The sequence below is a fragment of the Arachis stenosperma genome, chromosome 4, assembly GCF_014773155.1.
Source record: "Arachis stenosperma cultivar V10309 chromosome 4, arast.V10309.gnm1.PFL2, whole genome shotgun sequence".
Classification (NCBI taxonomy): Eukaryota; Viridiplantae; Streptophyta; class Magnoliopsida; order Fabales; family Fabaceae; genus Arachis; species Arachis stenosperma.
This window is the reverse complement of record NC_080380.1, coordinates 145,621,287-145,909,644: the sequence shown is the minus strand read 5'-3', so window position 1 is coordinate 145,909,644 and position 288,358 is coordinate 145,621,287. Positions and strand designations below refer to the sequence as shown.

The 288,358-nt window shown below is 32.2% G+C and overlaps 23 protein-coding genes and 1 non-coding gene across 28 annotated transcripts; 20 read left to right on the top strand and 4 right to left on the bottom strand.

Annotated features, from left to right (window-relative positions):
* The first annotated feature begins 5,775 nt into the window (after window positions 1–5,775).
* LOC130976368 (isoflavone 7-O-methyltransferase-like) lies at window positions 5,776–8,773 on the top strand. The gene is made up of 3 exons (XM_057901216.1): window positions 5,776–6,070; window positions 7,066–7,596; window positions 8,333–8,773. The coding sequence occupies exons 1-3, from the start codon at window positions 5,816–5,818 to the stop codon at window positions 8,636–8,638; spliced, it is 1,092 nt and encodes a 363-aa protein (XP_057757199.1). The 5' UTR covers window positions 5,776–5,815; the 3' UTR covers window positions 8,639–8,773.
* A 6,177-nt stretch (window positions 8,774–14,950) lies between these two features.
* On the top strand, window positions 14,951–16,240 carry LOC130975847 (uncharacterized). The gene has a single exon (XM_057900575.1). The coding sequence runs from the start codon at window positions 14,951–14,953 to the stop codon at window positions 16,238–16,240; it is 1,290 nt and encodes a 429-aa protein (XP_057756558.1).
* A 12,425-nt stretch (window positions 16,241–28,665) lies between these two features.
* Window positions 28,666–28,773, bottom strand: LOC130977971 (small nucleolar RNA R71). Its single transcript, XR_009085637.1, has one exon. It is a non-coding gene; the product is annotated as a small nucleolar RNA R71 (small nucleolar RNA).
* Window positions 28,774–50,110: 21,337 nt separating this feature from the next.
* Window positions 50,111–53,504, top strand: LOC130973205 (isoflavone 7-O-methyltransferase-like). Its single transcript, XM_057897644.1, has 3 exons — window positions 50,111–50,413; window positions 51,473–52,015; window positions 53,024–53,504. Exons 1-3 carry the CDS (start codon window positions 50,159–50,161, stop codon window positions 53,327–53,329), a joined length of 1,104 nt encoding a protein of 367 aa, XP_057753627.1. The 5' UTR covers window positions 50,111–50,158; the 3' UTR covers window positions 53,330–53,504.
* A 25,736-nt stretch (window positions 53,505–79,240) lies between these two features.
* LOC130976143 (ninja-family protein AFP3-like) lies at window positions 79,241–82,294 on the top strand. Its single transcript, XM_057900910.1, has 2 exons — window positions 79,241–80,342; window positions 81,519–82,294. Exons 1-2 carry the CDS (start codon window positions 79,556–79,558, stop codon window positions 81,860–81,862), a joined length of 1,131 nt encoding a protein of 376 aa, XP_057756893.1. The 5' UTR covers window positions 79,241–79,555; the 3' UTR covers window positions 81,863–82,294.
* Window positions 82,295–90,608: 8,314 nt separating this feature from the next.
* On the top strand, window positions 90,609–92,914 carry LOC130976571 (glucan endo-1,3-beta-D-glucosidase ARB_01444-like). Its single transcript, XM_057901460.1, has one exon. It carries the CDS (start codon window positions 90,723–90,725, stop codon window positions 92,724–92,726), a length of 2,004 nt encoding a protein of 667 aa, XP_057757443.1. The 5' UTR covers window positions 90,609–90,722; the 3' UTR covers window positions 92,727–92,914.
* A 22,567-nt stretch (window positions 92,915–115,481) lies between these two features.
* On the top strand, window positions 115,482–124,435 carry LOC130976271 (serine carboxypeptidase-like 25). Of its 2 annotated transcripts, XM_057901089.1 has the most exons (8): window positions 115,482–115,846; window positions 118,622–118,825; window positions 119,791–119,966; window positions 120,909–121,196; window positions 122,148–122,278; window positions 122,364–122,459; window positions 122,568–122,673; window positions 124,040–124,435. In XM_057901089.1, the coding sequence occupies exons 1-8, from the start codon at window positions 115,567–115,569 to the stop codon at window positions 124,181–124,183; spliced, it is 1,425 nt and encodes a 474-aa protein (XP_057757072.1). In that variant the 5' UTR covers window positions 115,482–115,566; the 3' UTR covers window positions 124,184–124,435. The 2 variants fall into 2 exon arrangements, with proteins under 2 accessions (XP_057757072.1, XP_057757073.1); XM_057901090.1 differs by lacking the exon at window positions 118,622–118,825.
* Window positions 124,436–133,713: 9,278 nt separating this feature from the next.
* LOC130973961 (exocyst complex component EXO70E2) lies at window positions 133,714–136,658 on the top strand. Its single transcript, XM_057898655.1, has 2 exons — window positions 133,714–134,006; window positions 134,184–136,658. The coding sequence occupies exon 2, from the start codon at window positions 134,413–134,415 to the stop codon at window positions 136,426–136,428; it is 2,016 nt and encodes a 671-aa protein (XP_057754638.1). The 5' UTR covers window positions 133,714–134,006; window positions 134,184–134,412; the 3' UTR covers window positions 136,429–136,658.
* An 11,758-nt stretch (window positions 136,659–148,416) lies between these two features.
* LOC130977104 (glycine-rich RNA-binding protein 4, mitochondrial-like) lies at window positions 148,417–151,210 on the top strand. 2 transcript variants are annotated; one of them, XM_057902117.1, is made up of 5 exons: window positions 148,417–148,472; window positions 149,095–149,264; window positions 149,350–149,418; window positions 149,841–149,947; window positions 150,557–151,210. In XM_057902117.1, the coding sequence occupies exons 2-5, from the start codon at window positions 149,129–149,131 to the stop codon at window positions 150,965–150,967; spliced, it is 723 nt and encodes a 240-aa protein (XP_057758100.1). In that variant the 5' UTR covers window positions 148,417–148,472; window positions 149,095–149,128; the 3' UTR covers window positions 150,968–151,210. The 2 variants fall into 2 exon arrangements, with proteins under 2 accessions (XP_057758100.1, XP_057758101.1); XM_057902118.1 differs by having other exon boundaries at window positions 148,431–148,472; window positions 149,103–149,264.
* A 1,390-nt stretch (window positions 151,211–152,600) lies between these two features.
* Window positions 152,601–159,331, bottom strand: LOC130973270 (protein RIK). 3 transcript variants are annotated; one of them, XM_057897724.1, is made up of 12 exons: window positions 158,929–159,325; window positions 158,492–158,705; window positions 158,119–158,220; window positions 157,994–158,028; window positions 157,817–157,892; window positions 157,468–157,599; window positions 157,304–157,381; window positions 156,537–156,630; window positions 156,307–156,424; window positions 154,860–155,532; window positions 152,923–153,154; window positions 152,601–152,754 (listed from the first exon to the last, which is right to left on the bottom strand). In XM_057897724.1, exons 1-12 carry the CDS (start codon window positions 159,006–159,008, stop codon window positions 152,633–152,635), a joined length of 1,956 nt encoding a protein of 651 aa, XP_057753707.1. In that variant the 5' UTR covers window positions 159,009–159,325; the 3' UTR covers window positions 152,601–152,632. The 3 variants fall into 3 exon arrangements, with proteins under 3 accessions (XP_057753707.1, XP_057753708.1, XP_057753709.1); XM_057897725.1 differs by having other exon boundaries at window positions 158,119–158,217; window positions 158,929–159,324; XM_057897726.1 differs by lacking the exon at window positions 152,601–152,754 and having other exon boundaries at window positions 152,929–153,963; window positions 158,929–159,331.
* A 7,567-nt stretch (window positions 159,332–166,898) lies between these two features.
* Window positions 166,899–167,612, top strand: LOC130976176 (histone H3.2). The gene has a single exon (XM_057900953.1). The coding sequence runs from the start codon at window positions 166,981–166,983 to the stop codon at window positions 167,389–167,391; it is 411 nt and encodes a 136-aa protein (XP_057756936.1). The 5' UTR covers window positions 166,899–166,980; the 3' UTR covers window positions 167,392–167,612.
* A 1,700-nt stretch (window positions 167,613–169,312) lies between these two features.
* Window positions 169,313–177,006, top strand: LOC130975846 (uncharacterized). Its single transcript, XM_057900573.1, has 15 exons — window positions 169,313–169,419; window positions 169,580–169,640; window positions 169,760–169,792; window positions 169,903–171,391; window positions 171,504–171,535; window positions 172,014–172,146; window positions 172,391–172,488; window positions 172,689–172,733; window positions 173,476–173,581; window positions 173,960–174,086; window positions 175,024–175,139; window positions 175,258–175,334; window positions 175,805–175,939; window positions 176,127–176,195; window positions 176,509–177,006. The coding sequence occupies exons 1-15, from the start codon at window positions 169,313–169,315 to the stop codon at window positions 176,779–176,781; spliced, it is 2,901 nt and encodes a 966-aa protein (XP_057756556.1). The 3' UTR covers window positions 176,782–177,006.
* Window positions 177,007–177,594: 588 nt separating this feature from the next.
* On the top strand, window positions 177,595–179,789 carry LOC130973136 (UDP-glycosyltransferase 83A1-like). Its single transcript, XM_057897550.1, has 3 exons — window positions 177,595–177,727; window positions 177,878–178,213; window positions 178,936–179,789. Exons 1-3 carry the CDS (start codon window positions 177,595–177,597, stop codon window positions 179,787–179,789), a joined length of 1,323 nt encoding a protein of 440 aa, XP_057753533.1.
* A 12,230-nt stretch (window positions 179,790–192,019) lies between these two features.
* Window positions 192,020–194,859, top strand: LOC130976209 (UDP-glycosyltransferase 83A1-like). Its single transcript, XM_057901000.1, has 2 exons — window positions 192,020–192,569; window positions 193,632–194,859. Exons 1-2 carry the CDS (start codon window positions 192,080–192,082, stop codon window positions 194,504–194,506), a joined length of 1,365 nt encoding a protein of 454 aa, XP_057756983.1. The 5' UTR covers window positions 192,020–192,079; the 3' UTR covers window positions 194,507–194,859.
* A 4,120-nt stretch (window positions 194,860–198,979) lies between these two features.
* Window positions 198,980–200,161, top strand: LOC130975845 (uncharacterized). The gene has a single exon (XM_057900572.1). The coding sequence runs from the start codon at window positions 198,980–198,982 to the stop codon at window positions 200,159–200,161; it is 1,182 nt and encodes a 393-aa protein (XP_057756555.1).
* Window positions 200,162–208,689: 8,528 nt separating this feature from the next.
* On the top strand, window positions 208,690–211,265 carry LOC130973425 (UDP-glycosyltransferase 83A1-like). Its single transcript, XM_057897926.1, has 2 exons — window positions 208,690–209,250; window positions 210,236–211,265. Exons 1-2 carry the CDS (start codon window positions 208,767–208,769, stop codon window positions 211,114–211,116), a joined length of 1,365 nt encoding a protein of 454 aa, XP_057753909.1. The 5' UTR covers window positions 208,690–208,766; the 3' UTR covers window positions 211,117–211,265.
* Window positions 211,266–212,222: 957 nt separating this feature from the next.
* On the top strand, window positions 212,223–214,189 carry LOC130975993 (UDP-glycosyltransferase 83A1-like). Its single transcript, XM_057900714.1, has 2 exons — window positions 212,223–212,798; window positions 213,153–214,189. Exons 1-2 carry the CDS (start codon window positions 212,309–212,311, stop codon window positions 214,025–214,027), a joined length of 1,365 nt encoding a protein of 454 aa, XP_057756697.1. The 5' UTR covers window positions 212,223–212,308; the 3' UTR covers window positions 214,028–214,189.
* Window positions 214,190–215,553: 1,364 nt separating this feature from the next.
* On the top strand, window positions 215,554–225,278 carry LOC130975990 (thioredoxin-like 3-3). The gene is made up of 5 exons (XM_057900710.1): window positions 215,554–215,680; window positions 218,233–218,311; window positions 223,936–224,110; window positions 224,203–224,228; window positions 224,445–225,278. The coding sequence occupies exons 3-5, from the start codon at window positions 223,970–223,972 to the stop codon at window positions 224,662–224,664; spliced, it is 387 nt and encodes a 128-aa protein (XP_057756693.1). The 5' UTR covers window positions 215,554–215,680; window positions 218,233–218,311; window positions 223,936–223,969; the 3' UTR covers window positions 224,665–225,278.
* On the bottom strand, window positions 225,188–226,372 carry LOC130975989 (S-adenosylmethionine synthase 3-like). The gene has a single exon (XM_057900709.1). It carries the CDS (start codon window positions 226,367–226,369, stop codon window positions 225,188–225,190), a length of 1,182 nt encoding a protein of 393 aa, XP_057756692.1. The 5' UTR covers window positions 226,370–226,372.
* Window positions 226,373–230,378: 4,006 nt separating this feature from the next.
* On the top strand, window positions 230,379–232,725 carry LOC130973690 (UDP-glycosyltransferase 83A1-like). Its single transcript, XM_057898316.1, has 2 exons — window positions 230,379–231,631; window positions 231,797–232,725. Exons 1-2 carry the CDS (start codon window positions 231,142–231,144, stop codon window positions 232,666–232,668), a joined length of 1,362 nt encoding a protein of 453 aa, XP_057754299.1. The 5' UTR covers window positions 230,379–231,141; the 3' UTR covers window positions 232,669–232,725.
* Window positions 232,726–243,840: 11,115 nt separating this feature from the next.
* On the top strand, window positions 243,841–247,033 carry LOC130976835 (UDP-glycosyltransferase 83A1-like). Its single transcript, XM_057901773.1, has 2 exons — window positions 243,841–244,337; window positions 246,033–247,033. The coding sequence occupies exons 1-2, from the start codon at window positions 243,857–243,859 to the stop codon at window positions 246,884–246,886; spliced, it is 1,335 nt and encodes a 444-aa protein (XP_057757756.1). The 5' UTR covers window positions 243,841–243,856; the 3' UTR covers window positions 246,887–247,033.
* A 2,224-nt stretch (window positions 247,034–249,257) lies between these two features.
* LOC130974380 (UDP-glycosyltransferase 83A1-like) lies at window positions 249,258–252,602 on the top strand. Its single transcript, XM_057899246.1, has 3 exons — window positions 249,258–249,830; window positions 250,676–251,110; window positions 251,916–252,602. The coding sequence occupies exons 1-3, from the start codon at window positions 249,344–249,346 to the stop codon at window positions 252,347–252,349; spliced, it is 1,356 nt and encodes a 451-aa protein (XP_057755229.1). The 5' UTR covers window positions 249,258–249,343; the 3' UTR covers window positions 252,350–252,602.
* A 1,713-nt stretch (window positions 252,603–254,315) lies between these two features.
* On the top strand, window positions 254,316–255,243 carry LOC130975843 (uncharacterized). Its single transcript, XM_057900571.1, has 2 exons — window positions 254,316–254,356; window positions 254,559–255,243. The coding sequence occupies exons 1-2, from the start codon at window positions 254,316–254,318 to the stop codon at window positions 255,241–255,243; spliced, it is 726 nt and encodes a 241-aa protein (XP_057756554.1).
* Window positions 255,244–269,724: 14,481 nt separating this feature from the next.
* Window positions 269,725–272,768, bottom strand: LOC130973569 (isoflavone 7-O-methyltransferase-like). Its single transcript, XM_057898163.1, has 3 exons — window positions 272,403–272,768; window positions 271,062–271,598; window positions 269,725–270,530 (listed from the first exon to the last, which is right to left on the bottom strand). The coding sequence occupies exons 1-3, from the start codon at window positions 272,658–272,660 to the stop codon at window positions 270,216–270,218; spliced, it is 1,110 nt and encodes a 369-aa protein (XP_057754146.1). The 5' UTR covers window positions 272,661–272,768; the 3' UTR covers window positions 269,725–270,215.
* Window positions 272,769–288,358: the final 15,590 nt, after the last annotated feature.

Below are 288,358 nucleotides of genomic sequence, written 5' to 3'. Positions count from 1 at the left end.
AATTTGGTTACAAGCCACTGATATAGGGACTTTTAACAACTAACACAATCTTATAACCACCAAGCCAATCTTTGACAGAATCTTAATTACACTCGTATCTATTAATTAAATAATATTTTATTACTTTTATAGTCTTATGCTCTTATTATTTTTTTTATAGGATTTAGAGTTGAAAATTAAGAATTTAAAATTTAGTACTTATTATTTAGAGTATTGGCTAAGTATTGACCAAAAATAATAATTTTAGAATAAATAATAATGAGATCATTAACGATTTCGACTTTAGATTAATTAGTCATTAAAAAAATAAAAATACTAATTAAATTCTCTATAATAGTAAACGGTAGACGTGTTATGTCCTTTCGTCGATTCATCAAGTAAAATTTAACAGTCGTGCTCATATGTACCATTAATTATAGTAATATGTTTATTTAGGGAAAATTATCACTTTGGAGATAGCAACTTTTAGAGTGAAACTTCATTTGTTTCGTTAGAATTTGATGTAAATAAAGAGTAGTTGACGAAGGTTATATATATATAAATTATTATAAACGATATTGTCTACATATTCATGTGGCAATAATGAAATATTTTACTGTAAATAATGGTATATATAAGTACCATTATTAAATTTTATATGATGAATTGATCAAGAGCATAATGTATTCACGGTTTGTTATCATAAATTGATTATTTGATTAGTAATTCTTTTTTAAAGATTAATTATCTCAAAGTTAAAATTCTTAATAACCTAATTGTTACTTTATTCTAAATTTTGTTAATCGTATAACATTGCTTTTTTAAAATATAAATCATATTCCACGTATTAAAATAAATTTAAGTTTAATTTATATATGCATTTTACACAAGTTTAAAATAATTGTTTCGATTGGGACTACTAAACAAACTAGTAATTAAGTTGGTTTTTATAATTTTATTAAATTTTTAATTAAGTTTCTATTTTTTTTAATTAGGTTTTTAAATTGTTTTTAATTTTGTAATTATTAGGTTATTTTTATATTAAAATATATATTAAAATTAATAAAAAAATTTCTTATAATACATGTGGTTAAATGTCTAATTAGATTTTTAATTATAAATATTTTTAATTTACGAAAAAATATTCAATTAATTCTAATATTTTTATACTAGAAACGATCTAATTATAAAATTAAAAATAACGTAAGAATCTAATTAAAAAAAAAAATATATTTAATTATAAAATTGATAAAACTATAAAAATTAACAGAATAATTGAACCGTATATTAATAATTAACGTAAGTTGTAATACATTATTGTCGATTTAGAAAATTAATTTGTTTTTCCTTAATGATTTGTCCAAAAATAAAATAAATTGTAGAGAGGAATAGTAGTGCAGTGCAGCAACACCAAACTCACCCAATTCTGTTACAGAATTGAAAGAAGTTGGTTTACCAGCACAGGAAATCACTTGATCAATATTGATATTTACACATGCATACTAATTATATAAATAGCTGACCCTCTATATGTATTAGATATAGGAAAATACACACATTCAGTTCAGGTCTAAGATCAAAATTTCTCATTCTTTTACTCTCTTCTTCTACCTTATATTATCATCTCTTCTATACTTTCATCTAAATAAATACAACTTTTTTTACCCAGAGAGACCGAGAGAGAAAGAGAATAAAAGTTAATTGATTACTTGATTATCAATATATTAATTGTTGCGGTCAAAGCAAATCATCATGTGCATGTTGTGCACTAGACAAGTGTAACAATTAATTTCGAAGGTTCATCGAGATCTGATTATGAATTATTAAAAGGTAAATTGAATAAAATTTAAAACTTGAAGTGCTATTCTTATGGGATCTAATAAAATTTTAATTGGAATTTGAAGATTTATTTTTTTATTATTTATTTTTTTATTTTTAGCTCGTTGTAATATTTTGAGTAAAGTATTATTTTTGTTTTTAACATTTGAGGTAAGTTTTAAAGTTGTCTCTAACGTTTAAATCGTCCTATTTATTTAAGTTCCTAATGTTTTAAAATTGGCTTAATGTTTTTCTGCCGTAAGGGATTTGTTAACAAAATTGACCACGGAATAAAATTGAGACGATTTTAAAACGTTAGGGACTTAAATAAGACGAAAACGTAAAGAACAAAAACGATACATAAAAATAAATTTTAATTTTATCCTTCAATAATATCAATTTTTTACGATATATAGTTATTCAATTATTTTTTAATCACATCTAAATAAACTACACTTAATCACATTACTTTCATTCTAAATAAATTTATTTTCTTATAATTTTACTCTTAAAGATTTTTATACATTATGAAACATTTGTAAAATGACTAGTATATAAACTTGCAAAAAAAGAAAAAATGATACATATACAATAAAGTATAAATTGTACATTTTCTCTCTAATGTATCGAAATTCTTTAATGTTTAATTTAGTTCAACTTTATTTTTACTTTTATTCTTCAATAATTATAATTTTTTATCCCCAAAATTTTTGTTCTATTTAAGCCCCTAATATTTTTAAATCGTCTCAATTTTATCTTGCCGTCAATTCTGTTACTAGATCACTAACGGTAGGACAACATTGAACCTATTTGAAATGTTAGGGATTTAAATAGGACGATTTAAACGTTAAGGACAATTTTGGTAGTTACCCCAAACATTGGGGACAAAAACGATACTTTACTCTAGTATTTTATATTACTAAAAGGTCCTATTTGAAGATGCCAAAAATACCTTTTTACGATGATCTTTGTTTAAAAAGTATAATTTATTTGTTTAGTCACACTTTAAATAAAGGTAATACTTTTATAACATATAAAAATTAAGCCCTATAATTTATTATCCAATGATTAAGATGGAATATTTTTGAATGATGACAATTATAAAATTTTTAGAATTATAAAATTTTTAGAAAAGTAACGTAAGTAAGGATCCAATTGAAAGAAAAAATATAAATAATTAATTATAAATTTAATAAAATTATAGAAACCAATAGAATAATTAAATCTTATATTAATAATTAACGTAAGTGTATACAACTTGGATACATTATTGTCGATTTAGAAATCTTTTTTCCTTAATGATTTGTCCAAAATAAAATAAATTGTAGAAAGGAGTAGTAGTACAGCAACACCAAACTCACCCAATTGTGTTACAGAATTGAAAGAAGTTGGTTTACCTGCCCAGGAAATCACTTGAACAATATTGACATTTACATGCATACTAATTGTTTACCCTCTAATTGTATTAGATATTAGAAAATACAGACATTCAATTCAGGTCTAAGATTAGAATTTCTCATTCTTTTACTCTCTTCTTCTACCTTATATCATCTCTTCTATACTTTCACATAAATAAATAAAACGTTTTTTTAGCAACAGAGAGAAAGAGAATAAAAGTTAGTTGATTACTTGATTATCAATATATTAATTGTTGCGGTCAAAGCAAGTCATGTAAGTTGTGCACTAGACAAGTATAACAATTAATAATTTGAAGGTTCATCGAGATCTGATTATAAGTTATTAAAAGATAAATTGAATAAAAATTTAAAAATTAAAGTGCTATTTTTACGAAATCTAATGAATTTTTAATTGAAATTTAAAGATTTTTTATTTTTTTATTTTTTTTATTTTCAATTCGTTGTAGTATTTTATATTATGAAAAAGTCCTATTTGAATATGTTAAAAATATTTTTTTATAATATTTTTGTTTAGAAAATATAACTTATTTATTTAATTACACATTAAATAAAAATAATATTTTTATAATATATAAAAATCAAATCTTATATTTTATTATTTAATAATTAAGATAAAATATTTTTATATAATGACAATTATAAATTTTTTATTGAAGTAGTGACCTAATTTAAATGTAGAACGTTGAATGATTTATCAATTATCATGTATATATGTAGTATAAAAATTTGATTGTAAAGTATCACGTGTTTATATTTTATAAAAGCTTGATTAGAAAATAAAAAATTTATACAATTCACACTAACATAGAAACTCGCGCATACCGAAAAAATAATTAAGATATAAACAGACCATTCAATTTCACATGTAAGGGTTGTTGGATGCTTGAAATATTGTTAGCCAGAATTGTAATTATGTATTATTATATGCGGAGCCGTTATAATAGACTTAGAGGCAATTAAGTGTTTTTTTTTTTTTGGAAATTTAAATACACTTAATTTTATATAAAGTTGATAATTAAAAATAGTTAAATAATTTAGTTAATTTGATTAAATTTTTATTTAATAATTTTTAATTATTAACTAAATGTAAAGTTGATTATATTTGAATTTTTTTTAAATTGTATATAAATTTAATTAATAATGTTACATATATACTAAAATTAATCACTATAATTAGTTATTAATATAAAATATATATTAAAATATAAATATACATTAAAAAATAAATTAACTCTTATATATATTTATATACAAATATATTAATATTGACATATATTTAACTACTCTCTTAATTGTTAGTCCAATAATCCAATATTGAGTAGTCACAAATTGGCTTAATTTATTCATCATAAGAAAAGCAATGTCAAGTAGTCTAATGGTCAACATATATATTGTAATTAATTCCCCCACAATTGTAGGATTCAAATTGGAAGCTATTAAAAAAAAAAATCCCAGACGATTAAGCTGTAAGTCTAAGAAAGCTGATCATATAAAGGAATTCGCATTAGTTTTGAAGCTTGCTTTTATTAGTAGTTCATTTATATACTTAGTTTGATAAAAGAAGAGCTAATATTTCAATATAAAAATTAGAAATTAAAAATTAAAAATGATATTTTTAGAAAAAATTAATTTTAATTAAAAATAAATAATAAAACAAAATAAAATATTTTAAAATAAAAATAAAATATTTTAAATATTAAAAATTAAATTAAGATTTAATATTTTAAAAATTAAAATAATATTCTACCTACCTGAAGGAAAAAAAATTATTTATCTTCTAGATCAACAAGCGCGTCATAAACTCATAATGGAGCTGCAAATATTTAAGAGAGTCATTTAAATAAAGATGTTAAAAATATATCTTTTTAAAGATATTTTTTAAAAATTAAAATTTAACACATATAAACAATTAAACTGTGATATTTTTATTAAAATTAGACTAGACAAATTAGTTTAACCAAAAAATTAATAAATTAAATTTTGAATCAGTTTAAATTAATATTTTTATAAAAAATTACTACAATATCCCTATTATAAACAAATAACTAAAATATCTCTACTTTATATATATATTGAAAATTATAAATCCTAACCTACGATGACAGAGAAAAAAGATTAGAATTTAAAATTTTTAAAATTAATATATATAATAAGAGTATTTTAGTCTTTTTCTATAATAAGGGTATTGCTGTCATTTTTATAAAAAAAATAATTTCGACCGATTTAAAATTTAATTCACTATTTTTTGGTCAAATTAATTTATTTATCCTAATTTTGACCACGATTTAATCGATTATATGTGTTAAATTTTAATTATTAAAAAATATCTTAAAAAAAGACGTTTTATACGTCTTTATCGCAATAACCCTCAATATTTAAATCTAAACATCAGATGCTATCCAATAAATTAGCGATTTTAAAATAAGTACATCAACCTTAACAATCCATAACGTGGTACACATGGAAAATTATTAAATTAATCACCTCTTGCATGCAAGATGAAACCTTACACTATAAATTAAACCAATGTGAGTTCAACATGAGCATCAACCACAAAGACAAAAAAGACTAGCAGAATCAAAACTGTTCACAAAAGAGTTATGGCTTCAAACAATGGCCGCAGCGCAAGTGAGAGCTTCAAAGCTCAAGCACTTGTTTATAGGCACATGTTTAGCATTCTAGACCCCATGTGTCTCAAGTGGATTATTGATTCTCGCATACCAAACATAATCCACGACCATGGAAAACCCATTACTCTTTCAGAATTGGTTTCCGTTCTCAAAATTCCGTCGACTAAAGTTCATCGCATTGATGTTTTCATGCGCTACATGGCGTATATTGGATACTTTGATATCGTAAGAATCTATAATTCAAATCACTCTACTTCTTTTTACTTTAATATATTAAAGGTTTAATTATTCTATCAGTCCCTATAATTTTACCTAATTTTTAATTAGATCCTTATACTTTTTTTTTTCAATTGAGTCCTATATCATATCAGATTTGTAGTTTCTACCGTGATAAAAATACTGGAATTAACGGAATATTCTGTTAAGCAAAACGAATATGTTTAACACTTGACTGAATATTCTATATATAATTTAACAAAATATTCTGTTAATTTCAATATTTTTGTCACAGTAGTTAAAAGTATAGAGACCTAATTAAAAATTTGATAAAATTATAGAAATTGATAGAACAATTAAAATTATTTAAGATTAGATATAATTCTCTCGTTCATCTTTTTTTTTTCTCCAAAATAGAGTTCGAAATAATTAATATTTTCTTATTTTTTATTTATGTATTTACTTATTTAGTTCATTTGTTTGTATTATTAATTAACCTAAGATTTCAATTCTCATTATTTTGGATATTAACTAAATTAGTATGAACAAATTCAAAACTGTACTATTGCACTAAATTCATAATTATGACTAATATTTTAGAAAATTGAATACTTACAAAAAATATACTATATATTAAACAATTAATAGAATTCATAAATAATTAAACATTTTGCATGACATGTCTTAAATCTCACATATATATATATATATATACTATTTATTCGTTTGTCAAACAAATTTAATAAGTACTAATAAATAACTAATATGAATATAAACATATCATGAAAAAATTATTGAACACATAAAAGTATTTATAATATATACATTGCTATATCTTGTAATCGCCGTATATAGGTGTTTCTATATATGTTGTATATCTTTTTGTTTTCCCATCTCTCTAATTTTGTATTTACTTAGCTTACTTTGATTTTGAAATTTTCAATATTTGCATTTTAAATATATGAAAAGATTAATATTTATACTTGTATGGCTGTATCTATAAGACAAAGGTTAGAATCCATGATGGCAATGAAGAAAAAGAAAAGGAAGCATTTGCTCTGACAGCAGCATCAGAACTCTTGATCAAAGGCACTGAAAATCCTTGTATATCTCCATTGGTTGAGTTCGTTATGGATCCAGTTATTTCAGATTCCTTTAATTATCTGAACAAGTGGTTTTCCGACGAAGATCGCCGTCTATATGAGATCACCTTGGGGAAACCTTTGTGGGAGTTTCTTGACAAGAATCCAAGACTCTTGGGTTTGTTTAATGACGCTATGGCCGGTGATTCTCAGATGATAAAGTTGGCACTAAAGGATCACAACATGGTCTTTGAGGGGTTGGAAACAATTGTGGATGTTGGTGGTGGAATTGGAACCACAGCTCAAATTATCAGTGAGAAATTTCCAGCACTCAAATGTATAGTATTTGATCTTCCAATGGTTGTGGAAAGTTTGAAGGGATGCAACAATTTGAGCTTTGTTGGTGGAGACATGTTTGAATCCATTCCTAAGGCTGATGCAATTCTACTTAAGGTAACCATTTAATTAGTAGTGTGTTTGTCTTAACTAATTTTAAAATTAGATTAGATTATCGAAGCTATTTTTTTATTGTGAATTATATTTACGTTTGTTTAGATATAATTACCTATAATCATTCTTAATTTGTTAAAATTGATCTCAAAGTAATAATTAAAATTAGATTTTTTAAGATTTTGAATTTTTGGATTTTACAACAACTAATAATTTTTAATCATCTTAGATATATATTTAAATCGATTATTAAAATCATCAGCCACCACCAGTATAAAATATAAAATATATATTAAAAATTAATTAAATAATATATTTATATATAAATATATAAAAATTAATTTTAATGTATAAATAGTAATTTTGAATAATTTTTACTCTCTCTATATATACTAATGTAAAAGGATGCATGCCATTAATCAATTGAATTTACATGTTTAGTTGAAAACTTTTGAAAGCTCCCTACATTTTCTTCTTACACCATGTGCTTTGCCATTTCATTTGGTGACACTTGAATAGCTTCAAATGGTTAATTAACTATTCAGAGTAGATGGTTATTCTTAAAAATTAAAGTTTATATAAATGTAATTTTTTTTATTTTTTACTTTTCCTTTTGCCAAAAAAGCTAGTTGCAATAATAAGACATTCAACTTCATTTGTAAATTTATTATTAAGCAGGATTGATGGCGATATTACATTATAAAATGATTGTGATATATATCTTTACCTTCTTATACAGCTAGTCTTACATAATTGGAGTGACGACAATTGCATAAAAATATTGAAAAACTGCAAAGATGCTGTTAAGGTTTCAAGCAAGGATAAAAAAGGTAAAATAATAATTTTAGAGACCGTGATAAATGAAGAACAAGATGAACCTGAAATTACTCGACTCAAATTTCTTATGAGCATAAATATGCAAATTATTCACGGAAAAGAGAGAACCAAAGAAGAATGGGAAAATATCTTTTATGAAGCTGGCCTCTATAATTACAAGATATTTCCATTTACTGGATATTTATCACTTATAGAGGTCTATCCTTAAAATAATCTCATAATAATTTACAACTCTATGAATAAAAATAAATATTATGTAAGAATAAAATACACATCTTTATGTGTAATTGCGTGTATTATTGTTTAGATAGTACTTTATGAATAAAATGTTGTAATAACATTGTAATAAAACTGTGAATTTAGTGTTGATGTATGTTATGAATTAATAAATGTTTCGTTTTTTAAATTAATTAAGGTGTTAATAGTATTGTTTTATAAATCCCTTGAATGAGAGTTTCCTAGATAATCAATATCTCCCTCTCATAAGAATTTTGCATCAGATTTACATGCACATGCATGCATGTAAGAAGAAATGTCCAGTAAAGGTGTGAAAACCTTTTCTTGTCGACACGCTAAGTGTAAGTGGTTTTCGTCTTTTAATCACGAACAAAACCTTAAAATTCGAAATGTCAAAGATAAGAATATTTTAAGCGGGTGTCCTATGGTATTAAAATTAATAATTATGTTATTTGTACATTAAAATTATTTATTAAAATCAAATATCAGTATAAAATATATATTAAAATATAAATATATATTTTAAAAATAAATTAAACCACATATGTATTTATATACAATATATTAGTAATTAATTTTTGTGATTAATTTTAATATATAAATAATATTTTCGTAAAATTAGTGTTTAAATTAATGTGTCAACAAGACATCAATTAGAGTCGAATAAAACATAAGATAGTTTTTTTTTTTGTAGACATGTCTTGGTAGGTTGGGTGGTTTAATTTCTATCCTTTAAAAAAAGCAAACCTTAAAATGTCGAAATGGACAATATGCTCAAACAAATAGTAAAAATGACAAAATAGGCTATCCATCCTGTCCAGATCCACCTCAAAATAGGACGGACCGGCTTGTTCTATCAAACTTAAATGGACTAAAATATCTAATTTATTCTATTTAATGACTGGTCAATCGGTCTAACTTGTTTTTTTTTTTAAAGTTAAATGAACATAAAAATATAAATTTTAACATTAAATAGCAAGTACATTAACTGTTCGAAATAATAAAAATTATGTGTAAAGTATTGGTTTCACGAAAAATTGTCAAATACTGAAATTGTGGTTTTAATTATTATTTGAATTGATAAAATTTAATTTTATTGTTGATTTGATTGTGTGCTATAGAATGCAATAAAAATATAAATTATAACAAAAATATTTAACAGAATTTTTTTTTGTATATAATAAAAAAATGAATAAAAATATACCTAAAAATTTATACGGTAGTTATAATTACACCTAAATCATTTAGGGTGTTTTTGTAATTAGGTGAATTTTGCAGGTAGAAAGTTAACATATGGAGGACCTATTGCAATACGTAAGAGATGTGTTAGACACGTGGCAACATCTTGACCAACACATGAAGACATGTTAAATAATTTTCATAATATTATAATATATTTTAAATATCAATATTTAACTAAAATACCATTTTTATTTTCATATTAAAAATAATTTTTGGAATTATGCACATACACACATTGTTTTATATTCTAATGGACACATTTAATTACCTTTCTGACAATGCGCATGTGCCTCCGTTAATAATAGTACATACGACACCTATAATGTTTTGAGTACAGAATGACATTATTATTATGAGTGACATGACAATTTGTTAAGTGACAACTTGAGTTTGAAACTTATTTAAAATAATGAAATAAAGAGAAAAAAAACTACAAAAATTGATAAAACGGGTGCAGACGGAACTGCCAGAAGGAAGCGCAGACGGAACTGCCGCTAGTCTGAAAGAAGCGCAGACGGAACTGCCGCTTGTCTGAAGGAAGCGCAAACGGAACTGCCGCTAATCTGAAGGAAGCGCAGACGGAACTGCCGCTAGTTTGAAAGAAGCGCAGATGGAACTGCCGCTTGTCTAAAAGGAAGCGCAGATGGAACTGCCGCTATCTGAGAAAAACGCAGACGAAACTGCCAGAAAGAAACGCAGACGGAACTGCCACAAGAAAACACAGACGAAACTACCACGAGAGAAGGCAGACGTAACTGTCACGAGAAAACGCTGATGGGACTGCCACGAGAGAATGCAGATGGAACTGCCACGAGAGAATGCAGACAAAACTGCCACAAGAGAATGCAGATGGAACTGCCACGAGAGAATGCAGACGGAATTGCCACGAGAGAAGGCATACCTGTCGAAAAAGAGCGAAAACTATATAATTTCTTCATGAGAATAGGTAAGCAGCGGATGACAATTGTGTTTGATCATACGACTCGAAAAAAAACACAAGACAGAAAAAATAGGCTAGTCGGTGAGGTGAAAAAGTATCAAAGGAATGACAAAAGGGAAAGAAGAATGGCATAGAAAAAAATACAAAAGGTACTGTGATTTCACTACAAGGAAAACAACCTATCCTCTTCAAGGAGGATACCATGGCTCTGATACCATGTTAAAAACAAGAGAGGAGAAAGGATTTGTATATTATTGAATGTATTCAAGTTGTCTACTCAAATTGTCTAGAATGATACAATATGAAAGGATATTTATAGGTACTAAGAGAATCGTAATAATAAGGACGTAATCTCCTATAATAAATATTTAGATGTACTAAATAATACTAATTGATCCTAATAATATTCTAACACTATATTAGATAAAATCTTTTTAAAACTAAATTATTAAGTGAAATTAAACCTAAACTCTCTATTCCTTTATCTTCAAAAATCGTAAAAATTTATGGAACTTTAACAGCGAACGAAGATTATGGTTTCACTCTTCTAGAAAATGAAGTCTCAAATCCCTATGTTGTGGGAGTAACTTCACAAAATGGTGGAAGTATATGAGGCTCTTCGTGTCAAAGAATGGCGAAAAAAATCTTTTAACCTACAACTACGAGTCTATAACTCCATCCTCCAATTTTATTCAACAATAAATTGTGAATAAGAAGAGGAAGAAAAAGAGCAGAAAAAAAAATTTTAAATATAATAAAGTTAGTTGATTATCAATAGATTAAATTATTTTGTCAATTTTTATAATTTTATCTAATTTATAATTAAGTCACTAAACTTAAAAATTTTTAATTAGATTTTTACACTATTTTTAATTTTATAATTAAATTTTTATTGTGCTAAAAATATTAGAGTTAACAAGATATATAAAATAATAATTTTAGAAGTTATGATAAATAAAGAATAAGATGAACCTAAAATTACTTGACTCAAATTTCTTATGAATATAAGTATGTATATTATTTTTTATGGAAAAGAGAGAACAAAAAAAAATAGAAAAATATCTTTTATAAAGCTGGTCTCTATAATTATATATTATGTAAACAACTAAAAAAGAAAATGTCTACTTTAAATGTAGTATTTAGAATGCACCTTTTTTTTATTTTAACGTATAATTATGTCCGAAAGACAATAGAAAATCAGTTTAAATTTATTTTATTTAGTATTTATTAATTATCGTTAGAATAATTGTGTGATTTTAGATGTAATAAATATATAATTACAAATATTATATGTATAAAATTATAGATGATATATTATATAAGGTAATTTTAAATAGTATTTATTTAGTGTTATTGTTTTATGTAGTTGTGTATTGTTGTTTATATCGTATTTTTGATGAATAAAATTTTGTAACATAGTATTAATAGTGTGAATTTAAGGTTGATGTATGTTATGAATTAAATATTTCGCTTTTAAAATTAAGGCGTTAATACTTAATAAAAAATATAAGAAACAACATTTTTTTAAACAACGTAAACATTAGATAATTAAAAAAAGTTAATAGTATTATTGTATAAATTTGTTGAACGTGAGATTCCTAGACAATCAATATCCCTCTACATAAGCATTTATTATGGGATTTACATGCACATTGAATTAGAATTCCTATTGCGATATTTTTTAAAAGAAAAATAATAAAAGACCAATACTTTTATTAATATTAACAAAGCTTTTTGTAAAGAGTAATCAAGATATTATTTAGGAGTGAATTATCAACTAAATTTTTATTTATCTATTTTTTAGAATGACAATGCGACTCCTTACTATAAAAATATTTTACTTCGGTCCTTGTCCTTTACTTCTATGACCCAACACGGTCTTTATGGGTGTTTTTCCGTCAATTCTGAACAGAAAATGCCGACGTATCAGCTTCAAAAATAGATAAGGACCTAATTGTCTCTAAATTTAAATTGGTTAGGGATTTATTTGTCCCTATTCTTTAAATAATTTTTTAAAATTTTTTATTCATTTTATTAATATTCTTTTTAATAAATTATTGAATATATGGTATAATAAGTACAAAATAATTAATAAATTATTCAAATTAAAAAATATTATTTATTATAAATAATTCTCAAATATAAATTATATATATATATAAATAATAAATATTAAAATTCGGTTAATACATACATTAATAATAATAATAATCCTATGACATACTATTAGTATTATGATCTAAATAATTTTCACAATAAAATAAAAACTAATGAACACATTATTTGATATATAGTAAAATTTTTTTGAGTAATAACAAATTTAATTTTTTTATTTCTTTAAACTAAATTAATAATTCTATTTGATATTTTAGCACTAAAATACACTATGAGTAGGCTACTAATAGTCTAATACTAAATGAAATAAAATATATATATATATATATATATATATATATATATATATATATATATTATGGAGACCATTTATAAACTCAGCAAACTTAAAATATCAATAATATTATTAATCTATGAATAATATTTTGAGTAAAATATATGTAACATTTAATTAAATTTTAATATACATAAAATTTTAGTTAAACCACATTATTTTTATATTAATAAATCTTCATAGATCTGTACCTTATTATGAGAATATGTATTATTAATAGATTAATAATATTATTGATGCTTTAAATTTGTTGAGTTTATAAATGATCTTTATAAGAATATAACATGTCCATTATTTATTATATTAGTATTTTTTAAAGACTAATTATATTAGTCCAAAGTTAAAATTCTTAAAAACTTAATTATTATTTTACTCTAAATTTTGTTGGTCGTGTAATATTATTCTTTTTAAAATATAAATCATATTTCACATATTAAAATAATCAATTCGATCAGCACTACTAAAAAATTAGTCATTAGCCACGAAATTTTAGCTATGATCTGATTGAAGTTTTATGACGGCAAATCCAAATAATAGTAGAACTCTACAAAATTTGACAGGAATGGCATTATATTAGATATAGAAAAATACTCACATTCAATTCAGGTTTAAGATCAGAATATCTTATTCTTTTACTCTCTTCTTCTACCTTATCATCTCTTCTATACTTTCACATAACTTTTTTTAGCAAGTAAGAGAGAGAAAGTGAATAAAAAACCAAATAAAATAATTGTTACGGCCTGGCCCAGGCCATTTGCGGGCCAACTCGACCCACTAATGACCCGACCCAAGCGGTCGGGCACATGCAGCTCACTACGCGACCCGGACACGCGTCACTAACAGCTCTCTACTGCAGCTGTGAGGAAGCTTCGAGGAAGGTGGGCCTGTCCTTGCAGGGCCCACCTCTGACACGGTATAAATGGGGAAGGACCTGTCCTTCCCCCAAGGTACGTCACTTTTTCCACCTATCATATTCCCCACCTGCACACTAGCTGACTAGAGCGTCGGAATGTCTTTGCAGGTGGCACCCCCTCTTTCCTTCCATAACGAGAGCTCGGCTACCCGGCAGATCCAAACCCAGCACGATCGCGATTGAGGCGTTATCACCCCTTCAAATAACCACCTGACCTGTCCGGCAACCGACAACCGAACATTGGCGCCGTCTGTGGGAAATCGCCTAGATGGACGTTGTGCCGGGCCCCGGAGACCAAGGCCGAGGAACCGGAGCAGAAGGGGCGGCCTCCGTCGCCTCACTAAGAGGACGGCGAAGGTCCCCTCGACAACACACTGAACCACACACAAGGACGCGACCCTTCGGGAGAACGGGCGGCGATAGCGCCATAATAATGCAGGAGCTACGTCACAGGGTCCAGAACCTGGAGCGGCAACTGGCCGACCAGGAGCGCGACGGACAAACCACCGATCCCAGCTACACCCCATCCCCTGAAAGCCAAGAGAGAAACTCCCGCCAGAGCCGTCTGCGACGCGCCTCCGCATCCCGAACGGAAGCGGAGAGCACCCGTGAAGAATCCCCCATCCCGAGAAGATGAAATGACACGATCATCTACTCCCGAGGCAAGGAAACGCGCCGCACAGCACGAGATCGTGAAGATGGGGAAGGGTGGTCCGAGAGGAAACGGCAACCCGTGATAATGGGCGCCACCCCATTCCACCGATCCATCCTCGAAGTCCGATTGCCGAAGCACTTCGACAAACCAACGGACATGAGGTACGATGGAACTCAAGACCCTCTAGAACACCTCACGGCCTTCGAAGCAAGGATGAATCTAGAGGGAGTAGGGGACGAGGTGAGGTGCCGAGCCTTCCCGGTAACCCTGGCAGGACCCGCGATCAGATGGTTTAACGGCCTCCCGCAAGGGTCCGTCTACGGGTTTTCGGACATCAGTCGTGCATTTCTGGCCCAGTTTACAACACGAATAGCAAAGGCAAAGCACCCGATCAACCTTCTGGGGGTAACCCAGAGACAGGGAGAGCCGACCAGAAAATACCTGGATCGGTTCAACGACGAATGCTTGGAGATCGACGGCCTAACCGATTCGGTGGCCAGCCTTTGCCTGACGAACGGCCTCCTCAACGAGAACTTTCGAAAACACCTTACCACGAAACCAGTTTGGACGATGCACGAGATCCAAACGGTAGCCAAGGAGTATATAAACGATGAGGAAGTCAGCCAAGTCGTGGCTGCCAATAAACGGCAGTCCGGCTACAGCCAACCTCGGCAACAAGGTAACGGAGAAAGACTAAAGGAACAAGCCAGGGAAGGAGCTCCAAGCAAGGCACCCAGGCCATTCCCCCGGGTCGGGAAATTCACCAACTACACTCCGCTCACTCTCCCCATCATGGAAGTTTATCAGCAAATAGCCGAGAAAGGAATCCTGCCGAAGCCCCGACCACTCAAGGACCGTACGGGAGGAAACAAGAACTTCTATTGTGACTACCACAAAGGCTATGGTCACCAAACACAGGACTGCTTTGACCTGAAGGATGCCCTAGAACAAGCGATAAGGGAAGGTAAGCTAGCAGAATTCTCCCATCTCATCAGGGAGCCGAGGAGGCATTATCGCGACCAAGACGAAGAAGGCAAAACCCGTTCGGCAAAGCGGCGTCAAGAGCCAGAAGACAGAGATCACGGCCTCACCGTAATCAACGTGGTGACGGCCAAAAATGCCGCGCCGAGGTCACGATCAGCGCACAAAAAAGATGCTAAGGTCTTGGCGGTCTCCTCCTCGTTGGTGCGAAACTCTAAGAAGCCCCCCTCCATTTCTTTCGGCCCGGAAGACCAATGGTTCGACGACGCCCCAGAAAACCCACCCATGGTCATCACGGCCAGAGTGGGAACCGATTCGTCAAACGAATCCTCGTCGACACGGGGGCTGACTCGGACATCATGTTCCGCAACGTATTTGACGCACTGGGACTAAGGGACGGCGACCTGACGACTCACCAGCAAGGAGTCATTGGATTGGGCGACCACTTCATCAAATCTGATGGAGTAATATCCCTGCCGATCTCAATGGGACAGACTCAAAGCCGAAGATCGGCGATGGCCAAGTTCGTGATCCTCCGAGATTCCACCGCCTACAATATCATCTTGGGAAGGAAGACGATTAACGATGTTGAAGCGATAATCAACACGAAGCTGCTAGTCATGAAGTTCGTTACCGATGACGGATCTATAGGGTCCATAAGAGGAGACCTTGAGACGGCAGTCGCTTGCGACAATGCCAGCCTCTCCCTGAGGAAGAAATCCAAAGAGGCGTCCGGCGTGTTCCTAGCTGACCTGGACGCCAGAGTAGACGACAAACCCAGACCGGAACCAGAAGGGGACCTGGAAAAATTCAGGATCGGTGACACGGAGGAAAAATTCACGTTCATCAACAAGAATCTCCTGCATGAGTTGAAGGAGCCCTTGGTCGAAATGATAAGGGCCAATAGGGATTTGTTTGCCTGGACACCGGCCGACATGCCGGGCATAGACCCCAAAATTATGTCACACCACCTGGCCGTCAAGTCGGAAACACGCCCAGTAGCCCAACGAAGGAGAAAGATGTCACGCGAGAGGGCAGAGGAGGTGGCCAGGCAGACGACCAGCCTCCTAGAAGCAGGTTTCATACGGGAAGTAGACTACTCGACATGGCTCTCGAATGTAGTTCTAGTAAAAAAGCACAACGGCAAATGGAGAATGTGCGTAGACTACTCTGACCTTAACAAGGCATGCCCTAAGGACTGTTTCCCCCTCCCTAACATAGACGCGCTCGTCGATACTGCGGCGGGCTACCGTTATCTGAGCTTCATGGACGCCTACTCCGGCTACAACCAGATACCGATGCACCATCCAGACGAACACAAGACGGCGTTCATAACGCCGGGGGGAACCTTCTGTTATAAGGTAATGCCATTCGGCCTAAAAAACGCAGGGGCAACATATCAAAGGCTGATGAACAGGATATTCCACGACCTCATAGGCAAGACAGTGGAAGTTTATGTGGACGACATCCTAGCGAAAACAACGCGGCCCGACGACCTCCTGAATGACCTGGCAGGTGTATTCGCGTCTCTCCGACGACACGGCATGAGGCTGAATCCCCTCAAATGTGCCTTCGCCGGGAAGCCGGAAAGTTCCTAGGATTCATAATAACTCAGAGAGGGATAGAAGCCAACCCAGAGAAATGCCAAGCGATACTCCAGATGAAGAGTCCAGGTTGTATCAAGGACGTCCAAAGGTTGGCGGGGCGGCTGACCTCGTTATCTCGGTTTCTCGGAGCGTCGGCAACAAAGGCCCTTCCGTTCTTTAACCTCATGAGAAAAGGGATAGCGTTCGAATGGACACCCGCATGCGAGGAAGCCTTTAGGCACTTCAAGGAAATCCTGGCGGCACCCCCTGTGCTCGGGAGGCCAAAGGACGGGGAGCCGTTATATCTATACCTCGCCATAACAGGAGAAGCCCTGGCCGCAGTCCTAGTGCGAGAAGAATGGAGGGCTCAACAACCAGTCTACTTCGTGAGCAGAGCCCTGCAAGGGGCAGAATTAAGATACAGCAAACTGAAAAAGCTAGCTCTAGCACTCTTGACCTCCTCACGGAGGTTAAAGCAATACTTCGAAGGTCACCAGGTTGTCGTAAGAACGGACCAGGGAATCCGACAAGTACTTCAAAAACCCAATTTGGCGGGAAGGATGATGACTTGGTCCATTGAACTTTCCCAATACGACATACGATACGAACCCCGGCAAGCCATCAAGGCGCAGGCGATGGCAGATTTTTTAGTAGAAGTAACGGGAGATCCAACCGAAGAAACGGGCACACGGTGGAAGCTCCACGTGGACGGAGCCTCCAACCAGATGTCTGGGGGCGCCGGGATCATCCTGGAAAGCCCGGTTGGAGTCGTATACGAGCAGTCGATCAGGTTCGAATTCCCCATTTCGAACAACCAGGCAGAATACGAAGCCCTCATAGGGGGCTTAACCCTAGCAGCGGAAGTCGGAGCAACAAGGCTGGAAATATGCAGCGATTCGCAGGTCATCACCTCCCAGGTAAACGGGAGCTATCAAGCCAGAGACTCATTATTACAAAAGTACTTGAAAAACGTCAAGAACTTAAGCCAAAAGTTTGAGGAGGTCACGGTCCACCACGTTCCCAGAGAGAGGAACACACGGGTAGATCTCCTATCAAAATTGGCCAGCACAAAACCGGGAGAAGGCAACCGGTCTCTCATCCAAGGCATGACGAGGGAGCCGGTGGTCACCCTACATCTGTCAAGGCTAGGCTCTTCATGGCTAGACCCCATCACTAGCTTCCTAGAAAATGGCAAACTCCCTAACGATGAAAAGGATGCCGCGAAACTGAGAAGGGAAGCAGCCAAATACGCGGTCATTCAAGGACAGCTATTCAAGAAAGGGCTCAACCAGCCCCTACTGAAGTGCTTACACCCCTACCAGACGGACTACGTCCTCAGGGAAGTCCATGAAGGCTGCTGCGGACACCACATAGGAGGCAAAGCCCTAGCAAGAAAGTTAATCCGAGCTGGATACTATTGGCCGTCAATGATGGCAGACTCTAAAGAATTCGTCAGAAAATGTGTCAAGTGTCAAGAGAACGCCAATTTCCACAGGGCACCGGCCTCCGAGTTAAGCCTGTTAACGTCCTCCCGACCATTCTCGCAGTGGGGAATCGATCTCTTGGGGCCCTTCCCAGTCGGTCCCGGGCAAGTCAAGTATCTCATAGTCGCCATTGATTACTACACTAAATGGATAGAAGCCGAGCCGATGGCCAGCATATCCTCATCCAATTGCAAGAAATTCATGTGGAGGCAGGTGATAACGCGATTCGGGATTCCAGAAGTCGTTATCTCGGACAACGGCACGCAGTTTACCGACAAGAAGTTCACGAAATTCCTCACCGGCCTGGGTATAAGACAGAAGTTCTCCTCGGTAGAACACCCCCAGACAAACGGACAGGTGGAATCCGCGAACAAGATTATCCTGTTAGGGCTGAAGAAGCGATTGGATAATAAAAAAGGTGCTTGGGCCGACGAACTAGCCTCGGTCCTCTGGTCTTACCGAACGACCGAACAGTCCTCCACTAGGGAGACTCCTTTCCGACTGACATACGGGTTAGATGCGGTAATACCCGTGGAGATCGGGGAACCGAGCCCCCGGCTACTTTTGAAAGGAGTGGAGGAAGCCGTGGAGAAGGACCTAATAGATGAAGCAAGAGAAATGGCCCATTTGATGGAAACAGCGCTAAAACAAAGAATGGCCCTGCGCTACAACACCAAAGTGCTCAAAAGGGAGTTCGAACCGAACGATCTCGTCCTAAGACGTAATGACATCGGCTTATCGACCCCTGGAGTAGGCAAGCTGGTGGCAAACTGGGAAGGCCCCTATAGAATCAAAAAAGTGATGGGCAAATGTGCTTTCAAGTTAGAAAGGCTCAATGGAAAGGAAGTCCCAAGAATATGGAACGCGGACAACGTGAGAAGATTCTACTCCTAGCGCATGAGGCGACATACCGACCAATCGAGCTAAGTATTAATTCGCGGATTTGTACTTTTCGTTATGTCCTATGGGCCTTTTATGCAATTACCGAATAAGATGTACTTGTGCAAATTTTCTCTCTTTTGTCTTGTTCGCAATTTTCTGGACAACCCACTACGCAAGCGAATTCACCACAACCCGACAACGATGCGCGGCCCCGGGACTGATCACCCCGGGAGCCCATCAACTACAACAATAGAAAAACGGCTACACTAAAAAGCCACGACCTGACCCGGCCCGGCCGAAATATCATCAACACGGCAAAACGAACAACAGCCACAAGCCAATAACGGTTAATATAAACGATAACACGACCAGGCAAATAAGAAAGTGTTAACTACAATAGAACGCGCAAGCAACCCAAAGAGTCAATTGTTCACCAAAGCCAAAACAAAACGGCTAAACCAAAAGTTTTATAACAGGAAAAGAGAATTCACTTCTTGGGTACGTCAACAAATTTGCCATCCTTGATCACCTTGAAGACACCAATCGCCGACGTATCAAAGTCAGGAGCAACAATTTTGACCTGAGCCTTAAGGGCCTCCTCGGTTGCCAGGATCGCACCTGTCCCCTGCTTGACGACGTCTTTATACTTTGTTCTTAACGCTGCCAGGTCAGCCTCCACAGCTTGCTTCTCCTTCTCCATCTCGGCCACCCGTTTTTGTGCCGTGCCGACCTGACTCTCTAAAGTCATTTCGCGCTCGACAAGACGTGAAACCGTGGCGTCCGACTCTTCCAACTTATTCGCAGCGTTAGTGGCCTTCTTCTCGGCAGCAGTAGCTTTCTTCTCGGCAGCGTCAAACTTCTCTTTAGATTGGGTCAGCTGCTCCCGGAGAGTTTCAACTTCACTTTTAAGCTCATTATTAGCCTTCCCAGCAGATTCCAACCTCCTACGAAGGGATTCCATCCCGGATAGTTCGAACTCGGCTTTCCGAGCTATCACTGCGCCACGCAAGAGGGTACGATACATCCACCTCGCTTGCCCGGCAAGGGATGACTCATGAAAATGCTCTTCGGTACCAGGAATCAGCTGAGAATCTATAAAGTTCCCGGCATCAAAATTCCTCTCCATGACAGTAAGAACCCCCTCAGGACTGGACGACGTCTTCCTCTTCCTTTTGAGGCTAGGGACCTCCTCCACCTCGTCATCGGCATAAGGGTTAGACGTCGAACCCCCAATGCCGATCACCTCGCGGAAGGGGGAAACGTGAACCGCCTTGTCACCTTCAATCGAGGCACCCTGAGCCGAGGTGCCGGTCTCGTCGGCCACAGCCCCTTGCTCGGAAGCGGCCTTGTCCTCCGGGGGAGCAGCAGATTTCTCATTACCTCCCTCGTCATCACTCGCACACAGGAAGGTTTGGAACAAGTTAGGGAGACCCGTTATCTCGGCAGACATTCCCACTGTAAAAAGAAAAAGAAGTCGGTTAGTCAAAATGAGTTATTAAGAAAAGCAAGAAGCTAAGAGACAAAGCAAGCAAAGATTCCTCACAAATATAGTTCCGACCGGCCTCCCGGTCACCCATGAGGAGGTGAGGATTCACATAATTCCTCCCAAAGACCGCCAGCAACACATCGGCAATCCTCCTGTCCACCGCAGACATGCCCTTATAGGACACTTTAACAAAGGCGTTGGACCCTGCCCCGAAGCTCCAATAGGTCCTCTAATGACAACCAAAAGGGATGACGACCTTTGACCGGGCGGACCATGAAATATTTATCCTTAAATCCATGGTAGGAATCCTCAAACAGACCAAAAATCCTCCGACCTTGGGCAGACCGGAAGGACATGAACCCCTTCTTATGTTTCCCTTCCTTCGAAGGGTTTGTAAGATTGAAAAAGAAAAGAAAAACATCTTCAGACACCGGCAGCTCGAGATATTCACAAACCATCTCGAAACAGCGGATTGAAGCCCAGCTGTTCGGATGCAACTGCGACGGCGCCACGGAAATCCGACCTAGAAGCGCCATTTGGAAGGCGGAAAACGGAATACGGACTCCCACTTGAGTAAACATAGATTTGTAGAACCAAATCCAGTCGGCAACTCGGGGGGCGTGGAAATTGAGCTCGTACAAGCGCTCATGAGGAGCTGGGACGAAGACGTCGTAATTAGCCTCCTCGTCTGTCCCTCCGCATAAGTACTCATTCTGACGGAACTCGGTGAGCTCCTCCTCGCCCATTTGGTTGGGAGAATCCTTTACATCGGAAACAACCCAGGCGTAGGGGTCATACCCCACGGGAGAAGGGGAAGCCCGAGAGGAGGTGCGAGCCATACATACATGGGGGGACCATCCAGTCAGTCTAAGAGGTCGGGTTCTCGGAATGAATACAGAAGTTACCCCCACGCTACTCCCTAAGGCTAAACATGATTAAAAACGTAAAGGGTTCAAACAAAACCTACCCTGGAATGGTACCCCTCCCCTAACACGTCTAACCAGCATCGAAAGGCCACATAACAACAAAAACCAAGCAGGACAGCAAAAATGGCAAGCAAATACAAGCAACAAGCATGCAAGAACGAAGCAGAAAAGAGAAGGATTCAAGAACTACCTGAATTGGGTGTGAGAGCGAAGAAGGATGAAGGGAGGATGCACGAGGGCACTGCAACGACGCTCTGAAACTTTGGGGAGAGGATAGCAGGAAGATAGAAAAAATAGGATTATGCAGAAAGTATAAAAGAGGAAGAAACGAAACTGACTGTTTAAAACTGCCTCCCAGGAAGCGCGAAAAACCTGGGGGCATAATAGTCTTTGCAAAGAGGGTTTTTCACCCCATTATGAGCATTCAATGCTCAGCGCGAGGAACGAGACGACGAAACGGTTGTTCGGGCAACCAAGGGACACGCGCGTAGGGGGCATGTCCCTCCCACGAGCGGCCGACCTGACGAGGATGAACGAAACATGAAGTAACACGACATTGATAGCTCCCACGACTACCACTGGCGCGTGGGGGCACTGTTACGGCCTGGCCCAAGCCACTTGCGGGTCAACCCGACCCACTAATGACCCGACCTAAGCTGTCGGGCACATGCAGCTCACTACGCGACCCGGACACGCGTCCCTGACAGCTCTCTACTGCAGCTGTGAGGAAGCTTCGAGGAAGGTGGGCCTGTCCTTGCAGGGCCCACCTCTGACACGGTATAAATGGGGAAGGACCTGCCCTTCCCCCAAGGTACGTCACTTTTTCCACCTATCATATTCCCCACCTGCACACTAGCTGACTAGAGCGTCAGAGTGTCTTTGCAGGTGGCACCCCCTCTTTCCTTTCATAACGAGAGCTCGGCTACCCGGCAGATCCAAACCCAGCACGATCGCGATTGAGGCGTTATCACCCCTTCAAATAATCACCTGACCTGTCCGGCAACCGACAACCGAACAATAATTAAATTATACGTATTTGTAAAATAATTCAACATTTATTCTTCTGTTTGAGTTTTTTTTTTTCAAAAATAAAATAATTTAAATTTGTCACAAAAAATTACAGAAGAGTTCATAAAAAATTCACATTAACAGACCATTCAATTTCTTGTAAGTGATGATGTTGGATGCTTGAAATATTGTTAATGGGAGTTGCAAATGCGGAGCCGTCATAATAGACTTAGAAACAATAAAGTGTTTATTTTTAACTTTTTCTAAACTGTAATATGTTTAATATATAGTTGATCTTTTATGTTCATTGTTGAACTGTGTTTGTATTCTATTTATGTGGTGAAAAATCATACCTATGAGATTAAGTTTTTAATGATCTTATGTTGCGACATATTTTATATTATATTCTAAACGGTTCTGACCATCTAGACCAACATGTATGTATGTGTAAAAGTATTGAGAGAGAACGAAAACTAAAATGAAAGAATGAAAATTGTATCTGCAGATTTTCTCATTAACTTGTTAATCAGGTAATACAGAGAACTAGTCATTTATAACACTAAACTAACTATCAGAATTAGTTAAGCTTCACTTACTAATTCAATAAAAAAAACAAGAACCTAAAGGCTACTATTTACGTCACCTACAAACTCATGTTGGATAAAATACCAACTTGAGTTTTTTAAAGGTAATTGTTGGGGGTAAGTATGATTTTGGTTCCAATGTAGGGACTGAAAATTTATTTCGTCTCTCGCTTTTTTTTCGCTCTAAAATGATCCCTAAGGTTTCAGTTTGTTTTAAAATCGTCCTTTTTACCAATTATATTTTTTTATTACTAAATTACTCTTTATTAAAAAATTATAAAATAAAATAAATATAAAATAAATAAATAAAAAAAGAAAGAAAGGGGGATACAGAGAAGCGGGGTGGGTGGGGAGAGAAGAGGGGGAGGGTGGAGGGAGGAGAGAAGGGGACGCCATGCCGCCGCACCACCGCCGCACTGCCGCCCACCGCTTCTTCTTCTTCTTCTTCTTCTTCTTCTTCTTACCGCCAACCCCACCGCCACCCACCGCTTCTTCTTCTTCTTCTGTGAATTCTGTGAATTGGATTTTTTGTAAATTTTTTGTAAAATTTGTTGTGGAATATTGTTGTTGCTGACATTTGAATTTGGAGTATTGTTGTTGCTGATTCTGGGTTCTTGATGATGATGATGATTTTCTTAGTTGAGTTTTTGTTTGTCTGAGTTTGAGTTTTGGATCTGAGTTCTGGGTTCTGATGAGGATAACGATTATGATGTTGATTTTTTGAGTTTTGGTTGGTGTGATGCAGATGATGATGGAGTGGCAGTGTGTGGGGGGTGGTGGTGGTGGTTCAGGTTCTGAGTTCTTATGATTCTATTATGATTATGATGATGATGATGATGATGATGATGATGGTGGTGGTGGTGGTAAGTGGTGGGTGGTGGTGGATGTGGTGGTGGTAGTGCTTATGCTTCTATTTCTGCTGGGCATGATTTTGGGAAAGAAGGGATAGGGGCATTTTAGTCCGAAGGACGATTTTAAAACAAACTGAAACCTTGGGGACTATTTTAGAGCGAAAAAAAGGTGAGAGACGAAATAAATTTTTGGCCTCTACATTGGGGACCAAAATCATAGGGAATGGATCCTCTTAATTGTTAAAACAAATTGAAGGAGTAAAGTGTGATTGATGAGCGGATAATTTGTACACTTTTTGGCATTGTTTTTAGTATGTTTTTAGTATCTTTGAGTTAGTTTTTAGTATATTTCTATTAGTTTTTAGTTAAAATTCACTTTTCTGGACTTTACTATGAGTTTGTGTGTTTTTCTGTGATTTCAGGTATTTTCTGGCTGAAATTGAGGGATCTGAGCAAAAATCTGATCCAGAGACTGAAAAGGACTGCAGATGCTGTTGGATTCTGACCTCCCTGCACTCGAAGTGGATTTTCTGGAGCTACAGAAGCCCAATTGGCGCGCTCTCAACGGCATTGGAAAGTAGACATCCTGGGCTTTCCAGCAATATATGATAGTCCATATTTTTCCCAAGATTTGATGGCCCAAACCGGCGTTCAAAGTCACCCTCAGGAATTCCAGCGTTAAACGCCGGAACTGGCATCAAAATGGGAGTTAAACGCCCAAACTGGCATAAAAGCTGGCGTTTAACTCCAAGGAGAGTCTCTACACGAAAATGCTTCATTGCTCAGCCCAAGCACACACCAAGTGGGCCCAGAAGTGGATTTTTATGTCATTTACTCATCTTTGTACACCTTAGGCTACTAGTTTTCTATAAGTAGGACCTTTTACTATTGTATTAGACATCTTGACATCTTTCAATCTTAGAATCTTTTGATCATGTTTTTATGATTGAACCCTCTTTGGGAGGCTGGCCTCACGGCCATGCCTAGACCTTGTTCTTATGTATTTTCAACGGTGGAGTTTCTACACACCATAGATTAAGGTGTGGAGCTCTGCTGTACCTCGAGTATTAATGCAATTACTATTGTTCTTCTATTCAATTCCGCTTGTTCTTTGTCCAAGATATCACTTGTTCTTCAACTTGATGAAGGTGATGATCCGTGACACTCATCATCATTCTCACTCATGAACAAAGTGACTGACAACCACTCTTGTTCTACAAGCATCTGAGGCTTAGTGAATATCTCTTGGATTCTTTAACCGGAATCTTCGTGGTATAGGCGAGAACTGATGGCGGCATTCAAGAGAATTCGGAAGGTCTAACCTTGTCTGTGGTATTCTGAGTAGGATTCAATGATTGAATGAATGTGACGTGCTTCAAACTCCTGAGGGCGGGGCGTTAGTGACAGACGCAAAAGAATCACTGGATTCTATTCCGGCCTGATTGAGAACCGACAGATGGATAGCCGTGCCGTGACATGGTGCGTTGAACATTTCCAATGAGAGGATGGGAGGTAGCCACTGACAACGGTGAAACCCTTGCATAAGCTTGCCATGGAAAGGAGTAAGAAGGATTGGATGAAGACAGTAGGAAAGCAGAGAGACAAAAGGGAAGGCATCTTCATTCGCTTGTCTGAAGCTCTCACCAATGATATACATAAGTATCTCTATCTTTATCTTCATGCTTTATTCGTTTATCACTATACCCATTTGAGTCTGCCTGACTAAGATTTACAAGGTGACCATAGCTTGCTTCATACCAACAATCTCCGTGGGATCGACCCTTACTCGCGTAAGGTTTATTACTTGGACGACCCAGTGCACTTGCTGGTTAGTTGTGCGAAGTTGTGTTTATGCCATGGTATTGAGCACCAAGTTTTTGGGATTCATTACCGGGGATTGTTTTGTGTAAAAGTATTGATCACAATTTCGTGCACCAAGTTTTTGGCGCCGTTGCCGGGGATTGTTCTTGAGTATGGACAACTGACGGTTCATCTTGTTGCTTAGATTAGGTATTTTCAGAGTTCTTTAAGGATGAATTCTAGTGTTTCAAGGTGATGTTCTTATCATCACCAAAGCTGATTGATTTTCATCAATTTAGCTCTTGAATGCAATGTCCTGCTGAAGCTTGGCCGGCCATGTCTAATTCCTTTAGACTAACATTGCATGATTCCTGGAATTCTCATTAAGAATTTTGATACCTTTATTTTCCTTTTCACTTAATTTTCGAAAAATCCAAAAAAAAAAATTACAAAATCATATAATCCAAAAATATTTCTTGTTTAAGTCTAGTGTCTCATTTTAAGTTTAGTGTCAATTGCATGTTTCTGTTCTTCTTGCATTTTTCGAATTTATGCATGTGTCTTCATTAATCTTCAATTTGTTCTTGATGATTTCCTTGCTCTGATCTTTAAATTCTATTGACTTGAGTGTTTCTGTTGTTTGTCATATGCATTCTCATTTTGTTAGTGTCAATAGTATACAAACTGCTAAGTTTGGTGTCTTGCATGCATTGTTATTTGATTTTAGTTGCATTTTGATTAGTCCTCATTATTAAAAATCCAAAAATATTTTTAATTTGTGTCTTTTCAAGTCAATAATACAGAGAATTGAAGATTCAGAACATACTGCAGAGGAATCACACAGAAAAAGCTGGGCATTCAAAAATGCCCAGTGAAGAAGACAGACTGGCGTTTAAACGCCAGCCAGGGTATCTGGTTGGGCGTTTAACGCCCAAAAAGGTAGCATTTTGGGCGTTAAACGCCAGAATGTATACCATTCTGGGCGTTTAACGCCAGGATGGTGCTAGGGGGAAGATTTTGTTTTTCAAATCAATTTTTTTTCAAGTTTTCAAAGTTTTTCAAAATCAAATCTTTTCAATCAAATGTTTTCAAAATCAATTTCTTTCCTTTTTCAAAGATACTTGCTAACAATTAATGATTTGATTGAACATCTCAAGTATATTGCCTTTTCTGTTGAGAAAGGTTTAATGTTTGAATCATATCTTTTCTTGTTAGGCAAGTCATTAATTTTAAAAATCAAATCTTCTTAAAATTGTTTTCAAATCATATCTTCTCAATCATATCTTTTTAAAACCAATCATATCTTCTTAACCACATTTTTTTTAAAAATAATTTTCAATCAAATCCTTTTAACTTCTAATTTCAAAATCTTTTTCAAAAATCACTTGATTTCTTTTCCACTTTGAGTTTTCGAAAATTATCAATCAATTTTTCAAAATGTTTTCAAAATCTCTTTGATTAATTTTCGAAAACTCTCTTCCCCTCTTCTCACATCCTTCTATTTATGGAGTACCACTCCTTCTTAATGCACAATTCGAACTCCATCTAATTAAAGTTCGAATTCTTCTCCTTCTTCTTTCTTCTATTTTTCTTTTCCTCTGACACCTCAAGGAATCTCTATACTGTGACATAGAGGATTCCACATTTTCTTGTTCTCTTCTCTTTCATATGAGCAGGAGCAGAGACAAAGGCATTCTTGTTGAAGCTGACCCTGAACCTGAGAGGATCTTGAAGCGAAAGCTAAGAGAAGCTAAGGCACAACTCTCTGTTGAGGACCTGACCGAATTCTTCAAAGAAGAAGAAGACATGGCAGCCGAAAACAACAACAATGCCAACAATGCAAGGAAGGTGCTGGGTGACTTTACTGCACCTACTCCCGATTTCTATGGGAGAAGCATCTCTATCCCTGCCATTGGAGCAAACAACTTTGAGCTTAAGCCTCAATTGGTTTCTCTAATGCAACAGAATTGCAAGTTCCATGGACTTCCATTGGAAGATCCTCATCAGTTTTTAGCTGAGTTCTTGCAAATCTGTGACACAGTCAAGACTAATGGGGTTGACCCTGAGGTCTACAGACTGATGCTATTCCCTTTTGCTGTAAGAGACAGAGCTAGAATATGGTTGGACTCTCAACCTAAAGAAAGCCTGGACTCTTGGGAAAAGCTAGTCAATGCCTTCTTGGCAAAGTTCTTTCCACCTCAAAAATTGAGTAAGCTTAGAGTGGAAGTCCAAACCTTCAGACAGAAGGATGGTGAATCCCTCTATGAAGCTTGGAAAAGATACAAACAATTAATCAGAAAATGTCCCTCAGACATGCTTTCTGAATGGAGCATCATAGGTATTTTCTATGATGGTCTCTCTGAACTATCCAAGATGTCTTTGGATAGCTCTGCTGGAGGATCTCTTCATTTGAAGAAGACGCCTACAGAGGCTCAAGAGCTCATTGAAATGGTTGCAAATAACCAATTCATGTACACTTCTGAAAGGAATCCTGTGAACAATGGGACTGGTCAGAAGAAAGGAGTTCTTGAGATTGATGCTCTGAATGCCATATTGGCTCAGAACAAGATATTGACTCAACAAGTCAATTTGATTTCTCAAAGTCTGTCTGGAATGCAAAATGCACCAAGCAGTACTAAGGATGCTTCATCTGAGGAAGAAGCCTATGATCCTGAGAACCCTTCAATGGAAGAGGTGAATTACCTAGGAGAATCCTATGGTAACACCTATAATTCTTCATGGAGAAATCACCCAAATTTCTCATGGAAGAATCAAGAGAGACCTCAACAAGGTTTCAACAACAACAAGGGTGGAAGAAACAGGTTTAGCAATAGCAAGCCTTTTCCATCATCTTCTCAGCAACAGACAGAGACTTCTAAACAGAACCCATCTGACTTAGCAACCATGGTCTCTGATCTATTCAAAACCACTCAAAGTTTTATGACTGAGACAAGGTCTTCCATTAGGAATTTGGAAGCACAAGTGGGGCAGCTGAGCAAGAAAATTACTGAACTCCCTCCTAGTACTCTTCCAAGCAATACAGAAGAAAATCCAAAAGGAGAGTGCAAAGCCATAACCATGGCCGAATTTGGAGAGGAAGGAGGGGAAGTGAACGCCACTGAGGAAGACCTCAATGGGCATGCACTGACCTCCACTGAGTTCCCTAATGAGGAACCATGGGAATCTGAGGCTTAAAATGAGACCATAGAGATTCCATTGAATTTACTTCTGCCTTTCATGAGCTCTGATGAGTATTCTTCCTCTGAAGAGGATGAGTATGTCACTAAAGAGCAAGTTGCTAAATACCTTGGAGCAATCATGAAGCTAAATGACAAGTTGTTTGGAAATGAGACTTGGGAGGATGAACCTCCTTTGCTCACCAAAGAACTTGATGACTTGTCTAGGCAGAAATTACCTCAAAAGAGACAAGATCCTGGGAAGTTTTTCATACCTTGTACCATAGGCACCATGACCTTCAAGAAGGCCCTGTGTGACTTAGGGTCAAGTGTGAACCTCATGCCTCTCTCTGTAATGGAGAAACTAGGGATCTTTGAGGTACAAGCTGCAAGAATCTCACTGGAGATGGCAGACAACTCAAGAAAACAAGCTCATGGACTTGTAGAGAATGTCTTGGTTAAGATTGAAGACCATTACATCCCTACTGATTTCATAGTCCTAGAGACTGGGAAGTGCATGGATGAATCCATCATCCTTGGCAGACCATTCCTAGCCACAGCAAAGGCTGTGATTGATGTTGATGGAGGAGAACTAATCATTCAAGTGAATGAAAAATCCTATGTGTTTAAGGCTCAAGGATATCCCTCTGTCATCATGGAGAGGAAGCATGAAGAGCTTCTCTCAATTCAGAGTCAAACAGAGCCCCCACAGTCAAACTCTAAGTTTGGTGTTGGGAGGCCACAACCAAACTCTAAGTTTGGTGTTGAACCCCCACATTCAAACTCTAAGTTTGGTGTTGGGAGGTTCCAACATTGCTCTGAGCAAATGTGAGGCTCCATGAGAGTCCTCTGTCAAGCTAATGACATTAAAGAAGCGCTTGTTGGGAGGCAACCCAATGTTATATTTTACATATTTTCCTTTGTCATTTTATCTTATTTTGTAGGTTGATGATCATAAGAAGTCACAAAATCAATTGAAAAAGCAAAAACAGAATGAAAAACAGGAAGAAAAACAGCACACCCTGGAGGAAGAATTCACTGGCGTTTAAACGCCAGTGAGGCTAGCAGTTGGGCGTTTAACGCCCAGTCTGGCACCATTCTGGGCGTTTAACGCCAGAAAGGGGCACCAGACTGGCGTTAAACGCCAGAAAAGGGCAAGAACCTGGCGTTAAACGCCAGGAATGGGCATCAGCCCGGCGTTTAACGCCAGAAATGCCTCAAAACGTGATTTTGAGTGCCATCTGGTGCAGGGATGACTTTTCCTTGACACCTCAGGATCTGTGGACCCCACAGGATCCCCACCAACCCCACCACCACTCTCTCTCTTCTTCCCCCATTCACCAATCACCTCATACCTCTTCCCCAAAAACCCCGCACCTATCAAATCCCATCTTTCTCTTCACCACTCACATCCATCCTTCATAAAACCTCACCAACCTCACCCTTCAAATTCAAACCACTTCCCCTCCCAAACCCACCCATAATGGCCGAACCCCATCTCCCCTCTCTCCTATAAATACCCTTCTTCAATCCTTCATTTTCACACACCCTAAACACCACTTCCCCCCTCCTTGGCCGAATACATAAGCCATCTCCTTCTTCCTCATTTCTTCTTCTTCTACTCTCTTCTTTATTCTTTTGCTCGAGGACGAGCAAACATTTTAAGTTTGGTGTGGCAAAAGCGTTGCTTTTTCGTTTTCCATAACCATTTATGGCATCCAAGGCCGGAGAAACCTCTAGAAAGAGGAAAGGGAAGGCAAAAGCTTCCACCTCCGAGTCATGGGAGATGGATAGATTCATCTCAAGGGTGCATCAAGACCACTTCTATGAAGTTGTGGCCTTGAAGAAGGTGATCCCCGAGGTCCCCTTTTCACTCAAAAAGGGTGAATATCCGGAGATCCGCCATGAGATCCGAAGAAGAGGTTGGGAAGTGCTTACCAACCCCATTCAACAAGTCGGAATCTTGATGGTTCAAGAGTTCTATGCCAATGCATGGACCACTAAGAACCATGATCAAAGTGTGAACCCGGATCCTAAGAATTATCTTACTATGGTTCGGGGGAAATACTTGGATTTCAGTCCGGAAAATGTAAGGTTAGCATTCAACTTGCCCATGATGCAAGGAGATGAGCATCCTTACACTAGAAGGGTCAACTTTGATCAAAGGTTGGACCAAGTCCTCACTGACATATGTGAAGAGGGCGCACAATGGAAGAGAGATTCAAGAGGCAAGCCGGTTCAACTGAGAAGGCATGACCTCAAACCCGTGGCTAGAGGATGGTTGGAGTTTATCCAACGCTCAATCATTCCCACTAGCAACCGGTCCGAAGTTACTCTAGACCGGGCCATCATGATCCATAGCATCATGATTGGAGAAGAAGTGGAAGTTCATGAGGTTATAGCCCAAGAACTCTATAAAGTGGCGGACAAGTCTTCCACCTTGGCAAGGCTAGCCTTTCCTCATCTCATTTGTCACCTCTGTTATTCAATTGGAGTTGACATAGAAGGAGATATCCCCATTGATGAGGACAAGCCCATCACCAAGAAAAGGATGGAGCAAACAAGAGATCCTTCTCATCATGAGATCCCTGAGATACCTCAAGGGATGCACTTTCCTCCACAAGGCTATTGGGAGCAAATTAACACCTCCCTAGGAGAATTGAGTTCCAACATGGGACAACTAAGGGTGGAGCACCAAGAACACTCCATTCTCCTCCATGAAATTAGAGAAGATCAAAGAATCATGAGGGAGGAGTAACAAAGACAAGGAAAAGACATTGAGGAGCTCAAGCACTCCGTAGGACCTTCAAGAGGAAGAACAAGCCGCCATCACTAAGGTGGACCCGTTCTTTGATTTCCTTGTTCTTTATTCTTCTGTTTTTCGAATTTTAGTGCTTATGTTTATCTATGTTTGTGTCTTATGATCATTGGAGTCTTAGTGTCTATGCCTTAAAGTTATAAATGTCCTATGAATCCATCACCTTTCTTAAATGAAAATTGTTTTTAATCACAAAAGAACAAGAAGTACAGGATTTCAAATTCATCTTTAAAACTAGCTTAATTAGTTTGATGTGGTGACAATACTTTTTGTTTTCTGAATGTATGCTTGAACAGTGCATATGTCTTTTGAATTTGTGGTTCATGAATGTTAAAATTGTTGGCTCTTGAAAGAATGATGAAAAAGGAGACATGTTACTGAGGATCTGAAAAATCATAAAAATGATTCTTGAAGCAAGAAAAAGCAGTGAATACAAAAAAAAAAGAGAAGAAGCAAGCGAAAAAAAAAACCGAAAAAAAAATGAAGAAAAAAAGAAAGAAATAAAGTTGTGATCCAAGGCAAAAAGAGTGTGCTTAAGAACCCTGGACACCTCTAATTGGGGACTCTAGCAAAGCTGAGTCACAATCTGAAAAGGTTCACCCAATTATGTGTCTGTGGCATGTATGTATCCGGTGGTAATACTGGAAGACAAAGTGCTTTGGGCCATGGCCAAGACTCAAAAAGTAGCTGTGTTCAAGAATCATCATACTTAACTAGGAGAATCAATAACACTATCTGGATTCTGAGTTCCTAAAGAAGCCAATCATTCTGAGTTCCAAAGGATAAAGTGAGATGCCAAAACTGTTTGGAGGCAAAAAAGTTACTAGTCCCGCTCATCTAATTTGGAGCTATGTTTCATTGATAATTTGGAGTCTATAGTATATTCTCTTCTTTTTATCTCATTTGATTTTCAGTTGCTTGGGGACAAGCAACAATTTAAGTTTGGTGTTGTGATGAGCGGATAATTTGTACACTTTTTGGCATTATTTTTAGTATGTTTTTAGTATCTTTGAGTTAGTTTTTAGTATATTTCTATTAATTTTTAGTTAAAATTCACTTTTCTGGACTTTACTATGAGTTTGTGTGTTTTTCTGTGATTTCAGGTATTTTCTGGCTGAAATTGAGGGATCTGAGCAAAAATCTGATCCAGAGACTGAAAAGGACTGCAGATGCTGTTGGATTCTGACCTCCCTGCACTCGAAGTGGATTTTCTGGAGCTACAGAAGCCCAATTGGCGCGTTCTCAACGGCGTTGGAAAGTAGACATCCTGGGCTTTCCAGCAATATATGATAGTCCATATTTTGCCCAAGATTTGATGGCCCAAACCGGCGTTCAAAGTCACCCTCAGGAATTCCAGCGTTAAACGCCGGAACTGGCATCAAAATGGGAGTTAAACGCCCAAACTGGCATAAAAGCTGGCGTTTAACTCCAAGGAGAGTCTCTACACGAAAATGCTTCATTGCTCAGCCCAAGCACACACCAAGTGGGCCCAGAAGTGGATTTTTATGTCATTTACTCATCTTTGTACACCTTAAGCTACTAGTTTTCTATAAGTAGGACCTTTTACTATTGTATTAGACATCTTGACATCTTTCAATCTTAGAATCTTTTGATCATGTTTTTATGATTGAACCCTCTTTGGGAGGCTGGCCTCACGGCCATGCCTAGACCTTGTTCTTATGTATTTTCAACGGTGGAGTTTCTACACACCATAGATTAAGGTGTGGAGCTCTGCTGTACCTCGAGTATTAATGCAATTACTATTGTTCTTCTATTCAATTCCGCTTGTTCTTTGTCCAAGATATCACTTGTTCTTCAACTTGATGAAGGTGATGATCCGTGACACTCATCATCATTCTCACTCATGAACAAAGTGACTGACAACCACTCTTGTTCTACAAGCATCTGAGGCTTAGTGAATATCTCTTGGATTCTTTAACCGGAATCTTCGTGGTATAGGCGAGAACTGATGGCGGCATTCAAGAGAATCCGGAAGGTCTAACCTTGTCTGTGGTATTCTGAGTAGGATTCAATGATTGAATGACTGTGACGTGCTTCAAACTCCTGAGGGCGGGGCGTTAGTGACAGACGCAAAAGAATCACTGGATTCTATTCCGGCCTGATTGAGAACCGACAGATGGATAGCCGTGCCGTGATAGGGTGCGTTGAACATTTCCAATGAGAGGATGGGAGGTAGCCACTGACAACGGTGAAACCCTTGCATAAGCTTGCCATGGAAAGGAGTAAGAAGGATTGGATGAAGACAGTAGGAAAGCAGAGAGACAGAAGGGAAGGCATCTTCATTCGCTTGTCTGAAGCTCTCACCAATGATATACATAAGTATCTCTATCTTTATCTTCATGCTTTATTCGTTTATCACTATACCCATTTGAGTCTGCCTGACTAAGATTTACAAGGTGACCATAGCTTGCTTCATACCAACAATCTCCGTGGGATCGACCCTTACTCGCGTAAGGTTTATTACTTGGACGACCCAATGCACTTGCTGGTTAGTTGTGCGAAGTTGTGTTTATGCCATGGTATTGAGCACCAAGTTTTTGGGATTCATTACCGGGGATTGTTTTGTGTAAAAGTATTGATCACAATTTCGTGCACCAGAGATTTATAATCTTTCAATGCTCTCTCTCATATTTCTTCTTTATTCCACTTATAAAAATTAATGGTGAGATATTACACTTTACTTCCTTAATTATTAAAAAAATTGAAATTATCCATTCCCATAACTGTTAGGACTTAAAATATTAGCAACCTTATTTCATTACAACATTTTTGAGTTATTGCAACATGTGCTGTAAATAATACTTAAAAAATGTTGTTTAAAATAGTAAAAAATAACATTTAAAATTTATTGCAAACAAATAAGGCCATTACAACTCTTTATTAATAAGTGTTCTCATTGACCGATTTAAAGAACATATAAAAAACGTTGCTTTTGTAAATTAAACAAACAACATTTATGACATTTCTATGTTACTCTTTATAAGAGTTGCTTTTAAATATATAATAAACTTCTTGTGGTAAGCGTTGCTTAAATCTTTTTCATCAAAATTTCAATTTCCTCCAAATATTTTAATAGAACTTACTTTCCACTACAACATTTCTTAGCTATTGCAACATATATTGCAAATAACACTCAAAAAGTGTTGTCTAAACTAATTAAAGACAACACTTAATATTTGTTACATAAAAATAAAGTTATTGCAACTCTTTTTTACAACAGACCATAAATGTTCTTTTTGATCAATTAAAAGTACAAATAAAAAGTATTGCTTTTGTAAATTAAATAAGCAACATTTGTGATATTTATATATTACACTTTATAAGTGTTATTCTTAAATTTTTAATAAACTTCTCATTATAAATGTTGCCAAAAATAAATTAAATTTTTTTTTCTAAAATTTTAACCTTTCCTCCAAATATTTTAACAAAAAATACTTTTTCCTTCTTTTAACTTAACACAAAATACATCTTTATAATTTATATATTATTTACTGATTTGATTCAAATTTTGAGAGTGCAAAACAAAATTGTAAGCATATTTTCAATTAGAAACCCTAACTCCAACAATTAGAAACGAAAGGGAGGAGTCCAACGGAGAAGGGAGATCGGAAAGGGAGAAGGGACCGTGCTGCGTCTTGCCGCCGCACCACCATCACGGGAGAGAGAGAGGGATCTGGGGAAAGCAGAGGAGAGCGGAGAAGAAGACCGCGCCGGCGCGCTGGGCCTTACCGCCGCCGTCGCGTCGTTGTCGAACCGTGGAGAGAGAGAGAGAGAGAGCGTTCGCAGAGGGAGCCATGGGAGAGAGTGACGAGCGCAAGCCAGGACTGGGAGGGAGAAGGCACCGTCGTGCATCCTCTTGCCGTCGCTGAAGATCTGGTCGTCGCCGCCGATCGTCCTTGAGCCGCGTCGGAAACAGATCTGCGAACGGAAGGGAGCGCGAACCATAGCAACGGACGGAGAAGAAAGAGCGTGCGCGGAGGAGGTGAAGCCGTCGTTGTCACCGTCGCGTGTGGAGTCGCCGCCGCGCCTGGTCTCCATTGCTCCTGAACTTTGACCGCCGACGTTCCTGCCGCCGTCAAGCCTCGGTTAGCACCGCCAAAGCTCCTGCCACCACTGTCGTTGAGGAAGCTCACCGGAGTTGTTGGAGGCTGCCGCTGCTCTTTCTGGTTCTGTTTTGAGTTGTTGGAGGTTGCCGCCGCTCTTCCAGAAATTTAACTCTGCTTGAGCCGTCTCTGCTATAATCCTCACAGCTCACTGTAATCATGTCTCAGGTTAGGGTTCTCTTCTCCTCCGTAATCTTAGGAAGCTAATTCTATTCTCAGATTGGGAAAATTGAGGAATGTGTTTAGGATGTATATATGTTCTTTGAAAGGGTCAAGTGTATGTGCTTATTGAATATGCTTTTTCGAGTTGCTAGCATATAATGCTATGCTTTGAGGTTCGAGGCCTAAACATGTTCAGAAACAACTGTATCTATATTTTTTCTTTTCTTTCTATTTTCACTTTCATCATCATGATGTGCGTCTTTTCTGAGTTTCTTGTGCTGAATTTTCAGTGTTTTCCCTAGCTTGTGGTTAGTACAGGCAACGCAGAAGCTTTCAGAGTTGCTGATGCTCCTGCCAAGGTTTTCTTTCTTCTGATGGAAAACACTGAGGAGATTTTTCCATTTTGCACACAGATTCTCCAGTTCCAGGCTCAGTGGTATTAATTTCTTAAATTCAAGCTAAGTGATATACATATAGTGGTCTAAGTTTTTTGGCAATTAACTTAATTGAACAGTCACAAAAAAATAAAACTTAATTGAACATAACTTGCATAAAAATTGTATTGCTTTTCTATAACAGTATAGCTTTAAGATAATATTGTTATAGTGAAGAGATTTTATGCATCTCAATAATAAAAACTAAGCTTCATTGGTATATATGCAGGTTACTTGTGGTAGCAGCTGAGGTAATCAGTGGATATGTTATCCTTTGACTTCCCTTCTTATATGTTTTAATGTTTGCGGCCTGCTACAGGTCTTGGTGCACCATCAATCCCTGGTAATACATTTTCTTGCGGCCTGCTATTCTCGAGTTTGTAGTGGTTTTAACATCTAATTGGCTATGGTTCTAAATTCAATCTCTTACTTCTGACAAGTTTCATTGTCTTGTTTAAGCTGCTTTGAAGCACCCTAGGACCCCTCAAACTAATCCAATTAGTGACCGATTTAGCTTCCGATGACAAAGCCAATCTAGTTGGTCGCTAAAATCGGTCACTATTTTCTAATTCGGGATCGATGGCTGTAAAGTTTCGTAATTTCTCCTTTCATTCTGGTCTTGATCACACTATTTGAAATGTTCTTTCCTTCTTAATATTGCAATCTTCATCAGCTTAATTAGATTTTACTCTACTGTTTTGATCTGTTGCTTGCTGCGTTGCTGGATTGTGATTCAACAAGTAATTAGACTTTTTATATGTAGTTGAAGCTTCTGGTGTAGAATCATATCACAAACACTGATTGTGATATAAACACAAGCATGCACACTGCATTATGTGCTAAACTAGGAAGATGATTGCAGCAGGGATTGGTTATGAATTTATCAGACAATTAGACATAATCACATCACATGAATATTATTTCCAAGAATCTAGCATTTGAATGCCATTTTAATTTTATATCACACTGAGAAGAGATTTTCTCTGTTTTGCAGTTTCTCATATTGATGTCCATTTGCACTAATTGTGCACTTCTAGCATGGCTATTCGATGAGGAGGGAAAATGGAAGATTAAGCTGGGACTCGTGGTGATTTTGATAATGGAGCATGCTCTATTGTTGATAAAGTTCGGTTTCTCTCGTTTGGTTCCTTCGGTAATGGACATTATTTCTTCTCATTATTTTAACATTCTACATTTCATTACTTTCCAATTCAAATTGTTTCATGTGACATGACACACTATGTTGCTCTATGTCACTGTTTTTCATCACAGGAACCAGCTTGGGTTAGAGCAGCCTGTGCGAAAAACAGTTCGCAAGCACGAGACATGTATACTAAGAGGCTCTTGAGGACTATTTCTGGAGGAGAAAAGACAAGAGAGCTGAAGAAGATTGAGTAAGTTTTGATTTATTTTTTTGAATCTTAGAAGTCACTTCAATGCTGCAAGGTGGTGAAAAATTGCACAAGCCAGGCTTGTTATTTTTGTTGTATGTTGTTAGGAAGGGATTTTGTTGTTACTGTGGTGATAAGAAAATGCTAGGTAGACCTTTTTTTTAATCGAATATGACGATGATTCACGTTCGCATTCACTCTTCCTCAATCCAAATCAAAATCCACCAGATGCAAACTTCTTTTCTGCTTCTTCCTCTTCTGCTATTAATCTTCTTCCTTCTTCCACTGCCTTCCCTCCATAATATTCATTCATAAATTTGGATACCAATCATTCTTCTTCTTCTTCCTCCTCCTCACAAAGATTATTATCCATTCAACCACCCCCAACCCCAACCCTACCTTCTTGTTATATAAAATAGCATGTCAGTGGCTTATCAATGTTAGACGTATCATATATCTTGTTATGAAATTATCATTAATTTTTATATGTTATCTGCTCGAGTGTAGATGTGGATTGCAAAGGCAGAATATGATGAATCAGGTCCATCAATCGTTCACAGGAAATGCTTCTAATGTTGCAAAGCTTTCAACAAGTTACAATTCACATTTTCATTACATATAATACTATCAGTTGATTGAGGAGCTCTCCTTTTCCTATATTGTTACCATTTTTTCCATGTTTCTATATTTTAAAAGCATAAGCTAAGCAAGATATGAAAGATTCTTCATTGAATTCTTTTTTATCCTCATTACCATTTTGTTGTATAATAAAAACTATGTACTGTTACTATTCAATTTGGTTAAACCAACCATTTTTTGCAAGAATATTTTTATAGTAGATATACTGCTATATATCTGACATAATTCACAGTATTAAGTGGATGAAATAGAAGCATAAGAAAAAAGCAAAGAACCATGCTTTGAAAGTGTCTTGTTTTTAATGCTTATTGAACAATTTGAATGAATGTTTATGTGTGTGTTTGTTCTTTGTCTGTGTTCAAAAGGAAGAGGATGAAGCATGAATTAAGAAGGCGCTTGTGACACTGTGAACTTCACAGAAGAAAAGATTGGTTTGACGAGAGAACAACTAATACAATGTTCATTGTTTGTTTCCATCCAGCACCAAGGTTTTTCTTTTCCCCTTTATATTTTGTGATTGTGCGACTGTTTTAAAATTCTGATCTTAGACATAAAGATAGTTTTTGGTGTTATCAGGATCATGAAAGCATCTTTATCGTCTCAATATGAACAAGACTAAGTTGCAAAGGTAGAATTTGATTCACAGAGAGGCGATGGGTGTGATTCTCAAGTGTCAGATCATTAGTGATTTGATTTTCTAATATAACAGTATAACTTTCTCAATAATAAAAACTAAGCTTCTTTGATATATGTGCAGGTTACTCGTGGTAGTAGCTTAGGTAATAAGTGGATACGTTGTCTTTTGCCTTCCCTTCTTATATGTTTGTATTGTTCGACCATATGCTTTGGAACTAAGGCTTTCTACTTATGATCCTTGATATAGTAATATACTAACTAAATTCTTTTTAATCTCGAATTTGTAGATGTTGTGCTAGATATTTGCACTGATTTACTAGCATGGCCAGGGAGACAGAAGGGAGAAAAAGAAAGAAGAAACAATAACTCACAATGCTCAGCTGCATGCTACCATCTCAGTGGCTGCAGCGGCTTTTGCCGTGGCAGCCATCACGGCTGCAATGGCTGCTTCATCTGCACCAAGCAAGGATGAGAGGATGGCTAAGATTGACATGGCTATGGCCTCTGCAGCCACATTGGTGGCCACGCAGTCTGTCGAGGCTGCTGAGGCAACGAGGGCTTAGAGAGGTCACCTAGCTTTTGTGGTTAGCTCAGCTGTAAATGTCCGCTCTCATGATGATATCACTACTCTTACCACTGCAACTGCAACAGGTAGCACTCCTTGATGACACTGTCAAGAATCAACAAGAGTACAGTTGCATTGTCAATTAGCTCCTCATAGGACAAAATGTGTCGTGTTCATGTTGGCATGGGTAGTGTGAACTAAGAGATAGTAATGATGACCCTGATCTTAATTATTAATGTTTGCAGCTCTAAGAGGAGCAGCTACCTGATAAATATGTATTTGAAATACTAATTGAACCTTTTAATATCTATTTTAATTAGAATGTTATTATTAGTTATTTTGTCTCTTTTATAAATTTTTTCTGTTGTGCGCAAACTTATTTATTAATTAAAATAATTACACATGTATGAACGAAAAAATTTATTGTTTTTTGTATTTTTATTACAAAAGTAACTTTTATTTTTGCCAAAAAGGCAACCCTTCTATTAGTTACATATTTTGAATATTAGACAACACTTGTATGGTTGTATATCTAAAAGAAAAGGCAACACTTGTATAGGTTGCATATCCAAAAGAAAAGGCAACACTTGTATAGGTTGCATATCCAAAAGAAAAGGCAATGCTTTTAAAGGTTGCATATTCAAACTAATAAGCAACACTTCAAAGGATTGCAAATTCAAACTTATAAGCAACGCGTAAAAGAGTTGCATTTTATGGTAAATAGGCAACACTTTTTAGTAGTGGCCAAAATATGAGAGAAAAGACAACACTGCAAAAATGTTGTTTCAAACACACCTTTGAAGTGTTGTTGTTTTTCAACCAAAGGCAATATTTGGTAAGTGTTGCTCTCAAAAGCGTTGCTTTTGAAACAAAAAACTGTTGCCTTTGATCGCCTTGATCAAAGGCAACGACTGCATATGCAACGCCACCCAAAAACGTTGCTTTAGGTCCAAAAGTGTTGCCATAGATCAAAAGCAACCTTTTGTCAGCCTTTAGGCAACACTTTTTAAATGTTGCCTCAACCTGAAAATGTTGTAGTGTTCCCTCCTAAACCAAAAACCGAAAAGGAAACACGAGCAATAATTGATTCATCATTTTTCTCACTACTATTAGTCTATTACTTAGAAACAGAACTCAAATCCTACTATTTTAGAATCAAAATCCTAACCCCAACTCTAGCTCAATTTTTCCAATTTCATGACATTGACTAGCGTTCTATGTTCCTTTTTCTCGCCGTCGTGATATTTTTCACTGCTCTGCTCGCATCACATTCTGCTCTGCTCGGGTCATGTGCTTCTTTTCGCATCGTATTTTGCTCTGCTACGCCCACTACAACATTTTAAGGTTGAGGCAACATTTAAAAAGTGTTGCCTAAAAGCTGATAAAAAGTTGCTTTTGATCTATGGCAACACTTTTGGACCTAAGGCAACGTTTTTGGGCGGCGTTGCATATGCAGCCGTTGCCTTAGATCAAGGCAACACTTTTTTGTTTCAAAAGCAACACTTTTGAGAGCAACGCTTGGTAAGTGTTGCCTTTGGTTGAAAAACAACAACACTTTAAAGGTGTGTTTGAGACAACACTTTTTCAGTGTTGTCTTTTCTCTTATATTTTGGCCACTCTAAAAAGTATTGCTTATTTGCAATAAAATGCAACCCTTTTACGTGTTGCTTATAAGTTTGAATTCGCAATACTTTAAAGTGTTGCCTATTAGTTATAAATATGCAACCTATACAAGCATTGCCTTTTCTTTTGAATATGCAACCTATACAAGTGTTGGCTTTTCTTTTGGATATGCAACCATACAAGTGTTGTCTAATATTCAAAATATGCAACTAATAGAAGGGTTGCCTCTTTGGTAAAAATAAAAGTTACTTTTTAATAAAAAATACACAAAAATAAATTATTTAATAAATAAGAGACAAAATAACTAATAATAAAATTCTAATTAAAATAGATATTAAAAGGTTTAATTAGTATTTGAAATACATGTTCATCAATAATTCTCAACAAAATAATAAAATTCTTATCTAACAATAATTGTCATAACAAAATAGTAAGTAATATTTATCAAAAAAAAATATCAATTTACTTGCATATTTTATATCCATGCTTGACTTGTCTCATATGCTAAATCTGCAAATAATACACAACAAAAAAGTATAGTATTAAAACTAAAAAATTATAATAAAAATTTCTTTATGATATTAAATACTATAGATATAAAAGCAAATTACCAGCTCATACTTTAGGATCTTTATACGAGAGGAGAAGCAAATTAAAACATGTTTAAAATTAGCAAAACAAATTAAAACATGCCACAAATTACAACAAATAGTACAGGTTTCAAATAGTTGTGAACTTAAAAATATCTCCGGAGAAGTCCTGTTGACCTCATTTGAGACCATAATTATCAAATTACTTTCCCTCGTTTACAATGAATGAATTAGCACGGGGTGGTTTCTAACATCTGATGCAAGCAAATAACGTTAGATTAATATATCACTCAACAGGTTGTGCTAAGGGTTAACATTGTAGTAAAGAAGTTAAAGAGTGTGTAATACCTAGGACTACTTTCAAAGTTTCTCAAATAGTACCCTCTGGGATGTTGACAAAGGGTTCCTACCCACAACAAGTGTAATCAACACTGAGAATTTATAATAGTACATAATTTAAGACATAAGTTGAAAACTTAATATTGTGAATCTTTTTCCAGTTAAGAGAAATAACCCAAGGGCCAAGGCATCCCATCGCGTAGCCTTAACTCCCAGATAAAAATGTCATTATCCAGTGGAAAGCAAACATGAATGATTGAGTTCACTATATCATGCAGCTTCAAAACTTCAATTAATAAGATACTATAATCTGTATTGGACAAGGGAAGCTACAAGAACAGAAATTATCATGGACTCGTGCAGTGTTTTTTTTTTAAACCTTCTCTAATGTAACAACAAGAAGCAGATTTATTAAACTTATAGGAACTTTCTGCGGACTACTCATATCTTCATCACCACACTAATTCTAAAGCCAATCCCGTTGGATATATTGGTTAGAGAAGACCTTAAACAAACCTTAAAGGTTGTAATTTATAAAAGATATTAAATCCAACAGCATCAATAAATATAATAGCAAATCTTAGACTTCAGATTCAAGCATACTTATTCACAGCAGTTTTTGCAAGACACCCATCAAAATCAAATGCAGCAATTTTAGGAAGAGCAAAAAAAAATAGAAAAATATAGAAATAGTTAAGAGGATAAGAATTAAGACCATAACAATATAAACATGATAGACTTTCAGTTTTTCACCATTAGACACTAAAGCCATTACTAGGTCATCAAATAAACAAGAGAAAGGGAAAATCTTACCTTGTAGTTGCTCTTCACTTCAGAAACTGAAAAGTTAATTTCCTCTACTGCTTCAATGTCTGATTCACACAGCTGCATGCAATAAACATGAAGAACAAAAGGAGTTAACAGCTTCAATGTCTGCTTAATCAAATCCACAATTCTGACATGTGTGGAAACACATGCTTGCCTTCCTTCACTTTGTATCCCTGCCTTCATCTTTTTGTATGTCCTCTATAGCTTTATCAACCTATCAAAGAAGTGTACACACAAACAGTCAGTAAAATTTGAAAAGAGACAGGTTTGATTAAGTTCAACAACACAGAAAATTGGAAAAGAAAGAATAACTCATTATACTGGCATCACAAGTTAACTTTGCTCTCCGACATAATCTCTCTCAACATTTATATTTGATTTGTTTTTTAAAGAAATAATGGAAATCTCACGTTCTTTTGAGACTTGTCATGCGCAGCTACCAATATCTTCTTCAAAGCTTTCTGGTCAGTACTCTGAAGAAACAAAAAACATGCCAAACTTCGCCTCAATAAAGTTGATACAAAATTCTCATCATAAGCTTCAAAATTCAAATTGCAATATTAACAAACTTGACTCATTTTTCACTGGTTGCATCATACAACAATATAAAAAAATGTATATTTATAAATTTCTTGAAATTTTGGGAAGGGGGGCGGGGGGATGTTCTTAAATTGAAATGATAACGTTAAAAACTTGTTTCACTGATTAGAAAACTAAAAGAATAAACTGTTGCAAATATGATAATATTGAAAGGCTTCCTTGGAGCAGCACATAAAATAGCCACTATTCACTTGGCAACTCTTTGGATATGAATCCAGTAGTACGATCAGTTGTGCTGTGCAAGCCAAGGAGGCAAACTACTTTTAAATAACATTTATCTACATAATATTATTTGAAACAAGCAGCAGCACATCACATAAAGACCAAATTTGTATGAGCAGGCACAACTACCAGCCATAGGTTCAGCAAGCATTAGAGTCTCTTCCGAAGCTCCTATTAGTACATTACACGTTTGGTGTTTGTATATTAGATTATACAGTGAATATGAAATGGAACTTGTGGAGGTGAACTTATAATTCAACTGAAATGTTAAAGGGAACCAGATATATGGCATTCAAATGCTAGATTCTTGGAAATAATATTCATGTGATGTGATCATGTCTAATTGTCTGATAAATTCATAACCAATCCCTGTTGCAATCATCTTCCTAGTTCAGCACATAATGCAGTGTGCATGCTTGTTTATATCACAATCAGTGTTTGTGATATGATTCTACACCAGAAGCTTCAACTACATATAAAAAGTCTAATTACTTGTTGAAAGCTATACTTAAATTACTTGTTGAATCACAATCCAGCAACCTAGCAAGCAACAAATCAAAACAGTAGAGTAAAATCTAATTAAGCTGATGAAGATTGCAATATTAAGAAGGAAAGAACATTTCAAACAGTGCGATCAAGACCAGAATGAAAGGAGAAATTACGAAACCTTACAGCCATCAATCCCGAATTGGAAAATAGTGACCGATTTTAGCGACCAACTAGATTGGCTTTGTCATCGGTAGCTAAATCGGTCACTAATTGGATTAGTTGGAGGGGTCCTAGGGTGCTTCAAAGCATTTGGCAAGGATTATTAGCAGGAAAAAAGAATGATTATATTTAGAAAATAAATAGAATGTTGATAGTTAACGAACCTTTACTGTAACGGTGGTTCCAGCATTCCCTCGAAGCCTCTGTGCTGCAGCTTCACTATCAAGGCCATCAAGCCTCTCCCCTGCATAATCAACATTTATTAATAGAAAATCAGTTGTTTCTCTTTAGACCCATAGTTTAATCCCCAAAATAGACTTAGACAAGCCCAAATTTGATGAAATGTCGTATCAGAAAGAAAATGTTTAGCAGCATAAAGAAACAACCCCAGGATTCTATATAAGGGAACATCTAAGCAATAAGCTTGCTAATTCTGGCATCTTTAAATGAATAGCTTCATCAAAAAGAAAAGAATGCAAATCAGATATTTGTTTGATACCATTTATCTCAAACAACTCATCCCCTTGATGAATACCAGCACGAGCAGCTGAACTGCCTTCAATGCAGGATAAAACAATCTGTGATTTCAACTCGAAAATCAATGTGTATGTTACCAGTTGATATTAAGAGATAATATTGTTACAGTAAGAAACTCACGAAGCAGCAGATGAAAAGGTTCTATGGAGTAAATTGAAATGAGTTTCAAGAATGGGAAGGCGAAACCAAGTTTTCCTTAAGCGGGGGTAAGTCTCAATAGCATAACAATTGACCTCAGAACAATCAGCACAAATTTTTAAAGTGGTTCGCTGCAGATCACTAACCAAATGTCCTTGGTACTCCTGGCAGCCACAACACTGTCCCCGGCGGCCACGAACACGGCTGCGCAACTCAAAACAGAACCAGATAGAGCGGCGGCAGCCTACAGCAACTCCGGTGAGCTTCCTCAACGACAGTGGTGGCAGGAGCTTCGACGGTGCTAACCGAGGCTTGACAGCGGCAGGAACGGCGGCGGTTGAAGCTCAGCAGCAACGGAGACCAGGCGCGGCGGCGACTCCACACGCGACGGTGACAACGACGGCTTCACCTCCTCCGCGCGCGCTCTTTCTTCTCCGTCCGTGGCTATGGTTCGCGCTCCCTTCCGTTCGCAGTTCTGTTTCCGACGCGGCTCAAGGACGATCGGCGGCGACGACCAGATCTCCAGCGACGGCAACGAGGATGCACGACGGTGCCTTCTCCCTCCCAGTTCTGGCTTGCGCTCGTCACTCTCTCCCATGGCTCCCTCCGCGAACGCGCTCTCTCTCTCTCCACGGTCCGACAACGACGCGACGGCGGCGGTGAGGCACAGCACACCGGTGCGATCTTCTTCTCCGCTCTCCTCTGCTTTCCCCAGATCTCTCTCTCTCTCCGGTGATGGCGGCGGCAGGACGCAGCACGGTCCCTCCTCCCTTCCCGATCTCCCTTCTCCCTCGGATTCCCCCTTTCTTCTTTCTTCTTTCTTCGTTTCTAATTGTTGGAGTTAGGGTTTCTAATTGAAAATAGGACTTCCAATTTTGTTTTGAACTATAAGGATTTAAATCAGTAAATCAGTAAATAATATATAAATTATAAAGATGTATTTTGTATTAAGTTAAAAGAAGGAAAAAATATTTTTTGTTAAAATATTTAGAAGGTAGGTCAAAATTTTAAGGAGAAAATTTTAATTTATTTTTGCCAACATTTATAATAAGAAGTTTATTAAAAATTTAAGAATAACACTTATAAAGTGTAATATATAAATATCATAAATGTTGCTTATTTAATTTACAAAAGCAACACTTCTTACTTGTACTTTTAATTTATCAAAAGGAATAGTTATGATGTGTTGTTAAAAAAGAGTTGCAATAGCTTTATTTTTATGTAACAAATATTAAGTGTTGTGTTTAATTGGTTTAGACAACACTTTTCAAGTGTTATTTGTAATATATGTTGCAATAGCTAAGAAATGTTGTAGTGGCCATGTTTGATCTTTGGCTCGCGCCATTCTAAAACATTTGCTTTGCTCTGTCGTGGTGTCGTTCACATCTTCCTCTAAAGTCTCTCATGCAGGACAAAAATTTCTATCAAATTTTACTTACTAGTGGTTTAATCTGGTTGAATTGCTGAAATAACAAAACTACTCCAACCGTGTTCAATTAGAAACCCTAACCCCAACCACTTTGAATTTTGATTGATATGCAATTTACTCTTTTCTCTTGGTGTTCTTTATCACTGCACGCGAATTACTCTTCTCTATTTGATTTCCTCATCATTACTTGTGTTCCTCATTGTTGGCGTCTCCGTCGAGTTCATTGCTGCTCGCCTCGCCTCGCCGTCGGGTCCATCTCAGCTGCTCGCATCGCCATCTCTTCATCGCTGCTTGCATTTGAAGCTTCTGATTTTTGGTCTTCTCGCTTCCAATTTGTTGAAAAGGGAACCCATAGACAGAAGAGAAACAAAATAAGTTTGTGAAGCTGCAATCTATGATGAGTTGGTACTCGCTCTACAACCCTTCCATGTTGGAGCCAGCAACCATCAGGTATATAAAGGAGGAGGTGCGGCTTTTCAATAATGCCAAGCCAATAATTGTAGTTCTAGATCATCAAGGGAAGGTTGTTAACCTGACTGCAATACACATGATATGGATTTGTTAACCTGAATGCTAGAATCTTTGCCTTCAGCAGCAATCTTTTGTTTTCGAATCTGATGGGTTTTCAACCAAGCTAAAATCTTTTCCTTCAGCACATCTTCTGTGTCTAGTTCATCTCCATTCTCAATTTTAGGGCCAGGAAAAGAGTGAAAAGAACCCCAATCATCTTCTCTAGCATACAAATGAAGTGAGCTTCAAAAATGGAAAACATCTTCTATTTCTGGTTCTGATGAGCTTTCAACCAAGCATCCTAATAATCTTCGGCAAATTGTTATGAGATTTATTGGCAAACATGAATATATGTATTTACAATGCTAGTTGAAACTTTTAATATCTATTTTAATTAGAATTTCATTAGTTATTAAGGTTTTATCTCTTTTTTGAATTTTATTGTTTTCAAATTTATTTAATAATTAAAATTATTACATATGTCTTCTTTGTATTTTACTGCAAAAACAACCTTTATTTTTAGCCAAAAAGACAACCTTTCAATAGTTGCATATTTAGTTTAAAGGCAACACTTATATGGATTGCATATTTAGAAGAATATGCAATGCTTCCAAGGGTTGCATATCAAACTGATAGGCAACACTTTTAACAGGTTACAAATTTAAATAAATAAACAACATTTCAACGTGTTGCATATTCTAAACAATAGGCAACACTTTAAAGTATTGCATAATCAGAAGAATAGGCAACACTTTTTACTAATAATTGAAGCATGACAGCTAAAAGAACATATGTAAATTGTTGCCTAAAACACACTTTAAAAGTGTTGTCTATTTTAAAGAATAAGCAACGCTTATAAAGAGTTATCTTTAGAAATGTTGCTTTTGAAGTAAAAAAATATTGTCTTGACCTAAGACAATGGCTGCATCTACGAGGCCCCAAAAACATTGCCTCAAGCTCCAAAACGTTGTTATAGATTAAAGACAATCTTTTATCCACCTTTAAACAACACTTTTTAAACGTTGTCTCACCTCCAAAATGTTATAGTGTTTTTTGGAAGGATGAATCACAACAGCTAATAAATTTTTGGTAAGTCTATCATCTACAAAATACTAAGTCAAATTCAAAATGTTTGAATTGGCTAATAAAACTGTTGTCGATATATTGTTACAAAAAATAGTAAAAAAATGTTGTGTCAGCAGGACAGCAGAGTTTCTATTGACTATAATTTATTTATTGTGTTTTAGGTTATAAAATTGGCTTCATAGTAAATATAATAATATATGTTTTATTTTCAATTTTCTAAATTACTTATCTCTTCAGAATCTGAAAAGACAATAAATTTTACTTTAGATGATTTATGAAAAATTCAACTTTGAAATGTAGTAAAATATATCTAAGTACTCTCTTAATTGTTATCCAATATTGAGGAGTAACAAGTTGGCTTAATTTATTCATAGAAAAAGCAATGTCAACTCTAATGGTCAACACATATTGCAATTCCCCTATAATTGTACGATACAAATTGGAAGTTATAAAAGAATGTTTCAGATTGAGCTGAGTCTAAGAAAGCTGATCATATATAGGAATTTGCATTAGTTTTGAACCTTGCTCTTATTAGTAGTTCATTTATATATTTATTTTGCAATAATAATAGAATAGCTAATATTTCAATACAAAAATTAGAAATTAAAAATTCTATTTTTAGAAAAAAAAATGATAAAAATTAAAACAAAATAAAATTATACTTTATCTATAAAAAAAAGAATTTACTTATTACCTTCTAGATCAACAAGTGCGTCATAATGGAGCTGTAAATATTTACCTAAACATTAAAAATGGTATAAATAGAAATATTAAAGAGCCATTAGAATTTGTTATTTTTCGTTAACATTTAGTTATTAATTTAATTTTTTTTAATTTAGTAATTTAAGTATTTAACTGTATATTTTATTTCATACTTTTAAATATAATAACTAATAACTGACTAAAAATAATAAATTCGATGTTCTTCAAATATTCCTTTATATATAAATTAGCAATTTTAAAATAACTATATATATCAACCTCAACAGTCAATAACGTGGTACACATGAAAAATGATTAAATTAATCACCTCTTGCATGCAAGATGAAACCTTACACTATAAATTAAACCAATGTGAGTTCAAGATGAGCATCCAGCACAAAGATTAAAAAGACCAGCGGAATCAAAACTGTTCATCACAAAAGAGTTATGACTTCAAACAATGGGCGCAGCACAAGTGAGAGCTTCAAAGCTCAAGCACTTGTTTATAGGCATATGTTTAGCATCCTAGACTCCATGTGTCTCAAGTGGATCATTGACTCTCGCATACCAAACATAATTCACGACCATGGAAAACCCATTACTCTTTTAGAATTGGTCTCCGTTCTCAAAATTCCATCAACTAAAGTTGATCGCATTGATGTTTTCATGCGCTACATGGCGTATATTGGATACTTTGATATAGTAAGATTCTATAATTCAGATCACTTTAACTCTTTTCTCTTTAATATATTAAAAAGAAGTTTTACCTTAAATTATTTAGGATTATTAGGTGTAATTCTCTCATTCATATTTTAACAATAATATATATATATGTGTGTGTGTCATTTTTTATTTTCTATTATTCAAATAATTATATCTACATTTATATATTTATTTTCATATTTAAGAAATCATAATTTAAATAATTAACACAATAATTTTAAATTTAATAATAAAATTAAAAGTTATAAATTTCAATTTTATCGAATCCCGTTCATGGAACAAGGTTATTAAACTTGAATATTTCAAAATTTATCTTTCTTAAAAAATTTTAGATTTTATTATATATATAATTTGTTCCTAAAAAAGAAAAAGTATATCTTAGACTTAATTGGTATATATGTCTTTGTAGAGAGAATAATCGAAACTCCGGTCTAAATGTTAATTCTGTTAGCTATATAAATATTTATATATATATATATATATATATATATATATATATATCTTTATTTAATATAATAAATTTGTGTAATAAATAATTTCATAACATAATAAAAAAATATGTATGACCGAAAATCTTAAAATTTTATATTTGTTCCTTCATTCTTTTTAGTGACAAAATATCAATCATAAAACAAAAATAAATATATAAATAACTTACGTTTAAAAAAAAACAATACAAAGATGATTATAGTAATTATATAAAGAATTTAATTTTGATACTAGGATAAAATAATTTTATATGTGCATCCAATTACATAATATTATATCAGTAAAAATAACTATCTTTCACATTAACTGCATATATAATCATCCAAAAACATGAATATAATTGCACGACTATGTAAAACGTTTTACATTTAAACTCTTATATAAATATCGTAAACATTAAAGTCATACTTCTTTTACATTTTGATATTATTTTTCTTTTAATTTTTAAATTAAAATATAGTTATTAAATAATAATAAAATATTACTAAAGCATCCATACATCAACCCATATGTAGTTATATTATTAATATTTATATCTATATCTGTAAGACAAAGGTTAGAATCCATGGCGACAATGATGGCAATAATCAAGAAGAAGAAAAAGAAGCATTTGCTCTCACAGCAGCATCAGAACTCTTGGTCAAAGGCACTGAAAACCCTTGTATATCTCCAATGGTGGAGTTTGTATTAGATCCAGTTCATTCAGATTTCTTCAATTATCTGAGCAAGTGGTTCTCCGACGAAAATCGCCGTCTATACGAAATCACTTCGGAGACACCTTGGTGGGAATTGCTTGACAAGAATCCAAGACTCTTGGGCTTGTTCAATGACGCTATGGCCGGTGATTCTCAGATGATAAAGCTGGCACTAAAGGATCACAACATGGCCTTTGAGGGGTTGGAAACAATTGTGGATGTTGGTGGTGGAACTGGAACCACCGCTCAAATTTTCAGTGAGAAATTTCCAGAACTCAAATACATAGTATTTGATCTTCCACAGGTTGTGAAAAATTTGAAGGCATGCAACAATTTGAGCTTTGTCGGTGGAGACATGTTTGAATCCATTCCTAAGGCTGATGCAATTCTACTTAAGGTAACCATTTAATTAGTACTGGATTAGTAGTGTGTTTGTCTTAATTAATTTCAAAATTAGATTATTATTGAAGCTAATCTTTTTTGTTGCAAACTATACGTGCCCTCCGTTTACGTTTTTATTTTTAGGGTTTTTGTATTTTTAAGATTTTATAAAAAATAATAAAAATAATAATAAAATATAATTTTATTTTTATGTTTTTTTATAAAATTTAAAAAATGAAAAATATTATAAATAAAAATACAAACAAAATAGACCTTATATATTCTTAAGAGTTTCAAAAACATATTGTTTTAGATATGATTATTAAAGTAGACCTTTAATAAATTAAAAAATTAGAATATAATTATTTGTAATTTATTAAAATTAATCTCAAAGTAATTAAATTAAAAAATTTTTAAGATTTAAAATTTTTGGATGTTACAACAATTAATAATTTTCGTCTTAGATATACAGTAAAATTAATTATTAATATAAAATATAAATTAAAATATAAAATTTATTTTAAAAATAAATTAAATAGCACATATATTTATACTCAAATACACAATGACTAATTTTATTATTCAGAAGTAATTTTGAATAACTTTTACCCTCTATATATACCAAGGTGAAAGGATGCATTCCATTAATTAATTGAATTTACATATTTAGTTGAAAACTTTTGAAAGCTCCCTACATTTTCATCTTACACCATGTAAACAATGCTTTGCCATTTCATTTGGTGACATTTGAATAGCTTCAAATGGTTAAATAACTATTCAGAATAGGTGGTTATTCTTAAAAAGTTTATATAAATGTAATTTTTATTTTTATTTTTTTACTTTTTATATAAAAACAATAATTTGTCAAAAAAAATCACACAATTGAAGTCAACTTTTTTCTTTTACCAAAAAACCTAGTTGAATAATAATAAGACACTCAATTTCATTTGTAAACTTAGCCAACAGAATTGAGGACATTACATTATAGAATGATTGTGATATATATTTTTGCTTTCTTTTGCAGTCAGTCCTACATAATTGGAGTGATGACAATTGCATAAAAATATTGAGAAACTGTAAAGATGCTGTTAAGGGTTCAAGCAAAGATAAAAACGGTAAAATAATAATTTTAGAAACCGTGATAAACGAAGAACAAGATGAACCTGAAATTACTCGACTCAAATTTCTTATGAATATAAATATGCAAATTATGCACGGAAAAGAGAGAAACGAAGAAGAATGGAAAAATATCTTTCATAAAGCTGGTCTCTATGATTACAAGATATTTTCATTTACTGGATATTTATCACTAATAGAGATCTATCCTTAAAAATGACTTTGTAATCGTTTATAACTCTATGAATAAAAATAAATATTATGTAAAAGAATAAAATACACATTTTATGTAATCGTGTGTATTGATGTTTAGATAGTACTTTTTATAAATAAAATGTTGTAATAACATGGTAATAAGACTGTGAATTTAGTGTTGATGTATGTTATGAATTAATAAATGTTTCCTTTTCTAAATTAATTAAGGTGTTAATAGTATTGTTTTATAAATCTCTTGAATGAGAGTTTCCTAGATAATCAATATCTCCCTCTCATAACCTATAGCATCAGATTTACATGCACATGCATGCATGTAAGAAGAAATGTCCAGTAAAGGTGTGAATACCTATCCTTGTCGACACGCTTTAAAGGATTAAGTGGTTTTCGTCTTTTAATCACGAACAAATTAAAGCCTTAAAATCGAAATGTCAAAGATAACAATAATATTTTAAGTGGGTGTGCTGAGTTGCTATAGATGGTATTAAAATTAGCAATTATACCACTATGTGTACATTAAAATTAATCAACAGTATAAAATATATGTTAGAATATAAATACACATTAAAAATAAATTAAATTATACATATATTTGTATATAAATACATTAATAACTGATTTTAATAATTAATTTTAGTATATAAATAATATTTTTATAAAGTTAGAATTTAAATTAATGTGTCAACAACACCTCAATTGTAGAGTAAAATAAAATATGCCTTATAAAAATATAGATAATTCTTTTTTATAAACATGTTTTGACAGGTTAGGGAATTTAATTTTCATCCTTTAAAAAAAAACCTTAAGATTTAAAATGTCAAAGCTGATAATATCCTCAAACGAGTAGCAAGGATAGCAAAACAGGTTATTCACCCCGTCCAAATCCAACTCAAAATAGGATAGATTTAAGAGTGGCAATAGATTGGACAAGATAGAATTTGGATCCAACTCTAATTTTATGTATGGGTTGAAATTTTTATATAAACTCAATCTTACTTTATCCTATTCGTAGGTTGAGAATATTTCAATCCTAATATTCTACTTATTCTTAACCTATGGATACTCGATTCTACCTACAGATTACCAAAAAGATGTAATATTATTATATAATTTGATGATAATTTAAAATAAAACTGATTTTTATGTAAAAAAATATATATATTAAATTATCAATTAATAATCTCTTCTTAGTGACTAAGAATCTTTTACATTTAGTGAAAAATCTTTAATTCAACATCCACTTAAAACATATATATATATATTGGTTGAGTATGGTTAAGGCTCAACTCACACCCAATCCGACCTGCACAAAAATTCTATCCACACCCTATTTTATCCGTTGCAGATTAAATTAACAATCCTATCTGATCAAGTTGAATCGAATTAAATACTCGCGGATAGATTATATGTTGTCACCCCTAAATGAATTGGCTCGTTCGGCCAAACTTAAATGGACTAAAATATCTAATTTATCCCTATTAATGATTGGTCGACTGGTCTAACTTTTTTTTTTTCTTTTTAAAAAGCTAAATGAACATAAAAATATAAATTTCACCTACTTGCCCTTGAGCTAAATTAATAGTTGTGTTTTGATGCTTTAATAACTATATTGTATAAATTTTGACGTGATGGAAATATAACACTAAATAGTAAGTATATTAACTGTTTCAAGTAATAAAAATAATGAATAAAGTATTATTTTTATTAGAAATTATCAAGTATTGAAGTTTTGTTTTTAACTATTATTTGAATTGGTAAAATTTAATTTTGTTGCTGATTTGATTTTGTGCTATAAAATGCTATAAAAATATAAATAATTCTATTAAGTAACCAATTCAATATCTGTAAATTATCAACCAACTCTAATGAACTCAATAACAAAAAGCCTAAATAATTAAAAAAACATTCCAAAAATTCACCCATTAGTTATCCTAACCTCACCTTTTATCACATTCAGTAAAACTCAAAAATTTATTGCACAATCCTTCTTCTTCCTTCCTCACTTGTCATCCTTGTTGTGCTGCCGCCATCTGCTGGTAAAGTCACTACCAAAGTGGAACGGCCACCATTGCCAAGCCTTCCACTGCCAGCACTGTCAGTCGCAGTTCCGTTCCGTTCAACATCATTGTCGCCGTGTCGATCGACCTCTGCGTCCTCGCCAACAATGCGCTGACCAACCCATCGACTCCGCTCAGTTCCAGACGTCATCTTTGCCAGCGCCTCCACGTGAGTTTTGAGTGACATCTGTGCCCACCATCGTCGCCAACCTTCCCCCTTGCGGCGCTACCCGGCACTGCGCCGCCACTTTCTCATCGTGAGTCCCATGTTCCTGTTTTTACCGCGTTTGAATATGTATCTGTTTCTTTTTTCAAACTCTATATTGGAGGGGAGAAGTAATTGGGGTTTTTTCTTTGATTTGTGTTTAATAATGTTGAATTGGATGCGATTATAGATTAGATGTTATTGTTATTATAGATGGTATAGCTTCTTTTAAAAAAATTGTTCTTTTCTATTCAAAAAGTGGATTATTTAATTTGTTTCTTGTATTGTTGTTTGTTCCCTGTATTAGTGGATTCTGCATGCACGCTTTGCACAGACTTTTTGTTTTGTAAAGGTAGTTTGAGCGTTCAATGTCAAAATTAGATTAAATTTAAACTAATTTTAGTTTAATTTAAGTTTGGTCTTAAATATGGTGCAAGAGTCAATTTATTTTCAGCATTGTTGGTTTTTAATTATCAAGAACATGGATATTGAAGTTAAACATGTATGCGGATGGTTTTAAAATTTATTGAAAATAGCTGTAATTTAGTTGACTCTACCTCTACATGCTCAACTAGGTTGTATGTTGTATGTAGGGTGTAAGACCCGGTCAAACTGTAATTAATTAAATAATAAATTAAATATGAGCGAATATGGTTAGAAAATTTAGCAATCAAAATTTGAAGATTTAAATATGATATTTGGACTTAGTGAATTTTTCTAAGTCAGAAAAACAGTTTTATGTGTAAAAATACGCACTGAAAATTTGAGCGACAGTACCAGTTGAGATTTGTCCGGTACTGCAGCGGAAAAAATTAATTAGGAGTGAGAAATGTTAAAAAGTTAAATATTTGTTGTTAAGGTGGTAAAAATAATTAAAGCGCACAATAAAACGCTAATCTTAAAGATTTTGGTCTAAAATTGGGCCAACGGACCAAAACAAATGAACCGAGCCCAAGTGGCCCCAAGCCCCATATATATACCCACATTTAATAAGTTTTCAGCCACCATTTCTCTCATTTTGTGAGAGAGACACGGAATTGAGAGAAGAGAAAAGAGAGGAGAGAAAATCCTAACCACCCTCATCTTTAAACCACCATAACTTTTGTTAAAGAACTCCGACTGACAAGCCGTTTATGGCCACGCGTCGCTTTTCTCTTCCTTTTCGATTTTATTTAGGTATTGTGGTGAGTAATTCTCTGTAATCTGTCCAGTTTTGATTTTTTCTCGGAAAACGGATTTTGGCTTTGGGTTTTGAGAAATTTTCTGGTTTTGGTTGTTTAGAAGTGCTCTAGCATGAGTCATTGGTGAGTTATACCAACTAATTTTGTAGGTTAATGTAAGTAACCCTCTAATTTTTGTACATTATGAGATTTTGTAAGTCCTAAGTTGATATATGTATGTAATGTGTGTATTAGAGTATTGGGTACACTTTTGGAACTTAAATCTTGCTTGTAAAAGTGTTTGGTGGAGCTTGGAGTTGAGTTTTGGAGGAAACTCCCAATTGAGGGCTTTATGTTTGAATTATGATATTGGATGAATTCGATATGCATAGATATTATGTTGTGGTATTTGAGGGTTTGGATGAGATTAGTGTAATAGTGCACAATTGATGTGTTGTTAGAATTATTATTGGATAATGAATTTTGTGATTTGTGACTTATATATATATATATATATATATATATATATATATATATATATATATATATATATATATGAATGTTGGGTCAGAGGCCGTGAATTTTGGGCCAAAGGGCGAAAAAGGTAAAAAAGGTAAGTTGATATGTGTATTGTGTGATGATATATGAGATTGAATGGATTTTAGATATTAACTGTGTGAATAATTGGTATGATTGTTGAGTAATGAGAATTGAGGTGTGAAATTTGATGATTTTGGGTGGAAATTGTGTAGATGAGGTAGGTTTGAATTTGGTTGAGTGTGAATTGGTGAATTTGGTTGGTTTAGGGTCAATTTGATAGATGAAAATGAATTTGGCTTGTGAACCTTAGAAAAATTGGTGATTTATATTTTTAGGTAAAAACTGATTTTTGACCAATTTTGGCGGTCCGTAATTTGATCATCGGAGTTGGAAATTCTTCAAAACTAGATTTTTATAAAAGTTCATTCAACAGTCTTTCCAACGGTTCAAGAATGGTTGAAAACGAAATTTTGTGAAAAAAGTTGAGGTTTTGAAAATTGGACTTAAAAACTAATTTCTGCAGCATATCAGATTTCTGGTTTCTGATATGGATGTGTATGCGGGCATTGGCCTCTGCCAAGTGCCCCTGCATACACGGATATCGCATGCATAGGCATCATGGTCCAAAATTGGGATCATGCGTATGCAACATCATGCATGCGTACGCGAATCCCAAATTTTTAGCATGTGCTTACGCACAACACATGTATGCGTACGCACACTTCTCAGAATTGGAAAAATATATTTTTATGGCTTTTAACCATTTTTTTGGTCTTCTAAACCTTTATAAACTTCGATACGAGTCTAGATCCAGTGGAATTGAGGATAGAAGAGTTAGGGATAAAGCCAAAGAGTTGAGTTAGTAAGAATTGAGAGAAATAAACAAGATGTTAAGTGAGAATGATGATGCTTATGAGATCGAAAATGAGAATGATGACGATTATGATATTGATAAGGAGATTGATGATTATTATGATATTAATAATGAGAATGATGATGATTATGAGATTGACGATGAGAATGATAATGATTATGAGATTGATCTTGAATATGATCCAAATTGTGATGCACCTGCCTGGGTAGATGCAGTGGCATTGATTCACTTGCTCTAAGATGTGGTGAGATATACCTGCCTAGGTAGATGCAGTGGAGTGATTCCACTTGCTTCGGGTTTGGTTTAAGACTCCTGGGGTAGATGCAATGGTTAGCCCCCACTTGCTCTCAATCGAGAATGATTTGAGATTTGTGAAATTATCTGAGTTTCGGATTTTCTTGGGTAGATGCAGTAGGTCGGCTCCGGTTGCTCCAGGTTGAGATTTGAGATTCTGTTGACCCTACGTTGTAAGTGTGGCCATACACTTAGACCTTTCTAGGTAAGCTCTCCCCTATGGATATTTTTATTTTGAATTATTATGATTTTGAGTTTGGGGATGCGCGCTCGCATGGATTGTCCAATGGTTAGCTACCAGGACATGTCGGGTTGGCTATATAATCAACAGATGATATCATCGACCATAGGGCGGGCATTCATCATTTGCATATGTTTGACTTGTTCGGGTTTGCCTAGTTGTTTTGGATTGGTAAATCATATATGCTATGTTACTTGATTATATGCTATTTGTTATACTTGTACCTTAATTATGTATTACTTGTCTGTATTGCTTGTGTTTGTACAAATGAGAGGTCCCTTATGCTGGTGTCGGTTGACGCTGAGGGTTGTTTTTGTTGAAAAGAAATAATGAGATGATTAATTTAAAATGACGATTATTGAATGAGGTAACTTGAGCTCCCTGAATAGACACAGTGAAGTGATTTCACTTGCTCCAGGTAGAGAATGAGATAATTGATATTTAAGCACTAAGTTCATATTTACTGGCTATGGTTTTGTTAGGAATTGAGTGTTAAGAGGTTTCGAAAGAAGGGAAGGATGAGGAGTTGATTAGACTTAGTATCCCCTTTGTCTAATTCATGGATTAGTGGGAACCTAAGATGAATAAATGAGTAAAGAAAGTTTAGGATGTTTAGTGAGTCTTTATTATAGTGCATTGTATTTATTTGGCACTTTTACCGTACTGAAAACCCATGGGTCGGGGGTTCTCATTCTGTATATATCTCTTGTTTTTCAGTTGCATGTGCCTAGGTGCTTAGCAGTGAGCTGTGGTTCATCTTAGAGATGGCGAAGACCTTTGCATTCTTTGCTTTATATTTTGCTTAGATTCTCTCCGTTTTTATTTTGAAAAACTTATGCTATGTATTTAATCCTTTGAAACTTGCCTATAGATGCCCTTATGTATCTTTTGGGAGAGATTAGGAAATATTGTTATCAACTACTTTAATACTGTACCCTAGACGGTCTAAACTTTGCGGGTTATATCTAGTGGCTATTTACTTATGTTATATATCATACTTTGTCTTATTCTTATTCTTCTTTATGGCTTTATCTGTATATTGCTTTCGATTTCACGCTTTATCTTATGTTTTATCGATACGTGAGTGTTATGACTTCGCGATTTTATTTTCACTCTTTTCAAGCTTCTCGATTAATATTTCCTTTCAATTATATATGTATGTATGTATTATATAATCCACCTGAGAGTCGTACCATCTTATTATCATAGACTTACGACTCGAGCATAAGAATTTAAATATTAGGGTGTTACATAGGGTTTGAAATCTAACTACACAATCACAATTGATTAGTTATCCAAAGATGGTGAAGCGAGAACTTTTTTTTCTCTCCGATTTTTAGATGTTTCTGTTCACATAAAAAATATGTTTCTTTTGCTACGTATGTGGATAATTCTTTACTGAGTTTGGGGATGTTGTATTTTACGGCAAAATATTTAAAATTTATTTTACTATTTTTGTACATGTTCATCTAGAGTGTGTTCCATAGGTGATTTAATATTTCTAAATTGTTGAATGTTGTAATATTAATTAAATTTAGAGGTTTAAGTGTATGATCTAAATATGCGCATTTAAAATTGTAGCATGAACAGGGATTGCATGTAACTAGATATTGGATTTTGCTGTCATTAGATAATGGATGGTTTTGTCTAAAAAAATTAAAACTCTATCCTATTCAAAATGTGTATATCACTTATTTTTAATACTATTGTTCCTTACCTCAATTGGTGGATTCCAGTAAATTTTTTATGGCGATAATGTATGGTTATTATATATATTTCTGTGGAATTATATTTAAAGTTCTGCTTGTGTGAAGCCTTAACCAAAGATCTTTACAAATTACAAAATCACTTGATTTGTGTTGCTAAAAAGCCTCACTGTCGACCGTCGGCACCACCATCAAGACACACACATGTGGATTCGGCTATGAAACTTATCCTTCTCTTTCTTTTTTCTTTCTTCGTCATCCATTGCAGAAGACATGAAGTTTTTAAGGTCATACCACAGAAGAAAAGGATACCTAGAAAATTCATGATAATGTATACATGGGATGCCATCACGTTTGACACATTTTTTATACATTTTATTTTTTTAATGCTATTCGGCATGTTTCTCTGTGTAGATACCTGATTGTTTTTTCACAGATTTAAGTGGATGTTACTTCTGTTAAGCATCAGGGTATTTCTTTTGCATACTAAATGGATGTTACTTTATATATTTTTCGAGTTTTGTGTTGCAATTGTGGATGTTTGTATTTCTTTAAGAATTGCATGGCCTTTTTTTTAATCCTAATCGGCATGTTTCTCCATGTAGGTACCTGACTGTTGTTGCATAAATCTAAGTGGATGTTACTTCTGTTAAACATCAGGATGTTCCCTTTTCATACTAAATAAATGTTACTTTATACATTTTTTGAGTTTTCTTCTGTCGTAGTTGTGGATGACTGTATTTCTTTAAGAATTGCATGTACTTTTTTTTTTTAATCCTACTCGACATGTTTCTCCGTGTAGGTACGTGATTATTTTTACAAAGATCTAAGCGAATGTTACTTCCATCAAGTATCAGAATTTTCCTTTTTCATATTAAATAGATGTTACTTTATATATTTTTTGAATTTTCTTGTGTTGTAGTTATGAATGTCTCTAAATTCCTTCACTACCTTCCCAAACAACATGCTATGTTGGTTTCACTTTTGAAGCTATCACATTAACAGTGTAGTATAATCAATATTGTTTTCTATCATGAAATTCTTTTTTATTAATAATGTATTTTAAAGTTCTCATATATAAATGTCCAATAGTTGAAAATACACCATCCAAAATTATTTCTAAAATCTATTTGTATTTGCTTTTTAAATGTCCAATGATTTTGAAGAAGAAAACTTCTATTTATGTACTTGTGTTCATATAAACAACTTTCAGAGACAATGAAAAAACAACTCTCGAAATTTCTTTAACAACAATAACATAAGAAGAAAAAATTGACATAAGTAACAATATGAAAAGATTAATTTCATATAAGAATACAAGCTTCATTCGTTTTGCTTTTGAAATTTAAAATACCAACTTCCGAATATAATATAACAAACATAATAAAATTGTCAATAGAATTGGTATTGAGGCTATGACAAATTTAATGGGATCAAGGCCATTATTTAGTTAAAATTCATGCTCCTTGATAGTCGTTCCTCTAGCAAGATTTTTATTTTTTACACTCTCTAATACACTAAATATTTTTTATGCTGATGGATCTATCTAACTCTTCACTAGCTTGATATAAATTTTTTCTTTGTACATCGTCTCTTTTAAGAGTCTTCACTGCAACATCCCTCCCATCTTGTAGGCCTCCTTATAAACAAGAATAAAGCCACCTTATCCTAATAACAACCATTCTTTTGCCATTTCCTTTTTTTTCTTCTTATTAAAGACATCAACTCCTAAAGACTTTAATAAACTCTCATTATTATCAACTACATCAAAAGGACTTAAAGGTGGAGAAGGTGAAGAAGGTGGAAGATCTGCATCATCATGTGCTATCCAAAAGTAGGAATGAAACTAAATACACAATATAAAATAATTCATAGGCACAAAAAAAAACCTACTAATTATCTTAAAAAAATATCCAACACCATAAGAGTTTAATTCTCAGACCAATATCAATTAAAAACATCAAAAAAAAACATTCATAATAAAAAAATACAGGTTAAACTAAAATTCTAATATGGGAAGGAAAAAAAACCTAGGTCGTTGGGGAAGAGATGTAGTTGATCGACCGAAGTACACGTTTAGGCGGAGATTGCTACGTCGTCGATGGTTGCTGCAACAATAGAGGAAGTCATGATGGCGGCAATGGTGTGCGGAGGTAGCTGCGGTGCGAGAGGACGATGCCCACGCTGTTGGATGGTGGTTGCTGGTAGCATTGTTTCCGGAGCTGTTTCTGATTTTCTTTGCGGCGGAGGAGAGACGGTTGTGGGATATCGCCTTACGGTGTGGTATTGGGTGTTGCGGTAGTTGTGCCAACTGGACAGGAGTATGAACAGTGTGGTTGTAGAAGTGGGAAAGGGAGAGAAGGGGAAGGATTTTGTGCGCAGCTATAGGAGTGAGAGAGAAAGAGAAGGGTTCCACAGTTTTTAATTAAGATTTACTTAATTGGCTCTTAATTATTCAAATTTTAAATTTAAAAATTTAAAAATTTAAAATTAATTATTAAATAAAGTTATTTAAAAAATTAGCTGATTTATATTATTTATCTATACTTTTTCAAATATAAATTGCAACAAATATTTAACAAAAAAATCTTCTTATATACAATAGACCCAAATTATTTAATGAGCCATGCATATACACATTTTTTTGCTCCGATGGACACATTCACACTTTTAACATTGGGCGTGTGCCTCCGTTAATAAAACTACATGTGTATAACACTTTGGATATAGAATGACATTATTACTATGAGTGACATGATAATTTGTTGTCATGTAAGATAAAATCTTTTTCAAATTAAATTATTAAGTGAAATTAAACCTAAACCCTGGTCTCCATTCCTTTATTTCCAAAAATTGTAGAAATTTTTTAAATCTTAACAGAGAATGAAGAACATGATTTCACTCTTCTAAAAAAAATGAGGAGTCTCAAATTCCTAAGTTGTAGGAGTAACTTCACAAAATAGTGAAAGTATATGAAGACTCAATTTAACTAGTCCTTGAACTACATTGGAGCTTCAATTTAATTTTTAAAATTTCAATTGTCTCAATTTAGTTTTTAAACTTTTCAATTGACTCTGTGACGGAAACTACCACAGAGACTAACGTGATTAAAATTTGAAAAGTTTAGGAATTAAATTGAAGCAATTGAAACTTTAAGGACTAAATTGAGACTCAAGTGTAATTTCAGGGACCAAACTGAATATTTTCTCAAAGTTCTTCATATTAAAGAATGGCGAAAAGATTTTTTTGGCCTACAACTACAAGTTTACAACTCCACTCTCCAGCTTTATTCGACGGTGAACTATGAATAAGAAAAAAAGAGAACAAAGAAAAGGAAAGAATAAGAGATAAAGAAAAACAATAAAGTTAGTTGATTATCAATAGGTTAAATTATTTTGTCAATTTTTATAATTTTATGAAATTTATAATTAAGTTAGTAAATTTAAAAGTTTTTAATTATATTTTTACACTATTTTTAATTTTGTAATTAAGTTTTTATTGTTTTAAAAATATCAGAGTTAACAAAATATTTTTAAAATGAGAAGACTTTTAAGTTTAAAAAATTTAGGTGTTAAATGTGGATATCTTCAAAAATTTAAACTAACAGGAAGAAGCTAAGTATATAAATAACTATATTTTGAACTGTTTTAAATTTTTAAATAGTTTAGATACTTATTTATCATTAGTATCTTTCGAAATTATTTTTATTAATAATATAAATCCCATATATATAGTCTCACTTTCTCTACAAACACCAAAAAAGTTCACTTTCTCTGTGTTTTTAGCCTGTGAAGTTCACAGTTTATGAACATTCATATGGTGGTATCTGTGATAAGTGATAACGTAGTGATTGTGAAGTAGTGGCAACAGTGTGTTTGTTTGTGAAGTTTTATTTTGTCCTTTTCTTCCCTGTTTTCCTCTTTATTATCTACTTAATACATACTTATAAATGTGTAGCACTGATATCGGTCCGTCTCATATCTCTCTTAAATCACATTAAAATTCTTGAAATGAATTAATCTGATTTATTAACTAAACGCATAAGGGTAATTGGTTAGCCTGTAGTTAAGTAGTTAATGACGGTTGCTAGTTATAACAAATTAGAAAAGAATTTGTTAGTTCTGTTTTATTGGTGGCCATAAACAGTCCGAATTTTAAAATTGAAATTCATAAACAAACAAAAAAATAAACAGGTGAATCCACATAACTCACAAAATTAAGTAGGTTGGACTGGTCCGCTTCAGAACCCTAATTCTATCATACAATTTAATACAACACAATTCAACTCTTCTTTCTACTCTGATTTATTTTCTATTAGCTTCAAGAACCTTTTAAAATGGAATAGGATACACACTTCATTCACAAACTTACATGCATGCATGGTTATTACTTTCGTATATATTCTATGCATATGTGTCTAAGATATTCTGAAATTTTTAACATTGATGTGTAAGTTTGACAGAATAATAATGACAATGGAAACCGCTATGGATTCAACTACTTCAGACTTCAGTCATTGCTCAGTTGATTGGTAATGCGTTGGTTGGACAGTATTATACAGTTCTTCATGAATCCCCAGGTTCGGCAATTCAGTTTTACATTGATTCTAGTGTATTAACTATTAAGCCAACCTAATTAATGCCAATGTTATGTATCATCACAACTGTCACAACTGTACAAAAATGGTGCTTAATTATTTTTTCTGTGTATAAGTTTTCCCTGCTGTCTTACTGAAACAGGAGAAGCAGCACAATTTGTATGATGTAAAATAATTTATTTTTTTTATCTTGAGACCATTATTATAAAACAAAGAGAGTATCAACTTCAAACTATATAAATATTGAGAATTTGATCATTTATTTCTCCAAAAAAAAAAAAAGAATAGAATAAATTCACAGCATACTTATGCATTGGAGTATCACATGGTTCTTTTGTAATTAAAACTGCCAATGTGTCAATCTTCCATAAATTATTATTGATTCTGTTAACATTATTTCATTAAAGAATTTAGTAATGCTTCTGATCCTCCTGTACTAGAACCTGAAAATTCTATGGTCAATGAGGATCAATGACGACATTTTATAGAATCTGATGTTGATGAGTCAAAAGAGATTGGTGATATATGATTTTATGGCCACACAACTAGTGGATTCTTCACCTCAAGAAAAATAAGAAATCATATGCATCAATTATGAGTATTACTAGTGTGCATGCACTGTTCTGTTTTTCTATTTCAAACCACTGGTACTGTTAAGGTGGCAAAGCCCAATAATCCATAGCGCCAAATAGTTGAGACCGTAGACACTGTTACAATATTGAAAGTGGTGTTCATTATCAGCATCCAAATTCCTTAGTGAGTAGCTTAATAAAATTGATGAAAAAAAAGTGGCAGGTTATTAGATGCACACATACCTATAGAAAAGGAAATAGAGTTGCTGACTAAATGTTTAAAGAGAGTCTTAGAATTAGTTTGGGTTATCACTTTGTTTATCAACCTCCAAAAGAGTTAGCTCGGATCATTGTTGATGATAATAGAGGAGTTATCTTATCCTGTGGAGTTATTGTGTAGTTTGTTTCTCGAGTCTTTAGTCTCGTTTTTATACCAAAAAAAGAAAGTGGTATACATTAGAAAGATAAGACTGAATAGTGAATACTCTGAATTTTTTTAAGGAAAAGTTTAGGGAGACAGCAATTTTTGTATTTTTTTGTCAGTACTTAACTATTAAAATAAAAGTGAGTGATTTTTCACCATTAAAAATACTATTGATGGTTACAAAATACTAAAATTGCTGGCTCCTAGTATTGCTCTTTTTTTAATTATTTAGTAAAGTATAATTTTTTATTATTTAATATTTTTCATATTTTGTTTACTTAAAAAATATAAAGTGAGAAATTATATTTTTTCAACTAATTAAAAAAATTGAGAGAATAATCTATTATCATGCTTGAAAGTTGAAACTGAACCAATATTTGCTTAGACATATTTGTATTTCAAAATAAACATGTTCTGCCTCTAATAGGTGTGAAGCAGCATTCCATTTATGCAAGAAACCTGAAATCTGGCGTTGAATGTGAAGACTGCTCAAATAATAGAGGAATTTAAGAACAATAAGTGTGAAAAGGTAAGTTATTATTATAAGTTCATGAAGCATTATTACAATTTCCCTTTATTTTACTTTATCTTCAATCCCAATGCAATTCTTCAATCTACCGAATATATCATGATTAATTTAGTAATTAATTTTTAATGTTTATATAATATTTTTGATAGTTTAATTCTGATATAATTTATGGATCCTTGTTCACTATTTAAGATAGTTTGCTATTTCTGACATCGCCTATTGACATTGCCAGCTATAAAGGCTATATTTGAAATGAAGAGACCAACAACCCAAGAAAATTAAAATTGGAGTGCTAGGTTTTTTTTTCTTAATTCTTAAACCGTTAAACAGTTATATTAATGAACAATTTCTTTAGGTATACCGTATACTCACCAGTCACCATTTTGCAGCAGAGTAGCCAGATAATTTTGTTGGGATAACATTAGAAGATAGTAAGAATTAGTGTGGTCAAATTAAAGTATAATATTATATAATTAATCAAATTTATTATTTTTAATCAACATTTGGTTAATATTCTAAATCTAAGTACTAAATTATAAACTATAAATTCTAATAATATAAAAATAAAATATTAATAATATTGATTAATATTGATAAAAAAATGTTGGTCCTTAATATTTTTTTTCGTGGAAGACAATATTTTTTATAGATTGTTCAGGTTTAATATCATGAATTTTGAACATATCATATGTATCTTATGTGAGAAAGAAAATGAAAATGCAAATAATTTATTCATAAGGTGCAATACAGGGTGAAAAATATGGAGCTGGCTAAAAATGCTCAACACTTTTTAGGTAGCATCATAGAATATAAAGGACTATACAACTTGAGTAAGGTTAAGTGGTATAAAACTGTCATTTGCTATCATGTATTTTAAGAGTATAAGTTAAGCATATAATGAAAAAAGTTAATATTATTTATAATAAAAATAAAAAATTTTACATTTTTAATATATAAAACCAATAAATAACATTAAAATATTTTCTTTTACAATATGGTTAACCGATAGCAAAACCCAACTGCCAAACATGCGTGGGTAAGCTTGTTCAATTCTTTGCCATATAGTCAATTTGAATTAGTATTTGGCTAATTCTATGGTGCCTATGAATTTTTGCCTAAATTTTGTCTAATTTATTTTTTGTAGTAAGTTTTTATTTTTTTAAAATAATTTATTCTTATATTTTTAAAATTAAATAATAATTTTTAATCTTTTTTAGTAAATAGACACTATTTTTTAGGTACCATAGCATTCACCTTAGTAGAAATTCAATCATGTTTAAAATTAAAAGAAAAGAAGATTTCGGAAGATAACATTGTGAATGTGAATATTGAGTACTATTGATGACTTGATAAGTTGGGATAGAAATAGAATAGAGCACATGTTGAGAGGATATGATTCAGAGCATGAGGGTTTCTTTTTCTTTTTTACGATAAATTTCAAACCCGCTAATAATAAGAATTCCCATGTTACTTGTTTAGGTTAGTAGTTCAGCTAAGAAAATGAATAAATAAATAAATTAATTAATTTCATTGGGCAGCAAAGTAAAGCGATCTGCAATTACGTGTTCACAAAGGGTCCCTGCGTCGCATATCGAATTTGATCAACTCATCCACATGGGTGATGGTCCCTTCTTTATAAGTTGTTAACACCATACTTGACACAAGTTTATAGGATCAAAAAGAGGCTAAAATTAACAATTTCATCGGCATCTATCGTGTTTCTTTGGAATTATTATTTAATAATAATAACAATTTAATACGTTTGAACTACGGAATAGGTTGTGTTCATGTATGTTACACAACATTATTGTTCTTCATATTCTAAGTACAATCGAGTCCCTCAGAAGATATGCTATATATGGGAGGGGGAAAAATTAAAGGAAAAGAGATATACCGAGTATGCATTTAAAATGTTAATAAATTGGAGATATTAAATTACAAAAAAAAATTATTTGGGTCTTTAAAAAAGATTAAACACCTCAATTTTATTAAGTAATTGTTGATTTTATATGATAAACCTAATTTTATCCTCTATTATGTATTATTATATGATAAACCTAATTTTATATGCATTTAACGGATGGATTTTCTTATATATTTTATTTATTTAAATTTAAATATCGTATTATAATTAAATTTTACATAATTAACTTTCGTATCATTTCTATTCTAATAAAAATAAAAATTTGAAAAATAATTGTATAATTCTAAAATATATTTAATATGTATTTTAAATTTTATTTTTATCTAAATTTTAATAATGGGTTAAATTAGTTTAAGATATAATTATTATTGCATGTTAAAATATGTAAAAATAATTTATTATACAATAATAATACATTATAAAAAGATATATTACTCTCAAATTTTTTAAAATACCTAAAGAATTGGATACTACAATTAAGGCTTTTTTTATATAAAAAATATTTGTGTTTTTATTAGAAATGAGATTATTTATGTAGAGTAAATTTTATAGATGGAGAGTCAATATATAGAATTTGTGTTGGACACGTGTCATCATTATAATAATACGCAAATTACATGTTAAATATCTTTTTTATACTTCTATAATATAATAATATATTTTAAATATCAATATTTAATTAAAACATTATCTTTATCTTCGTATTAAAAATAATTTCTGACATATTAATATAAAATTATTTCAAACCTATCGTACAAGTTGCAAGAGAAATAAAAAAAGTTGGAAACAAAATAATGCAAAAGAAAGAATGAATGTAAAGTACACAGCCACGTGTTGGAGAAAAGGAAGGAGAATCGATTACAATTTGCAAGTTGCATTAAATTTTTTTAGAAAAAGAACAGAACAGGTATATTTGTTTGTTAATTGCTCTAGACAATTGTATATTTTCTTATTTCGTTCTTATGAAAATTTAGTGAACTTAATTTAACAGCACAGATTTTGAATATTTATTTCCATAAAATTAAGTATTTATAACAATTTATGTAACAAAAACATGCGTTTTAAAATTGTAGAATAATATTAAAAATAAAAATAATATTCCAAATCAGCATCTCAAAAAAATATAAATTATAGACAATAAAATTTTTTACTAGTTTTGATGAAACATAAAATTTTTATTTCATACTAATATATTACAATCATATTAGATATATATTAAAATTAATTATAAATATAAAATATATCATAAAAATAAATTAAATTATATATATATTTATAATAATTAATTTTAATATATAAATAATATTTTTAAATTATTGATTTTTTTAATTGTTTTTATAGATCCCAAGAAGAAAAAATAGCAGGCAAGGGAAGGCGTCACGTCAGTTTGACAGAAGGAGAGTAGGATGTACACACTTTATTTGATAAATCCTCATGTTTGACACGTCAGCACGTGCAAGTTGGTCCTGTTAAGAGGGCTTGTTAGGTGACGCGTGGCAATGAGGAAAAAGAGGGAAAGTGCAAGTTGGGGAGCTAAAAGGGTGGGTCCCACTACCGGATCTGTTAATAATACTCTTTATCTGATCTCCTACTTACTAACGCTAGCTACTTGCTCTTGCCGTGTTGTCCGGAGAGATTCCCTTTCAGATTTTGTCTCCTTTCTCCTTTCTTTCTCTTCCAACCATTCTCCACCCTTTGATCTCAATCATCTTCTTCCATATCTACGGCCCCTGTTCTCCTCCCTAATTTTCTGTCCCCTCCAACTTGGTATACAAAAATACGAAACACAAGTCACCAATTTTTTTTTTTGAAATAAGAAGTCACCAAATTAAATCATCAATTTTAGTTTATTTCGTACACTATAATCATTTTTCATAAATGAATGAGTTAAATCTTAAAATAATTTTTATAGTTGCACTCGAATTTTAAAATAATTTTTAAAATTAATAATTATTTATATTTATTTTTGAAATTGTATTTTAGGATTTAAAATAATTCTTCGGACAGTTTTTGTCCATCACTAACCATCAAAAAGCTGAAATGAATTATTTTCTACCACACTAGCATTCCAAAAACGACGCAATATTGTTTTTGGAGCGTATTTTAGCCAAAATGACGTCGTGTGGTGTATTATTCTGTCTATAACGTTGAATTTAAATTCCAACTTTTATTCCTCTTCTTTTTCTTCTACTCTTTAATAAGTCTGTTATAACACATTGTTGGTATTATTTTTCTCATGGAAAAACCAAGTTGCCTTAACAAAGAACAATCGTTATTGCCGTTACTGTGCTGGGTTGTTGACCCGCGTAGTCTCTATTAAGGTAAGGGTTTGGAAAAGAAAAAGATAAATTTTGATGTCTTCTGTTTTTTCTTCAGATTCATGACTCTTTTTTTTAAGGGATAAGTATTGTTTTGGTCCCTTACGTTGAGGATCGGAATCGAACCCGTCACTGATGTATATTTTGATTTAAAATCATCCTTAAAGTCGTATTTGAATTTAAAATCGTCCTTTCTAATAAAAATTTTTAATTTATTCACAAACTATCGCTAAAATAAAAAATTATAAAATAAAAAAAAATAAAACGCATGGGGGAGAAAAGGGTTTACGAGGGGGAAGGGGGGAAAGGGGAAGGGAGGGGGCGCCGGCGGCAAAGAGAGGGAGGAGGGGAAGTGGAAGAAGCCGGAGAAGAAGCCGGTTCGGGGTGGGGGAAGGGAAAAGGGGGGAGGGGGACGGCGGCGGAAGGGGGAAGGGGGAAAGGACGCGGGGTGGGGGTGGGGGGAAGGGGAGAGGGGGAGGAGGACGGCGATGGCGAAGTGGGGGAGGGGGAAAGAACGCGGGGTGGGGGTGGGGGTGGGGGGAAGGGGAGAGGGAGAGGAGGAGGGGGAAGGGGAAAGTGGGGAGAGGGACGGCGAGCCATTGCCGTTGGAATCCGCCTGCCACCTCGCCTCGCCGCCTCCGCCTCGCTTCTGCCGCCTCACGTTTCGCCGCCTCCGCCTTGCCGCCTTGCTTCTGCCGCCTCCACCTCGCTTCTGCCGCCTCACGCCTCGCCGCCTCCGCCTGCGCCTCACGCCTTACTTCTGCTTTCTTGTTTTCTGTTTCTGTTTGGTGTTGTTTCTGTTTCTATTTGGTGTTGTTTCCTACTTTCTTGGTGGTAGTGGTGGTGGTGGGTGGTGGTTGTGGTTGTGGTTGTGGTTGTGGTTATGTTGGTGTTGGTGTTGGTGGTTGTGTTGGTGATGGTGCTGGTGGTGGTTGTGGTGGTGGAGGAGGTAATTATGCTAGTAGTGGTGAGGGTATTTTTGCCCAAAAAAAATTAAAAGGACAATTTTAATACGAAAAAAACGTTAAGTATGATTTTAAATCGAAAATTACGTTGGAGACGGGTTCGATTCCGACCCTCAACGTGAGGGACCAAAACAATACTTATCCATTTTTTTAACCGCTAAATCTAGTGTTGTTTGTTGTTTTTTGTTAGGGCATATGTGTTTATTTCTCTGAATTGTGTTAATTTTGTATTCCTTCACTCTGTTGTTGTTGTTGCCGAATTCTTCTCCATCTAATAATTAAATTGTCAAGTTATCATAATTTGCATATCCTATTTAATGTAAAAATACATATATCTACTGCTGAAAACATTATTATCTCTCTTTATTCTTTGTACAATGTATTTATCTACTGTTAAAATTATTATTATCTTAGTTTGTATATTCCATCTAATGACTAGTTAATATTTAATTTTTTAATAATTTAAAATTATTTATTCCTCATTCAGCCATCGATTCATCATACATTCTGATTAGCTTATTATTAAAGTTCTTAGTATGTTACTTTTACTGTTATATAAAATTGAAAACATTGTTGATATTTGATTTGGTTAGCTTTTTTGGCAAAATAATGTATATTTTATTTTCAGGCTATGAAGTTAAAAATATGCTGAAAATTAAAGAAAAATTTAATTATAAAAGCTTGTCTCAAAGGCTTGAGGTGTGGTTGGATATATATTAACTTAACATTAAAAAATGAAAAGTAACAAAAAAAATTTTATGACAAAGTTGAAAAAATAAACTTGAAAGCACAATGTTGTATTATTGAAGTTGAGAAAAATTTTACAGATGTATTAAAAGTTTGCTTATTTTTATATAAAAGTAGCTCTCTTAATAGCAGTAGTCTTTGTTTTAAAATAAAATCAAGTCTTTTAATTTTTGAAATGTTGATAAATAATAATAGATTGTGAATGAGGATTTTTATTTGTGGTTAAAGCATGTATATATGATGTCATACTTTAATTCTTTATAATTGATTTGGGTGTCGTCTACTCTTTTTGTATTGTGAATGGAAGGTAGAATCCAAAGTCAGCAAATGTGGTGCATGACTTAATTAATATTTTTGTTATTCTACTTCAACCTAAATCTCTGAAACTACATATTAATATTTTTGTCTTTAAACATCTATAATACCATGTTTCACATGGAATTAGTGTTAAATCAAGAAAGTTCTATTTCTTGTGGTTCTTTGAGCAACGTTTTCATTGATATAGTTAGTTTTCTGTTTAATTATTGTGATTTTTTATGTTTGAGGGTTGTGAATTAGAACTTCATTTTTTTTAGTGCCAATGAAGACTGAATAATGGGAATTGATGGATGTGATGTGTTATTAGGATTTAACAATAGATGTTTGATCTTTGTAAACTTATAAGTGGTTTAGTCCAAATTACTTGTTCATGATTTAGGGTAATGGAGAGGAGAAGAGTTTTCAATAATTTTTATAGTAATGCATGATTGTAAATGATTTGAGACATTGAGTTATGAAATCTATTATTTTATCTAGACTTTGAAATATGTGGAACTAAATATAGCTTTCCATATTTTCAATCAAAACATTCCATAGAAATTTATAGTAAGTATGGAAGTAGGATTTTGAAATTTAGGTATAAAAGAGAAGGTAATAAAAGAAAAGAGGAAGAAAAAATTAGAGATTGGAATTTTTAAATTTGATTCAAAGACCAAATTATCACAAAAAAATTTATTAATCTACGTCAGTTAGTCGGTATTTGGCCAGCATATCAGAGACGAGTCTATCTCAGTTTTCTAATGGTATTTATTGACAGAAAATGCTTAAAAGACGATTTTGGATCACAAAGTGTAACTTAAGAGATGAGTATAAGTAATTATTAATTTTATGAACTACTCTAAGTTTTAAGTGCAATTTTAGAAACCATTTTTAACTCTAAATGAATATAAATAGTTTTTTCTTTTAATTAAATTAATATTTGCTTAATAGGTTTTATTTAATTTTTGTTTTTATTTTTTTATTGCTAGTTTTAGTATAAAAGAAAGGGAAATAATTAAATAAATAATCTTGTGGCATTATAGTTGTATGTGTTGTGTGGGGGTGGTACTACTACAACTAGTACTACCGTGCCATCACTTGCTTTGCTGGCCTACTTTTTACGTCTCATTTTTTCTTCCCCACTTGCATTCTCTATGTTGCACGGTTCACAATTGACATCATTACTTATTTCCATATTCCTGTTCATCATTGTACATGTTGCAAATAATTAAGTGAAATTTGATGAATAAATAATAAATGATTAGCATCTCATACATATTTTAGAGTTTAGCTAATTACTATGCAGTACCAAGTAAGTAATTACTAGCTAGGTCATGTTTTCTCATTAAAGGAAAAAATGAGAGCTAGAAAAGAAAAATACTAATTATATTTTATTCGATGATTTTGACTAGAAGATTAATAAGCTTATCCGAATAAGATTATAAGTCTTTGCATAAAATGGCAATCAAGAGAATTTGACCTATCTATGATTCACTGTTATCGGATGAATTTGAGAAATTTAGATAATAGAGATAAATATACTAAAAAAAAAATCAAGCTTTCAGATGAAGAAAAAGTTTAAAAAGTTAAATCCTTGATAAAATATTTTAGAATTAATTATGTTAAGTATACAATAATTTTTTTGAACAATGTGAATAATGAATTTTAAAATTGATTCAATAAAGTAAAAACACACTACATCTCCAAATTATCCATTTAAATCTTAATATTAGAATAATTATCCGCATACCTAGTGAATTAAACATCTGATATATCTATTATTCATATTATTTAGTATTTTTATTGTCTACCTATACTTTTTCTTTTATAATAGGTTATTTATTGATTAAGGTCTAATTACAAATATTGTAAAAATCACGTTGTATAGAGGATTACAAAGGATAATGATATCCGCATCATCCACCAACGTTAAAAGTGGCAATAACACTAATTAAGTGAAGCAATTTGATTCCTCCAATAATCCTGAACCAATTATTGTGATTAAGACTTAATGAAGCATTATTGTATAATTAACTTACACATGCATGCATGCATTGCTGCCGATACCATTTATGTTTGGAATTACTGCAGTACTCCCAAGAATAGAGTTAGCTAGGTTGTATTGTTTGTGGGTACAAGACTACAAGATATTGAAACAAAAATATAAAAATACAAAATTATATATAATAAATAAGATATAAATATAAATATTGTGTTTAAAAATTTTGAATTAATATATTTTATATTTTTTTTATAAAAAATTACAAAAATATTAATAAGAGATATAAATCTTTTTATATTTTTTATTAATTTAATTTTTTATAATTATATTTATTATATTATAATTTTTCTTTTTAAAATTTTCGAATGAAACAAATAATAATAAATTAAATTTTTATAATTTATTTTTTATATTTAATTTATTGTTAAATAAAATATAAAAAATTAATTTTTATATATATTTTTTTAATTTTATCTTTAATATTTTATCTTATCATCATGTTATGATGATCAAATACAGCCTTACGGTTGCCGGTGATTATCAGCTTTTTAAAGAGGTTATTCCGGCTAATTAAAGAGTAAGGTTAATTAATTAAGACTACTTAAGACCACGGGTTAACATGATCACTTATATTGATGAGTCATCTATCTAGTCCTAGCTAAAATCTTAGGAGTACTACTAAATACTGTAACTGTTAAACACCTGGATCATACGCAATTACTTCCCATAAGTAAACACACATTTCTAAGTACATATAATATGCCTAAGTCTCCTAATTAGTAATTACTATCTTGAAATAATAAGTTTACATGGCACTCTTAGATTCTTACACCGTAAATTCTATAAGGAATCACTACTTAAATATAACGTTCCAAGACTATTGAATAGAGAATAGAACCTTGGACAGAATGTCATCATACTCCTAGGTTGTGGTATAATAATGAAAAATGATTGAATAATATATAACAAGTGTCAATATAATATATTGTTTTGATCCCATCAAGGTGCTATACGGGTGTCAAATGAAGGATCAATCAAACTTGAGCCAAATGGACGAAAAGAAGGCAGAAAAAAAGAATGAATGAATGAATGAACGAAAGAAAGAATGCATGAATTTCTACTAAATAAATACATACATTTAAATAAAAAAATGTTAAATAAACAATGACAATTTTAAATAACATGAATAATTATTAATCAAATAAAAATATATTATACTTCTAAATTAACTATTAAAATTTTAATATTAAAATAACTATTCGTATACCTAATAAAATAAATATATAATATATCTATTATTCACATTATTTAATATTTTTATTATTTACCTATATTTTTCCTAAATAAAATGTCATTGTCTGCTGATTTCAACAGAGCAATAACTTGGAGGCTCTACCGCTCTAGTTTACATCTCTTTCAAATAGAAAATTAAGTCACATAAAAAGTAGTGTATGTTTTTTAAAGCTCAACTTGTAATCGTATATGCACTTAATTATATATTAATATATACTAGAGTGTTGCTAATAATATAAGATATATATTCTAAGAGTATTATAAAAAACTATTTAAGTAATTTTTTTGAAACTTTTATATCTTTAATAAAAAATTTATTATTATACTCTTAAAATATAAGTTTACTAAATTTATATAATAAAGTGTTACTGTCGTTTTTATAATTTTGAAGTAAACATAGAATATAAAAATAAGCATGTACAGAAATATTAACAAGATTAATAAGCAACTATGCAAGTATCATTCAAATTCTCTAAACAATTTTTATCAAAATAATAAGAAAACAATACTATAGGACAATATAATTTTTTTTAACAATTAATTAATAATATTTAAAAATATAATATTAAATTATTAAACTAAAAGTATTAAATTGCTGACTAAAAATACTAATTAATACAAATCAAAATTACTAATCCTTAAAATTTTCTCTAAAAGAGTCTAAACAGTTATTTTGTGTTTTTTTTTTTGTTTTTCAATCTAATTAAATTCTGCAGTCCGATTATTTAAAAAATATGTTAGGAAATTAGCACTACTTGAAAAGCATCCATTGCAATTTGGTGTACAAGTTGATGAGTTTGCCAATTTATTTGGTGCTATTCCTAGTATTTGACCAAGGCAGACAATTGATTGATTTAATGGAGTAAAATAAATTGAAATCAATGACAGTTGGACAATATTAGCATCGATTCTCTTACACAGTTGACGCACCCAGTGGTAAAGTAATATGTTATTTTTACATACTTTTTTTTTTTTAAAGAATTTCATTTATGTGACACACATAAAAAAGAAACTTCTTATCATTCACTGTCTTTCTTTTTTCTATCTTTTATTTATTTTCAGTTTACATAATAGGATGGTGTTGGTTGAAAGTATATCTGGACTCTCGAGCGATCTATTTTCGCGCTTATCACTTACCAGGCACTATTTTTATTTTATTGGATTAATATTATAATTTATTGTTTATATTTATCATAAAAATTATTATTTATTTAACAAAATCTTTAATAAAAATATAAAAATTAACAATTATGTTTTTGCGGACTGATAATATGCACTTCGTGAATTGTATTTTTACAAATAAAATATTTTTTTTATAATACATTTTTTACCTATTGACAATACGCTTTTTGTAAATTATACTTTTACGAATAAAAAATATTTTTTTTACAATACGTTTTTAGTGAATTGTTTGTATCACAGACACTTCCATAAATTTGTTAAACATCAAATTATCTGACACTTAAATAATTAACCAATAATAGATTAATATATAAAAAAATAGCCAACCAGCCACTGAACCATTAGTTTTTTGAGCGATTTAAATCTTTTCATCCATTAATAAAAAGTTTTGCATTTTATTTCAGTATTTAAAAATAAAAAAATATTACTTATACAAAAGACATACTAAATTAATTATTATATATATATATATATATATATATATATTACATATTACTAAATTACTAAATTTCTATATTTTTAATTGTCTAGTAGTGTAACTATAAAAGATTTATAATAATTTTAAAAATAAATTTGTGTGTGTTTATGAGCTGAAATCAATTTGTCATTTTTTTTGGATAAAATGTAACTAACGCACAATTAAGATGTAAAATATTTTTCTTTGTGTTTACTCATTAAAATTTACATACGGTTAAATAACAATAAGGTTTTAAAAATTTTGATCTTGAATTAATTAATTTTTAAAAAAAATATTAATTTAACCTTCTATAATAATAAACAATAGATACGTAATATTTTTTTAATTAAATTATTACGTAAAATTTAATGGTAATATTTATATATACCATTATTTATTGTAACATATTTATATATAAAAAATTATTATACAAATAATATTTTTGAAATAAAATTTTATTTATTTTAATAGAATTCGTGATAAATAAAGAGTAGTTAATAAATATTATATAAAAAATAAAAGATAATAAATATTTTACTGTTTAAAATTATATTATGTAAATTATATAACAATAATAAAATACGCACTATTATAAATACAAAATACATAAACAATTTTATTTTGTTTCACACTAACGATTCATTGACAAAAAAATATATATATCTCTTGTTTATTATTGTAAAAACATATATATCTCTCATTTATTATTGATTTTTAAGTCAGAGTCTGAAAGGTATAAGATGTATAAAATGAATAACGTATTTGAAGGAATTTATAGCTTCTTTTTTATCTAGTTAATCGTAATTATCTCATCTTATAAAGGTGGTATTCAAATTTAAATATTGGTTAGAAATTATAAGACTAGTTTGGACAGTTGTCATCTTATTTTATCTGATTAAAATAAAAAAAAATATTTAAATTCAAATGTTAAGTTAGGATATTAGAAATTATTAATCTGTTTTTGAGTTTTGAAGATGGTCCAATTTTAAGATTGTCGAGTTCGATAACTGTTCCGAAAAAAATCTAAAGATTGGGTCCAGAACATTAATTCAAAAAAATTTTAAAAAATTTAATTATGCTTTATTCAAATATAAAATTAATAATTATTAGACGATAATGGTATATAAATTTTCACCGAAGATATTTGATCTAAGTAATTTATTTGTAGGTATTGTAATCTGGGAGAGAATGGCATCTTAGTATCTCGGGATAGGGGTAGGGGTACCCCCAAATAGATATATGTGTCACGTTGCCATTCCATCACGTGGAGGTTACTTTCCTTGACTTACCACAGAGCGACACGTGTATGCTATACACCATGCTTCCCTATCCCCATCTCCCAAAAAACCCAACAACAAGACAACACACAAAACTGACGCCCTCGTACGCGCCACCTCTCTACTCCCTCCTCTCGCCACGTGTAACACTGCCAACACCCTTTTCTCCTCCACGTGTCGCCACCTTATCCCATTAAGGACTTTCTCGGTATTTCACTCTCCCCTTTCTCGCTTTCTTCTTTCTTCTTTCTCCCCCCTTCTTCACTCTTCATTAAAAACTCTTCACTTTTCTTTCTCTCTCTCTCCCGATGTTCTTACCGGGAAACTGCGACAGAATGTGAAAAAAACAACGTTAGAATTGTTCAGTTTCACTCACTGCATGGGTACAAAAACCATTTGATTTGACCTTGTTTTTCTTCTGGTTCATCACCAATCTTCGGTTACCTATCAAAAACAAACTTCAATTTTCAAATCCTCGTGAATTCTGAGCCATCTGGCTATTCTTACTTCCCTGGAAAAGGTAACCTTTTTTCTTCTTTTTTGTTGTTTCAATCCCAAATTCTTCAATGGCACAAGTTGTTGAGGAAAGAGAGAACAGCAGAACTCGCATGAGCGATTTCCCAAGAGATCTGCTAAAAAGGTTCATGTCCGTGAACCATCATCACCATCGTGAGCTACAACAACAACAACATCGCCATGGTGATGGAGATGCAGAACAAGAGATTGAGCTGAGTCTTGGTCTTTCAATGAACGGTCGTTTTGGTGTGGACCCAACAGCGAAGAAGATCAAGAGAACAACATCAATACCCGAATTCTCATTCTCAAAGCCCCTCATCAGAGATGAAGATAATAACAACAGCAATAATAATAATCAAGATATTGGGGGTTACTCTAATAACATGCCAATGCCTTGCACATCGAATCTGATAAGAACATGTTCCCTTCCAACGGAGACAGAGGAGGAGTGGAGGAAGAGGAAGGAGTTGCAGACGCTGAGGAGGTTGGAAGCAAGAAGAAAGCGCTCTGAGAAGCAGCAGAGGAACATCAAGGCCATGAGGGAAAAGAGTAACCGTTCTTCTTCTTCTTTCTCTGAAGATATTGCTGCTTTTGTTGATGGAAATAATAGCAATCTGGTGGAGGCTGCTCTGAATGAATTTAGTAGTTTGGGGAGAACGACGTCGTTGAGTACTAGAGTTGGTGAACTTGGTTTGAATGGAGACAAGAAAAGTGGTGGTGGTTGTGGTAGTTGTGGTGGTTTGCCACCTCCTTCTCCTCCTTCAAGGGGTCCATTTGGTTCTCCTCAAGGAGCAGGATCATCAGGGATCTCAGAATCTGAGAGTCCACAGGGTCAAGGTAAATCACCAATTTTCCTCTTTTTTTTCTTAATCTCTCTTCTTTTTCTAATTTTGGTGCTTGAGTTTTTATATTGTGAATTGTGCAAATTTTAATGCACTTTCTCAACTTCTTTAATTGTTTTCTTATATTTAGTCCCTTTTCCCCGTTTTGTGCCATGTTTTTGGGGTGTCCAAGATGAGTCCATTTTACAGAAATCAATGTGAATTTGTTGCACAAATTTGATCAATTTGTATTTCTCTGGAGTCTATTTGTGAGTTGTGTCACATGAGTTGCAAGTCTCCGACCATGGTGTTCTGTCTTGTCATGTCATATTATGCCTATTATCTCTGGCCAAAAATTAATCAAAATTTATTTCCTTTTTCGATTTGACATTTGCTTGGTATGATGATTTTGGTGACACCCCAACCACCTACCTTATTAATGGATCATTGTTTTAAGCAGAAATTGCTGTTCCATTTAACTAGGAACTATTTACATTATTACCTGTGTCTTTGTTTGATGACTTTAGCATACCCCTTATTTTCTTGAATTTGCCATTTTAAGTATATTCAGTTATTTCATAATTTCCCTCTGAATTTTCTTTGGGGGTTTTATTATTGCATCCTTTAATATGATGGAGCGAGAATCACTCTATATATAAGTCACACTATATATAAGGGCAAGGGAGGAGATTTATATCGGTGAGAATCGATTTGGTAAAGTAAATTCTTGTTATGGCAAGTGTTTGAGACAACTTAGAATATAAGCAAAAATGTATTGGGATTTTAAGTTCCTTTTGTGAATCCATTCCCATGATTAGAACAATCAGTGTGTTTAAAATCGTTAAGTCTTCTCTGGCTACTACTGAAAATTTCAAAAAATTATAGTGGTCTAAGAACTGTATTCTAATTTCTAAATGAAGAAATTGAAGTCTTCATGATCTGTAGATTGGGTGTGGGAACAGTAGTCAAAATATTGATCAACTCTTACTGAAGAAATTGCATTCTCTTTTCAACTGCATCATCTGTAGATTGGGTGTGTAGTTGCATTTGTATTCAAGATACTCCACATAATTTCCTTGATGACCTATTAATTAAAATTGGGACCCGATCTCTGTTCTTGGATTGTGTTTTCTCTCTCATTTTAGTATTCATGAAGTCTTCACTCTTAAACTCATCGATTGCTAAATTTCAGGGTCAAGACCAGGAGATGTAAGAAGCCCTGTTGGTTCGGACACATTTTCAACTACGACAAGAGACGAGTCCTCCAACAAGCATTCGCCGCCGGCAAACAAGACGAAGGAGATAGTGAAGAGCTTGTTGGAAGACATGCCGTGTGTGTCGACCAAATTCGACGGCCCCAATGGGAAGAAAATAGAAGGGTTTCTTTACAGGTACGGGAAAGGTTTGGAGGTGAGGATAGTGTGCGTCTGCCACGGCAGTTTCCTTACGCCGGCCGAGTTCGTCAAGCACGGTGGTGGAGGTGATGTGTCAAACCCATTGAAGCATATTGTTGTTAGTCCAGGAGGGTGTTTGTAATTTGCATTGGGTGAGAGGCTAAGAGAAAGAAGAACCAATTGATGAGTGATCATTTTTCTTTTTCTTTTGTTGCTCTCTTTGATTCTATGTTAACTCTTATAACTCGCTTACTTCTTCTAATCTTGCATCTGATAATCAAAGTTCATTGCATCCTTTGAATTCATAGATGTTTTGAACTGTTTCATGTGTTTAATTTGTTCCATATTTTCGTGTACCTAGTGTGAGAGTGATGGTGTTCCTTGTTTGAGTTTTAATATGCAGTTTTTTAGGGTAAATAATACATCCAATATTCTTTTTATTTGTGCAAGTCCATTTGGGTAATATGACACTCAACATTTTTGTTTATGAAATGGGGTTTACTGTTAAAATAGTTTATGAAAGATTAAGCATGTATTAATTTTGGGGAAATGATAATTTCAATTTTATCTTTTATGATGTGATTTCAGACATGATTTTTTTGTATTGTACTTAACATGAATTTATAGAAAAGATAAGTGGCATTTACAATATTTATTCTCTTAATGTCTTAAACTTAGAAGATATGATTGTGAATTAAATTGATTTTTCCATAATGATACATAATAAATATTCACTGATATATCATTATTTAGTAGGATTAATTTGATTTATCGTTATATTTTTCAGAAATTAATTTAGAATATTTGATTTTTGAGTATCAAACCGATTAACACATAATTTTTCAGGATTCTTTTTATTATTATCCCTTATAAAATGTGTTAATCTCTTTTATATGAATGATATATTATGATGATATACTTACAACCCTGAAAAGGACATACTGGGATTTTCTTTTAGGGAAATTAGTGTAGATATGATGAATAATAATATAAAAAATAAAAAAATCCACCTATAGTAGGGAGCCGAAGTTAATTTTTCTCCTCATTTGTTTGAGCTATTTAGTTTGTTTGCTTAATTTTAGTCCGATTAAATCTTCTATGTATATTTATTTGTAGGGCGAAGATTTTGATACGGAAAAAGGTGTGGTTCGTTGTATAAATCATACGAAACTAGAAAAAGAAGATGGGTGAAGTCACCAAAAAAAAAAAGATGGGTGAAAGTGTGAATGGATGAGCATGTGACATGTGTTGTTTATCATCATTAAAGTAAAAATTATACAAACCAATGGACCAACATCAATTATTATTTCCCACTGTATGTGTTTGTTATCTTCGGTGAGTTTTAACATGGGTTCCTATACGTGGTTTTTCACATTCTTCGTACTTTTTATGTGTTGTTGCTTCAAGCATTTGCCATGTGGTGGTGAGTGAAGAGACAAAAAAGCAATAAGTTTATATTTGTTACTTATAAATTTCGTAAGAGATCTATTATAGACTATTATTAATAAAACTGAAGTTGGGCTTCATGTTTGTGATTTGGGCCTCTTATTTGTCTCTGTTACATTGTCTTACAGGCCTTTCCATTATTTATTTCAGTAAACATCCAAGACAAGTAGCTGGTCACTGATGCCTGAGTAACGATGATATCTTTGTAGGTAACCAACTTGGGAAAGGATTCCTCTCCATTTTTTGTTTAAATGGAGGAAGTAAAATATAATTTTTATTTTTTTAATATTTTTAATATTTTATTTTAGTTTTATTTATAAAATTAATAGTGAGAGATTATATTTTATTCTTTCCAGTGGAAAAAAAAAATGAAAGGATCTATTTCCACCAACTTAGATTAGTCGAGCAATTAACTCACTTGTACGTTTAAATAAATATTAAAGGTTCGAATATCGTCTTGTGTATAAAGGAAGCCATTTTCTGACTATAGATTCTTAAATGAAGTTCAAATTCGCGACGGATTAATATTTTGGATGATTGGATTGAGAGATACCGTGAAAATTTTGAAAAAAAATTATATATATGTCGGTAATATACTTGTTAAAGATATAACTATTTATATGTCTTCTTCTATCATATTAAATTTTTAAGAAAAGTAGTATTATAACAACATTGTTAATGGGAAGTTAAAAATATTATGTTGTTGTAGATATATTATTTATGTTAATTGAAATTATAAATCAGTTATTTAGTTGGTTTAGTGGTTAGCATATTAGTCTATTTAAGTAAGCTACAAGAGTTCAAAATCTTTCTTGTGAATGCAACAATTCAATGGCTAACGACAAACTTTTAAATTAAGGTTGCGAGAACCAAATTAGTCATTGAATTGGTCGGGTAACTGGTTCAATGGTCCAATCGAATTTGAACTGTAGTTGAACTGGTTTAACTAAATATACAATAAAATTGTAAAAAAAATTAATATATAATTACAAACATTTAAATTCAATGATTTCTAAACTAATAAAATTTAAAATTTTACAAAATAAATTGTCCATAATTTATTATTAAAAGTTCATAAATAAATTGAAACATCAAAATTTATAACTAAAAAAAATCAAAACTACTCATAAATGATAAACACAAAATGTTCTATCACCAAAAGAAATAACATTGAACAAATAAGTTTTCAACTAAATAAAGATACTACTCATAGTAAAATATTGCCAAATTAGATCAGATTTTCTTCGAGAGGAACCCGTTTGAAATTCTTAGACAACATTGTCTTGTGGCTATTGACCACTTTGTGGTTATTCCATCTACAAGATACTGCCAACAATAATATCAATTACATATAGCAAAATAAAACCTTTGCCTTCAAAATTTAAAATTGAACTTATCATTATTTTTGACAATTATATTAACTAAAAACTATTCTATTCAGTGACCAAAATCCAAAATTCAAAAAAAAAAAAACAATAATAATTCAAAATCATTATAATTATTAATTAACAAAGTAAAAAAAACTGAATTACTAAAAATTGAAGAATTCACAGCAATAGAAAGAGACGGTGAAAAGTCTATGACAGCAAAGAGTTCACGATCGCACTTCGCACGTTTACAGTGAATTAAACAGATAGAGAGAGATGGTTCGAAGATAGATACTCGATAATGAGGATAAAAATAACGACGAGAATAATGGTGGACAAAACCAACAAAGACAGTTCTAAATCGACCTTCTGGCGATGCGAAGAGAAGAACAAATTTTCTAGTGGCAAGGTTTTCACGAGGAGAAGAGCAAACGTTGTTAGTTGTCATTGTCGACACCGATAGTCGTGAGAGTTAACTGTGGAAGATTAGAGGCATGGTTTTGCTTATGGTAGGGAGTTAGTAGGTTACACAAATTAAGATTAGAATTTGGGGAGAGTGAAGGGAGAGGGAGATTTTACTATTTGCTTTCTGTCCTTTTTTTTTTGTTAATCACCGATTCTACTAGTTTTTTTATTAGTTTTTTGCATGATGATTTTGGAGTTAATTGGACCAGTTAGATGATTGGTTCTCAATTGAATTGATAAGTCTGATCCAATTTTTTAAATCTCGTTTTAAATGGAACTTAAATTCGTAACAGATTAATTATTAGTTGCTAAACTAAAAGATATTGTGAAAAAAAAAGTTATTTAGTACGGTGATTTTTTCTTTATTTAAATTCAATTAAATGGCACTTGACTTTATTTTTTGCTTCGAGGCAATATCTTTTATAATATATATTATTCGGCCATAATTTGATATTTTTTTATGTATTACAGAAGAAAATATTGAAAGAATTGTTACAAGTTTGAAAGCCCATGAGCTAAGAGCCAAAGACCCATACCAACCATAGCTTAGACAAGAATTTCTAGCTATTGGTCTACACCAAAAAATGTTTTGGGGAGTAAAGCTATCATAATGCAGAATGCCCAAAAAAAAGCTATCATAGTGCATAATAAAAATTTCTCACTTTTTAAATTATAAGATATTTAAATTCTTCTATTTGAAATATATAAAAACAAATAAATATTTTAAAAGAATTTATATATTTTATATTTTAAAATATAAAAAATATTTTTATATTTTTAATTAGTAAATAATTTATTTATTTTCAAAATAAAACATCAAAAATCTATTTATCGTTTTATCTAATATATAAAGTTGAGGTGTTTATATTGTTTGTTCTTATAAGGAGATTCAACATCCTTGATAGGTTGACTACTAACTTTGAATATATCGGCAATGTTTTTTAACATACGGAGGAACTTTTTTTTTTTTGGAAATTCCAAATTATTGAGTTTTTTTTTTTTTTTTTTTTGAGTTGACAAATTATAAAATCAGAAATCAGTAGGTGAGATTTTTTTTAAAATTAAAATTAGAAATCGGTAGGTGAGATTTCTGTCTATTTTTTAAAAAAATTAAATAAAAATTGTTGGATGTAATTTCTGTACGAGTGTACGACACTACATATTTGTAAAACATAAAAACACTAGGTTTACATCTTATTTACAAGAAAAGAAAAAAACAAGAATTTTGACTCAGAATCTTACACTTATCTAGTCTAACTGTCTAACTACTACTTATTTTCTTATTTACAATTCTATTATCAATTTATCATACTAACAAAAAAATATTTTTCTTTAAAAAAAAATCATCTCTTGATTTACAGTTTACAATTTTAGTAGTATCAATCATTTGATTATTATGGTGGACAGGGAGTGTATGTAGAGTTGTAGACACATACGAGACATTATTGAAATTAAAGCATAAATCCACACATGAGCATTATCATTACCCGTAAACCATTATTATATTTTTTTAATAATTATAAGGAATAATTTTTAATTAATTAATAACTTAATATTACCTTTTTTTATTATAACATTAATTTTGATTTTTTAATTTTCTGAGAATTTAGATTTAGAATTAAGATTTAAAATAAAAAATTAATCAATATTAGCTAATTAAAATAATTAATTTACTACTTGAATTTGTATTTTTTTAGTTTTACACGGTATTTTTTAATTTATCGACTCCATAACTAATTTACTATGGACTTGGCTTCATTTAAGAGTTTGTTACTGATAAATTATTAAATTGGTTGTTGGCTTGTTACATGAATAAAATAAAATTTAAATATCTAAGACTTATATATTTAAACAGATTAATAAACTAATTATTAGACTAAGTGAAATTAGAATAATGATGCTGCCTTTCCACTAAGCTAAAACAATCACATGTAAACTAATTTCCAAGGAGACATATCTAACAAATGACAGCTTGAACCCAACCTTTTGTGTCCTTTCTATGGTGAATATTTATATTCCATTAATTAAAACCCATACATTACAAAGAAAGCACAAACATCATATAGCTTACCGTACTAGGTAGGGAGAAAATGAATCCAGTTTGATGATTGATTCATATGATATGAGAGAATATTTGACATGACCGTTTATAAAATAAAGTAGGGTTTGCAACGGCCGAATTGTACAATTCTGGTTCTGTCTTAGAGATCTAAAAATGAAAATATGGCATCTATGATCTATGTCTTTGGGAATCTAATGATTAATATTCCCATTTATAACCAACCATTTCACAATCTTAATTAAATTTATTCTTTTTTATTACCATTTTAAAACATGGCACATTTTCTCTTTTCATATTTTTTTCCCCTTTTTTTCCGTGTTTTTTCAAATTGGTAATGATAGAGAAAAAAAATAATCAGTTCAAATAGTATAAATTTACTTTTTTAAATATTTATTTATTCTAGAATATAATAAATAAAATAAAAATAATAAATTTTGATAATTTTTTATTAATAGTTTTTATTATCAAATATTTTCGTTTCTTAATATATGGACCAATAATGTTGTAATATTGACTTTTGCATTAATTGACACCACTTTGGTGAAGGAAGAATATTAATCAAGGCCATGTGGTTCATATTTTATATATATTCATTGTATTGGTTCTCTTCGTTTGGTGCTGAAAGCACTTAATTTATTTTTGGCTACTAAAAAAGTCACAATGCGTGTAGTGTTGGAATGTTTGCAGCTAAGCTAAAGAAAATTTTCCCTTTCTGGATCAAAAGATATTTGGGTTTTGCTAACAATTATGGCTATATATATTCGCTTATCAAAGATTAATAAAAAGTTGAAAATGTTAAGCACATTCATGATTCAACTTTACAAGTAATGATGAATAAAATAAAGCCGGTTGAATTTATCAAATATAATTAATCAAACGTGTTTGTTTATCCACAATTTTTTAATTTATGTAATATTAAAAATAAAATGAAAACTCACGTGCAGTCGACTTCACGTGAAATTGATAGCTGAAAGCCGTTAGATGAAAATTTAATTAAATCAGTCAAATTATTTAATCGTCCTCAATTATCTGAGTTTCACCTAAAAATAATTAAAATAGACAAAGTTAAAAAAAATAGTTATATATAGTTATAATTCCAACAAAAAGTTGTCGAAGTCATAATTGTACCTAATTGGTTGAATTATAAAATGATAAAAATAAAACATAAACTTAATACAAATTAAGTCATAAACCTATATTTGAATCATAACACATTTATTTTATTCTTTATTGTGATATACTTTTCTAATAAGAATATTCAACATAATTGAAACTTGTATCAACATATCTATGATCAAGACAGCAAGAAAATAAAATAAAAATAAATACAGGTGATATGATCATATATTATATTCTATGAATCTTATCTTGGAAACTTGAAAAATACAATTCAGAAATAAATCAAATTCTCCATTATTTCAATATTTCTGACAGAGCAGGCCTTTTGGATTTTTGTTATAAAAGAATGTACCCACGTGGCCCTCTAGAGAGAACAAAAATAGTTCTGAATACAAGTCGAACATCTCACCATAATCATCCATCATCACATACATAATTCTTTTAATGGGAAAATTAAACTATGGATTTGATTAGGTGAGCTTTTTAAAAAAAATTTAATTTAAAAAAATAAAAATAAATTTTTATTCTGATATCTTATATAATTTTTTTTTATTTATCAATTATATTTAAATATAATAATATAAAAATAATTTTTATTTATTTATAATATAAAAAATATTTTTTTAAAAAATATTTTTAAAAAATTATAAATTATAATTAAAAAAATAAATTTTTATTTTTTAATATTTTTATTTTATTATTAAAAATTTGTTAAATATACTAAAAAAAAATTTTTTCTATCAACTTAATAGCACCAAATAAGTATTGTACTCAGTACATTTGTTCAATATTTTTTGTCCTATCAAAATTAAATGGGATTCACAAATGGGTTTATTTGGAAAGAGAATCTTTTAGCTTTTTTTTCCCTATCATGCCTATTAACTTCGCCAATATAAAAGATTTCCTTGAACAGCTCTACAAATTGTTTGCCTCACTAAATCCTATGTAAATTCTTTCTCTTATTACGCACCGTCTAATTATTGCTTACCTTGAATTATTATGCTCAATTTTGGAAAAATATATCAAATTGAAGCTATCACGTTTTAATTATATTTTGAATGTGTATATATGGTTGGCGCGCAATAATTATTACCTTTATTGACTTATATTCCCTTTTGGATCTACACACATCATTGTAAGGTACGGTGCTTTATTTTAGCAATACATATAAAACTTTGCTTACTCAGGTAATGTATATCGAAAATATACTTGTAAAATCAAATTTAATTAGATCTAAGATCTAACCTAATTGTTATGAATAATTGAATACACGCACCAATCCCCTAATTGAGTATATTCATCTCTAAGAATAACTTGGCACTATTAGCATAAAGTCAAATACATGTTCCTTCTTCAAACGGTCGCTTGTTACTTGCTAAGTAACGTCGCTTCAATAATTCAATTTGTTAAAATATTTATTTTAGTCTCAAATAATATATAGTACTTTTAATAGTCTTTTACAAAGTGATTAGTCTAACGGTCATCTATATCATGTGTGTGAAGAAACTGACAAAGGAGTTGGCTGCAAATTCAGCCTTCTTGTTGAGTAATAAAGTGAGGTATTTTCAACAAGTGCTTCTTACAAAACATGTATAAGAATATCATAAAAGAAAATAATGTATTAAAAAATTATTAAAAATATATATTTTTTATTTTTTAATACATTGAATGCGTCAACAAAATCATATGTTTCTATTAATATTCTCTTCAAATATGTTCTTAAAATACAAAATAACTAAATTATTTATATTTTATATAAAAAGCCGTATATGTATTTCATATTTTAGTTTAGCTAGTTTTTTACTCCAAATATTTTAAAATATAACATGATAGATATAATAATATTTCTGTATTTTCACTATTGTATTGATTTTAGTATCTATAAACTCATTTTTGTTAAAAAATAATGTGCATAATAATAAATTCATATTTTAAATACTTATTTACGTCATTAATAAAAAAATGTTATTTTTCTTATAATAGAATGTAATTTGATGTGTTTAAAATTTTTTTACACAAACAGTATATTAAAATCAAATTCTAATTAAAATACATAATAATTTAATAAAGCGTTAGAATACACCTTTAAATTAAAGCAAAAAAGGTTTTATAATTTCTTTTAATACTAAAATACTATATAATACAAATATTTTAAAGTACCTTTAGTTTTAAAATTCATTATTAATACAAATATACTAATCGTAATAAAAAAAATTTAGAATCATTTAATTAAATTTATACTTATATATGTATAAAATTTTGAAATCAATTATTTCTACTTATATATGTATAAAATAGTGTTTCCCTTAATTTAGGCCTTTACCATGCATCACAAATTCACAATTAATCCTTGTCAAGTAGTCAATATCTAGCATTTAATTACTCTCCTAAATCCCAATCAATTGTTTATCTTATTCCTCAATTCTTTCATATAAAAAACTCCTCACCACTCAACTTTATTTGTCATTGTCACCATCACCACCACTCACCAATAATCACCCTCTCTTCTCTTCCTCCGCCGCCACCCACCACCACCACTAAAAATGCCTTCTTCTCCACCATTCCTCTTCCCAGAAGTTCAGTCCACAGTCCTACCAGATCCATCAACATTCTTCTCCCAAAACCTCCTTCAATCTCCACTCCCAACCAACTCTTTCTTCCAAAACTTTGTTCTCAAAAACGGTGACCAACATGAGTACTTCCACCCTTACCTCATCAAATCCTCTAACTCTTCTCTTTCTGTCTCTTACCCTTTTCTCTTATTCTCTGCTGCCATGTTGTACCAGGTTTTTGTCCCTGACATCACCATCTCTTCTTCTACTCAAAAAACAACCACCCCAACAAAAAAAGATCATGTAATCTCATCCTATAGTGATCTTGGTGTCACTTTAGACATACCCTCTTCCAATCTAAGGTTCTTTCTTATTAAAGGAAGTCCCTTTATAACTGCTTCTCTTACAAAACCAACTAGTCTCTCTATTACAACACCACACTCCATTGTTTCCTTGTTTCCTTCCAATGATGACAAAACCAAGTACACTCTTAAGCTCAATAACAATCAGACGTGGATCTTTTATACATCTTCTCCAATAGCATTGTACAACAAAGGCTCTAAGATTTTGTCGAATCCGTTCTATGGAATCATTAGAGTTGCAGCATTGCCTGATGAATCTAACAACAACGGTTCAAACTGTGGTGAAATACTTGACAGGTTCAGTTCTTGTTACCCTGTGTCTGGTGATGCAGATATCAAGAAGCATTTCAGGGTTGTGTATAAATGGCAGACGAGGAGATCGGGGGAGCTTCTAATGCTGGCTCACCCTCTTCATCTCAAGCTTCTCAAACAGAACAATAATAATGTTACTGTTCTGAATGGTTTCAAGTACAGAAGCATTGATGGAGATCTTGTTGGTGTTGTTGGTGACTCATGGGTTTTGGAAGCTCAGAATGTTCCTGTAACATGGCATTCAATCAAAGGTGTGGAAAAAGGTTCATACAAGGAGATTGTTTCAGCACTTAAGAAAGATGTTAAGGAGCTGAATTCCTCAAATTTGAACACAACTTCATCATATTTCTATGGGAAGCTGGTTGGTAGAGCTGCAAGAATGGCACTAATAGCAGAAGAAGTGTCTTATCCCATTGTGATTCCCAAAATTGCCAAGTTCCTAAAGGAAACCATTGAGCCATGGTTGAAAGGAACACTCAAAGGGAATGGCTTTCTCTATGAGAGAAAATGGGGTGGACTTGTTACACTACAAGGGTCTAATGATTCAGGTGGTGATTTTGGTTTTGGTGTTTATAATGATCACCATTACCATATAGGATACTTCATTTATGGAATTTCTGTTCTTGCAAAGATTGATCCTGATTGGGGACAAGAGTACAAGCCACAAGCCTATTCACTTGTCAATGATTTCTTGAACTTGGGGCCAAGATTCAATGCTAATTATCCTCGGTTGAGGATGTTTGATCTCTACATTCTGCATTCTTGGGCTTCAGGAGTGACCGAATTCGAAGATGGAAGAAATCAAGAGAGTACTAGTGAAGCTGTGAATGCATACTATGCAGCAGCATTGATGGGGCTAGCGTTCGAGGACTCGCGCCTTTTTGATACCGGATCAACCCTCTTAGCATTGGAGATCCAAGCTGCACAAACATGGTGGCATGTGAAATCGGAGGACAATTTGTATGAACAAGATTTCTCAAAAGATAATAGAATTGTTGGGATTCTGTGGTCTAATAAGAGGGACACTAAGCTATGGTGGGCTTCAGCAGATTGTAGATATTGTAGGCTTAGCATACAAGTGCTGCCATTGTTGCCAATCACTGAACCTTTGTTCTCTGATGGTGTTTATGCTAAGGAGCTTGTTGAATGGACTTTACCTTCTTTGAAGGGTAAAACAAATGTAGAAGGTTGGAAGGGTTTTACCTATGCATTGCAGGGGATTTATGATAAGGAAAATGCATTGAACAACATTAGGATGTTGAAGGGGTTTGATGATGGTAACTCATATACTAATCTCTTGTGGTGGATTCATAGCAGATGAAGAACAATTCTTGGACAGGATCATTTTTGCTCTGTCCAAGGAAAAAAAAAAAGCATTGAAATCTTCTTTTTCAATTTGATTTTATTTTTTCCTGTAACAAGTTTTAAATTTCTGTTATTTATGGAAGTCCAAATCAATTTTTTCACTTATTTCTGTTACAGTGCAACATTGAGTTTGATTTTCAATAAGATTTGATTGTTTACAATGACATTATTTTATTGCATTACTTGAAGTTTAGTTCCCTGCAATTTGAAACAGAGTTCACTGAATGGTTATTGTCAACTTTTCAAATTTCACATATCATTGTATCAATCAATAGGCGTTGATATTCTCACACCATCTTAATTTAATGGTATTTGTTCTCTTGTATGATTTGAATGATGAAGATTAGGTTACTTGCTATTGTTGAACGCCATTTTGGACCAGCTTAACTCACACATCTAGACAAATAGAAACTGGTCGATCAACATTCCAAAACTTCAATCTTAAGCCTAACTTTAAACAAATAGTATTATACTTACGTGAAATGGGAGAAATTTAATTAATATTAAGTTTTAAAAATTTTAATTCATTTAAACTGTGTGAATATTCAAACTTAAAAAAAACAAATATTTATGCGCATTCTTTTCTTTTTATACGTTCTTTTTTTTTTCACCTTTTTTTCTCTTCTTCCGTCTTCATTAACACATCATCACTATCAACATCATCATTTGTTTTTTATTTTTTGTTTAATATTACACAATTAATTTAATAATAACAAAAGCACATCATTTAATTATAAATGATATAGAAATTTTTGATAAAATTACAAGAAATTTTTAAAATATTACAATTTTAAAATTTTGATTCACTCAACCAACAAAATACATTTAAATATATTTTAATTAAAAAAAACACATTAAATTATTACAAATGATACAAGAATGACTAAATTTCTTATATATTAGTTCAAAATCACACGATCAATTTAGTGATAATAAAAATGTATTATTTAATTAAAAATGACATAAAAATTTTTAGTAAATAACGCAAAAAAAGAAATTAAAAAATCACAAATTTAAAAATCTTAACTCACTTAACCAACAAAATATATTCAAATATATTTTCAAACTAAAAAATACAACAATTTATTACAAATAACACAAAAATGACCAAACTCTTAGATATGAGTTCAATACTACTCAATCAATTTAATAATAAAATAACAAATCTTTTACTTAGAAATAGCATAAAAAATTTTGATGAATGGCACAAGAAGTTTTCAAATAAACACAAGTTAAAAAATTTTCTCATAATTTAGTTTATTAAGAAATCTCATGTGTCACGGTTAAAAAATTTATTGTCATAATTAAAAAATTTTAGTGTTATTTTTGTTTCTGATAACTTTTAATTGGTTAAGAAATTTCTTATGTCGAGGCAAAGAAATTCTTGTGTCAAAATTAAGAAACTTTATGTGTTACGTTTAAAAAGGTTCGATGTTATTTTTTTGATAAATTTTGTACAATTTAAAGCTCTCCTTCCTCCTTATCTTATTCTTTTTCATCATCATTTTCTTCTTTTTTATCTTCTCCTTCTTGTTTTACCTTTTCATAGTTATTTTTATTTCACTCTTTTAATAAAAACACGTGTCACGATTAAAAGATTTCTGTATCAAAATTAAGAAATTTTCTGTATTACGGTTAAATAATTTTGGTGTTATTTTTTTTAATAAATTTTACATAATTCAATACTCTCCTCCTTTTCTTTTTTTTGTCTTCACCATCACTATCTTCTTCTTCTTTTACTTTATATTTTTTTTTTGTTTTATCTTTTCTTAATTTTTTATATTTCATCTTTTTATTAACAAGAATAAAAATAAAAGAAATAAAAAAATAAAACAAAAAAATAAAAAATATTGTAATAACATCAACAATAAAAAAAATAAAAAAATACGTAACGAAAAAAAAATCATATAAAAAAAAGAAGTATGTGATTTATATATATATATATATATTGTGGAAGTAATTTTGTTGAATTTAAACTAATTTGATTAAACTTTATGAATAAAAATATCTAAATATAAATCGGACCATTAAACTTTAATATTTAAATATTTTAAAAATATATGTTAAAACTTAAAAGTCATCGTTAACAAAATGTTTTTTATTTTTATGATTTGATATGACTAATGGGTTCAATCAATCCTAGTATTAGTAATTTTACCAATTTGACGTTACTTTCAAGGTCTCATAGTGGATTTTTGCGCTCCTAAGCAGAACTTTTTGCGTCGGCTTTCAGAACTCAAAAGTCAAACAAGTTAAGATATTATTAGAAACTAAAATTTCCAACTAAATATTATTTAAAAATTAATTTGAGATATTATTCTCAAGATACATAATTGTATATCATATCTTGATGATTAGTGCATACGATATAGATAGGATAGAGTTCCAGCAACGACTTTGATTGGCAGCGTGGATTTGTCTATTTGATGATTCAGTTTTATTCTAAGTGTATATATTATCCGGTATATTATTTTAGATTGAGAAGACTAGTATAATTGGAGAAATGTCATTTGTATGTGACACTTTTAATTCGTGTGTTTTCCTCTTTAACGTCTCTTATTTTTTCGGTCATGCCTCTTTTATTTTTTTTTTTTTTTTACTCAAACGGTATTCTCCAACCCGACAAGTTAAAGATTAATCCGTCACAAATCTGAGCTTCATTTAAGGATCTCCCGCTGACCAATTTGACACACATATACACAATCGGTCATGCCTCTTTTATGTCTCTTTCATATACTTGTTCCTTTCTTTTTGTTTTTGTTCATGGATTGGGACGGACATCTTTTTTGTCACATTTTCTCTTACAACGTAGACAAATTTTTTGCCAATTTTCTTTTCTCTTGGACTTCCATATATTTTGTAAAGGTACGTGGTACAAATAACAGCACTTAATCCCAAAAATACAAATGACCTTTTTATTGATCATTTTTTTATTTTTGTAAAAAATCGGGCCTAAGACCAAAAATGTACGTGAACCCAAATTGTGCATCAGACCTAAAAGCGAACCCAAATTGTTTTAGTAATTAAGAAAAAGTGAAAAACTACGGCGCCCAAATCCATTTCTTTGGCCATTGACTCAATAAATGAGTTTTGGATTTTCAGATACCTAGTGCTACAAAAAGGATTTTGGAACCCAAGGAAAATAATAACGGCTGATATTTTTAGATGTGGAGAAAGATTAGGTTATCCACTCTAATGGTTACTCGGTATATTTTCTTTCTAATATAGATTTTTTTATTTTAATTAACAAACTAGACCTTTAAATTTGAGTGGTAACAAAATTTTTAAAGAAATCTGATGGTTCAATTTTACGAAGACAGAAATTTGAGATTTGATAAATTAGAGGGTCAAATTTGTAAAAGCCAATTTCACATTACAGTGAAACACACTAAACTCCAATAAGACTAGAAATATTCCTGTACCGCTAATATCAAAATTAAAATGTGAAAATAGTAACCAAGCATAGACTATTTAGTTTCCCTATTAACAAAGTTTTCAACATAGCTTTTGAAGACATGTTTAATCTAAGGGTTTCCATACTATCTCCTTTGTACATACAACTTTTAAAGTTACAATTTTATTATTAACAATGTTATATCCCAATATAAAAAGATGTTTACAGTACAAACTGAAAAAATGTACAGAATAGAAGAAAAGTGTTGTGACTTTTCTAATGTATATCATAACAACTTTAGTTATAAATTATACTTTTTATTATGGATTGTAACTTGTAACCCAGTACATTTTTCTCTTCTTTTTTTCCTTTTTTTGTGAATGGAGTATGGGAGGTGGTCCCCTTAATAGTGGAATCTTACTAAATCCAACCTTGTCTCTTCACTTACATAAACAGCAGGCAAACACGCAATTCCAATTGCTTCCACTGAAACGTCCTTGTTCTTGTAAGTTTTGATCATCATATTCCATTTGTACCATCATTTTCCTTTTCTATTTGCTTCTAGTCAACTTCTATAATTCTATTTATCAGCATCAAATATCGTTTTGACTTCAATCATCACACTTTATTTTGTTTGCATAATTTTGTTCTAAACTTTACAGCTAGGGCTAGAAAATTAAATTAAAATAGCCACAAACTGTTGTTATGTACTGTTCTGTTTATTGTTTGGGTCATTCACAACTGCACAAGGAAGAAGATATATTTTACTCTTTCTGACACCAACACAAGTAAATTAAAGAAGCCTTGTGTCTCACGTGGCTGAGACATTTCATTCATCATCATCATCATTCATCATATAGTAGGAAAAAGTTCATGTGATCCATTATTACCCGCGAACAACATATAATAATAGTCAACAAAAGATGTGGAAAATCTTAGGAGAATATATATCACCTTCTATTATATTAAGGACAAGTATAATGAGACAATGAGAATATTAAGCAATGTGAACAATAAATATGTCGGATGTTCAATTCAATATGTATGCAGATGACTATATTGATTATTCTTAATTGGATGGTTATTTTTTTATTCGATTTACTTATATACAGTTAACAATGGATGGATGTTCAATTCACTAGATGTGCGAATGGTTATCCTAATGTTAAGATTTAAAAGATAATTTAGGGTGGAGCGTTTTCTTACTTTATTGGGTCAATTTTAGAATCCATTGTTTACATATTGTTTACAAAAGTCATTGTCTACTTAGCAAAACCGTTATATTAATTCTAAATGAAAGCAACAAAATAGTTAAAAATGGAAAATATATTGATTCATTGATAACCATACAAGGTAAGGTTACAAATAATAAAATGAGTTGAAGTTCTGTGTGTACATTATTGTGCTCACAATTAAGCACCGACTTGAATTTACTCCAACATGCGTGAAAAGCTAGGATGCAACAATGACCCTCCCAATAACTTCTTAATGGTGGCGAGGTTCTCTTCGCCGTAGAACTTCGGAATCTCCCTAGACACTGTGACATGGTGTCTAAAGTTTTTGTGAAGAAAATCAAAATCAATTTTGCATGTATGGTGATCAAATTTTGGTTACATACATTGGTAGAGTTTTGAGGGAAGACCATCAAAAATTTGTTTAAAGTTTGATCAAATGGTTAAGATGTTTGAACATGCATAATAATTTTGGATGTGAAGGTAAGAAATTGAAATTTTGTATTCACATACATGTGTGTGTTTGGTAGGTATGTATGTTCAGTGACTTGGTTGTATTTATATTGGAGACTTGTATGAATACAATTTGTGTGTTCATATTTTTGTATGTTTGGTGGCTTCATTGGTGCATATATAAAGGCTTAGGGTTTGATGTTTCATAATCAAGCATTCTATAATGTAGTCCATGGAGTTAGAGACCCATTGGGTGTAAGAACTCTTTGGTTAGAATTTTAGAATTCTTCGACATTTGTATTTTTTATACCAAGTTTATTTGTTGGTCTCTCTTTGGTTAGAGAAGATTTTTGTCAGTCTTGTGTGTCTTCTCTTTGTTTTTGGTCAAAAATATTTGTTCTTATTTACTTCTCTTAAAAGTTGAGACTATACACCATTTGATTTAATACTGATAAGTATTTTGGATGTATTTAAGATTTATGTTTATTTAAATGTTTGATCATCTATTTGGTATTTCACTAGAGATTTTGATTTAGGTATTGTCGTGTTGTCACCTATTTGTATCTTTGATATATTTTATAGTAAAATATTTATTTATCGTTTTTGTTCGTGGATGTAGACTTTAAGTTGAACCACGTTAATTCCTCGTGTCAAATTCTGCTAAATTCTGCTTTCGTTAGCTCTTGTGTGCACTCTAGTCACAGTCTAAAATCTTAACAAGTGATATTTGATTTTAAAATTGAGTTTTGGACTAATTTTATTTTAAAGATATTTGACACAATAAAAGATTTATGAAGATAATATTTTGGAGATGATTTTGAATATTAACTAATATGATTAATTTTGTATGAACCTTTGTTTTGACCGGAGTTTTGTGAAGTCAAATTTGAATCTATTAGCAAGTTAATTTTGATCAGACAATGGTGAAAAATACAAAAGGTGATCCAATCCAAAGGTTTATCAGCAATATGAAAATATATCGTACTTTATAGTTAGAATAAAATACATCATAATAGAATGGAGGTGGTTGTAACATCCTATCATTCATTGTCTTATGTTTAATTCATAATTTAAGTATAGTTTGGTGTTACAATTTAAGTTGGGATATAAAATACTTATATATATATTTAGAAAAAAATATTATACTAAAAGTCTGTAAAAAGATTTAAAACTCGAATAAAAGATAATTCGTCAATTGTTCACATTCGAAAGTAAATATAAATGCGTCAGAAACATATATAATCAAAAGCTCAATGGAAGAATAATAGTAAAGAGACATATATAAGTATATATAAAAGTAACATCCAGTCTCGGTTCGCAAAAATTAGGCCGGCTAAAGTTACAACAGTAAAACAGTTAGATATACATAACTTATCTCTCCAAAATACATCATAAGTCTCTAAAGGCAAGTCTTTAAAACAAAAACATAATATAAGAGTTTCCAAAAGAATGAGAGAGTCTAAAATTAAAGCAGAATAAAAGGTCTTCTTCACTGTCCTTTCAGATAAACCTCACGTTCACTGAGAAGCGCCGAAACGTGCATCTGAAATGTAATAATTCTTGAAATGGGTGAGAACATCATCTCTTACGGGGTGTTCAATAGGGCAATAATTCCAAATAGAAACTATGTATAACCACATGAACCCACTAGGCACTTATAATCTCCAATCATTCAAGGTTCAAGCCTAGGGTTATTGCCAATCTGATTTAAGGTAGGTAAACTAAATGTCAACTATATTAGTAGTCATTAAATCTCATTTTTTCCTTATACAAATCATCATCTCTTTCAATGTCATGATTATTCATTTCAGTATTCAACCCTTCTAGGTTTATAGTCTCTACCAATTATTATTAACAACATTCAGTCTCAACAGTCTTAGTAAATCTCAACAGTCTCAATATGGGTTCTCAGTTATACTAGTATTCTCAAATTCTCAACCCGGAGGGATCGGAGTGGGGCAGACCACTGCATCTACCTAGGGAACTCACATGTCAATTAGTATTCATTTTCATCATCCACTCATTTAATTATTATCATCTCATTAACAACAGCCCTTAGCATCAACTGACACCAGCATGAGAAACATCTCAATTGTTCAAACACATACAAAGCAATACAAGGAATATACAAGTAGAAAGAACAAATAAAGCAATTAGGTCAAGTATCATGTAGGTACATTTAATCAAGAAGACAAGTCAAATACACGATGCACACCCAATCAATACACACAAATACAAATGATGTATGCTTGTTCTATGGTCAATGAGCTCATCTGTCGATTATACACAGCCAAATCTGACACATCCAGTAGCTAACCCAGACATACATTGTCTCTCTGCTGCGCATCTCCAGAAAGCATATAATCAAGGGAGTGTGTCCTACCACCTTCTTCTGGAGATAAATACCAGGGAGAATCTTATCGGCGGATTAGTGCTCTACCACCTTTCCCTGGTGAGGTCGTGCCATACAGATCGGGGGATTAGTGTCCTACCACCTTACAGATAGAGAGAGAATGTGGGAGAAAACATCAAGGGGATTAGCGCCCTACCACCTTCCCACATCCCTCAAAACATAATTAACGAGAATGTGGAAAAATAAATTGGGGGATGAGTGCCCTACCACCTTCCCCATATTCCTCAAAACACAAGAGATGGAATCCTTCATCTTCAACTTGCCTTTCTGTGAGCGGAATCAAACTACCGTCCTCACCTCCAACCAAAAAACTCAATTATCAACCGGGAGCAAATGGGACAAAATCACGATCCTTGCATTCACCCCAGAAGCTCAAATACCAACTGGGAGCAAGCGGAACGAAACCACAATTCTTGCGTCTACCCCAAAAGCTCAAATATCAATCAAACTCATTCTTATTATCCTCTCGAATCAATTCAATCTCCTCATTAATTCATATCATCTCCTACTCATTATCCACTTGAATCATTTCAATCTCACCATTCAATCATCTAATCCCCTTTTCATTATCCTCTCGATCAACTCAATCTCATCATTCAATTATATAATCTCATTCTCATTATCTTCTCGAATCAACTTAATCTCATCTTTCAATCATAAAATCTTGTTCTCATTTAATTTATTTATTAGTTGTTAATTAATTATTTAGTATTTTGTAAAATTTTACAGTGGTAGAACGTGTGAATAAGATGTTAATAGAGAAAGCTCGGTGCATGTTATTTGATGCTGGATTAGGCAAACAATGTTAGGCAAAAACTGTGAGATATGCACAACATCTTGTTAACCGTTTGTCATCATCTGCAATCAATGGTAAAACACCATTAGAAGTATGGTCTGAAAAACCTACAACTGACTATGACTCTTTATGAGATTTAGTTTTGGAGTGAAAGGATATTGTCTTTGATGTCCAAAAACAAAGAAAATCATAGTTAGCAGGAAAGTACATTTGATGAATCCACCATGTTGAGAGCAAACAAAGAAGAGATTGATAGTAGTTCAAATAAAATGGAGTATACATTGAAGAAGGTTGAGTTTGAGTAGCTAAATGTTAGCCCACTTAAAAGCACACCAACTGAACCTATATCACTCAAGTGGAGCCAGTTGAAACGGCCGAATTACCTGAAAGTTTTTTTACTGTAGTTAGAATCAATTGTAGTTAGCTGACCAAGACAAGAAACTTATAAACCTACACGATTTGTCAATATGGTGGCATATGCAGTTTCTGTAGTTGAATAAGTTCTATCCAATTTTCAAAAAGTCATTCAGAGCTCAAAAAATGAAAGGTGGAAGGAAGCCATGGAAGAAGAGATAAAATCTCTTCAAAAGAACAACACTTGACAGTTCGCATAGCTACCAAAGAACAAAAAGGCAATTAGATGTAAATGGGTGTTTACAAAGAAATAAGAATTTCCTGATAAAAATGATATTCGCTACAAGATAAGATTGGTAGCCAAAGACTATGCTAAGAAGAAAAGAGTCGACTATAATGATATATTTTCTCTAGTCGTGAAGAGTGTTGACTGACTATGTAAAAAGAATTCCATTAAAAAAAGTGTTTTTTCATATGTCTTTCATCACCATCAATGCTCTACATTTTGCTGTAAGAATTCCATTTTTTTTTAATTTTTACTACTATGCCACTTGATTGTATGTCCCTAAGAGAAATGGGATTCTTCTTTAAACTCGACATGTATCGAACATCCTCCAGTATTTTGGTGAATCTGTCTTGATTCCTCAGTTTGATTGAACCTATCTCAGCTGTCTTACGTAGAATATTATTTTTCATGTAAACAACCTCACCTTTTTATTCTTTAAAGTCCAAGAACCATTCTAAAATCATCTTTAAAATCAAACGTTATATTTATTTTTAAATATGCTAATTATTCATGTCAAATTTAACTGTAAGAAAATATTAAATTTATTTTAAATTAAAATAAAATACTTAAAACGATAATTTCTAAATTAAAATTCGGTCCAAAATATTTATTTTTAACGGTAATTTATTTAAATACTTATATATATATATAGAATTAAATTAAACCACTACACTAAGATACTATAAAAATAAGATAATGATTTATACTATCTTTAATTAATTTTATTTCAGCATTCGATTCCAATGAAGAATAGCTTTGTCTGATATTTAATAGGGGTGTACATGGACTGAGTGAAACCGGATTTAATGTGACTCAGACTCGACCTGAAATATATCGGGTCTATTTATTAGATTCGAACCCGACCCTAAACCCGATGAAACCTATATACTTTTGTGGCACGATTATATCGGGTAAAAACCGAGCCGTTAACATTACATTAATTTGATACCTTCTTATAAGCTAGCATGTGAAAATATCCAAATTTCTAAGACTCAAACTATTATTTGACATCGTAAAATTCACTTAGAAAAATATAACAAGAACCAACTCTTCTCTAAAATTAAAGCATAACCATAATCAATACTAATATTGTCTAATAACACCAAATATTTAAATTAATACAAATAACACAATATTATGCATTAATTAGTCTAAAATCTTATGCATTTTAAACATAAAATATTAACTTATAGTCTTATAATAACTAATAACACAAAATATTAAGGTTTACAATACTTAAATTCCACATAAAAATAGTCATCATTCATCATTAATAACACAAAATATTAATTGTGTATGATGACCGGGCCACCGGGTCGAATTCGGGTGACCCGAGCCATGGCCTGGATCTGATTCGAAATAATGACCGGGTCTATTTTTAAGACCCTTACCCGACCCTAGACCCGGTAAAATTACAATAAATTAGTCTATAAAATATTCGAGATCGAGCTGGATCTTTGAGTCGGGCCGGACTATGCACACCCCTAATATCTAATAATGCTTAATTATATTAGGGATTATTAAAAAAGAAAAAAAAAGCCGAACTGGTGTACCAATCGTGTCGTTTATATTAACCGAAAAAGTGTTACAATAATAAAATGAGTTGCAGTTACTGTGTGTATTGTATGTGCTCACAACTAAGCACCGACTAGAATTTACTCCAACATGCGTGCATAGCCACTGTTACATTGTAGATCTGGCAACCTGAAAAGTTTTCAGTTTCAGCAATACTTCGTCACTCTTCATCATACTAAATTACTAACATCAAATTTTAATTTATTAATATAAAAATATTTAATAACAAAATAAAATGAATCTAATTTTGATATACTGTTAGTATAAAATAACTACATCTTATATATATTAATTGCATAAATAATTATTTAAAAAATAGTTATGATTGTACGATTATGTAAAACGTTTTACACTATATATTAATATATAAAAATTAAACTCAAATAAAATTTGCTAATAATTTTTTTTATCTTTCTAATATTACCATTTTTAATAGGGTAGTTCTTTTGTGGCCAAGGTTATAGTGGCTAAAAATGGCTAAATTTTAACTGACCAATAAACACATGACATGTGTAGAGTTGGGTAAAAATTGTTAGTTAGAGTGATAGGCTTTATTGTTAGTAAGTAGTAGGGCAAAAGAGTAAATAGAAGGACCAAAATGATGTGTATATCATGTGGGCCTTTGTTTTAAAGAAAAAAATCTGTTAATATTTTTTAAGTGGATAATTCTAAAATTTTAATGGTTGGGTTTTAGTGTGAAAATCTATTATAATGTTAGATCAATAAAAGGTCATCATGAACTATTAATAGTGAGAGTAATTTAAAAAAAAAACAAGAACTAAATCATGCAATATTTATGTGAGCTCTTATTATTAATGTATTTGTGGCATGAATTATATGAGAGTATAAATTTATAAAGTGTTAAAATTTTATAAAAAAATATTTTTATTTTGAATAAAAATAACTATTAAACAGTATTATTGATATTATTATAGTTCTTCAAAGAAGAAACTTTTGGAAATTGGTAATTTTTAGTAGTTTTGTTCATTTTTTGGTGAATATCAATACTAAATTATTTTTAATAGATAAATTTTATTAATTTATATGTTCAAACTCTAAAAATTTTGAATGCAAATGGTAATGATTTATGTGTATGTGCACAATTTTAATAAACATATGTGTAAATTGTATGTTTATTGTGTACAAAATCTCTATAAATATAAGTACAAATTATTACCAACTAAGTGCGACAAAAAATGATAATACTTGTTAGTCATATAGCACTGCTCTTATTAAAAATCTTCATAATAGTTTTATTAATAAGATTTACTTTTTTAGTTTGTGAATCCACTAAAGCAGGCATCCGTAAATCTTAAATTCATAATGTCATACCTTCTATAATTTATTTAAATAAATTAGTTGAAAATCAATTATACCAGATTGTCTTAAAACTGAATTCACTTTTAATTTTGTTTTTTCTCTTAATATTTATATAAAACGTGGTCCTTGTATAAAATTTTAAAGAAATAAATATAAAATCTGCAAAACCACCACGATTTGTGAAGTAAATTTGTTAGTTTTTATCAACGTTTATGGTTTTTTACGATATTAATTTGTTAATTTTTATTTAACTAAAAATTCTTTGTTTTTTTATTTGTATATCCATGATTATACATATTATTTGTTAATTCCATGATATAAATTTTAAAACTAAAGAAGAAATGGGCATTGACAAGCAGAAAACGTAAAAATATAAAATAAAAAGAGTCATTCGTATTTTCTTAGGATATTCATGTAAAATTACGATAAAAGATATTTTAATCATCATAATAGTGTACAAAATATTTTTGTATTTAGATTACCAAAGACGGATCTAGAATTTTTAATATGGACGGGTAGAATTATAGGCAAATTTTTTAATTTATTTTTTAGATTTTTTTATTACATAAAAGTAATTTAGGAATAATATATAGTTATTGAATTGATTTTAACCAAATATAAAAAAAATCTTATAAATTATTTTTTATAATATCATTTTTGATATGACAATTACATAAAAGAGACAACAATATCGATAATATATTATAAAATTATAATTGACCAAAAATTTATAGTGTATTTAGTTACAAAAATTATTAATTAAAATTACTTAAAAAAATCATAAATTATTAATTACTTGAAAGGTATAATACTGTTATCAAATATAAGATACGAATATTAAAATAAAATGATAGCTAGAACTAAATAAGTTAAGATAAAAAAAAGTTAGGTTTATTTTGTTTTTTTTTTTTAAGAATGTAAAATTAAACGTAAAACTGAGTATTTTTTTTTACAAGAAAATAACATTTAAGATACACAATATAATTATCAGAACATAATTCTGTAAGTCATTACTAATATTTTATATAATAATATAAATGTTAAATATGTTATTATTAAAAGAACAAATAATTTTTCTTAAAAATAGATATAGAGATAAATATATAAAAACTAATTTGATAAGTATAAAAACTTGAGTGTATGATATTAAATTGGTTAAGTAAAAAATATTAGAGATCTAAATAATTAAGATATAAATCCATTACATAATAAAAAAATAATATATATATATAAAGCTACTAAATTACATAATATTTTTTATTTCCTTAGACATATATTCCATATGTAGACATAGTTTTTTAAAATTTTTAGATGGTCGAGGCCGCAACTATCTCCTACATGTTACAATAAAAGATAAAAACAGAATAAAAATGAATAAAAACTGAAATTCATATTTTGTATTTGACTGCAACTCAAATAAAATTACATATCTACAAACATATAAATTTAAACCATAAATTTCGTTTTCGAAAAAAATAACCTATATATAACCTTCTAACGTGATATTTCAGTATAAATTTTTTATATTTTAAATTTTAAAATAACAAATAATTATATTAAAAAATTTTATAAAAATCTAGCCAAATTTATATAGTACGATTTCTAAAAATATTACGGCATAGCATTAATAAAATTATTATTTCTCTTTTAATAATAATAATAATATAAATAATAACAAGAACATAAATAATAATAACTATGATAAAATTAATGATACTATTTAATAGTTATTTTTATTCAAAATAAAAATATTTTATTATAAAATTTTAATATTTTATAAATTTATATTCTCATATAATTCATGTCACAAATATATTAATAGTAAGAGCTCACATAAATATTATATGATTTAGTTCTTATTTTTTTAAATTACTCTCACTATTAATAGTTCATGATGATCTTTTATTGATCTAACATTATAATAGATTTTCACACTAAAATTCAACCATTAAAATTTTGGAATTATCCACTTAAAAAATACTAACAGATTTTTTTCTTTAAAACAAAGACCCACATGATATACACATCATTTTGGTCCTTTTATTTACTCTTTTGTCATACTACTCACTAACAATAAGGCCTATTGCTCTAACTAACAATTTTCACCCAACTCTACATATGTCATGTGTTTATTGATCAGTCAAAATTTAGCCATTCTTAACCACTATAACCTTGGCCACCAAAGAACTACCCTTCTTAATATAGCTAAGATGTATTACTACAATAATTTTGTTTGTTGTTAAGTTTTTAAATCATGATTATAACTTGAAAAAATGTGACACAAATTTTTAAGAGAAATAATAACATAATATAAATATGCATGATATCACAAATTTTATGACAGAAAGATTTACTGTTTCTAAAAAAAAAAGGAATCCTAGTATAAAAAAATATAAAATTTATATGCAAACTCGTAAAAGAGATTTCAGCTTAAATTTTTAGAAAAACTAATTTTACGAATATTAAATATAAATATAAAAATAAAAAATAATATAACCTGCATTTTTTATTTTTATTTTTAGTTCTAATATTTGGGTCCTAATTATATGCAACAAACGCATGCTGCCTTACGATGTTAATTTAATGGTAGAAACTCAGGTGCAATCGACTTTACGTGAAATTAATCGGTGAGAGCCGTTAGATGAAAATTAGTCAAATTAGTCAAATCATCCGACGGCTCTCAATTATCAAATTAGTCAAATCATCTGAGTTTCCACCTAACTTTATAGTTTAGAAAATTTAAATTGATCTACTAATTAATTTACTAATCTGTTTAAATAAGTGTTGAGTATTCGAATCATATTTTGTATATGCAGTAATTTATTAGCCAATTATAAATTTTTAATAAAATTTAGATCTATGACAAATTAGTTATTAATTTGTCAAATTAGCCATACTAGAAAAAAAGAAGTTAATAGTATTGGAAACAATAAATTAAAGAATCTTAATTAATAGAACATAATAAGCAATTAATTAATTTGTATACCACATATAAGACGTTATGAATTGAATAATTAACGTGAGATTAGAATGAAGTGTAGAATTAGGAAGTGGCATAATTATTATTTAGGGGAAGAGTCCGTGCGGGTCTTAGGGAGGAAGAAGATGAGCATTGACCAAAGCTTAAGTAGCAGAATTGACACTGACACAATAAAGCTTTCTTTCGAAGTCTTCAATCAATGCCGTTTGAATCTAGCTGTGTGCGATGGAGCCTCATTATGGAACCAAACTAGGTCCTTTTCCAACTTCAAGTTCCAACTCTACTACCTTTCTTTGCTTTCCATCTCATCATTTATTCCTAACAATAAATTAAACATCATAATCATATTATTACATTTTCATATAAACTTTAAGATAAAATATAATTTTACAATCTAAAGCTCAAAATATATATTTGTTCAAAATCGGAAAGATTAATTTAAATAATTTTTTATTCTTATAAAAAAAATCATTTTTATAATTCTTTTTTGTTTATTTTACATTTAAAAGTTATTTATTTTAGTTTTGGTCATTATTAGTTTGTTTACACTTTGTCATATATGTATTAATTTACATATTAATATTTAAGATTTATAGATATATATAGTATATGGATTTCGCTAAGGAGACAACGGATTATTTGTACAATGTGTACAATGGGCTATTGAGTTACAAAATGAACATTCCCCATACTATTTAGAATAACCATTCGAGTACTAGGGATAATAAATATCTTCCCAAGAGATTAAACTGATTTTGGAATTCACAAAAAATCGAACTCTTGACCTTTCGAATTTAGCACTCTAATACCATGTTATGATACCACTCATCCCAAAAATTTCAGCTATTGATGAAAAAAGATAACACTAATAGTTATATCTCTAATACTCCATAAATCTTCATTGTATACATTGTACAAATATTCCATTGGCTCCTCATACTTTTCCATAGTATATATATGAATAAAACTTGAATTCAAAATATGATTAAAAATATCAATTAGGTGAACTTATCATCTTTTTAAAGTAAAATAATTGCATGACTATATAAAGCATTATATAAGGAGTTTTTTATGAATGTGGCATCTAATTATTGTGTTTGATAGATGGAAAAAATATAAAGACAGTTAAATAGTGATAGGACCAACAAAAATTATATTCATATCTTTGTTCTCAACTTTTAAATATATATATAATTAAATAAAATTTCTGAAAAATATTTTATTTATTTTTGTATTTTTATTAACGGATCTACCGACCAAGAATGCAAAATAAATTGAATATGCAATGTGCTCTTGGTTTTGGTTCAACATGCACTCGATTACCATGCACCACCACAATAACACGATGTTCTTATTATATCTCTCCTTTTTCCTTTTTTTTAAAAAAAATAATTACTATGTTGCCTAACTAAATTATCATTAGTTCATGTATATAAACTCAAACATATAAATCAGATGATTATTAAGTAACTAATAATAAGGTAGTGGGATTTGTAATATAAGTTGTTGATATTTATATTCAATTCGAATAGTAGCATACATATAATATATAGGAAAACTTTCAAATGTATCAGTACACTCGTATTTTAATAATTTTTAACTGTTAATCTTAATTATAAAAAATATATATAATATATATAGTTAAAATCAATGATAAAAAATCAATAAAACACTAATATATCGATATACTTAAAAACTTTTTTAATGTATATAGAATAACTCGTAATGCAAGACGGAAAAAAGTAAAATCGAACATTAAATTAAATAAGTAAAATATAAAATCATAATAAAATTTTAAATCGTGAAATTATTTGATTTAACAATTTTTTTTATTTTTTAATTTATTTAAAATTTTAAAATTAAATAGAAAATTTAACTGCTATATATCATCAACAACAACAAAACTGGTCCAAAAGAGCAATCATGATGGCTAGTGGCCACAACAGACGGTCACACACACTCACACACACTATAATATATTCTATATTCCATTTTAAGAATTCAGTAGCACTATCCGTCTCTACAGCTCGCGTGCACGTAAAGGGATTTAACTTTCCTATACAAAACGGACAATCTATGTATATCTTCTGTTTATTGTTAGCTACAGAATTAGATATTATTCAATTTCACTCAAATGGAAATTTTTTTTCTAACTTTGTTGAATCGTATTGCGTAGATTGTTACTAACGGAAGAAGGTAACATACCATAAATATAATGGAAAGATGCTTTGATTAATGGAGTGAGATTTTGATATTTTAAAAAATTATATTATTATCCATCTCAAATAATAAATTATAAAATAATTTAACTATGATTAAGATAATGACCAATTAAAATGTGACACATCATGAAGGGTAAGTTATATGTTATTTTAGAAAGAGTCGAGTAGAATTCACTTATATATATATATATATATATATATATATATATATATATATATATATATAACTAAGGTACAAAGGTAGAAAACAAAAAAGTAAACATACATACTCTGTTATGAACAAGTGGGTGTAGTAAATAAATAAGTCAAGGACCATATGCATTACATTTTTCATCATTTTTTTAATATATATTTAATTTCTTTTGTCTTTTGTTTATCAACCTTAGATAAATTCATCAATCTGATATATATATATAATGAGAAACACTACATCAAAACCACCAAATACGCGGTATGGGACGATCTTAAATCGCTGCTAAATAGTTCTGCGACAGTTACTCACTCGTAGCTAAATTGGGTACCACTAAATGATTTAGTGCTATTCATTTTGTTATATCTATATGTCTTGATATGTAACATCTGTCATAGAAATCTGAATTAATAAAAAAAAATGAATGATTTTATTTTTAATAATATAATATCGACAGTGATCTCTATGGGTATAAATACTCTTCTCTATTTTCTGTAATTCTCATAATCATCAATAATAGTTTTCATTCACAAAAGTTCAATTTCCGTATTCAATCTTTTACCTCAGTTCTTCTCCCTTAACCGTTAAAACCATTCATCATAACTAAAAAAAGGTTTATTTTAGATATGAACAATGTTTGACTTTGATTCAAGTTGTTTTTTTAACTTAATTGTTCTTAATTTTAGTGTTTGATGCATAAAGTGGTGATTATCAACGTATGAGTTATTATATTAGAGTCTCTATAATCTTCTAACAATTTGATTAATAATGTCAAACTTGTTTATACAAATAACATTGTCTTTTTTAAATTAAGTTTGCAAAATTAAACATTTTAAACATCTTTTTTATTATTTTAGTTAAATGTTATTGATATGTTTGAGAGTAAAGCGATAATTAATTAAGTTTTTAAAAATTTTGACTTGGAACTAATTACTTTTTGAACATAAAAGTACTAATTTAGTCATCTATAATAATAAAAAATGAACACGTAAAATTTTTCTATCAATTTATCACGTAAAATTTAATAGTATTACTTACATGTACTGTTAACTATTATGACATGTCTATTCATAAAAGATCGTTATGTAAATAACAATTTTTATAGTAAAATTTTATCTATTTGCTAAGATTCATGATAAATAAAAAATAATTGATAAATATTAGATGCAAATTTAAAAAATAATAAATATCTACTGTCCAAAACTATATGTGACAACAATGGAACACGAATCACAATAAATAATAAAATATATAAATAACTTTGTTTTGTTTTATACTGTTCATTGATAAAAACAACATTTGAGTTCACTTTCTCGATTTAAAACAACATCATTAGCCGCTGGTATATCTTAGAATGGATTATAATTTATTTGACGAATATAATGTTATGCATATAATTTTCAGCTTATATGTCACTTTTATTAGAAATTATTATATTCAACTTATTAGTGTGTAATTAAATTACTAATTAATGTGTATATATAAATTACTAATAAATTCATTATTTATTATTTATTAAAATTACACACACACATATACAAGTCATGAATTCCCACGGTCATGATCAACCATGTTTTTTTTAGATACTCAATCAAGCATGTTTAGTGAACTTCCAATTATTATTATAATTTTATTTTAGTATTATGTCTAAGTAGGCTATTAAAAATAAAAACAATTAAATTTAAAGTTTAGTAATTAAATCTTATAAATTTCATTTAATTCTATATGATTATTTGTTCAATTCTTGTAATAATTTTCTCTTATTTTGGTATAACGGAAGAAAAAATTTAAATTTAAATATTCGTATTATTATATATTAATTTAAAATATGATATTATCTAAATAAATATTTGATTCTTATAAAATGGTGTTTTTTTAAATTTTGATCTCTATAAATTCCTTTTTTAATTTTGGATCAATAAAATTTTAAAAATTTTAATTTCTATTGTTAAATACTAAGATAACAGCCTAAATACTAATTAGGTAATAATAACTAATATTATATAATATAAAAATGTTATTTAAACCCAAAAGGATTGTCCCGCAAAGCGTGTAGGTGACTTAATGAGTGTTTGGTGAAGTTTTCTGTGTATTTTTCCTCATCAATTAAGTGAGTGTTTGATGAAATTGGTAAAATGAGAAGTCGCTTTTCATTTCAGAAATTTGTAAATGACATCATGTTCTTTTACATCAACACAGCTTTCTGACCATACAGGTTATAGGCAGAACAGTGTAAAGGCATTTAAAACTGATCCTTTTTTTTAATTATTTTGTAATAAAAATAATAATAAAAAATTTGCACTGCCAGATATTTGGGCTACCAATATTTGATCTACGTCTGCAATGACGGCAATAATTGGAGGGAACCAAAATTATGAACCCAAAAAAATCTATAATTATTAAGTTTGTACCATATATATATGGATCACAATCACAATATGACAAAAAGAATCACATAATTTGGTCAATTATGAATATATTGTACAAGACAAATTTGATACTATTATTCTAACTTATCTAATAACAAAACCCAGATTGAAGCAAAGTAGAATGAAGATGGAAGAGGATGATATATATATATATATAAATCCAAATTAATGAAAAATAAATAAGAGTAGTTCAGAGGTAGTCAAAGTTTGATGAGCTTAATTAATGGAGGATCAAAGGGACTATGCGTACACCATGTGAATGAGAGCCACTTGCATTGCATTCCCGTTCAAGAATGCGTAAAATAATCTTCATTTTATTTTTGTTTCCACTTAATTTAAGATTTGTTTGGATGAACTATTTTAAAAAAAAAATTTTAAGTTATTTTTTTAAAAAAATTTATGAAAATATAAAAATAATTTTATGTTTGGTATTTCATGTAAAAATATTTTTTATTTATCAATTATATTTAGATATAATAATATAAAAGTACTTTTTTGTTTATTTACTACATAAAAATTATTTTTTTTAAAGAAAACAGATTTTTTAAAAAAAATACAAATTACAGCTTTCAAAAAAAGATATTTTTTTATTTTTTTAATATTTTTATTCTTACTATTAAAAATTTGCCAAATACATTAAAAAATAAAAAAAAATATTTTTTTATTAAAAAAATATTTTTTTTTATCAAAATAATGCCGCCCAAACAAGCACTTAATATTATTACCGCGTCCCTTTGTTGATAACACTTCAAATTTACGGCCATGAATTACATACTTTTTAATATTATTGTTATTTAATTAAAACAAGATTCAGCCATCCATTTTAATATATGGTTTAAACATATTTGCTAAGAATGTAAAAAAATGAAAAAAAGAGGGTGATGTAGTAATTACTAATTAATATTTTAAAAAAAAACTTAAAATCCGTATCCTTTTCAACAAATATTTCTTCAATTTAATTTTTTTTATATATCTACAAAATATTTAGATTGTATAAATTTTTTTTTAAAATAAAATACAAAATAAAAACGAATTCTTATCTCAAATTTCAAGAAGTAAAAAAAATTTAGGGAGTAATTTTTTATAACCAATTTTAACCATTTTTTGTTTATTCTTAAAATAATTTTTTTAACTCATATCGAGTAATATTAGAAACCTAATGATATTTGTTGTTTTTGATTAGCAGTTAGCTAGCCAACAATATTTAAAAATATTAATTTAAAATATATTAGTAAACTATTAAACTAAAAGTATTAGGTTAAATAGTTGAAGATTAAAAGTACTAATTAATATAAAATAAAATTATTAGCCATTAATTTTTTTTAATTTTTTATCTACACTTGTAAATCTAACTTCAATTCTTAACATATTTCCTCTCTCAAGCATATTTTGTATACACAAAAATTCAACCACATCTTATGAAAAAGTTTCATTAACCAAAAGGGGACAATGTCCCTGCTCATTTCATTTTATTCTTAGAAATTGAATATAAATTTTATATTATATCAGTCCTTTTTAAAATATTTGTTTTAAAATTTTTTTTATTGCGAAATAATTTTTAGTGCCCTCTGAATTCAATTTGGCTCCATTTGGTTGATGTATATGATGAGATATAGACACAGAGACACAGATATTAAAGACATGGACATAAAATATTTGTGTCTATGTATTGTGTTTGGCAAAAATAAGAAATAAGACACATGTATTTGAAAAAGACTGAATTATCCTTCATTCAACCACAAATTTTACCACCATTAATACACCTATTATTCCAAACAATGCATGCCATCACCATTAAATTTTTATTTCTTCTAATAATTTTTTATTTCTTCTAATACCATCTTAAATTATCATTTAAATATTAAATATATAATTGTTCTTGAAAAAAATAAAAAATTAAAGCTCAGAATTTATCAAAGATTAATCAAAATTTAAATAAATAAAAAAATTAAATGTACAATTTTTTTTTGAAAAAAATAGAAAAATAAATTTAGTTGTAGAATCTAAAAGAGAAAGAGAAAAAAAAAAGATTTGGGAAGATAAGAGGACAAATTTTAAAAACTTAATAAGGGTAAAAGAGTAAAAAATTAGTGTCTCACAAATTGTGTCTCAGTGTCTCACCAAATTGGAGGTACACAAATTTAGTGTCTCCGTGTCCATCCATGTCCTCCCGTGTCCTTCGAAAATCTGTGTCTCACCAAACCAAACAGCAGACATGTGTCACCGTGTACTACTGTGTCTATGTCTCAGTGTCTATGTCTCTCAAACCAAACGCTACCTTTAGGTCTGCTTTTGACTAATCAACCATTTATATATAAAATATATGATATAATATAAAATATACATCAAAATAAATAAAATAATATATAATTTAATAACTTATTTTTAGTTTGTACATTATATTTTTGTATTTATCTCTCTCAAGACTTCAAACAAAATCATCATTGACTTGAATATTTTATTTCACTTTAGAATTTTTTTGCAATAGGATTTTGAATTTTTTCTAGTATATGATTCTAGACAATCATATTAGTTATGCATAAAAAATAAATCAGTCATATAAATTAAAATACATATTAAAATATAAATATATATATTAAAAATAACTTAAATAATATATATAATGATAAATTTTTTATTTGTACATAATATTTTAAAATTTAAATATTCATTTGGATGTTAATATGAGTCAATTAAAAAAAAAACTAATATTAACCGTAAAAAAAGAAAATCTTGTATTTCTGTAATTCTATCTAAGATGCAATGTCCAAACATGCATTACTATATCCTAGTTGAGGAACTAACCAATGGTAGTTAAGACATGAACAATGTCTATCCTCCCTCTACAGTTTTCATATCAACAATTTATGGATATAAGAGAAGCCCCCCAAAAATAGTAGCAGCTATGCAACACAGGGTCAAATAAAATAACTAAATAAATAAATAAATAAATAAATAAAATGAGTCTCCTACCCCTAAGTGCACAAATTAAATTGTTTATGACACTCATAAATAATAACTCTCTCTCCTATTTAATCCTTCCCTTGAGGAGACACACAAACCTACCTTCCCTATAATTCTCACTCACTCATTTTCCATTTTCTTTTTCTCTCATCACTTTTCTTAACTCACACTCCCCTCTCCTCCTTAGCATGGATGAACAACATCATAAAAGGATCTTTGTTGTTCTTCATCAAGTGGTGGTGATTTTGTTGGTGATGGTGGTGGTGGTGGTGGGACCAAGTAGTTGTGTTAAAGGAGGAGAAGAAGAAGATAGGATCTTGGAACTTCCTGGTCAACCAAAGGTGTCTTTTCAACAGTTTTCTGGCTATGTTACTGTCAACAAGGTTGCCGGTAGAGCACTCTTCTACTGGCTCACTGAATCTTCTCAAAACTCACTCAGAAAACCCCTTGTTATTTGGCTCAATGGAGGTTAGACATTAATTCCATCTTTTTCATTTTCAAATCTCTCTCAATTTAAGTTGATTATTATATTCAACCAAATTAATTTTCTTTAGCATTTTCAATTTTGACATTTTTTTTTGTTTATTAATTTAAGTGTGAGTAATTACTAATTAGCATGCATGCAAATTAAATAATCCAGATATTCATGGCTTTTGAATATATACTTGGGTAGTATATACTTAAAATCACTGTTATATCGCTTATTTATGGACATTAATGCCATCATTATTTCTTCTCATTTGGGTACTTTAAACCACATGAAAAATAATATACTGTTAAGAAAACAAAAAAATAACAGCTGAAATTATTTTTATTTAACATTCATTAATTATCGTAATAATTAATAAATATTAAATAAAATAATTTTTGAGTATTTTTGGCTAATATTTTTTTGTTATCAAACATTTTCGATAACTTAATTACTAGTTACTACTATGCCGACATATAATATAGAAGACACAAAATGTACAAAAATATTTTCTGAACTTCCTCTTCAATATGATGCTAGGTGAATTCTTGTGGAGGCATCTTTGTAAATTAAGTATATATGTATATATTTGGCCTTAGTCACACATACAAACAACAGTTGAATTTGATTTGAAAGATCAATGGAAACAATTATTCTTTTACATGTTATGTTACTTACTTTTTATTATTACCTTTAGATGTTACTCTCTTCTCCTTGTTTGATTACACCCTACTCCTGTGTCTCATAGACAATTAAGTGAGGCTAGCTCTAGAAGAATAAAATAAAAATAAAAATAAAATAAAATGCTTGGAGAAATGCATTAAATATTTTTTGGATACTGTAAAAGAAAACAAAAGAAAGTGTACGTAGAGCCCACATGAGTGGGTTGGCAATGGATAGGTTGGAATGATGACCTAACTAACAATGAATGGTACAAACCCAATGACCCATACACGACAACAATGTTACTAGTAAAAGAGAGACTTTTCAATGCTCTACTCTTCCCTTGGATTCTATTTATCAAGTAAAAATATACCAATAGAGAAATACAAACTTACAAACATATATTTTTTTTTTGTCTTTATTTTTAAAAACTATAGAATAGAAAGTATAAAAAATATTCTTTTAAAAACATTAGAGTGTACTTGTTTTTTTTTTTTTAAGATTTTCTATTTTCAGATTTTGTAAAAATAAAAAATAAAAAATGTGAATCAAAAGTCAAAACTTTGCATAACTATTTTTACACCTAACAAGGAGGAAAATATTTATCTAAGATAGTAACATAGTTTTATGAATTATGAATAAACTAGGCATGATATTATTGTATCAACACCTAATATTTTGTCCTAATAAAAGGGTTATGATAGGAAGCATCATCAAAGCAACACTCTTGCTCTTAATAATATTGAAGGTTTGTTCAAGTCTATGAGACTATGACTCTAGAATGTGTCTCTCACATTCTCTCTCTTCTGAAATCTATCTATATGTCTATGCTACACTTCACACTACACTACAATACAATAGTCACGCACGCATATACACACACGCGCATGCAGTTAATGCTTGAAAGCAACTAAAAACTAGCCTCATTAATGGCTTAATCAACCTCAGAGCCCTTATTTAAGGTTCTGTTAGCCGAGTTGTCAGCGCGTATTGGTGCACCATCAATGCAACCCTATTTTTAGTAGAGTTTCAGTGTATGTCTAACCCTAAAATAATCTTCTTATATATCTCCACTTTTTTCTTTCACAGAGAAGCCTTTGAATTCAAATGATAAGTAGTTCAAATCACCTTTGGAAATAGAAAATTAAGTTGCTACAGAAAATAGGTGAACTTGTGACAAAACTATCATAATTAAGAAAAAAGAATTTCTTTGGTGAAAAAGAAAGTTGAGTAAAAAGTGAAAATTATAGTTAAATTTTTTTAAAAAAAATATGCATTGCATATAATGTTTTTTTTAATATATTTTTTAGGAATTAACTAATATGTGTTCTCAACATATATAATAAATTTGCTATTAGTAAAATTTTTTTATTAAAAATATAAAAAATTCAAGTTTCTAATGCATTTGTTTTATTTTCATTAAATGAAAATATTTAAAACTTTTTACTAATGATAGACTTATCTTAATCTCTACTATACATGTTAGCTAAATCCTATTTTAAAGAAAAATAACTATATTTCGAAAAATTGTTTATTATTCCTTTCTTTTAACTTTTTTTTATATATTTGTGTTTTTCTTTAATTTTAAATGTAAAAATTATGTTAATCATCATTTTCTAAACTTTATTGTCTTTTATTAATCATGTATATTTATTTAAAAATGATATTTGTACACCAAAATCAGCCACTAAAATCAACTACCAATGCATTTGTGTATAAATACATGCGTAATTTAATTTATTTTTAAAGTGTATTAATATATTTATATTCCTGATGACTAATTTTAATGGTTGATTTTAATGTACATATGACATAGTTTATATTTATTAATGGAGTGCATTTTTTCATCATACTTCAATTTGTTACATATTCAATAATAATTCTTTGTGTAAGTATATATAGTTTGTTTACTAACCAGTTTCTTACCTATAACATGGAATGCATGTGTCTGAATCTTATTGTATTATTTATTTTACAAATTTATTAGCTGATCTGTATTTTCAATAATATTTTTTGAAAATTTTTAACGCATTCAATAAATTAAAAATGTAAGATGAAATATTTGTTTTTATAATACTCTTAACAATATATATCCTTATGGAAAATATTAGGTCCCGGTTGTTCATCAGTAGCATATGGAGCTTCTGAAGAGATTGGCCCATTCAGAGTGAATAGGTCTGCTTCAGGACTATACATTAACAAGTTTTCATGGAACTCACTCGCTAACCTCCTATTCCTCGAAACCCCCGCCGGCGTCGGCTTCTCATACACCAACCGCTCCTCCGACCTACATGACACCGGCGACCGCCGCACCGGTAGGGACCCTCCCCCTTCAATACACATTAATTACAACCACCATTCACGGTTCATGCATCTTTCATTGTTTGGTAGGCCATATAGAAGAAGTGATGATAAGATTAGGTTTTTATGATTGCCAAAAAATGAATAGCTGGATCAACTATAGCTTCACCAAATTAACTACTACTACTACTCTACTACTAACATCATTATCATTGTTACCATTATTTGATAATTTATTTTTTCTATCAGCAGTTAGTTAATAATATTAAAAAATACTAGTTAAAAATATAATATTAAATTACTGAATTAAAAATATTAGATTATTAAACAAAAATAATAGTCAATATCAATTAAAGTTGTTAGTTCTCAAATTTTTCTCCATTATTATTATTGTTATTATTAAGAGTCCAAAAACATCATCATTTAAAGTGATGTTTTTCAATTAAAAAAAAAAAGCTATCAATACATTAGGAATTATCTTAATGAGTGCACTAAGAGTACTTTAAATATAAAAAACAAAGAGCGATATAGAAGAAAAGTAAATACAAAAATAATAGATATAACATATTGGTACATCTTGCAACATTTTGTTATATATGTGTGTGTGTCAAACATAAATGCAATTAATTATTATGGAGTCCAATTTTTGTGGGGGGTCCACGTTCATCACCTAATAACTTATGTATTGACTATCTATCCACGTACCTTATTTAAAGTAGCCACAATTGTGTACTTATTATAGCTCTGCTTCTGTACAAAGACTACTCTTGATGTTACGGAAAGTTCCAAAACGTGATTCAAATCAAATCACAATAACGCCAAATCTCAATTTTGCTATCATCCATTTGTCTTACCATGTCATTTTCTTTACTTTAATTATGTATCTCAAACATTACATTGTAATTATATATTAAATTTCACCTACTAACAATGACTAATAATGGGTGCGTATTTATATGTTTTGCATCAATTTTTTCAGCAAAAGACTCTCTGGAATTTGTAGTCCAATGGCTAGAAAGGTTCCCACGCTATAAAAATAGGGAGCTTTACATCACTGGAGAGAGCTATGCTGGTCATTATGTGCCTCAACTAGCTAGAGAAATTATCACTTATAACACCAACACTAAGTATCCCATCAATCTCAAAGGAATCATGGTAAATATATGTATATTCAACTTCTATTTATGCATTTGCAATACTGATCTATAGTAAAAAATTTTATGCAACAATGGTATTTGTTTTTATTTTCCCTATTTAAAAACGTTATTCTATAATAAACAAACATTACTTTAATATTGTCAATGAGTAATAGCTCAAATGGCATAATCTTCCCATACTCAAGTAAGAGATTGCAGGTTTGAGTCTCTTATCTTTGAGATAAAAAAAATATTATTTTAATATTAGTAATACTTTTTGGGGTAAAGTATATTTTTTTTTTTTGAAATTTGATAAAAATTTTAAAAATACTCTTAAATTTTATTTTGTTTTAGAAATTTTCGATTTACATCAAATATATTCTTTACGGATGATTTTTAAAAAAATTTAGAACAAATTTAACAACAGTTACATAAAATTAACCTTTAACATAAGCAAATAAAAAATAATTGTTATGCATTATTGTTGAATTAATCTTAAATGTTTTTAAAATTTGGCTGTCGAAATATATTTGATGAAAATTAAAAAATTTTAAGATAAAATTAAAACAAAATAAACTTATGGATAATTTTAAAATTTTTATCAAACTTTATATATATATATATATATATATATATATATATATATATATATATATATATATATATATACTTTAACCTATTTTTTAAATGATGCCAAAAGTTACCTAACTACTATAGCTTGGCATAATAATAGGTATCCTATATAGCAAACACTTTCTTATCTCGATTTTGAGATTAAGGACCATTGTATTATGAGAACAGTATATGAATTGTTGCATAGATGGTGATAGACTGATCGATAGGTTTGTATTATTGTGGGGATCCATTAAATTTTATCTTTTTGTTAGGAGTAGTCCCTTTAATTTGTCATGAAATAATGGATAGTAATTAATTAATTGAAATAATGATGATGATGATGCAGGTTGGAAATGCAGTAACAGACAACTATTATGACAACTTAGGAACAGTGACATATTGGTGGAGCCATGCAATGATCTCTGACCAGACTTACAGGCAACTCATAAGCACTTGTGACTTCCACAGGCAGAAGGAATCTGATGAGTGTGAGTCTCTATATAGTTATGCCATGGATCAAGAATTCGGAAACATTGATCAGTACAACATTTATGCACCTCCTTGTAACAACTCCGATGGCAGCGCCGCCACCTCCCGCCGTGCCATGCGCCTACCCCATCGCCCCCATCATCCGGTAACAACTTCTGTGTCTCAGATATGATAATTATTTAAACCTGTTAAAAACAAGAGACTAAACTAAAGAAAATGATTTGTGTATTATTGAGTGTAATCAAGTTATTTACAATATAAAATGATATTTATAGGTACTAAGAGAATTGTAATAATAAAGACGTAATCTTCTATAATAAATATTCAGATATACTAAATAATACTCATTGATCCTAATTACTCCTAATTATATTCTAACAAAATCCATCATTTTTGTCTCTCTCTTTGTGTTTTTTGTCTTATTTCTTAAAAATCAACATACAATGACATTAATTTATGCTACTCAAAATTTTTCTTTTTTGGATTTTACTAGAAACTTCACATTAGTTTTTTTTTATGTTAAATTTTTTTTAGATTAACCAGGAATAATTCGGTTAGAGATATAATTATTCATATTCTTTTTTCAATCAATTTAAGCTTTTGATAAAACTGATTTTATGATATGCTATCAAATTTTTTATGAACGAAAAAATTTAGAGTTCGATCATTATTAAATTCAAAAAAAAAAAATTTTAGCATAAGGTCAATAAAAGAAAAAAGTAAACTTATGCAAAAAATTCAAGCAAACACAGTTACTTGACGGAACATGTTAGAAATATCAAAAATGCTATGTACATACTAAAATCAAACATCATATATTTTAATATAAATATATGTATTATTTAACTTATTTTTAATAAATAATTTATATTGTAAGTTAATATATATTTTATATTAGTGTCTGATTTTGATAATTGATTTTAATAAACAACTAGCATTATCCTAGATATAATTATACAATATCTTTTTCTATCAGCTAAAACTTTCATTTCTTCCAAACTTAATCTGATAGGAGAAGATGCACGAATAGTTATATATTTAGCAAATGGCATAATCTTGTTGGAAAATTGATGAAAATGATTTATTTTGTTATCAGGCAGTTAGGCAATTGTCCGGGTATGATCCATGTACGGAAAAGTATGCAGAAATATACTACAATAGACCAGATGTTCAGAAAGCACTTCATGCTAACACTACTGGAATTCCTTATAAGTGGACTGCTTGCAGGTCACCTCTTAATTTAAATTGTTAATTAAAGAATTGATCATAATTATCAAGTTAATTGAATTGTTTTCTGGATCGTTTTGTGCAGTGAGGTTTTGAATCGAAACTGGAATGATACAGATGTATCAGTGCTACCAATTTATAGACAGTTGATGGCCAACAGAATAAGAGTTTGGGTGTTCAGGTTTGTTAGTTAGTTAGTTGGATTTTTCTTTGCATATACTTTATTTAATTTCATGAATTAATTAAAAAGGCAAAAATTAATCATAAATATATATGTTATGTTTGATAGTGGAGACGTAGATTCAGTGGTGCCGGTCACAGCAACTAGATATGCACTTGCACAGCTTAAGGTGGCAACTAAAATACCATGGTATCCTTGGTATGTCAAAAATCAGGTTAGTGCAAAATAATAATGATTAATTAATCATCGCATTGTTCTTTTAATCCTGCCTCTCATTCATTGATCGTTTTACATCTATCCTTTGTAAAATTGTTGTATTAAGTATATATCTAGACTTAATATAATAAAGTCTCGAATAATGGGCTGTTTGTCATATATAACCAAGAAATTCAAATAGGCTTTTTCAAGTTTGGAAATTCAAAAACAAAGGATATATATAGTTGTAAGATAAGAAGTGAAACATTTATCATCCTTAGATAATGACCTTAGTGGAAGTTAAGTTACAAATAATTGTAGAAAGGCAATTACTCTGCTATTCTTTGAAAATTAGAGGCTAATAAATTATCCTATGTAATAAATTTAATTGTATACGCAACATATTTAAATTAAATTTAAATAAGATTTAATTACTCTGTTGGTCCCTATAGTTTCGTAAATTTTTTAATTAGGTCTCTATAATTTTTTTCTTTTAAATTGGGTCTCTGCACCAAATTTTTTTTTCAATTAAGTCCCTCTTAGTAGTAATTGGCTTAATTTTATAGAGACCCAACTGAAAAAAAAAAAGAATTGGTACAAGGACCTAAATAAAAGAAAAAAAAAAGAATTGGTACAGGGACCTAATTAAAAAAAATTAGTGTAAGGACTCAATTAAAAAGAAAAAAAGGATAGAGACCTAATTGAAAATTTTGCGAAACTATAGGGACTAGTAGAGTAATTAAATCTTTAAATAATTAACTTAATACATTATTTTATTTTCATAAGATTATAAAATTTGAAAAATATTTGCGTAATGTTACAATATATTCCATGTGTGTTTCAAAAGCACCTATTTCCTAGAACTATAAGTCTATAACTATATGTATAAGATAGGTTCAATATATAATGAAGTTTGGTTGGTCGAGCAGTTAGCTTATTCGTTTATTTAAGTAAGTGTCGGAGTTTGAATCCCACATACAGTAATTCATTGACTAGCAGTAGACTATTAAATAGAACTCAGATTCACGATAGATTAATCTTTAACCTGTCAAATTAAAAGATAATGTGAAAAAAAAAAAGAAGTTCAACATATGATTATTTTCTATAATAATATTCAATGTGTCTTTCGAAAGTACCCTTTTTCCGAACTTTAACTATATATATTAGATAGTAGATTGGTTCAACATTAAATTATTTCATGTATTAAAAGTGTGCATATAAGATAATACATAAGAGAGAATAATAATTTAAAGGATACGGGAGCAATAATTACCTAGAAAGTAATTTTTTTCTCATCTTCTTTAACCTCACTTTAGAAAATCTAATTGGTGTTTTTCCATCTTATATATATTCTAATTCAAAATAATTTGATGTATTATGTGAAGGTTGGAGGGTGGACTGAAGTATATGAAGGGCTAACATTTGCGACCGTGAGAGGAGCAGGCCATGAAGTTCCATTATTCAAGCCAAGAGCAGCTCTTCAATTATTCAAATCATTCCTTTCAGGAAGTCCTCTCCCTAAGTCCTAAAATTAATCAATAATCAATCACGCTGTAAAACAAAATTAAGAAGCTAGCAAGGTTAGGAAAAAGGGAAGCCTAGAAGAAAAGAAAAAACAGAAAAAAAAAATATGGGGGTGATAGAGAAAAATTTAAACAAGTGTAAAAGGCCATAGCTGCTAATTTAATTTCTATATTTGCATTACCGCCGTCAATATATATTGTTGTGAACAAAAGGTTTAATGCCATTTTTCTTAATCGGAAAATTAACAAGAGGCGTTAATGGAAAGAGCTTGATAATGAGTTTATTCTAAATTGTGAGCGTTGTGTTTTGTTCAGATCTTTAATTTTTCCTCATGATATTCACATAACAAGTAAATTTGATATGTGCTTTAAACATGACTGATAGTGATGAACAAGTTTAATCTAACAATTGCAATGATCCCCAAGTTATATCATCATTTAAAATAATCACATTTAGTGTTAAGAACGCTATTAACACTGGTTGTGACTTTAAAAAATTATGTTAAACAGCTATAAAATGTAAAAAAAAAATAGTGATTAGTATTTTTTATATAGTTATCTTACTTGAGTCAATACTATTAATTTATGTTTTTTAATTAAAAATATTGATTTCTTAACATTCTCTTATTGTATATTTGATGGAATAAATGAATTAATATTAGGTGGATTCTATGGTGTAGAAAGGAAATTGTTTCTACATGTGTAGAATGATAGGTGTCAATGTATTAGTAGTTTATGTTGATGGTTCTTGGATGGGAAAGAATTAATTAGAATATACAATTGTTGATTCATTGGACCCAAAAAAAAAGAGTGTGTGTGACATTATATCTGTGTCATAGAGACAACTTATTAGGTTTTTTTTATTTTAATAAATTAAATAAATATTTTATTTATTAAAATAAATAATTTAAAAAATTATTATCATATAGACGAGATATATGTATTTATAAATATAAAAATATATTTTATAAAAATAATAAAAATATTAATAATTTAAATTAGACCAAACTCTTAAAAATAGAACATTTCAATTAATATGGAAGGTGGACGATCTTAACCGTACTACTTCCATCCACCGGCATTTTTTATTAGAATTTACACTAAATCAATTCAAATAATAATAAAGCGGAATTCGAATCCCCAACACTTGCTTAAGCAAACTAGTGAGCTAACCACTAGACCAAGTTCATTAATTAGTTAGTTAAAACTGCCTATTTCTTCTATTATTTTCAAACTGCTCATCTTTTCTATTATTTGAAATTGCTTATCTTTCTTATTATTTGAAATATTCTACTTTTAAGAGTTTGATTTAATTTAAATTATTAATATTTTTTATTATTTTCAAAAATTATATTTTTATATTTACAAATACACATATCATGTTTACAGTAAGGAGATATATGAAAATTAAAAAAATACACATATCTCGATATGGATAAAATTATCTCGTTTACAGTATAAACAAGATAAGAGATGCTGATGTATTTTCCTAATAATTTTTAAAATTATTTATTTCAGAAAATAAAATATTTATTTAATTTATTAAAATAAAAATTTTCCACGTATTATTTGATTTATTGTTAATAAATATGTGTATCACTAATCAAATTAGAATTAAGTCCATTAGATGAAAAAAAATTTGAAAAAAAAATATTTTTAAATATTAACCAAAATATTTTTCATGGAATTTAAAAAAGAAAAAGATCTGAAGACTAACTTACTTTCACTCTTAACATTATTACTATTAAAAACGAAAGAATGTATAATTTAAGTAATAGGTAATTACTATTCATTTGCCGTGGTTAACAAATTTAATTTGTTTTTATAATTATATGTCCTAAATATATTACTGATTATTTTTATATTTTTAATATTTTACATGTTTTAATTTAGAAATTGAATTGATAATTTACTATAATTAAAGGTATCCCATTTTTTTAGAAGAAAATATTTAACTTTGAACAAAAGGCTAAATTAAAAAGATATAAAATATTTTAGACAAAAATAAAATATTTTTTCAATTGTAATTGAATGAATCGAAAACATTAAGGACATTAAGGACATTAAGGACAAAAGTATATTTTATCCTATTATTAAATATTTAAAAATAAATAACAATTTACAATTGAAAAAATATTGTTTTTGTCCATAATATTTGAACTAAGTTCTAATTTTATTCTTAATGTTTAAAATATTTTATTTTTATCTAAAACATTTTATATCGTTCTAATTTAGTCTTTTGTTCAAAGTTAAATATTTTCTTCTAAAAAAATGGGATACCTTTAATAATAGTAAATTATCAATTTATAAATTAAAACATGTAAAATATTAAAAATATAAAAATAATTAGTAATATATTTAGGACATATAATTATAAAAACAAATTAAATTTGTTAACCACAGTAAATGAATAGTAATTACCTATTACTTAAATTATATATTCTTTCGTTTTTAATAGTAATAATTTTAAGAGTGAAAGTAAGTTAGTCTCCAAATCTTTTTCTTTTTAAATTCTATGAAAAATATTTTGGTTAATATTAAAAAAGATATTATTTTTTTTCAAAATTTTTTTCATCTAATGGACTTAATTCTAATTTAATTAGTGATATACATATTTATTAACAATAAATCAAATAATATGTGAGAATTTTTTATTTTAATAAATTAAATAAATATTTTATTTTCTGAAATAAATAATTTTAAAAATTATTAGAAAAATACATCAGCATCTCTTATCTTGTTTACACTGTAAACGAGATAATTTTATCCGTATCGAGATATGTGTATTTTTTCAATTTTCATATATTTCCTTACTGTAAACGAGATATATGTATTTGTAAATATAAAATATAATTTTTGAAAATAATAAAAAATATTAATAATTTAAATTAAATCAAACTCTTAAAAATAGAATATTTCAAATAATAAGAAAGATAAGCAGTTTCAAAATAATAGAAGAAATAGGCAGTTTTAACTAACTAATTAATGAACTTGGTCTAGTGGTTAGCTCACTAGTTTGCTTAAGCAAGTGTTGGAGATTCGAATTCCGCCTTGTTATTATTTGAATTGATTTAGTGTAAATTCTAATAAAAAACGCCGGTGGATGGAAGTAGTACGGTTAAGATCGTCCACCTTCCATATTAATTGAAATGTTCTATTTTTAAGAGTTTGGTCTAATTTAAATTATTAATATTTTTATTATTTTTATAAAATATATTTTTATATTTATAAATACATATATCTCGTCTACACGGTAATAATTTTTTAAATTATTTATTTTAATAAATAAAATATTTATTTAATTTATTAAAATAAAAAAACCTAATAAGTTGTCTCTATAACATATATATAATGTTACACACTCTCTTTTTTTTTTGTCGGTCCAATAAATCAATAATTGTGTACTCTAATTAATTCTTCCCCATCCAAGAGCCATCAACATAAACTACTAATACATTGACACCTATCCTTCTACACATGTAGAAACAATTTCCTTTCTACACCATAGAATCCACCTTAATATTATACCTCACTCCATAAAGTTTGGAATATACATGTGGTGATTATCTACGTAAAAATGTTTTCATTTGAAAATATAACTAAGATGTATATACATATTATGTTAAAACAATTTAGTTAAGAGTAATGCTAGGAACCGTATTAGCAAAAAATTAGTCAAATATCTTTGGGTGAATCCAAAATCTCTACGAGTTAATATATATGGATGTTTCTTCTGCTAAGTATCAGAATGTTTCTTTTTCATACTAAATGGATGTTCTTTTATATATTTTTTGAATTTTTTTGTATTGCAAATATGAATGTCTCTATTTCTTTAAAAATTTCATATTTTTTTAATTTTATAGATATTTAATTATTTTTGCTAAAATATAATTGGATGTTTCTTTTGTTAAGTATTAGGATGTTTTTTTCATATTAAATGAATGTTTTTTTATAATTCTATAATTGTGTAGTTTGCAGTCTTTTTAATCATCAAAACGGCACCTAATATCCCAAAACGTAGAGAGCAACATCTGCAACAAACCCCTAATTACAAACATGTGTGTTGAATACAAAATAGGAACCCATCATCCACCATCATGCACTCTAACATGCCTCCTGCACACTTCGAGTACAAGTCAATCAAACCACTTCCTACATGAGAATTCCTATGGAACCCACTCTTAATCATCTTAACATGAAACTGCATCCCCCTGCCAAATCTTTGAGGGAAGTAAAGGCAGTCAAAACACTAGTCATAGTGAACATGTCAACCTCCAATCTCATCCTAACCATCTCACAGAAAAGTGCCTGCGCCTCCGATACCTCGCGGTGTTGTCCGCACACCACAATCATCGAATTCCAAGAAACCTCATCCCTCCCATCAAGCCCCATCTCATGAAACAACCTTTTCGCCTCACACAAGAATCCCTCCTTGCTATAACTTGTGAGCATGACATTGTTAACAGAAGCATAAGAATTAAACCCACCCATCACCACGAAGCACAGTAGCATTGGTGAAAAAGAGATCTCTGTGTGTGATTATTGGAGGTGAGTAGGTTAATATGAGAGAAAAGATGAAAATTTTTATAGGATTTAATTAGGTTTACTTAATTAATTTTAAATTTTGAATTTAAAAATTTACAAATTAATTATTAATATAAATTAATGTAATTTTGTTTAATTTTTTGCATAATCTCTTAGTTCCATATACTTTTCCTTTAGTTAAACATATCAAGTTATGTAATGATTTAATACTGCTGAAGCCTATCTTAATCTTCTAAATATCTACACAAATCTATTTGATTTAATTCGTCTAAATTAGTCAAATGTAGTCGACTTGACTAAATCAAAATCTATCCGGCACAAACACCAAAATAAGTCTGGTAAACCTAAACTAAGACCTTATTCGGACATGAGCCGAACTGATTTTTAATTGTTATTTTCGTATTAAAATATATTCGTAAGTAATAAGTAATTACTATTATATACAATAGTAAATTTTGGTTGGTCGAGTGGTCGTCCGCAATTCACAATAAATTAATGTTTGACCTATCGGATTGAGAGATACAATCAAAAACAATATATATATATATATATATATATATATATATATATATATAATGGTAAACATCCATATTTTCGTGCACCGTGCATATATATTCAAATGTGCTAAATAAATTGCCAATAAGGCGAATTACATAACTCAGGAACTTTCAACTTTGAACCTTTCGGTACTTATCTAATCTTTCGTTTGCTTTTTTCCGTTTATAGTAGCGCTCTATATATATGTGTTGCTTGCTGGTGATATTGGTGAGGTTGACTAAAATATTATCATAAAGTCATAAACTATAGATGGAACAATTCGAATTCTATCATATTCTATAATGGAAAGGAAAATCAAAATCATGTCAAAGTAAGAAAAGACAGAAACGTCCACGGATCTAGAACAACGGCGGCGTATTGTGGTGCCTTAAAAGTTATTGACCCTTCTTCAACATAGCGACGGAGCTTCAAGTTAATTAATACGTAATCTGCAGTTTTCTTTTTATTATTAAAAGTATAATAATTTAACAAGCATGCTAACTCTAATTAATATTATTAGCGATGACCATATAAGAAATGTTGAATTTGCAGAGAAATTTAAACTTCTAATAGATACAAAGTAATATAAAATTAATCATTATCTATAATTAGAGGCAGATTTAAGGGAGTCTAAGGTAGCTATGGTCCTCCTAATTTTTTTAAAAAAAATTAGTATTATTAATTTATTATTATATAATTAATATATATATATATATAATAGATTAAATATATTTTAGTATATTATATACTAAAGAAATTTATATGTTAATAACTTAATATGTATAAATTATAATGTGTTTTATAATATATTAGTCGTAATTAACAAATAGATTAAAAAAACAATGAAAGTGTATAAATATATAAATAATTAAAAAGTTATTGAAAAAATAGGTTCGGATTAATGTAAAAAAATAATAACTATAAAAAAATTTCTTGTTTTGATTTTTTTTATCACAACAATAATAATTGAATAGACTTTTTAAATAATAAAAATTATTAAAATAAGACTTTAAAAGAAGATGAAAGACGAATTTTTAGTAAATTATATAATTATATATGTTAAAAAAGAGAATGCTTCAAAATTTATTTCAGATGGTAAATTGATATTTTAGTTATATGAAATATCGCAGAAAAAAATTAAAAATACCAAAATCCTAAAGTATATAGTTAAATGTTGATTTCTATATATTAATTTTGACCTATATACTATAAATTATATTTTGTTAATTTTTTGTTATATTATATTTAATTTGCCCCCCTCTTCTAAAATTTCTGGATCTGTCACTGTCTACAATAATGCATTTGCTATATATTTTGTAAAGACAAAACTAATATGAAAGATTAATTATATTAACACTCTAATATGATGTGAATACTATATTTTTTATCTTATACAAAATATACAATGTAATTTATAATGTTTGAAACAACTAAAAAAAGAACAGCTAACATTGTTTTCTAATTAAAGAATGGTTTATGTGACATGAAAAATAAAGTTCTATTTTTTTTCTTAAATTGTTCATAGTTCTCCTAATCTTATTGAACACCTATTATTTCTACAAAAAATAACAATAGTATATATTCACCAACGAGTTATAACTCAAATGGTATAGTCTCTTTATATTCACCTAAAAATTTGGGTTCGAATTTCACTTCTAACTTAAAAAAAAATTGTATACATTCACTATTTTTTATTAATAAAACGAAAAAATAATTCCCTTTCATGTCTACTTATGCATGTTTTCTAATAAATTAAAAAACAATGTTATATGATAAGTAAATATTATTATTTTTTACTAACATCTGACCAGTAATAATTTGTATTTATATTTACAGAAATTATTTATACATAAAATATATAGTTTACACAATTACACCTATATTTACTAAAATTTTATATATATAAATTAATACAGTCTACACTCATATTTTTAAGAAATTGAACATATAAATTAGTAACATTTATCTATTAAAAACAATTTAGTATTTATAATGATCAAATGATAATAGTAAAAAATACTAAAAATTTTTATTTACAGAAATTGTTTATACATAAAATATATAATTTGCACAATTACACCTATATTTACTAAAATTTTAAACACATAAATTAATATAGTCTTCACTCATATTTTTAAGAGATTGAACGTATAAATTAGTAAAATTTATTTATTAAAGATAATTTAATATTTATAATGATCAAATGATAATAAAAAATACTAAAAATTTGTAGTCCCTAAAAATTTCTCTAAATTAAATAATATGTAAATACTTCTATAACCATTCATTTGGTAAAAATATTTTTCTCAACATGACTTTAAATAAAAAAAGACTATCCGTATAGAGCTTGATTAATTAATAACCTAACTAACAATTGTTAATAAGATTCAAAGCATTATTCATGCACGGTTCTTCCACAACATCATTTGTAAAGTCTGTTCACACCTTAACAAAAAAACAAGAGAAGACGAAGTAGTAGTAGTAGTAGTAGTAGGGTATGCAATGTTGAATAGAAATTAGGATAACTATCTTTCTAGCTTTGATTTTGTTTGGTCTCGTCTTCACAATGAAAAAGTGGGGATCCAGCTAGACCAACATGGCAACATATAACAACGGGGGCATTTTTGTAATTGTACCACTTCAAGGTTCAAACCATACCTTAGCTTCTTTTACACCATGGACCAAATTAAACCGTTTTGTTTATTTATTTGTTTATTTTTGTGTGTGTATATATGTTTCTCCACTTCATTAAATTGAATGAGGCATAATGAAAACAGGGTGGGAATTCAAGAAGAGAAAAAAGGATGGAGAAGAATTGAATATTTTTTTTTTTGGTCAAATAGAATTGAATTTGAAAAAAGACCCGAAAAAGTAGCAATGGACCTAGATGGGACATAATTTTATGATAGTTGGCCTTGGCCCCGGTCCAAAAAAAAATTGATAGTTAAATTAGTTATTGTCAAAATTAATTATTTATATAAAATATATTATATTTAATATATATATATATATATATATATTAACTGATTAAAACTAAATTTTAGAATGCAAATAGCAATTTATAATTAGTTTAAGAACTTACCTGACATCTTCTCTTCTCTCTTGTCTCTAGTTGTTTATTATTAATTTTGTGCCGCCTAAATTGATCACAACCGCTAATCAATAACAAAAACTAGAAAGATCTGATGCCTTTATAAAAAGAAACTATTAAAAAAAAGGTTAAAGCACATTGCTTTTGAAATGGGATACTATAATGTACACGGTTGATGGATTTTATTTTATGTTTTGATACTTGATAATAATAAAAAATCCAAATTCAAAATAAGGAATCGCCTACTTATAATCTTACCAAAAGTTGCCAGCAATTAAGGGAGAAAAACTCCCCACAATATCAGCCACCATGTGTGAAAAAAAATCCAGCATAAAGAAAAAGATTCAGGTCAAAAACTAAATAGTGGTGAAAGAGCTTAGTTGTTTTTGTTATTGACTTATTGTTGTTTTTTTTTTCTTTTTTTTTTTGGCATTAATCATCATTTACCAAACTTGCAGATTTTGTTTTTTAAATTGGGATAGCAACTGGTATTTTTTTTTAATGTGAGTTGATGGAGTTGTTATTCTCAAATGTGGAACTGTTTAGTTAGACAAATAAAAATTGGGCTGTTTGATTTGTGAGAAGTACAAAAATTAGATCGTCCGATCTGTGAAGATATAGAAATTGGACCGAGAAATTTATGAAATTGGATCGAGGGATTTGTGAGAATACAGATATCAGACCGAGGAATTTCTGTTAAAAAAAATAAAAAATTTGAAATATAAAAATCGGACCTTCCGAGTATTTTTTACACTTTTAAAAAACACCCAAAATTACAATATTAAAGTATATCACTACTTTTATTTTCATATAAAAAAATCGCAAACTTGGTTAAAATAATTCAATAGAACATTAATAAATCACTAATATATTTATTAGATACAAAATAATATGATATATTTAGTAGAATCACAAAATCAGTTAATCCATACATAAAGTTTAATTTGAATCTGAAACCGCCATAAATTATAATAAAAGAATATTTGTGAGTTGTGAATTATATATATATATATATATATATATATATATATATATATATTAAAAAAACACCAAATCTCGTCGGCCAAAATTATGAAGAAAAACTGTCTTCTAAAAATGAATATCATTTTAAAATCTGAAAAAGTCATTTTGCCATCATAGTTCTTTCTTTTTCTCTACACACGGAGATTAAACTTTAATTAAAAAGTTTTAATTAGAGAACAGCATATCTTAAATGAGCTATTAAATTAAAGCATGTGTAAGATGATATAAAATATAGTAACAGAGAGATAAAAAGTCATCACAAGCGGACAAAGGACTTGTACGAAATTTTCCAATTTTTTAAGGTTTGTTTGTAAGTTTGTAATAAGTAGTTGAAGCCAGTGAATAAGGAAAGACACAAAAAGAAAGAGAGAGAGAGAGAGAGAGAGAGAGAGATTGGTCATAGAAATTGCAGCCACACCCATCATTTCTTTTCTTGGATTCAGATTTTTGGAGCTCCAAAAATCTTGCTCTCTCTTTCACTTCCTTCTTCTCTTAATCAGTTAATCCCAAAACAACACAACTGAGACTGCACTTTGCACCGTACAGTTTCTTCTCTCTTGTGTTTCTATTGTCTCTGCAGATCTTTGCTGAAGACTCCAACTGTTTTAACCTTATTCTTCTGTGGAGGTTGAGGTAGGCCTGTGTGCTTTCTTCTTCTTATTCTTCTTGTTATTGTACTGATGTTATTCTTTTGTATTGTTCATGGTTCATTTTTGGGATTGTAGTATATAAGTACTTGATTATTGTAGTAATAGGTTTTGTTCTGTCTCTTTGACTAAAAAAAAAGGTAACTTTTTGGGGTTTATGCAGGAAAAAGGAGGTTTTTCTTCATACCCATGTGCAAAATTTGTTTTTTGAGCTTTATTGATTGGTCCTGATAAGGTTCTGCTGCTAATTCGTTGTTCTGTGTGGTGTGTATTGTGAGCTACTACTATTGAAGCTGTGTGGTGAAAGGATTTTACAGAAGGAAGTGGTATTGTATTTAGGGTTCAATCAATCTTATTTCCTTTTTGTTTGGAGTTTTTTCTTTTGGTTCCTTATGGCTGTTGAGGAATCTGAGCCTGTGATTCCTGAACTAGAAAGAGAAGAGAATTTGATAGCTGCAGCAAGACATATTGTGAAGGCATTAGGATCAAACAAGAACCTTACCACTGATGCCAAGAAGATTCTGGCTGATCTTGGCTCCAAGTTGTCATCCATGAGCATTCCTAGTGAGATGGAGGAGGGGAAGGAAGGGGAGGAGGATGAGGAGGAAGAGGAAGAGGAGGAGGAAGGTGGTGTGAATGCTACTGAGGATCGGATCAATGTGATTCAGGAGAAAATCATGAGATGGGAGGAAGATCAGTCTATGATTTGGGATTTAGGGCCCGAAGAAGCATCTGAGTATTTGAATGCAGCTAACGAAGCTCGCCGTTTGATTGAGAAGTTGGAGAGTTTCAATTTGAGTAAAGATGACCAAGAGTATAAGCTTTTGCAGAGGGCTTATAGTGTTCTTCAAACAGCTATGGCACGCCTCGAGGAAGAGTTCAGGAACTTGCTTATCCAGAACAGGCAACCTTTTGAACCTGAATATGTGTCTTTTCGATCGAGCGAAGAAGATCCTGTTGATGAGAACTCTATTGTCTCCTTGGGTGATGAATCAGTTGAGGAATCACTTCAAAGAGATAGTGTCAGCAGAGCTGCAGAGGAGCATATAATTGATTTAGTCCATCCGGGTGTGATCCCGGATCTCAGGTGCATTGCAAATCTATTGTTTGCTGCTAATTATGTCCAAGAATGTTCTCATGCTTATACAATTGTCAGAAGGGATGCTTTAGATGAGTGCCTCTTCATTCTTGAAATGGAAAGGTTAAGTATTGAAGATGTCTTGAAGATGGAATGGGGTACTTTGAACTCAAAAATCAAGAGATGGATTTGGGCTTTGAAAATCTTTGTTAGGGTGTATCTTGCAAGTGAGAGGTGGCTCAGCGACCAGATTTTCGGCGAAGGTGAACCTGTTAGCATTGCTTGTTTTGTTGATGCATCCAAGGCTTCAATACTGCAGCTTCTGAATTTTGGTGAAGCCATGTCTATTGGTCCTCACAAACCTGAGAAACTGTTTCGCATTCTCGACATGTATGAGGTTCTGGCAGACCTTATGCCAGACCTGGATTCTTTGTACTTAGATGATGTTGGCTCTTCTGTTAGAATTGAATGCCATGAGGTCTTGAAGAGACTTGGTGATTGCGTGAGGGTGACATTTATTGAATTTGAAAATGCCATTGCAGCAAATGCATCTACAAATCCTTTCATAGGTGGTGGAATACATCCTTTGACAAGATATGTCATGAATTATCTGAGGACTCTCACTGATTACAGTGAATCACTTAATCTGCTTCTGAAGGATCGAGACGAAGAGGATGCCATTTCCCTGTCACCTGATATGAGTCCAGGTACAGAAGAAGATAGCAAAAGCCCGGGGTCTCCGAGTGGAGTCTCCTCAATGACCCTCCACTTCCGATCGGTTGCATCGGTCTTGGAAAGTAACCTTGAGGAGAAGTCTTTGTTGTATAAAGAGGTTCCATTGCAGCATTTGTTCTTAATGAACAACCTACATTACATGGCTGAAAAAGTTAAGGGGTCTGAACTTCGGCTCATATATGGAGACGAATGGATTCGAAAGCGCAACTGGAAGTTTCAGCAGCATGCAATGAAATATGAGAGAGCTAGTTGGAGTTCCATTCTCAACTTGCTTAAGGATGAAGGGATTCATGTTCCTGGGACAACCTCCATCTCGAAAACTCTTCTTAGGGAGAGGCTGAGGAGCTTCTACCTCGGCTTTGAGGATGTTTACAGGATCCAAACAGCTTGGCTTATCCCGGATGTTCAGCTTCGCGAGGATTTGCGAATTTCGATATCACTCAAGGTAATCCAAGCTTATAGGACATTTTTTGGAAGGCATAATTGTCACCTAAATGACAAGTACATCAAATACAATGCTGATGATTTAGAAAATTACCTTCTGGATTTCTTTGAGGGATCTCAAAAATGTTTGCAAAATCCACATAGGAGGTGATATAAGATAGCCCTTAGAATAATCCTGTTCTCTAACAGAGGCTTGTATGTATTCACAAACAGGTTTGGGTCTCCATGCCTAAACCTTTTTGTTCCAATTAGTGTGCATTGTATGTATTCAATCAATATGATTGGAAAAGTTTGAGTTATGCTTCTTTCTGGCATTGTATTCTTTAGATTAATCAGATTTGATTGAAATAGAAGTAATAACATATTTTGTGTATTTTTTCATCTTTCAAAGTGTCCTATATTCAAATTCTTTTGTACTTTTTTTGTTACATAAAAAAAATTCACTCAAGATAATGAATTGTTCAAATACATCAATTTTCAGTGTATCACTTTATCCAAGTTTGAGAGTTAGTTTGAACTGCAACTGGTGCAGGTTTTGGATTTCAAGCTTAAGACCATAAACAAAAGTCAGCAATTGACTCCAATGAATGGTCCTCAAAGAAATCTATACAAGTCAAAATCTAGAAATATTGTTTAAAAGGTGAAATGCCTTTTTTTAATAACAAAAGAAGATATTTTTACTTTGACTTGTAGTAGATGAAATTGTCTGGAAATGAAAGATTTTGAAGTCAACTTAAGATTTTTTATGTCAGATACATTCACCAAGCGGCCTGCTGAAAAGTTATTAGTTTCAATGAATTGGGATAGATTTCTAACTACTCACACGAAGATGTTAGTTAAGATATTAACACTTATAATTTTAAATAATTTAGTTAAATATATCAAATCATCTATTGAGTTTTAGCTATTATCTTTATATAAAGCCGTATTTACATGAGTTTAATTTTGATGCACTGACAGTGTAATTATATCTATTTTTTTTATAACTATTTATGTTATCAATGTAAAAGATAATTATTTTTATTGATATGTCGTTATGTAATTGAATATTCTGTCAGCAAATTTAATAGTATACAGAAGTTGCGAGTCGACACAATATTTATGCACAAATAATTAACAATGAATCATTGAATCTTCATTCCTTTATTTTAATTCTGACAGCAAATTATAATGAAGGACCTTTACTAGTCCTTCCAACTTTAAAGAGTGTAGTGCTGTCAAGTGAAAGGGACACTTACTTGAGCCACTTGGAGTCTCTATTGAAATTTGAAGGTCCTTCCTTAGAAAGAACTTGTCCAATTGTCAGCATTGGTGGTCAATATTTTTAATGTGGAATTGAATTTGGACCTAACACTTTTTGGTGCCATGTGAGTTATGCAGATAAGATGACCAATCCCTTAGCCCCACCAACCAATCAACCCCCTAATAAACGGAGGAAATGAATAAAAGTGATACCATTTCATGGTTATGATGCATAAGACATTGCTTAAATTACAACTATTCTTTTGTTATTTTAATTGTATGTTCTAAAGGATTTGTGTAAGTGGTGATGTTGATATTCTGTTAGACAATAAATAATGGTACATAATGTTTGAAATTGTGAACAACCACCCTATTTTTTCTCTTGGTGATTCAATAAATGCTTCCTAGCTTCTACTATTTGGAGTTCATACTTTGATGTAACTAATTAACTGTTTCTTCGGCTTGTAGTTTTGCATAGTTGGACAAAAAATGGTCAAATTAATTTTTGAAAAGATCATTCTTTCTGTAAATTAATCCTTAAAAGATTTTTAAATCAAATTTATCTTTAAAAAATTTTAAATTAGTCTCGTGGTTCTTCTGTCGCTTTCCGTTGCTAACGGAGTTAGAATTTGCTAATGTGGTACGTTATGTGATACCACAACACACACCTAGTAGCCATAATTGACGTCTATGGTAAGTTTATGAAATTAGATCAAATCAATTCCGAATTGAAGAATTTCAATTCCTCAATATCTCCTTCCATTAGGTTTTGATTTGATCAAATTTTATAAACTTATTATGTTAACAACCACTTAGGACTCTTAGATGTGTATTGTGATGTCACTTAACGTGTCACATTAACAAATTCTGACACTGTTAGCAAAGAAAGTGACAGAAAGACCAATATAACTAAAAATTTTTGAAAAACGAATCTAATTAAGAAAATTTTCAATTTAGAGAATAAGTAATTTTTCAAGTACTAATTTAACCATTTACTCTAAAAAAAACAGGTAATTGGCATAAGGTTAGGACAACAAATAAAAGAAAACCATGCTCTGTTAATGAATAACATTAGTCATAAAGTAATGTACACAATAACACAAGCCTCTAATAAAGAAAAATATGAAGTTTGTACTTGTTGGGAGGTCTCCATTATAAAAGTTATTAATATTTGTTGCAGTATTTAACTATCTATGACTATCATTAATATTTGTCATATTGGCATTTTTTAATACTATTTAAAAAGTTATTTAATAGAATCATTTGATTCTAACTCTTAATACAAATAATAGAATCGTATTATTAGTTATTTATGTAATGGTTTCTTGTATTGTAAACCATGCAAAAGAGTTCAGAAAAAAAATAAATCAGTACTAAATCCACATAAGACAGATTTTTCATAATGAATCTCCTAAGCAGAAAAGGAAAAACATAATCCTAACAGAAAAAATGGGAAGGACAACTCAAATTGCTTGGTCCCTCAATAGTGATGTGATTGAATCAAACAAACTAAAGCTTTAACAGAAAAAGACTTGAAGTAAATGACTAGAAACAGAAAGTTCCACAAATCAATTAAATATTCTTGTTAGTGTGTAGAGGCCTATCATGGCTTGAAACAGTCAAATAATATGGTAGATCTTCATTGGGTAACATGTTTTTTACAATAAATATGAGAAATGTTACATAACTAATATTTTTTTTCTATATATTTAAATTGTATTTGAGTTAATATTAATTAATTTTTTTAACTAAAATTAATTCTATCAATTTAGACGAAAGTTTCTAAAAGTAATAATGTGTCATGAACAAAAAAAAGTGTTTATCAACCATGACCTATAGGTTTTCTCATTAATGGAGTTGTTAATGGTCAATCACATATGGTGGACATTTCACTAATATCAAATGGTTTGAGTCTCAATCAATTAACATAAACTCTATTTGAACAACTTGATCAATCCCATCCAATGAAAATTATTGTAGTCATGGTCTCATGGACTTAGTCAAGTAAACTTCAACATCTTCAAAATTATTGTCTCCACTAACAAATCATGGATTCATATCAACTTGTACATTTCAAAACAGTACATCCCGTTTTCAGAAGCAATGCATGCACATATCTTAAACAAGTTGCTTGACTTGTGGAAGCAGGTTAATAATATATATATATACTTGCACAAATCAAAGTAATATAAAACTCAACTCAAAGTTGATCCCTTTTTCTTTATTGTTTTGTTTAAAAGAGAGAGAGAAGGATAGCTCTTTGAAAGTCATGTCTTTGTGACTTGTTAATAAATTATTATCAGAGGAGATTAAACTTAATGAACACATCCACCAAGTTAATATATAGTTTTTAAAATTAGATCCACTAATTTAGTTAAAAATTCACTCAATATCCCATACAACTATATAAAAATTGTCGTGTACTCGTGTTTATTAATCCAGTTTTTTTGTGTCACATTTACAAAAGGAGTATGATACCTATGATTAAACACACAAATTAAATCAAGTTAAAATCTAAAGTGATTTTTAAAATTGGTCACTTGCACTAAAAAAATTTTCGAGATTCTAATTGCACCATAAAAATCATTGAAGTTAAAAAGAATTGTACCATATTAGACCTTCACTCTTTCTTTATCAAGTTATTCTGAGAATAGATTCTCTCAATTATTTGGTAAAGTGTAATCTTTCATCATTCAATATTTTTTTTTTGTCTCACTTAAAAAATATAAGGTAAAAATATTTGAGAGCATGTGTTTTAAAAGTTGTGAAGGTATCAGACTCTTGAAGATGAAGAACAAAAATGAAAAGAGTGAGAGAGAGAGAGCGAGAGAGAAGGAAGAGAAATTTCTATAAAATGAGTTGTATTAGTTGAACTAACTAGTTTGTTATAGTGTATTGATACTTATAGTAAGTGAGCTCTAACTACTTTTAATTAAATGTAATTGCCTCAGTTTTCTTCTAATTGATTACTCTAATAAACTCTAATATGCTGCACGGGTCTTGTCATGTGACATCTTAATACTCTTAACATCAATCTTGCTACTTGAGTTTCTGATACATGTGCTTTGCTTCTTCTTGTGTATTGTGCTCTCTGAACTTTTAACATCAACTCTATTATCTGGACTTCCAATTGTCCTGCTACCATTATATCTTCTGTCAGTAATTTTCAATCTCAATTTAAACTTTTGGAAGACAGGACTTGACAGAAGTTTTGTTAGGCAATCTGTTATCTGCTCGTGGGCTGGAATATGAATCACTTGTAGTCTCTTTTTGGTCACATAGTCTCTAATGATTAACGAAGTGAAGATTGAGTTTGAAGTGCTTGTTCTTGTTGTGTAGAATTGGATTGGCGAAAAATAGTACAACATTGTGACTATCACAGTATAAATTTGGTTTAGTGGTGCAATATATCCTCATTTCACTCAACAAATTATGTAACCAAAACAAGAAAAAAAATTATTTGGTGGTTTGATTTTTGTATTTGTTTTAGTTGATAGACTTAGTCTTCTTATGTGACGCTCGTCCTCCTTTTTCGTTATTGGTTGTTAGAGTTGTTGCTTTCTTCTTTCTGTCTAGGTTCTTGTGAATGTATGTTCTTTATGAATTTTTTAGTTATATGCACTTTCTATTGTGTTGTTTGTTCCATCTTTACATGTATGAAGATATGTCTTGAATTTGTATAATTTTCTTTCTCCTTAACCTCTTGATGGTTATTTGATCCTCATCTGATGATATTAGTGTTGGCGAAGTTGGTTCATATAATCGATGAATAATTTAAATTAGAAATAAAAATGTCTTGAATAAGTGATTTTTTTTTAGTATTACCTGTTTTATTTGTTGTAATGGGTGTTGAGATTTAGTATTTTTGTTGGAACAAATGTCTTGGTAACAGTGTATTATTGAGAATCTTTTTTGAGATTAAAATAATTTACTTTGACTTCAAATATAAGTGTGAGGTTGCAAAAATTTTTCAATTGGGATAGTGCTTCAATGTCATTACTTTTCTGGAGTGTCATTAGATTTGAAGTAGTTGTGCCCAATAATTTTTTTTACTTCGCCATCAAATAGTAGAAAAGTTGTTGTAGCACTTTGATCTTAAACTTTCAATTGAATCTTGAACTTAAAATAAGTATTGGGTTAGTAACTAATAATTTGACAGATGAGATTATGAAAAGTATATAGAGTTACCTTATTGTTGGATATTGTGGTGTTTGATTACATATGCTACAAATGTAGTTGTCTCCTTTTTTATATGCTTTCTTTTGACACTTTTCACATTCAGCATAGTTCCATCCAAATTTGTCATTAATTTCGTTTATAGTTGCTAAAATTGTGAAGACCTTTTCCTATTTCAATATTCAATTTATGTTATCATTAGGTACATGGTATTTGAGTAAGTACGAATGTATGATACATATTGTGACTTTTTTTTGTCATACTTGATCATTAGATTCCCATTGCATGGCTGTTAGATTTTGGATAGTTATTTGATTTCTAATTATTCTACTATGAAGATTTGTGTTGGTATTGTCTTGTCTTGGTATCTCCATTACTTCTTCATATTAATCAGTTATGTTTAGGATTTTTTTATATTTGTTAAATTGAATAATTAAATAAATAAATTAATTTTTGAGAGACTTATTAGTTATGAAATACTCATAAGTCAGCTATGCAAATTCTTTAGTTTTTGGATTGATGTAGATTTTTGTACTCGAAATTATGCTAACCGAATAATCACCTAAAAATTATAATATAATAGGTTATATAAAATAAGATTGTGTTATTTTTGTCTCATTTAATATATTATATAAAATATAATTATTTAAACTAAAAAAAACAATATATTTAAAATTTTTTGAAAAAGATTGTACCTTTGTATTCACTAACCAATATTGATGTGAGTGTAACAATTTTTTGGCCCTTTATTTATGTTGTAATTTCTTTATTTATTTAACTTGAGAGATTTTTTCACAACGTGACTTCCAATACGATATTTCTAAAATTATTAATATTTTGTTAATAATTATATATGTAAATAAAAAATGAATTTCTTGTAAATTTTTTTATTCTTTAAATATCAATTCTATTTGTTTGTATTTTGTGGGTCTTCCTTTAACATCTGCTTGTTGTTCTTCTTCTAGTGCATACAGTTTTTCAATAACATCTACGATAAAAAAAATAAAAATGAGTAGATTTTTTTTTAATAAGTTATTTTTAATAACAATAATTGAAATAGTATAAAGTAAAATTATCTGTTAATATTTTTCTTTGACTCACTCTGTCAAACAATGTCTCAAGTGATGCAAATTCAGAATAGTGTTAGAGAATGTTTAAAACTGGATCTTTAATTTTTTTCACAGCAGTTGTGAGTAAAAAGTTTGCTTTCATTATACCTTTAATTGGTCTGTATAAATCATTTGTATCTTCTATTTTCAAATTTTTTATAGTATAAATTTTTCCTTTTTGTAACGAATGTTTGAATTTGTTCATCATATTTTTCTTCTCAATTATATGAAGAGGTGTTCTTAGTAAATCGTAGTTAATAATTAGTTAAAAAAATGATCACATTTATTTTTTTAAGTTATTAAAAAAGGAACAATAAATAGCATATTGAAAGAAGTATAATTTTAATGATATTAAAATATAATTATATATAAAGTATTATAAAATAATATAAAAAGTAAAAATAATTAAAGTATTTTTTCGTAAATTCAATTTAAAAATACAATAAATATGCTTGTTTTGTACCTTTTTCATCTAATATAATCATTTCTAAATAAAGAGACTCCTTTTTATGATGTTTTCCATAGACAAACCACGCGAACTTCGATAAATCAATTGTCTGTTTGTTTAGTAATATTATCCAAAGAACGATGCTTCATTTAGTAAGTTTGAGATGTTGTGTAGTTCGGAAATAAATTTTTCGTGCTAAATTTGATGTTATTTGAAGGAATTGCGATAAGAGACTTATATAGTTATATAAGTAGTTCAGATAGTATGGAATTTAAATACTTGTAACGTAAAATTTAATATGATTAATAATATTACTATGACATTTATAATATGAATGTTTATTTCATTTAGTGAGTTATTTATAGAAATTAATAAATTAATTATTGAGGTTATAAATTTATTGTATTGTTTATAACGGTAAGATATAATAAATATAGAGATATGAATTCAATGTCTTTGTAGGTTATAAATTTGGTTAGACACTATTAATTTTTCATTATTGTTATTGGTAATTTTATACCTTAATTTGCATATATTTCTATTACTTGTATATTTTAATTTTTTTGTTGATCTAAAAATAATAATTGATTTGACAAAAAATAAATAGTTGATTCTAAAATTTTATCAAATAAGCGATATTGCTGACATGACATTAGTGAAAAAAAATCTTAAAAATAATATGAATAAATTTATCCATTTAAAAATGGACATTAAGAATAGATAGAACAAGTTGATCTCTTGGCAAAAATAAAAAATTCATATAAAAGTTAACATTATTGAGAATTTCATCCATAGTTTGATGTTTATTTATAACTAAAACCAATCGCAATGGATTTGAGTTAGGGGTGGTAACATTCATCCTATTCGCAGGTACTCAATTCGATCCTATTCTCTCAGGTAGAATTGTCAACCTGATCCGCAGCGGGTAGAATAGGATGCGGATAGGGTTGTCGTGTGGGTTGGGTAGGGTGCGAATTGAGCCTTAATTTTATTCGACCAACTCGCATCCTATATATCTATATGTTATATACTTATATAAAAATATGTTTCAAGTGAATGTTGAACCAAAGACGTCTCACTAAATACAAAAAAATTTTAACCACTAAAAGAAGATTATTAATTGATAATTTAATACTTTTTTACACAAAAGTCAATTCTATTTTTAATTATCATCAAGTTATATAATAATATTGTATATTTTTTATAATCCACGAGTAGGGTCGAATACCCATAAATTAAAAACGGGTAGAATTAGAATTGAAATACTCTTAACCTGTAAATAAAATAAAATTAAATTTATATAAAAATCTCAACCCACAGATAAAATTAGAGTTGACTCTAAACTCTATTCTACTATATTGATTGCCATTAGGGGTGGCAAAATAGGTTGAACCCGTCGGGCCGACCCACTGAACCCGCTAAAAAGGGCGGGTCGGGCTATGATTTGGAGCCCGCCAAATAAAAAAATCCGCCAAACCCGCACTGCCAAATTGGCGGGTTTTGGCAGTGCGGGGCAGGCCGGAGATTTTTATTTTTTTTATTAAATAAAAGAGTGATTACTATTATAAAATTAATAATTATAGAATTTTTAAATACTTTTTTTTGTTTTTGTTTTTATTCTTCTTTTAGTTATTAATTTTATTTATTTTATTTTATAATTTCGTATATTTGTTCGAATTATGTGACTTGTTTTTTAAAATAAAGATAGTTCTATTGATAAATATTATTTTAAACAATTTTATTGGAGTTAAAAATAAAAAAAAGATAGTAAAAAATTATATTATAATTTGATTATTTTTTATTTATATTTAATTTTTTAATTATTATTTTTTAGTTAATTTTAATAAATTTTATTTTTCAAAAAAAAAGAGTCAAGCAGGCTAACTCACCAATCCGCCATAAAATAAAACAGACAAATATTTTAAACCTATTTTAGTTAGTGGGACAGGCCGACCCACTTCATTTATAGGACGGGGCTAAGTGGAGCGGGACGGGACGGGCGGGCCCCTAATTGCCACACCCTAATTTGAGCTTTTGTTAACATATCTCTAATATTTGAGCTTTTGTAAAATCTTGAAAGATTACTCATCCACAAAATTACTATATCAAACTTGGATAATTATTGTATGGGATCAAAAAATCATAATGCTTTATTATAATTGAGTAAATTATTATTTTAATAGTTAAAAGTTAAATTTACAAATAAAATGGTCTTTCTTTTAAAACAATCCAATAATAACATTTTTAAACACAAAAATATTTTATGTATACCGAAAAAGTTATACATTAATTATTATATATTTTATATATATTTAAATATATTAATTTATATATTTTATAATTAAATAATTAATTATTAAAATAATCAAATCAGCAATAGAAAAAATAATAATATTAGTCAAACATATAACAAACGAATAATTAAATTTATTTATAATAATATAGGAAAAGTATAGGTAGACAATGAGAATACTAAATAATATGAACAGTGACTACGTTGGATGTTTAATCAATAGATATGCAGATAATTATATTCATTATTTTTAGGGCAATTTACCCAAATAAATAAATTGGGTGAAACTTTTACTCAAATACACAAAACAGATATCCCTTACGTACATGTGCATTTTCACACTTCTATGTAAACCGTGGGAAACTACCACAGTTTCTGATTTTAATATGAACCGTGGCAACTAGCAACGGATTATGAGGTGTGTGGTTTGTGTGTAAACCGTGACAAGCTCCAACGGTTTACGAAGGGAGAAAGCGAAGCATAAACCGTGGGAGGAATTTCCATTTATTTTTAGATGTTTGATTGCATCAATGTGGTATCATTTAGACTGCGCATGATAATTGTGACAGAATACATGTATATAATAGAAGCTCAAACCGCTTAAACTATCAATTACATAGCAGATAACATATTAGACAATTCTCAAACCTTTTTAACTATCAAATACATGGCAGATAACAAATTACAGAAGTCTAAAATACATAAGGCTAAATAGCATGCGAAGAACATAAACTAACATAGTTCCTACCGGACATGACAATATGACATAACTAATCAGAATCCTCAATGGTGTCACTGTCATCATCATCGAACTGACCAAGCAGGTGACCTCCGGTGCTACACAATGGAGGACGCCTCACCCTCCTAGGTCTCTGCTCTGCCGCTGGTCCTGATGGCTGTGCGGGAACGGCGCTAAATGCTGAGGCTGGGGTCCCTCCTAATGGGATCCATGGGTCAATCGGAGATGCTGCAGGCTCGTTGAGGTCAACGGCCAACTGAGGAAGAACATCGTCAGTCTGTGGCTGGGGATCAGCAAACTGGGACTGGTCGTCAAGCATCTGTGGCCTATAATGGGTCCCATCATCATCCATGAGCATGTCTGCTATATCCCTATAGAACTCTGACTCAGTAACAGGATCATCGATGTCCATCCCAACAGCCGCGGTGGTATACCCAGCAAACGCATGTGGGGCGACATTCCCAAAGAGCTGAGAGCTACTACCCACATCGTAGGTCGGCTGATCCATAGCTGAGGCTGAACCAACTACATCCTCACCAACACCATGCTGAGTGCCCTGATCATCAACGGAAGGTACTCTACCTCGAGCCCCTTCACGGCCGTCCCGCCCTGCCTGTCGTCTGCCTCTACGTCGAGGAACACGATAATCCACCGCATCTCCATGATCAGCTCTAGGGATGTCCTCCTCCAAACGGTCAGCCAGCTCTCGCCACTCTCAATCCGTGGTACGGGTGCCTATACGCCGACGCCGATCTACTCGCCTGTTATCTGGTCTGTCGTAAACGTGCACTCTAGGAGGTGCCTGCGACGACCCTCTGTGACGAGCTTCCTCAGTCAACACAATCGGCCTAGGATCCTGAAATGCAATATCTGGGGATAGGAATCTGTGCGCCACACGGCACCACCACTCCAGGTAGTCTGATGATGGATCGGGATCAAGGACTCGATCGACCCAGATGACTGAATGAAGCCGGTTCTCCCAATGAGTGAGTAACAATAATAACTACCATTATCAGAAAAGAGGACAACAATAATAATAATAACAATAAAATTACTAATACTATGCACTCATAATAACAACAAAATTAAATGTAAAAAAATAATTCTACTAACAATAACCATAATAATATCAATATTTATATAAATAGTAATAATAAGAATATTAATAATCATAATAATAACTAACCTCGGCGTCGATGTATCCAGCCACGTGAGCGACACCATTTAGTCGGTACAAGCGATCCTCATCCTCCATGCTCCACCAACCAAACCTCTTTCCAACCTTCTTTACTTTCCACAGATTCTCTCAAACCAACAACTCTCAAAATTTGCTTTGTGTCACAAATGATCCGTGAGAAGTTTCAGCGGATTATGTATTTATAGACCCTTACACATAAACCGTGGTAACCCATAGCGATTTACGTTCACTTCGCACTCTTCATAAACCGTGGGAGCCTGCCACGGTTTATGCTTCGCTTTCTCCGTTCGTAAACTGTTGGAGCTTGCCACGGTTTACACACAAACCACACACCTCATAATCCGTTGCTAGCTGCCACGGTTTATGTTAAAATTAGAAACCGTGGTAGCTTTCCACGATTTACATAGAAGTGTGAAAATGCACAATCACGTAAGGGATATCTGTTTTGTGTATTTGAGTAAAGCTTTCACCCAATTTATTTATTTGGGTAAATTGCCCTTATTTTTAATTGGATGGTTATTTCTTTTGATTCGATTTATTCATGTACAGTTAACAATGACTGGATGTTCAATTCACTAGATATACATATGGTTATCCTAATGTTAAAGTTTAAGAGATAATTTGAGATCGAGTATTTTTTTATTTTATTGGGTCAACTTTAAAATTTATTTTTCACATTATTTACAAAAATAATTGTTTATCTAACAATACCGATAATATAATAAAATTTTCTATGCCGGATTAATTAGTGGCTAATGTTTGGAATTTGGTATATAATAAATTAATTATTTTTTTCTTCGAAAAATTAAATGACAAACATGGGAATCTAACGGTTAGTGTTACTCAAGCAGAAACATCCGAGCAGGCACGATCATGCCACGTGGAAGTTTCCAAATCCAAACCCTATTTTAGGTTAGCTTCGAGCAGCAACAAGGGTTTTAGAAGTGGCACACTAAGAAGAAGAAAACCTCACAGTGCTTCTCAACATAGGTATGAATATGATCTCAAAGATCAAAGTTTTCCTTCAACCCTTTTTCCCTTTATTCGTTTCCGTTGCGATTTCACTATTATTTTCTGTAGGGTTTATTTGGCTGCTGATCTTTTTTGTTTTCCACTCTGTTTATTCCTTTATCGGGGTTTTATAGCGGTTGATTCGATTGACCTTGGTGCTGCTTATTATTGTTCAAAAATCTGATTTTTAAGGTCTTCGAGGCCTCTGCTTTCTGAAAAAATGTAAGAGGTTCTTCGAGGAACAGCATCATTATGGAAGAAAGGGACTAAAATATTAAAAATTCGATTTTTTTTCCTCATTGGTTTTATGGTATTATGAAAGATTAGCTGCTGATTGTATTTTTATGTTTTTTTTTTCTTTCTTTTGATTTTCGGTGTAGAGAGAACGAAGAGGATTGTTTTAACTTTATGACATGAATGTGATTTAGCTTTTTATGCTTTGGCTAATATGAAATTAGGTTTGGATTTTCTTTTATCAGATTGCAAGTGCATTAATAATTATTTTTAATACGTAGTACAAAAGTGATATGATAGTGGAACTTGCGTTTTTGAATGTATTATATCTTAAGTTTTAATGATCAATGACTATGCCACATAACAGCTTTTCAGTGTTACGCTTTTATTGGGTTTGAGCAATGGCGTTCCTCAATAGAATGGGAAGCCTACTGAAGCAATCTGCTGTCAGGCACATCAATCAAGAGTTGTCTGGATCGAAACCTTCGATTTTCCAGGCTATTCGATCCATGTCATCTTCAAAGCTTTTCATCGGAGGTACATTAAATTTATTATGTTTATTGTTCTCAACTTTTCCTCCATGGAAATAGTAATGAAACCTCAAATTTTTACTGCGTTGCAGGTATTTCATATAGCACAGATGAGATGAGTCTGCGGGAGGCTTTTGCACGCTATGGAGAAGTAGTTGATGGTAGTTTTCTTTTTCGACTATCAAATTCCGCTAGTTTTTCATTGTGTGCTAAATTTCGTACAGTGAGCGGTATGATGCCTGATATTAATAAGTGTCATACCAGCACAACTTCGCTCCTTTCATAATTGAAAATATTTATATCAAAGTCTGAACTAGATTATACTTTTGTGTTCTTGTTAACTTGTGTTTTTGTTTCTCTTCTCTGTTTTTTCTAGAATTAATTTAAAAATGTAGTTATTAATCATGATAAAATGATAAAATGTTTCATTGTCGGTAATTGCGGTCTCCGGTCTGCGACACAGGGCAACTAGTAGCAATCAATTGTTTACATAAGACAATAAAAAATGCATCTTTCTGTCAAGCATGCACATTTTATAATATGGTGATTATTGATTGTGCCATTGCTCTTAATATTCTTTCAGCAAGGGTTATTATGGACCGTGAAACTGGAAGGTCCAGAGGTTTTGGATTCATAACTTTTGCAACAACCGAGGATGCATCTTCTGCCATTCAAGCCATGGATGGCCAGGTATCTTCAACTTCTTGCGGTGATCTATGTAGCTGAGCATATAAAATTATCTGACATATTCATCAAGAAATTGTAAGGGTGTCTTCACTGAAAAGTTGCAAATTACATATGAAATGAAATTATGCATATACTGGAGTATGCAATTGCTCTTAGGTGTCTGAGGCAAGGTTCACATACAAGTTTCTTGCGTATGCAAGTGACTATTTTCAGATTTCAGAAATCACGCTTTAAACTCACAAAAATGCATCTGTTATGTGCATAATAGAATTCTTGTCTGGAAAGTTTTCCATTGAATAATATATACTTTTCTAAATTGTTTCAACTGTTGGCCTTCAAATAAGAACTTTTAAAGAAACATTGATATGTTTTGTGAGAAATTCTAAACCAAGATTTAGAAATTTGAAGCATAAGCTTTTCACCAATTGAAACTTGGCACTGTCTAGTAAAACATAAGGAATGAAAATAGTTCTTCATTTGGACGGATAGAATTTAGCATTAGCATCAATTAGTTGTCACTGTTAGTGTCAATAGACTAAGCTGTCTAATTGCTGAAAATTCTAGAAGTTTGGTTATATTTCATGTAGCATCTCAAATTCTGTTGTTTCACAGGATCTTCATGGTCGGAGAATACGTGTGAACTATGCTGCAGAAAAATCACGTCCAGGATTTGGTGGTGGCGGCGGCTATGGCGGTGGTGGCGGCTATGGAGGTGGTGGCTATGGCGGTGGTAATTTCGGTGGTAATGATAATAGTGGTGGAAGTTATGGAGGTGGTGGATATGGTGCCCCAGCAAGCTATGGTGGTGGCAGCACTCAAACTAGTTTCGCAGATAGCGGTGCTAGTAATTTCCAATTCAATGATAACTCTGGTGGAGATCTTCCCTCTGGTGGAGGCAATACGGGTTTGGGATATGATCATGAGTTTGATGAACAAAAGGACAGAACAGATGGGGAGTTTCAAGACAACAATCTGAGGGAAAACAATGATGAATCCGGTGATATCGCACAGAACCGTGGGTGAGGCTACCATCTTGCAAACAGAGCAAGTAACCGTTTTTGTTTGCCTTTCTCCCCCTTTTTTTCCCAGAACTTGATTGTTTGGCTTGAATTTGTTAGTTTTTCAGCTCAACAACTGATTTGTAATAAGAGATTTTCTAGGATTGATTTGCAACTGCATTTAGAATGATTATATTTCTATCTTATCTTTCTTGCTTAGAATGAAAAACATGGTTATGCTAACATAAAGGGTTATGTGATTATGTTCCTTTGTGGATTGAACATAACTACAAACATGTTTGAAAGGAGTCGATATTCCATCCCAAGCTGCTTTAGTTTTAGCACCTCAAAGTGGTGAACAATTATTGATAGTAATCTGGTTTAGGGTAAAAATTGCTTGTGATATTACTTCAAGGTTAAGGATGTTTTTAGAATACAATAAAATTGGAATTGATTCGATTTGTAAGTTTATATTTCAAGTAATATCAAATTCTTTCAATTTGAAAGATTTGATTTGAATTCAAATAATTTGGTGTTAAAAATATGAAGTATTTTTTTGTTCTTTACTCTTTAGAAATTAATATAACAGAGATGTGGTAGTGGTTTGGTGGCGGCATACTAGCAACTGATGGTTGTTGGAGGTGGTAGAGTACTACGTTTAAATAATGACGTCAACCAAGATATCTTGGTTTTAAACTTTTAAAAAATATTACGTTTCTTTAATCATTAATTAAATTTATTATCACATATCTTTTGCAAAATGATTAATATATATTGGCAAAACCCACTCAATATGAATTAAGAAAAATCTTTGAACAATTGTAGCGAGTAGCGACATATCACATATCTTCCACAAAAGAAGCTAATGTGTAGCGACTTTTTAATGATGGAATTGTTGCTCTCTCTCTCTCTCTCTCTCTCTCTCTCTCTCTCTCTCTCTCTCTCTCTCTCTCTCTCTATATATATATATATATATATATATATATATATTATTCAATGATTAAAATACTTGTATAGTTATGAGCTGGTTATTGTTCTTGCAGTGCCATAGAATGACCGGATTCCGGAAACATGAAGGAAAAAGAAATCCATTTGGGGCAAATCAATTTTTAAGCTTGAATATTGTTTTGATAATATCCCAATTGATATCCAAACTGTTGAGTTGGCTTGGATTAGTGCATTTCTTTCATCATTAATCAGAACGGACAAAAGGATAAAAAGTGGAGAAGCAAAATATGTTTTGCTTTTGCAATTGCTTGTTCTATGTATCTTTATCAGGAACAAGTTTCGTTCATCTATCAAGTTCAGTCGCTAAGTGGGCGCAGACTATGAAAACGGGGTGAAACAAAAGCCCTATTTCAATCCCTTGTAACACAGCATTGCTACATCACATTGGCAGCCAACTACTCCTAAATACATGTATTATGTATACTCAAATTAGAACAAAAAATTACAACGGAACAATTGGTATCCCAAAGCAAATGAGTATGTGCAATTTAAGAACTTTTAAGGTGATGCTACTCAACATCCTATTTTCACTCCAAAAATTATGCTCAGGACCACGACCTTGTTCCACCTGGAAGAGTAACCATAATCGCCGATCCAGCAATTCGCATTAACAAGAACTGGCTCCATCCCAACCTTTACTTATTTACATCTCATGCTTTCCAGCATACACTTATGGATCTTATCATAAAGCCCAGAAAGGCTTTTGAGCCCCAACTTTGCGCGGTGAGCTAGCAAGTGATTCCTCACTAGAATCGTCTAGATCATCATCCTCGTCTCCATATTCCATCAGCTTCACCAAAGTATCTGAAATGGATAAAGAAGTCACATAAATTGATGTAGAAGTTAGCCAGCAGGGTACTTAAAAGTAAAATTACAGGGCCACCCTGGCACAGAATGATATATCAAAGAAACGTTACAATGTTGTTAGCAAGAAAATCAACACGGTAAAGCATAAGTAGGATTGACTCTAACCAGGAACTGCATCAGATTTTGTCTTAGGAAAACTCTCGCTTTTTTCCTGTACTTTAACTTCAGGTGGATCATGAAATTTAGGTGGAGGTGGTGGTGGGGGCATTTTTCTTGGGGGAGGAGGAGGCATTCCATTGTATGATGGCTGGATCAACTTCTTAGGAGCTGGCATAGTCAATACTTTCCTCACAGCCATATCAGCAGATTGTTCATTAGGTTTTAAATGCTCTAATCCCTGCAATTAAGTTAGATTGGAAGAGAAAGGAAAAAAAATCCAGACACAACTTCTGAATCAGATGTTATTGTAATAATTGTCCCGACACACCAAACTAAAAGTCAATTGAGACTGAATAGGAAAAGTTAAAAAGAAAAAATGATAAACAATATATAGCAATGATTTGAAGTACCAAGATCAAATATAGAATCAATATGGAAATATCTAAACAAAAAGTCTAGCACATAACTTAATTTCTTGATGAGGATGGACATTTTTTTTTAAATAAAAACATGAGTTCTTGAATGAATAGAGACATAGGATAAAGCTTTCACGAGGGTTAAAATGCTTGCATGGTCTTTTCATGGATATGGTTACTTATCACCTCGTGCCGGATGAGGTTGTCAACACTAGAGTTTTAAAAAATTATGATGTTTACCCATGCCTGTTCAATGGATAATAACCATGAAACTTATAAATCTTTCTCATCTAATGTATTTTACTCACATCTAATTATCTTCCCTATCAATTATACTTTACTATGATATCCCATTTGTAACATATATTTTCTCCTATTCCTATCTCAGATGATCTTTTTTCCCCCAGGAAATTAAATCAATTTGGTGCTGATAAAACCGTTTCAAGTGGAGCTAAGATTAAAAAAAAAAAAAAATCAGAATATCTCAGATTGACAATGACAAATGCATTGAAGCAATGAGCGCCCTCCTAATTCCTCCAAAACTGAAAACCCTGTCAAACATACAAACCAACGGCCCAACAGACAGGTCCAGTGTCAGCCTATTAGCTTCATAGAAGGTCAGAGAAAATACCTGGAATATTAAGCACTAACAGTCAGCACAAGGTAATATGTATGGTAAAATAGAGCTGAAGATTAAAAACATTTAATTTTCTACTTGTCATTGATAAAGAAAGAAGAGAGAGAAGTCACAAAGTTAAGATATGCATAGTTATATAGAAAACATAAGCATAAGGGCTCTCTTTTCCTAGTATATACAAGCTAACAGTGAATATACAGCATACTGGTGACACAGGATCAGAAAAACCCAAGCAAGCTATGAATAAAAATAAAATCTCAACACGGTATTTCCATGGAGCTATTGAATTGCAAATTTGTAATTTTATTTCCTTTGATCCTGAAAACAAAATAGAAAAAACTTAACTACCCTATTATTTTTAAATGACACAATAGGTTATAGTCTTTATTAACAAGAATTACCATTATTCCTGTAATATATTATCTGAACATACAAGGAAAAGGCAACCTATGACTCAAATATTAGGAATTGGCGTCAATGTAACTAGGGGCTCTGAAAGGAATAGAATTGGCATTATTGTGATATCAAGATTCTTGAAAATCCTTTTTTAAATTAAGAAAGGCTAAGAAAGGCAACAGAGATTTTTCTATTTTAATTTTTTTTCTCTTTTCTTCATTGTGGTGCTCCTCATTTTAGAGCCCAGAGATAACATATTCAACACGATGGAGGGTCACTCTTACCTCAATGCTTGCTGAAATATTTAAATTTCTACACCCAGTAATTAGATCCATGGACCACAGGTAGAACTATTGAACTTTCAGAATCCAAACCATTATATTATTACCAATGTTACTAAAAAAACTACAATGGAATAAAGGGGAACAAAAGACTTTTCCTTGGATACAGGCAATGTTGTATTTCAAAGATTTTAGCAATAGTAATGCAATGACCTGATTGAATTTCCGTGTGCCATTTGAGCCAACTGGTAATTCTTGAAACTTCCGCCTCTGAGATGGCCGTTTCTCCTTTTCAACTTCAGAGCTTGTGGTCGACTTAGATTTAGATTCTTCATTTGATGCTGATGTTGTTGGAGCAACTGTTGAAGCAATGGAAGGAGAATGTCGCAGGACAAGGGCCACTTGCTGCAAAGGAGTAGCTTGGGGATATATTCCACCGTATCCAATATAGCTAGTGCCACCTAATACTGAAGGGGGAGTATAACCAATCGAGTTTGCTTGGGAACCAGAGCTCAAATATCCTGCAGAATATGGTGTAGCACCTGGTGCGAGGGCAGTAGTGGCGACACCAGGAACACCAACAAAGGAAGCTGGAGTAACTGGTGTGGAGCCCACAGCTGATGATATTGAACTGGTGGTTAAGCCTGTAGTCGCCTCTAGCCCCATTGTGGAACTCTGAACTCCAGCTAACAACTGCTGTGGGGGTGGAACAGCACTGTAAACCAGTGGGGTTGAAATGGCAGTAGGGTTCTGCTGGGGAGGTGGTACAACACTATATACCTGCTGGGGAGGTGGAACAGCACTATATACCTGCTGAGGTGGTGGAACAGCACTATATACCTGCTGTGGCTGTGGAACAGCACTATAAACCTTACATGATGAAACCCTAAGACAGTTGAACATAAGTTATTTACAAATCCAACTAAATAAAAATTGTCATCATGAAAACACTTGAAAACCACCAGAGAACACAAAATCTAAAGAATTGAAATTGCAGAAGGCAGAGGAAATATTCTCAATTACCAATTACATTTAGCAACTTAAACTTCCACCCACACTTCCCCTTCAAACTCCACTTCAGTTCTAGACAAAACTAAAATGCACCATAAATGAAATCAAGTTCTATGTATCAATACTTTGACAAAAGATGAACTCGAGAGTTCAAATTCCCAAGTCAAAGTACACAGTCCTTATAAATGAAATTGGACACTGAGGTTTATAATAATAATTTATGCAGCCCAATAATTCCATGAGAGTGAGTCGAGGGCAGCTGTTAGGCACCTGCCTGCAATTCACAAAACTAGAGCTAACGGGTTGTAAGGGCTTAAATAAAACCCAGAGCATTCTAATCCCAATGTATACCTCAACCTCAGCTAATTACCCTTCATCCATTCTTAGCTTCGGAAAGAGTACCCTAAACAATTATTTACAGCAGTGAGGATCCCTCATCATATAAGGACATGTTGATATTAAAATGTCGTATGAAAAAGGTTACCAAATACTAAAAAGTATCTATCTTAAAACTTGGTGTTTCTGCTTTATATCAGATAGTCAGATACTAATAATTATAATATCCAAGGAAGGAAATATTTCCTCGTTATTTCACAACTGAAAAATGGCTTACATATCCTAAACCCTTAACATTAAACAAATTAAATACCTGGAAACACCACACTCTACGCTGATTGTATCCAAGAGGTTTTCAGCCAGAAGCTTAGCATCTTCAAGACTTTTTGCATTATTACTCGACAAAAATAAATGCATGGGCTGCTGTCCATCTGTTGCAACCAGGGAAAAAAATCCAGTTGAGAACCATACATATAAAAAATATGCTATGCTGAACAAACATGCCATTACAAAGTTCAGATCATAAAGGACAAAAAAATGGACCTTCTCCATTTGAGCATTCATCGCTTCCTGAACCATGTCCTCTCAGTATAACAGTAGCTCCTGTTTCATTCATAATGTGATTTATATACTGGTCCTGCACGTTCAAATCCAAAAGCACCACCAACACCAAAACAATTTCTCCCAATTGTATGGGGATGTCAGAAAAGCTTGAAACATCAGATTATTTCAACCTCAATATACACAAAGTTCACAAGAAACTAAAGTAAAGATGGAAATAAACATAAAGATGCAGGGCATTCAACTAGTAGAAGCCTAAGAAGGCTGATCAAGGCTAAAATCAGCACAAGTTCAGAATCAGTTTACTAACGCAAACCAGTTGGCATTCAGTCTCCACCTTCTATTCACTACTTTGCACTTAACTAATACTTCTATGCCATATTTAACATTACAACATTTCATCCATCCCCCAGTTCTATCCTCCCTTTTTTTCTTGCCTAATCATCCATTTGAAAACTCCTAGTCCTACTAACTCTAGGTATTTCCACACCATCATATCAGAAGTTAAAAAATAGTAGGACACATGCACACATAATAAAGGATAGAAAAATGGTAGAAGTATGAAAACAAATACAGCAGATGAACATATGGTCACACCACAAACCATCAGGTGCAGCCAAGAAAAAAAAAAGGAAAACAAATAGGAATTGTGGCAGACATTAAGTTTACGTATAGTCATACACAACTCCCACCTAAAACAGTGAACTATGAATAGACAAATCAATTAAGTACTGTAGTCAAGCGCTCACATTTGGTCCACGTATTCGTGCAGCAATATTCAATGATGGGTCAGCATCAAAGCCCAAAAACACACTTTCACTGAACACCTGATTCATGCAGAAATATTGGTTGTCAACATCTAAACATTACAACAGCATAGTGAATATCCATAAGTTAATAATGGATGAATTACCTTCAGCCCATTAGCTAGGATGGAAGGTGGGGAAGAAGGAACCAACTGTGAATTCGGCCCCTGTCTTAGCATTTCTTCAATCATTGCAGCAGCACGATCAACGGCTAAAATTCGTTCTGCCGTCTCTTTTATCTGCAAATTATTAGGTGTCACCCAAAGGAAAACCAAATCATGAAATATCACTATTGTTGTGAATGATCAATCATAAGACAAAAAAGCCACATATTAATTATTCAAGATAGAAAAGCATCAGTTTCAAAGGAATTCATCTATCTGTTTCTAGTAATAAATGGTTAAGTCTGGTTATTTAACCCAAGCATCATTCTACTTAAAAGACAGTAGCTGTTACATGAGCTCCTGCAGAAATGTGAAGATACAATGGCTTCTCTCCATCTGCTGGTGCATTAGGTTGCCTATACTTCCCCCTGCAGAGGGAAAACAAAAAAAAACAAAAAAATCAGCATCAAATGCAGGGGCTAGGAAACACTAAAAAGGACTGACTTTGCAAATGGCGTGCACCACAAACCTAGTGATAACTATAGCACCGGTGCACCTCTGAATCTGCATAAGGTGGAAAAAATTTTACTAAGGACGAGAGTGAGTGAGAAATGCTTGGAGATAGGGATGTGGAATTGATTGCATATAATTCACCTCCTCTTGTGTCTGGCGTTTTGTCAACTTGTACCGAACAGAAGACTCAGCATCGTTGATGACAATTTCTCGAGCAATTATTAATTCATCTTGGATCTTCTGCTACATGAGAATTCATCCCAAAATCAAAATAAGGAACACATAACATATTAAGAACAAAACACAAAACAAAAACCAGATCGACTATCAAACAAAATTCGTAGTGGAAAAACAGCCTTCAGCAGCATATTGAAAAATAAATACATATATATTAAGATTTAACACTTCAAATAGACATTTTGCAAAGCACCAGTTTGATTTGTGGTTTTGGTAGGAAAATCATCATCTGCATAAATGATGAACATTGTAAGTTTGAGATGAGTAGATATCTCACTTGATTAGGTTTTTGGACTGCTCCAATAGTAGTTTGTTGCTGAACTGATGCCACCAATGGATTTGTTAAAACTGCACCAGAGACTGGAGCTATGCCCGGATATGAAATCCCTCCACCAAGGGTTGCAGTGGTGCTTAAAGGAATAACTCCAGGGACCGCCATCCCAACCGCTACCAACGACTCAGCTGGTTGATCCCACTTTCTCTTCTTCTTCCTACGCACAAAAACAGACCGAAACTATGCCTTAAATACATTGAAGTTTAGCGTCTCGATCACTCATCAATTTTAACTCTCAAATAGTCGCAATCAAATTAATCAAACACTTGCATATCTCTAAGAGAAACAAACATGAAAATAACAATTAAATGACGTAATCCACACTGCACAAAGGTTCAACCAATTCAACATAATCTGCAAAACGGAAATTTGTAATTTACCTCTGCCTTGCGTGTGATGCATCGTTGGGGACGTTGGCTTCATCGGAAGAAGAAACCCTAACGCTGCTATCTTCTGTCATTGTTCAATTAAGCAATTCTTCTGGGTTTTGCTTCGCGCGAAAAAAATCGGAAGCACCAAAAACTTGCGCTGGGGACTTCGAATTAAACGAGATTTTGTTTTGTAAATGGGTGCAGACTTGGGGTTTTGCGCCTAATCAGCTAATCTCGCCGTGTTACACTGTAATTTCACTTTTCTCCGATAAAGCCACCACACGTTGTTCGGTGCAATGAATCCACAGATGCGATAAAACGACGACGTTAAAGGCTAAACAGTGGCATTTGACAAACTGGATTGCCGTTTTAGTGGTTAACTACCAAAGCCGTCAAGGGCTCAACGCTCAAGGCTGACTCCAAAAAATAAAAAATAAAAGAAAAAAGGAATTTGTTTTTTCTTTAATTTAGTGTCTAGTTTTGATTGTTAGCTCTTTACAAAGTAGATAAATAAACACATTTTATGCAGTATATTTTTAACACATGAAATAATTAAATATTTAATCAATTTCATATATAATAAATTTAAATAAATTTTTTTGAACATTTATTAAATTTAATCCAAGATTATGCAAGTATTTATTAAATTTTGTCGTCTCATAAAAATAAAAATAATAATTTAGGATTTAATTTAAATATAATAATTTATATTTAAATAAAATATAAAAAATTATTTTCTATATTAAATACGAGTATAATTAATTTTATTATGTGATAATATATTAAAAAAAATTCTCTAATATTTAGAAAATACAAAAATAATTGTCTTTATTTATTTATGGATTAAATACAATTTTTGTCTCTAAAATATAAGTCAAATTTTTTTTAAGAAAAATCTTAAACGCCTTGACAATATCTCGAAAGATAACGAGTCCCGTAAAAAAAATACATAACTTGGCTCCTGAGTAGTTGAGCTTTATTTTTATGGCTTGTATTTTTTTTTTGGCATAGGGACTAATTAGTCCCATAAAAGTAAAGTATAGGGACCGAATTGGGTATTTTTTATGTTAAGGGCCCTAGGTATTCGCTCTAATTTTTTTGTCCCTAATTTTTTTTTCATACAAAATCGTCCTTAAGAATTTAGTTTTAAAATCGTACGAGAGTGGCGATAGAAATGGAGACAGAGATAAATCGTGGACAACTTCTTCTTTTTTTTTCTTTTTCTTCATCTATTTTCTTTTTGTAAGAATAAAAACACTCTCTTTCTCTTATTATTATTTTTTATATTTTATAATTTTTTTGTTACGCATAATTTGGTCTAAAATTTTAGTATTTAAATAAAAAATAGAGTAAATGTCATTTCCGGTCCCTAAAGATTTGGTCGATGGACTTCCCACCCCCTAAGAAATCTAAATACCCAAATCGATCCCTATCTATTATGATTTCAGTACGTTCCAGTCCCTGCAACCGGATCCGAGCAGGTAACTGGCTGATGTGTCAGTAACTTGTCCACGTGGGTTTCTCTCCTTCATAATTAGGACAAATCGCCTCTGTACCTTTGTTGAAACGTTGCGTTTCATTATGAGCATTATCTCCTGGGTGTTCATAGTTATTTAGGATTTTTTCTTTATTCTTCATTGTCTTCATTGTGTGTAGAGTGAAGATAAAGGGTTTTCTCTTGAAGAACAATATGGCTATGAAAGTCAGAGACTCTTCTTCACGAACCGTGGAGGAAAGCAATGAAGCTGGGAAGAATTTGTGCTGGAGTCCGAGTCTGGGTTCCACTGGGAGTATAGGAGAAAAGGCAAATCAAGGCAAGAAAAGATTTGTAGCACCCAGATGTCATTGTGGCACATATGCAATATTGTTTCAATCTAGCACTGCAGAAAATTCGAACAGACTTTTTTTTTGTTGCTCTTATTTTAAGGTAGTCATTTTTCAATTTTAGTTTTGTTTCAAAATTCCTTGCCATTACCATGGAGTGTTATTTGTTGCAGCTCCACATTGCAAATACTTTGCTTGGCTTAATGAATATGTTGAGTCATATTCACATAAAGCTTATGTCAATCAGAATGGTGTGGTTGAAAGTTTGAAGACGATGGAAGAAAGATTGGAGGCACTGGAAGTAATGATGGCAAAGCAGAAAATTGAAAAAATATTTGGAGGCAACACTAAATGCAGAACATTAACCACTTTTTTAATTGGAATTGCAATTACATTTATAATTTCATTAATTTGCAGTGGGTTAATTGAGAAAAATGTGAATTTGATTTAGTGTGCAAAGTTATGTAAATAGAAGACAACTACTTAATATATTATTGTTGAAATTCATAGCTTGTATGAAGACAACAACTGATGTTATGATTATTTACTCTAATTCAGTGATACTTAATTTATTTTATTTCATGTAGTTATAAGAATTTAAAATAGTGTATTGAGATATTATCATATTGTATTATTATGAGTTTGTGAAATACATGTCTATGAAGATAACAATGTAAATAAATATTCAAATCTCTGAGAAATTTGGAATTGAACTCTAATTCCTGAGAGTTTCATAAAAGTTGAAATCAACATATAAAGTGATTAAGTGATTCACAAACCAAAGCATGAGTATTTTACAAAAAGTTCACTCCAAAATATGACCTGCTCCAAAGTTTCACTCAGAAGACCATGTGTGTTTTTTTAACTTGATACTAAAACAAAAACCAAAAAAATTGACTGTATCTCTAAATCAACCTTGAGTATTATGTAGACTTTAAATCAGAACCTAATCATAACATCAACACTATAACCAAAATAACTAAGATAGAGTCTCCCCCTAAACCAAAGTTCTACATTTCCTAAACAACATAATATCCATATAGCAAGTTCTTTCACTGTTTTTTTGGTGGAGGCTTCATTCCTGGAGTTGGAATGAACTTGAATAGCCTTGGTGAGGTTCCAGTGCTAGCTGCTGCCAAAGTTTCATTGGAGATTGCATGAGAGGTTCTCTCTAAGCCTTGTCCTTCTGGTTGGGCTTGTATATTGTGAGGAGGTTCGTTGGGTTGCATTGGAGGACCTGGGGGCCTTTCTGACACTCTGTTTAGGCCTAATCTTTGGTGCTGCATAATGGGGCTGAGCCTTTGACTTCTGAGTTGTGGCCTGATTCATTGGAGTAGTTTGATCAATTCCTGGAACCTGGTAAAACAATAGTGAAATCACATTTGGGCTCCAACACTACATCTTTTGTGTGTTAAAAAAAAATTAAGAACTATGGTGTGTCTATTTACCTCTGCAGTTGGGGCATTTTGTGAAATGTTTATCTCATCTGGCTCTACATGTGGCCTCTTTGGCATTTTTTTCTTATTTTTTCTAGCCGTATCCTGTATGACAGAAACATGTTTTCATAGCCACATATGTTTTCAAATATTAACTCATTGTGAATACTCAAAGACACAACCCAAAATGTATACGAGTTACAAAATACTTGTCCAAAGAAAAAAACTTACAAGAGGGTCCAGGTGAATAGGTTCAGGTTCTTCAACATGTATGTTATTTACACCACCATCAATACCAGCCACATTCCCTATAGGGGGAGGGGCAGGAGCTAAATTTTCAGTCATCACAACCAAAGCTTTGCTAGCCGCTTTTGCCTTCTTCCTTTTTGGTTGCCAGTCGGGTTTAGCTGGTGCTCCCTTGCATGTTTTATAATAATGCCCCTTCTCCCCGCATTTGCTACACGTTACCTGAAAAGTTCTTCTCACTTTGTCGCCAATCACTGGAGGGGGAGGGGGTGCACCGGATTCAGTCCTTCGTTTCTTTGGACGACCAGCTGGTCTTACTATCTTGGGGGGTTATGGCTTTGGATGGTCTGTCTTCTCCCAAAATTTTTCGCTGTTCACCGGATTTACACACAAGTCATATGTTTTCCTCACAACATCCATAGTGAGATAAGGGCTCACAAAGTCTTCGGCAGCCTTAATTCTCAACTTAGAGATAGCAGCAACTGCGTGGACACATGGCATCCCTATACAACAGCAATAAAAACATGAATATGATTCGCTAAAAATTGTGAAAATAACAAGACACGAGTTATAATTAATGTTTACCTGTCAACTGCCATGCATTGCAAGTGCATGTATGTTGTTGGAGATTGACACCCAATTTGTGTTTTCCCCTAGTAACTTCAAATAGAACCCTGTCATTATCTCCGCTCCATTGTGCATTCCATTTATGATTCTGTGGTTTAATGTGCCTGTCAAGTCTCCACTGCTGCGCTGGTGCCAGTTTTCCAGTGCACCTCCCTAGAATCCTCTTGTGCTTGGCCATCTTTTTCATTAGTGTACACCTTATCTCTTCACACATTGTTAGAATCGTCTTCTCCCTAGCCTCAACTATCATAGAATTCCAAACCTCACACATGTTATTGGTGAGGCTATCATTCTTCGGACCATGACTGAAATATGCCTTGCACCAAGCTGCTGGGTCAAATTGATTCATATACTCCCATCCTCCGTGGCACTCACTTTTAAACTTCTCCATTGATGCTTTGAATTGCATTTGAGTAGTGCACTTGGCAGCATGCCATAACAGTCCCTTTACCTGCTTGTTATTGAATTTTTGTTGAAGATTCTTCCAAATGTGCAACACACAATTTCTATGGTGTGCATAAGGCATGACTTCCTTTGCTGCATGCATAAGTCCCTGCAAGTTTGGTTTAAAAACTAAATATAAGTCATTTATAATTGCTACGAACATCTAATTATACACCAATTGCTGGCAATAGAAGTCACTGGTATAAACCAATTATAAGTCAATTATATTGTGCAAAATTGCATTTATTAAACTAAAAAAGGCATGCCAATTATAACCGTTACAAACATCTAATTATAATCCAACATGTGCAACAGAAGTCTATAGCCATAAACTAATTATAAGTCAATTATATTGTGCAGAATTGCATTTATAAAACTGAAAATGGCATGCCAATTATAAGTGTTACAAACATCTAATTATAATCCAACATGTGCAACAGAAGTCTATATCTAATAAGACAATTATCTTGTGCAGACTTGTATTTATAAAACAATATCTAATAATCTAAACAGTATCTACACTATAATCCAACTATACTCTGCAGAATTATAAACAATATAAAAATAGGTTGGCAAATGTTGTTACCTTCTGTTGGTCGGACATGAGATTCCATCCGTGCACTTGATGGTCTCCCAAATCATCCTGAAGTCGAGTTAAAAACCACATCCAATTCTCTGTATTTTCTGCTCTTGTAACAGCATATGCAATAACGAATACATGGTTGTTAGCATCAAGTGACATTGCAGTTAGGAGTTGGCCTCCATAATACCCCTTTAAAAAGCATCCATCTAGGCCTATTAGTGGTCTACAACCCTTAACAAACCCATTTCTGCACGCATCTAAGCATACGTAAATTTTGTCAAACAGCGGTAGAGATTGCGGAATTGGGTCAACACACATGTCAGTCGTGCTGCCTGGGTTACTCCTGTGCAACTCTTGTAAATAATCCCACAACTTCCCATATTGTGCCTTGTCATTCCCAACAACAATTTCCCTAGTTGCTTTCAAAGCCCTTTGTATCATTTTTGGATGGACCTGAACATTGTAGTCCTGTTTCATATGCTCCGTTGCTTCCCTCGGTGTCAGCTTAGGCTGTGTTGCCAACCTTTTTTCCAGCTTATCTGTGACCCGTGTCCTATCGGCCAAATTGCTTCCATAATCCCTTCCACATGTATGCTTGTTGTGAAATGTTTTTATCTCAAATGCCATTGTTTTTTAGTTTCTTGCCACATATATTAACCATGGGCAGTTCTCCTCCGCACATCTAGCCCTGACCCTATCCTTTTCATTCTTGATATACATGCAATCTCTTCCATCCCAGACAAATAATCATTCAAGGCCTTCTTAAATATCTCTATACTCGAAAATTGCATTCCAAGCTCAAACCGAACCTCTCCATATTCATTTTCTTCATTGAAATCAAGTCCGTGCATTGTCCTCTCATCCTCAGAAGATACCGGGGTATGACACTCTTCAGAAGCATATTCATAGTTGTAGTCATCACTGTCACTCTTCTCATTAACCACTGTTGGACCTCCTAGTTCATCTTCTACTGGCCCTCCCATATCTGTTTCTACTGGCCCTTGGGCAGAACCCAACCCACTAGGAGGTGTCTCAGTTCGATTTCCTTTACTAGATTCACCGTATAACACATGTCTCTTCCTCCTCCTCCCAGTATACCTCTTTGATGATTTCTTACCATTTTTCTTAGGTGACACTTTCATCTTGTTTGATGGAGACACCGATGCTTTTTCCTTTGTTTTTTTTTCCATGTCTTTTTGGTGACTCAATATCACTACTATCACTTTTATAACTAGGAGGAGGAGGCTTGTAGGCCTCATCCTCAGCACTCTCGTATCCATCATCTGATGAGGATTCCTCTGTGACCACAACGGGCTCTTCCTCTGGTTCTGGCTCTGGTTCGACTGCCATTGGTTGACTTACTGGGTGCTCAAAGTAGATGTAGAACTCATTTCTATTTGGACAACTTAGGGTGGCTTCACACATGTCATTAATATCCTGGTCACCCTTAAGGATATGAAGCCCAAACTCCAGGTTTCTTGCTGCTGGATCAAGCCAGTAAATTTCTTTGTATTCTAGATAACCTAATCTCCTGAAGAGTTCTTCCAAGTCCTTCTTATTGACAAAATCAATATCCATGGGTGGAAATTTCTCAATCTTTCCATCTACGTACCATAACACTCCATTTGGATCTTTCTTGAGTATCCTACCATGATGAAAAACAGGGATAACAAACACAGACATCTGTAAAAATCCAAACTATAACTCAGTAATAAAGCAAAACTTCAAACTTAATCAACAGCAAATAGACTAAAATATCTATCAGTTAAGAATTCTTAACTCATCTAAAAGCAGAAAGGTAGAAACTTTCAAAGTTAACATCATTATTATAGTTTCGCAACAACTCTAACTCATCAAACAAAGCTAGTGCTTCACCCCCATCCACCCATAATCACCATGCAGAGGAGAACTGAGTTATCAAAGCTAATTTCACTCCCACTATCTGACACACTCCTCAATTTGACTACAGTAAAAGATAAAGTAAGTAGAAGAGAACAAAAGATTGCTTACCGTTTCAAAGAAACTTGCCAAATGCTTCCAATGTCTCCCCACACAGTGGTGCAGTACGATTGCACGTCCTCAACGTAACGCTCTTCTGGAGGGAAGGAGAAAGATTTCAGAGTTAGGGCCAAATGTAAATGAAGAGGGAGAGGAAGGTGTTTTACGGAATAACGCTCATAATGAAACGCAACGTTTCAACAAAGGTACAGGGGGCGATTTGTCCTAATTATGAAGGAGAGAAATCCACGTGGACAAGTTACTGACACATCAGCCAGTTACCTGCTCGGATCCGGTTGCAGGGACTGGAACATACTGAAATCATAATAGATAGGGATCGATTTGGGTATTTAGATTTTTTAGGGGTGGGAAGTCCATCGGCCAAATCGTTAGGGACCGGAAATGACATTTACTCTAAAAAATATAATTTTAAAACTTAATTTTAAAGTTTAGGAATAATTTTGTATAAAAAAAATTAAAACAAAAAAATTTTCAATATATATATATTAAGAACTAAAATCCTACTTTTCCTTTATTTATTTATATGGATTATGTGCAAAATATAGCAATTAGCATTTGTCAAGGACAAAGAGCTTAATGAGACAACTCTAATGAGACAACTCTGTTGGTTACAATCTCACTGCCACGGATCGCGATCCCATTCTCCAACTTTAAAAGCCTCACAACCGTCGATAATCCCTCTCCTGTCCATCAACGGCTACAATCTCCTCAAATCATTCTCACCAATACCATTTTCATTTCCCGCCTTTCACCACCCCCAAAATCTGCAGCTATATAACAATTCCCCAATTTCCCATCATTCACACCATCTCTCAAATTCTCCTCACACTTTCTCGAGAAAATCAAATTTCGCATCTTCTCTTCCGTTACTTTCTAATCGACATGGCACGTACCAAGCAGACAGCTCGCAAATCCACCGGCGGTAAGGCTCCAAGGAAGCAGCTGGCAACTAAGGCCGCCAGAAAGTCAGCTCCGGCGACCGGAGGAGTTAAGAAGCCTCATCGTTTCCGTCCAGGAACGGTGGCTCTGAGAGAAATCAGGAAGTACCAGAAGAGCACTGAACTTTTGATTCGTAAGCTTCCGTTCCAGCGTCTTGTTCGTGAAATCGCCCAGGATTTCAAGACTGATCTCCGATTCCAGAGCAGCGCCGTCGCCGCTCTACAGGAAGCTGCTGAGGCTTACCTCGTCGGTCTTTTCGAGGATACTAACCTTTGCGCCATTCATGCCAAGAGAGTCACCATTATGCCGAAGGATATTCAGTTGGCTCGCAGAATCAGAGGCGAGAGGGCTTAAGTTTCGGTCCTGGTAGATTCTAGGGTTTTTAAAATATTAATGAATCCCAATTCTATGTTCTATTGTAATGAGGGCTCGTCTTTTGCTGAATTAAAATGTTAATGTGTATCTGCTTTGAGCAAATTATGTGTTAAACCTAGCAGTAGTATCTGATGTCTAGTTTGTAATACTGTTACAACAAAGTATTAGTAGATTTTGAATTTTCAGATCTGACGTTATTACGTTACTAAACTTCTACTTACTTAATTGTCTTTGCATGTAGACCTCACTTGATTTCAATAATGGCTAAGCTTCAGTAGTTTTAGGTTGCTATAACAATTACTTGAATTTAGCTTTGATTCTTATTCATAGTTCATAAATCTGATCTAATTGGGTTTTATTTGGCTATATCAGCTGTTGATTAACAATTGTGCTTGAGTTATATATCTTGTATTTGTATTAAATTTGATCGGTTATCAATTTCTTGTAGCTGCAATGGTGAGGCGGTCTCTACCTAGAATAAAAATAAAATCGTAATTTCCTGCTATTTTTACACTCAATTCATATCAATTGAAGTATTGAGACTCAAGATTTTTGAAATTGGTGGCTTTATTAGTAAGACCCTAAGAGGGTCCATCTTACTGATGCCGCATTACTGTTCGATTTCTTATTGTTTACCGAATTCGAGAGTCGAAGTTTGATTAATGGATTAAGAGATTAGTGAATTTTATGCAGTCACTAGTTCAGTTGTGTACATTAGCAGAGTACCATATATATGACTATAAAGAATGAATGAGCATTTTTTGATTGTGGCTGATGAGTGATGAGCTGTTCTTAAGTAGGATACATTGCGTTTTCAATTTCATTGGGCCCGGCTTGATCCGTGGGATGGAGGCATGGAGCTTTCAAGTTTCAACAAGTAATTCATGCGTCACGTATCACTTAAAATAGATTAATATACTGTTTAAAATTTCTAAATTGTACTAATAGTCTCAATGTTGTACAAGATACCATTACTATCAATCCATGCAGTTTGCGATAATTAGAATCGAAATAAATTTAAATTAGTGCGGTGCTAATTGAATTTTGGTTTAAATTAGGTAAAATAAGAAATTTAATTTAAATATTTTAAAGATTAATCATAAAAATCTACAATTAATTATTTAATTTTTATGCATGGATATTACATCAACAAAAATTACTAATGTTGAAATTCACTATTAAAAACATAAATCTGATAGTTACGCGGTAAAAAGAGCAGCGTCTCGTGAAGTTCTCGCAGTCGTAGATTTTTTATTTTTTCTGGCTTTCAACTCCTTTCATTTCGCAAACACCTTTTGCCTTTTGCAAATCGCAAGTATATATACATTGACTTGAGCTGAACGTGACACTTTTCTTTTCCCATTTTCGTCAAACCAATTTTCTAATTGTTTTCTTTCTTGGTTTATTTTTGAAAAACGATAGTTTTCGCCATTCAACACTTTCTGCGCCATGAAAGCCTCCGTCGTTGTCAGCGCCATTGAAATACAGTAGCACCTTCCTCCCGTCCCTCACCTCACAATCACATTTCCACCTCCTCTATTATCATTCCATCATTCATTCAGTCCTTCATTCATTCATTCATTCATTCATTCTCTTGAATCAGGTAAAGATTCTAAAACCTTTTCTTTTTGTTTTTCATTTCCAAGTTGCATGTCCTTTGTTTATGTTTTTCACTTCTAATAGCTTTCTGTATCATCCTTGATGATTGCAATTTTATATCACTTATTACGAAGGTTTAGAAGACAAGAAGGAAGAAAGATAGAAAAGAAAGGGATAAAGGTAAGTGTTTGGTGAGTTCTTGATTTGGTGATGCTATAGTTTAAATTACAACTCACATTTGCTTCTGCGATTTAATGTGATGATTTTGTAGTACATACAGGAGTGAAGAGAAGAAAAAAGAATGGGAGCTGCTTTGTTGCCTGGTGCAGCATTTGGGATTCGTCCCTTTGTTATAAACCACCCTTTTATATGTAGAAGAACAACTTCATTTGCAGCAATTAGAAACAGGTTTGCTTAAAGAATTCATCTTTTTTAGTATCCTTCCACATACTAATTTTTTGTGGAGCCACCTTATACATTTGTTCTTATTATTAGTATTTTTAAAAAAATAACTTTATCTACAAGTAGTGAATAAATGCCTAAATCTTCTTTGTTTACCTTATTGCAGGAATTGTTTCTTTGCTGAGAAGAGAATCTCCAGACCATTTTCTATTGTTTACTCTGGAGCTGTAAGGACACTCTTGAATATATTGCTTTTGGAATATTATGATCTAGAATTATTTGTCTTTCTTCTTGTTTGTCAATATGTCTTTCTTTCTTTTTTTTTTTTTTTGAAATCTTTATACAGTACATGGTTTTGGATGTTTTCATCATTATAGAAGTGAGCAAGATTTTATGTCTTCTCTGCTATTCTGTTAAGTAGGTCCCAATAACATGAGTTCTTGCTTCGTGATAGTTGAGAAATAACCTATATTTTACCCTCTATGACAGAAGGATTCAGATGATTCATTCTCTGAGGCGGTTGTTGGTCAAGATGGTCATTTGGGAAGAAGTGAAGCTACGGGGTTAGAAGATGAATTAACGATGACTAAGAAAGCTCTTGTAGTGGCACAAGCGAAACAAGATGCTCTTGAGAAGGAGAGAGATCAATTGCTTGAAAAACTGGCTCAATCTGAGGCCAAAAAGCCGGAGTACATGTCAGCCATTTCTGATGACAATGAGGTAGCTATACCTGAAGTTGAGGCCGCCAAGTCTCTTTTCCAAAAAGCTCTAAAGGAGTCAGTTGAAGAGAGGTTCGCTTTGGAATCTAAGCTGGTCCTTGCCAAACAAGATGCTATTGATCTTGCTGTGCAGGTTGAAAAGTTAGCAGAGATTGCATTCCATCAGGCAACTATTCATATACTACAAGATGCTCAACTCAAAATTTCATCGGCAGAAACCACAGCCGCTGAAGGAGCTCATCTAATTGAAAAGCGAATCACGGATGCAACTGAAAGTACAGTATCATCCATTGTGGAAAGGTCAGAATTTGCTATAGGGAGAGCCCTAGCTATAGCAGAAGAAGCGAGTGAACATGCAAAAAAAACCACAGAAACACTAATAGATAATGCCTCTCCATTTGATCAAATTGCTTCTGTCCAGGCCGAAAATATGAAGTTGCAGGGAATAATAAGTGATTTAGAATCTCAGTTGATTATTGCAAGAAATGAGGTTAATGGACTGAAGTTGGAAGTGGAACAAACCAGACAACAGCAAAAGGCATTTGAACAAAGAGCTATTGATGCAGAGAGGGCTTTGCTTGATTTTAAGGAGTCAACTGGGAAAAATATTTCGAAGCAGGTAGAGGAGATCAAGACATTTATGAAGAAAATGAAGATCGATGTTACAAAAAGAACAAAGGCAGTTTCCAAGACTTTTAAGACTGACTTGAAGAACATAAAGACTACTGTTGAAGCTGCAAAACAAATGGTGCGTTTGAAAGATTATGCCTACCTAAATAGATTCAAAGCACTTCAGAGATCATTAAAAGCTTCAGAAGACGCTTTAAGGGCATGGAGACAGAGAACTGAAATGGCGGAATCATTCTTATTGAGGGAAAGCCGGCAAGATGAAGGGGATGCGGATTCCATCTATGTTGTTAATGGCGGACGGATAGACCTTCTGAAAACTGATGATTCTCAAAAATGGAAACTGCTAAGTGACGGTCCTCGTACAGAGATACCTCAGTGGATGGCCAGAAGAATTCAGGAAATTTCTACCAAGTTTCCACCAAGAAAAATTGGTGTAGCAGAAGCAATGACATCAAAATTCAGACCCTTAGAGTTACCTAAAGAAGATGAAGTATGGTCCATTGCACAAGAAAAGCCAAAGCAAGGGGATGCTTTAGATGAACATATTGAGAGAGAAACACTCGAGAAAAAGCGAAATGCATTGGAGACTGCTCTTAAAAGGAAGGGAGACCCTGAACAAACAAAATTAGGTCCGGATGCTATGCTTTTGCTGTGTTAATGCGTTGCTTGAAATTATATGTAACTTTGCTTCTGGATGGTTTATCTTGTTGGCATCTAAAAATTTTTATAACTTAAATGCAGAGTCAGCAACTGGAACAGGACGCGAGATTGTGGTTAGTATACCTACTTACCCAATAAGTTGAGAGATTTGGAGTAAATGTAGGACATTAGGTTATTGCTTTTTGAGTTGCTTAGATCTGGTGATTATAATTTAAGTGTTTTGCTAACTTAAGGTACTTGTTAAGAAATAAAAAAGGGGAAATGTTTAATTGAAAAGATTTTAAACTTTCAATACATCGAATGCATTGCACAATTAAAATCCTCCTCTTTTTTTAATAAAAAAAGGAAGAGTTCTGAGTAATTGATACAATAGTGTGGATGTAGAAATGCTAGAGCATTTAGTGCCTTTGCACCATAATGCTGATTTTCATCCAGTACTAATGTAGTATATCATTACATCACATGCATTGTTTATGATTGTCTTCAAGGGTCCATTAACTCTGATATTGCTATTTGTTGTTATGAGCATTAACTATTGAAACTTTTTACCCTCTATAGTGTCATTGCTTCTGATGAATTTATATTTCTCAGTTTCAAGCTTTTAATTGGGAGAGCTGGAGAAGACAGTGGTATTCTGAATTAGCTTCTAAATCTACTGATCTATCTCAAGCTGGTATAACAGCAGTGTGGCTACCACCGCCAACACAATCTGTTGCTCCCCAAGGTTTGACTAGCTCACTTATATCTTATATATATTTTTTTCATCATTGTGTACCATTGGAATAATAACCTGTTCTGTCCTAGCATCTTGCCACATTTTTTTTACCCAGTTCTATCATTCCTGTGATCTGTCATTATATTTTCTGTTTTATTTGTCATCTCGTTTACTTTCACTTTAAGATGCCATTATGTGGTCAATGTCAACCTGTGGCACGGCAAGCATTAATGACGGTTTAACTAACATGCAGGTTATATGCCTTCTGATCTTTACAACTTGAATTCAAGCTATGGTACTGTGGAAGACCTTAAAAGTTGTATACAGGAAATGCATTCTCATGATCTGGTGGTATGCTTTTCTGCTAGCTTTGAGAAACTTACAAAGTTTACATTCGATTTTCATTTTCTTTTTAAACTTTCTAGTTGCAACATTCTTAAGTAGTGCCCTTAGGATATTTGTTAGTAAGACCTGTTTTATCTTTCCTATGTTCAAACTTTCAAATGCAAAGTATGGTCGTCAATTTTGAAAGATAATTCATTGGTGAATAGGTCTTGGGAGATGTTGTACTTAATCATCGATGTGCACAGAAACAGGTAAGTTATTTACTGCTTAGTCTAGACTTTTTGTATATATTTAGTGCAAAAGGTTATAAAATTTGTTCTTCGGACATGGGTTATGGGCTAAACTGAAGTCATCATGGTGTTAGATTGAGTATAAGGGTAGTGTCTGGTCTTAATCACAATACTTATTTTCTCTAATTTTATAATAAAAGATTCTGGTATGTTGAGTTGGAGACACGAAAGTAATTCGTTAATCATTCAATTGCGGCTTGTGGTTTTAGTCAATTATCTTTAGTTTCCTATATCTGTTGTAGCCTAATCAATATAAACGGAGCAAGTAGTCTATAGTTTAGTTCTTGTTTCTCTATTCTGCATAAATTAATTAACCTTTAGCACAAGTTAAAGTTGACCTGTACATTGTTCACACATACTGATCAAATCATTCTTATGTGAGATGTTATAGAGATGTAAAACCATTCTGAGTATCTAATGTTGGTTGTTTATCCAACTCAGCTACATCCTACATGCTAAAACTGGAATTAAGAAATTCTTCTAGTCTTCGCATGTGGTTTATGCTGAAATTTGCTGAAATATGGGCCATCTGTTTCGAAACCTGTGGGTTTGCATACAGTAGCTGTGTTCTGTGATTTGTATGGTCTCTTTTCTTTTTTAGTATTCGAACTCTAGATGGAGAAATCTCTTCATCAATAGGTACACTTCATAATAGAGTGTTGACAAAGGGCTGTCAGAAATTCACAATGTTTACATGTTTCAGAGTCCAAATGGTGTTTGGAACATTTATGACGGCAAGCTTGCATGGGGACCTGAAGCAATTGTATGTGACGATCCCAATTTTGAGGGCCGTGGAAATCCGTCAAGTGGTATATCTTTATATATATTATATCCTCTACAGTTTTATCTTGTCTTTTCAGTAAGTTATTTGTGTGAGAAACTGAGGCTGTGGCCTTCCACTCCAAATGATACAAAACCTAATTAAATAAGTATGAGGGAGAAAAAAAAGTATTGAAACCTGTAATTTGTAATTAGTTTGAGTGTTCGCTTTCCGTTGGTCTAAGGTTGGCGTGGTCCTGAAAAGAAGTATGAACTATGGAGTTCCACTTCTCTAATGTGTCATAACTGATACTCCCTCATATGGAAGACAAAAATATAGCACCTTCTCCACAATATGGGAGTGCAAAATGCTTTACCAGGTAATTATTAGGATTTTTATAGACGTTTTTCTGATTCTCTTTATATAGGTGATATATTCCATGCAGCACCAAATATTGATCATTCTCAGGACTTTGTACGGAAAGATATCAAGGAATGGTTAAAGTGGCTTCGGAGTGACATAGGTTATGATGGATGGAGGCTTGATTTTGTGAGGTATTTTTTTTTCCATTCTAAGTATTTTGGAGGCTTGAGATAATTCTTTACTTACTAATTTCTACTGAATCTCTCTTGCAAGTTGTATCAATTTATATTATGAGTAAAGAATGGAAAAGATAAGGAAGAATTGTCAGTAAAAGTAAATACAACAGATAAATTGGCATAATCTTCTCCATTCCTTTTATGTAGGTAGCTAGAAAATGTTGGTAGTATATTAATTGATGAAAGAAATATTTTTCATTTTGGCAAACTCATGCAGATGCAGTTGATTAGGGAAAAAGGATCTGGACTCCTCTGCAGTCAATGCTGCAATGTAGTGGAAAAGAGAAATAGCAAACTAGTTGGCTTAGACTTTTTGGTTAAATCAGCCACTTTTGAATAATTATTCAACTTAAAATATTGTAGTCTTTTAGTGTCGTATGAACAACTTTTTTTCTTCTTAAACCTCAATTCAAGTACACTGTTGTCCTTTCAGGTTAGAGTCTGAAACACCATTATTTGGCTCTTGCTTGGTAGCCATTGAATAATGGTAAAACAGAGCCTGCAAGATTTGTTAGCGTAGTATTGCAAGGAAGAAAAAAAAAACACTTCTCTTGTCTTCAAAGTGTTTAACTCTTAGGGAGCTTTCTTACTAAAAAAATGTCACAGTTTTAGGTTGCACTATGAGAAATGGGAGCTAAATAATGATATAATAGAAATTTCGTATCTTTATATCTGATATCTGTGGTGCTTTGAGCAAACGTGATACCAAAATAGATAAGTTCAATATTTTTAAGGGAGCACAAAATCTTGTGTTTCAGCAGTCTCTCTTTGCAATGCTCTACACATTTTTATTCTTTCATCAAATTGAACATTGAAGTTATTCTAGTTCCTTTGTTTTACAATTAAAATATTATAATATAAAATTTGATTTTTCCTTATTATCTGCCTGCAGAGGCTTTTCTGGTACATACGTAAAAGAATATATTGAAGCATCAAACCCTGTTTTTTCCATTGGAGAATATTGGGACGCCATGAAATATGAACATGGAACTTTGTGTTACAACCAAGGTTCGTTACTTACTGCTTTATCCTCCTTATTATTGGTCCTGCAATAACCTGAAATATATCAACCTCTGAGTTATATACTTTTATCTTAAAAGCTATATTTCAAATTTGTAATAAATAGATGCTCATCGACAACGGATAGTTGACTGGGTCAACGCTACAGGAGGCACTTCAGCTGCATTTGATATGACAACAAAGGTACTCTGTTCCACATCAGTTAATGGTAGCTTCTTGGTAATCTTACATCCAGAAGCTGATTTCATATTAGAAAATCTATATATAAGGAGACATGAGCTATTATAATGAAAAATCTATTATAATGAAAAGCTATTATAATGAAAAGCTATTATAATGAAAAATCCAGAAGCTGATTTCATATTAGAAAAGCTATTATAATGAAAAATCTATATATAAGGAGACATGAGCTACTATTCAGTCGTGGGAAGCTGATTTCATGGGCAAGAAATTTTCCATATTACCCGATTAATATTAGAAAAATAACAAATTTCCTGGATGGCGTATTTATCAGCCGATTAATATGATGATAAAGTCATGTCGGATTTTCCCTCTATAGAAAGAAGTGGAAAACTTCATTAGAAGGAAGGGAACAAAAAGTGAAAGTCTTGTGGCTAGAATTTAACATTATATTGTTGTATTATGATTTTCAGGGGATACTTCATTCTGCTTTGCATGGTGAATATTGGAGACTGATAGATCCTCAAGGGAAACCTCCAGGAGTAATGGGATGGTGGCCTTCTCGTGCTGTTACATTCGTAGAGAATCATGACACAGGGTCTACTCAGGTATCTATTCTGTCTTTGAAACACTCTCCCTTCTGAAAAAATCACAATTCACATACTAATGCAAACCATGATTCGAAAGTCTGACCTTTTTCTCAATTTGTGCGCTGTTGCCTTGACATTGTTGCATATACTATCAGAGAATGAGGGAAATGGACATAACATTTCATGTTATTTTAAATATTTTCAGGGTCACTGGCCATTTCCACGAGACAAGCTCATGCAGGGATATGCATATATCTTGACTCATGCCGGAACGGTAAGTTCTCAACAGACTAACATCCAATAGACTAATACCTTCTTAATGGATTCAAACCTCAGATAAATTATATTGAGCTCTTCTGAGATTGGGAGATATTATTCGCAAGACCTTTATGGCACTTGGTATTCCTTATTTTATAAAATACGACATACTGACCTCCCTTATAAATATGTTATTGATCACCCCAAAATTAAGAATTTGATAACCTCAGAGGAAGTCAATTCTGTTAGAGGACAATCTGTTGTTAGTCTCTTCATCTTTGATGCCCCATATTTATCAATGACTTATATTGTGCTTGAATACTTTGCAGCCCACAATATTTTATGACCATTTCTTTGATTTTGGCATCCGTGATGTGATAACCGAGTTGATTGAGGCTAGGAAGCGGGGTGGAATCCATTGTAGGAGCCCCACGAAGATATTCCATGCTAACAATGAAGGTTATGTAGCAAGGGTTGGTGATTCACTAGTTTTGAAGCTAGGACACTTTGCTTGGCACCCCTCTAGGGAGAACTTGTTGGATGGTAGCTGGAAAAAGTTTATTGACAAAAAGACAGATTACCAAGTTTGGTTGAGAGAATGATTTAATACAAATGGATATAATAGATAAACAGAGTAATAGACAATGGATTTCCATAATGATTGATGGAATTGAAAATAGCTTACTGAATATAAAGCACAAAGATCATAGGGAGAAGATAATCTTTTGGTTGTAGTATAGACACCAACATTGTATTAATCCTGTTAAAAGGGATTCCCTTAGGTAATGCCACTTCTAATTGCTGAATTCTATTTGCATACATTTTTTTCCCTGTTAATAAGTAATTTGTAAATATGCTTGATGAAATCAGAGACATGCCCCCTCTGTTTCAAGGATGACCTGCCACTGATTATCGATAGTTTGATTATGTGTCTACCCTGGTCGTACAATTGTTAACTACATACATATATTAAGAAACCATTACTAAAATTGTACAATATTACAAAATAAATTGGTTTGGTCCATTTGCGCTTAGTTAAATATCATTCGCCTTTAAACTTCTCATTTTTTCAATACTCCTTTTTTTGCAACTAAGATGCAAAGGAAGTACCGAAGTAGTGATTCACTAGACCCAAACATTTTCCAATATTAAATGGTCATCAACATATAATTCGGTCAATAGTTATTAAATAACTTTCAAAGTGAATGATATCAATAAAATCATCATTTATTTCGTCAATCTTGACTTGTGTGCCGAAATGCAGCATCCTAAGCGGCAGATCAATAACATTGGTCACTATAAAACTTGGAAATCAAAACTAACACTATATATAGTACACTTTAATCTTGAGTCCCTCACATAATTCTTTCTCTGAAGAATATTATTTTTCCCAACAAATTAAACAATTCACAAAGATGGGAATCCCTCACTTTCTCTGCATACCATTTCCACTTCTAGGCCATGTGAACCCCCTCATGCAATTTTCTCATGTTCTAGCCAAACATGGCTGCAAGGTCACTTTTCTACACACTGAGTTCAGCCACAAAGGTAATAATGTAACATATGTATGGGATCAAATATCTTAAAATACCGTAATTAATTTATGTTAGTAATTGTATTATATCATTAGATGAAATGAAATATGAGTTGTAATTTCTCCTCTCTATAACTCAATTCTTCAACTTCAATATTGTGTAGGCTCCAACACCAACGTTGAAGGGTCAAACATTAAGGTTGTGACACTCCCTGATGGTTTGGAAAATGAAGATGATAGGAGTGACATGTTAAAAGTACTTTTGTCCATAAAGAGAACCATGCCTTCATTGCTTCCAAAGCTAATAGAAGATGTCAATGCCTTAGACTCTGAGAACAAAATCAGTTGCATACTTGTTACAACAAACATGGGTTTTGCCTTGGAACTTGGCCACAGATTAGGGATCAAAGGTGCTCTCTTCTCTCCAACTTCAGCTACTTCTTTGGCATGTGGTGTCTTCGTGCAGAGGCTCATTGATGATGGCATTATTGATTCTTCAGGTACGTATAAGGTTTCTTCTTTACCATTGATTCTTGATGCCTACACTATTCACAAAAGAGTGTTGCACATATATATTTATTGTTGATTCCTTACATAGGTGGTTTTTCATATATTTTACAATCATAACAAAACATTAGCCATCAATCAGTCATCGGTATATAATATGGGAAAGTTTTCAAATGTATTGGAATACCGTTATTCTAATAATTTTAACCGCTGATTTTAATTAATATATGCTATATATATATTTTATAATTAAAATCAAAGGTTACAATTAGTAAAGGAAAAATAAAGAAATGAAGAATTTTTTTTATGATAGTTGGATAACTATCACATGAAATATATCATTTTATCCATCCAAAAATCACTTTATCCTAGAATTAGTCATATAATATACGTTAAAATATAAATATATATTAAAAATATGCAAAGTAATACATGTAAATATACACTTGTTACACAACATTGATCACGAGCTTCAATTCCAATCTTCATGCAAGGTTTTTTGTAGAAAAATTAAATTAGCCAATTTGGCATTGGCCTTGGAAAATTGATTGTGTTTGTAAAATTTTCAATTAATTGAATGCACTGAAACAACAATATTTGACCAGACATTATTAATTTCACTAATACTAGTACTTAGAAATGGGTGAAATTAAAATGAAAAACTAAACTAGCAGATACAAACTTTGGGAGTTCAATGATTCCATAATGGTTGCAGGACACCCCACCAGAAAACAACAAATTGAGCTCTCCCCAGGGTTGCCTAAGATAGACACGGCGCAATTCCCATGGCGCGGCGTAAGCAAGCTCTGGTTCACTGAAATTATTAAAGAGATGGAAACACTCAAAGTAGCTCAATGGTGGCTTTGCAACACTATTTGTGATCTTGAGCCTGCAGCATTCTCTATTTCACCAAGGTTCCTACCAATTGGTCCATTCATGGAAACTTATGACAATAACAAGGCTTCTTCTTCATTGTGGCAAGAAGACACAACTTGCCTACATTGGTTGGATCAACAACCAACTCGATCCGTCGTGTATGTTTCGTTTGGTAGTTTGGTTGTGTTGGAATCAAATCAATTCAAAGAACTAGCACTCGCGCTTGATCTCCTTAACAAGCCTTTTCTTTGGGTCGTTCGCGCCAACCATAATAACATTGGTTCATCATATCCTAAAGAATTTAATGGAAGTAAAGGTAAAATTGTGGCTTGGGCGCCACAGAAGAGGATCCTAAACCACCCTGCCATAGCTTGTTTTGTCACACATTGTGGTTGGAATTCTATTTTAGAAGGTGTTTGTGGGGGTGTACCATTTCTATGTTGGCCATTTAATAGTGACCAATTTATTAACAAGTTATATATTTGTGATGTGTGGAAGGTTGGATTGGAATTGGAAAAGGATAAGAATGAATTGATTTCAAGGGGTGAGATAAGGAAGAAGGTGGAGCAATTGCTTGGGAATGAAGAAATGAGAGTAAGGTCTTTGAAATGGAGGGAAACGACTTTAAAAAATGTAGGACAAGATGATCAATCAACAAAGAATTTGATTATGTTTGTCAATTGGGCAAAATAATGGGAGAATGATAAATAATGAGTTATATATGTTAATTGTTATTTGTCCTAAAAATTGGAGCCCCGTGATGAGGGCTAACTATAATAAAATCTTATGATTTGAATGAGTTTTTTTTTTTTTTTCTTTGTGATAAAGTTAGAGTAAATTTTTATTTCTGTCTTTAACCATTTTGTTAACTCTCATTATGTCTTTTATTGACTAGAAAATAATATAATGGCTCCTAACCATTAATTTTGTCAGATATTTTACTCTCTCTATTAATGTTTTTGCGAATTTTGCCTATGTATCACGTTAGTTGATAACGTGTCAAGGAATTATTTCAAAGAGACAAAATATTCTTTGTCATGTCAGTAATACGCTATAATAAAATAGGATAATTAAACTTTTTAAAAAAAATTTAGGAGACACTTAAACTCCTAACTAATTTAAACATAGACACATAAACTCATAATGAACCATAAAGTAGGACAAAAATTCTTAAATTTCAACAAGTCATTATATTTGCTGCACTGGTTACTGGCCTTGGTTAACGGCAGCCTCAGTTCCTTGCTCCTCCTTCTCTTTCTTTTTCTTTGCAACATCCTGATATGAGCGCAGTAAAAACTATCTCATCAAGTTCAATAACTTTTAATCATTTTTTTCTTGATCTCCAATACAAATTTCATGTCCCCATCTTAACAATATCCATATATTAGTATTGTGAACGTGATCTTATTAGATTTTAAACTTCTCTTATTCATCTCATTCACAAGTTTTCTAACTTCTTTCAAATCGCAGATCTTGCAAAGGTCATTGATCAGCGCATTGTACATGATCAAGTCCGGCCTAATGCCTTGATTGATCATTATCTGAAAATTCTTCAAAGCCAAATCAATTTTTCATATTTGTATTGTTCATCAATCAAAATGGTGAAAGTAACACTATTCGAGACCAAGAAGAAGAAAGGAACTAAGGCTACTATCAACCAAAGCCAACAACCAATGCAGTAGCAGGTACAATGACTTGTTAAAAGTTAGGGATACTTGTCCTACTTCATGGTTCATTATAAGTATATGTTTAAATTAGTTAGAAATTTAAGTGTCTCTTAAAATATCTTTTAGGGTTTTAATTGTTCTGTTTTACTGCAGCATATTGCTGACATGGTAGTATGTGTTTTGTCCTTTGGATGGTTCCTTGACATGTCATCAATTAATGTGATATGTAGGCAAAATTCATTAGCTCTGGACAAAAAAATTAACGGAGGGGATAGAATATCTGACGAAATTAATCGTTAGGGATCGCAATGTCATTTGCTTATCAGCGGTCTCAGGATCATTATGTGAGTAAATATAAATCTGATTATCTCCTGCTATAAAATTATTAGAGATTAACTATATATCTGTCGACGTACTAATCACAATAACTTGTGTTAATTACACAGCAGTCCTATACACAGAGACTAGAGGCTGAGAGTCAGTAGTTTCAGCAAGGTGGGAAGGATGTCACCGATGGATCTGCAGCTGCAGCCGTCAATCCTGATGCGGTTTGGTGTGAGACTATCTTAACGCCGTACAAGAACCGCGCATACGGGATCAGGTCATTCTTCGCCAGTAGCCTCCGCACATTCACATTGAGGCCGTCATTAGCTTTTTGTGCCACCGACTTAGGGCCACGGGACCAATGACGATGATGACGACTACCTAGATCTGTAGTTATTTATTTTCCGTTCTATTATTTCATTATACACATTTGATGTAGTTAATTTTTAATATATTTGAACCGTATATTATTTATTTTAATTAAATAATAGTTTTTCATTATTTAAGAATGGACGACTAATTGTGTGAACTATGTTTGATGGCTGCTGTTGCTACGGGGATGGTCGAAATTGATGCCGCTGCTGCCAAACAAGAATAAAAGGAAGTTTGTTGCGTAGTTGAGTCGTGATTGAGGTAGTATTTTTCTCAAAACATATTTTATATTAAGGAATTATTATAAATCGATATTGATGTGAAAAATGTATTTTTGTGATTGTGCGAGTCTTATGGATCAATCTGAACTGTTTAAATGAATGTGATTTGATTAAATGTTCAAATAATGAATGAAGTTGGTTTAATTGTGATTGATTTGATTTGGTTGCTGAAATTCTGGATTGTGTTAATTTCCTTGAGTTGGTTAAGTTGATTTATTTGTAGTTATGAGCTGTAATTGATTTATTGATTGTCGAAAATTGTTTGATTGGTATACGCTGAGAATTATTAAATGTTTTGACTGATTGAGAGATGTCTAGTTTGGATGGATCTTTTGAAGGGTGAAAAAAATTCAAATTTCAAGAGAGATGTTACCGAAATTTTATAAGAACTTGAGTGAAAATTGAATGATAATAATAATGAAAACTGGTGCTATTTAGAGATTGTTTTAAAGTCTCATTTGAAAAAGTTGGATTCAAGAATTATGTTTTGAAAAGTTTTTGGTAAATTTAAAAGCAATTGAATTTGATTGATAAATTCTAATGATGGACGGGTATATATATATATATGATGTGTTGTGGCATGATTACGAGGATTTGATTCTTTGGATTTGTGGAAATCGGTATGTTTGTTAATTATTAGGAATGAGATTTGTGATGATTGTTGATTTGATAGTTGGAGTATGAATTGGTATGAGGAATGAGTAGAAAAGTGTGAAATTGGAGTGGTTTAAGTAAAGGATAGTGATGTGATAATTGGGATGGAAATTATGCTAGTTTTAAAACTTGAAATGAGAAAGGGATGTTGTTCTTTAAAGTAAAGTTAAAGTTACAGATTTTTGTGTAAAAAATAATTTTTGACCAAATTTGACGGGACATAATTTAGTTTTTGGATCTCAAAAATTTGTGAAATTTGATTTGAATAAAAATTGGGTTTGTCTAGTTTATGACGTTCAAAGAATAGACAGAAAATAATTTTTGTAGCAAATGTTATGAAGGTTTGAAAATGGGGCTTTAAAATTGAAATTTTGAAATTCTGTAGAATTGGGGACTCGTGCATACGCACAAGACGTGCGTAAGTATGATGTGCATCCCGAATTGAAATCGTGCGTACGCACGGAACATACATACGCACAACTGTGCTAATTTTTTGAAAATGTTACTTTTTAACTGTTTAACCTATCCAACTAGTTTGTAAATCCCTGTAGCCCGCATATGAACTTTGATAAACTGTTTTAAGACTTTATATACAATGGGGTTGGATTTTATTTAATGAATTTGAATAAAGTTTTCTATCTGAAACTTACTAAAGGAGATTTTGAGAATATTGTCAGGATGGTGGTTCGTCCTGCTCACAGTGAGGACGGTGGCTTTGTCCCGCTCACGGATAGATAAGTTGAGGTTGAGTATTTCCTCTCTTGTTGTGGTTGGCCAAATTTGAGGTTGAGGATTATCTCTCTTGTCACATCAGAGAATTTGATAGAAGGTTGAGGATTTCCTTCGATTCAATTCCCAAATGTGATAAGGACGGTGGTTTTATCCCACTTATGCATTGAGGATAATTATCCTTATGATAAATGTGAAATATAAGGAATTATGAGTTTGAGTTCGATTATGATTGTGAATGTGTTTATGATTAATAATGGTTATGATTGAAAAATGTGGCAGACACTATATCCCAGAGCAAATAGACAAGTTGAGGATGAAGGATTCTCTCTCTTACTGTGATGAGAATAGTTAATCCTGTAATTGATGTGATTATATAGAATTGCGATTTTGATGTTGATCCCGGTTATGTTTGATTATGATTATGACTGAATTGGCAAGGACGGTGACGCTATCCCGCTTGCGTATTGGTTTAATATTTGTTCCAGGCAAAGACGATGGTTTCATCCTACCTATTCATGATTGTGGTGTTGGATGTGGGAAAAGTGGTAGGGCACTCTCCCTCGACTTATTCTCCCACATTCTCTTTTGATGGCGATTTGTTGAATATGGGAAAGGTGGTAGGACATTCTCCCTCGGTGTTTTTCCTCAAGTTCTCTCTTTGTCTGCAAGGTGGTAGGGCACTTTTTCTCAATTTATTTTTCCTGATGACTGTCTCCAGGAGAAGGTGGTATGGCATACTCCCTCGATTATATGCCTCCTTGTGATGTACAATAGAGAGACGATATTTATATTAGCTATCGAGTGTGTCGGGTTCTGCCAGTTTAACCGACACGTGAGCTCACGACCAGAAAGTCACGCATACATCATATTGCATTTGTTTGAGATTGCTTGGGTCTGCATAATTACTTGGTTTGCTTAATTGATATTCTATTAACTGTTAATTATAGTACTTGTCATAATTGTTGTCTTCGTGTGATTGTTTGACTGTCTGTCTGTACTTGTGATTGTGGCTTGTCGGTTCGGATTATGGTGGATTGTGGTAGCTTGTAAAAGATCTCCTTATGATGGTTTGAATATGATTGATTATACTTTGGGACAAAGCTCATGATTGATTATGTTTTGGGACGGAAGCAGTGATTGGATGAATTATTGGTAAGTTTAGTTAGATTGTTTTTTTGGTATGTAGAGAAATGTTAGGGATATTATCGAGATTGAAATTCTTATAAGTGAAAGTGAGAAATGAATTTGGGTAATAAATGATTAATTGTTGTTGTTTGAAAAGATTTATAAGACGAGTAATAATCACTGCGGTTGAAACCAATTCTCTTTTTATATATCCTCTTATGACAATTCTAAAATGGATCCCGCTAGGGAGACAATGGACTATTTGTACAATGTGTACAATGGCTATTGAGTTATGAAAATTTATCTGGTGAGACCGTGTGGTTAGGTTCTCACCCCCTACATCCTTATTGTTCTTGTATGGATGACTTGGATATAGCTCGGACTCTGAAAGACTTTGCCGAGTTGTTGACCTTGAGAATTCCGAACTTTCCGTCCAGGAAGATACCACGTCACAGAGAGTATGAACAAGGAGAGATGTACCTGCAAAAGACACTCTGATGCTTAAGTTAGTACTTGTGAACTCAAAGAATGTCCTTTTAAGGATGTAGTACCATACCTTTATAGGTGGAGCATAAGAGGTCGGTTACATTTGGTCGATTCCGAATTGAAGAGCAGTTATCAATTTTTAATGAGTAATAATGTTTGATTGACCGGTTTAATTTCAGAATGTAGTCCGGTGAAGCCGACCATAACGTATACCACCGAATTATAATGTAAAATATCGATTTATTCCTCATAATGTCGAGTTATAGCTATTGTTTTGTAACAGCCGTATCACTTATCTTTTTTAAGAAATAGACGAAATGTCTATGAAGATTTTGCCGAACTTCTGGTTGTACTCTATGTGTTTTCTACTAAATGTTTTCTGGACCTTATTATTACATCTTCTAAAGAGGGATAGGAGTTGTGATTATATTTATATGTGATATTATCATATTACTTATATAAGTTACTCATGTAAATGTAATGGTGTTGTATGACGATTTGTATGTATATGTATATGTATGTACATATAAAAGAAAAATATTTTTTAATTTTTTAAAAAAAAGTCGATGCGATTTTTTATTAAAAGTTCATACTATGTAAAGATATATTTAAAAGTAGTCGTAATATCTTCTCTTCTCTATTAAAATTCTGCAGTCGAAAACGTGACATTTTGGTAGTAAAAATATTACAAAATCTTAAATGAAATTTAAAAGTTAAAATTACAGGATTAATTATTAATATAGTAAATCGGGAGATATTGCGTAAGAAATAAGAAAAAAAAAACATATAACAGTATTTTAGCAAGTAATCAACGTATATATATGTGTGATAATTATGTTTAATATATTATTAGTTATTCAAATGTTGTATTTAAAATGAAATATGTAATTTAGAAATACTAATTATAAAACTTATGCCATTTTTTAACTCTACATTTAAATGGCGATATTTTATCAATATTTCTTCTTAAAATAAGTTTATTAGTCTTTTTATTTTTTAAAATGAATTAGTAATAAATATAAAATCATCTTATATCAAAATCATTTTATTAATTAGCTGTCATTTTAATAAATAGTCAAATAATATCAAGTTTAATTTGATCATCGAAAATTCATTTTAAAATACAAAACCAAAAGGTTTATTGACGAGTTCTCCGACTATATACTATTAAATAATTAAAACGCTTGTAATATAATGCGCTATATAATATGATTAAAATCATTGCATTAGGTGATGAAAGATTGAACATATCTGCATATTGTCATGATTTATTTAAAAATTAAAACTGCCAATATTAACATTCCCTGTAAAAGAAAGGCAGCAATAGAATGTGAAATTTATTAAAAAAAAGGCAGCAAAGACCATGCGAAATGCATGGGAAAGTCTCTAATGCCACTTTTTGAATTTTTTGATAGATATAATAATATAAATATAATAATAAACAATCTCACTACGTTACCAATAATATTTTTGTCAATTTTTACTAACTCTTATTTATAATTATATTTAATAGAAGTATCTTTGTAGATATATCTAATAAAAATATTTTTTTATAATTATATTTAATAAAAATATTTTTATAAATATATTTTTAAATATGTCTCTTTATATATATATTTAAAATATAATAATTAATTATTAGTAGTAATAAATTGACAGATAATATATTCGTACCCTATACTTTTTCGATAATAAATAAGATCTCACTAAAGGGACAGTAGTAGGTACTAATTATACGACGAACAGAGTTGACAATATCTATATCCAACATCTTTCACGTGATTTTAAATCTAACAGTCAATTGGCACTGCATTTTTCATCATCAGTTAATAATAATAATAATAATAATAATAATAATAATAATAATAATAATAATAAGTTGGTATTATAAGAAAAAGTCACCATTTTCCCTAGAAAAAATTAAAATACTCATTTTTCTTAAGCGTGGTACTTATACTTTATAGGAATCTGAAATCAACGATTATTAAAAGATCAAAATACTTATCAAGTAGCTTTGATAATTTTTTTAATAGTGAAAAGAAATATTAATTTCAATGTGTTTTTCTACTTGTTTTATTTTCTATTAGCAAAAGTAGAATGGGCTGAGTCTTGTGTTAGGTCTCAAGATTCAAATAAATTCTTAATTTACGAAGACCGACGAACATAAAACCTAACTAAACAAAATGAAATCAAATTGACGAATGTGTATTAAATTTTAATATTTTATATTTAGAGTTAATATTTAAAAGATTCCTAAAATTTAACTTTTAATTTAATTTAATTTTCTAATTTTTAATTAATTTAAATATACCCTAAAATTTTAAGGCGTGATTCAAGTTGATCTCTTCATTTATTTTTGTCACAAAAAAATAAATGACATGATACGATTAAATAACGTCGTTTTGCTATTTCTGCTTAAACGATTCCTCCCTCTCGTATTCTTCCTCTTCTTCAATGTCTCAACCTTTAATCATCCCATTGTCACCACCCTCAATTATACATTTTCAGTCCCATCATGCACTCTCACCACTACTACCCTTCTTCTCCTCACCTTCTCTCTTCTTCTTTTTTCTCCTCCTCAATTTGATTGGTAAACTTGATTATGTGACTTCAAGGGTCATGGCTCCAACAATAATTCTCAATCTACTTTCACCTTGTCGATGCTTCTATTTGTTGGAGTGGTAGAGCATGTAGGTGAGATTGACGATGATGACGACGACGATGATTGGATTTTGAGTATTTACTTGTTGTAGAGTTTTTTGATTGTGATGAAGATGAGAGTTCTTTGGATGGTCCAAATTTTTTTTTTGAAGTATTTTTTGGCTAAAGAAGTGGAGAATGTAGCACCCTAACTTGTAGCACCTCATGATCGTACCGAAAGTAAGACATTACTAACCTAATTCCTTTCATTATATATATATATATATACAACAACAATAATAATAATAATTAAAATTCTATTATTTTTTTAAATATCTCATTATAATAAAAATTATTTAAAAGTTTTAATAAATTTTAAATTTAAAATATCATAAAATTTAATTTAATTATTTTTTAAAAAAATAATTTTTAAAAATAAAATTCTCAATAAATACAATAAATCATAAATTATTTATTATTTAATTTTTAAAAAAATTATGTTATTATAAAAAAAGGAAGATAAAAAAAAAGATAACAGAATAACAGAAAAATAGTGGATAAAAAAGAGATAAAAAAAAGAGGATAATGATAGTAACGATAAAAATGATAAAATTAAAAAAATATGATTAAAAATAATGATAATAAAAATGAAAAAATAAATAAATAAATAAAATGATATTATTTAAGTACAAACTGCAAAATAAACAGAAAAAATAATTTAAATAACACTTTAAAATTTTAAATATAATTTAAGTCAATTAAAATTTTAAAAATTAAATTAAATCGAGAATCAAATTTCATGAACTATTATAACTCAACATTGCAATCATCACCATCTTTGCTTTTTTTTTTCCGCCAAAGCAGCGCAATAAGCTCAATTATTAGTATTAGCATTCATCGAAACATATATACTTTGAAACTGTTGTATTTGTGAGCAATTTGCTTCGAATGATTTATTTAATGTTTTATTATGTTTAAGGGTGAGTACCAGAAGTGAGTATTTAATTAATCTCAATCGAATTAATTAAATTAGTATGTAATTGCATCTGACTCAAACCAAATGAATAATTTTTTTTAGTAATTAACCCGGATAATAGTTATGAAAATATAGAATCTAAACAAATTTGTAGATTCAATCATATATTAATTAAATAAAAAAAATTAATATATATATATATATATATATATTTTTTTTTAACGAAGGATTATAAAGTGAAGACTTTGAAAGATTATTTTTATTGTATTTTTGTATTTAGCTTTTAATGTGTTTAGTATTTAATATGTTTGGATTTTAATATATTTAGTATTTAATATGTTTGGATTTTAACATATTTGAATTATTTCTATTAATTTACATATTTATTGTACTTACAAAATTTTAAGATAAAATTTGTTTTTTTTAATTTTCTTTAAGAATTATGTTTCATCATGTACCCAATTACTCGAATCGAATCAATCCATTTATAATTGATTTGGTTTGGTTCGAATACATACACAAAAAAACATAAATTTAAACCAAACTGAACCAATTATAATTTAATTGGTTCGATTTTAATTTCACCCTAAATCTGAACCAATCCGATCGTGCTCACTGCTCCTAATTATGTTGTTGCACATCTAAAATATATTATAATATATATTTTATATAAATAATTAATTTTTTAACTAATTTTTAATATTATAAATATAGTTGAAGATGAATATTAGGTTATTAACTTTTTTAGTTAATATTAGTATTTTTTAAAATTATTTTATAAATAATGTTATATGACTATTAAATATTATATTTTTTGTTAACAATAATTTATACTTATATTTACCGAAATTTTATATACAAGTATATAATTTGTATCTATATATCAAAATTTTTGTACACATAAATCAATATCGTTTGTAGCCGTATTTTAGAATTTATACACATAAATTAATAAAATTTATTTGTTTAAAATAATTTAGTATTTGTATTAAGTACTAAAAATTATTGGCCTCCAAAAATTTCTCTTATTTTATTCATCTTAAATTATAAATTTTTAATATTAAATTTTAAATTATAAACTTAAATACTAAAATTATCTAACATTAACTAACTAAAATTAATTTTCTATAAATTCTCATTAAATAAAGATTACAAATTTATTTTTGGGAAGATTATTGCTAGCAATGGAACTCTTTATTTAAATAAAATAAATTAATTGTTTACTTAAATAAATCAATTTACTTTTTTTAAATATTTAATTACCATTTTGTTGGTACCAAAAATGAAAACAAAAATCACCATGTTTACACTGTTATTGTCAGTGAAAACGAAAACAAGAAAGAAAAATGTAGAAGTGATTGACAATAATTTTTTCTCTTCCCTCTTTTTTGTCCATTTTTACTTATAGTGACAGCTTAATTTTGGAAAAAAAATTACTCTATTTTTACTAATAACTAACAGTGAAAAGACAGAAATAATTTAGCGTTGTTTTTGCTACCAGCATTAGCATAAATATCATTAATATTTATTTCTTTTTCTTTTTGTGCCAACAAAATTATAATTAAATATTTTAAAAAATAAAATTTTATAAATTGATTTATTTAAATAAATAAATAAATAATTTATTTATTTTATTTAAATAAAAAAATGCCCTGGCAATGGTTGACAGATGAGATCAGGAAGTGGTTTTGTTTTCTTCCTTAAAATGATCACTCTTAGCTTGTTGCGGTTTTCCTATAATTTTCCTGTTACAGGAATCTTGACACTTCTTGATATCTCCAAATCATTATTGCATATTCCTGTATCTTGTCGTCTTTAGATTTTGTTATTACTAGTACTGGATACTGTATTTGCTCTACGTTATCCCATCTTATTAGAAACCTTAATTATTCTTATACATATATGAAAAAATTAATGATTAAATTATGATTTTCACATAATTATATCTTTGATCTACTATTTCCTCTACCACCTTTAGATCTGATAAATATTTCAAATAAATATTAAATTAGATGTATAAATATTACTATTTTAAAATCAGATAAGATAAATTGGGTCGATTTTTTCAGTTGATATATGCAATAAAATTTTTTCAATCAAACCAATAGAGGAGAAAGATGAAGTTAATTGGTGTTGGACAAAATCTGGTATATATGAAGTTGGGTCAGGATATAAAATTGCTTATGGATTCTTTCATTCTCCTCCTTCATTGAGGCCCCAAAACATACACAACAGAGTTTGGAATAACATTTGGGAGTTGAAATTACCACATAAAATTAAGATTTTTCTATGGAAAAGTCTTCATGAAAAGCTTCCAATATTGCAACAAGTCTACAGCCGGTTCACATCCACTCCTGCCACTTGTCCAAGATGCATGTTGAAGACTGAATCAATTTCTCATGCTTTGTTCCAATGCCCCCTATCTTCAATAATATGGAGACTAAGCTTAATAACCCCTGACCTATGGATGAGAGAAGAAGAGACATTTTTCAATTGGTGGCAACTAGTCTTATCCTGGACAGCAGCTCAATTAGACGGTAGACAAAAGACCCTTTTCATAGCAGCGCTGTGTTGGAACACTTGGAAAGCGAGGAATCGGTGTTTTTTATAGAAGGTAATAAGCCCGGCACCAAAGATAGTGAAAGAAGCCAACAATTTAGTGCGTGAATTCGTGAGCCATACCTGATAGATGCTGCTAATTTTCTTTACTCTTACTTTACTCTTCTTTAAGCTCTTAGTCTTTCGGTCACAGTCGGTGATAAATGAAAATATCCAATTCTTTTATACTTCTTTATGAAAACACTTTTATTTTATAACATTTATCTTTGAGGAAAAAAAAATCAGATAAGATTAAATTTCTATGATAGTTAATAAAAAATAATCTATAAATACAAAAAGTAAACCCCTAAACCAATAACTTTATATTCATAATTCACACAGACGCACGCACATTTTTTATTGAACAATATTATAATGACTATAATATCTTAAAAAGTAATGATATATAAAATTATTATACTCACTAGAATATTTTTATATTAGAATTATATATATGTCATAAACCCTTGTACATCACTTAACTAGTCACTCATTATTGTATCTCTTAGCCACAATAATTTTCACATAATTATATTTATCTTCTATTTCTTTTTACTATTTTTAGATCTAAAAATAACTCAAATCATCCAAATTTATCTTATTTAATATTTATTTATTGTGATATATATTAAATACAATAAAAAAATAAGGCAATTTTTTACTAAAAATTTATGTTTCTCAAGACATATATATATATATATATATATATATATATATACACACACACACACGAATGATAAACCTTGCACATCACTTAACTAGTCACTCATTATTGTCTCAAAAGTAGCCCCACAATAATTATCACATAATTGTATCTCTGCTCTTCTATTTCCTCTACCACCTTTAGGTCTAATAAATATCTCAAATAAATATTAAATTAAATGTATAAATATTACTACTTTAAAATCAGATAATATAAATTTTCTATGATATATAGTTAATAAATAATAATCCATAAATATAAAAAATAAATAGTTATATATTTATAATTCAAACATAATGTTTCACATACATGTTTTTCAAAAAATAATGGATTACTGAAATAATTAAACATATATATGTAGTCGAATCATAAACCCTTGTGCATCACTTAATCAAGTAGTAGTCACACAATAATTCTCCAGAAACATGGGTCTGAATCATGTTCTAGTTCTGCCATTTCCAGCACAGGGGCATGTGAACCCTTTAATGCACTTATCACACAAACTAGTTCAACATGGCTGCAAAGTTACCTTTGTCAACACTGAGTTCAACCACAAGAGAGTTCTTAGTGCAATGAATGGTAAGGTTACTCTTGATGGTTCAGAAGTGGAGCTAGTCTCAATTGCTGATGGGTTAGGACCTGAAGATGATAGAAGTGACATGGCTGCTTTAATTTCTTCAATGGTGAAAACCATGCCTAGTGATCTTGAAATGCTTATAAGGGACATTAATTCCAGAGATGGTGGGAGTAACAGAATCACAGGCATGGTTTGTGACACATATATGGCATGGGCCTTGGAAATAGCACAAAAGCTTGCAATCAAAGGTGCTATCATCATCCCTTCATCGTCAGCTATGCTTGCCTTGGAAGACAACATTCCAAAGCTTATTGAGGATGGAATTATGGATAGTGATGGTAAGCAATTACATACACACTAAACGTTTTGTTTGCAAATTTATTTGCCAATAGTGTGAGTTTTCTCTCTCTTTTGTAAAATATTAACAAATAAGAATTAGCAAATTTTCTAGCAAAGCTAACAATCCAATCTTTAGTGGGAAAATTGACTAGATCCCTTTAATCATCCTGAAATTTATTATTCTTGCCATTTTAGTTCTTCAGAATCAAAATTTATTATATTAGTCTGTGAAATCCAGCTCCAAGCACTATATTGATTCCTAGATTCTTTTCGATATTGAGTCAACTAATAAAATGCTGAGCTAGCTCCACTTACTACACTACACATATTACACATGACTAAATGATGTTTTTTCGTTTTAACTCTTAAATAAGGCAAAAACAATGTTGTTTTGGAGAATAAAAAAACATATAATGATTTGCACATCGCTCTTTTTTCACTTCTCGTTTTTGCTTTGTTTAATTGCCAAAATGAAATGATGTTGTTTAATTCTGTATCCAGCGTATCAAATTAGAGTCAGCTCAAAACTTAATTCACTGATTCAGTACTAAAAAAAATTTACGGACTAAAATAATGTCCAGAACTGAATTTCAGAGACCAAATAGATAAATTTTAAATTTAAAAGACTAAAATGGTGAAAGTCATAAATTTGAGTGATTATTTTAAGAATTTAATAAAAAATAATCTTCTAAAAAAATATTTATAAAATAAGAACGTCAAAAATATAATTAAATTCGTAACTTTTATCATTAGGAGTTCTATAATTTTAATTTAAAAGAAGTTGTACTTTCATTTTTTTCCCTTTTGAGGATTTTGATCCTTTTAGTAGTATCCTCATGCTAACTTGATGTTGTGGTCTGAAAAATGATAATTGTTTGCTTTTTTCATTTTTTTGAAAATAAAAACAACCAAAAAAAAACAAAGGACAAATATAAAACATGTAGTGGTAATGGTAAATCAATTTGTTTAAAAAGTAACCAATTGATTTTTTTTTTCATACTTTTCAATCTAATTACATAGCTCTTGTCATTCACGTTTGTTTTGTTTGATTGTAACTGCAGGATTCCCCATTAAAAAAGGGAAATTTCAACTATCTCCAAAAATGCCTAATATGAACATAACTGATATGCCTTGGTCCTGCTTTAGTGATGCATCATCACAAAAGACCATATTTCATTACCTTGCAAGATCAATACAATGGTCACATTTAACTGATTGGTGGATTTCCAACACAACCATAGAGCTTGAACCTGGTGCATTATCCTTATGCCCGAAGATCTTACCAATTGGGCCAATAAAAGAGAGTCCTAAGTTTAGATCATTGGGCCAATTCTGGCAAGAAGATCATTCTTGCTTGAGTTGGCTTGATCAACAACCACCTTGTTCTGTTATATATGTTGCATTCGGTAGCTTCACTATTTTTGACCCAAACCAATTCAAAGAACTTGCACTTGGGCTTGAACTTACTAATAGGCCTTTTCTTTGGGTTGTGCGTGATGATTCTAATGGTAGTGTTACAAAACACAAATACCCTAATGAATTTCAAGGAACTAAGGGTAAAATTGTCAAATGGACACCCCAACCAATGGTGTTAAAACACCCTTCTATAGCTTGTTTTGTTAGTCATTGTGGTTGGAATTCTACTATGGATGGTGTGTCTAATGGGGTACCTTTCTTGTGTTGGCCTTATTTTGCTGATCAATTTGTAGACAAGGCATATATTTGTGATTTTTGGAAGGTGGGTTTGGGATTTGATGAGGATGAGAAAGGGATTATATCACGTTGGGAGATAAAGAAGAAAGTGGAACAACTCTTGGGAGATGAAGAGATTAAGGGAAGGTCTAAGAAGATGAAGGATATGATTATGAATAACATTGCAAAAGATGGCAAGTCCACACAGAACTTCAACAAGTTTATGAAGTGGCTCAATGAATAATAAGAATGTTCTTCTTGTATTTGTTTGCAGAAACTTCTTGTGTTGGTTTCATCTTTAATAAAATAAAGGTGAAAATTCACGTGTAGTCAACTTCACGTAAAGTTGATAGATGAGAAACGTTAAATGATTTGAACTGATCTAATTAAATTTCTATCTAACAATTCTCAGTTCAAATCATTTAACGTTTCTCATCTATCAACTTCACGTGAAGTTACTTCCCGTGAAGTTGACTCCACCTGAATTTCTACCTAAAATAAAATGTACTACTATTTTCTATTTAACATGCTTAAATTACATTTTCTAAACCACTAGAAATAGTTTAGTGGAATGGAGCTTAAATAACAAGTATGAGATTGAAGGTTTTTGTTTTGGTTGTCCTGATTGAAGGTTGATAACGTAATTTTCTGGTTTTTCACACTATTAATAGTTATAATTTAAATTCAACGAAAACTTATAATACGTGATAAACATAAACCCTTGGCAAAAAAAATTAACACGTATACATATATAACAGAAGAAGGATTGTCTCTAACTTCATTATTCATAAAAAAATCGATATTTGTAAAAGAATCAACTATTAAATTAATTATTATATATTTATATATGTATTTAATTTTAATATATTGATAGTATAAAAATATTTTATACAAATATTTATTATTTATGTAATCAAAATAAAAAATAATCTTTTTTATTGTCAATATTATATAATAAAATATACATGTAAAATTATTTGATATTAGTAGTGCGTTAAAATTAAATTTTTTATGTATATCAATGCGTATATTTTACATATTTTTACAGTAAAATAATAATTAACCATTAAAATAACCAAATTTAATAAATAAGTATTCACATATGATAATTGATTGGTGTTTAACAATGTTTAATATATACGTAGTAGTTTTACGGGTAAATAATTTTACTGTAAATATTAGGGGTATTTGCGGTGCGGTTTGGTTCGATTTTAAGGAAAATAGTCATCCGATCTGAACGCTTAATTTATGTGCGGTGCGGTTTGGATTGGATGAACTTTTTTTGGAATTCTGATCCGACCCGATCTGATTACAAGCGGTTTGGATCGGTTTGGATTTGCGATTTTTTAAATAAAAAAATTAAATACATATAACAAGTCTCAAGATCAAATTTTAAATAACCAACAATAACATAACAAGTCTTAACAATATCTTAAAAAACCAACGATAACATAACAATAGAAATAAAATTATAGGTTAGTTAAAATAAATAAATAAATAATATTTTGAACATAAAATATTTATTAAATAATAATAATACATGAATAATAAAAAAATGTATAACAAATTGAACATGTTTTAAGTATAATTGTAAATATAATAATAAAATAATAATATTATAGCACATTGTGCAGTTTGGATTGGATTGGATCGGTTACGAAAAATAGATCCAAAATCCGATCCAATCCATAGCGGTTTGTAAAAAATAGAATCCAATCAAATTCAAATTAGTGCGATTTTAGTCAGTTTTTGATTTTGATTGGATTGAATAAGCGATTTAATTTGGATCGATTTGAATTTAAACACCCTAGTAAATATAATATATGATAAAATTTAATATTATTTAGTCTATATAACTAACTTTATCTGATAGAATAAAGTTTTGTTGTTGTAGCACTTGCGATTATTTTCAATTGCTGGGACAAACTAGTTTACATATTGACAGGAGTGATAGGGCTAAATATATGAACAATGTAGCAACCTCAATTTTAAAAATATAAATATAAATAAGTTATAATTTATTTTATAAAAATTAGAGTTCTTTATTTAAAAAAAAACAAAGAAAAATTATTTTTATTATCAATAATAAAACTAATTTTATAATAATTTAAATTTAATCAAATTTATATTATTATTATTATTATTATTATTATTATTATTATTATTATTATTATTATTATTATTATTATTATTATTATCGCTAGTATTATTATTATTATTATTATTAGCTATAAAGCATAAGAGATAAAAGGTGGTTTAAACTTTGCATCAGGTTACATATATATTGTTATTATCATTATGCATTAGGTTACGTGTTATATATATATATATGTATGTGTGGCATCTATATAATAAAGAAACTAAGGCGGTTTATACATAATAATAATTAAAAAAAAAAAGAAGAAGAAAAAAAGCCAAGACGGTCATATATATATAAACATATATACGTGAATATCGTAATAGAGGGAGGGGAGAACGGAACGAAGGGAAAAAAAAACGTAAATTCTTCCAAACTTCCGGTTTCGATTTCTGGAAATCTGTAACTCCAATCAAAAATCTAATCCGGTAAGAGTATTCGTAACCTCCTCTTCTACACGTTGACACCATTCTTGATTAGTGGAAGTTGACAATGACGTAGTCCTCTTTTCTTTGGATTTGGCTAACGAGAGTTTTAGGAGGCAAAGACGATTCTGGACGTTTTCTTCTTCGATAGCTCGGTCAGAAAGTTTCTCCAGAGTTTTGAATATTTTGATTTCGTACGAAGGTATGGTTTTGGTTTCTCGTAGTTAACATTTAATGTCACGTGAAAACTCAGGCTAGAAGACCTTAAGATAGGAATAGACTGAATGTATAATTGATGGATTGTGTATATGGAATAGAATGTGTGATTCAGCTGTTGTTAATAATTTGCTGTTGAAGTTGGTCGGTTTGGAAAAAAGATTTAATATTGGTATTTGTTTGATTATGAAATAATTTGTTACTGGAAATGATTTGAGTGACTGAGAGGTGTTTGGTTTGATAGTTGGGACCCTTGAAGGGTGGCAGAAATTTGAGTCTTAGAGGAGATATTGCCAAAATTTCTTTAAGAATTGGAGTTTTGATTTGAGGTAACATTTTAAAAGGGAAAGAGATTATTATGTGGCTTGTGTATTTGAGACTATTTATTGACCCTCTGTCGCAAGATGTGACCGGGCACTTTAACTCCCCGGATTTCCCCATGGGCATGCATATATATGAATATTGAATATTATATTTGAGCTTGGAGTTTGACTCCATGGAATACTATATTATTGAGCTTGGAGTTCGACTCCATGGAATACTATATTATTGAGCTTGGAGTTCGACTCCATGGAATACTATATTATTGAGCTTGGAGTATAACTCCATGGAATATTATATTTGAGCTTGGAGTTTGACTCCATGGAATATTATTGAGCTTGGGGATGCGCGCACAGAGGGACTGTCCAATGGTTAACTACCAGGACTAGTCGGGTTGGCTGTATAACCGACAGATGAGACTCATCAGCCATAGGACAGGCATACATCATATGCATTTGTTTGTTTGCTTGAGCGTGCATTGTTTTGGTTTGTTTAACTGTTTAATTCCGCTTATCTGCTACTTGTTCTTCTTGCTGTAAATGCTTCTCTATCTATGTTTTTCTTGCTTGAATTGTATGTGTATGTTTTTTGGGAAATTCCTCTTGACGAAGGTGTGAGGAGAGAGGATTGTTCCACCAATGATTCGGAGGATTAGAGGAGACAGAACGTGAATTATTAGGTTAAAGTTAGATTTAGAACTAGAATACCTTAGACAATTTACCTAACTTCCGGTTTAGTTGAATTCTTAAGCTGAAATCTGAGTGTTGAAGTTTTAGGAATGCCTCTGGCTTTCCCGAGACCTTTTATATTAACTATGCGGGCACCTTTACCATACTGAGAACCTCCGGTTCTCACCCTATATTATGTTGTTGTTTTTCAGATGCAGGTCGAGAGACACCTCGTTGAGCATTTGGGTATCCTCCTTACGAGCGAAGAACTGTCTTTTGGACTGTCATATTTTGTTTTAGGCTATGTATATATGTTTATAGAATCTCCGCATGTATATTTTGTGTTTGGTCCCTCCTAGAGGTCGACTTGGAGATACAAGAGTTTATTTTGTGGTTTGAGTTTTATTTTGGGTTGTATATATACATAATTATATACTCTGGTCGGCCTTAGCTTCGCAGGTCGAGTCTGGAGCTTGCTATCTGAGTTTTGGAACTCTGATATGTATATATATGTGTTCAGTTATCTTTCAATTTTACCTGTCCATTTTACGAATATCCATGCGAGTGTGTCACGATTTTCTGTTTACCAATTTGTTTAGCTTGTTCTTCAAGGCTCCTAGATATGATTTCACCCAACTATATCTATGTAGATATCATTTTCTTTTAGAGGTCGTAATACCTTGCCACCTCTGCTTTACGACTTAAGCGTAAGGCCCTGTGTGGTAGGGTGTTACATTATGGTATCAGAGCAGTTCGTTCCTATAGAGCCTGAGGGATGGACTGATTATGCTTCTGGGCATACTCTGGGTGTGTGTATGTGCTATTAGAATATCTGATTGATATATGTGGCATAAACGTTCATGAGCATGCATTTGGAACTTGAAGCATTAGACTTGCGATATTGAGACTGATCAACTTAATATCACTTGTTTGGTGTGTGAAGGGACCAGATGTCGACTCACGGACGCGGTCGCGGCCGAGGTAGAGGTAGGATAGGCACTTTTACTCCTGGCCTGGCAGGGAATGATCCAGTAGACTTCATGGCTGCCCTGGGAAATATGGCTGCGGCTATGCAGGCGACAGCCGAGGCACTGGGTAATCAGATAAACCAGGGTAATCACGGAAACAATAATGATGAGGATGGTCCCATGACACTTGCTACATTTCTGAAAGTTCACTCTCCGACCTTTAGGGGAACCTCAAATCCTACAGATGCAGATAATTGGATTCAAGCTTTGGAACGGGCACTGCAGGCTCAGCAGGTTCCTGAGGAGCAATGGGTTGAGTTTGGAACTTATCAGCTGCAGGGTGAGGCTCAGCATTGGTGGCAGGGGACACGACGTATCCTGCAGCCAGATGGCGCTGTGATTCCTTGGGAGGTTTTTCGAACAGAGTTCTATAAGAAATACTTTCCTAATTCAGCCAGAAATGCCAAAGAACTTGAATTGATGCAGTTAAAGCAGGGACAGATGCCTGTTGCTGCGTATACTAGCAGGTTTGAGGAGTTATGTCGCTTTTCTCGTATTTGTCAAGGTGCACCTGATGATTTTGCTGAGTGGAAATGTATTAAGTATGAGGGAGGTCTTCGAAGTGATATTCTGAGCTTCGTTGCACCAATGGAGATTAGAGTGTTTTCAGAACTGGTAAACAAAAGTAGAGTTGCTGAGGATTGTCTGAGAAAGGCGACATCAGATAAGAGTGATCAGCGAATTTTTGTTAGGAGAGATCAGGGAAGAAACTTCGCCCCTAGAGGACAAGATTTTAAGCGAGGCGGTTACACCCCACAACCACATTTGGGTCAGAATAACTTCCAGAGATTCAGTAATAATAACAGCCAGGGAAGAGGCAAAGGAAAGCAAGCTCAGACCCCACCGAATGATTTAACTTGTAGGAGGTGTGGAAAGTACCACCCGAATACTCCGTGCAGGGCTGGTTTAGGTGTATGCTATTACTGTGGTGAAGCTGGGCATTTGTCTTGGAATTGTCCAGAAAAGAAGAAGAATCAAGAAGCTGGAAAGGCACAACGTCAGGGACGCGTGTTTACTATGACAGCGGATGGTGCTGGAACCGCAGATACTCCGATTAGAGGTAATCACGCACTGATAATCGAAATTTCCAACTGCCTTGCATAGTAAATAGCACGTAGCATTCATTGTAGTACATTACCGAGTTGTGAGCCTTGTGATTTTCAATTGAGCGATCGACTAAAAACCTCCGAATGGTGAGACAGAACGATAGTTGGTCAGCCTAGAAAAGTGACTAAATTCTTAGAGAATAATAATAAGAGTGGCGCAGCAATAGTGGGTTGAATTATTATGAGTATACAACTTAAGTTATACATAAAGAACCGGAAATGTTGAGAGTTGTGCGGGACAGTTACCTGAAACCCAAAGATGGTAAGTTATGAGGAAGAGACATGACATAGGTTGAACTCGTAATTGATAATCGGTTATGTGTCAAGAGAAAGAGTAAGTTGTGATAGATTTAGTGTCAGAGGCTGAACCAGTTTCGATTGAATTACGAAAGGTGACACCATTAGAATCAGCAGAACCTGGGAGCTAGATGAAGCGAGTATTAGAAGCGATGAACCCGTCGTTCCAATACCAACCTGCCTTATAACCTTTCTGCATCGAGTTTATCTTGTATATTCCGCTTTGCGTAGACTTTTAAGCCATAAGAATATCTGAATTTGCAAACTAAACATGTCAAATCTTACTGTTTTTCTTTGACATGTTTAAGAAGGGAAGTTACGTTAGTATGAGTCTCTTCCATTTTATATCAATTTTCGAGGGCGAAAATTTTTATAAGGTGGATAGGATGTAGCAACCCTCAATTTTAAAAATATAAATATAAATAAGTTATAATTTATTTTATAAAAATTAGAGTTCTTTATTTAAAAAAAAAACAAAGAAAAATTATTTTTATTATCAATAATAAAACTAATTTTATAATAATTTAAATTTAATCAAATTTATATTATTATTATTATTATTATTATTATTATTATTATTATTATTATTATTATTATTATTATTATTATTATTATTATTAGCTATAAAGCATAAGAGATAAAAGGTGGTTTAAACTTTGCATCAGGTTACATATATATTGTTATTATCATTATGCATTAGGTTACGTGTTATATATATATATATATATGTATGTGTGGCATCTATATAATAAAGAAACTAAGGCGGTTTATACATAATAATAATTAAAAAAAAAAAGAAGAAGAAAAAAAGCCAAGACGGTCATATATATATAAACATATATACGTGAATATCGTAATAGAGGGAGGGGAGAACGGAACGAAGGGAAAAAAAAAAACGTAAATTCTTCCAAACTTCCGGTTTCGATTTCTGGAAATCTGTAACTCCAATCAAAAATCTAATCCGGTAAGAGTATTCGTAACCTCCTCTTCTACACGTTGACACCATTCTTGATTAGTGGAAGTTGACAATGACGTAGCTCCTCTTTTTTTTGGATTTGGCTAACGAGAGTTTTAGGAGGCAAAGACGATTCTGGACGTTTTCTTCTTCGATAGCTCGGTCAGAAAGTTTCTCCAGAGTTTTGAATATTTTGATTTCGTACGAAGGTATGGTTTTGGTTTCTCGTAGTTAACATTTAATGTCACGTGAAAACTCAGGCTAGAAGACCTTAAGATAGGAATAGACTGAATGTATAATTGATGGATTGTGTATATGGAATAGAATGTGTGGTTCAGCTGTTGTTAATAATTTGCTGTTGAAGTTGGTCGGTTTGGAAAAAAGATTTAATATTGGTATTTGTTTGATTATGAAATAATTTGTTACTGGAAATGATTTGAGTGACTGAGAGGTGTTTGGTTTGATAGTTGGGACCCTTGAAGGGTGGCAGAAATTTGAGTCTTAGAGGAGATATTGCCAAAATTTCTTTAAGAATTGGAGTTTTGATTTGAGGTAACATTTTAAAAGGGAAAGAGATTATTATGTGGCTTGTGTATTTGAGACTATTTATTGACCCTCTGTCGCAAGATGTGACCGGGCACTTTAACTCCCCGGATTTCCCCATGGGCATGCATATATATGAATATTGAATATTATATTTGAGCTTGGAGTTTGACTCCATGGAATACTATATTATTGAGCTTGGAGTTCGACTCCATGGAATACTATATTATTGAGCTTGGAGTTCGACTCCATGGAATACTATATTATTGAGCTTGGAGTATAACTCCATGGAATATTATATTTGAGCTTGGAGTTTGACTCCATGGAATATTATTGAGCTTGGGGATGCGCGCACAGAGGGACTGTCCAATGGTTAACTACCAGGACTAGTCGGGTTGGCTGTATAACCGACAGATGAGACTCATCAGCCATAGGACAGGCATACATCATATGCATTTGTTTGTTTGCTTGAGCGTGCATTGTTTTGGTTTGTTTAACTGTTTAATTCCGCTTATCTGCTACTTGTTCTTCTTGCTGTAAATGCTTCTCTATCTATGTTTTTCTTGCTTGAATTGTATGTGTATGTTTTTTGGGAAATTCCTCTTGACGAAGGTGTGAGGAGAGAGGATTGTTCCACCAATGATTCGGAGGATTAGAGGAGACAGAACGTGAATTATTAGGTTAAAGTTAGATTTAGAACTAGAATACCTTAGACAATTTACCTAACTTCCGGTTTAGTTGAATTCTTAAGCTGAAATCTGAGTGTTGAAGTTTTAGAAATGCCTCTGGCTTTCCCGAGACCTTTTATATTAACTATGCGGGCACCTTTACCATACTGAGAACCTCCGGTTCTCACCCCATACTATGTTGTTGTTTTTCAGATGCAGGTCGAGAGACACCTCGTTGAGCATTTGGGTATCCTCCTTACGAGCGAAGAACTGTCTTTTGGACTGTCATATTTTGTTTTAGGCTATGTATATATGTTTATAGAATCTCCGCATGTATATTTTGTGTTTGGTCCCTCCTAGAGGTCGACTTGGAGATACAGGAGTTTATTTTGTGGTTTGAGTTTTATTTTGGGTTGTATATATACATAATTATATACTCTGGTCGGCCTTAGCTTCGCAGGTCGAGTCTGGAGCTTGCTATCTGAGTTTTGGAACTCTGATATGTATATATATGTGTTCAGTTATCTTTCAATTTTACCTGTCCATTTTACGAATATCCATGCGAGTGTGTCACGATTTTCTGTTTACCAATTTGTTTAGCTTGTTCTTCAAGGCTCCTAGATATGATTTCACCCAACTATATCTATGTAGATATCATTTTCTTTTAGAGGTCGTAATACCTTGCCACCTCTGCTTTACGACTTAAGCGTAAGGCCCTGTGTGGTAGGGTGTTACAAACAAAATATTCGATTTTTATATTTCTAATGTTTCATTTTTAAAATTGAATTAATGGTCCTAAAAATTTAATTATTTTTTACATTCGTTTTTAAAAGATATTACTAATTAAATTAGTTTGCAAAAGATTATAAATTAATCGCCTTAATTCTTCCATCAATCTATTAATATAGTTTTTATTAATGATCAATGGCCAATTAATCACTTTAGTCATGTAGAATATTATGACAATATACATGACTTCTAATATATCTAATTAGACACTAATAATATATATTTATCAAATTTTATTAATTTAGTCTTAAGTTATATTGGAATTATTAGAAATAAAATTTATATAATTAAAAAAATTAAATTAATAATTTTTTATAAACATATCAAGTTAACATCCAATTAGACATAATAAAATTATGTACATTGTCAATTATTATTCACTACGGCACTTTTGGTGAATAGTGGCGGTTTACTTGCACGGTGACAGAGTGGGGCAGGATGGAGTATGTAAACCTGAAACGCGCGCTCTGCACTCTTCTTTTGGCGGGTTCATCGAATTATCAATTGTGGATACTCTATTTGGGATAAAATCATCGGCAGCTAGAAAGGGGCTAGCGGCGGCCATTCTTAATTCGACATAAAATTAGAGCGATTTGCCGTCGGTAGGTTGATTTAGGCTTGAACCGCAGCTATCCTCCATAAATTGCTACATTTGGGGATTCCGCAGGTAGTTTGCCGCAGACATCCTCCACATCCCTTGTAGTGATTTCATGCCATCAATCATTAATAAAAATTATTTATAAAATAATAAAAAACAAATATAATTAATTTATAATTTTTAGAAAACTTATTTAATTGATAAAATTTATCAAAAATATATTTAAAAAATAACTCATCTTTCAAAAATTAATTTGAGCATTAATTCCTCTAAAATCCCAAACCAACTTTGTATCTTTTATACATGGTTCTGGAAACCGGACCGGACCGGCCGGTTCAACTGGAAAAATCGGGAACCGGTCGCCTAACCGGTCCGGGTAATGCTAATAACCGCCTGGCAAAAAACCGGCCAAAAAACCGGTCGAACCGGCAATTAACCGGCAAACCAGAAGAACCGTCCGATTTTTTGCGGTTTAGTGGTTTGCAAATTCAGCTGCCAAACGACGTCATTTTGGCATTTAAAAAAAAAAAAAAGAAGAAGAATGCCCTTCGCCAAATGACTAACCCTAATCTGATACTCCCGCCCTTTCTTTCCCTTTCTTCCCCTTTCCCCTAACCTAATTGTTCTTCGGCGCCACCCACAGCCATCAAGGCCACCAAGGCCACCATACCCGAGCCCGCGACCACCACCAACCGAGCCCGCCTCCTCGTCGCCATCCACAACCATCGACAGCAACAGCGACTACCATCGACCCAGCCCCCTCCTCGTCGCCACCCTCAACCATCGACAGCAACAGCGACCACCACCGGCCGAGCCCGCCTCCTCGTCGCCACCCACAACCATCGACAGCAACAGCGACCACCACTCCTTCTGAATTTGGTAAGACTCTGTTCTATCACCTATGCTTCTTGATTTTGATTTTCTGAGGTTGTGAGCTTGCCTGTTTTATGCTTGATTTTGGATTTTGATTTTGATTTTCTGAGGTTGTGAGCTTGCCTGTTCTATGCTGCCTTTATGAAATTGGATTTTGATTTTCTGAAGTTCTGTGAGCTCGCCTATTATATGCCTCCTTCTTGATTTTCATGATTGATGTTTTTTATTTTGAATATGTTTTGCATTGCTGCTTCTGTTACCTGCTTCATGAATCATGATGAATATTTTTTGCTGCTTCTGTTACCTGCTTCTTGTTTTGCATTGCTGCTTCTGTTACCTGCTTCTGTTTTGCATTGCTGCTTCTGTTATGATGCTTCTGTTTTGTATTGCTGCTTCTGTTACCTGCTTCTGTTTTACATTGCTGCTTCTGTTATGATGCTTCTGTTTTGTATTGCTGCTTCTGTTACCTGCTTCTATTTTGCATTGCTGCTTCTGTTACCTGCTTCTGGTTGCTGTTTCATTATTTTTTGAATTGCTGTTATTGATTTTGAATATGTTTTTCTGTTTTGCATTGTTGCTGAAGTTTTCTGGTCTTTGGTTTTCTGATTGTTATAGATGGAACAATCACAAAGTAACCCACAACCACAAGATTCTCAAACTGGTTCATCGAGAGGAAAATCTGATCCAGCTTGGCAGTATTTTACAGTGAAGTATGACAAAAATAACAAGGCTTAATATACATGTATTTTTTGCTTGAATACTTACAATGGAGGGGGGTATATAGAATGAAATATCATCTTGCAAAGATCTCTGGACAAATTAAAGTTTGTAACAAAGTAACTGAAGATGAGTTGGAACACTTAATGATAATTATGATTTTTGATGAGTTGCACCTTTAATTAGTTGAAAACTTGCTAGTAATTGTATCTTTTGAATGTAGAACATTATAGGTTTGTCATTATGTACGTTTTATTTTTTGTTTACTTATAAACTTTGATGTTTGAAGTTGTTTGTGAACCTCTAATATTAAGTAATGGATAATTTATTATGTGAAATATCAAATTTTATTAAGTTAGAGATCATTGAATTTATATACTTAAGATTATTTTAAGTTTTTTAATAATTTTATTTAATATTTAATTAAACCGGTTGAACCCCGGTCGAACCAGTGAACCATTGAACCAGTGACCTCACCGGTTTATTGACCGGTCCGGTTCTCGCAACCTTGCTTTTATATATCCTTGTATGTGAAAAAAATAAATATATGATTTTGTGGTGGTGCTGCATATTTGACTTGATATTTGCAAACTCCACACCAAGCAGTCAAGGACTATCAGATTGGTAATATTAATAGTTATATCTCTAACATTCTCCCTCAAGCAAGAGCCTCTCTTTTTGGGTTTGCTTGATTTTCTATTCTTTTTCACGGACATAGAGCTCTGATACCATGTCATGAAACCACTCATTCCAAAAGCTTAAGCTGATAGGAGAAGGTAACATTAATGGTTATATCTCTAACAAAACAAATTATTTTAAATTAAAATAAAATATTTTTTTAGATGTATTATTTAAAAAATATGACGTTGAATAAATCTTAAATATTAAATTTTAATAATATAAAAATAAAATATTAATAAAAATATTAATATAAATAAAAAATAATAATCCTCTAACCAGTGGCGGAGCTTGAAATAAAATTTTGGAGGGGTCGGATAGAAGATAATTGTCAAGATGTTTTTTATATGGATCCCATTTAAGATAAGCTCGTCTAACCTCGTCTCTATGATTTGGGTGACATTGCCAAATTTAAAGCCGTTTTTCAGTGTCTCATTCTAAAGAATTAAGGTCAAACTCATCAGATGCAACTCTTTAAACATTTGAAGGTTGTATCTCACTTTCTTTGTGATTCATTAAAGTAGAAAAACTATCTACAAGAGTTGATATTGTAAAAATTATATGTTCTCCTTCTTGAATATTAGCATTGCTCTTAAAAATGCATCAATTCTTTGATTTTTCATGATTATTTTATATAAAAATTTGAATATATATCCTGTAAAATATGTAAAAAGGAAATTAGAAGGATAAATATTAAAATTTATAATATTTATTAAATTTTTTTATCAATTTATATAAATACAATAATAACAATACTTATTGAATATTTTAATATTTTTTATTATATAAAAAATTAAATTAAATAAAAAGTAAAATATATAATAATATTAATTACATAAATAAAAAATATCTAATTTTTTATATTTGAACTCAAATATAGAAGGAGTGTTACTTATTGAATAGAGAGCTGCGAAATGCGAATACACTCAATTCAGTCCAAATCCAACAAGGTTTGAATGTTTAAAACTAAAAACTATTATGCAATAAAAGTAAGAGATTAAAATTAAACTTTGATATTTTAAGTCATAGTAAAATATTTAAGCCAACTGAACTATTTTTTATTTTCTAAAAAAGTATTATTAATTTTTTTACAAAAATTTAAAGAAGAGACCGTGACCCCTTGTCTTAACTAAGTTCCGCCCTGCCTCTAACATTTGTTGTCCAACAAAAACTAATTGTATGTAATAGTGTGCAAAGAGAGAGGAAATCCTAGCTAAAAGTTAAAGTGGAGAAATAGTAAAATACTCTAATTGAAAAAAATAATCATGCACCAACCTCGCGAAAATGTTTATACAATATAATATATAAATTTTTTAAAATATTTTTAGAATATTAATATTTTAATAATTTTAGTCATTAATTTTAATTAAAAAAATATATAACATATATTAATTAAAATTAACGATTAAAATTATTAAAATATTGATATTTTAAAAATATTTAAAAAATTTTATGATATAAATAAACAATATTTATGATTTTTTATTTTTTATCAATTATTTTAATATAAAATAAAAAATAAAAAGTATATAAAAATGATTTATATAATATTTTTTTATAATATATATATATATATATATATATATATATTATATCAGTGAGATGCTAAAAAATATATATTCAAAACCTAATTTATATAATTCGATATTCTCTATAATATTATATTCACTCAGAGAAACCAGTTTTAAATTTGCTTCTTTGAGTTCTTTCTATCTCGGTGGTTTAATTTGAGCTCTCTAGACATTGTCATCGAACTATTTAATGAGTAAGTAATGAGTAACGACTAATGACCACTCTAATTTCAAAACTTTTGAATTTAACAAAGCATTTCAATTATGACTGGCAGTGTGCAAAATGAGAGCAACGTGCAATTACTATTCATGTATTAGTTCTTTTCTCTTCTCAAATTTATTATTATTATTATTAAAAATAAATCACTTTTTTTAACTAACAAATAACAATTAGTTGACAAAAATTTAAGTATGATTTTATTATAAAAAGATGTTTTTTTAAGTATATATATTATTTTTTAAAAACATCAAGAAGATAAAAAATTAATTTTTTTTATTTAGAAGTTAGGAGGAAAATTATGAGAATGAATTATTGCTCTAAATCATTTTTGTAAAATTTATATCAAATTAAAGAGGAAAGAGAAAATGAGCCCAAGAACATGAGGTACATGTGAAAAAAACATTTCTAGTTTTCTATATATAAATTAGAAAAAATTTAGAGATCAGTATTTTTATTAAAATTTGATCAATATTTAATCAGTAAAAAAAATGAGTAATTTTATATTATTAGATATAATTTTACACTATTAAAAATATTAATAATGATTAATTAAGTTATGAATTACAAAATTCGTTGGCTCTTAGCACTCTATCTTTTATAAATTAAATCATCCTCAAACATCACTTAACATTTCTAGTTTCCCATCACTTAAGATTTCAAGTTTCTCTTAGCCACACAAAAATTCTCCACAAAGATGGGTCCGAAACATGTTCTAGTTCTGCCATTTCCAGCACAAGGGCATGTGAACCCTCTAATACACTTATCACACAAACTAGTTCAACATGGCTGCAAAGTTACCTTTGTCAACTCTGATTTCAACCACAAGAGAGTCCTTAATGCAATCAAGAATCTTGAAGGTTCAAAAATGGAACTAGTGTCAATCCCTGATGGGCTAGGACCTGAAGAAGATAGAAATGACTCTGGTAGTTTGATTTCAGCAACGCTGAGAACCATGCCTAGTGCTCTTGAGAAGCTCATAAGGGACATTAATTCCATGGATGGTGGGAATAACAGAATTACTTGCATAGTTTGTGACACATATGTGTCATGGGCCTTGGAAATTGGACAAAAGCTTGGAATCAAAGGTGCTGTTTTCACACCTACATCAGCAGCTATTGTTGCCTTGGTCAATAACTTCCCAAAACTCATTGAAGAAGGAATTATAGACAGTGATGATGGTAAGAAATTAAATACTGCGAATTTATTTGTTAAATTGAATTTGCTGCAAATATATTTTTATTTATGAATTTTACTGCAGCAACATTTTTTCAAAAATCACTCTTTTTTTTGGCCAATGTGTTCATCTAACAATGAAAATTAGGAGAATTTATCTAAAATAGGTGATGAGACCTCGGGACATTTATGTATTTTAAAAGGATTGTGCTTAATTAGAATTAAGTTTTGTGTTAATACTCAAATTGATCTCTGAAATTATATGTATGTTTTAATTTAGTTTTTAAAATTTTAATTTACTCAATGTGTCTCTCAATTTGACATATGTGACTCATGTTAGTCTTTAGTTTTGGATAAAATTTCGGTCTCTAATCATTTGCTCGAAAGACATAGCTTCCATCTATAATTCAAAAATTTTTAGCTGGTCCAAACAATCTAAGTAATTGATCTAAGCGGCCTCTTTATAAACAGTGATCACTTGGTCATGTGTCAGGAGTCGCTTAATCCAATAACAAGGTCTGTTTAGACAAGTTAATTGGATAATTGAAGATCAGTTAAAAAATTTTGAATCGTAAAAATGTGTTTTGTCTTTAAAATAAATTATTAAGGACCGAAAATAATATTTATTTTTTTTAATTAAATCTTTGTTTTGCAAAAATACACAAAAGAGTGAACATTAATTGGATTAGTCTTGCAATTTGCAATGAGAAACACGAGTGTAATTTGAGTAAAATAACGAACTATTAATAAATATAAAAAAGTAGTCTTTAGTTAATTAATATTAGTTAATTTTTTTAATTTTAAAATTTTAAAATTTAGAATTTAAAATTAAGAGTTTGTGATTTAGGATTTCACATTTAAAATAAAATAAAATAATTTTTAAAAAATGGTTAAAAAAGTGAGCTCTCTAATATTCTAATAATAATAATTATTATTATTTTTTACTATATTTTTCTGACTATGTAACACCATGACATTTCTTGATGGCAGGATTCCCTATTAGGAAAGGGAGATTTCAGTTATCTCCAGAAATGCCTAATATGGACATAACTTGTTTGCCTTGGTCTTGCATTGGTGACTTAGCTTCGCAAAAGCTTATATATCATTACCTTAAAAAGACTGTAAAATGGTCACATTTAACAACTTGGTGGCTTTCCAACACAACCAATGAACTTGAACATGGAGCCTTATCCTTATGTCCAAATATCCTACCAATAGGACCATTCTTGAAGGAGACTAGTGCAGATGTTAGATCATTAGGACAATTTTGGGAAGAAGATTTTTCTTGTTTGAATTGGCTCAATCAACAACCACCATGTTCTGTTATATATGTTGCATTTGGTAGCTTCACTGTTTTTGACCCGAACCAATTCAAAGAACTAGCACTTGGACTTGAACTTACTAATAGACCTTTTTTATGGGTTGTGCGTGAAGATTTTAATAATAGTGTTACAAATCATAAGTACCCTGATGAATTTAAATGCACTAAGGGTAAAATTGTCAAATGGGCACCCCAACAAATGGTGCTAAAACACCCTGCTGTAGCTTGTTTTATTAGTCATTGTGGTTGGAATTCCACTATAGATGGTGTGTCCAATGGTGTACCTTTTTTATGCTGGCCATATTTTGCTGATCAATTAGTAGACAAGACTTACATTTGTGATGTTTGGAAGGTGGGTTTGGGATTTGATGAAGATGAGAAGGGGATTATATCACGTTGGGAGATAAACAAGAAAGTGGAACAACTCTTTGGAGATGAAGATATTAAAGTAAGGTCTAAGAAATTGAAGGATATGATTGTGAATAACACTGCCAAAGATGGCAAATCTACACAGAACTTGAACAAGTTTGTGGAGTGGCTCAATGAATAAAGAATAAGAATATTCTTCTTGTACTTGTGATGAAATTTTGTGTCTCCTGGTTCAAAATTGACACATCTATGATCAAGATAGTTAGAATTTAATGTGTTCTATTTTTTTTTTATCTTTAGAATAAATATGTTCCTGATTTTTTATCTCAAATAAATAAAATCTTTGATTAATTAAAAATACAAAAACATTCCTTATTTGTTAAAACACGAAACACCTAAATTATTTTAGAAAACCTATTTGTTCTTATATATTTTGGACGAAAAGACTTAAATGTTTTGTATTTTAAAAAATTATGAACATTTTGTATTTTTAATTAATAAAAAAATTTTAATTTTTAAATAAAAAAATTAGAGACTTATTTATTTTTTTATTCTTATCTTTAAAAAAAATATATAGATAAATCAATCAATCAAATAGTGGTCTAACTCTTACATACCAATAAATACTCAAACCTAACAAATATTGGTTGAATGAGATTTTGTTTCCGTTGACTCTGAAACTTAAGTGTATGACAATTTTATTTTATTTTTATTTATTGGCAAAAAAAATACGTCATATATATCATTAAATCAATTTTAATCGCTCACAAAAAAAATAATTTTAATTCTAAATTTTTTAATTAAATCTTAACCATGAAATCTACAAAAGTGATACCAACATGAGTAATATATATAAACAAACAAAGGGTAAGAAATGTCAAATTGAAATTTACTTTTGTTTTTAACATATATACACCATATCTAATATTGTTTAATTTCAATTAAAAACAGTAACAACTAAAAAATAAAAAACAAAAAGAGTAGCAGTAAGTCAAACATGTCAGCTCGTCAACATTACTTGCCCATCACTGCAAGCTCTGGCTTTTCCTTTAATTTAAAGCCGGCAGATCCCAACTAGATTTATTACTTTATTACGGTGTTTGATCCAAACTTTTCTTCTTGTTATTTCTTATGGATTGTTTGATTCGGACATAAAAATAGAGTAACAAATAAACTTTAAATGAGTTTGATGTGATCATTTATATTTAAAATTTTATTAATAAACCTTTTTTTTTTTTGTAATGCCAATATACCTTTGACTTGCTATATTATATAAGATAAGGTTAGTTATTGATGAATTCATAAGACCAATAACAATAATTGGTCACACAATTTCTTTACCCTAAAGTCCTAAACCAAAAACACCAGAAAAGATGAACCTCAAACATGTTCTAGTTATTCCATTTCCAGCACAAGGGCATGTGAACCCTCTAATGCACTTATCACACAAACTAGTTCAACATGGCTGCAAGGTTACCTTTGTCAACACTGAGTTCATCCACAAGAGAGTGCTTAGTGCAATGAATAAGAATGTTAATCTTGAAGGGTCAAAAGTGGAATTAGCCTCAATCCCTGATGGGTTAGGACCTGAAGAAGATAGGAATGACTTGCCTGCTTTAGCTTTGGCTATATTGAGAACCATGCCTTGTGCTCTTGAGAATCTCATAAGGGACATTGATTCTATTGATGGTGGGAGTAATAGAGTCACTGCCATAGTTTCTGATTTGAATATGGCATGGGCTTTGGAAATTGCACACAAACTTGGAATCAAAGGTGCTCTCATCAACCCTTCTTCTGCAGCAGTTTTTGCCTTGCAAGACAATATGCAAAAGCTCATTGATGATGGAATCATGGATGCCAATGGTAAGAGTTATGGTAATTAAAAAAAATAATCACATTATGTGCAATATAATACATAACTTTTTTAAAAAATTAGTTATAATCTTCACTCTTTAATCAACTTTACTATCTCGGATAAATCCCAAAAACTACTCATGCTAAACTTCATAGAATCTATAGAAAATTAACAACAAAATTGGAAATGAAACTGATTTTAGTTTAAACCATGTTGTAGATGCACAAACTAACATGTCCTTAAAATGAATCAAGCAAGAATGCATTAATGCTTATTTTTATTTTCTCAGTTGTTCACTTTTTTATAATAGATGATGATACAGAACAGCAGCATTAATGCATAAAACTGTTAAATTACTGCAGGATTACCAATTAAGAAAGGGAAATTTCAGCTCTCACCGGAAATGCCTATCATGGACACAGATAATACTCCATGGTGCAACAATTTTGGAGACTTAACATCTCAAAAGACTATATACTACTACATTTCAAAGATGATGCAACATTCACATTTAACAGATTGGTGGCTTTCCAACACAACAAGTGAACTTGAACCAGCAGCATTATCTTTGTGTCCAAAGATCCTACCAATAGGTCCACTTATGGAGAGCACCGAGTTTCGATCACTCGGACAATTCTGGGAAGAAGATCTCTCTTGCTTGAACTGGCTAAATGAGCAACCACCTTGTTCTGTTATATATGTTGCCTTTGGCAGCTTCACTGTTTTCGACCGTCGTCAATTCGAGGAACTAGCCCTTGGACTAGAACTCACCAACATGCCTTTTCTTTGGGTTGTGCGTGAAGATTCTAATAGTAAAACCCAAATTGCATACCCAAGTGAATTTCAAGGGACTAAAGGTAAAATTCTTAAATGGGCACCACAACAATTAGTACTAAATCACCCTGCTATAGCTTGTTTTGTAAGTCATTGTGGTTGGAATTCTACTATGGATGGTGTGTCTAGTGGAACACCTTTCTTGTGTTGGCCATATTATGCTGACCAACTATACAACAAGAATTATGTTTGTGATGTTTGGAAGGTGGGTTTGGGGTTTGACTCGGATCAAAATGGGATCATATCACGTTGGGAAATAAAGAAGAAAGTGGATCAACTCCTTGGAGATCAAAACATAAGGATTAGATCTCAGAAAATGAAGGACATGATCATAAATAACATTGCAGAAGGTGGCCAGTCTTCAGAAAACTTCAACAAGTTTACAAAGTGGCTCAAAGAATAAATTAAATGTGTTTTTTTTTTTTTTTGGGAGCGGTTTGCTAAGTTGTAATAAACTTCTTGCTTTCCATAATTCCATTATCTGAAAGATAGGCAAACTTGGAAAGGAAAACAATGTGTGTGTTTTTTGTTTAGTTTTATTTTATTATTATTATTTTCGGCTTAAGTTGTAGTAAACTTTCTTGCTTTCCATTATCTGAAAATTTGATACATTGAAGAAAGTAGACAACCTAGGAAAGGAAAATAAAGAGTACATGATTTGAGCTTGAAACAGAACTTTCAAGTTTATTAGGCTGCATTTGTTTACAAAGACAGGACATTGAGACATGGATACAGAGACACAAAATCATATTTGGTAGAAGAGATATGGATAGAGATAGTGTGTCCAGAGACACTGAATTAGTGTATTTTGTGTCCATCCTAACAGGAATGATACATGACACTAACAAGAAACACAACTTTTTATTAATTTTTCATAATTATATTTTTTATTATTATATTTTTCATCCCAAATTTTTTGAATGAAAAAAAAAATGAGAATAAATTAGATTTTTATAATTTGTTCTAGTTTATCACCAAACAGAATACAAGAATACAAAATTTTGTGTCTCTGTCCATTAATGTCTTGTCCGTTCTCAGTGTCTTGTCCTATCCTATTCTCAGAAACAAACGCAGCCTTATTTCACAAAAACTCACATGTGAAGTTATTAATTGAGAATCATTAGATGATTAATATGTTTGACTAAATTGTTATCTAACGACTTTTAACTATTGATTTCACCTAAAAACTGCACCTAAGTATTTACTTTCCACCTTATTATCATGATGTGGATTAGATATTGAAATTTTTATTCTATTTTTATTATAGTATGTAATTTAATAAAGCTTATCAATAATGTATAATTAAATTGAAGAATTTAAGTTGAATTATAATTATAAATATTTTTAAAAGCTTCACAAATTATAAGATTACTTGCTAAAGTTGATAAGCATTGATCGCTAGTCAAGATGCATAGAAAAATCATGAAGGAGAAGAATGTGTTTTGATCAAGGTTCTGAAAATCGGACCGGACCGGATCGGCCGATTCGACCGATTTAACTGCAAACCGGCAATACAAACGGTCCGGTCCTTGTTTAATAACCGCTGTGGGAAAAACCGTAAGAAAACCGGTGAACCGGATAAAAACCGGCAGGTTGGGCCGGACCGATGACCGGCCGGTTTTCTAAAACAGTGAAACGACGCCGTTTTTACTTGTTAAAAAGAAAAAAAAAAGATACCCGACCCGCTTACCATTCGAGAACCCCTCCTTTCTTCCCCCATTCACTCATCTCACTTCTCAGTCTCACTCGAGAACCCTAGCACTCCCAAATCTCAGCCCAGTAGCCACCGCCGTCGCCGGGGTCCTCAGATTGTCATCGTCACTGCCGTCGCCTGGAGTCTTCCCACAGTCATTCATCTCAGTCTCACTCCACACGTGAACGGTGAACCACTGAACCCTAGCTTCGTAGCCCAGTAGCCCAGCCCAGTAGCCGTCCGTTGTCCCCGTGGTCCTCTGGTCGTCAGCGCCACCGCCGTCGCCTGGTCCTCAGCACCGCCGCTTCGTCTTCGCTGGCCTCTCGCTTCGTCTTCGCTGGTCTTTGCTTCGTCAGCACCCAGGTGAGTGACTCCTCTGTTTCATCTTCTCTGTTTCGTACTTTTATCTTGTATGTTAGAATGTATGGTTCTGATTCCAGAATGCCTAATGTTGATGTTGTCTTGTTTTAGTGTTTTGATGCTTTGATGTTTTGGTGTTTTGCTGCTTTAGAACGCCTAATGTGTCTTGCTATTTTGGTGTTTTCCAGCCAATTAATGTTTTTGCAGAATTGTGTTGTGTTGAATGGATGAATGCTGTAGGCAGATATGGTCTTGTGTTGTGGTTAAGAACACGCTGGTAATTTTCATTGTGTTTGGCTCCTGCTTTAGGTTAAGAACATGGTTAATGCTATTGTTGAATGATTAACTCTGCTGCTACTGCTGGGCTGTACTCTGTTTGATTGTTTTTTTGTTTTTTTATGCTGTATTGAAAAAAATTATGCTTAAACTTGATAATTCTTTGTTAATTTATGTTAAAATTTTGATCAATCTGCTGTTTGCTGAAAATGTTACTAATCTTTGTTAAAATTATGGTGAGGTGTGAGCTTTTATTTGTTCAATGTAATACTTTGTTAAAATGATACTAAAGCATGAGCTTTTATCTGAATGATTAAGTCTTCTCTGTTGTATTGAACTGAATTTATTTATAAAATTTTTTATTTAAATTTAACTACGTTGTATCTTGTTTTGAATTGATTAAAATGAATGATGGAATTTTTATTATTGAATTTTTGTTGTTAAATCTTGTTTCCATTGAAAAAAAGAAACTAAAAGGAGAAGAAAGAAACTATAGAATATTAAGTTAATTCCTACAAATTATAAACTGTTAATATCTATTTTTGTACAATTGTTCTCTCTGTTTTAGATGTTGAGTATTGCTAATTTCTGAAATGTTAGTGCTCAACCCCTGCATATTTGGTCTATGTTCACTTATCTTTTCAATCATTTGGTTGCCAAAGAATCAAGGAGTTTTAATTTTTATTTGTTTTTTTTTTTAATGAGCTTCAAGTCAATAAAATTATTGAATGTGATCTCTATGATGTATTGCACATAAGATGCTTTTTCATTCAAATTTAACCTTACATAAAGGACATATATATTTGGTAACAATTGTAATTGGAAGCTTTCAACTGGTACTTTCTCATGTTTTTAGAGTTTTGCATATTTCTAATAAGCTTACCTGTATAAAGCACCTTATAATTTATTTATTTCTATTCTAAAACGGTTTATCCGGTTGAACCACCGGTTGGACCGGTTAGACCAATAAACCAGTGAACCAGTGACTAAAGCTGTTTGATGACCGGTCCGGTTTTCTGAACCTTGGAAATTAGTATTCAAAAATCATGTTCTATCTTAAAAAGAGCGAGGGCTTTTCAATTTCAACTGTAAGATAAAGATCAACATGCATTTCTAGACTAACATTGTTGGCTAATCAATAAAGATCATCATCATCCGACAAATTGTACTAATCAAAAGCTAGAAATGATACAGAGTAATAGATTAGCATATCTGGAAGAGATACCAATAATTTTAAGAGAAGATAATTATATACAAAAAAGTAGCCACTTTGAGGCACTTGCATAATTTTGTTTTATTAGCAGTTAACATGATACTACTTTCCATAATATAAAAAAAGTTAGCTTTAAAAACATCATGATAGAGCAGTGGGTATCCCACAGGTAGTATCATCAAACTCTATTGCGCGAGCTTGAGAAAAAAGAAGAAAAGATGAGAATATGTGAATCAAGAATGGAAGAAGGAAGAAGGAAGAAGAGAATGATGATGCTGCTGTTTCAGCAGCCTTGATTTGGAAGCTTCTTATACAAGTAACCACCTTCAATGACGAAACCAATCAAAGTGACGCGCAAGGGTTCACATTCTATTCTTGTGTTACAAGTAATGAACAGAGGAATGAAAAGCTTAAACTAATAATCTTGATCTTGGTTATCAGCTTTATGTAGTTGGTCTTAGCTGAATGGTCTAACAAAAACTACCAAATCTGGTTTTATTCTAACTAACTTGATGGCTGGAATATAGCTAAATCTAATTGGATTACACGTGAATATATACACATCCTCTAGTATCTTTCTATTGTGTATTTGAATACTTTGTGAAATGAACTAAAACTACACAATTTTCTTCTGCATTACTTGCTTGCTATTCTTTTTCACAAAACAATGGTGAGCCAAGTAAAGTATCAAAGTTAATAATACACAAACTCATTTTGTTTGTATTAAAATTTAGATTTTACTCATTAAATCTCAACCCACACTCTTGTAATGTCAAAAGGAAAAGCTAGAAGTAGTAAATTTGTATTTACTATTTACTAATGTGTCAATCACTAGTCATACTGTAGTATACTTTAAGGCTAAGCCTTGAACAAATATGTTTCTTATTTCATAATCTCAGTGATACTTGCCTTTGAGCATCCAAGAAAAAAATATGTTTTGCATCTAAGATCAGCTTCTTTTCCCAATCTCAGCTATATATCTATCTCATGTTTTCTATAAGCTTGTGTGTCATATTCACCATGCCATATAATCACTTGTGATACTTCCAAAACTTGTGTTGTATAGGGTACTTCACTACTAAGTCAAAGGCGAGTAGGCGACACTCTCATATCGTTTCATTTTCCAAATACACAAAGGCTGAAAGGTGAGTGTGTCTTATTGTATCATCTTCCAAAATTTTCTTTTTGACCTTTCTGCTAACATTAACTGATATAGAATTAGTTATAAAGATAAAGACATAAATATTCACCAAGACATACGTTAAGTTATTTTCCACATGTGAATATAAAAATAAACAAAGACCGATTGAAGAGGAAAGAAAGAATACATATATTAGCTCTTTTTTCTTATACTTCATCACAAAATTCTATTTAAACAATTACTTATATATATATATATATAACAAAATTAGATTTTATTATACTATAAAATTTATTATGACATATTATTTTTTTTGTTTTAAGAGTGAAAAATACTTCTTAAGTCAATATATAAAAATACTAAAAAAAAACAATCAATTTTTATAAGGTTTTATTATTATTATTATTATTATTATTATTATTATTATTATTATTATTAAAAAATAATACTAATGATTTATTATTTTTCGTCGATAATTAATCAATTATAAGATCGGTTCACTCCTCCAGGTGACGCCGTTTATCACAAAAAAAAAAGGAGAAAATCCAGCGCATAACACCTCCTACCCCACCCCTTTCTCTCTCTCACCCAGCGCATAACACCTCCCTCCACAATACCCTCACTCCGCAAAAAACCCTAATCTTCGAATTCGAATTCGAAGAACAGCCACCGCCCATAATCCTCTCTTCTCCTTGAAGGATAGCCACTTCCCACCATTCCACTTCAGAGCTAAAACTCACCGCCAAACCCTTCTCTCCCTTCTCTCTCTGTCGCCATCTCTGTCCGAGCTCTCTCTGTCGCTGCTCCTCGCCGTGGGTTCGTTGCCGCTTCTCTGCTCCTTGCCGTGGGTTCGTTGCCGCTTCTCCCCTCCTCCCCGTGCGTCGTTTCTGCTTCTCCCCTCCTCTTCGTTTCTGCTTCTCCCCCCCTCGCCGGCGTCGTTTCTGCTTCTCTGCCCCACATCGTGTCTCGCCGGCGTTGCTTCTCTTCCCGTGGAGTTTCTAGTCTCTGCTACAACCCTCTCAGGTCTCAAGTCTCTTCTTCTCTGCTGCAAGCCTTCAACCCTCTCAGGTCTCAAGTCTCAGTCTCGGTCTCTAATTCTCCCTGACTCTATCTCCCTGACTCTATAACTCTGAAATTTGAAATTTATTCTGAACATGCATATGATGTATTATTGATGATTCTGCTGAATTTTGATATATTAATGTTTTGAAATTGAGTTGCTAATTGTACCTTCTTATTTCATGTTTTGTTACTATATGTTCGAAGTGACTGAAAATATCTTCTTAATCTTCTTGTTATAACATGATTAGGTTGTTCTAATGATTGAATGCTCCTATGATTAGTTCTATTTTGCACCTTTATCGATTGTAGTTTCATAAAATCCAAAAGCAAGTCATATTTTTGCATCGATGACTAGGCCTATTTTTTAGAAACAAATATTTGTGAGAGGAAAGTTTTTTTAATTAAATAAATGTCTTTCTTTTCTAAAAGTCATCTGCATAAAGTCAATACGAAAATAATATTAAAGGTTCCAAAATCCAAACCATTAACATAGTAGAGTTTATGCTGCAGTATTTTCTTTTCCTTTCTTGTTGGGTTAAGCAAGCTTTTCTATTGATTTTTATTGTTATTGTTATTGTCAATAAATTACATCTATTTTGGATTACCTGTTTATGATGGAGATATTGGAACACTTGATGATGATTCTGATTTGTGATGAGTTGTGTCTTTGATTAGTTGAAAACTTGTTTGTTAATGTTTCTTTTGATAGTAGCAAGGTTCTGAGAACCGGACCGGTCATCAAACCGCTCTAGTTATTGGTTCACTGGTTTATTGGTTCAACCGGTCCAACCGGTGGTTCAACCGAAAAAACCGTTTTAGAATAGAATAATAAATAAATTATAAACATCTTAAAATATAATTATAGTCTAATATAAATCTTAAAATAAGATTAGTAACAATGGAATGTAAAGGGATCTGATGCTGTGGAACACTAGCAGCCACTGTTGCTACATTACCAGCTGAATTCCTGAATTGAATCGGAAAAATAAAGTGAACTTTCAAATAGGTCAACACTCTACAACACAAACTTCCCAATATAGAATAGTAATCACTAATTGGCCCAAGCGAGAAATATTGTAATTTGATTTTGGCATAGTTCCCATTTACATTCATAATTGTTCATGTTGAGAGTAAAGGGCACTATTAAAATTATCAAACATTTAACACCATAAGCATCTTAGTATTGACACAAAATGATTGCAGTCAGCACATTGAAATTTTGCTTATAGGTTCAATACAAGGTATGGAGTCATGAGACCATATTGTGGCATCTGATGGTTTTAAAACGGTTATAGGTTCAATAACTTCCTTTTCAAACGGTTTTCTATCAGATGGTTTTATTGTGGCATCTGAGTCTCATGAGTCTCATATAAGCAAAATTTCAATGTGCTGACTGCAATCATTTTGTGTCAATACTAAAATGCTTATGGTGTTAAATGTTTGATAATTTTAATAGTGCCCTTTACTCTCAACATATGAACAATTATGAATGTAAATGGGAACTATGCCAAAATCAAATTACAATATTTCTCGCTTGGGTCAATTAGTGATTACTATTCTATATTGGGAAGTTTGTGTTGTAGAGTGTTGACCTGTTTGAAAGTTCACTTTATTTTTCCGATTCAATTCAGGAATTCAGCTGGTAATGTAGCAACAGTGGCTGCTAGTGTTCCACAGCATCAGATCCCTTTACATTTCATTGTTACTAATCTTATTTTAAGATTTATATTAGACTATAATTATATTTTAAGATGTTTATAATTTATTTATTATTCTATTCTAAAACGGTTTTTCGGTTGAACCAATAAACCAGTGAACCAATAACTAGAGCGGTTTGATGACCGGTCCGGTTCTCAGAACCTTGCTACTATCAAAAGAAACATTAACAAACAAGTTTTCAACTAATCAAAGACACAACTCATCACAAATCAGAATCATCATCAAGTGTTCCAATATCTCCATCATAAACAGGTAATCCAAAATAGATGTAATTTATTGACAATAACAATAACAATAAAAATCAATAGAAAAGCTTGCTTAACCCAACAAGAAAGGAAAAGAAAATGCTGCAGCATAAATTCTACTATGTTAATGGTTTGGATTTTGGAACCTTTAATATTATTTTCGTATTGACTTTATGCAGATGACTTTTAAAAAAGAAAGACATATTTATTTAATTAGAAAAACTTTCCTCTCACAAATATTTGTTTCTAAAAAATAGGCCTAGTCATCGATGCAAAAATATGACTTGCTTTTGGATTTTATGAAACTACAATCGATAAAGGTGCAAAATAGAACTAATCATAGGAGCATTCAATCATTAGAACAACCTAATCATGTTATAACAAGAAGATTAAGAAGATATTTTCAGTCATTTCGAACATATAGTAACAAAACATGAAATAAGAAGGTACAATTAGCAACTCAATTTCAAAACATTAATATATCAAAATTCAGCAGAATCATCAATAATACATCATATGCATGTTCAGAATAAATTTCAAATTTCAGAGTTATAGAGTCAGGGAGATAGAGTTAGGGAGAATTAGAGACTGAGACTTGAGACCTGAGAGGGTTGAAGGCTTGCAGCAGAGAAGAAGAGACTTGAGACCTGAGAGGGTTGTAGCAGAGACTAGAAACTCCACGGGAAGAGAAGCAATGCCGGCGAGACACGATGTGGGGCAGAGAAGCAGAAACGACGCCAGCAAGGGGGGGAGAAGCAGAAACGAAGAGGAGGGGAGAAGCAGAAACGACGCACGGGGAGGAGGAGAGAAGCGGCAACGAACCCACGGCGAGGAGCAGCGACAGAAAGAGCTCGGACAGAGATGGCGACAGAGAGAGAAGGGAGAGAAGGGTTTGGCGGTGAGTTTTAGCTCTGAAGTGGAATGGTGGGAAGTGGCTATCCTTCAAGGAGAAGAGAGGATTATGGGCGGTGGCTGTTCTTCAAATTCGAATTCGAAGATTAGGGTTTTTTGCGGGGTGAGGGTATTGTGGAGGGAGGTGTTATGCGCTGGGTGAGAGAGAGAAAGGGGTGGGGTAGGAGGTGTTATGCGCTGGGTTTTCTCCTTTTTTTTTTTTGTGATAAACGGCGTCACCTGGAGGAGTGAACCGATCTTATAATTGATTAATTATCGACGAAAAATAATAAATCATTAGTATTATTTTTTAATAATAATAATAAAACCTTATAAAAATTGATTGTTTTTTTTTAGTATTTTTATATATTGACTTAAGAAGTATTTTTCACTCTTAAAACAAAAAAAATAATATGTCATAATAAATTTTATAGTATAATAAAATCTAATTTTGTTATATATATATATATAAGTAATTGTTTAAATAGAATTTTGTGATGAAGTATAAGAAAAAAGAGCTAATATATGTATTCTTTCTTTCCTCTTCAATCGGTTTGATGACCGGTCCGGTTCTCAAAACCTTGATTTGTATGTACAACTGATTGATTTAATTTGTAATAGGTTTAGATGAATTGTATTTGTAATTTTATAGGTAATATTGATGCTCATAGGTTCTGTGAATCAAGAGATTGGAATGGGAAGAATTTGTCAGAGATAGTGTTATTAGATAATAGGTGCTGTGATTGATTGATTTTTTTTTTAAACAGTGTTTTAAGATGCTTCTCACAAACTCCTTGGACATAATTTATGGATTGTTATGTTTGCACTTTTATTGTGTCAAATTAAGATCCTATTAAGCAAATCAACTTGGATTAGTCTATCGGTTAACTCACTAATTCGCTTAAGCAAGTATCGATTCGAATATCGTCTTGTACATGCAGGAACTCATTGGCGCGGCAAACCCTTAAACGGAGCACAAATCCGCGGCGAATTAGTTATTCGCCTATTGTAGTACTAACTAATTTGATGTTTATTTTTCTATTAGTTATTTTTAGAAATTGAGACTTGATTGTTGTTAAAGTGTTAATGAAGACGTGTATTTTAAATTTTAATTTTGATGATTTTTTATTTTTATTTGAGACCGGTTCAACTTGTGATCCACTAGTTGAACTAATAACCTATTGATCTAGTAGTCTAACCGGTTTGATTATTGGTTCGGTTCTGACAACTAGGTTTGATATCACTCATACTTTCTTGGAATTCTGTAAATCAACTTGGATTAGTCTATCGGTTAACTCACTAATTCGCTTAAGCAAGTATCGATTCGAATATCGTCTTGTACATGCAGGAACTCATTGGCGCGGCAAACCCTTAAACGGAGCACAAATCCGCGGCGAATTAGTTATTCGCCTATTGTAGTACTAACTAATTTGATGTTTATTTTTCTATTAGTTATTTTATTAGTTATTTTTAGAAATTGAGACTTGATTGTTGTTAAAGTGTTAATGAAGACGTGTATTTTAAATTTTAATTTTGATGATTTTATATTTTTATTTGAGACCGGTTCAACTTGTGATCCACTAGTTGAACTAATAACCTATTGATCTAGTAGTCTAACCGGTTTGATTATTGGTTCGGTTCTGACAACTAGGTTTGATATCACTCATACTTTCTTGGAATTCTGTTACTGAATTGACTTATACATCCCTAGGATTGTATTGGGATTGATTACCAGTAGGCATAGAATGGAGAAGGGCTTAAGTAGCATCACCACCAGCAGCAGCAAGGAAGGGTTACCTCTCACCCCTCATTCCAACTTCAAAACTGCTTCCACCGACGATGACCTCGCTCACATCCTCTTCAACATCAAATCCTCCAAAACTTCCGTAACCACCCCTTTCCATTTCCCAACAATCTCTTCCCTTCATCTTTCTGCAATTTCTAATATGACATATGTTTGATTATTTTTTTTTTGCAGGCTGTTATCAATTATGGCGCCTCTTGGTATGTTTATCTCTTCTCTGAATATGTTTGATTTATATTACTATACAAGTTATTAAGAATCGATATAATAATGGAAACTGATGTTAAGTGAACACAAAAGCAGGTAGCATCTTTTACCATTTAGGCTTACTTGATTGTTGTAACTTGTAAGGTGGTTGTGTGAAATTGAAATATAGAACAGGAGATTATGAATGATCTAGTTTCCTGGTTTTTCAGGTGCCGCGTGTGCAGTGAAATCCTCCCTGCATTCCATAGATTGAGCGATAATTTTCCAAAGCTCTCCTTCGTCTATGCAGATATTGATGAATGCCCAGAAACAACTCAACACATTCGATACACCCCTACTTTTCAATTTTTTCGAGATGGTGAAAAGGTAGATGAAATGTATGGTGCTGGAGAAGAGAGGCTGCGTGATCGCGTCTGGTTGCACTCTTGAGTACACTATACAATGTCATTTTTATTGTCAGAGTTAGGTGACATGCTTGCAATTTTCCAGTAGATGTAACATTGTGAATCATGAACAATTCAGTGAATATTCAGGCAAACCCAGTATCCAATGTTTCCATTTGAAACTACAACCATATAAACCGTCCTTTTATGAGGTAAACAGCTTCATAAATTGATAAAAAAAAAATATATCACGTAGATAGCATTTTAAGTTTACACCAACTACACGAGATTGGCTGCAAAACAATCAACAGCATAAATGAGAAAAGAATCGGTAACGGTTTAAGAAATTTGAAGTGGTAAAACCGAAAAAAAAATAGAGGCAGCTAATGCTGCAAACTCCTATTTTACTAACGTATCCGCCTAAGAAGCATATCTAACCCTCGTTCCTCATAAAACTGTGAAACGTAATCTTCAATAAGAGGTACGCATTGAAGCTCCTTTTATTTTCTTGTTTACCCAAAGTCTGAAAGATGGCTGCGATGATAACCACCTGTAATCTGGCTATCTCATCAAGCCTTGGGCTTGAGCATCTTCACCGTCTCCCAAGTGAAATCAGGATCGTCACGTCCGAAATGTCCGTAAGCAGCAGTCTTCTGGTACCTGAAGTTGCCTCCTCTCATGAGGTCAAGATTGATGGCAATCATTCCTGGCCTGAAGTCAAAATTTTCCTTAATCAGAGCTAATATGTCCTTGTCTGGAATCTTTCCTGTTTTGTAGGTGTCTACAAAAACAGAGAGTGGCTCTGGGACTCCAATTGCATAAGAAACCTGCACAAGACAGCGTCGAGCAAGCCCTGAAGCTACCACACTTTTCGCTGCTTGCCTAACAATGTATGCACCACTCCTATCGACCTTGGTTGGGTCCTTGCCGGAGAAGGCACCTCCACCATGAGCACCCCAACCACCATAGGTGTCAATGATGATCTTACGGCCAGTTAGCCCTGCATCTCCATGGGGTCCACCAATCACAAAACGACCAGAAGGGTTGAGGTGGAAGATAGTCTTGTCATCAAGGTATTTAGCTGGGATGACAGGTTTTATTACATGCTCCTTCAAATCGCTGGCTATCTTGTCATTGGTGACAGTTTCATCATGTTGTGTTGAGATGAGGACAGTGTGCACACGAATCGGGATCATGGCTCCATTATCATTCTTGTACTCAACAGTAACCTGAGTTTTTCCATCAGGTCTCACCCATGGGCATGTTTTGTTCTTTCTAACTTCAGTGAGCTTGGCACCAAGTTTAGTAGCAAGGACATGAGTAAGTGGCATTAGCTCAGGTGTTTCATCTGTGGCATAGCCAAACATGTGTCCCTGGTCACCAGCACCAATTTCCTCAGGCTTTTTAGTCATGTGACCATGAACTCCTTGGGCAATATCAGGGCTCTGTTGCTCAATGTTGACCAGAACTTTGCAGTTGTCAGCATCAAGACCGACATCAGCTGAAACGAACCCAATGCCTCTGCAAGTGTCTCGAACTATTTTCTCATAGTTCACATTTGCCTTGGTTGTGATCTCACCAAAGACCATAACCATGTTGGTTTTTGTACAGGCCTCACAGGCAACCTTGCTCTCCGGGTCTTGCTCCAAACAAGCATCAAGGATGGCATCCGAAACCTGGTCACAGATCTTGTCAGGGTGACCTTCATTTACAGATTCGGAGGTGAAGAGAAAGGTCTCCATATCTGACATTAAATAAGGAAAAAGGGTGTCAGGTGAGAAAAGATATGTTGAAATGTGTTTAATGAATAATATATAAAACAATAATCAAAGAGTAAACAATGTACATTCTAATGCATGAAATTAACAAATATCAAATTTCTGTAGCACCTTCAAATATGTTTTAATCGATTGATTAGTGCATAAGTTGTCAGCCATTATAGCTCCATGTAAAGCCATAATGATCGTAGATAACCTTTTGGCCAAATGTCTTTGCATATAATGAAGTTATGCAGTATAACAGTTCGTGAGTTAGTTAGGAGTTGCACTTGTACAGTTGATTTGTTGTTATATCTATCATACTTTATATACATCTCAGGTCAATGAAGATGAAATTAGATTTCATTATCACATTAAATCTGTGATGAAATCATTGAATCGTATGTAGATCTACGATGTGAAATGTTTACAACAGGAATCAAGCACTGCGTAATTTTAAGTAAAGTCGACACGTTGATTTATCGTTACTCTAATGATTCTAGGAAAGGTAGCGATAGTTTTGGCTTCTACTAGCTTGCAAATATTTATTTTCAAAAGCTACTTCGTTTCATGCCTGATAAAATAGATCAAAAACCGCACAACCGATCTCTCAATTCTCTGATCTTTCACTAGAGAATTACAATTTCACTTTATTATTACTTCATGCAAGCATAATCACCAAGCAAATAAAAAAAATCACAAACACAAAAAAAAGAAAGGACATATAGATCGAATGAGCTGCAGAAATCGAGAGCCACAAATATTTTATACCAGATCTTGATAACGATAATGCGGAGCAGATCCAAATGGATTTGGATAAAGGCAATAATAACAAACGAATAATTCCGCACAAGTCCAAACAAGAAGAACCAGAAGAACAACACATTCAATAACTTTAATGGGTTTTTTAAGCAAGATTAGAAAAATTCTTATTCCGACGCCATTTTGGTTTATGAATTTGAAAAAAAAAAAAAACCTAATTTCCCAACGGCACCCCAAACCATCCGGTCATCCCCAACCTCAACTCACTATCTCCCAAGAATCACAGCTTCATTCACACACTCTCACCTCTCTATCTCACTCACACACTCTCCTCGTCGGCTCCTCCGCCTCGTCCCCACGCCGCCAGTGTTTGTTCGCCTCTGCCACCTCCGTCTCTGTCTTTCCGGCCGCTTGTTTGTGCCGTGCCTCACCTGTTCTGCCTCAGCCTTGTGCTCGTCTGCCTCTGCTGCCTCCGTCGTCATCGTGTTGGCTCCTCTGCAAGCTCCCCTCTGCTCCTCTTGGAAGCTCTGCCCTCTCTCGCCGGTGGTCTGCTCTGCAACGGCGCAACCTGCACCGACTCCAAGTTGAAAAACCGTCACTGACTCTGTTTCTGCTTCTGCTGTAGGTCAGTTTTTTATTTTTTTAGTTATTCTTTTTAATTTTTATACTGGATTTTTGCTGTTTTAATGTATTGATGCTAATTGTATTTGTATCAAGGTTCTGAAAACCGGACCGGACCGGCCGGTTCGACCGGTTTAACTGCGAACCGGCAATACAAGCGGTCCGGTCCTCCTCTAATAACCGTCTGATAGAAAACCGTTTGAAAACCGGCGAACTGGTCAAAAACCGGCCGGTTGGGCCGGACCGGTGACCGACCGGTTCGAATAAAACGACACTGTTTTGTAGTTTTGTTTATTTGTTTTAAGAAATAAAAAAAGAAAAGCCAAAACCATGCGTGAACAATACACCCCCTCTTCCCCAAATCATTCGTTTACTCCCTGGAGACCTCTGAAGCAAAGCAAAACCCTAGCCCTTCATTGCCGCCGTCGTGCCCGAGGTCCTCAGCGCCGCCGCCGTTCCCAGGTCCTCAGCGTCGCCGCTTCTTCCTCTTTCCCGTGTCCGGAACTCAGGTAGCTCGTCACGTCGTCTTCATCTTCGCTGGCTTCTCTGTTCGTGGCTTGGAGCAGCTCGTCGTCGTCTCGCCTATCGCCTCGTCTCGCCGATTGCCGTCCCTTCCTCCATCGAAGGTTAGTGGCTTCGCCTCCGCTTCTTCCTTTTAATTTCTGAATGTTCGGTCTTCGTCTTCGTCTGAAGTTCTGAAATTGTTGTTCAATTTTTGTTCCATTTTTCTTGTAATGTTCTGTAATTGCCTGTTGGTGATGGCTGTAAATTTTTACTGATGGCTCGATGGTTCTGTTCGTCTATTTTAGTGTTTTACTGTTTTGTAATTGTTGGATAGTGATGGCTCTGAAATTTTTGTTCAAATTTACTGATGGCTCTGTTTTGTAATTACTAGTTGCTGATGGCTCTTAATTATTTTGTTCAAATTCACTGATTGCTTTGTTTTGTAATTGTTGGTTTTGCTGGGTGAAGGTTTAGTGTTTTGGAATGTTTTATAATGTGCTAATGTTTGTAATTGCTGGATTTGTTTGTAATTGCTGGGTGAAGGTTTAGCGTTTTGTGATTGTTGCATTGGTTAATGTTTTGGTTTGTTTTATAATTGTTGTTAGCTGGTTGCTTGTTGCTGGCTCTGTTTTGTAATTTTGCTCTGGTTACTGGTCTGTTTCATAATATACCAATGTTAGTGTAATTGCTGTTTTCTAATCATTGTTAGCTGGTTGCTTGTTGCTGGCTCTGTTTTGTAATTTTGCTCTGGTTACTTGATTAAGTTAGTTTGTGTTTGAAATAATAACCTGTAATACAAAAATTTATGACATAGCTCTTGAAAATGGTTTTTTTCCCAAAAATCTCTTAGGGTGTTCAAACTAAGCTAGTGCATATATGATTGTAGATGATCTCATAATAACTGTTGAATCAATTTAATCATAGTCTCAGTGAAACCACTACTGAAGACCCTGCTTATGCTGTGTTGACTTTTAGTTTAAAGGAGATGGTAATTCATTGGTAGGGTTTGTCCATTTTGGCCTTAAGCTTAATTTGGTGCTGAAGTGATGGCTTTCTTTGTGTTTGTTGTCTCCTTCGATTTATTGCAGGTATCAATGGATAAAATGAAATGAAAAACCTGCTCCATGGGAAATTACTCCAATAATTGTATCTAATCATGTATCTTGTATTGAACCTATTTTCTACTTTTATGAATTATTTTCCACTATTGTGGCATCTGAGTCTCATGACTCCATACCTTGTATTGAACCTATAAGCAAAATTTCAATGTGCTGACTGCAATCATTTTGTGTCAATACTAAGATGCTTATGGTGTTAAATGTTTGATAATTTTAATAGTGCCCTTTACTCTCAACATGAACAATTATGAATGTAAATGGGAACTATGCCAAAATCAAATTACAATATTTCTCGCTTGGGCCAATTAGTGATTACTATTCTATATTGGAAAGTTTGTGTTGTAGAGTGTTGACCTGTTTGAAAGTTCACTTTATTTTTCCGATTCAATTCAGGAATTCAGCTGGTAATGTAGCAACAGTGGCTGCTAGTGTTCCACAGCATCAGATCCCTTTACATTTCATTGTTACTAATCTTATTTTAAGATTTATATTAGACTATAATTATATTTTAAGATGTTTATAATTTATTTATTATTCTATTCTAAAACGGTTTTTCGGTTGAACCGGTTGAACCAATAAACCAGTAAACCAATAACTAGAGCAGTTTGATGACCGGTCCGGTTCTCAGAACCTTGGTTTTGATGAATTCAATTTAGTTAAGTGACTACAGCCTACAGGTTATAGTCTCATAGATAGGTATTTGAAAAGTCAAAAGGCAAATCAAGGTTAGATACACTTGTCCAAATTGTTAATTAGTTGCATGCTCGACTGCCTTAGCTTATTGATATTCGGCAATTGTTAATTGTATAGTTTTTAAGTAAAGTTTATAATTAATATAGGATTAGATTGGATGTGGTCACTTCTCTTTTATTATAAAAATATTATTATTTTGTATTTTTTTCCTAGTATATTATTATATTATTTCTGGTTATATTATATTGTTTTACTTATGTGAGTAGGTAATTCTAGACAAATTATTTATTTATTTTTCAAGTTGAGTTGCCTGGAGTCCTCCCTGGTCTCCTGGACCCTGGCTCTTAACCTTCGCCTTTCATTCTCTCAAGTCTCAGTCTCAGTCCTCACCTCTCCCCCTCGTCTTCGCAGTTGGATCTCACCCTCTCAACCCCCATTTTCCCTTGCCGCCCTCGCCCTCGGCTCTGTCTCCTCCCTTCGCCGTCGTCAGTGTTGCTGTCCTGCCTCCCCACCTCGTCGCCTGGCCTCCTCCGTTTCATTCGCTGAACTACCAGATCTGCCTCGGATCAGCTCCTTGCTCATTTTTGCTTTAAAAAAAAGCAATAAAAATTTAAGAACCGGCCGGTTCACCGGTCCTCGCCAGGTTTTTGAATTCAAATCCGATTTTCATTTCAGGCGGTTTTTCTATCTAACCGAACCGGTTGTTTTAACAATATTCCTCTCCTAGTCCTTGGTATCTTATTATTTTTTTCTGTTACGTATTGGTATCTCATTTGCGTCACATATCTTATACTCCGTATAAATATCATATTTTTAATTTCTTAAGTCCTTCATTAATTAAATTTTAGATGATTTTGTGGAAGAATATCTCTAGTACCCAGATTATGTATTTTGATCAATAGTCAATCATGAAAGCTATGTTGGTACTTTCTGACTTTGTCTTGTAAGTTACAACAAGCCAATCACCTCAATAATTATAGTTGTTTAATCCAAACCTTTCTATTTAAGTAGATATGTAGATACTTCATTCCCTTAACCAACAAATACTATTTTACATAAATTATAAACATGATCCTCAAGCATGTTCTAGTTCTTCCATTTCCAGCACAAGGGCATGTGAACCCTCTAATGCACTTGTCTCACAAACTAGCACAACATGGCTGCAAAGTTACTTTTGTCAACACTGAGTTCAACCATAAGAGAGTGGTGAGTGCAATGAATGGGAAGGTTAGTCTTGAAGGGTCAAAAGTGGAACTAATCTCAATCCCTGATGGTTTAGGACCTGAAGAAGATAGAAATGACTTGGTTGGTTTAGCTTTGTCAATGATGAGAACCATGCCTTTTGCTCTTGAGAAGGTTATAAGGGACATTAATTCTCTTGATGGTGGAAGGAAGAGACTCACTTGCATAATTGTTGATACTAGTATGGCATGGGCCTTGGAAGTTGTACAGAAGCTAGGAATCAAAGGGGCTCTCTTCATCCCTTTGTCAGCAGCTATTATTGCCATGGAAGATAACATGCAAAAGCTCATTGAGGATGGAATTATTGATAGTGATGGTAAATTTGGATGTCTTTGATCAGTTAATTTGATTGTTTTCATTTGGATTTGGTACTTTTGATTGAGCATTCATTAGAGTTTATGTAAGTCAAAGTTATTTATTTGTATTTGTATATGTAGAATTGATAGTTTATATTGTTATATATCCCTTGTTGTTGATGCAGGATTCCCTATCAGGAAAGGGAAATTTCAGGTATCTCCAGAAATGCATACTATGGACACAGCTTATTTGCCCTGGTGCTGCATAGGTGACCCAATCACACAAAAGAATTTGTATCATTACATTGTAAAGTTGGCACAATGTTCACATTTAACAAATTGGTGGCTCTCTAACACAACTTATGAACTTGAACATGGAGCCTTATCAGTTTGCCCAAAAATCCTACCAATAGGGCCATTGATTGAGAGTGCTAAGTACAGATCAATGGGGCAATTCTGGGAGGAAGACCTCTCTTGTTTGAATTGGCTCAACCAACAACCACCTTGTTCTGTTATTTATGTCGCCTTCGGTAGCTTGGCGATTTTCGACCCTTGTCAACTCAAGGAACTGGCCCTTGGACTAGAACTTGCCAATAAGCCTTTTCTTTGGGTTGTACGTGAAGATTCCAACAGCATTAACAAACTTGCATGCATTGAAGAATTTCAAGGTACAAGAGCTAAGATTATTAAATGGGCACCCCAAAACTCGGTGTTAAGCCACCCTGCCGTAGCTTGTTTCATTAGCCACTGTGGTTGGAACTCTGTTATGGAAGGTGTGTCTAATGGAGTACCTTTCTTGTGCTGGCCGTATTTTGCTGACCAGCTTCATAACAAGGCATACATATGTGATGTTTGGAAGGTGGGGTTGGGTTTTGAATTTGATGAAAAAGGGATCATATCACGTTGGGAAATAAAGAAGAAAGTGGATCAACTCCTTGGAGATCAAAACATAAGGGTAAGATCTAAGAAAATGAAGGAGAAGGTAATGAATAGCATTGTAGAAGGAGGGAAGTCCTCTGAGAACTTCAACAAGTTTATGGACTGGCTCAAAGAATAGGCCATTTTAATTTCTTGCAGTGTGCATGTTTCTCAACTTGTATAAACTTTTACACACAGCTATCTTAAAATAAAAAGTTTTAAGTTTAGTATTTGATTTTGTGATGATCCTATGGATTATTAAATATTTGCACTTCAGTACAAATAGTAACACTGTGATCTAAACAAAAAATGTGGGAACTAATGCGCTTTTTTCTCCTAAGATCTTGGAGCTAATATTCCGATCCTTACAAAGCAAACAAAAGCTTATTGATATCAGAATATGTGAAGTATTTTCATCTTAGGTAGTTCTGTGTCAAAATAATTAATTATTTTATTGATGAAAGGTATGGTAAAGAATACGATGACGAATGAAACAAAAACAGAACGTAAAATATGTTAACAAATCGTGTCATTGCATCCAAATGCTGCAAAATCTAATTTCAAAGAAGTGATGATATTATGACTTTTTTTTAAGCATTAATCCACTAAGTTAAGTGGTTAACTCCCTTTGCGTAATCCAATAATACTTGAATAGTAATAACAATATTGGATATTTGGATTGCTTACTCTTAAATTATTACAATAAATAAGACTGTAAGAGTGAAATATAATACTAAGGGAAGCGTGGTCTTTCATTCGTTTTCACACGCTTGAAGGAGACCAGCAAGAACCCCCCCCCCCATGCTGACGTGGCACTGTAACCGACTTTCCCGCCACTCTAAATTCACATATCCACAATATTCCTAACTACCTTCTCACAGAATATAATCACATCAACAGTAACAGAATCTTCAGAGCTATTTCATTCCTTTAGAAAATTGCACTGTAAGGAGTAAGAACTCCAATGCTGACGTGGCACACAGTTGAGAGTTAGTTACGATTAAACTGGAATCTGTTTTGGACTTTCTCAAGTTAGTTAGAGTAAGCTAGACTCTGGAACTAACTAAGCCATGTCTATATATACCCTCTTAACACACCGTTATTGAAGCGATAATCACTTCATAATACTCCTTAATCTCGCTTTCTTCTTTCTCACTTTCTTCTTTCTCCTTAGTCTCACTTTCTTCTTTCTTCTTGCTGGGAGTGGAAACATGGCTTCTCCACCTGAACCTCCACCTCCCCCTCCACCTGAGCTACCACCACCACCAGCAGATGGTGAAGGTTTGTTCGAAAGCCTCGATCCGAGTCTTGGCATCAAACCTGAAAGCATGGCCTCTCTCTATTTCAAAGATCTTGATACTTGTGGTTCAGAAATGCGCGATATGGTTATGGTAAGCTGTGAATTATTCTTTAATATGGACCACACTATATATGCTTCTTCAATGTTATAATCAAATTCATGTTCTTCATTCTTTTTATGCAATCTAGAGACAGATTCTGTTTCTGTATTCGAAATAACATGAAGATCAATTAAATACTACACAGTACTTTTCTTACTTACTTACTTACCTAGATCAATATTAATTTTTGAAGCAAGTTGAACCTCATAAACGCGCGGACGCAATGTTAGCAATTCTTGAAGGCTATTTTAAGGTCAGACATTACATTTACAACAGAATCATGCAGGGTGAGATTGAAGTTGCTGCTCTTGAACATAGGCTTGAGAATTCAAGGCAACTGGCTGAACTCTCGAAATCTGTAACTGAATCTGAATCTGAAGCTAGTACTCTACCTTTTGTTAATACTAAGCAGGCATGTGTTTTTTCTTTCTTTCTTCTAAATTTTGTTTTATCTAATCACATTGTAAAACTAATGTGACAAACTAGTTGAGCTGAAGTAATGTGATAAATTGATTATGCTAACTAGGTTTCAGTTAAATTGATGCGATTGTTATCAATGCACGCAAATTCAGAATTTCATGATGAAAATAGCAGATACAGCAATTGTGACTGTATGAAAAGATTTGTAGCATCTTAGAATTTGGTTGAGTTTGTAATATATTAGTATAAAAATTCTCATCTTGAGAAATAAAAGAAATATTATTCTGAAATCTGAAGTCAAGAATGCTACAACTTGAACTAATCAAATTGCAAATGTTCATTTTTAATTGAATTCACATTGTAATAAAGTGATATGGTATAATTTATTAGTTCTATTATCAAGGTTTCGGTTATATATTGATGTGATGCTTATTCCTGCGAAAATTGTTAGAAAATTTTATTGATTTGTAACATAATTGATTACCTTGATCATCTTGAGAAATAAAGAAATATGATTCTTATGAGATTATTACAATTTGTGCTCTTGGAGCAGCTGCCCGCTGGTAGTTCTACCCCCTTGCACAGCTTACCTGGTTATGCAGAGACTATGAAGGTACCATAAATTTTTTTTAATAGTATATTATCTTTTGAGGAATGTTCAGTATGATCAATACTCATGTATTTTCTTTGTTTTGTGCAATTAACTTTAAAATATGACAATGCATTAGTCCAAAATTAAAGGTTCCTTTTATTCATGTGTCTTGCATTAATCAATCATAGGATATATAATTATATATGGATACAGGCTTGATTTTTTTAACCTAACATCAATTTTTCAGGCTTTGGAAGAGGATGATCCTGTTCCTGAATTAGGAGAAGCAGCAAACTCATTATATTTTAGAGCTCTGAGGACTCGACTCCCTTTCGGGATTACACGATACTATGAAAACCAGATGAAAGAGGATGAGATTGAACTTGACGCTGCACGACGTGCTCTTCGAGAATTTAGAATCATGGACGATCTACAAGACCACGTAATTCATGAAAGTTATCATTCTGGAAATCCAGAGATTATTCATGGTGCAGATGCTAGAATAGAACAATTTGGAGATACTATGCAGGCAAGTGTGTGTGTTTTTTTATTTTTTATTTTTTATATCACGAGGTTCACATTGTTAAGTCTTGCACATATTCTTATTCTGTATTTCTGTTTTGGTTGTATGAATGCAGGAACAAAATGCAACAAAGGATAAAGGTAAAAAGATTCAAAACCCCCCTAAGGATAATGCTGGCAAATGATAGATCAGGGTGCTAATTACCTGATGTGCTTTGACTCTGCTAATAAGTGATAGGATTGATTCAATGAACTTGGTCACAGAGTTTATGATTTGATGATTCAGCTAATGTACTGTTGGTTTAGTTACTGATGACACATTATTAGCTATGTTTTACTTGAATAATTCATTGGTATAATGCAAAAGTTACAGTGTATAATAACTGCTACAATATTTTTGCTCATAATAACTGTACAAATAATTCATAATTCTACTAGAAGTCTTCATATGAATATATGATCATTTTGCACCCTTCTTCTCTCTTTCTCCATCTGAACTTGAATTTAGTGATGATGATGAATAATATAAAGCTTGTCGAGTTGCTAACTATGCTGACGGAAGCATATGTATCCATTATTTCATGGCATTAGGATTTAGGAGAACATAGATCCTTTGCAATAAATGAAACCAAATAAATGCATGTCCTTTTTCTGCTATGATGTTTTTTGTAGTTTGAAGTACTCATGCATGTTTGAAGTTAATTCAATGAACCCAGCTAGCTATTGTCAATTTATCATTTTGGGTCGGTTTATACATGAAGAAAAAGTAGAATTCCTTAGACACCTTTTTTTTGTTCATTCTTCACATTGTGTGAAGAATTCTAAATAAGAATAATAGTTGCTGATGAATAACATAAAGAGATTTTAAATTTTTAATACTAAGTTTTAATCCGTGTGCCTTTATAACCCAGCAAAATCCATATTCAAAATCTACAGAGCTATGTTAAAGTTAAAATTTTGATTTTATTATTTGATTTTTTTATGATCATAATATTTCCTCGTCAATGTACATAATAATGTAATCTGAAAAAATTAGTGTTGGACCTAATGCGTCTTAAATTTTCTCTTAAGATCTTAGAATTATTGTTTTCACTTTTAACAATATTAAGTGTACACTAGAATCACCCATCAATATATAATATATTTTAGGTAATTTTTATTTAACTTTCTCATAAATAGAGAATTAATTATTTTTTATAATTTGTTCAATTGTTATTGGAAAAATTTATTTGTGTCAAATTATTTTTTTAATCTTAGTTAATTAAACTAAATTATTAAACCGTGATAAAATGTAGTTTACAAATTACAATAATTTTAAAAAATGCCCCATTTTACAATTTTTTTAAATTTCTCAGTCCATCCAATTTTCTTAATATGCTCCAGATTTTCAGCTACACAAAATTCAAAAGAAAAATAATTGGAAATAAAAGTTAAAAAAAATAAATAAAACAAAAATGAATTAAAAACGGCGAACAGTTTCAAACGTAACATGAATCTTTATTTTTTTTATATCTAACATAGCAGAGAATATATATAGTTTGAATGACAGCTCTATATATTACATACACATGAAACACAAATGTATAAATATATTAGAATTTTTTATTTTTGGTTGTTTATAAGATTCTAATTATACTTGTTATTGGAGAAGTATAAGCATTATACATACGAACAATAATAAGATGTCTATCCCTAATTTCTTTATTCTTGTTCTTCGAGTTTTCAATTTTTGTTTTGTTTTTATTTTGAATCTTTTTAACCTTTATTTTTATTTTTTGATTTTCTTTTTTTTTAATTTTTTTTTTTTGCTAGAACACGCACATTAAGAAAATTGGATAAATTGAAAAATAAAAAAAAAATTGTAAAATTGAATCTCTTTAAAATTAAATTTATTGCGATTTACAAAATGGATTTTACCATAGTTTAGTAATAATTTGGTTTAATTAACTAAAATTAAAAAATAACTAATCTAATTACAAATCAATTTTTTCAATAATATCTATCATAGAAGATAACTAATCTCCTGTTTATAAGAGAGTTGGTTAAAACTCATATATATTTTAAAATATAAAATATACATTAACAATAAATTAAATTACACGTATATTTATACAAAAATATACGATAATTAATTTTGGTGAGTAATTTTTATGCAAAAAATATTTTTGTTTTACTTTTTATCCTTACAAACAAAAGAAAAGTTTATTAGAGTCAAATATTTTTATCATTTCACAATACATACAAGTCTTTTTGTCAAACAAGTCCAATCAAATTAATCCTAATCTAACAAAACTCACTTACATAATGCGCGCGAAATCACGCCATTTTATATCATGCGTTCCTCTTTCTCTTCCTCCTTCTTTTTTAAGTTCTTCCTCCTTTTTCTTTGCGTTTTTTTTTCTTCTTCACGTATTTCATCTTCATCGTCGTTCTTTTTATTGCTGCTGTTGTTGTATTTTTTTTCTCCTCCTCTTTTGATTGATTTTGCAACATTATATATTTTTTGTTTGATTTTTTCTCTCAAAAAGAATTATAAGAAAATGAAATAAGAAGATGAAGAAGAAGATGAGGAAAATCAAAAGAAGATGAAGAGTTTTGAATTATGCAGAAATTATCAGAATAAAAATACATCGAAAATTTTTATAACATATAAATTTCTTAATTTTTACACCAAAATTTTGTTACAAATATACAAAAATATTTTTTTAATGCTATATTCTTTTTATTAATTCATCTTTTTTTCCTTCTTTTTTTCTTTTAGTTAAATGAATGTAGGTTCATCTTCTTCCTAATATTTTTGCAATATTATGTATTTCTTCTAATTCTTAGTTTAATTTTTTTTAACCGTTACACAAAAGCTTTTCAATTTTTACACGAAAATTTTTTAATTGTGACACAAGATTTTAAGAGGGTTATCATTTAGTAATTTCGATGTATTGAGGGTTATTATTAAATAATTGTGGTGTATTCTAAATTTAATTTCGGTGTATTTTGAATCTAAATAAGGTGCACTTTTGGCCTGAAGTTATTTTCGGAATGCATCTCAATTAATTATGAAATTAGAACAAAAATGTACCGAAATTTTTTAACAATAACAAATAAATTTCTTAATTTTTACACCGAAATTTTGCTATAAATACGCAAAAATATTTTCTTGAATGCTGTATTTTTCTTCTTCTTTTTTCTTTATTTCTTTCTTTCTTTTAGTTGAATGAATGTAGGTTCATCCTCTTCCAAAATTTTGCAGTATTATGTGTTTCTTCTTCTTTGTTTGATTTTTTTTGTTTTTATTCTTATTAAGAGAGTAAAATAAGAAGAAACTTATGAAGGTAAAACAAGAAGGAAAAGACGAATAAGAAAAAAAGAAGAAGATGATAATGATGATGAAAAAGAAGAAGAATAAGCAGTAAAAGATAAGGAGAAGGAAGAGGAAGAGTTTTGAATTATGTAAAATTTATCAAAATATAAATATACCAAAATTTTTTAACAATAACACATAAATGTGTTAGTTTTTACACCTAATTTTTGTTACAAAAGTGTAAATTTTCACAATTACACCAAATTACACCAAATCTAAGTGAACGAGACCAAATACACCTCAATTAACTCAATTTAAAAATAATACGACACAAAAATAACTAAATTATCAACAAAACACATCTAAATTAATTTTGGATCAGGCAACATTATTAATATGGCAAAAATTTTATGATAATGATAACAATAACGACAACAATGATAATGACGATATATACAAGAAGAAGACGATAATGACTATAATGATGATGATCATGATAATGAATATGATAGAAGAAAAAGAAGAAAAAAAAGAAAGGAAAAAATTTCAATAAAAAAAAGAAGGAAGAGAAGAAGAAAGTGATGTTAGTGACGACGATAATAAAAAAGAAAATTAACGGAAAAAAAGAAGAAGACAAAGTATCAAAAATAAAAAAGAAAAAATATAAATAACTTATTGGATTTAATTAGTTAAATAATTTATGCGAAGAAATAATTCTATTTCGATTTTAGGTTTGAGTCAAAACAATTAATAACTTCATAAAAAAACATGACAGAATAATATGACAAAACAGAAGTAGCAAAAAAAAAAAAAAATCTTATCATTTCATCCAAATACTACAAAAGCTGATTGAAAAGAAGTTATTATTATCCGCGACTCTAAATTACAATTTGTAAGATAATACTTGAATGATATTATCTCTAATAAAATAAAATTGGATATTTGGATTACTTACTCTTAAAACCACCACTAATCAGCATGCTTCAGCTATTTGTAACACAATTCTCTATTTATTTTATTAATACAATCTTTTAAAAAAAAGAAAAAATAAAAAATATTGGTGTTAGTGAGCACATAGTAATTATTATAAATTTATAATCAATGAGAGTGAAATATGATACTAATAACCGATCGAAGCTGTGGTCTTCATTGGTTCACCCTTCTCACGCTTGGAGGAAGCCGGCAAGAACCCCAATGCTGATGCGGCAGAGTGTAGGAACCCCAATGCTTGGTGTAACTGACTTTCCCGCCACTCCAAATACACACGTGCAAAATATTCCTAACTACCTCTAACAGAATACAATCCCATGCATGCATCAACAGTAATAAACTCTTCTCAAATCAAGTGCACTGTAAGGAGAAGAACTCCAATGCTGACGTGGTACACAGTTGAGAGTTAGTTACAATTAAGTTAGAATCTGCTGTGGACCGTCTCAAGTTAGTTAGAGTAAGCTAGCCTCTAGAATTAACTAGCCATGCCTATATATACCCTCTTAACGCACTGTTATCAATTCATAATACACCTTAAGTCATTTCTCCATTCTCTCTCTCTCTCTCTCTCTCTCACTTACTTGAGCAACAAGATTCTTCATGGCTTCTCCATCTGCACCTCCGCCGCCTCCTCCTCCTCCTCCTCCGCCTTCACCTCCACCACCGCCTCCACCTGCACTGCCGCCTCCACCTCACAGTGAAGGTTCTTCGGAAGGCGCCACCAATACTAGGCTCAAGGCTTATGGAATCGATCCTGAAAAGGTCGAGGAGCTCTATTTCAAAAATCGTGAAGCTTGTTATGATGATATTTTGAACATGCTTTTGGTAAGATGTGAATTATTCTTTAATAAGAACAACGACATTTTATAAGTTTGTTCAGTGTTACAATTAAATGCATGCTCTTCATTCTTTTTTGTGCAGTCCAGAGACTGATTCTGTTTCTGTATTTGAAATATTCATGAAGATTCTTACTTACTTACCTAGATCTATTTTTATTTTTAAAGGACGTGAAACCTGGTCAACGGGTATATGCAATGAAAGCAATTCTTGATGGTTATTTTGCGATGAAAGAGTTCGTTGACAGCAAAATCAACCAGACTGAGATTGAAATCACTGCTCTGGAACATAGGGTTAAGGAATCGAAGAATCTGGTGGAGATGACGAAATCTATAAGTACACTTGGAAAAGTACCTTTTCCTCCTGATCTTGATAAGAAGGCAAGTGTTTTTTCTTGCTAGGTTTGTAATATGGAATACAATAATTGATAATCTTGAGAAATAATAAAGAAATATTAATTATTCTGAAATTAAGACATATATGATTCTGATGAAATTAAAATTTGTGCTGTTGGAGCACAGGCGGAGCCCGGTGATCCTGCCACCTTGAAACCATTTCCGCACCGACCTTGTCCCACGTGCTCACGTAAAGACTTACTCTGCTCTCCCAATTGCATGACCTCTCGCTTTTACAATGATTGCGTCCTTTGGAGTCTTATTCCGAGGGACTGTGATCGTCGTACAACTTTCGACCGCCTTAGAAAGGTACTCAGATGGATTCTTTGACAATATTCAGTCTGTTAAATATTCATATGGATATATACAAAGGCTTTCATTTCTTAACAATACCTCAATTTTCAGAATTTTATGGAGTTTGAAGTCAATCCCCGAAGATTTGAAATAGTAAAAACATTAGCTTATGGAACTTATAGGGGTGCATTCTCTGTTAGCCGTCAATACGGGTATCAATATTACTATGAGGACCAGCTGAGGCAGAATAACCTTGAACTTGAGGCTGCACGACGTACTCTTCGGGAATTTCGAATTATGCGAGATATACATAACAAGGCAATGGTTGAAGGTTACAATACTAGAAATGAAGGGATTCCTGATACTACTGAGCAGGCAAGTCTTTGTTTGTCTTCATATAATTTTGATATCACTAGCTTCTTCACATTGTAAAGTCTTGTAATAATATATGTTTATATATTCATGCAGAAACGAAATACCAAAAAGGATAAAGGTAAAAAGGTTCAAAAGTAAGGAAAATGCTGCTGGCAAGTGTAATCAGCTGATGATGTAAGTGAAGAATTGATTCTTTGAACTTGGTCACAGGGTTTATGCTATGTTGATTCAGCTAGTTACTGATGACACATATTAGCTAGGTTTCAGTTGAATAAGTGATTGGTATAATGCAAAAATTACAGTGTATAATAACTGCTACAATACTTTTTGCTTATACAATTGCACAAACCATTAATAGTTCTACTCCATGATCATTCTTGCGAATCCCCTCCCCGGATCTCTTTATTTCCCCTCTAAACTTGAATTTAGTGATGATGATGAATTATCGCGCTTGTCCATTTAATCTCCTGCCATTAGCTTAGGAGCACACAGATCATGAATGTTTGAAGTAAATTCAATGAACACAGCTAGCTATATTGTCATTTTGGGTCTCATTATATATGAAGAAAACAAAGTAGAACTCTTTTGACACTTTGTAAATAATACTAAATAAGAATGATATTTGCTGTTTGTGATTAAAATAAAAATATTTTGAACTTTTAATATATTAAATTTATTAAAAATTTAATCTGTGCCTTTATTATAGCTAGCTAACAAACCCCAGATTCTCTTAGTATCTTTTTTTGTTTTTATTATTTTAGTATTTTCAAATTAACCTTTCTGAATGCAATTATATTTAAGTAAATTAATTTAAAAAAATTATCACATTTTCCTAATTAAGCGACTATGATTAATGTAAACTAGAAAAAATATTTTAAAATCATTACTAAAATCATACGGCATTTGAAATTAGTGAGAGTGATTAATAAGTTATTATTATTATTATTATTATTATTATTATTATTAAATGTTTGTAATATATATGTCTATTATTGTTCTTATAAATACTACTATAATTGAATTCATATAGATTTATTCAGTTTGTATGGGGCTAATAAGGTTGGTTGGTAGCTGGGTGGTAGTTAGGAATAATATATACGTATAGATCTGACGAATCATGAGTAGATATATGCCACTATTCAATTACTCACAACTACACACTCGTCAATTACATGCATATTATTCATTGATCTTTGACATCAAGAAAACATCATGCAACAGAGAACTGATTTGGCTGAATGCAATAAACAATTGAATTCACATAACATGACTTTAACTGGTGCTCACTGGACACTCGTCTTAAAAGCCTGGTCCACTTCCAACCCAACTATGGGACGTGCTTTTCAGACTTTATATATTGCCTTCTTTTTCTCTTTCTCTAATTTCTCACTATAACATCAATTAATTCATTTCTTTTTTTATTCCAACCAATTAACAATTTAACACTATTATTTTGGGATGTATTTTTATTCTAAATTATTATCATTCTGATTTAATGGTTGGTTTTATATATTGTTAATGTTCAATGTGTATACGAGCAACTCCAAAAAGGGAAAAAAGATTAATTTAGTGCACTACTACTATAAGTGCGGCAAATGTTATATCACCAAGGAGTAATTGAACCAGCTACCTTTGTACGAAAAAATCAAGACATGTTTCTATCAACACGCTGCATAGCTAGCAGGGCCAACTTGTGGGCAGGGATCAACGACCATGGCGGCAAAAAAAAAAAAAAAAAACACAAACATTTTTATTTTATTTTGTGCATCAAACTTTCTATTTACTGAAAGCCAAATATTTTAACGAAATTAAAGATACGAGATGCACAATAATAAATGCGTCTTTACTTAAAAAAAATATAGAAATAAAGGTTTTTTCCTATTAATATTGGTTTTTTTAAAAAAAATCCAGAATACTTAAAAATTTTGAAATTAATTAATAAAAAGTATATATATTCATGCTTCTGCCTTGTGATATATAAATTTATCTCATTCAAACGTATTTATCTTAAAGAAATTTAAAGAGATAATTACGAGGATAATTTTGGAGATATATAGTAGTAAACTGAAGAGGTGATCAATAGCAACAAGTACAACCGTTTGAGCCAAACCCAATTCAATTCCCTCACTATAAAACACCCACTACTCATCATCACAAGTTATTGGATCTTCATTATTTCAAAAAATTATTTTTTCAACCACATTATGGGTGTCCCTCATTTTCTGGCAATACCATATCCTGTTCAAGGACATATTAATCCCCTTATCCAATTGTGTCATGTCCTAGCCAAATATGGCAAAGTCACTTTCCTCAACACTCACTTCAACCACAAAAGAACCACCACCAGTTCCTGCGGCGGCGGCAACCCTAACATAAAGTACGTGTCACTTCCTGATGGGTTGGAAGCTGAAGATGATAGGAGTGATTGGGAGAAGCAACTTCTATCTATAAAGAGAACCATGCCTCCTTTGCTTCCTAAGCTCATAGAAGATGTGAATGCTTTGCATGATGTTGAGAACAAAATCAGTTGTATCATTGTTACTGGGAATATGGGTTGGGCCTTGGAACTCGGTTACAAATTGGGAATTAAAGGGGCTTATCTTTGGACTGCTTCAGCTACTTCCTTGGCATGTTGTTCTTCCATTCCAAACCTTCTTCTTCGTGGAATTATTCACTCTTCAGATGGTAAGAAAACTATATATTATTATGGATATGGATTTATTTTTATTACTTTAACTTAATTTTCATATCATGTCTAAACAAATTTTACACAAATAACTAGCAATATATTGTATGTTATAATGAAATTACTCATCTCAAAAAATGTGATTGATAAAATCAGAAAAGATAATATAAATAGTTATATCTCTAACATTTTTTCTCAAACACGAATTTATTTTAGATATATATTGTTATCTTACAGAAAATAACTTATTTTTAATTACACCTACTATTTATAAAAGGTAGAAACTCATAAAGTTGATAACTGAAAGTCGTTAGATGATTTGATTAATTTAACTAAATTTTTATCTAATGACTCTCAGCTATCAATTTCAGGTGAAATAGACTGCACCTGAGTTTCCACCTATATAAAATTATCTAACCATATAAATTTAACTAGATGATAGGATACAATTTTTTATGTTCTTAATGTATCGAAATAAAAACGTTATAAATTATCCTTATAAAATAGTTTTCTAAATCATACAAATATAAGAATCTCGTTCGATAAATTTTTTCTCACGAACTGGTTTCCTTTCCTACATGAAAATTGTTATTAGGTTTGCTTTTTTACTCACAATATATGACTTATAAAACCTCTTAATCACTTGGTGATGGTGTTAAGTGTATGAATCGGACTAAATTATGTTGTTACGTTGTGATCTATTATATAAACTATGTTATACACTCATTCATTAAGAATAATTTTCCTTTTAATTAAAGGTTTCCTCTTTTAATATAGTTAAACATTTTTCGCTCATCTTTAATTTGTTTTTTTATTATTATATTGTTGTTTCATTTTTTCATTTTCCTCCTGATTTTTATACAACTATATACTATGTAGAGTTTTCACAAACTCAAATTTATTCATGGTTTAATTTGGTCTACTAATTTTTTTAAGTAACCTAATTCAGTCTCTAAATTTGGTCTAATAATTTTTTTAACAAGGACTGATCATGTCTAACACACTAGAAATAAAATTTTAGTACAAAACAAAATAAACATGTCTATAATCCACTTGAAAGTTGAAACTGGTGTTTCTAACAAAAATCAAAAATATTTAATAACCAAAAAAATTAAAAAAAATAATCATAACTTGTTTTATTTAATATTCATTAATTATTGCAATAACTAATAAATACTAAATAAAATAAATTTTAAGTAATTCTTTTGTCTCCTAACATTATTGCACAAAAATAAACATTATTAATTGACAGCTACACATACTGGCGGCAACGTGATTAATTGGGTGTTCCATGTTGACGTTGTTTCTTTTGCTGCCACATATTCCTATTTCAGATATATATAGCACATGATTCACATATTTTAAATATTTAATTCCACTGCTACACATATTATTTCAATGTATACTTGACTTCTAGTGAATGTACAGTATAATATATATTTACAGGCTTTTCTAATACCATCTAATTATCTTATTGTATTTTAATAAATGTTATATGTATTATTTTTATGTATGTTTATTTTTAATATTAAAAATAATTGATAAAAATAAAATAAAATAAAACAATAGACAAAAAATAATAATACAGACATTATCTTTGCAAAACTTAAAATAATAAATAAAAGCACGTAAATCATTAAATAATTTTATATTTATTAGAATTATCTGAAATAATTTGTTTTTGGTATTTGCAGGACAACCCACCAAGAAACAAGAAATTCAGATTTTGCCCACAATGCCTACAATAAACTCTTCAGACCTACCATGGCTTAGCATAGGTACAACCTTCTTCACTCATCTTCTTAAAAGCATTGAGACCATGAAGCTTGGAGAGTGGTGGCTATGCAACACTGCTTATGATCTTGAGCCTGGATCATTTTCCATGTCACAAAAGTTCCTACCAATTGGTCCATTAATGGAAATTAATAATGACACAAACAAATGTTCATTTTGGCAAGAAGACACAACTTGTCTAGAATGGTTGGATCAACAACAACCTCAATCAGTTATATATGTTGCATTTGGAAGCATGGCGGTTGTGGAACCAAACCAACTTAAAGAATTAGGGTTAGCACTTGATCTTATTAACAAGCCTTTTCTTTGGGTTGTGCGTCCTTGTAGCAATTTAGAGAACACATTATTTCCTATTGAATTTCAAGGACATAAAGGTAAAATTGTTAGTTGGTCTCCACAAAATAAGGTGCTAAATCATCCCGCGATTTCTTGTTTTATAAGTCATTGCGGTTGGAATTCTACTATGGAAGGTATTTGTGGCGGTGTTCCTTTTTTGTGTTGGCCATTTTTCGCGGACCAATTTGTTAACAAGGCTTATATTTGTGGGGTTTGGAAGATTGGAATTGAATTAGAGAAGGATGATGAAAGTGGATTGATATTAAGGGAAGAGATAAAGAAGAAGGTGGAGCAATTGCTTGGGAATGAAGGAATAAGAGCAAGGTCTTTGAAGCTGAAGGAAGTGACCATGAATAACATAGTACCAGGTGGTCAATCTTCAAAGAATATCCAAAAGTTTATCAATTGGGCCAAGTGATTAATAAATTTTTGGATCATACAAATATAGTATGGAAATAATTGTTCTAGTCTAGTTATTAATTTCCCTTTTTTAAGTTTTGATTATAATGTTATAGTACTTATTTTGCCATTAATTTCATTGAATTGATAATCACCCAATATGTCATCCTATGATTTTTATATTTTTTTTCTTTTTTTAATCTATGTTAAAAGCAATATCAAAAGAAACAATAATAGTGTGCATTGACAACAATAACATTAATTATTTATTTTTTTAAAAATAAAGTATTATTAATTTTTAAAAAATATAAATTTATTTTTTAATAAAAAGATTATTTAAAATATATCTAAATATATTTAAAATTTAATAATATATTTTTATTTAAATAAGATAATCCAAACCCACGGCTAGTTTGGTTTGTTTCTTTTTCTTATAGAAACTTGCGAAGTTGATAAAATGTGTATGGCTATATATATATATATATATATATATATATATATATAGCTTGATGCTGACCTTTACTGCAAACGTAAGCGCATACGTTCTTCACAGAACATAAGATGATTAATATCACCTTAATATTATGACACTGTCTCTTACCAGTTCTGTTGACTTAATTATATTCATATATATACTTCGTATCAATCTTACAATATGTTACGAAAATACTGATTGCTTTTATTATGGATGAGCGAAGGAAAAAGAAACTTATACCCACGTTTCTAATGTGTTTCAAAATTCTTTTTGGCTTTAATTTCTAAGGATAATTTTTTAAAAATTATAGCAATAATGTTTGGTGAAACAAAATAAAAGTTATTTTCAATAAACAAGCATTACAACAATAGTATTTAAAAATTTTCTTTGGAAAGTTAAAATGACTATATATAGTAGATATAAATATAACAAAAAATAATATTTTCTGAATTTTCTACTTTTTAATATATATAATTATGCTAATCTTTTAATTTTAAAAACATAAACTAACTTTAGAAGTTATTTCGTTTCATACCTTTTACTTTTAAAAATACTCCTAATTTTTTAAAAACAAAAATCATAAAGACATAAACATTTTAAGGAAGACACTTCGATAAAGATGCTTAAAACGTCTTTTTTTAAAAATGTTTGTTATTAACTAAAATTTAATACATATAATTGATTAAAGTATATTATTTTTGTCAAAATTAGATCATACAAATTAATTTGGTCAAAAAATCGGTAAACCAAATCTTGAACCGATTTAAATTAATATTATTTTTTATAAAAAATGACTACAATAATTTTATTATAGAAAATCACTAAAATATTTTTATTATATATTTTTTTAATTTTAAAAATCCTAAATTCTATCCCTATAACGACACAAAAAAAAGGTTAAAATTTAGAATTCTTAATATATATATAAGAATATTTTAGTTATTTTTTATAATAGAAATATTGTAATTATTTTTTATAAAAAAATATTAATTTAAACCAATTTAAGGTATAATTTATCGATTTTTTTTACCAAATCAATTTATCTTATCTAATTTTAATAAAAATAACATAGTTTAATCAATTATATATATCAAATTTTAATTACTTAAAAATATTTTTTATAAAAGATGTTTTAAATATCTTTATCTAAATGGCTTCCACATTTTAATGTACTAAACACAAAATATTAATTTAAAATACTATAATAATATGCTTTAATTATGGATGCGAAGTTAAAATGCTACGAAAATAATTAGCGTATATCTAGGCCATCACTACTTAAAGATTCAATAATGAAAATTTTATATTAAATCTCACTTTAGAGAATTATTATTTTTTTTTATTATCATTTTCGTATTCAAACAGAAAAGTACTTTGATCTGTCTCCGGTTGGTGCCTGGCCATATACTCCAATTTCAACCGATGAAAAGTCTTATACTTTAATTAATTACTAAATTACGAAATCATGGCAACATTTTTTGGTCGCAACAAACCGATTTACAAGTGTTCGTAGACCAAAAGGTTTCCACTTCTTTGGGCCCCGTTGAATTCAGATGAAGAGATGTAGTAATCAATTTTTATTTTGATGTCTATAAAATCTAGAATCAAATTGGTCACACACATTAAATAACGGATAATAATAACTCAAAATAACCTTATCTAATTTAATATTTATTTAAATAATAATTAAGTAATGTAAAATAAATTAAAGTAAATAATAATTAAATAATATAAAATAAAATAATTTTAGACTATGATCTATGTGGGGTGTAATATGTCACCATAATATCAATAGACAGTTACGTCCATTTAGTATTCAACGGAATTATTGAAGCCTCGTGTTTGGACTTTGGACTACTATTCTTGTGTTCCAAGTTCCAACAATGATATATATATATATATATATATAATTTCATATATCCATCAATAACCACACATACATATATATAATTCTTCAATAATTAATCTACAACATTATTCTTCTTAATTTTGAGAATAAGAATGGGAATTATCCCTCACTTTCTTGTTATACCATTTCCAGTGTTAGGACATATTAATCCCCTAACACAATTCTCTAATGTTCTAACCAAACATGGTTGCAAGGTCACTTTCCTACACACTGAGTTCAGCCACAAGAGAGCTAAAATCTCTGAGGATGATGATGGTGGTTCCCAAGATCACATTAAATATGTGACGCTGCCAGATGGTTTGGACCATGAAGATGATAGAAGTGACAATGTTAAGGTTCTTTTTTCTATGAAAAAAACAATGCCTTCTATGCTTCCAAAACTCATAGAAGATATCAATGCTTTGGATACTAACAACAAGATCACTTGTATTGTTGCCACAATTAATATGGGTTGGGCCTTCGAAGTTGGTCGCAAATTGGGAATCAAATGTGCTCATCTATTTCCAGGTTCAGCAACTACAATGGCTTCAGTTTATTGTCTCCCAAAGCTCATGGAGGAAGGAATTGTTGATTCAGATGGTATGAATAGTACTATTTATATATTCTCTTGTATCTAATGATGCTATTGTTTAATGGGTGATTTTCTGAGCTACTTATTTTTATTTTAATTAATTTATCATTACTGAGTAAAACCATAAAGAATTTTAGGTATTCTAAAAATAATGAAATTTGAGTGATTTGATCTAGGTTAAATTATTCTGTTAATTTCTATAATTTTACTAAATTTATAACTAAATTTTTATATTTTTTAATTAAATTTTTATATTATTTTTAATTTTATAATTATATCCTTTTATGTAAAAATATTAAAATTAACCGAATATTTCTCTCAAAAAATATACCATCAATAAGTCAAATATCTAATTAAGTTTTTAATTATAAATATCTTTAATTTTTACAAAGAAATATTCAATTAATTCTAACATTTTTTATAATAAAAATGACCTAAATTAAAAGTAATATAAAAATTTAATTAAAAAAATATAGAGACCTAATTATAAATTTGGTTATATTATAAGACCAACAAAATAATTAAATATTTTAACTATTCATCTCAATTATAAAAAAATATATATAACGATAAAAATTTACATATAGTTGTCTTTATATAAAGTTAATACTTAAAAATCGTTAAATGATAATTTAATTAAACATCTCAAATCATTTAATAGATCTTAACTGTCAAATTTACATAAAAACAATTATACGTGAATATTTACCGTGTATAATATATTAACCAAAATCAACGACTAAATTTATTGGAACATTGATATTTTTAGAGCATTTGAAAAATTTTTAAAACTATATACTATATTCAATTTATTGATATGTATTTTAATTTCTTTTCAATTATATTTTTGCAGGAAACATCACCAAAACACAGGAAATTCAATTTGCTCCACTGATGCCTATGATGGACGCAAAAAACTTTGCATGGGGTACCATTGGAAAGGCCTTCTTCAATCATCTTTATCAGGAAGAGATACAACTTCTCAACTTAGCAGAGTGGTGGCTTTGCAATAGTGCCTATGATCTTGAACCAGGAGCATTCTCCATGTCTCCAAAGTTCCTATCAATTGGACCATTGATTGAAAGTGACAACAATAATAACAACAACAAAAGTTCTTCATTTTGGCAAGAAGACACAACATGCTTAGAATGGTTGGATCAACAACAACCTCAATCTGTTGTATATGTTTCATTTGGTAGCTTGGCAGTTATGGAATCCAATCAACTCAAAGAATTAGCACTTGCACTTGATCTCATTGACAAGCCTTTTCTTTGGGTTGTAAGACCAGGTATATATGTAATCAGTAAATACTTCAATTTTATCCATATATATAATCTTTTTTCTTGAAAATTTCTTATTTTGAGAATAATTTATTATTAAACCAAAATGTGTAAAAAATTTTAGGTTTAATTATTCTGTTAGTGCCTATAGTTTCGTAAAATTTTTAATTAGCTCCCTATACTTTTTTTCCTTTTAATTGAGTCTTTGCACCAAATTTTTTTTAATTGTGTCTCCACACTTCTTTTTCCGTTTATTTGGGTTTCTGTACCAATTTTTTTTTTAGTTGAGTCCCTATAAAATTAAGCCAATTACTGTTAAGAGGGACCTAGTTGAAAAAAAAATTGGTACAAAGACTCAATTAAAAAAAAATATAGACCTAATTAAAAATTTTACAAAACTATATGGACCAACAGAATAATTAAACCAAAATTTTATTCTATCTGTAATAATCCTTTGATTTCTACTATATTCTTTAAGACAACTTTTTATATCCAAAATAATTTTGAAACAATTATTGTAAATGTTGTTAAAGATGAAACTAATATAAAAAAATATTTGCATATAAAAAATTATTTACTATATATTTGTATATATTTATATATATTATTTTATATATTATATTTTTAATAAATATTTTTGTATTTTAATATATATTTTATATAAATTATTAATTATTTTTTGTGTACACATATCATTGATGAATTAACATATATATATACATATTCAATATATCATATATGAATATATCTTATATTGTGTATGTCACATTGTATTTATTAATTAATAGGTGTTTGTATTTATGCTTTATACAGATAATATGAATAGCGAAAGAAACAACAAATACCCAGATGAATTTCATGGAAGAAAAGGGAAAATTGTTGATTGGGCTCCCCAGAAAAAAGTATTAAACCACCCTGCTATTGCTTGCTTCATAAGTCATTGTGGTTGGAATTCTACTATTGAAGGCGTGTATAGTGGTGTTCCCTTCTTGTGCTGGCCATTTTTCAGTGATCAATTTTGGGATGAATCATATATTTGTAATGTTTGGAAAGTTGGGTTGGGATTGAACAAGGATGACAATGGATTCATATCAAAGGAAGAGATAAAGAAGAAGGTGTTGCAATTGCTTGGTGATGAAGGCATAAGGGAAAGGTCTTTGAAATTGAAACAAGTGACTAGGAATAACCTAACTGAAGGTGGCCAATCTACAAAGAATCTTGAAAATTTTGTCAATTGGGCAAAGTAATTGCATTATTGGAAAATATTTTTTTGTTGTTGCCTGTATTAAGTTGAAAATTCATTATTATGTTTGATAGAATAAACATATAGCTGAGATGTGATGATATTTTCCCATCTTGCTATAATAATAATAAAGTTAATAAAAAGTAGCAAAGGTAAAAAGTGGTGTTGCCTTAACTTATATCAATAATTCATCACTATATATAGGTGAAATTTTCCAATAGTTATAGTGGAATCATATAAGAGAAAGTGTTATGAAATTATTGTCTCAAAATTTAAATTGATTAAAAGAGGTGTTATATCTATAACATGCATGTTTAATTTTTGGGAAAGTATGAGGAGCCAATGAAATATTTATACAATGTGTACAATTGAGGTTTATGGAGTATTAGAGATATAATTATTAGTGTTACATTTTTCTATTAGCTGAAGCTTTTGGGATGAGTGGTTTCATGACATGGTATTAAAGCGCTAGATCCAAAAGGTCAAGAGTTCAATCCTTGGTGAACCCAAAAATTAAACTAATTTTTCGAGAAGATGTTTATTATCCCTTACAGTCGGATGGTTATTCTAAATAGTATGTACAAATAGTCCATTGTCTCCCTAGCGGGATCCTTAATTTTTTAATGCAAAAGTCTCACTTAAGTTTCGAAAGCTTTCTAAGAAGCTTTGAATCTAACACATAAATAAAAGCAGAAGCGTGTTGAATGAATGCAGAGCAGAATTGAAAGAAATTGGGAAATAAGAAACAGTAACTAACGCCAAACAGAATTATAACACCTAAAAAACAGAATAGCTATGCAAATATATAAGTTTGAAGCATAATTATGTATAGACTGTTGTTTTTTTTTTTTTTAACTGCTTGATACTTAATTTCTCTTTTTAGGAAGATCATCATCATCATCATCATCATCAAACTATAAACATTTTAGTTATAATAAGCTCTATATCATGTTATCAAAGGCAGAGTTAGAATTTTATGAAGAGGGGCCAATAAACTAATATACATAGAATATAAAAATACACACATCAATATCAATATATAGAATCATAATATATGCATGAAACAACTTATAAAACATAAATCTTGCGAATACAACTAAAATAGACTATTATATATCATCCGGCCGTTACAAATTCAACATCATAAATTGGTATTGTCATTCATAATTCAGCATTATTCACGTTATTATTCAGAAAGTTGGCGTTATAGTTCGGCATTACAGTCATTAATTGGCAATAAACGCCATTAATCGGCAACTTACGTTACAACTCAGCTTAATGGACTGCTCCCCAAAAGTGAAACGTCCAACCTAACATTTCACCCTTATTATTGCTCTTTAATACAGGCAATGAAGCAGAAGCATAACCGACTTGCACATTTTCACCCATAAAAGGTATGATCTTCCATCCTAAAAACACACATTGAATTTTCAATACTGACTTAAGCTTCGGAGTGCCTTTGCACGTACACTTCCTCCCCTGTTTCTTGCTCAAAGCTCTACGCGATTGGACATCCTCTTGGAGTAAAGCTCGGATTACCACAAAACTCAAAGGTCGGTACCGAAAGTAACAAACTCAGCGTCGATTCCCAGAGACCGAGCTCTCCCTCCAAGTATCCATACAAGAACAATTGGCGCCCACCGTGGAACCGAGAATATAATCCCTTCCAAATATCATCGGCCTCGAGGTTCTCGCCTGAGTCATGGCTGAACAACTTCCACCCACACCATTCGAACTCCTTCATATGGTGACCGAGTTACAGCAAGCCAACCAGCACATGACCGAGGAGAACCAAAGAATGGCACATCAAATTGCTAACTTGAACAACACCCGAATCGAAAACAACAATGATCGGCAAGAACGAACAAAAGAAGCCGAGCAGCAGTCAGGGCCAACACACGTCTTAGACACTGCTCGGCAGAAAGAGGAGAAACCTGAGCATAATGAGGAAGCTTAGCAAGACAACGAGAATGACGATCAAGAAAGCTCCCCTGGACCATTCACGGTCGAGGTGATGAACTTCGTGCTACCCCGGAAGTTTACTTTACCTACCATCCTAACTCCCTATGATGGGTTAGGTGATCCGAAAAAATACATCAAGAAGTTCACCTCCATAATGATAGTAAACGGTGCATCTGATAAAGTTTTGTGTCGTTGCTTTCCATCTTATTTAGACGGCCCTGCACTTGATTAGTTTTGTTCTTTGCCTGCAGGTTCTATGACATATCAAAGCCCTTTGAGGAGCACTTTGCTGGATCGGCCATCTACTTACATGACTCCGATTACCTGAATACAATCAAGCAAGGCCAGCACGAAAGTCTCAAGGACTACACGACGCGCTTCACAAAAATAGCCATAAGTATACCCGACCTCCACCCCGAGGTGGAACTGCACACCATAAAAAGTGGACAGCGACCAGGAAAATTCCAGGACACCATTGCTGTAACCAAACCTAAGACTATGGCCAAGTTTCGCGAAAAGGCAAAAGGTCAGATCGACATCGAGAAACTCCGGCAAGCTCATAAAACAAAAAAGCCTTATTACAGAGACGACGACAGAACTCGAGACAAAAAGAAGAACTTCAAACCGACTTCACGATATAAGTCCTACACTCAATTCAACACCAAGCGTGACGATATCATCAAGGAAATCTTGAATTCGAAACTGATCAAACCGCCAAGAAAAGCCGGCAGTTACCCAGATTTAAAAGGCGCGAACAGAACAAAATACTGCTATTTTCACCAAAAGCACGGACACACTACCGACGAGTGTGTCATCGCCAAAGACCTTCTAAAGCGATTAGCTCGGCAAGGCCACCTGGACAAATACATCGGCGGCCACATGCAGCGCCGAACAAACACCTCTGGCGAACAACATCCAGCACAACAGCATGGCTGAGATAAAGATCGGCCATACACCAACCATCCCGACCAACCAAGGCGTATTATTAACTGTATTTCTGGAGATTTTGCAGGTGGAAAAACCACAAGTTCGGCAAGAAAGCGATCTTACCGAGCTATGCTTTCCATCAACACTGATTAAACCCAACAGCAGACAATACCACACTCCCCGTAGATAACATTCCAGACAGCCGATCATAACAATAGTATAGTAAATCTCGATGATCCGGTCATAATCTCCCTACAACTCGGAGATCTCCTAGTAAAAAAGGTGTTGCTGGACCCTGGGAGCAGTGCCGATGTCCTATTTTACTCCACATTCCAGAAGATGAAATTGAGCACCAACATCTTCTAACCTTCTACTGGAGACCTAGTAGGTTTCTCAGGTGAGCCAGTCCCAGTTATGGGCTCTGTGTGGTTACAAACCACACTCGGTGAGTTTCCCTTGTCAAAAAATTCAGATATTAAATACTTGGTGGTTGACTATTTTAGTCCTTACAATTTAATACTTGGCCGACCCTTCTTAAATAAGTTCGATGCTATAGTATCTACAATTCATCTTTGTGTTAAGTTCCCTTTGCAGGATAACACAATTGCAACCATTCAGGGAATGCAACAATTAATATTATTGAAAGATAAAATTAAATTAAAATTTATTTCTATGTATCATTTTTGTCCCCAACGTTTTCGTCATATTTAAGTCCCTAACGTTTCAAAATTGTCTCAATTTTGTCTCGCCGTCAATTCTGTTAACGGATCCCTAACGGCAGGACAACATTGAGTCAGTTTTGAAACGTTAGGGACTTAAATAGGACGATTGAAATGTTAGGGACAACTTTGGGACTTATCCCAAACGTTGGGGATAAAAACGATACTTTACTCTAAAAAATAAATTGTGTCTCTTGTTAGTGTCTCTATGTTTTTCCTGTCAGGATAAACACAAAATACACTAATTCAATATCTCTGGACATAATGTCTCTGTCCATATCTCATTTGTCAAACATAATTTTATATGTCTCTGTGCCCCTATCTCAGTGTTCCGTCTCTATAAATACACGCAGCCTAAATTCACACTATATCAAGTCTTTTTGACAACCAAATCCAATAATGTTGGTCTAACCCCAACAAAAATCAGTTTCATTAGTGGAGCGTGAATACACGCTCCAACTACATAAACGTTCCGGCGTTTCTTTCCTCCTCCACCTTCTTCTTCTACTTCTTCGTGTTTTTCCTCCTCCTTCTTCGCATTCCTCTATCTTCTTCTTCGTGTTTCTCTCCTCCTTCTTCTTCGCCATCATTTTTCTTGATTTTATTTCTTTCAATAGAGTAAATTAAGAAGAATTTTGAGAAAATAAAATAAGGAGAAGATGACGAAAAAAAAGACGAAAAAGAAGAAGAAGACAAAGAGGAGGATGAGGAGAAAAACTTCAAGTGAAATAGAACCAAATGAACCTAAATTAAACTAAGAAATGAACAAAAATTTCTTAAGAATAAAAAAATTTGGTTAATACTTAACAGCAGCATCAAGTGAATCTTAGTTAATTCACAAATGAATCAAAATTAGTTTAGATTTGAACAAAAACTAACTAAACAATCACACATGAATAAGTTCAGCAAATTCAACCGAAACAAAACCAAATGAACCTAAATTAAACTAAGAAATGAACCAAAATTTCTTAAGGAATAAAAAATTTGGTCAATACTTAACAACAGTATCAAGTGAACCTCAGTTAATTCACAAATGAACTGAAATTAGTTCAAATTTTAACAAGTAGTAAAAAAAACTCAATCATCAACAAAAATACATAATGTTGGTGTTGTTGGTGATGACGATAATGAAAGAGAAAGAAGAAGAAGAAAAAACCCTACGTGCACGAATTTAGAAGAAGAATGACAACACTAAAGGTATGTGCTTGAATATAGAGCTTTATTCAAATAATACCATATTACAAAATTTTATTCATAAAAAATACCATGTAAACAATAATATACAACTACATAAAATAATAATACTAAAGAAACAATACTTAAAGTTATCTTATATTATATAACATAACATTTATAATTTCATATGTAACACCCTACCACACAGAGCTTTACGCTTAAGTCGTAAAATAGAGGTGGTGTGGTATTACGACCTCTAAAATAAAATGTATATTTATAATAGCAGAAAAATTATAATATGCTAGGAGCCTTGAAGAATAGAGGAAATAAAAATCGCGAAATAAAAGCGCGACGCTCGAGAAATGAGTTAACTTGCATGCTAAGAAAGCTATAGCTGTCAAGTGTAAAGTAACCCAAAACAGGAACAGAGAGTCAAAGATACAAAATAACGAGCTCCTGACTCAGCCTGCGAAGTCAAGACTGACCGGAGAATATACACACATATATACATATATATACATATCCAAAAACAAAATCAAATGTACAAAAACAAAATCCTGCCTCTCCATACACCTCTAGGAGGATAAAAAAGAATAAGTTATGTGGAGAGAAAGCTAAGCACATATATATACGTCATAGCATAACAAAATAACCCAAAACAAAATAACCCAGTAACTACTCTGCTTCAAGAGTCTAGACACCTAACGAGATGCCTCTCGACCTGCATCTGAAAAAAACAACAACATAGTATGGAATGAGAACCGGAGGTTCTCAGTATGGAAAAGGTGCCACACACATATGATATAAGGTCCTGAAAATGCCAGAGGCAATCCTAGAACGGCAACACTCAGATTATAGAGCTTAGAGTATTAAACAGAAGTCATAAAAGGTGGTTTTCTATGAGTACCCAAACTTGACTTAACTTAACCTTAAATCTAAACCCCATATTTCCATTCCTCCATACCTCCATTTTCATCAGTATTTCACAGACAGTTAAACAGATATAAGCAAGCACAAGAAGGTTACAAGTACAGCAGGTAATAATTACACATTTAACATGGCAAATACAGTTAGGCACACCCAACTAATACACAAGCAAGTAATTCAAGTAATATGCAGATGATGCATGCCTGTCCTATGGCTGATGAGGCTCATCTGTCGGTTATCCAGCCAACCCGACAAGTTTAAATTGTACTTAGACTGTCCCCCGACGTGCATCCCCAAGAGTCTATGCATAGCTTTATCTCAAATAATCAATATTGCTCAATGGGGGGTAACATTCCCGGAAATTTATATAGTGTCCAGTCACACTTACCTCGTAGGGTCAACAAAGTATCGAGTTTTTTACCTGGTACACGTGGTGACAAGCCACGACACTTTATCCAGGGAATCTCGCATATCAGATTATTCAAATTCATAAGACATATAAATAATTCAATTATAATTCATCAACATCCACATCATTCTCAATTGCATCTCATTCATCATCATACATCAAACATATTCAATCCTTATCCTTCATTATCACACCTCCCATTCCGTCCATTAATAGTTCTAATTCAAAATATAATTTATTCTTTTCTAAATGAATCAAACTTAAAACATGCTCATTTTCTTAATAACTCAAAATCAGACCATATAACCTTTGAATCTAAACCTTTTTAAATAATCATATAAACAAAATCTCTAATTTTTATAAAATTTCGGCAGCATCTCCTCTAAAACTCGGACTTTGCGACCCTTTTCGGGTCTAAATCTGCATTCTTCTCAATTCAACATACCCTTCCTCATCATCATAACAATCACCACAATAAATCTACCTCAGATCAACAATTATACTCATACAATATTCAAATCCAACAACCAAAATTCAACTAAAAATCATAGTTCACACATTCTAGGCTTTTAACACAAAATACCTCATTTTTCATGCAAAATTTTCATTCTAATTATTTTCAAACCTATTACCACCAATCCAAATTGCCAACAATAATTCTCAACAAGCTCCATATCTTTTCATCAATCATCATTCAACCAAACCAAATATAGCCATATAATCAACAATTCAATCACATATCCTTTCAAAGATCCAACTAGCAACCAATATCATCTTTCAAACAAATCACCAAACCAAACCAAGCATATTCATCAACCCATTACTAAACATTAAATATACACCTGCATTCCAACTTATCCTATGGTCATCTAGCCTAAGTTTTCACAGCACATTATATATTAAATGCAAGAAACCTAAACCATACCTTGGCCAATTTCCACGTAACGACCAAAGCAAATTATTTAAAACCAAGGCAGCCCCTTCAAAATTCAACTAATCAGCTTCCTCCAAGTTCCAATATTCACAATTTCAAGCTCCAATTATTCATTCACAACCTAATACATATTTATAACACATATATATCTAATTTAATACTCAAAGCTACAAGTTAATGAAATTAAAATAGAATTATCGTATCCTCACCTTACCCAAGTTTCACATAAGCAAGAGTGAACATTTTTCTCAAGCTAATTGGATCCTAAAACATCAAAAATCAAAGAAATTCAATCTTTCTACTCAAAATTCGGAAATTGGGGAAAAGAGGAGACTGAGGTAAAATAACAAGTTACCTATGAAATTGTTCCGGTAGAAACGTAGAGCTCGACGTGGTGAATGCATGGTCGCAAATGGTGCGGCGATCGGAGCTCGGACGGAGAAGTTATGGGAGTTGGAAATTAACGTAAGGGTTACGGGTTATTTCTCGTTTCTCTTCTCCCTGGAAGCTGAAGGCTTTGTTGCTGCTGTAATGAGGGAGAAGACAAAGCTAGGTTCATTTAATAGGTTGGTCCGGTTGGACCGGCAACCCAGTTGGGGTCCGGTTCAACCGGTTCAGTCCGTTCGGTCCAATCTTGAACCGATTTATTCAAAATTGATGTCAAAATTCTCGTTTCGATGAGCTCTATCCTAATTTGATATAATATTCACATTTCTAATCTTTCTTATTAAAAACTAATTTATTGACTAATTATCTACTAATTTAACCGGGGTTTACATACTACCCACCTAATAAAGAATTTTGCCCTCAAAATTCAAATCTAGTCACCTGAAAAGAGATGTGGATAAACCTTTCGCATATCTGATTCAAGTTTTCAGGTATGTTCCTTGATACCAGCTCGATTCCAAACTAATTTAACCAATGATACTTTCTTCCTGCATAATCGTTTAATACTAGTATCATCAATTCTCACCGGAACTACTGGAAGTGTTAAATCTTCTCTTACTTGGATTGGTTCTGGTTCTAGAACATGACTCGCATCAGAGGTATACTTTCGAAGCTGTGATACATGAAAAACGTCGTGCAAATTCGAAAGATATGGCGTTAAGTCAATTCTATAAGCCATTGGTCCAATTCTCTTCAGAATCTCAAACGGTCCAATATAATGGGGATTCAGTTTCTTGGTCATAATAGCTCTTTCCACTCCAGTGGTCGGTGTAACTTTCAGAAAGACATGTTCTCCTTCTTCGAATTCCAAAGGCTTTTGCCTCTGATCAGCATAACTCTTCTGGTGGCTTTGGGCTATAGGCATTTGACTATGAATCTTCTTTATCTGCTCAGTCGTTTCAGCTATCATTTTAGGCCCTAATAAACTTCTTTCTCCAGTTTCATACCAACATAGTAGATACTGACATTTCCTGCCATACAGAGCCTCATATGGAGCCATTCCAATGCTCACGTGATAGTTATTATTATAGGCAAACTCTACTAATGGCATATACCGATCCCAGCTTACCGGCTGGACCAAAACACAAGCCCTTAGCATATCCTCTAAGGTATGAATAGTTCTCTCTGACTGACCATCTGTCTGAGGGTGATACGCAGTACTCAAGCTTAACTGAGTCCCAAATGCACGCTGAAAAGCTCCCCAGAACCTTGATGTAAAACGAGGATCCCTGTCTGATATAATGGTAGAAGGCACGCCATGCAACCTAACAATCTCTTTGATATACATTCGAGTTAATTCTTCCATTGTGAAACTTATTTGGATAGGAAGAAAGTGAGTTTATTTTGTCAGTCGATCCACAACCACCCAAATAGTGTCACAACCAAACTGGGTTCTAGGCAAACCTATCACAAAATTCATTGCAATACTCTCCCATTTCCATTGTGGAATCTCCAAAGGCTGAAGGGTCCCTGATGGTCTCTGATGCTCAATCTTAACCTTCTGACACGTTAAACATTTAGATACATGCAATGCCACATCATTCTTCATACCTGGCCACCAGAACATCGCTTTCAGATCCAGATACATTTTAGTACTCCTTGGATGAATTGAAAACCCGCTCTTGAGCTTCCTTTAAGATACTCTGTTGCAGGTCTCCAATATCTAACACAATAATCTGGTTCTTGAACCACCACAAACCATCCTGTCCTTCTAACACTCTCCACTATTTTTCTTGTTCAACTGCTGGTAATACCTTACGTAACGCTTCACTGTCTCGATGAGCCTTCAGAAATTCTGATTTAAAATTACTTGAGATCTGAAATTGACTCAAACATAGAATTCCAGATTCTTCTCTAACTCCCAAGTTCAAACCTTGAAATGTCTTTAGTAACTCTTCTTCTCGTAGCATCATCCAAGCTGCATATAAAGATTTCCGACTTAAGGTGTCCGCCACAACATTTGCTTTTCCTGGATGATAATTCAATTCAAAATCATAATCTTTCAGAAGCTCCATTTATCTCCTTTGACGCATATGCAACTCTTTCTGCTTAAAGAGATATTTCGAACTCTTATGGTCTAAGAAAACATGAAACTTAACGCTATAAAGATAGTACCTCCAGATCTTTAAAGCAAACACAATAGCAGCAAGTTCCAAATCATGTATCGGGTAGTTCATCTCATGCGGCCTTAACTGCCGTGAGGCGTATGCTACAACATTCTGGTGCTGCATTAGAACGCACCCGAAACCTTTCAGAGATGCATCACAGTACACTTCAAACGGTTCACTTGGTTCAGGTAATACCAATGCAGGTGTAGGTGCAGTAGTCAACCTGTGCTTCAATGCTTGGAAGCTCTCTTCACATTATGGAGACCAAACAAAAGGCGTATCCTTCCTAGTCAACTTAGTTAAAGGTAAGGCGAGCTGTGAAAATCCCTTAATGAATCTCTGATAATACCCTGCCAAACCTACGAAACTCCTGATCTCTGTCACAGAAGTTGGCCGCTCCCAATTCATCACTGCTTCCACCTTAGCAGGATCCACAACTATCCCTTGCTTACTCACCACGTGGCCGAGAAACTTTACTTCACTCTTCCAAAACTCATATTCAGATAACTTAGCATATAACTTCCTGTCTCTCAGAATTTGCAGCACAGTTCGCAAGTGATCAGCATGCTCCTCTTCAGTCTTAGAATAAACAAGAATGTCAGCAATGAAGATAATAACAAACTTGTCCAGATACAGTAGGAAAATCCTGTTCATATAATCCATAAATACTGCCGGGGCATTAGTTAACCCGAAAAATATCACTGTATACTCATGATGACTATAACGCGTTCTGAAAGCAATTTTTAGAATATCCTCGTCTCTAACCCTTATCTGATGATAACCGGATCGCAGATCAATCTTAGAGAACACACCGGCACCCTGTAATTGATCCATTAGATCGTCGATTCTAGGCAATGGATATTAGTTCTTCACAGTAATCTTATTCAACTGCCGATAGTCGACACACAACTGCATACTCCCATCCTTCTTCTTTACCAGTAACACTGGCGCTCCCCACGGAAAAACACTTAGTCGAATAAAATGCTTACCCAATAGATCTTCCAGCTGAGCTTTCAGTTAAGCAATTTCTAAAGGTGACATCCTGTAAGGAGTAATTGAAATCGGACCGGCTCCAGGCACCAACTCAATTGCGAATCCAACTTCCTGGTTAGGAGGAAATTCATTAATATCATCCAAAAATACATCTGGAAATTCACATACAACCGGAATCTACTCTAAACTCTGATCATCACCTGATACTCCCGCAGTTAATAACATAATACCCTGACATTCAGTTCCAGAACAGTTTACTATCATAGAATTCAAATAGTAATGGTTCACTACAGCCGGTGCTTCTGACCCTTTTGGCATAAACTGTACTGGCTTCATAGAGCAATCAGGCAAAACATGATTCTTATATAACCAACCTCCCGGTTATCCCAGCATCATCTGCCTGCAGGATACGTCGTATTCCCTAACACCAATGCTGAGCCTCGCCTTGCAGCTGATAAGTTCCAAACTCATTCCATTGCTCCTCAGGAACCTGCTGAGCCTGCAACACCCTTTCCATAGCCTGAACTCAATTATCTGCATCAGTGGAATTTGAGGTTCCCCTAAAAGTTAGAGGGTGAACTTTCAAAAATGTAGCAAGTGTCATAGGGCCGTCTTCCTCGTTATTGTTCCCATCATTACCCTGGTTTATTTGATTACTCAGTGCTTTGGCTGTTGACTGTATAGTTGCAGCCATAAAGTCTACTAGATCAGTCCCTGCCAGGCCAGTAGTAACGATGCCTATCCTATCTCTACCTCGCCCGCGACTGTGTCCGCGAGTCGACATATGGTCCTTGTACACACCAAACAAGTTATATTAAGTTGATCAGTCTTAATATCACAGGTCTAATGCTTTAAGTTCCAAATGCATGCTCACAAATGTTTATGCTATATATATCAGTCAGATATCCTAATAGCACATAAACACATATACAGAGAATGCACAGAAGCACAATCAGTCCGTCTTTCAGGCTCTATAGGAATGAACTGCTCTGATACCATAATGTAACACCCTACCACACAGAGCTTTACGCTTTATTCATAAAACAGAGGTGGTGTGATATTACGACCACTAAAATAAAATGTATATTTATAATAGCAGAAGAATTATTATAATATGCTAGGAGCCTTGAAGAATAGAGGAAATAAAAATCGCGAAATAAAAGCGCAACGCTCGAGAAATAAGTTAACTTGCATGCTAAGAAAGCTATAGCTGTCAAGTGTAAAGTAACCCAAAACAGGAACAGAGAGTCAAAGATACAAAATAACGAGCTCCTGACTCAGCCTACGAAGTCAAGACTGGCCAGAGAATATACACACATATATACATATATATACATATCCAAAACCCAAATGTACATAAACAAAATCCTGCCTCCCTATACACCTCTAGGAGGATCAAAAAGAATAAGTTATGTAGAGAGAAAGTTATAACAAAATAACCCATAACAAAATAACTAGTAACCACTCCTCTTCAAGAGTCCAGACGCCTAACGAGATGTCTCTCGACCTGCATCTGGAAAAAAAAAATAACAACATAGTATGGAATGAGAACCGGAGGTTTTCAATATGATAAAGGTGCCACACACATAAGATATAACGTCTTGGGAATGCTAGAGGCAATCCTAGAACGGCGACACTCAGATTATAGAGTTTAGAGTATTAAACAGAAGCCATAAAAGGTGATTTTCTATGAGTACCCAAACTTGACTTAACTTAACCTTAAATCTAAGCCTCATATTGCCATTCCCCCATACCTCCATTTTCATCAGTATTTCACAGACAGTTAAACAGATATAAGCAAGCACAAGAAGGTTACAAGTACAGCAGGTAACAATTACACATTTAACATGGCAAATACAGTTAGGCACACCCAACTAATGCACAAGCAAGTAATTCAAGTAATATGCAGATGATGCATGCCTGTCCTATGGCCGATGAGGCTCATCTGTCGGTTATCCAGCCAACCCGACAAGTCTGAATTGTACTTAGACTGTCTCCCGACGTGCATCTCCAAGAGTCTATGCATAGCTTTATCTCAAATAATTAATATTGCTCAATGGAGGTAACATTCCCGGGAATTTATATAGTGCCCGGTCACACTTACGTCGTAGGGTCAACAGAGTATCGAGTTTTATACCTGGTACACGTGGTGGCAAGCCACGACACTTTATCCAGGGAATCTCGTATCTCAGATTATTCAAATTCATAAGCCATATAAATAATTCAATTATAATTCATTAACATCCACATCATTCTCAATTGCATCTCATTCATCATCATACATCAAACATATTCAATCCTTATCCTTCATTATCACACCTCCCATTCCGTCCATCAATAGTTCCAATTCAAAACATAATTTATTCTTTTCTAAATGAATCAAACTTAAAATATGCTCATTTTCTTAATAACTCAAAATCAGACCATATAACCTTTGAATCTAAACCTTTTTAAATAATTATATAAACAAAATCTCTAATTTTTATAAAATTTTGGCAGCATCTCCTCTAAAACTCAGACTTTGTCACTCTTTTCGGGTCCAAATCTGCATTCTTCTCAATTCAACATACACTTCCTCATCATCATAACAATCACCACAATAAATCTACCTCAGATCAACAATTATACTCATACAATATTCAAATCCAACAACTAAAATTCAACTAAGAATCATAGTTCACAAATCCTAGGCTTTTAACAAAAAATACCTCATTTTTCATTCAAAATTTTCATTCCAATTATTTTTCAAACCTATTACCACCAATCCAAATTGCCAACAATAATCCTCAACACGCTCCATATCTTTTCATCAATCATCATTCAATCAAACCAAATATAGCCATATAATCAATAATTCAATCACATATCCTTTCAAAGATCCAACTAGCAACCAATATCATCTTACAAACAAATCACCAAACCAAACCAAGCATATTCATCAACCTATTACTAAACATTAAATATACATTTGTATTCCAACTTATCCTATGGTCATCTAGCCTAAGTTTTCATAGCACATTATATATTAAATGCAAGAAACCTAAACCATACCTTGGCCGATTTTCACGTAACGACCAAAGCAAATTATTTAAAACCAAGGCAACCCCTTCAAAATTCAACTAATCAGCTTCCTCCAAGTTCTAATATTCACAATTTCAAGCTCCAATTATTTATTCACAACTTAATACATATTTATAACACATATATATCAAATTTAATACTCAAAGCTCAAATTTAATGAAATTAAAATAGAATTATCATATCCTCACCTTACCCAAGTTTCACATAAGCAAAAGCAGGGGTGGGCAAAAAAAAATCCAAAATTTGGATTTTAAACCAAATCCAAACCAAACCATTAAAAAAACCAATTTTAAACAAAAAATCCAAACCAAACCAAATTTATTTTATAATTTGGTTTTAAGTCCAATCCATTTAAACAGTTTTAATCCGGATCCAGATCCAGATCCAGATTAAAATCCAAATCTCACAAAACCCTAATTTTTAACTTTTGATTCTCAAAAAATCCAAATTCAGAGCACCGTCATGAATCTTTTTCTCCTTCGCCTGCAGCTGGCACAGCCGCACCGGAGCAGGCAACTGGCACTGCAGTTTCGTAGCTGCCACCACCACCACAAGCGCGTCGCGCCACTGCTCTGTTCCGCCATCCGCGGTTCCGCCGTCCGCCTTTTCTCGCCGTGACCCAGCTCTGTTCTTCTCCGTTCTCTGGGTACCCTCAAGGCGCCGTCCGCCTTTTCTCGCCGTGACCCAGCTCTGTTCTTCTCTGTTCTCTGGGTACCCTCAAGGTTAGATAGGTTTACCATTAAGTAATTAATTTGGTAGATTGAAATGTTGTGAAGCAACAGAGAAGAACCACAGAGTGAATCTATCATCTGAGAAAAGGAATTATGTGGTAGATAGGGATTTACTACATTTGTGATTATATAGTTGAAATTGCCAAAGGTGCTTCCATGTTCTTTTCTGTTCTGTTCCATTCCATCAATTTGAAAAACTGATCAAGGTTTGATTGCTTATGCTGTTATGTACATCAAGTGTTTGTGTTAATGCCATTTTTATTTTGGGTTTTTTTTTTTTTTTTGCAGCAAGGTTGTGTGGTTGTCCTTTGGTCAAGTGTTGACAGTGATTTCTCAGAAGTAAAAGGCTATCTTGAGGGAAGTTTATAAGAAGAAGAAGTACACGTCAAGCTCTTGATCTCCACCCTAAGAAGTAAGAAGACCAGAGCCATTCGCAGAGGCTCACCAAGCACCAGGTATTTGCCTTGCCTTGTGTTTAAATTTTTTAATTAGCTTTGAATTTTGTTCCTGTTCATTCATCATGCTACTCTATTGTTGAGACATTGCACCAGGTTTCTAGTTCTAGCATACTGTTAAAGCATAGGATATTTCACTTTGCTAATGGTTTATTGCTGAGGATACAACACATCAAAGTTCATTGTTTGTTTACTGGGGAATGGATGCAAGTATGATTTTATGAAGCTGTATTGGTTGAGTTTGTGTTGCTGAATTCGTCCTTGATTATGTTATGGCGAATATTTAATTGATCTTCTGAATATGTGATTTTATATTGTGATGATTGAATGCTAATCAAACACTTGGGGCTGAGATTAAGCTTAAGGATAGTTGAGAATCAATAAAATACACCAAAGCTTTTTCTGCAGAATTAGGCAGTAAAAACTGAAAATTGTTAGATTTACTACTGCTAATTTGGGCCTCTGAATGAATCTTAGTTTTATTTCATGTTATTGTTGTTTAGGGAAGTTCTGAACCTATGTTTAATTGCATGATTAGATTAGATATACTAGGCTGCATATCCCTAAAGAAATTTATGAGTTATAAAAACGCTTCCCCTTTTGAAAAATGGTGCCTTGTGCAGAAAGAAACTGAATTCTGATTCTGCAGCAGTAGATTCTTGAGTACATAACTCTCAATTTATATTAATTTTTTATTTAAACACTGCTGCTGTCTTGCGAGATATATGAACATGCATTAGTTTATGAATCATGCTGAAGTTTTATTGGCTGCTGTTTCTTTGGATTAAATGTCTGTAGGTACTTATATCAGGGAAGGAAGATCCAGAGACAGCATTCTCTCCTGTAATTTTACATAATGAACCTATGATTTTTCCTGTATTTTAACAGCAACTAGTGATTTTGGATTATTAAGGTGTGTTGAATTCTATGTTCAATCAGATTTGTGTTGGTCGATGCTCTTTTCTTGAGCCTAATTTTTGTGCAGAGTCCAATTTGACTTAAGTTTAGATTCCTGTTCTCATTTTATGTACCTAACGAAATGAGCATTCTTTTTTAAATACATTTTTGGTTAAAATATTGGAATGTTTCTGATGCCAAATCATTTTCATGATAGATGAGGTGCCATTTTATGCTGCGGCCGATGAAAGGATTGTAGAGCTGCAGGGAGAAGTCTTGAAGGTGCTTAAGGCACTGGAAGCAGTAGTTGGGCACTTGAGGATGATTTAGAGAGATTTTAGAGATATTTTTTAGTGGTATTCTTTTGATGTTTTGAGAATGATTAAACGTTATATAGATTAGCTATTGTCATTAGATTTATAAAGAACCAAATTCTAGTTGTAATGAACCTATACACTTTAAAATGACTTTAGTATTAATTTTACTTTTAAAAAAATTATGGTTTGAAAATTGAATTTCTAAAAACGGGTTTTAAAAGTGGATTTTTTGTTAACATATCTGGTTTAAAAATTGAATTTTTAAAAACTAGTTTTAAAATTGGATTTTTGTTTAAAGAAACTGATTTTAAAACTGGATTTTCAAAAATTGGTTTTAAAACTGAATTTTTGGTTAAAAAATCTGGTTTTAAAACTGGATTTTATAAAAAAAAACGGATTTTAGATTTGGATTTTTTTTAAAAAATCGGATTTTAGATTTGGATTTAAAAAAAATGGATTTAAAACAGGTTTTATATGTAAAACTGAATTAAAAACCGATTTTATATGTAAAATTGGATTTAAAACCGGTTTTATATGTAAAACCGAATTTAAATTCTAAAACCGGTTTAAAATCGGTTTTTGTTTTTCCAAACTGATTTAGAACCGGTTTCTCTCTTCAATCCAGTCCTGGTTTGGTTTCATGAACCAAAAAACTAGTTCTAAAATGGATCCAATTTGGATTTATAAAAATCCAAACCATGCCCAGCCCTAAGCAAGAGTGAACGTTTTTCTCAAGCTAATTGGATCCTAAAACATGAGAAATCAAAGAAATTCAATCTCCCACTCAAAATTTGAAAATTGGGGAAAAGAGGAGACTGAGGTGAAATAATAAGTTACCTATAAAATTGTTCCGATAGAAATATAGAGCTCGACGCAGTGAACGCGTGGCCGCAAACGATGCGGCGATTGGAGCTCAGACGGAGAAGTTATGGGAGTTGGAAATTAACGTAAGGGTTACGGGATATTTCTCGTTTCTCTTCTCCCTGGAAGCTGAAGGCTTCGTTGCTGCTGTAATGAGGGAGAAGACAAAGCTGGGTTCATTTAATAGGTTGGTCCGGTTGGACCAACAATCCGGTTTGAGTCTGGTTCAACCGGTTCAGTCCGTTCGGTTCAATCTTGAACCGATTTCTTCGAAATTTGTGTTAAAATTCTCGTTTCAATGAGCTCTATCCTAATTTGATATAATATTCACATTTCTAATCTTTCTTATTAAAAACTAATTTATTGACTAATTATCTACTAATTTAACCGGGGTTTACATCATACATATAGCATTCATAATTATATATTTATTACATCTAAAAGTACATAATTATTCTAACAATAATTAATAAATATTAAATAAAAAATTACATTTTTAAATTCTATATTCAAAGTAGACATTTTCTTTCTTAGTTGTTTGCATAATATTTATTTTATGGATCCTGCTAGGGAGACAATGGACTATTTGTACAATGTGTACAATGGGCTATTGAGTTACAAAATGAACATCCTCTATATTATCTAGAATAACCATCCGAGTACTAGGATAATAAACATCTTCCGAAAAATTTAAACTGATTTTGGGGTCACCAAAAATCGAACTCTTGACCTTTCGGATCTAACGCTCTAATACCATGGTATGATACATCCCAAAAGCTTCGGCTGATGGAAAAAGGTAACACTAATGATTATATCTCTAATACTCCATAAACTTCCATTGTACATATTGTACAAATATTCCATTGGCTCCTCATACTTTCTCTTATTTTATTCATAGAGTTGTAAAAACTATTATGAGATCATCTTTAAGGACAGATCTCTATAAGTGATAAATGTCCTGTAAATGGAGATATTTTGTAATTATAGAGGCCAGCTTCATGAAGGATACTTTCCCATTCTTTTTTGGTTCTCTCTTTTCCATGATGATGAATAATATGCATGCTTATATTCATGAGAAATTTGAGTCGAGTAATTTCAGGCTCATCTTGTTCTTCATTTATCACAGCCTCTAAAATGATTATTTTACCTTTATTTTTATTCTTACTTAAAACATTAACAGCATCTTTGCAGTTTTTCAATATTTTTACGCAATTGTCGTCACTCCAACAATGTAAGACTAGCTGCAAAAGAAGAAAAGAAATGTAATATTATATATACTAATATTATTTCATTCTTTATTTATTAAATGTATACAAAAATAATAAAATTAAAATTAGTTAATATGATAAGTGACTTATAATCAAAGTTGTAAAAATCAAATATGTCATAAACTAATAAAATTAAAAATTTAAAGATTTAAAGGTTAATCGAGATTGAACTAGAATTGAGTCAAATATAATAGTAATTTATTTATGTATAAAATATATTATTTAAAAAAATTATATTTTATTATTTAAATCGATTAATCATTAAAAAATTATAATGGTTAGATCAATTAACCAAAATTTTTTATTCTTTAACCAATTTATTGACAACCGATTTTTTATCATTCTCAATAAATTTAATTAAACCGACTAATTCAATCTAATTCTCAAATGCATGCTTATAACTTAACTAGAGATCTTAATTTTAAGACTTAAAAATAGTTAAAAAAAATATTTAAATTAATTAGGACAAACACGCTACTAATCCACTACTAATTAAATGCTTACCTTAAGTAGAATTGCATCAGCCTTAGGAATGGATTCAAACATGTCTCCAGCAACAAAGCTCAAATTGTTGCATCCCTTCAAACTTTCCACAACCATTGGAAGATCAAATACTATACATTTGAGTGCTGGAAATTTCTCACTGATAATTTGAGCTGTGGTTCCATTTCCACCACCAACATCTACAATTGTTTCCAATCCCTCAAAGATCATGTTGTGATCCTTTAGTGCCAACTTTATCATCTGAGAATCACTGGCCATAGCATCATTGAACAAGCTCAAGTTTGCAGGGTTCTTATCAAGAAACTCCCACAAAGGTTTTCCCAAGGTGATTTCATATAGAGGGCGATTTTCGTCATAAAACCACTTGTTTAAATGATGCATGGAACTTGAAAGAGTTGGATCGTCGAGAAACATCTCTACCACCGGAGATATAGAAGGGTTTTCAGTGCCTTTGATCAACAGCTCTGATGCTGCTGTGAGAGCAAATGCTTCATTTTCTTCTTCTTGGTTGCTATCATCGTCACCATGAATTGTCACCTTCGTTATACAGATGTAAATACAATATTAATTCTATATGCATGGTATATGATATAGTTTCAATTATAACATTTTGTTAAGAAAACTAACATAGATAGTACCTTATATATTAAAGAGAAAATCAACAAAAATATTCTCAAATGATCAAATTGCTGATAGAAGTGCCTTTCAAATTTTCTAACCATGAAAATATCTTTGAAATATTGTAAAATAAAATAAAAATAATTAAAGTACAATTTTTTGATAAACAGAAAATGACTTTTATATTTGGTAAATTGTCTGTGTATTTAATATGAAATTTTGTAAAAAAAATTTGAATAACTATTTAAAAAGGTATTAAAATTTGAAACTAAAATTCGATTTATAGATTTTCTTTTTACTTTTTAAAAATACGTTTTTTTTTAATTAAAAAAATCTACTTAATGTAAAATAATGAAAATTTTAAAATAAAATTTTTTATCTTTCTGTTAATACTTACAAAAAATTACTACAAAACTTGATCTCTAAAATCTTTTAAGAATATATATCTAAAAGTTGAGTTTTTTTTTTTATATTTTGGAAATATTTTTATTTTTATCAAATTTGAAGAATACTTTTTTTTATCAACAATTTAATAGCTTAGCTTTGAGAGCATATTTGGTGGTTTATTCTGTATTAAACAAAAAAAAATGACTTAATTAAGACAATAGGATTTTTTTCCAAAGAAATTATATAGTGAAATATAAATATTTATAAAAGGACAAATTCGGCAACGAATATGTGAGAATTATATGTGAAGTATATGTGAGAATTGTATATTCTTACTATATCAAAGAATCCATTACGTGCCATGTAGTGCATGAAAAGATCCGTGCTATCAACTTTAGCCGATGGAATTTTGAGAATTGAAACCAATTCTGAAAGAGTAATGGGTTTGCCATGGTTGTGGATTATGTTTGGTATGCGAAATTCAACGATCCACTTGAGACACATGGAGTCTAGGATGCCATACATGTGCCTGTAAACAAGAGCTTGAGCTTTGAAGCTCTCACTTGCCGTGCGGCCATTGTTGTTTGAAGCCATACCTCTTGTTATGAACAGTTTTTGTATGTTAAAAACTTAAAATTTAATAAAACAGAGAGAGCTAAGCCTAAGAGAGCTTTTCCTTTCTTTCTCTTTTCAGAATACTAAAACAACACACCTAGCACTCTTTATATAGGCATGGATTGCTAATATAAAAAGAGGAAGTATAGGACTCCGTGATCAATTCAGTCACGTTTTTATGTTCTAATTGATTCTTTTTTTTATTATTCTCAAAGAAAAATATTTTTTTTTTTACCAAACATGTGGATTCAATCACGATCTTTTATTGGTTGTATTTGCTTCTTCTGATGGTTGGTCAAGTAATAAAAATGTTGTATTTTTCGGTATCCCATTATAGATTGTATTAATTTTTTTAGTGGGTATTCTTAATTCTATTATTTCTTAAAACTATTTGTTATAGATAGAAAAATGAACTGAAATGACCCCTCCCCATAAATTCTTTCGAATTGTGAGGCACATTAAAAAAATAGAATATATAAGCTCCAAATAAAAATAAAGAAAACTAAGACATTATAAAAAAAAAGCCAATAAAATATTTGTACAATATATTATTTATCTTTTAAAAAAAATAAATATTTTAAAATATTTATTTATTATTTTTTAAATAAAGTATTATTAATTTTTAAAAAATAAATAATTTACTTTTTAATAATTTTTTTAAAAATATATCTAAATATATTTAAAATTTAATAAATATATTTTTATTTAAATAAGTTAATCCAACCCACGCCTAGTTTGGTTTGTTTCTTTTTCTTATAGCTTGATGCTGATGTTTACTGCAAACGTAAAGACATACGTTCTTCACAGAACATAAGATGATTAATATTAGGGATAATTTACTATACAAATTAAAATTATATAAAAAATATAAATTTTTTTATAATTATTTTTAATTATTTTATTGTTGTTCAAAATATGAGTCTCAATTTTTTTAATTTCTTTTTTATTCCATACAAAAAAATCTGTAAACTTATATATCTTTATCGTATAATTCACTTTAATATTATAATACAGTCTCCTACGACTAGTTCTATTGACTTATGATCTATGTGAGGTGTAATATGTCACCATCATATCAATAAACAGTTACATCCATCTAGTATTCAACGGAATTATTGAAGCTTCGTGTTTGGACTTTGGACTACTATTCTTGTGTTTCAAGTTCAAACAATGACATATACACAAGATCCGTGCGTTGTGTTTGGACTTTGGACTACTATTCTTGTGTTTCAAGTTCAAACAATGACATATACACAAGATCCGTGTAACGCACGGATCAAAAATTTCTATTCACCACATAAAACCATAATAGTGAAACTGCCATTCAAATTAACAATGCAAAAAAGTTAATTCCTCAAAATAACATTATTTAAATACCTATCTTTATAATTAATTCTTATATTGTAATAAAACATTCAGCACATGACATGTAAATTCTCAACAATTATCATTTGCAATTAAATTCTTAACTTTTTCTTAAATAAAATTCACAACACAGTATATATATAATTTCTCAAATATAAATCATTTGTCAAAATTTTAACATACAACACTAAAAAACTACTGCATTTTATTAATTTTTATAGAACTGAATTGCAAAAATAAAGGGCTACATAATTAAATTTGTCTATTAACTAATAATACTATGTCCACATCCTAACAATTGATATTTTACATAATCAATAAGCCTAATAAAGTACAAAATATGGACATACAAAACATCAAATATTAAATACCAATTTCTATTACATGAACACAACTAAAAAATTTTACATTACACATCAAAGAAGAGCAGACACTATTTGCACTACCCATATCTAATACCTTATATAAGTCTTGATCATAACTCTAGTTAAATGACATTGAAAATTATGTCACTTGACCCCATGACCAGATGCAGATTCATCTTTAAAAGCATCAGCATCATCAGATTCATCATATTCGAGCTTCAATGACCTTCTCAACTTCTTCAAAGGAGACTTTTCCTTTTTCTAATACTGAGTACAACATATTCCTAATTTCAAAAAATTCGTTAAAATTTAAACGAAATTAAGGCAAATTAATACAAATAGGTATAAAAAATCAAATAATAAAATTAACACATTGTATAAGCAAATAAACACATCAACACCTCCTCACTTTCATCAACTTTATCACACGAATTATCCGAGTGATCACTTTCATTTCACATCTCTCTCACAGCATCAGCAGATTTTTTTTAAAAGGGCACTTTTATAGCACATACAATATAATAGCTTCAATTAACACAAGATAAAAAAAAATGGGGAGGGAGGAGTATATCTAGCAGTATACAACTGAGAAATTTGAATTTTAAAATAGATCAACTTTTTAATTTGGGAGGAAAAAGAAAAAAAAAACAACCAATAGATATTTAAAACTGAACATTCAAAACACACACGAGTGAACACAATATAAACCTTAGATTAGTCTCCACCTACTATCGTCCGATATCTAATCCAAGATCTTCATGGCCGCCACTATCAGATTGATGAATCAGAAGGACAGACTTGAAACCTATTAGAGAGTTGGGTATTATAGGGTGCTCAAAGTCCCACATCGAATATTATGGGATGCTTAATGTTGTATATAAGGAGAGTGGTTCTTCCTCCTTAACAGCTAGCTTTTAAGGTGTGGTTTCCCACTTTTCTTAGATACCTAATAATGGTATCAGAGCGTGGTTGTCAGCGCCATGGAAAGGACTACCTATAGGCTGGATTAAGGTGAATACCGAATACTGATAGACGTAGCAAAGTGGCTACCATTGGGTCAGTGTCGATAGAGTGAAGCCGCCGTGGACGTCGGCTCTCCAGGGCCGGTATATTGTTAGGGACTTGGGTATTATGGGGTGCTTAAAGTTCCACATCGAGTAGTATGGGATGCTTGATGTTGTATATAAGAAAAGTGGTTCTTTCCCCTTAACAGCTAGCTTTTAAGGTGTGGTTTCTCACTTTTCTTATATACCTAACAGAACCCTATACACTACAGGGAGATGTAGCAAAAATTCCACAGATAACAGAGAGAGAAGATGAAGAAAGATAAGAAGAGGAAGATCAAACAGAAATAGAAGAGGAATAGAAAAAGAAAAAAGAGAAATAGAAGACCAAAAGAAAGGAAGAGGAAGGGTATATAATGAGCACATCTAGTATTAGTTTAAATATTTTAATTTTAATAGGCGTACAACATATTTTTAATATTTAATGCAAGATAGAGCATATTCTCAATAAAAAATGTCAAGGTAATCTTTTCTAGAAAAAATTGATATAGACAATTTATTTAGAATATTATTACCCTAGTAGAAATTGATTTGTCAACTATTCTCTTCTTATCCTCATTAGCACATTATAAACAATTATTCACTTAAGATTAGTAAAAATAAATAACTAAAGAAATAAAGAAAACAAAACAAAATAAAGCTAAAAAAATAAGAAAATAATTAGGTATGCATCGTTAGTTTCTTTAAAAGGAATTGAAGCAACAGTAACAAAATCATGGAAGGTCAAAAAATTATGTTTTCAATTATCATCAAAATAGTATATATGTTACACCTACTAACATCCAATATCTAATCCAAGATCTTCATGACTGCCACTATCAGATTGAAGAATCAGAAGGACAAACTTGAAACCCTATAACCTAACCTAATAGCAAGAGAGAAATATAGTAAAGAGGTGTAAAAAATAGTACGTAAATCAAGACAGCCCTCTTTAAACTCTAACCTAATAGTGTCAGATATATATCTCAGATAGATGTAGCAAAAATTCCACATGAGATAACAGGAAGAGAAGATGAAAAAAGATAAGAAAAAATTGCAATTCCCAAACTAGCAGAGGAAGAGCAAACAAAGAAAGAGAAGAGGAATAGAAAAGGAAGAAAGAGAAATAGAAGACCAAAAAGAAGGAAGAAGAAGGGCATAAAATGAGCACATCTAATATTAGTTCAAATATTATAATTTAAATAGACGTACAGCATATTTTTAATATTTAACGCAAGATAGAGCATATTCCCAATGAAAAATATGTCAAGATGATCTCTTCTAAAAAAAATAGATATAAACAATTTATTTAGAATATTATTACTCTAGTAGAGACTGATTTGTCAACAATTCTCTTCTTATCCTTATTAGCATATTATAAACAATTATTCACTTAAGATTAGTAAAAGAAAGAAATAAAACAAAATAAAACAAAACAAAATAAAACTAAAAAGAATAAGAAAATAATTAGGTATGCATTGTTACTTAATTTTTTTAAAAGGAATTGAAGCAATGGTAACAAAATCGTGGAAGGCCAAAACATTATTTTCAATTAACATCAAAATAATATATAGGTTACACCTACTAACGTATGATATTTAATTCGAGATCTTTAATCAACAATATATTTTTAAATTATACAAGCACGCAGTTGTATCAATAAAAAAAATTAACACTTAAAAAAAGATTTCAAATTTTTTTATCAATAGATCACAATTAAAAAATGTTGATTTCATATTTATTTGAAACAAAATCAAAGAAACCCTAGAAAAAAGAGAAGAATAACTCATATATGGATATCACACATAAAATAACACACATTTATATGTTGTAAAAAGAAGATAGAGTCTAGAATGGTGTTGCTTACTTTTTTTCATTAATGCTGCTTGAAGTTCAGGAAAACCATCATTGTCACTGTAGCAAATTAATAGAAGGTTCCACACAAGTTTTTACACCTTATCCAATGGCTTCTTTTGGTGGCTGCCAATAAAACCACACCCTTAAAATGTTCAGCAACCCTAGCAGACCAGTAACTAAATTCAAAATATGTTGATTAGTAAACTTCAAATGAATAGAAATAAGTAATATATAAATAATCAAAATTTAATAGTCTTTGAAAGCAAAAAATTCTGCCTATCGTGAGAAAAACCATATAGAAATACAAAAAACTTCTTTTCGAAATAATCAAAGTTTCCATCTTCTCAACAGATTTTTAATGCAATTGTCCCAAGCTGTTTAATAAGATTAAAGAACACATATCTATATTACATTTCTAGATACAAAAAGGTAACTAAATAAATATGAATACATGACTTGAATTTTAAAGAATAAGACAAACTAATAAAGTAGAAACAATTTTTCAACAATTCATGTTATAGTAGATGTATTTATACACTTTTTCTTTTTGTATAGCAGTGATCCCTGAATTAGATCATTTATCGCAAAAAAGAGATATGTTTTCTAAAATATTGGTTATAATGCAAAAATTATACATCACCATATCAGTGATAAAAATAAAGTTATGGTATAAAAGAAGAACTCAAACTCAAAATTTCGTGTATTTTTTCTTTCCTTTATTATGAAACCAAGAGAAATCCAACAAAATTTGCATATTTGATTAGCTTATAAAATTGATTCTTAAATAAACATATTTTTTAACCCATTCAAAGCTTGATAACATAGGCAATTATCAATGTCTTCACCAGTAGAAAGAAATTAACTATCTAAAAATTTAGAAATCTCTAAAATAATATTTAATTTTTAAAAGCAGATTAATATCCTGATTGAAATACTAATGAAGTTCTCTGGAAACTTTGAATTAATTGTTTAACACCTATATAATGAGAGGCTCAAATTATCTTTTAACATCATAATAAACTTTAGTAACTTTGATTATATTAGCAATAAACAAAAGATTTAACCCACAAGACAAAGGATAGTTATTAACAGTAGAATTATAAGCATGACATAATGGCAGTTACAAAAGATAGTTGACGTTATCAGAGCAAAAAAAATGACCATAAACAAAGAATCATTATCTAAACACAATTGAAAATTTTGAGATATGTGCAAGAAAATTAGGGAACAATAAATAAGAAGGCACAATCTATAATGTAGAATCTAAAGATAATAGGTAAAAAGGACCATACCTTTTAAAATAGTGCCAGTAAATCCATTGTGCATCTAGGACACAAATAAAGTCTCCTCCACAAAATAGAAAAATATCATCAAGCCAAGATGGCCGTAAACTGGTAAAGGTAATGTAACAACAAAGCCTTGTCTCACTAAGTGGGGTCGGTTACATGAATCAAACGACGCCATTGTGCTCTGTCATGTATCATGTCTATAGAGAGACCGTTTACATATAGATCTCGTTTGACCACCTCATAGATGGTCTTCTTAGGTCTTCATCTGCCTTTCGTCCTTTGTCCATCTTCCATCTCATCCACCCTCCTGACTGGATGTTCTATCGGTCTTCTTCTCACATGTCCAAACCACTTGAGACGCGATTCAACCATCTTTTCCACAATGGGTGCTACTCCAACTCTCTCCCTTATATCTTCATTCCTTATTTTATCCAATCGCGTATGACTACTCATCCATCTCAACATCTTCATCTCTGCCACACTCTGCTTATGTTTGTGCTCCCTTTTAGCCGCCCAACACTCCGTACCATACAGCATAGCCGGTCTTATAGCGGTGCGATAGAATTTACCTTTAAGTTTTAAAGGCACTTTTTTGTCGCATATAAAACTAGATGCACTCCGCCATTTTGACCAACCTGCTTGGATCCTATGATTTACATCCTGTTCAATCTCTCCATTATCCTGTATGATGCACCCAAGATACTTAAAACTTTTAACTTTTCTTAAGATGTTTTCTCCAATCTTCACCTCTATATTGGGGTTTTCCCTTCTCAGACTGAACTTACATTCCATATATTCCGTCTTGCTGCGGCTTATGCGCAGACCAAACACTTCTAAAGCTTCTCTCCATAACTCCAACTTCTTATTTAGGTCTCCCCTTGACTCTCCCATAAGGACGATATCATCAGCAAAAAGCATGCACCATGGCACAGGCTCTTGGATGTGCTCTGTGAGTACTTCCAAGACTAATGTGAAAAGGTATGGACTTAAGGATGATCCCTGATATAATCCTATACCAATAGGGAATTCCTCCGTCACACTACCTTGAGTCTTCACACTAGTTGTGGCCCCATCATACATGTCTTTAATTGCCCGAATATATGCGATCTTTACTCTCCTCTTTTCTAAAACCTTCTATAAGACCTCTATAAGGTAATGTAACAAAAATAAAAAAAATTAAATACTTGAAATTTTGACAACCAAGGCACAAGCTTTCTCAGTTCACTTGAGATTAAGATGAGTACCTGTACCAGCATTATATCGATTTTATTTTGAAAACAAATACCAAAAAGAAAGGATTTTCCATAGAAAAGACAAGGTAAGGATTGACCTCATATAATATATGGAAATGGCCATTCATAGCATAAACTTAATCATATAGACAACTAACCGGATATCAACTCATCGTCATTAGAGAAAACAGAAGCACCTTGCATATAATGTGTGGAAAAAAAACATAGTTGGACCTCAATATAAAGGGGAAAAAATATAGAACAATTAGTTCATGTGTATGTACTCAAAACACATCGAACAAAATTCCAAGAAAACAAAATGGACCAATAAAGATAAACATACAAAAATGATTGCAACTAAAATAATAGTAAATTCATATAGAGTTAGAGCAAAATGAAAAGGCACCTATTAAACAAATGGATAATAAGAATGACACGAACCCAAAATTACACGTTTAACACGTCACAAATGACAAAACAGTAAAATCAAGACCTTTACCAAAGTAAATGCCTTACTGTCTCAGCCCTGGCAATCCTCGTAAAGAGTATCATCCCACAAACCAATGCGGTGAACAAACAAATAATTTAAAAAAATTAGAAATAAAAAAGAAACATTTCTATTAAACACCTGTGAGTGCCATTTGATATCAGTGAGATAAACTTACATTGGGCCATTGTCAACACCTTTCAATCATCTCAATAAAGATTTCTCTAAGATCTTCCTTCATAGTCCTTCTATGCAGATACTGTTTTTACAATGTTGTCGATCTTAAATCCGTCACTCCTAGCCATCTGTGGCCAATAACAAACATTAAAAGAAACCATATGAACATCATGCTTAGAAATGAAAGAACAAACAGCAATAACAGATTCCAAAAACACTTAACTCACATAGCCTCACACTTCTTCTCCCACTACAAAGACACAAACAATAGCTACCAACAATGAGAAATCCCATTTCAAAATCAACACATTCATTACATTCTAATTCTAAAACTGTTAGTAATTTGTAGTTCATGCCAACCAATCATTCACATCCAAATAAAAAAAAAATCTCAATCAGTTGGCAAAGATAAGGTGTAGATGTATCTAGAATTGCGATTTTCAGAAATGACTAGAAATCTAAACGGAGTACCCATGATTATGCTCATCAGGGGCTCCACTGCGTACAAACCCTAGTAGCTTTCCATAGATTGGAAGGATCCAAAAATGAGAAAACTTGCATTTTACGGGTAGGCATGAGTGGATAATTTTAAAACCTTTAACATCTCAAATTGACTTAAAAATTAGGGGCATACTGGTGGACGAAATTGTGATTCATTTGTTATTACATTTTGTAAAATTCATTGCTTTCTCTTTCCCTGGTAATGGCGCCAAAAACATGATGCCAATACCATGGTTCACAACTCCGTTCAACTTAACCAGCAAGTGTACTGGGTCATCCAAGTAATACCTTACGTGAGTAAGGGTCGATCCCACAGAGATTGTTGGTATGAAGCAAGCTATGGTCACCTTGTAAATCTCAGTTAGGCGGATTAAATGGTTATAGGTTTCGAAAATTAATAATGAGTCTACTAAGTAAAATAGGATAGAAATACTTATGTAAATCAATAGTGGGAATTTCAGATAGGCGTATGGAGATGCTGTGCTCCTCTTGAATCTCTACTTTCTTATTACATTCATCCAATCCTTCTTACTCCTTTCCATGGCAAGCTGTATGTAGGGCATCACCGTTGTCAATGGCTACATCCCATCCTCTCGGTGAAAACGTTCCTATGCTCTGTCACAGCACGGCTAATCATCTGTCGGTTCTCAATCAGGTTGGAATAGAATCCCTTGATTCTTTTGCGCTTGTCATCACGCCCAGCCTTCAGGAGTTTGAAGCTCGTCACAGTCATTCAATCCCAGAATCCTACTCGGAATACCATAGACAAGGTTTAGACTTTCCGGATCCTCATGAATGCCGCCATCTATCTAGCTTATACCACGAAGATTCTGTTGGGGAATCTAAGAGACATGCGTCCGCCCTAGAGTAGAACGGAAGTGGTTGTCAGTCACGCGCGTTCATAGGTGAGAATGATGATGAGTGTCACGGATCATCACATTCATCAAAATATTGTGCAACATATATCTTGGAATAAGAATAAAAGAGAATTGAATAGAAAGTAATAGTAATTGTATTGAAACTTGAGGTACAGCAGAGCTCCACACCCTTAATCTATGGTGTGCAGAAACTCCACCGTTGAAAATACATAAGTGAAAGGTTCAGGCATGGCCGAATGGCCAGCCCCCCAAAACGTGATCACAGGATTCAAATTACAATCCAGGATCTGGTCAAAGACCCTTAATACATTAGTAAAAAGTCTTATTTATACTAAACTAGCTACTAGGGTTTACATGAGTAAGTAATTGATGCATAAATCCACTTCCGGGGCCCACTTGGTGTATGCTTGGGCTGAGCTTGATCTATCCACGAGCTGAGGCTTCTCTTGGAGTTGAACTCCAAGTTATAACGTGTTTTGGGTGTTCAACTCCGGATCATGACGTGTTTCTAGCGTTTAACTCCAGACAGCAGCATATACTTGGCGTTCAACGCCAAGTTACGTCGTCAATTTCCGAATAAAGTATGAACTATTATATATTGTTGGAAAGCTCTGGATGTCTACTTTCCAACGCCGTTGAGAGAGCACCATTTGGAGTTCTGTAGCTCCAGAAAATCTATTTTGAATGTAGGGAGGTCAGATTCCAACAGCATCAGCAGTCCTTTTGTCAGCCTTTTTCAGAGTTTTGCTCAAGTCCCTCAATTTCAGCCAGAAATTACCTGAAATCACAGAAAAACACACAAACTCATAGTAAAGTCCAGAAATGTGAATTTAACATAAAACTAATGAAAACATCCCTAAAAGTAGCTTGAACTTACTAAAAACTACCTAAAAATAATGCCAAAAAGCGTATAAATTATCCGCTCATCACAACACCAAACTTAAATTGTTGCTTGTCCCCAAGCAACTGAAAATCAAATAGGATAAAAAGAAGAGAATATACTATAAATTCCAAAATATCAATGAATATTAATTCTAATTAGATGAGCGGGACTTGTAGCTTTTTGCTTCTGAACAGTCTTGGCATCTCACTTTTTCCTTTGAAGTTCAAAGTGATTGGCGTCTCTGGGAACTCAGAGTTCAGATAGTGTTATTGATTTTCCTAGTTAAGCATGTTGATTCTTGAACACAGCTTCTTATGAGTCTTGGCCGTGGCCCTAAGCATTTTGTTTTCCAGTATTACCACCGGATACATAAATGCCACAGACACATAACTGGGTGAACCTTTTCAGATTGTGACCCAGCTTTGCTAGAGTCCCCAGTTAGTGGTGTCCAGAGCTCTTAAGCACACTCTTTTTGCTTTGGATCATGACTTTAACCACTTAGTCTCAAGCTTTTCACTTGGACCTTCATGACACAAGCACATGGTTAGGGACAGCTTGATTTAGCCGCTTAGGCTTGGATTTAATTTCCTTGGGCCCTCCTATCCATTGATGCTCAAAGCCTTGGATCCTTTTTACCCTTGCCTTTTGGTTTTAAGGGCTATTGGCTTTTTCTGCTTGCTTTTTCTTTTTCTTTCTATATTTTTTTTTCGCCATTTTTTTTTCGCAAGCTTTTTACTTTTCACTGCTTTTTCTTGCTTCAAGAATCAATTTCATGATTTTTCAGATCATCAATAACATTTCTCTTATTCATCATTCTTTCAAGATCCAACAATTTTAACATTCATAAACAACAAGATCAAAAGACATATGCACTGTTCAATCATTCATTCAGAAAACAAAAAGTGTTGTCACCACATCAATATAATTAAATTAAATTCAAGGATAATTTCGAAATTCATGTACTTCTTGTTCTTTTGAATTAAAACATTTTTCATTTAAGAGAGGTGAAGGATTAATGGATTTTATTCATAGCTTTAAGACATGGTTACTACATACTAATGATCATGAAGTAGAGACACAAAACATAGATAAACACAACATAAAAACCGAAAAGCAGAAAGAAATAAGAACAAGGAATGAATCCACCTTTAGTGGCGTCTTCTTCTTAAAGGACCAACAATGTTCTTTAGCTCTTCTATGTCCCTTCCTTGCCTTTGTTGCTCCTCCCTCATTGCTCTTTGGTCTTCTCTTATTTCTTGGAGAATGATGGAGTGCTCATGATGTTCCACCCTTAATTGTTCAACATTGTGGCTCAAATCTTCTAAGGAGGTGTTGAGTTGTTCCCAATAGTTGTTGGGAGGAAAGTGCATCCCTTGAGGCATCTCAGGAATTTCTTGATGATGAGCTTCCTCATGCATCTCTTGAGAACCGTGAAGGGTCTCTCTTGCTTGCTCCATCCTCTTCTTGGTGATGGGCTTATCCTCTTCAATGGAGATGTCTCCTTCTATGATAACTCCAGCTGAGTAACATAGATGGCAAATAAGGTGAGGAAAAGCTAGCCGTGCCATGGTGGAGGGCTTGTCGGCTATTTTGTAGATTTCATTGGAGATGACCTCATGAACTTCTACTTCCTCTCCAATCATGATGCTATGAATCATGATGGCCCGATCCACAGTAACTTCAGATCGGTTGCTAGTGGGAATGATGGAGCGTTGAATGAACTCCAACCATCCTCTAGCCACAGGCTTGAGGTCCAGTCTTCTTAGTTGGACTGGCTTGCCTTTGGAGTCTCTCTTCCATTGAGCTCCTTCCACACATATGTCCATAAGGACTTGGTCCAACCTTTGATTAAAGTTGACCCTTCTAGTGTAGGGGCGTTCATCTCCTTGCATCATGGGCAAAAGGAAAGCCAACCTCACATTTTCCGGACTAAAATCTAAGTATTTTCCTCGAACCATTGTGAGATAATTCTTTGGACTCGGGTTCATACTTTGATCATGGTTCCTAGTGATCCATGTATTGGCATAGAACTCTTGGACCATTAAGATTCCGACTTGTTGCATGGGGTTGGTTAGGACTTCCCAACCTCTTCTTCGGATTTCATGTCGGATCTCCGGATACTCATTTTTCTTGAGCTTGAAAGGGACCTCAGGGATCACCTTCTTCTTTGCCACAACATCATAGAAGTGGTCTTGATGGCTCTTGGAGATGAATCTTTCCATCTCCCATGACTCGGAGGTGGAAGCTTTTGTCTTCCCTTTTCCTTTTCTAGAGGATTCTCCGGCCTTAGGTGCCATTGATGGTAATGGAAAAACAAAAAAGCTTATGCTTTTACCACACCAAACTTAGAATATTGCTCGCCCTCGAGCAATAGAAGAAAGAAGAGAAGAAGAAGAAGAAGAAAAGATGGTAGAGTGGGAGAGAGGTAGGTTCGGCTAAGGGGAAGAAGAGGGGGTTGTGTTGAGTGAAAATGAAGTGGAATGGAAGGGTATATATAGGGAGAGGGGGGAGTGAATGTTCGGCCATTTAGGGTGGGAATGGGTGGGAAAATGTTTTTGAATTTTTGAAGGTAGGTGGGGTTTATGGGGAAGAGTGGATGGATGTGAGTGGTGAAGGAGGTGATTAGGAAGAGGAATTGAGGTGATTGGTGAAGAGTGTTGGGAAGTGTGACATGGGGAATACAAATCACAAAAATAGGATTAGGAGGTAAGGTGGGAATATAGTAGGTGGGGATCCTGTGGGGTCCACAGATCCTGAGGTGATCCTGTGGGGTCCACAAATCCTGAGGTGTCAAGGAATTCCATCCCTGCACCAAATAGGCATGTAAAATACCTTTGCACACCATTCTGGCATTTAAACGCCGTGTGGTGCACATTCTGGGCGTTCAGCGCCCATGTAAAGCATGTTTCTGGCGTTGAACGCCAGTTTCATGCTTGTTACTGGCGTTCAGCGCCAGCTTTTCTTCTCTAGGCACATTCCTGGCGTTCAGCGCCAGAATGTTGCTTGTTTCTGGTGTTCAGCGCCAGAATATTACTCTGTTCTGGTGTTGAACGCCGGCCAGATGCATCTTACTGGCGTTGAACGCCAGCCTGTGCTTCCTCCAGGGTGTGATTTTTTTCTTCTGCTGTTTTTGATTCTGTTTTTAATTTTTATATTTTTTTCGTGACTCCACATGATCATGTACATAATAAAACACAAAATAACAATATAATAAAATAAAATAAGAATTAGATAAATAAAATTGGGTTGCCTCCCAACAAGCGCTTCTTTAATGTCAATAGCTTGACAGTGGCTCTCATGGAGCCACAAAGGTGATCAGGTCAATGTTGTATAGTGCCAACACCAAACTTAGAGTTTGGATATGGGGTCTTAACACCAAACTTAGAGTTTAGTTGTGGCCTCCCAACACCAAACTTAGAGTTTGACTGTGGGGGCTCTTCTTGACTCTGAACTGAGAGAAGCTTTTCATGCTTACTCTCTTTTGTCACAGAGGGATGGCCATGTGCTTTAAACACAAGGTAGTCCCCATTCAATTGAAGGACTAATTCACCTCTGTTGACATCTATCACAGCTCCTGCTGTGGCTAGGAAAGGTCTTCCAAGGATGATGCATTCATCCTCTTCCTTCCTAGTGTCTAAGATTATGAAATCAGCAGGGATGTAAAGGCCTTCAACCTTTACTAACACGTCCTCCACTATTCCATAAGCTTGTCTCAATGATTTGTCTGCCAGTTGTAATAAGAACAAGGCAGGTTGTACCTCAATGATCCCCAGCTTCTCCATTACAGAGAGTGGCATAAGATTTATCCCTGACCCTAGATCACACAGAGCTTTTGCAAAGGTCATGGTGCCTATGGTACAAGGTATCAAAAACTTGCCAGGATCTTGTTTCTTTTGAGGTAGAATTTGCTGAATCCAGGTATCCAGTTCACTAATGAGCAAGGGAGGTTCACTTTCCCAAGTCTCATTACCAAACAACTTGGCATTCAGCTTCATGATAGCTCCTAAATATTGAGCAACTTGCTCTCCAGTCACATCTTCATCCTCTTCAGAGGAAGAATAGTCTTCAGAGCTCATGAATGGCAGAAGGAGATTTAATGGAATCTCTATGGTCTCTATATGAGCCTCAGATTCCTTTGGATCCTTAATAGGAAACTCCTTCTTGCTTGAGGGACGTCCCAGGAGGTCTTCCTCACTAGGATTTTCGTCCTCCTCCTCCCTTGTGCATTCGGCCATATTGATTATATCAATGGCCTTGCACTCTCCTTTTGGATTCTCTTCTGTATTGCTTGGGAGAATATTGGGAGGAGTTTCAATGACTTTCTTACTCAGCTGGCCCACTTGTGCCTCCAGATTTCTAATGGAGGATCTTGTTTCACTCATGAAACTGAAAGTGGCCTTTGACAGATCAGAGATTAGATTGGCTAAATTAGAAGTGTTTTGTTCAGAATTCTCTGTCTGTTGCTGAGAAGATGATGGGAAAGGCTTGCTATTGCTCAGCCTATTGCGTCCACCATTGTTAAAGCCTTGTTGAGGCTTTTGTTGATCCTTCCATGAGAAATTTGGATGATTTCTCCATGATGAATTATAGGTGTTTCCATAAGGTTCGCCCATATAATTAACCTCTGCTATTGCAGGGTTCTCAGGATCATAAGCTTCTTCAGAAGCTGCTTCTTTAGTACGGTTGGATGCATGTTGCCATCCATTCAGATTTTGAGAGATCATGTTGACCTGTTGAGTCAACACTTTGTTCTGAGCTAATATGGCATTCAGAGCATCAATTTCAAGAACTCCTTTCTTCTGAGGTATCCCATTATTCACGGAATTCCTCTCAGAAGTGTACATGAATTGGTTGTTTGCAACCATGTCAATGAGTTCTTGAGCCTCTTCAGGCATTTTCTTTAGGTGAATAGATCCACCTGCAGAATGGTCCAATGACATTTTCGAAAATTCAGATAGACCATAATAGAATATATCTAATATGGTCCATTCTGAAAACATGTCAGATGGACATCTTTTGGTTAGCTGCTTGTATCTTTCCCAAGCTTCATAGAGGGATTCACCATCTTTTTGTTTGAAGGTTTGAACATCCACTCTCAGCTTGCTCAGCTTTTGAGGAGGAAAAAATTTATCCAAGAAGGCAGTGACCAGCTTATCCCAGGAGTCCAGGCTATCCTTGGGTTGTGAATCCAACCATATTCTAGCTCTGTCTCTTACAGCAAAAGGGAAAAGCATGAGTCTGTAGACTTCAGGATCAACTCCATTCGTCTTTACAGTCTCACAGATCTGCAAGAATTCAGTTAAAAACTGATAAGGATCTTCAGATGGAAGTCCATAAAACTTGTAGTTTTGTTGCATTAAGGCAACTAGCTGAGGTTTCAGCTCAAAGTTGTTGGCTCCAATGGCAGGAATGGAGATGCTTCTTCCATCAAATTTGGACGTTGGCTTTGTGAAGTCACCAAGCATTCTCCTTGCATTATTATTATTTTCGGCTGCCATCTCCTTCTCTTGTTCAAAAATTTCTGAAAGGTTGTTTCTGGATTGTTGTAATTTAGTTTCTCTTAGTTTCCTTTTCAGAGTCCTTTCAGGTTCAGGATCAAT

What these genes read in the sequence shown, in the direction of transcription:
- LOC130976209 (XM_057901000.1), top strand. Translation starts at nt 192,080, where the DNA reads ATGGGTCTGAATCATGTTCTAGTTCTGCCATTTCCAGCACAGGGGCAT. An exon ending in TGGAATTATGGATAGTGATG is followed by an intron (nt 192,570 to 193,631) that starts GTAAGCAATTAC and finishes TTGTAACTGCAG; the next exon opens with GATTCCCCATTAAAAAAGGG.
- LOC130975990 (XM_057900710.1), top strand. Translation starts at nt 223,970, where the DNA reads ATGGAGAAGGGCTTAAGTAGCATCACCACCAGCAGCAGCAAGGAAGGG. An exon ending in TCAAATCCTCCAAAACTTCC is followed by an intron (nt 224,111 to 224,202) that starts GTAACCACCCCT and finishes TTTTTTTTGCAG; the next exon opens with GCTGTTATCAATTATGGCGC. An exon ending in ATCAATTATGGCGCCTCTTG is followed by an intron (nt 224,229 to 224,444) that starts GTATGTTTATCT and finishes CTGGTTTTTCAG; the next exon opens with GTGCCGCGTGTGCAGTGAAA.
- LOC130973961 (XM_057898655.1), top strand. Translation starts at nt 134,413, where the DNA reads ATGGCTGTTGAGGAATCTGAGCCTGTGATTCCTGAACTAGAAAGAGAA.
- LOC130973569 (XM_057898163.1), bottom strand. Translation starts at nt 272,660, where the DNA reads ATGGCTTCAAACAACAATGGCCGCACGGCAAGTGAGAGCTTCAAAGCT. An exon ending in GTAATGGATTCTTTGATATA is followed by an intron (nt 271,599 to 272,402) that starts GTAAGAATATAC and finishes TGTATAACGAAG; the next exon opens with GTGACAATTCATGGTGACGA. An exon ending in CTGATGCAATTCTACTTAAG is followed by an intron (nt 270,531 to 271,061) that starts GTAAGCATTTAA and finishes CTTCTTTTGCAG; the next exon opens with CTAGTCTTACATTGTTGGAG.
- LOC130975847 (XM_057900575.1), top strand. Translation starts at nt 14,951, where the DNA reads ATGGGCGCCACCCCATTCCACCGATCCATCCTCGAAGTCCGATTGCCG.
- LOC130973270 (XM_057897724.1), bottom strand. Translation starts at nt 159,008, where the DNA reads ATGACAGAAGATAGCAGCGTTAGGGTTTCTTCTTCCGATGAAGCCAAC. An exon ending in GCATCACACGCAAGGCAGAG is followed by an intron (nt 158,706 to 158,928) that starts GTAAATTACAAA and finishes TTTTGTGCGTAG; the next exon opens with GAAGAAGAAGAGAAAGTGGG. An exon ending in ACATTTCTGCAGGAGCTCAT is followed by an intron (nt 157,600 to 157,816) that starts GTAACAGCTACT and finishes AATAATTTGCAG; the next exon opens with ATAAAAGAGACGGCAGAACG.
- LOC130976368 (XM_057901216.1), top strand. Translation starts at nt 5,816, where the DNA reads ATGGCTTCAAACAATGGCCGCAGCGCAAGTGAGAGCTTCAAAGCTCAA. An exon ending in ATATTGGATACTTTGATATC is followed by an intron (nt 6,071 to 7,065) that starts GTAAGAATCTAT and finishes TGTATCTATAAG; the next exon opens with ACAAAGGTTAGAATCCATGA. An exon ending in CTGATGCAATTCTACTTAAG is followed by an intron (nt 7,597 to 8,332) that starts GTAACCATTTAA and finishes CTTCTTATACAG; the next exon opens with CTAGTCTTACATAATTGGAG.
- LOC130975989 (XM_057900709.1), bottom strand. Translation starts at nt 226,369, where the DNA reads ATGTCAGATATGGAGACCTTTCTCTTCACCTCCGAATCTGTAAATGAA.
- LOC130975846 (XM_057900573.1), top strand. Translation starts at nt 169,313, where the DNA reads ATGGGAGCTGCTTTGTTGCCTGGTGCAGCATTTGGGATTCGTCCCTTT. An exon ending in ATCGATGTGCACAGAAACAG is followed by an intron (nt 172,734 to 173,475) that starts GTAAGTTATTTA and finishes TACATGTTTCAG; the next exon opens with AGTCCAAATGGTGTTTGGAA. An exon ending in CATTTGATATGACAACAAAG is followed by an intron (nt 175,335 to 175,804) that starts GTACTCTGTTCC and finishes TATGATTTTCAG; the next exon opens with GGGATACTTCATTCTGCTTT.
- LOC130973690 (XM_057898316.1), top strand. Translation starts at nt 231,142, where the DNA reads ATGATCCTCAAGCATGTTCTAGTTCTTCCATTTCCAGCACAAGGGCAT. An exon ending in TGGAATTATTGATAGTGATG is followed by an intron (nt 231,632 to 231,796) that starts GTAAATTTGGAT and finishes TTGTTGATGCAG; the next exon opens with GATTCCCTATCAGGAAAGGG.
- LOC130973425 (XM_057897926.1), top strand. Translation starts at nt 208,767, where the DNA reads ATGGGTCCGAAACATGTTCTAGTTCTGCCATTTCCAGCACAAGGGCAT. An exon ending in AATTATAGACAGTGATGATG is followed by an intron (nt 209,251 to 210,235) that starts GTAAGAAATTAA and finishes TCTTGATGGCAG; the next exon opens with GATTCCCTATTAGGAAAGGG.
- LOC130977104 (XM_057902117.1), top strand. Translation starts at nt 149,129, where the DNA reads ATGGCGTTCCTCAATAGAATGGGAAGCCTACTGAAGCAATCTGCTGTC. An exon ending in TTCAAAGCTTTTCATCGGAG is followed by an intron (nt 149,265 to 149,349) that starts GTACATTAAATT and finishes ACTGCGTTGCAG; the next exon opens with GTATTTCATATAGCACAGAT. An exon ending in TTCAAGCCATGGATGGCCAG is followed by an intron (nt 149,948 to 150,556) that starts GTATCTTCAACT and finishes GTTGTTTCACAG; the next exon opens with GATCTTCATGGTCGGAGAAT.
- LOC130976176 (XM_057900953.1), top strand. Translation starts at nt 166,981, where the DNA reads ATGGCACGTACCAAGCAGACAGCTCGCAAATCCACCGGCGGTAAGGCT.
- LOC130976571 (XM_057901460.1), top strand. Translation starts at nt 90,723, where the DNA reads ATGCCTTCTTCTCCACCATTCCTCTTCCCAGAAGTTCAGTCCACAGTC.
- LOC130976143 (XM_057900910.1), top strand. Translation starts at nt 79,556, where the DNA reads ATGGCACAAGTTGTTGAGGAAAGAGAGAACAGCAGAACTCGCATGAGC. An exon ending in TGAGAGTCCACAGGGTCAAG is followed by an intron (nt 80,343 to 81,518) that starts GTAAATCACCAA and finishes GCTAAATTTCAG; the next exon opens with GGTCAAGACCAGGAGATGTA.
- LOC130973136 (XM_057897550.1), top strand. Translation starts at nt 177,595, where the DNA reads ATGGGAATCCCTCACTTTCTCTGCATACCATTTCCACTTCTAGGCCAT. An exon ending in CACTGAGTTCAGCCACAAAG is followed by an intron (nt 177,728 to 177,877) that starts GTAATAATGTAA and finishes AATATTGTGTAG; the next exon opens with GCTCCAACACCAACGTTGAA. An exon ending in TGGCATTATTGATTCTTCAG is followed by an intron (nt 178,214 to 178,935) that starts GTACGTATAAGG and finishes TAATGGTTGCAG; the next exon opens with GACACCCCACCAGAAAACAA.
- LOC130974380 (XM_057899246.1), top strand. Translation starts at nt 249,344, where the DNA reads ATGGGAATTATCCCTCACTTTCTTGTTATACCATTTCCAGTGTTAGGA. An exon ending in AGGAATTGTTGATTCAGATG is followed by an intron (nt 249,831 to 250,675) that starts GTATGAATAGTA and finishes ATATTTTTGCAG; the next exon opens with GAAACATCACCAAAACACAG. An exon ending in TCTTTGGGTTGTAAGACCAG is followed by an intron (nt 251,111 to 251,915) that starts GTATATATGTAA and finishes TGCTTTATACAG; the next exon opens with ATAATATGAATAGCGAAAGA.
- LOC130975843 (XM_057900571.1), top strand. Translation starts at nt 254,316, where the DNA reads ATGACGATCAAGAAAGCTCCCCTGGACCATTCACGGTCGAG. An exon ending in CTGGACCATTCACGGTCGAG is followed by an intron (nt 254,357 to 254,558) that starts GTGATGAACTTC and finishes CTTTGCCTGCAG; the next exon opens with GTTCTATGACATATCAAAGC.
- LOC130975993 (XM_057900714.1), top strand. Translation starts at nt 212,309, where the DNA reads ATGAACCTCAAACATGTTCTAGTTATTCCATTTCCAGCACAAGGGCAT. An exon ending in TGGAATCATGGATGCCAATG is followed by an intron (nt 212,799 to 213,152) that starts GTAAGAGTTATG and finishes AAATTACTGCAG; the next exon opens with GATTACCAATTAAGAAAGGG.
- LOC130976271 (XM_057901089.1), top strand. Translation starts at nt 115,567, where the DNA reads ATGGATGAACAACATCATAAAAGGATCTTTGTTGTTCTTCATCAAGTG. An exon ending in TATAAGTGGACTGCTTGCAG is followed by an intron (nt 122,279 to 122,363) that starts GTCACCTCTTAA and finishes CGTTTTGTGCAG; the next exon opens with TGAGGTTTTGAATCGAAACT. An exon ending in CTTGGTATGTCAAAAATCAG is followed by an intron (nt 122,674 to 124,039) that starts GTTAGTGCAAAA and finishes TATTATGTGAAG; the next exon opens with GTTGGAGGGTGGACTGAAGT.
- LOC130973205 (XM_057897644.1), top strand. Translation starts at nt 50,159, where the DNA reads ATGACTTCAAACAATGGGCGCAGCACAAGTGAGAGCTTCAAAGCTCAA. An exon ending in ATATTGGATACTTTGATATA is followed by an intron (nt 50,414 to 51,472) that starts GTAAGATTCTAT and finishes TATATCTGTAAG; the next exon opens with ACAAAGGTTAGAATCCATGG. An exon ending in CTGATGCAATTCTACTTAAG is followed by an intron (nt 52,016 to 53,023) that starts GTAACCATTTAA and finishes TTTCTTTTGCAG; the next exon opens with TCAGTCCTACATAATTGGAG.
- LOC130975845 (XM_057900572.1), top strand. Translation starts at nt 198,980, where the DNA reads ATGTCGACTCACGGACGCGGTCGCGGCCGAGGTAGAGGTAGGATAGGC.
- LOC130976835 (XM_057901773.1), top strand. Translation starts at nt 243,857, where the DNA reads ATGGGTGTCCCTCATTTTCTGGCAATACCATATCCTGTTCAAGGACAT. An exon ending in AATTATTCACTCTTCAGATG is followed by an intron (nt 244,338 to 246,032) that starts GTAAGAAAACTA and finishes TGGTATTTGCAG; the next exon opens with GACAACCCACCAAGAAACAA.